Source organism: Stenella coeruleoalba (assembly GCF_951394435.1).
Source record: "Stenella coeruleoalba genome assembly, chromosome: 3".
NCBI classification, from domain to species: Eukaryota; Metazoa; Chordata; class Mammalia; order Artiodactyla; family Delphinidae; genus Stenella; species Stenella coeruleoalba.
This window is the reverse complement of record NC_137148.1, coordinates 67,268,876-67,557,233: the sequence shown is the minus strand read 5'-3', so window position 1 is coordinate 67,557,233 and position 288,358 is coordinate 67,268,876. Positions and strand designations below refer to the sequence as shown.

General features: G+C 34.4%; 1 long non-coding RNA gene and 1 pseudogene across 2 annotated transcripts; both read left to right on the top strand.

Moving 5' to 3' along the window:
- Nucleotides 1–87,077: 87,077 nt before the first annotated feature.
- LOC307185096 lies at nucleotides 87,078–232,384 on the top strand. The gene is made up of 3 exons (XR_013827881.1): nucleotides 87,078–87,213; nucleotides 101,818–101,873; nucleotides 232,148–232,384. It is a non-coding gene; the product is annotated as an uncharacterized lncRNA (long non-coding RNA).
- Nucleotides 232,385–286,463: 54,079 nt separating this feature from the next.
- LOC307184851 (chromobox protein homolog 1-like) lies at nucleotides 286,464–287,270 on the top strand (annotated as a pseudogene). The gene has a single exon. The product of its transcript is annotated as a chromobox protein homolog 1-like (transcript).
- Nucleotides 287,271–288,358: the final 1,088 nt, after the last annotated feature.

Sequence of the window (288,358 nt, the reverse complement as noted above, 5' to 3'; positions counted from 1 at the left end):
CCATTCTCATGGATCTGTAGTGGTATTATATTTTGCTTTTGGTTGGAATTTCTCTGATAACTAGTAAAGTTGAGTGTCCTGTCGTGCACCTCTTAGACATTTGAATTTCTACTTTTGTATAGTGCTGTTCAAGTTTGCCTTTTAAGAATATTCCTGGAGAGTTTATGTGAACTCATTTTTTTTTGTCTTTGTTTTTTAATTTAATTAAAAAAATTTTAACTATAGTTAATTTACAATGTGTTAGTTTCTGGTATACAGCAAAGTGATTCAGCTATATATATATATATTTGCATATTCTTTTCCATTATAGTTTATTACAAGATATTGAATATAGTTCCCTATTCTATACAGTGGAACCTTGTTGTTTATTTATTTTATATATAGTAGTTTGTATTTGCTAATCCCAAACTCCTAAATTATCCCTTCTCCCCACCTCCTTTCCCCTTTGGTAACCATAAGTTTGTTTTCTATGTCTGTGAGTCTATTCCTGTTTTGTAAATAAGTTCATTTGTAACATACTTTACGTTCCACATATAAGTGAATCATCTGATACTTGTCTCTGACTTACTTCACATAATATGATAATCTGTAGGTCCATCCATGTTGCTGCAAGTGGCATTATTTCATTCTTTTTTATGGCTGAGTAATATTCCACTGCATATATGCATGTATATATATATATACACACACACACACCATATATACCACATCTTCTTTATCCATCCATCTATGGACATTTAGGTTGCTTCCATGTCTTGGCTATTGTAAATACTGCTGCGATGAACATTGGGGTGCATGTATGTTTTTGAATTAGAGTTTTGTCTGGATTTATGCCAGGAGTGGGATTGCTGGATCATATGATAATTCTATTTTTAATTTTCTGAGGCACCTCCATACTGTTTTCCATAGTGGTTGTACCAACTTACATTCCCACCAGCAGTGTAGGAGGGTTCCCTTTTCTCCACACCCTCTCCAGCATGTATTATTTGTAGACATTTTGATGATGGCCATTCTGAGCGGTTGTGAGGTGGTACCTTATTGTAGTTTTGATTTGTATTTCTCTAATGATTAGTGATGTTGAGCAAAATGTGCCTATTGACCATCTGAGTGTCTTCTTTGGAGAAATCTCTAGTTAGATCTTCTGCCCATTTTTTGATTTGGTCGTTTGTTTTTGTTACTGAGTTGTATGAGCTATTTGTATATTTTGGAAATTAAGCCCTTGTTGTTCGCATCATCTGCAAATATTGTCTCCCAGTCCGTAGCTTGTATTTTCATTTTGTTTATGGCTTCCTTTGCTGTGCAAAAGCTTATAAATTTCAATAGGTTCCATTGGTTTATTTTTGCTATCATTTCTATTGCCTTGGGAGACTGACCTAAGAAAAATCTGCTAAGATTTATGTCAGAAAGTTTTGCCTATGTTCTCTTCTAGGAGTTTTGTGGTATCAAGTCTTATATTTACGTCTTTAAGCCATTTTGAGTTATTCTTCTGTATGGTGTGAGGAAGTGTTCTAACTTCATTGATTTACATGTGGCTATCCAGCTTTCCCAACACCACTTTCTGAAGAGACTGTCTTTTATCCATTGCATATTCTTGCCTCCTTTGTCAAGGATTAGTTGACCATAGGTGTGTGGGTTTATTTTTATCCCATTGATCCATATGTCTGTATTTGTGCCAATACCAAGCTGTTTTTTGTTTGTTTGTTTTTTGTGGTACACGGGCCTCTCACTGCTGTGGCCTCTCCCGTTGCGGAGCACAGGCTCTGGACGCACAGGCTCAGCGGCCATGGCTCACGGGCCCAGCCGCTCCACGGCATGTGGGATCTTCCCGGACCAGGGCATGAACCCGTGTCCCCTGCATCGGCAGGCGGACTCTCAACCACTGCGCCACCAGGGAAGCCCACCAAGCTGTTTTGATTTCAGTAGCTTTGTAGTGTTGTCTGATGTCTGGAAGGTTATGCCTCCAGCTTTGTTCTTTTACCTCAGGATTGCTTTGGCAATTCTGGATCTTTTATGGTTCCATATAAATTTTAAGATTATTTCTCCTAGTTCTGTGTAAAATGTCGTGGGTAATTTGGTAGAGATCACATTAAATCTGTAGCTTGCTTTATATAGTATGGCCATTTTAACAAAGTATTAATTTTTCCTATCTAAGAGTGTATGCTCTCTTTGCATTTCTTTGAATCATCTTCAATTTCCTTGTTATCAATGTTTTCTAGTTCTCCTTGGTCAGGTTTATTCCTAAATATTCTTTTTTTTTTATGTGATTTTGAAATGGATTTTTTTTTAAGTTTCCCTTTCTGATATTTCATTGTTAGTGTAAAAAGTACAGTTGATTTCTGTATGTTAATCTTGTATCCTGTACCTGGCTGGGTAGTGTCCTAGGTTGTAGGGTTTTTTTCCTTTCTTCACTTTTAATATATCATGACACTCCCTTCTGGCCTGCAAATTTTCTGCAGAAAAATCAGCTGATATCCTTATTGGGGGTTCCCTTGTATATTTATCTTTATTTTTCTCTTGCTGCCTTTAAAAATATTTCTTTGCATCTTTAAATTTTGCCATTTTAATTATGTTGTGTCTTGGTGTGGGTCTTTTGGGCTTATCTTGTTTGGGACTTTCTGTGCTTCCTGTACTTGGATATCTGTTTCCTTACTCAAGTTTGCAAAGTTTTCAGCCAAAATTTCAAGATATATATTTTCCATGTCCTTTTCTCCTTCTGGGACCCCTATAATGTGAATTTTGGTATGCTTACTGGTCCAGAAGTCCTTTAAGCTTTTCTCATTTTTTAAAATTTGTTTTCTTTTCCCTGTTATGATTGTTATTTATCCTCTAGATTACTTATGAATTCTTCTATATCACCTAGTCTGCTATTAATTTTTCCTAGTCAGTTTTTTATTTCAGTTGCCATAATCTTTATTTATGGTTCTTTTTTATATTTTCTAGTTCTTTGGTATAATTCTTACTGTGTTCACCTATTGTTTTCCCTAATCCAGTTAGCATTCTTATTACTAATGCTTTGAACTCTTTATCTGGTAAATTGTTTAATTCTGCTACAGTATTTTTTTTTTCAGGAGTTTTCTCTTGCTCTTTCAATTGATTACATTTTCCTCTGTCTTCTCATTTTGTTAACTTTCTCTGTCTCTATGAAATTAAGTAAAATAGTTACCTGTTGCAGTCTTGAAGGTGTGTCCTTGTGTGGGAGCATCCCTGTATAGCCTGAGGGTGCCCCATGGCGTGGTGGGAGAGCTGTATCTGGCATGAACACATATCACATCTTTCCCCAAATTGTGTTGGCAGCTATCACTGGTAGGAAGTTTGGCTGGAGATTGGGGGACTAGGGCCAGAGCCATATGTGAGCCAGGACTTCCCTTCTGCTCAGTGGCCCTCACTGACCTATTAGGGAGGGTGGGTCAGATTCCATGTTTCTGGAGCAGAAGCCCTGAGTTTGAGTTAGAGCCCTCTCTGTTCCCTTTAAGTGTGTGCTTTGCCCCTTCCCAGAACTGGCACCTTCACCGCGGAGGGGAATAGTGCTGGAGTAAGAGAGGCTGATGTGGGTGCTTGGTGTGGGTCCAGGCATGGGCTGGGTCTGTCTCATCTGTAGTCAGAGACCTGGACTGCTTCTGACGTGCTGTCTGTGTAAGCGCCAGTAATGGCTACCCCATCCGGCTCAGACATTGCTCTAGGTTTGAGCTACCTTAGTGCCTCACAGCCAAGTTCTCACTTCAGCCATGGCATCCCTCACCCCATTGTGGAGCTGGGTCATGAAGCAAGCATGGCTGGAACAGGAGCTCAGTTCAGACTGGAGTACACTCCAGGGCAGTTGTGGGAAACTGGCTAATGACCCTCACAGTTTCAATCCACTCTCTGCCCTGTTTTGGGAGTAAGCAAGCTTGTGCGTGCTCCTCATGAGTGGAGTCTGGGATCCCACAGCCTTCCTGTTAGTCCCACCAGCCTTTCAGCCAGCCAAGGGGACTCATCTTTACAGTTTTTGGACCTCAGGGCTGGGCGCTCAATATGTGATTTGAACCACTCACTCTCCAAGGAGGATCCCAGCTTGTGTAATTCCCCTCTGCTGAGTCCTCTCCCAGGGGCCCAGGTCCCGACCTTGTTACTTGTCTTACCTTCCTAACTGATTCTGTGTGGATCTTTCTTACAGCCTTGGTTGTACAGGAGTCCTTCTGTCAGTCTCTAGTTAGTTTTCAGTGAGAATTATTGCACATGTAGATGTATTTTTGATGTGTTTGTGTGGGAAGGTGAGTTCCACATCCTCTTACTCTGCCATCTTGATCTCTCTCCCTGGGAGTTTGCCACATTAACTTTTAACATAGTGTTACACACATGTACATACACACAAAGTATTACAAGTGACATTATATTAAGATAATGCAAATGATTATGTTAATATTGATGTGATCCAAAATTATCAGCATAACAAAAAACCCCCACATAATGTAAGTAAAATAGCTGAAATATAAATGTGTTTTAAAAATGTAAGTATGAGTCCATAATGTATTTTCTCTTTTAAAAAAAAAAAAAATAATAGTCATTCCTAGTTGTTTCCAGTGAAAAGGCCTAGAAACAATGACTAAATCCTTCACAGTGTACAGTTGTAGTATCAGATATAATCAGTAACTAAAAGGAAAACAGGGCTCTTTGAGGGGGTGTGATTAATCCCACATTTGGAACAGGAGTTTTATGAGACTGGAATACCTTGTCATGTAGAAAGTTCCAGATAACAAAGACTATTAGGATCATGTCAGAATGGCCTAAATTTTAACTTGAAAGTTCTCTTATTAGCCAAATATAGGATGCTTGAGCATCAATAGAAATAAGTTCAGTGATTTGAAGTATATCAAATATGTCAAAATTCATTAATTGTTCCTCCTTGTAAGGTACTGTGGAAGATGGAATAAGGTAACAGTCTCACTTGCATGGAGCTAAAGAAAAATAAACTGGAATTCAAGACCCCCCGGTCAAAAAGTTTTGAGAATTTAACATCTTATTATTATGAAAACTAGTAAATAACAAGACACTCATTTTTTTTTAACATCTTTATTGTAGTATAACTGCTTTACAATGGTGTGTTAGTTTCTGCTTTATAACAAAGCGAATCAGTTATACATATACATATGTTCCCATATCTCTTCCCTCTTGTGTCTCCCTCCCTCCCACCCTCTCTATCTCACCCCTCTAGGTGGTCACAAAGCACCAAGCTGATCTCCCTGTGCTATGCAGCTGCTTCCCACTGGCTATCTATTTTACGGTTGGTAGTGTATATATGTCCATGGCACTCTCTCACTTTGTCAAAGCTTGCGCTTCCCCTTCCCCATACCCTCAAGTCCATTATCTGGTAGGTCTGTGTCTTTATTCCCATCTTGCCCCTAGGTTCTTCATGACCATTTTTTTTTTATATTCCATATATCTATGTGTTAGCATATGGTATTTGTTTTTCTCTTTCTGACTTACTTCACGCTGTATGACAGACTCTAGGTCCATCCACCTCACTACAAATAACTCAATTTTGTTTCTTTTTATGGCTGAGTAATATTCCATTGTATACATGTGCCACATCTTCTTTATCCATTCATCTGTTGGTGACACTTCAATTGCTTCCATGTCCTGGCTATTGTAAGTAGAGCTACAATGAACATTTTGCTACATGACTCTTTTTGAATTATGGTTTTCTCAGGGTATATGCTCAGTAGTGGGATTGCTGGGTCATATGGTACTTCTATTTTTAGTATTTTAAGGAACCTCCATACGGTTCTCCATAGTGGCTGTATCAATTCACATTCCCACCAACAGTGCAAGAGGGTTCCCTTTTCTCCACACTCTCTCCAGCATTTATTGTTTGTAGATTTTTTGATGATGGCCATTCTGACCAGTGTGAGATGATATCTCATTGTAGTTTTGACTTGCATTTCTCTAATGATTAGTGATGTTGAGCATTCTTTCATGTGTTTGTTGGCAATCTGTATATCTTCTTTGGAGAAATGTCTATTTAGGTCTTCTGCCCATTTTTGGATTGGGTTGTTTGTTTTTTTGATATTGAGCTGCATGAGCTGCTTGTAAATTTTGGAGATTAATTCTTTGTCACTAGCTTCATTTGCAAATATTTTCTCCCATTCTGAGGGTTGTCTTCTTGTCTTATTTATGGTTTCCTTTATTGTGCAAAAGCTGTTAAGTTTCATTAGGTCCCATTTGTTTATTTTTGTTTTTATTTTCATTTCTCTAGGAGGTGGGTCAAAAAGGATCTTGTTGTGATGTATGTCATAGAGTGTTCTGCCTATGTTTTCCTCTAAGAGTTTGATAGTGTCTGGCCTTACATTTAGGTCTTTAATCCATTTTGAGTTTATTTTTGTGTATGGTGTTAGGGAGTGTTCTAATTTCATTCTTTTACATGTACCTGTCCAGTTTTCCCAGCACCACTTATTGAAGAGGCTGTCTTTTCTCCACTGTATATTCTTGGCCTCCTTTATCAAAGATAAGGTGATCATATGTGCATGGGTTTATCTCTGGGCTTTCTATCCTGTTCCATTGATCTATATTTCTGTTTTTGTGCCAGTACCATACTGTCTTGATTACTGTAGCTTTGTAGTATAGTCTGAAGTCAGGGAGCCTGATTCCTCCATGTCCATTTTTCTTTCTCAAGACTGCTTTGGCTATTCGGAGTCTTTTGTGTTTCCCTAAAAGTCGTGAAATTTTTTGTTCTAGTTCTGTGAAAAATGCCAGTGGTAGTTTGATAGGGATTGCATTGAATCTGTAGATTGCTTTGGGAAGTGTAGTCATTTTCACAATGTTGATTCTTCCAAAGATACTCATTTTTAACCTCCAGTTCCTACATGAACAGTACCTCATGAAAACCAAATAATTGATGACAGGAAGTTTAAGTTTCTCTAAAGAAATGTTCCCACTAAAAATGAAGTATTAATGATTCTGAATATTACTCTTATGCCAACGTCTAATAGAATAATGAATCTAGGCAATGATTATCAAAGTCCATTAATATCATAAAAAGGGAGATATGTAGATGTTATGTGCCACCTTGTGGAAATACATGACTCTACGCATGAAATATTCTTGCCAAAATGGAACCTGAGCAATATCAAGATGCTGGTTGATCTGAAATAGCCAATAAACAGATGAAACATTTCTCATTCTTAATAGTCACAGAAGAATTTAATTAAAATCCAAATGAGATAATAGTACAGATATCAAGGTTTTGTAAAAGTAAAAAGGTTGATAATGTCATAATACCATCTTTTGGCAACAATGAGAATTAATTGGAATTCTCAGTATACTGCCGATAGGAATAAAAATTGTTATAACCCACTTTGGAAAATGTTTGGAGATATCTATTAAAGTTGAAAATGCAAGTAGTCTATGAACTGTCACTTTCACTGATATGAACGCAGTCAATGTAAATATGGAAATATTTGGACCAAACTTTATATTCATGTATTTTCTTAGTGGGAGTATTATACTAGCCAAATCCTGGAAACAACTAAAAGGTCTATAAATATTAGAATAATAGATAAACAGATAAATTACAATATAAATTTTCAGTGTAATTGTGTTTAGAAAAGTGACTGAACAAACTACTCATGTGCACAACAATACGCTTAAAACTCATGAGCCTGATATTGAGTGATATAAACCAGACACAAAACAGCATATATTGTAGGATGCCATGAAGATAAATTTAAAATTCAAATACAGGGACTACATATTCATGGCATTAGAAGTTAGGGGATGAGAAGAGATGTCACTGAGAGAGCTATGAGGGGGTTTCTAGGATGTGGTAATGTGTTTGTTGATCAGAATGGTGGTTTCATAGATGAGTCCAATTTGCAAAAAGTAATCAATCTGTACTCTTCTGATTTGCATAATTTTCTGAACTAATTTTATATTACAATAACAAAATTTATTTTAAAAACTACTTTAAATTAGTCCTTGTCTTGTGGAATTCTAAAGATAGTTTCTGAGATTGCAAATCTTGGGAATGCCAGGCCAAAATATGAAATAAGAAACAAGAATTAAACCTAAATTCAATTATTATTTTGATTATTTTGATTCTCTTTCAAATAAATCAACCAGTTAGTTAAAAGCTAAGAAATTTTCAGTTTTAATGTATGGTAAGTGTATTATAGTATGCATTAATAAATGAGTTCTTAGGGTTTAGAGATTTATATTGAAATATTTATGGATGAAATTATATAACACATGGAATTGGTTTCAAAATAGTACAGTATGTGTGGACAAAGAGGTGAGGGGAAAGCTATGTAGTTATAGATGAAATAGGTTTGTCCATAAGTTGATAATTTTTGAAGCTGTGGGTGCATTATACAAATAATGATACATTAAAAATATAATTAACGGCTTCCCTGGTGGCGCAGTCGTTAAGAATCCACCTGCCAATGCATGGGACATGTGTTCGAGCACTGATCCTGAAAGATCCCACATGCCACAGAGCAACTAAGCCTGTGCGCCAGAAGTACTGAGCTCTTGTGCCATAACTACTGAAGCCCGTGTGCCTAGAGCCCGTGCTCCGCAACAAAAGAAGCCACCCCAACGTGAAGCCTGCACTCTACGACGAAGAGTAGCCCCCACTCGCTGCAACTAGAGAAAGCCCATGCACAGCAATGAAGACCCAATGCAGCCAAAAATAAATAAATAAAATAAATAAATTAAAAAAAATATATAATTAAGTACAATTATGATTTTCAATTGAAAACTTTAAAAAACCTATAAATTTTAAAATATAATGGTAAAAACATTAAATAAAATCAATAAAAGTAGCATTATAAAGTGTGATTACAGTTTTAATAAGTAATATAAATAATTTTTTGTTTTAAACAGAGACTATTTAGAGGTATTGATTTGGTTTTTCTGAATGTACCTGTAATTTTCAGGAAAATAGAGACTTCCAAACAACTTATTTTTAGATTATATACAATAATTTTAACTTCAGATGTTCAAAAAGATTGAGGACTTTGGACACTAAGAATGTACTGTAGCTTTAGGACAAATTAGTCACTTGAAGCAGGCTTTTTAATTTGTATTAACTCTTTTTACATACATAACCTTGTACATATCCTTTTACCTTAACTGAGAAATATCAGCATTTTAAAGAGTAACATTTTTGTGAGGGTTCTGATTTAATGTTACAGAAAGCTCAGTAGTTCCACTGATCATGCATTGAAGTAAAGTAGAAAGATATCGGTAACCTTTCAATAACAGCTTCATGGAAGGATATGACGACAGCTGTAGGTTATTTTCTTACATAAAAAAGCTTCCTTATTTAATTTGAATTCATAAGGGATTATCAGCAAAATTTCAATAAAACATTAAATTTCAAACTATTTGGAGTAACATATTTTACCAGTATTTTATAACTTCTTGCTGCATTTTGCCACCAAAGTTCTTGAGGCTTTCTTCAAGTCTTTGTAAAGTAACCTAAAATCCTTTATGTTAAGATTAACACATTTATAATCATTCTATTAAATTGTTTAACAAGTGAAGCAAGGCTATAAAACTTGCTTCAGAAGATGGAAGATTGTCAGAAAATAGTTATGTGGCATTTAACAACCACATTTTCTAGTCATCAACTTCTTATTTGATAGAGTCCATGGCACAGTTTTAAATTTCCCATCAGTTCAAATACTACTTAAAAGCAGAAGGGGGAAAAAGCCACTGTTGCAAATAAGTGTATTCTCTTTTCCATTTTGAATGATTCTCTGAAAGATATCAGGCAATGATAGAACCATTTCAAGTTAAAATTGGGTATATATGTGAATTATTCAAGCATTTGTTTTTGAGTCAGTTAATTTTAGATCCAATATACTTTTTCTTTTTTCTTAAAAGCACCTTCATCCTCTGTGTTATCTAAAGTTAAATAAGGTAAGCCTGTATATTCAGTACATGGAGAGATCCTCTTGCAAGAAAGGAAAAACCATCTGCCTTATTATAAACATTTGAGTGGTTAATGCTATATTGCTATTACAATGAGACTCAAATGTAAACCTTAAAAATCATACAAATTCAGTTATCTTTCATTTAACACTTCAGAGGGGACCAGAAACGAGCAGTGTATCTTTGCTTCTTGGTCATTTGCAACCCCGGTACCCTAAAATTGTTCTGCCTACCCTAACAGGAAGAAAGGGGTTCAATACCATGGAGAGAAACTCTAAAAGTATTAAGTACAAGGCATGAAATCAGTAGACATCGCTTCTGCTCACATTTCATTCATAAATATATAGTCATAGCTGACTGCAAGGGAGGCTGAGAAATGCAGTCCAGCTGGGTAGCATTGTGGCCTGTTATATTTCTATTATTATGATTAAAGAGAAGAATGAAGTTTTTGGAGAGCTCCACTAAAATTAATAACTAGAAGTAAAGGTTGGTGTATTAGATTAAGAGAAATGGAGAAGTAGGAGAAAGTAGAGAGCCAAAGGAACAGTCACCTATGAGGATATCTTTTTACACAGGGTTTTGTTTAGTTCCTGATATTAACTAAATGAATGACCTTGATTAAGTCACTTTTTGCATCCTGTTTTTTTGTATTTTTAAGGTAAGCAGCTTGTGTTACCCAGCATTTCTCAAAATTCAGTAATCAAAATGTAAAAAAAGTGTGTGTGTGTGTTTGTGAGAGAGAGAGAGAGAGAGAGAGAGAGAGAGTATGCACAAGAGTGCAAATCTGGGAGCCTAGAGATTCTAATAGATTTAGTTATGTGAGTGGGATAATCTGAGAATATATGTTTTAACAATCTCCTTAAATCCTTCCAATGCATTTAAACCATAAGTGATACTTGGAGAAACTCTAAATTTAATGGTCTCTAAAATACCATTCAGCTCCAAAATTTTGAATCCAGATATTCATGAAACTGAGAAGTATGATATGTGAAACACACAGAGAGATTTTGGAAGTCTTGAAGACTATAGGAGCAAGCATATTGGAGTTGGGCAAATATTATACTGATATCTGAAAATAGAGAAAGGTAGTTTCCAGAAATGATGACAAAGTATAAAGGATAAATAGTTAAATTTGTCCTTGGTAAAATTGTAAACTTCTCTTTATCAAAAGGCACACCCAAAAATAAAAGATGTACTGATATATAACTAACATTTAACATATAGCCAACACATATAGTCAACAAAGGATTGATGTTCTAGATCAGTGGATCAGTAGATAGAGAGATGATAGGTAGATAGATGGCCATAATTTAATAAGAGAAAAGATGTATAGTCAAATTAATAAATGGGCAAAAATCTAATACTAGCCCCTTAAGAGGAAATCCTTTATGATCAGTAGTCAATAAATAATCTCAAATTAATGGAAGCCACTTCCTTTGATACCAGTGTGCTGCCTCTTTTCATTCTCTTTGACTTCCAAATGGCCAATATACCTATGAAAAGGGACTCAGCATTATCAAAAATCAAGGAAATGCAAAATAAAGTAAATAAGTTACAATTATACATCCATCAGATTGGCAAAGATTTAAATATTTGACAACACCAAATGTTGGGAAGGACATAAACCAGTGAAACACATATACAGTGCTGTTGGGAGTATGATATAATATTTGAAAAGCAGCTTGGTTTTTCCAAATGCAGAAAAGGTAAAGTTTTGCATTATGTATGACTTAGTTATATGCTCTAGAGAAATACTTGCACATTTACACTGAGGGACAAGTACAAAATATTCGTAAAAATGTTGCTTTAAATAGGTAAAATTTGGAAGCTTTGCAAAAGTCTGTAACACATTCTATTCCTACCAAAGACATTAATAAACACATAACAACCATCCTTATCCTTATCAATATAATTTTGACTGGCACAGAACTAAAAAGGGAAAGGATAATTGAAAGTTGAGAAAATTGATTTCGTATATGATTTAAATGATTTGAAATCATGAAAAACATTATTGATTAAAAAGAATAGAAATGTTAAGTACCACATTTAGATGCAAAGCCTGTTACATAGTCAAAGCATGGTCTTGATTTATGCATACCTACTATGAAAAAGGCCTAAAGGTTTTGGTGGATCACAAGTGTAATACAAGCCAACAATGTACTATGATGTCAAATCAGACCAGACTAATAACATTTCAGACTTTATTAATACATGCAAAAATTCTCAAATCAAGGAGAATAACTATCCCATTTTTCTCTCCACTGGCTAGTATGTATTTGGAATAGGGGCTTCAGTTTAAAGGGCATATTTAATGTTAGATTAACCTAGAGGTTGTGGACTCTGGAAATGTCTGAAAGAAAAGAAGATATTTCAGCTAAGGTTAGACACCCAAATTTTTTCAGAGGCTAGATAAGTACATCTGCTTTCTTGCAATAGACCAGATAAGTAAGATAACTATGTGAAGTGTCTGAACTTAAAACTTTCATGCTCTGTCTCAAGAAAGCAGATCTTTTTTCGTCAGTAACAGAGACTGAACAATTACAATATGTTACCTAAAAAAATGAGTTTATTTCACCACTGGAAGCGTTCAAACAAGCATGATATGATCAGCTCTGATACAGCACTGGAGAAAGGGTTGATTGAATTTTGTATAAATTATTTTGTATAAATTATCTTTGCCATGTAAAAGTCTATTTAATTTTCCAAAACAGTTTTATAAAACACATTTTTAGGTATAATGTCAGCTTTTTAAAAAGTGTATGATTATGGTTGTGTTCAAAAGGAATGGTATTTTTGAAAAGAATTTTATTTTCCAGTGTTGATTAGCATTATCATTCCTGTATCAGATAGGTTAAAGAATGGATGTAGTTAGGCTCTTAAATTGGTTCCAAGCTTCCAGACAAAATATCTACATATACTTATATTCATTTCCTGTCAATATTATGGACTATAAGAATGTAATTTGTTCTGCCTGCATTTAAGTGGGAAGTACAGAGCTACTCATCTAAATTTTGATTTTAGATTTCAGTTGCTGTTTTGCCTGTGGTTAAGACAATTGCAAAGGTTTTATCCCAAGTGATTCAAATTTTATTCTACTGATAATAGTGCCTAAATGCTCTTAAATTTGATTTTAGTGGAATCTTTAGATGCTTTTCTTTCCAACCGAATATAATTGTGATTTAATGTTGTTGAATTGAAGTTTAGGATTACATTCTTAAGGGTGTTTTGGTCATTTCATTTTTACATTTTGAAGTTCTGATTTCAGTTTGTGTAAGGGTTATTTTCCTAATGGAGATACAAACTTTATGTCATTTGTAGACAGAAACAATTTTGTGAGAGAAAACTAGCACAGCACATAATCACATAGACTTTTTCAACCCTCAACCCTTATTTCCTATGTATTTTCTTAAAATTTATAATAATATTTAATAGAAAATAACTCAGCACTTACCAATTACCAGGCATGCATCTAAGGAGTCTACATGTTATTACATCAGTTAAACCTTCCAAAAAATTATGAAAAAACACTTTGTTCTATTCTAGGACTTTATTTCAACAAGCTTTGTTTCTTAAACCTTGCTTATAGATCCAGGTTTGTTTGTTTATTTATTTTGGTGACAAAAGCCAATGTCAAATTTCAGGTTTCTGGTGAAGTTGGACAATGTTATAATGCCGTAAAAGCTTCTCAAAATATGGCCTGTGGAAGCGTAGAAGGATAGAAAGATTGCATTTACCATTGTTAAAGTGCTCCTACTGCTGCCTGATTCATTCTGTGGGGCTACACTCCCTTGGAGAGTCCCATGGCCAAGGAAGGGGCATTCAGGCACATTGCAGCTTTATTATTAAGCAAGTGAGGCTCTCTTTGCTACTGCAGTGCCTTGGATATTCTAGGCACACCTATGTAAACATGCTCTAAATGGATTGCCCTTCATTATAAGATAGTTTTATGCCCTGAAAAGAAAATGAATAAATTCAGGACTGCAGAGGTGAGTAGAAGGCAGGAAAGCATGAAGACATAGAGATTTTAGGGCCTGAATAATGCACAAGAATACAACTGCAAGTAAATTAATTTACACATTTGTCAAGATAAGAGTGAAAGGTCAGCATGCAATCCTAATTTTTCTGTAAAACAAAAAGTTAGGTAAATTCTAAGAAAGAATTCTCACTTAAGGCAGTTTTCTCTCAGTTGTTTTTAGGTAATCTTGCTGCCTGTTAAGCAGAGATTTACAGGTGATCTGTGAAGGAGAGTTTGTACTGCCACACGTTAACAGAAGATGGAGAGTAAAAACATAGTCAGAGTCTTAACTTCTTGAATTTATGATATTGAAACTCTTTTAATGTCATTTTAAATTCACTTAATTTAATCTCCCTGTTAATTTAAAAGAACATGGAACCCACTAGTTTTATGCTTATACTTTATTTTTCCCTCTGTGGCCCTCTATTTTAATTCATTTCATGGTGGTTTTAGGCAGGCAAAACTAGGCTCATCACACCGCACCTCAATGATCTTACCAATCACAGTGTCATTAGCTAATCTAGGGATGCCTTATCTTCCTTTATTTCACTTGTGCCCTCTCTTCTTTAAATGCATAATGAATGCAAAATAAAGGTCTTTTCAAGTTTGTTGGTATTCTTCCACTTTTAGTCATATTGTGAATGACCTATGCCTGCTTCCTAGTGGTAAGGATTGGATCTGGGGAGGGGACTGGTAGAGGAAGGGGTAAATCATCTGGTCCTTAATTGCTTCTCCCTGTTCCAAGTGAGAAGATAGCTCTATGTGACTTACAGTTAGTCTCCAAGGAGACTTGCCTTGCTAAGAAATGAGTGGCTTCTTTGGAATCCTGGCCATTTATAAGCAGTATCCTAAGTGTTTTTAGTCATCCTCTGAGGACATAAAACTCTCTGGAATTTGTTCCTTGTAGAATCCTGATTGCTGCAAGGTCATATCTACTTGAGAATTAATCTGACATAATTAGTTATTTCATGTTCTAACTAAGTTCCTTAAAATGTAAGTTACAAAAGTGGCCATACTTCTTTTCAATCTAAGAGAAGTCTAGTCCTTCAATAAGCAATATCTATCTATTAGAATTGTAATAATATTCACAATTCTTATAGATTGTGTACTGAGACAAAGTCAAGACATTTACATGTATTTTCTTATTGATTCTTCACAGTGAAGGTGTTATTTTTTTATTTTACATAATAGGAAAATGGCATGCAGAATTTTGGGCTCTCAGAGATTTTCTTATGTAATCCCTAGACAACAGGCAATCTATTGTACTAATAAACCCAAGACTACCTTATTACTTGCTTCAACAATGAGAGGCTACCCCTGAGTTAAACTGTGTTTGTGCTACCTTATTCCTCATAGGAAACAGTTTCTGATATTCTGGAGTTTTGTCTATAGTGCTTTACACACACAGTATTTAAATCTGATGATGAAAAATATAGAAATGATTTAACATAGGTTACAGATAGAGCCTCTTAATTATGCTGATTCATTTCTCTACTTGACCCATCCCTGTAACTTACACACAGGTAAATGGACTCATCTGCAAAAGTAATCAGGTCATAAGCTTATTTAAGGAAGAACATAATTAATTCCAAATGCATAACAGTTAAACGTGATAACACTGCATTTTTTCTTTTACATTGTTTGTATTTTTGAACATTTTTAAACAGTTTACCCTTGTTAGCATATTTTGAATTGTTCACTTCTGGTAATATGCTACAGATTCAAAAAAGGTATGCTTCTAGAAATTTGAAGTCATGAGGGTATATTCAACTTACTGAATATAATCAGGACTCAAAATGAATCTAATGTACAGTAACAGGCTATGGTATGGCTAAATGTGGGCAGTAAAATACTAAGTGAAAATGTAAATTTGAAAGATTACATTCAATATGATATACATTTTGCAAATTGGAATAATAATTTTAATACATATATGGTTCAGGAGATACATGAATATTAAAAAGAGGGCAGAGTAATAATATACGCTGGGTTTAGGTCTGTTACTTCAAGAGAAGAAAGACAAGGGTATGAGATGGGGGCAGACCACATAGAAAGGTTTTTGTGGTCTTAGATTCTCTTTTTGTTAGTGGGTTCCTGTGTCCTTATTATATGATAATACTTATAAATATGATTATGTACAAGTTTATACTTATATAAAATAAAAAAAAGAGGGCTTTATATGGAACAATGATCAGAGTGTACCATGAGGCAAAAATTATGGTTAACCTAATTATTTGTCCCTGACATTTTAACAATAAAACCTACATAAATGTAGACATAAGATTATATTCTAGCTCAGCCATTTGCTAACTGGGTCTTCTTGGGCAAGCTACTTAATGACTCTAATTTACTTCATCCATAAATATTTGTGTTGAACAATAATACTTATGTCTCTAGGTAAGGATTAAATGATGCAATTATCTTACTTCCTGGTTAGAGTAACAGAGGTTATTTTATTTTCCTTTTAAAGAATTTAATTTTCTCAATTTTGAACTAAAATTACCTAAGAAATATATATTGCTAAAATTTTAAAGTGTTAAAAATTCTCTCATAGTTTTATCTACTGTATTTCTGTGAATTGTTCTTATAGTAGATTCTCTGCATAGACGTATAATATAAGGGGGAGTATAAAAATAATTTATGAAATAAATAATAGATGAAAAATCATAATTAGATAGAAATCTGACACTATGTAGTAAGAAGCTAAAAGAAATCACTTGCCATTCTTTGGTGAAGCTCAGTCTTTTAAAAAAAATCTTTATGCTACCCCCATGACTAATTAGCTCACTTGCTTTTACTCCCAAATATGCCTACTTTTCCTTGGAAAATGTTCATATTCTGGAAATGTCCTTTTTATTAAATATCTTTTGAAGGTTTCTAAGGGAAAGTCACTGGCCCTGGTTACTCGAGTTTGTTTGTAGCAAAGATTAAAAGCACAGTCCCTGACCTTGAGGGTGTACTATGGAGAGGAAACTTTGGAGAGGAAATCTATATGTCAAATATATAATACCTAAGTATGATAGAATTTATTGCCCAACTGGCTCAAGCATTTTTCTAATTGTTTTACAGAGAATATCACATTTAATGTTTTTGAAGCCTATGAAATAGCTATGATTATTTTCACCCCCATGTTACAGATGGTGTAATTAAGGCACAGAAAGTTCAGATCATTTTCCCAAGGTCACACACTTTGACAGTAGTTGGGATTTTAACCCAGCTGCTAATTCCAACCCTTTTATCTTTAGTACTATTCTATATAGTTTTTCCTGTTTCTCCAGTGATACACACTATAATGTGATACATGGAAAATGATAAATGAGTACCTATGACAGAGCTTTAAAATTTCATTGAATAGAGATGACACTCCTATTGACTGGCTAAGATATGGCTGTACTGAGAAGGTTTAATTTGAAGCAAAATTAGAATATAGATAAGGTGCCAGAGCAGTAATAATTCTATGAAATTACCCAGAAGAGAGTAGTGCTGAAGTGACCAGCTACCATTTGTTTGTTTATTTATTCTTTCAGTAAAGCATTAGTGAATGTTTACCATGTGTAAATCAGTATATGGTACTAGAGATGCAAAAATTTTAAGACTGCTAGTTCTATTAAATTATTATGTATTAGGGAAAAAAAGCAGAATGAAGCATTAACCACACAAATTACACATCTAACGAGTGTCAGAGGCTGTCCAATCTCAAATAGACACTGTGGGTTATAAAAAAGAAGGTTAGGGTGATGAGGAAGACATTAGTAAGATATTGCTAGTGTTCAACCCTCATCTGCTTTTTTTCCTTGGCCCAAGAGTGGCAATCTTCCCAGTACCTTTGTAGTTAGATGGGGTAATAAGATTAATTCTATCTTATGGACTATAATGAGAGTGATGCATATAACGTCTGCTCCAAAGCATGGAAGAACAGATGTGAACCCTCTGTGTTGCTTCTCTTCTGGCCACAGAGACAAAAAGTAAGGTTGAGATAGTAGAGGCTGTAAAACCAAAGAAAACTTGATAGCAGTTGGAGGGAAGTCACCCGGGAGAGTTATCCAAATATATCATCAACATTACATGAGGATAAGCTTACTATTTATTTATTTATTTATTTTATATTTTGGCCACGTCGTGCAGCTTGCAGGATCTTAGGGTCTTAGTTTTCCGACCAGGGATTGAACCCGGGCCACGGCAGTGAAATCACTGAGTTCTAACTACTGGACCACCAGGGAACTCCCCTACTATTTTCAGTCACTGAGATTTGGGGGTTGTCTTTTATCACAGCATAGTTTAGTCAAACCAGACTAATGTAAATGATTGCCCTTGTCTTTTGGAAAATTATTCCTGGGTGGAGGTAATGTGTTATAAAAAAAGACAGTTGAACTGATCACAAAGAACTAAAGGTCTTAGTCTTCATAATGATTTGTATATCATTAAGAAAATCTTTTTGGCTCAAGTGATCATTTCTAAAATTAGAAAACTTTATCACATAGTTCTCTTTCAGCTCTAATAGTGCATGACTATATAAAATAAAGTCTTTGAAAATTTTACAATGGTAGGTGTATGAAAAATGTTTTTGAGAGAATGGGCATGACCTTTTCAAGATAGTGAAGGATGTAAAATAGAATGATCTGACTTTGATAGCTATGTGCTTCGACAAAAGGAGGCAAATTATTTAATCTTGTATGTAGTGTGCCCCTACTCCTTTGTTCAAAGGCAACATTAATATTTAGTTTGAAATACAAATAATTTTTTTTAAAGCTGTGAGATTTTTTTCTCTAACGTAAGTCAAATGTACAAAATTACTTGCTATTCAAGGTATTTGGTTATAGCTTACATTCACTTTTTAAACATATGCATAATAGCTTATGATCTTTTAGACAAGCCTTTTTATAACATGTTTTGTAATTTACTTTATAATTTAAGATAAATAGCTATATTCATTAAATTGTGTTACATTATGAATAAAATTTTATAGATGATACTGAGTCACCAAAGTATTTTACATACTTGAATTCTACAATGTTCTGTTCAATAACAGCCATTATCTATTTCACAAGTATAATTAATGCAGTGAGTGTCAAATAAAATATTTTTTTAATAAATGAATTAGACAAGTTCTCTTCCCCTCTTGGGAAAAGAGAAGGCTCACATTTTTCTAGTTAGAGGAAAAGACACAATATTCTATCTTCCCTTTTCTCTGTTTCAAAAACGTACGAGTGTAATGGTCATAGAGGTGCAGAATTGCAGGGTGACTGGGTTGGGCCAAAGAAAGTGGACACAAAAAGGAAAAATCTTCAGGACTATACTCTCTTTTCATCTGCTGGCAGCAATCACAACAAAGCTCCATCTCCATTTACTCTTCTTCTGCATAAAATGTCTGCAGTTCACATCTGTAAAGAAATAAATATAGTACATTTATCGGAAGATTTCTGTATTGTAAGATGTAACAGAAAGTGTAGTTAGGTATTTCCATACGTAGCATTGAAACAATTTAGCTTCTTTTCAGAGACACCAAGTTTAGCCAGAAATTTTCCTATCAAGTCTATAAATGAGTCCCTGCTCTTTGTAATATTTTTTTCCGAAGGCTTAAAATAGGAAAGGAAATATTTTGTTCATTACCTAGAGATGTCAGTAAATATTATTTCCAAGTCACTTATTTTTTTTTTACATTTTACCATAAATGACAAATAGTAAGACTGCATTCCTGTGTTCTCACTATGAAATCTTTAAAGTTCAGATTTAAGGATTTTCCCTCTAGTTCTTATAGGTGAAAAAGAGCTATAAATGATGAGAAATCCTCCTTCTGTGTCTCTCTTCTGGTATCTGTCTTCATTCATCTGAAGCTGAATCACTGCATATAATGATGTGATGGTGGTGATGGTGGTGGTGTGCGTGTGTGTGTGTGTATGATGTGTATATGTACTGGAGGTGGGGCTGCACCAATACAGCTTAATCACTTTTCTGTGTTGTTTTAAGAAAGCTAGACAAGGAAAAAATCTGTATCTCCACCCAGTTTATATTCCCAAACAGGTATACGCCCTAGAGAAGACAGCAATCATAACACCTGTCACTCTACCTAGTCTCAGAGAGCTGACTGCAAGCCTTTCATAAAACTAACTTAATAACAGATTAACACATGTTATACCAGTCTAACCAATAAGTGTTGTTTAGGTTGCAGGTCAATTTAAGCCATAGAGTGTCTCCTCTCCTCTCTTGATTTAGAAAGCTTATATATGAGATACCCTGATAAGTAGAATTTGAATAGCTTACTGCTGTTGCCCTAAAATATATGGATTTGTCAGTATAATAGCTTGAGGGACATACCTAAAGTGGTACATTACTTAAATAAATAAAGGCCTGATGTGAAAGCCAAAGGCTTCACTGTGTTCAGCAAGTTTAAAGATTATTGTTAAGCATCTGCATGGGCAGCGGTGTTTGTAACTTTGCCATAGTTTCTGAGGAAGTTGTAAGGAAAATTAATGAAACCATGTGTGAGAACTAATGCTTTATTAAATGTCAGCTGTTTTATTTTGTTAGCATTTTCCTTGTAGTATTTAGGTTCAATTTCTGTATTTGAGGAATATAAAAATGATGTAAAATTTTATACCATCATGATGGATTTCAAATGTTAAAATATTCTGTTACCCCACCTTATCAAAGTTTAATTTAGATTTAGATATATCAAATCTAAAGAAGAAAATTGATACTGCGTTTTTTTTCCTCCAAGTTGGCAACATTTTCAATATAACCAAAATTTGTGTTTGGGATTACTATAAAGCTTCAAGAAAATTAGCAGAAATGCTGACTTCCAAATATTTTATAAATTGATTTAATTATAGCCTAATTCTCTTGTCTATGAATTGGTGGGCACTTCTGTATCTTATTGAGATGAATATCTGTTGCAAGCAGAGAATTAATGAGGGTTGGGGAAAGGGAATGTGGGCTTAAGTTGACTCAGTGTCTCTGTATCTTTCCTGTATAAATCCAAAGTTGAAGTGGTCCGTGTACTACATGTATGAGATAGAGGGAAGTCAAAGACTTTATATTATTATAGTCTCCAGGCCAGATAAGTATTAAAATTTTTTTCCTGTTATCATAAATTAGCTTATTTTTAAAGAAAGCAACATGTTGCTTTTTTTGCCTTCTTTTCCTCCCTTGCCTTCTAAGTGTACTAAATTTCCAGTAAAGGGTGGCCAAATGCTATTGCCACATGGATCCATTGCCTTGTCTCCAAAGCTCCGTAGTAGGAATGATGTATTTGGCCCCTCTGGCTAAAAGAACACCTTTAGGCCTGATATTGATGGACACAAGAGAAAACTGCCAGGACTCAAGAGGGAGATGCACAAAGTACTTAAACTGTTCAGAGAAGATTGCCAGAAGGTAGTTAAAGGTAGAAAAGCAGGGATTTAAAACATTGGTTTCAAAATATTTAGCTTTGTAGAGTGGAAACATTCCTTCTTTCAGTCTTTTTTCTTACAGGATTTAGAACAGTACAGACCTCCTAAGAACTAGAGAACATTAATTGGTAAAATTTGGTTTGTAATTTCAAATAGCTATTGATTCAGTCCTACAGTCCGAAATAAGTTTCAAATTTAGAGAAATAGGTGATGAACATATTCAGAATACTGTTACATAAATTGACTTTTAACATGTGCGCACTTTCACAAATATCCTATTTTGAGAAAAGAAATTTACACATATTATGGTTTCCACCCTCCCCCTTCTAGGCAAAAGTTACGGTCTAGTTTATGCCAAGGGCTAATCAGACTTCTCAATGCTGGGAATTAATATATTTGGTGATGACCAAGAACTTCCCAGATGATATAAAGAACCCTCATAAAAAGATATCTATCACTGCTTTATCCAAAGGACATGAATATTTTTTCTTCATTAGTGCATGTTGTGTTTTTATTTAATATGCTGAGTCTTTTCTCCACATGCATAACTGAGTGCAATTGCAAATGAGAGTTAAACATTGAAGTGGCCCAAAAGGAGTTTAGGCTTACTTCAGTGGTGTATAGACAATTTAAGAAACACATATTTAATCTATTATTATATGTAAATGAAAAAGTAGACTTCAAAGTCAATGTAGGGGCTTCCCTAGTGGTGCAGTGGTTGAGAGTCCGCCTGCCGATGCAGGGGACATGGGTTCGTGCCCCAGTCCAGGAGGATCCCACATGCCGGCTGGACCGGTGAGCCATGGCCGCTGAGCCTGCACGTCCAGAGCCTGTGCTCCACAACGGGAGAGGCCACAACAGTGAGAGGCCCGCGTACCACAAAAAAAAAAAAAAAAAAATCAATGTAACCTCTTGGTGGAACTTGCTGATTCTAAGGAAATAGAATTATGTGTAAAATACACATACATTTAAAGTTTTCTAAAGTTTTTGGTCTTTTTTCTATTAGTTATCTATTTTATATATATTAGTATATATATGTCAATCCCAATCTCCCAATTCATCCCACCAACACCCCCCCACCCAGCGTTCCCCCTTGGTGTCCATACATTTGTTCTCTACATCTGTGTCTCTATTTCTGCCTTGCAAACCTGTTCATTTGTGCAGTTCTTCTATATTCCACATATATGTGTTAATATGCAATGTTTGTTTTTCTCTTTATGACTTACTTCACTCTGTATGACAGTCTCTACATCCATCCACATCTCTACAAATGACCCAATTTCGTTCCTTTTTATGGCTGACTAATATTCCATTGTATATATGTACCACAACTTCTTTATCCCTTCGTCTATCAGTGGGCATTTAGGTTGCTTCCATGACCTAGCTATTGTAAATAGTGCTGCAGTGAACATTGGGGTGCATGTGTCTTTTTGAATGATAGTTTTCTCTGGATATATGCCCAGTAGTGGGATTGCTGGGTCATAGGGTAATTTTATTTTTAGTTGTTTTAAGAAACCTCCATACTGTTCTCCATAGTGGCTGTATCAATTTACGTTCCCACCAACAGTGAAAAGAGTTCACTTTTCTCCACACCCTCTCCAGCATTTATTTGTACATTTTCTGATGATGCCCATTCTAACCGGTGTGAGGTAATACCTCATTGTAATTTTGATTTGCATTTCTCTAATAATTAGTGATGTTGAGCAGCTTTTCATGTGCCTCTGGCCATCTGTATGTCTTCTTTGGAGAAAAGTCTATTTAGGTCTTCTGCCCATTTTTGGATTGGGTTGTATATTTTTTGTTTAATATTGAGCTTCATGAGCTATTTCTGTATTTTGGAGATTAATCCTTTGTCCGTTGGCTCATTTGAAAATATTTTCTCCCATTCTGAGGGTTGTTTTTTGGTCTCATTCATAGTTTCCTTTGCTGTGCAAAATCTTTTAAGTTTCATTGGTCCCATTTGTTTATTTCTGTTTTTATTTCCATTATTCTAGGAGGTGGGTCAAAAAAGATCTTGCTGTGATTTATGTCAAAGAGTGTTCTTCCTGTTTTCCTCTAAGAGTTTGATAGTGTCCAGTCATACATTTAGGTCTTTAATGCATTTTGAGTTTATTTGTTTTGTATGGTGTTAGGGAGTGTTCTAATATCATTCTTCTACATGTAGCTGTCCAGTTTTCCCAGCACCACTTATTGAAGAGGCTGTCTTTTCTCCACTGTATATTCTTGCCTTCTTTGTCATAGATTAGTTGACAGTAGGTGCATGGGTTTATCTCTGGGCTTTCTTTCCTGTTCCATTGATCTATATTTCTGTTTTTGTGCCAGTACCATATTGTCTTGGTTACTGTAGCTTTATAATATGGCCAGAAGTCAGGGACTCTGATTCCTCCAGCTCCGTTTTTTTTTCCCCTCAAGATTGCTTTGGCTATTCAGGGTCTTTTGTGTCACCATACAAATTTTAAGATTTTTTGTTCTAGCTCTGTGAAAAATGCCATTGATAGTTTGATAGGGATTGCGTTGAATCTGTAAATTGCCTTGGGTAGTATAGTCATTTTCACAATATTGATTCTTCCAATCCAAGAACATGGTACATCTCTCCATCTGATTGTGTCATCTTTGATTTCTTTTATCAGAGTCTTATTTTCTGAGTACAGGTCTTTTACCTCCTTAGGTAGGTTTATATTCCTAGGCATTTTATTCTTTTTGTTGCGATGGTGAATGGGATTGTTTCCTTAATTTCTCTTTCAGATCTTTCATTGTTAGTGTATAGGAAGGCAGGAGATTTCTGTGCATTAATTTTGTATCCTGCAGCTTTACCAAATTCATTGATTAGCTCTAGTAGTTTTCTGGTGGCATCTTTAGGATTCTCTATGTATAGTATCATGTCATCTGCAAACAGTGAGAGATTTACCTCTTCTTTACCAATTTGTATTCTTTTATTTCTTTTTCTTCTCTGATTGTCATGGCTAGGACTTCCAAAACTATGTTGAATAAGAGTGGCAAGAGTAGATAGCCTTGTTCTTGATCTTAGAGGAAATTTCAGTTTTTCACCATTGGGAATGATGTTTGCTGTGGGTTTGTCATATATGGCCTTTATTATGTTGAGGTAGATTCCCTTTATGCCCACTTTCTGGAGATTTTTTATCATAAATGGGTGTTGAATTTTGTCAAAAGCTTTTTCTGCATCTATTGAGATGATCATATGGTTTTTATTCTTCAATTTGTTAATATGGCGTATCACATTGATTGATTTGCATACATTGAAGATTCCTTTCATCCCTGGGATAAATCCCACTTAATCATGGTGTATGATATTTTTAATGTGTTATTAGATTCTGTTTGCTGGTATTTTGTTGAGGATTTTTGCATCTATATTCATCAGTGATATTGGTCTGTAGTTTTCTTCTGGTAGTATTTTTGTCTGGTTTTGGTATCAGGGTGATGGTGGCCTTGTAGAGTGAGTTTGGGAGTGTTCCTTCCTCCACCAATTATTGGAAGAGATTGAGAAGGATGGGTGTTAGGTCTTCTCTAAATGTTTAATAGAATTCTCCTGTGAAAACATCTGGTCCTGGACTTTGGTTTGTTGGAAGATCTTTAATCACAGTTTCAATTTCATTATTTGTGATTGGTATGTTCATAGTTTTTATATCTGCCTGGTTCAGTCTTGGAAGTTTATTATACCTTTCTAAGAATTTGTCCATTTCTTCCAGGTTGTACATTTTGTTGTCATAGAGTTGCTTGTAGTAGTCTCTTAGGATGCTTTGTATTTTGGTGGTGTCCGTTGTAACTTCTCCTTTTTCATTTCTAATTTTATTGATTTGAGTCTTCTCCCTCTGTTTCTTTATGACTCTGGCTAAAGCTTTATCAGTTTTGTTTATCTTCTCAAAGAACCAGCTTTTGGTTATATTGATCTTTGTTATTGTTTTCTTTGTTTCTATCATGTATTTCTGATCTGATCTTTATGATTTCTTTCCTCTACTAACTTTGGGTTTTGTGTGTTCTTCTTTCTCTAATTACTTTAGGTATAAATTTAGGTTGTTTATTTGAGATTTCTCTTGTTTCTTGAGGTAAGATTGTATTACTATAAACTTCCCTCTTATAACTGCTTTTGCTGCATCCCATAGGTTTTGGATCATTGTGTTTTTGTTGTCATTTGTCTGTAGGTATTTTTTAATTTCCTCTTTGATTTCTTCAGTGAGCTCTTGGTTATTTAGTAACATATTGTTTAACCTCCATGTGTTTGTGTTTTTTACACTTTTTTTCCTGTAATTGATTTCTGATCTCATAGTGTTGTGGTCAGAAAGGATGCTTGATATGAGTTCAATTTTGTTAAAGTTACCAAGGCTTGATTTGTGACCCAAGATGTGATCTGTCCTGGAGAATGTTCTGTGTGCACTTGAGAAGGAAATGTAATCTGCTATTTTCAGATGGAATGTCCTATAAATATCAATTAGATCTATTTGGTAGGGGCTTCCCTGGTGGCACAGTGGTTGAGAGTCCACCTGCTGATACAGGGGACACAGGTTCGTGCCCCGGTCTGGGAAGATCCCGCATGCCATGCAGCAGCTGGGCCCATGGGCCATGGCCACTGAGCCTGCGCATCCGGAGCCAGTGCTCCACAACAGGAGAGGCCACAACAGTGAGAGGCCCACGTACCACCAAAAAAAAAAAAAAAAAATCTATCTGGTCTATTGTGTCATTTAAAGTTTGTGTTTCCTTATTAATTTTCTGTTTGGGTGATCTGTCCATTGGTTAAGTGAGGTGTTAAAGTCCCCTACTATTATTGTGTTACTGTCAATTTCCTCTTTTATAGCTGTTAGCACTTGTCTTATGTATTGAGGTACTCCTATGTTGGGTGCATATATATTTATAATTGTTATTTCTTCTTCTTGGATTGATCCCTTGATAATTATGTAGTGTCCTTCCTTATCTCTTGTAACATTCTTTATTTTTAAGTCTATTTTTTCTGATATGCATATTGTTACTCCAGCTTCCTTTTGATTTCCATTTGCGTGGAATATCTATTTCCATCCCCTCATTTTCAGTCTGTATGTGTCCCTAGGTCTGAATTAGGTCTCTTGTAGAAAGCATATATTCAGGTCTTGTTTTTTGTATCCACTCAGCAAGCCTGTGTCTTTTGGTTGGAGCATTTAATCCATTCACGTTTAAGGAAATTATTGATATGTATGTTCCTATTACCATTTTCTTAATTCTTTTGGGTTTGGTTTTCTAGGTCCTTTTCTTCTCTTATGTTTCCAACTTAGAGAAGTTCCTTTAGGATTTGTTGTAGAGCTGGTTTGTTGGTACTGAATTCTCTTAGCTTTTGCTTGTCTATTAAGCCTTTGATTTCTCAGTCAAATCTGAATGACATCCTTGCCAGGTAGTTTAATCTTGGGTGTAGGTTCTTCCCTTTCATCACTTCAAATATACTGTGCTACTCCCTTCTGGCTTGTAGAGTTTCTGCTGAGAAATCAGTTGTTAACATTGTAGGAGTTCCCTTGTATGTTATTTGTCATTTGTCCCTTGTCACTTTTAATAATTTTTCTTTGTTTTTAATTTTTGTCAATTTGATTATTATGTGTCTTGGCATGTTTCTCCCTGGATTTATCCTGCCTGGGACTCTCTGTGCTTCCTGGACTTGGGTGGCTATTTCCTTTCCCATGTTAGGGAAGTTTTTGACTATAATCTCTTCAAATATTTTCTTGGGTCCTTTCTCTCTCTCTTCTCCTTCTGTGACCCTTATAATGCGAGTGTTGTTGTGTTTAATGTTTTTCCAGAGGTCTCTTAGGCTGTCTTCATTTCTTTTCATTCTTTTTTCTTTATTCTCTTCTGTGGCAGTGAATTCCACCATTCTGTCTTCCAGGTCACTTTTCCGTTCTTCTGCCTCAGTTATTCTGCTAATGATTCCTTTTAGTATATTTTTCATTTCAGTTATTGTTTTGTTCATGTCTGTTTGTTCTTTAATTCTTCTTGGTCTTTGTTAAACATTTCTTGCATCTTCTTGATCTTTGCCTCTGTTCTTTTTCCGAGGTCCTGGATCATCTTCAGTATCATTATTTTGAATTCTTTTTCTGGAAGGTTGCCTATTTCCACCTCATTTAGTTGTTTTCCTGGTGTTGTATCTTGTTCCTTCATCTGGTACATAGTCCTCTGCATTGTCATTTTGTCTATCCTTCTGTGAATGTGGTTTTCGTTCCACAGGCTGCAGGATTGTAGTTCTTTTTACTTCTGATGTCTGCCCTCTGGTGGATGAGGCCTATCTAAGAGGCTTGTGCAAGCTTCCTGATGGGAGGGACTGGTGGTGGGTAGAGCTGGGTGTTGCTCTGGTGGGTAGAGCTCAGTAAAACTGTAATCTGCTTGTCTTCTGATGGGTGGGGTGAGTCCCCTCCCTGTTGGCTGTTTGGCCTGAGGCGACCCAGCACTGGAGCCTACAGGCTCTTTGATAGGGCTAAGAGCAGACTCCAGGAGGGCTCATGCCAGGGAGTACTTTCCAGAACTTCTGCTGCCAGTGTCCTTGTCCCCTCAGTGAGCCATAGCCGCCCCCTGCCTCTGCCGGAGACCCTCCAACAGTAGCAGGTTGGTCTGGTTCAGTCTCCTATGGGGTCACTGCTCCTTCTCCCGGGTCCTGATGCACACTCTGCTTTGTGTGTGCCCTCCAAGAGGGGAGTCTCTGTTTCCCCCAGTCCTGTCAAAGTCCTGCAATCAAATCCTGCTGTTGTTCAAAGTCTGATTCTCTGGGAATTCCTCCTCCCATTGCTGGACCCCCAGGTTGGGAAGCCTGATGTGGGGCTCAGAAGCTTCACTCCAGTGGGTGGATTTCTGTGGTATAATTGTTCTCCAGTTTGTGAGTCACCACCCAGCAGTTATGGGGTTTGATTTTTTTGTGATTTCACCCCTCTTCCTGTCTTATTGCAGCTTCTCCCTTGTCTTTGGATGTGGAGTATCTTTTTAGGTGAGTTTCAGTGTCTTCCTGTCAATGATTGTTCAGCTGTTAGCTGTAATTCTGGTGCTCTCCGAAGAGGGAGTGAGCGCACATCCTTCTACTCCACCATCTTGAACCAATCTGACCTCTAAATTTTTTATATATCCAAATTGTTTTGAGATTATTTTGAAAGAACGAAAGTATGAAATTACTTTAATAAGTTACGTATGATTCCAATTAAATTTAATTTCAGTGATTTGTAGCATCTTTTCTTGGCCCAAAACCTCTGAGAATAATATACTCTCCCTTTAGCTAATAAGGTGGCTCACTAAAGTGTAGTTCTCGAAGTCAAAGAGTGATATTATATAGTGTAGTATATCCAAGTGTAGATGGAAAATGAGGGACATGCAATATATTAAGAAAGACAGGTAATTTTGTTATATTCATTTAGATCTACCAGTAAAGCTAAATTTTCACTAAATGCATTTCAATTTTCTATGATTCTTTGATAAAAGACAATATAGTATTGCATGCTTTTGAAATAAATGAAGTACAGATTAATTATTTGCAAAAAGAGACTAAGGAAATCTTTAAAATTTCATATTATTCAATCAATTTAAATTTCGTAAGAGTAAGTTTACTTAGCATGTTTTTTTCTGGAATGTTATTTTTGTTTGTTTAGATCTAGTTGTTTAATATGTTAGTTTTCCTTTGCTATCTGATAAATTACCACAGCTTAATGCTTTAGCAGCTTAAAACAGCATAAATTTATTATATTACCGTTTCTGTAGGTCAGGAATAGAGTACAGGTTAGCTGTTCCAAGCTTGGGTCTTAATAGACTGAGGTGTTTGTAGCTGGGGCTGATATTCTCATCTGTCACTCAGAGTCCTCTCTCAGGATCACTGGTTTTTGGCAGAAGGTCTCTTCTTTCTCCAGTCTTTCTCCAGTCTTTGCTCTTCTCTGATGATCAAGCCTGCCCTTATCCAGCAATGAAAATAAGCAGATCTGAGTTCCACTTTGCTATATCTTCTCAGTAGAATATATACTCTAATATTTCAATCAGTGGGCTTTCTAGTCCCCTCACTCCAAAGCTTCTTTTCCTTATATACCCTTACTTGCCCAGAAGGCAGGGAAAAGATAACAAAAATGTCAAGGTCATTGGGTTTTTTTAGTTCTTTCTCTAAAATTTTACTCTCTTTGTTTCATCTCATCACTCCATAGATTCATTTTTTTTCCTCCTATTCAACACTTTTCCTAATTTTTGTTTTTGTTTTACAGTAGTCTGCATATGAGAGCGTTTGTTGTTTGCCACAACTAACCTGCCAAGTAATAGTAGCTCAAACAAGATAGAATTTTATTTTTTTTACAGAAAAAAAGTCTAGAGATTGGTTATTCACCACTGCGATTGTGGATCTCCATAATTTAAGGACCCAGACTCCTTTTATCTTTCTCCTTTGTTATTCCTGATGCTTGCCTTGTTATCTTAGAGTCATGGGAATAAACACAGACTCCAGGGGAGTTCTAGCACAATTGCCTAGCAAGTCCTCAATACCTCTTTTTGTGAATGAATGACCACATGAATTAATGAACAGAAAGATGCTTATTTTCTCTATCCTTTCGTTGCTTTGCAACCTCCTCCGGAGCTTCCTGAGTGTGATCTAAAACTTTCCCTTTGTACAGAGGGCAGGGAAAGACTGAAGAAAAAGGAAGACCCCTCCAGATTGGTAGGTGGCAGGTTTAATAAGCAAGGGAACTTACTTAAGTGGCTTGTCTTGGGCACCCCCAACACTAGTAGATTTCTGTACCCATCTGCCAGATCTTAAAAGTTTATATTGAGGCCTTAACTGGTTTCCGTCATGTTCACAGTCCATATGGTCTCCACACCACATTGCTATCTCAGGGCTGTGTCCTTGGGCAGCTTTTATCAAGAGGAAGGCAATGAAGCACATATTCCAAGGACAGGGAGAGGGTGAGGTGCTTCCCATTGTCCGGGTCCGGCACGCAAGTCATACTGGCAGTCACTGTCTTCTTGATAACCTCCTTTGACACCTATATATAAAAATGTTCTTAGCTTCATGCAGGATTTGCATGATTGAAAACATTTCTTTATTCCAACAGTAGAAGAACAATGAGACATCCCTTCATTAAAAATGAGACATCCTTTCACTGATAAATACATTTTCTTTTATTGCTTTCTTCCAGTACACCTATAAAGTACACAAGAACTCAGCAATTAGTAGTGCATGACTAGTAGATGGGTATACTTTGAGGGAAATTTTGATAAGTTTACATTTGAGGACAGTTTTTTATTACAAAAATTGCATATGTTAGACACATTTTTAAAAAGAAAAATTCTTTTAAATTTTCAGCATTATATGATAAATGCTAAAAGATAGAAAATATTTTTATTTTAGCATACAGTTTTAGGCATATGCCATAAAATAAAACGTCCCAAATGTATAGAAAGTTAAAATACAATATAACACATTAAATTTTAAGAAAATGTCAGTTTTTAAATAGAAAATTTGTGGAAAAAATACAAGTACTAAAAAGTAATTGAAATCACAATAGCTACACACTAAGAATGACATGAGAAACTTGTGTTTATGTCAAATAAAGCCCTCATGGGGCTTATTTTCTACAGTCTGCTTTGTATTCTCTAGCTGCCAAAATTTTAATAGCCAATTGGTTCTAATTGAAAGATATTGTTAGCTTTCCATTCTAGCCTATGGGGTAGCTTGTTATGAATCTATACAGAGCTGTCTTATTCATAGTTCTTTATATCAAAACTTAAATTTGTAATCTGAATTAGAATCTGAAATGGGAAAGGCTTCCACAGAAATTCAGTGCCTGAATGCAGTAGGAACAGCTCGGTCAAGCCCTAGAACTTGCACTTTCAAAATAGTCATCAAAATACCAATTATTCAATCCAATAAATAGCAAGTAGAGACAGGGAGATTATTCATATGAGAAGCAAGTCTGATGAAAGTCGATTTGCAGAATAGAACAATAAAAAATCTGTGTTAGACCTTTATACAAAATCCCCAATGTAATGTAATGTATTCTGTAGTTCATACAATTATGAATTTTTCCACATTCAAGAATCATTTTGACGACAAAACCAATCAAGGCTTTTGAAGGTTTGTATTCTCTTTTTTAGTTTTAAGACTTTTCCTTGTCCACCTAGCTATTTTCAGTTTTCCGTCATGTACTCTTTTATATGATTACCTTCCTGAATGTTTCCTAGAGTTCTCACTTCCTCAGTTCTCTTACCATCTCTTGACAGCCCATTTAGCACACATGTTTATGTGCATCCTTGTACACTTTGTATGTAGCACAAAGATATGAAAGTTTGTTAATAAATAATTCTAAAGGAAATGAATGCCCTTTAGCACAATAAAATTTTGCTCAGAAGCCATTTTTTGTTGGAAGACATCCTTCAGATCTTTAATGACTTTTATTTCCCAACCAAATTTCTCTCTATATATATATTAATTACAGGGTGTTTATAATCAATAAAAAAATCAGGTTGTTTTTGGTAATAAAGAGTATTTTTGTAGGTCCAGTACCCACCAGAGAAGCCAGTGGAACTCTTTGTCTCTCTTCGAAGTCCCACTCACCCTCATATCCACATATTTCAGGGATTCATCAGCATCTCTCTAATGGTGAACAAGTTCTGTTAACTTCCATCCACTTTTTGGCAATTTCCTTTTTTACTCTAGCTGCGGGCATTTTGGAAGTCACAGAAAGGTATCTCAGTGCCGCTAGTACCCATTAAAACAAAGGCACCATCTCCCTTTGCCTTCAAAGCCACCTGTATTGCCTGTTACTTTTGGTGTCAATTCGTGCGGGATTCCCTAAAACTTCTTAGAGCAAAAGGCTCTCCCAGGAACTGCCACTGGTACCAAAATGTACTGGAGGACACTGCAAGCGTTGCTGTACCAAATTATCATAGATTTGTCCACTAGTTTTCAAACCAGTGTGGGCATTAATACCACTAGCTGTCTGTCTCTTTTACTGATTCAGAATAAATTGTAGTGTGCTAATACCAGACAACACTTAATCCTGTCTAATAAAGAAAGAACAATCCTTAAGTTTCACCTTTGTTTTACAATTTTGTAGCAATTAGGATTCATATTTGCAATCACTGAAGGCTGACTGGGTGATTAAGCAGAAAAAGAACTTGAAAGGATATCTCACAGATTCGTTGAGAGTCTTGAAGAACAAGGCCCAAGGCTACATTTTCAAAAAATTTCCAAAGCAACACTAAAAATATATCTTTGAGAAAAATATTGTTGCTGAGTTCAACTGGATGCTACAGGTTTCCATTGCTTCCATTTATGCAAAAGTAACTAAACTTTGCAGCCACTGCTACTGTGGGGAGGGAGGGAGGGAGGGAGGAGGGGGTAGGGGGAAGATAGAGGAGAGGAGGAGAAGAGAGAGGAGAGGAGCGAGAAAAATATATCTTTCCGGACGCGCAGGCTCAGCGGCCACGGTTCATGGGCGCAGCCGCTCCGCGGCATGTGGGATCTTCCCGGACCAGGGCACGAACCCGTGTCCCCTGCATCGGCAGGCGGACTCTCAACCCCTGCGCCACCAGGGAAACCCGAGAGATATCTTTATTCCTCATCCCATGTCATCATGTTAGTCTGATGTATATGTCTGAGTAAAAGAGCTTAGGTCATGTGCTTGTGTCTTAGATGCAAAGAAAGTTGAGAAGATGAGTTCATAGCAGTTTTTTAGCTTCCAGAGGTGGAGGTGTTTATTGCTCCCTCACCAAGACTCATCAACTTGGATATTCCCACATAAAGCAGCATTCAGAGATTGTTTGGCCAAAAGAAGTAACAAACAATATATACAGATGTACATGAAACATCTCTATTGGTCTCCCTGTGTGTCAGTGCTTTGTAGTAGTGTTTAAAAAAGTAGTGTTAAAAAAAAAAAAGATATTTCCACCTAGACTTAAGCTGGTTTCCGTGTTCATAAGAGAGAATACTCTGAGTTACAGGCTCAATAGTTTGCTCAAAATTGCTCATTCCATCCATTTCATGCTAAGTAATTGTTTTTGGACCTAGTCATGTGCCCCATACTCTCTCTACTTATAGTGAGTTCTTTCTCTGTAGACTCCAGATTTTTTTTTTTATCCAAATAGTCTTCTGGTATGTTCCTTGCTCAGTACTGCTTCATATATACCTCAGTAATAAAGTGAGTGAGCTTAAGTTCAAGTGTTCCCTATAGCATATGATATGGTTTGATGATTATTTAGGTATTTTCCATGACTAACATATGCATTAATTTGATGGCAGGGTAATTTATTGGCATATGATCTTGTGTTTTTTCTCCATTTATATTCTCTCACTCCTTCCAGGAATGCAGTGTAGAAGAAACAGTGTGTGTGTATGTGTGTGTGTATGTGTGTGTCTGTAGAAAATTGTTAAGAGGAAACTTTAATATTAGCTTTTTGTAAGTAGCTGCTGAGATGCAAGAGTCTCAAGTGTTCCCACTCCCCAACTCCCTGCCAGATGTATTGTGGAGTATATGTAGATAGTAAGAACAAAGAAAGAGAAATAGGAAAAAAAATTACTACTCACTTATAAAAGTAGTTATTAACAACCAGCCAAAATTATCAGCTATATTCCATAGAATTTAGGGGTTGCTGTGATAAAAAAGTTTGACATTTCATAGCGCTTATCTTTATATTCAAAATGAGGAAGCATAGAGTAAGAATCTGCACCTTAGGGTAAAGAAGAGGGCATAGTCATTCCATTTAATCTTACTGAGAACCTTTGCTCCAGCCAGATGAATCAGTTAACAGGGATCTTTATTTAGCTCACTGGGTTGTAAATATTCCTTGTCTGTCTTAGCCTTGTACTACAAAGAATAGCAATTTTTTAAACATAGTGCCAGAACTAAAAGAATTTCATGATATCATTTCTTCTTTTTTTGAAATACCTTGTCTATCCCAAACGTTAATCAAAGTGGATTCTTTTCTCAAAGTGAGACCTATATTCAACAACCTCTAAGCTTTTCCTCATCATCACAGGTTAGGGGTAGAGGTAACAAGATCAGTCATACAGCAAGACTAAAAATAGTTGGAAGACAAATATAAAATAATATCTCCTATATGTGAGAGGATACTGATTGAAGAAGAAAGTAGAACCCCAAGGTAATATTACAGAAAACATAGGCAATGGAGAAATTTTTCAGAGAGTATCACTTAGAGTGTATAGGTCAGCTACACAGAAGAAGTTCTGTACCTTCTTCCAAGAAAGTAGCATACCACTCCTGAGGAGTGTATTTGTATTTACTTACCCATCCTTTAAGAAGCCATCACACCATGAGGTGAGTCCCTGTGAGAGATATTGCTGTGAAGATTCCAGAGTCTTTACACCTCTTCAAGGAACATACAAATGAGCAGTCAATTTTCATGCTGATGCCTAGGTTCCCTGGGATATCTACATGTCTGAATTTCATGGTAGTCTTCACCTTTTAAAGGACCTAAACCAGGAGTACAAATGGAAGTGTATAAATCATAAGTCTAAGTATTTCAGAGTCCTAAATCAAGTTAATAAAATGTTAATATAGCTTATCTCCTCCTTTGAAAAGATATAATTCCATAAAGGCTAAGAAATCCAAATTCCAACTTGAAATACTTAGACAGTTGGGGTTCTACAAAAGACAAAAGGTAGTGCCTGTACCTGCCCCTTATCTTCCCACTCCTGCCTCTATTTCTCTATTTTGTTCCTGGTACAGGCATGTCTGTCCACTCAGGTAAATCCCTGTTTCAGTGTGGAATGCTGGGTTCCCATATATCTGTAGCATTATGTTGAAGAGACATCCTATAGATCTCATTAAATGTGTAGAGGCATATTGGATGGAAGGCCAAAGTGGGGACTTTTAAAGTGTGGGGCCCATGATGGGGGCCCCTCTTCCTAAGTATGTCAGTTTTATTGAACATGAAATGACTCTCTGCTTGAGATGATGAAGATATGACTTAGGTGAAGGAAGATCACTATTTGGTTTATACTCCAAAGAACACTTTGAGAGCAGAATATCTGTAAAGCTGGAATGAAAAGAGAGGGAGATAAAGTGAGCTTACAACATATCATACCAAAGTAAGATTACTAACTTCTAAATTAAAAGTTGTAAAAGAAGCACTGAATAGTATATTGATATTGGAGAAAACATAATTAGTTCAGTACAGAACATTTGAAAAATAATCCTAGAATTCCAAGGAAATATTTAAGAAAAAGAATGGAAATATGAGGGACATGGGGAACTAAGAGAAGCTTCAGAATATTAAATATGTATAGAGCTATGTAGAGTTATTCAAATAGCATGTTATTCATTGTAGAACACTGGGTAAAGGTGATAAAATCATCATTTCTTTGAACAAGGTTTTATTTTAATTAAATATAATTATATCTACTTCACAAATCGTCAGTCATGGTGCAAGTGATGATGTTAATAGAAGTACACCACATACTTTAGGAAAAGGTCAGGGTGGTGCCTGGAGCAATAATTTTCCCGGAGAGAGAGGATATTGTGGGGTTTTTTTCATGCTCTATCCACCATACATCAGCATCATTTTCTTGAGACTTCCTGGACATTGAACTTAGACATTGTATTTTAAAAGTTTAACAATTATTTAAGGGTAAGAAAAATCTACTCAGGATATGAAATCAACATTTTAGAAAGTATTCATTTTTCTCTCAGAATAGCTTTCTCTTTTTTTATTTAATGAAGATCATTACCCATGGTAGTGATCAATGTGCTCAGGGAATAAAATTCTTCAATATTTGCTAAACCAAATATAACTCATTTGGCAAGTTTAAAGCAGAAAATTTTTTCTCAAACTAAAACTATATTTTTTGGTTTTTCTATGCTGTTTGTATTTTTTCTTCCAGTTTTTTTGAGATGTAATTGACATAATTTAAGGTGTACAGCATAATGATTTTACTTACATATATCATGAAATAATTATCACAATAAGTTTAGTAAACATCTGTCACCCATATAGATACGAAATTAAAGAAATAGAAAAAATTTTTTTCTTTGTGTGATGAGAACTCTTAGGATTTGCTCTTTTAACTTTCATATATAACACACAACAGTGTTAATTATATTTATCATGTTGTACATTACATCCCAAATGCTTATTTATCTTATACCTGGAAGTTTGTACCTTTTGACTGCCTTCATTGAATTCCCCTTCCCTCATCCCCCACCTCTAGTAACCACAAATCTGATCTTTTTTTCTATGAGTTTGGTTGTTTGTTTTTCAGTATAATTGACCTACAACACTATATTAGTTTCTGTTACAAGATATAGTGATTTGGTATTTTTATACATTTCAAAATGATTACCACAGTAAGTCTTGTTACAATATGTCACCATACAAAGTTATTACATAGTTATTGACTATATTCCCCACACTGTACATTTGATACCTATGCCTCATTCATTTTGCAACTAGAAGTCTGTACCTCTTAATATCACTTATCTACACCCCTCCCCTGTGACAACCACCTGTTTGTTCTCTGTATTTATGACTCTGTTTTTCTTTTGTTGTTTGTTCATTTCTTTTGTTTTTAGATTCCACATAAGTGAAATCATACAGTATTTGTTTTTCTTTGGCTTATTTCACTTAGCATAATACCTTCTAGGTCCATTCATTTGTTGCAAATGACAAGATTTCATTATTTTTTATGGTTGAGTAATAGTCCATCATATACATATATACTACATCTTCTTTATCCAGTCATCTCTTGATGGGAACTTGGGTTGCTTCCATATCTTGGCTATTGTAAATAATGCTACAATGGTCATAGAGGTGCATATATCTTTTCTAATTAGAGTTTTTGTTTTCTTTGGATAAATACCCAGGGGTGGAATTGTTGGATCATATGGTAGTTACGTTTTTAATTTTTTGAGGAACCTCCACACTGTTTTCCATAGTGGCTGCACCAATATACATTCACACCAACAGTGCACCCTTTTATCCACATTCTCTCCAACATTTATTATTTGTGGTCTTTTTGATGATGGGAGTTCTGACATGTGTGAGGTGATATCTCATTTTGGTTTTGATTTGCATTTCTGTGACCATTAGGGATGTTGAGTATTTTTTCATGAGCCTGGTGGCCATTTGTATATCTTCTTTGGAAAAATGTCTGTTCAGGTCTTCAGCACACTTTTTGATTAAGATATTTGTTTGTTTTTATATTGAGTTATATGTGCTGTTGATTTTGGGTATTAACCCCTTATTTGTCATATCATTTGCAAATATTTTCTTCCATTTAGTAGGTTGCTTTTTGTTTTGTTGATAGTTTCCTTTGCTGTGCAGAAGCTTTTAATTTTACTCAGGTCCCACTTGTTTATTTTTGCTTTTTTGCCCTTGCCTGAGGAGACAGATCCACAAAAATACTGTGATGATTTGTCAAAGAGCATTCTTCTTATGTTCTCTTCTAGGAGTTTTATGGTTTCAGGTCTTACATTTAGTTCTTTAATCCATTTTGAGCTTATTTTTGTATATGGTATGAGAAAATGTTCTAATTCCATTCTTTTCCAGCTGTCCAGTTTTCCTAGCACCACTTATTGAAGAGACTGTCTTTTCTCCATTGTTATTCTTGCCTTCTTTGTCATAAATTAGGTGACCATATGTGTGTGGGTTTATTTCTGGGCTCTCTATTCTGGTCCTTTGATCTATGTATCTGTTTTTGTGCCAGTACCATATTGTTTTGATGACTCTAGCTTTACAGTATAGTTTGAAATCAGGGAGTGTGATACTTCCAGCTCTGTTCTTCTTTCTCAAGGTTGTTTTGGCCATTTTGGGTCTTTTGTGTTTCCATTCTTTATAACATTGTTTTTATGTCACAGGCACTTCTTTTTGAGAGTTAGAAGTTTTATAGATATATCAATAAACCAACAAACAAAATCCACCAGTTGAAACACAAGGAACAAATACTTGCATGTGGTAATCATGAACAGGAAACAGAACCAAGAAAGAATTACTAGTGTTTAAAGGCAGAAAAACTGATGTTTAATTTGAGAACTTGATATTAAAGTCATAGAAATAGAAATAAATAAAATACAGATATAGATATAACAATTATATAGACTGAATATATTGAATAATAAGCTATTCTACATGAACTCAATAATGCAGGTGGTAAAGTACAATTTAATTTTAATATAAAATAAATCATTCATCTTTTAATGTCAACTACTTTTTTTGAATCTAGGAATTTTCACAGTCACCTAGCTTATTATATCTTTCCAGCATATTAGGGAAGCAAATGTGCACATCAATGCTGTCTTTTGATTTCTTGTGCTGTTTTTGCATTTTCAAAATGCAGTTTTCAATAACACAAAAGCAATTTTATATTAAAAAAACTTGAAAAAAATGCTATCTTAGAGAAAACTGAATACCTAAGTGAAGGAATTACTCTTCTTTTCTAAAAAGAAACCAAGTACAGTATCAATGATGTACCAGTGTACACACAGAGTGTGTGTACAAAAATACATGCAGAGTATTTGTTTGTTTTTTTGAGTGACGTTATAAGATAGGAGAACTCTTTATGATCAAGAACAAATAAGAGGGACTTCCCTGGCAGTCCAGTGGTTAAGACTTCACCTTCCAGTGCAGGGGGTGCAGGTTCAATCCCTGGTTGGGGAGCTGAGGTCCCACATGCTTTGCAGCCAAAATAACCAAAACATAAAACAGAAGCAATATTGTAACAAATTCAATAAAGACTTAAAAAAAAAAAAGAACCATAAGAAAAAATCAAGCATTAAATTTCTTTTGAACATATGAGTTGTGTAAATATAATTCTCTTGCTTTCTGGATTGTTTTGTCAGATCCTAAAATGAGGCTTTCTTTTTCTGGACTTTGCATGCATTGTACTGTCACTTTACAGTCATTTTCCCTTTATAAGATACTAGTTTGTTCAACATCACTCTGCCACAGCTACAAATTCTGGAAGCTTCTTAGAGCTATTAGAACAGTGTCTCAAGGTTCCTGAGTTATATATTTGACATGAGTGAATCTTAACAGTATATGAGCTAGGTGGTTGTTGGACTGTATGAAATAAAGTTGTTCAGTGTTGAGTTACAGGGGCCAGTTCTCACTAGGACATTTTTTTTTTCTTTTTAAGGGGAAGGGGAGGAGTGACCATTGTTCAATAAAGTTAAAGAACATAATAGTAAATCTTTACTGCAAATTTGCATTTAATTGTATACACATTTATTAAATCTGAAAAAGCATGAATGTGGCAAAAAGCAATATAAATTCAATTTTCTGAATTTTAACATCTTCAAGAATTTGATATAAGCTAGATTTTTGGCTATTTTCTTCAATATCTTATTAAGTTTGCCATAAAATATAAATAATATCCTGTGTCATGTCCGTAACCATGAGAGTTAATTAGCTTTAGTCAACTGAATTATGGGAAATAAGGAATGGCAACCAAGCAAAATAGTTCCTACTATAAAAAAAATTCCAGCACAGGATTTATAGCTGCAGCTTTGGAGTCTCAAGATACAGAAGGAACATGGCTGTCAGTCTCAAAGTGAAAAATGATTTTTTTAACCCATTGGATTGCTGAAGTTGCAGAGGAATCAATTGACCAAAAATTTAAAGAGAGATGACACTGGCAGGCAGAGAAAAGATGTGAGAAGTGGTTCCCTTTGGGTAGACTCAGCTAGATGGCAGTAAAAAAAAAAAAAAAAAAAAGTTCAGCTAAAATAATTGACAATTCATCCAAGACCAAGAGTGAGTTAGTAGGACATTATGAAGCCTATAGGAGGCTCCAAAAACTGTGGGAGTCTATATCATCTTGGAGGTTCTTTCTCTGTAGACCACACTGAGGAGTCACAGAGAAGATCTTAAAAAACGTAAGAAATGAGCATTCTGATGCAGATCTAGGGAAGAGGAATAGAAGCCCTCTAGAAGGTACAGGAAATTTTGCCCAATCCTATCTCTACTTCTCAACAAGAGCCTTAAAATGTGGAGGAAAGGGCAATGAGCACTGCTTCCCTTAGTGCCTTTATGAAAATTCATTACATTTGAGGAAAGGGAATAGAGGGAAAAAAATAAACCTTACTTCAGGAGAAGTGTGAAATAATATGTTGGGCCCAAAATTATAGTTTGGGAAGGGGCAGGGGGTACAAAAAGGCCACACATCTAAAACCCAAGACACATGATTACCTAAGATTCAGGCTTAAAGCAACAGAAAAAGCACCCTCCCCTTCATCACCAACTCCTCTGTAGGTAACATGCTTTGAATAACAAATAACAGTAGAAAACTGCTGGGAGAGAGAGAGAAGAGCAGGAGCAATCAAAGAGACCCTTTTTGAGGCACAATGCAAAAGGTAGATACAAAAATCAGAAGCAAATACTCATTGCTCCAGTAAACCAAGCCCCACCGTAAAAAAAAAGATATCCCTACAAGAATTTAAAGGCTGTGGTACACTGAGGGTAACAATAGCAGCAACAAATTTAAACCCAGACCAATTCCTAAGTAGTTCACCTAAACATCTCCCTACGCTAAATGAGCAGAAGCAAAGGCCTGTCCATTTCCAAGCATGAAAACTATTAATCTTATTCTCTACTATTCTATGTAAAATGACTGGCTTTCAACAACAACAAAAATAATAACAAAATTATAAAGCATATAAAACAGCAAGAAAGAACACACTCATAAGAGACAAAGCAATCATCAAAACTAGACACAGGTAGGACACTGTCAGACAGGAAATTTTAAAAAACTATAGTTAATATGACAAACATGCTTAAGATAGAAAACATGCAAGATTAGATTTGGTTTGATTCCTTTTCTTCCTGTGGTTGTATAGGTGGAGCTCCTTCCTGAAATGTCAGGCTGTCCCCCAGTGGTCCTTTCCTCCACTCCTGTTTTGATGAATCTGTACCAGACGAATATCTTTATAGGGGAGATGGAGATTTAATTATTTAAAAACTGAAAATGGCAAGAAGTCATACTAGAATTTTTGAATACTAAAAGGATGAAAAAAAATAGTAGGGCTTCCCTGGTGGCACAGTGGTTGAGAGTCCACCTTCCGATGCAGGGGACATGGGTTCATGCCCCGGTCCGGGAAGATCCCACGTGCCGCGGAGCGGCTAGGCCCATGAGTCATGGCCGCTGAGCCTGTGCGTCCGGAGCCTGTGCTCCACAACAGGAGAGGCCACAACAGTGAGAGGACCGCGTACTGCAAAAAAAAAAAAAAAAAAAGTAAACCAAAATTTCTTCAGTAAATCCTTGAGAACTTTGGGACCAGTTTTCTATGAAGACCTGCAGTTTCAGAGAACTGACACAGATACTATTTGTCATTATATTCTTCTTTTAAAATTTATTTATGAAAAATTTTCTGTGATGTAAGGAGATTTATAAAAGGAAAATAGTAATAAAATGTTAATAGTATTTTGAAAGTGGTAAGAAACAGTAAAATGAAAATGCTGAAAATTAAAAAGAATAGCAACAGAGATGAAGAGTGTCTTCAACGTGTAGACTCAATGCAGACAAAGAAAAAAAATCAGTGAACTTGAACATAGGTCTTTAAAAAGTACTAAATATAAATACAAAAGAGAAAAAATAGTTTAAAAAAGAACAAAATAACCAGTCTATGGGGCAATATAAAATGTTGTAACATAAGTGTAATAATCCCAGGAGAAGATAGAACTGGAAGGAAGATATATTTGAGGAAATATTAGCTGAGAATTTTTCAAAACTAATAATAAACACAAATTTTCAGTTGCAGAGAATTCAGAGAATATCAGATAGGATAAAAAATATAAAACAAAACAAACCTAATCATATCATATTTAAACTTCTAAGAAAATACAAGAAGAAAATCATGAAGACAGCAAGAGAAAACAGAAGCACTAAGTTCCTTTTCTAAAAATTAAAACAAAAATTTTTATTGGAGTATAGTTGATTTACAATGTGTTAGTTTCAGGTATACAGCAAAGTGAATCAGTTATACATATACATATACATGTATCCACTCTTTTTTATATTCTTTTCCCATATAGGCCATTACAGAGTATTGAGTAAAGTTCCCTGTGCTATACAGTAGGCCCTTATTAGTTATCTATTTTATATATAGTAATATGTATATGTCCATCCCAATCTCCCAATTTATCCCTCCCCCAGCCTTACCCCCAGTATCCATAACTTTGTTTTCTACATCTGTAACTCTATTTATGTTTTGTAGATAAGTCATTTGTACCACTATTTTAGAATCCACATATAAGCGATATCATATGATATTTGTCTTTTTCTGTCTGACTTACTTCACTTAGTATGACAATCTCTAGGTCCACCCATGTTGCTGCAAATGACAATATTTCGTTCTTTTGTATGGCTGAACAATATTCCACTGTATATGTGTACCACATCTTCTTTATCCATTCCTCTGTTGATGGACTTTTAGGTTGCTTCCATATCCTGGCTATTGTAAATAGTGCTGCAATGAACATTGGGATGAATGTATCTTTTCGAATTATGGTTTCCTCTGGGTATATGCTGGGGAGTGGGATTGCTGGATCATATGATAGCTCTATTTTTACTTTTTCTAAGGAACCTCCATACTGTTCTCCGTAGTGGCTGTACCAATTTACATTCCCACCAACAGTGTAGGAGGGTTTCCTTTTCTCCACACCCTCTCCAGTGTTTATTGTTTGTAGATATTTTGATGATGGCCATTCTGACCAGTGTGAGGTGATACCTCATTGTAGTTTTGATTTGCATTTGTCTAATAATTAGTGATGTTGAGCAGCTTTTCATGTGCTTTTTGTCCATCTGTTTGTGTTCTTTGGAGAAATGTCTAGTTAGGTCTTCTACCCATTTTTTGATTGGGTTGTTTGTTCTTTTGAAACTGAGCTGCATGAGCCATTTGTATAGTTTGGAGATTAACCTCTTGTTGGTTGCTTCATTTGCAAATATTTTCTCCCATTCTGTGGGTTGCCTTTTCATTTTTTTTTTTTTTAATGGTTTCCTTTGCTGTGTGAAAGCTTTTAAGTTTAATTAGATCCCATTTGTTTATTTTTGTTTTTATTTTCATTACTCTTGGAGGTGGATCAAAAAAGATCTTGCTGTGATTTATGTCAGAGGGTGTTCTGCCTATGTTTTCCTCTAAGAGTTTTATAGTATCTGGCCTTATATTTATTGATAGGTCTTTAATCCATTTTGAATTTATTTTTGTGTATGGTGTTAAAGAATGTTTTAATTTCATTTTTTTTTACATGTAATTGTCCAGTTTTCTCAGCAGCACTTATTGAAGAGACTGTCTTTTCTCCCCTATATATTCTTGTTTCTTTTGTCATAGATCAGGTAACCACAGGCGTGTGGGTTTATCTCTGGATCCTGTTATCCTGTTCCACCGATCTGTATTTCTGTTTTTGTGCTAGTACCATACTGTAGAAACACTAAATTCTGATGAACAAAGATAAGAATTACAGGTGACTTCTTGTTCATACCACATAAAGCAGAAACTAATGGAGTGACATCTCTAAAGTGATGAATGCAAAAGAAAAAGCAAGAATTACATGCATTGAAAATATCTTTCCAAAATGAAGGTTAAATAAAGCCTGTCTCAGACAAACAAAAATTTAAGGATTTATTGCCAACAAATAAACTACAAGAAATTTTAAAATATATGTATACATAAAGAATGTAATAAACATAAAGCAGAGAATAATTAAAACTACAAACTAATAAAGAAAATAAATCTAAAATCTGGTCTTTTGAAGATATCAGTCAAATTGATAACCTTTAAATAAACTAACCTAGCAAGAAATAGAGGAGACAGAAATTACCAATATTGAGCATGAGAAGGGATAATACTACATATATTACATACATTTAAAAGAGAATAAGAAAGATTGGGTCCATCAGTTGAACAATGGAGGTGAAAGAGACTGATTCCTTGTAAGGTACATATTTCCAAAAATCACTTAAGAAAAAATAAAAAATATAGGATATAGGAATGGTCTTATATCAAATAAAGAAACTTAATTTGCAGTTAAAACTATTCTAAAAATAAATCTCCAAGCCCAGATGGGGACTGATTGTGTTGAGTTCTACCAAATATTTAAGAATAAAAATAATATTAAATCTGCATAATTTCTTACAGAAAATTAAGGAAAAGGAATCATTTTCCAACACATTATATAAGCTTAACCTAACTCTAATACCTAAACAAGACAAAGATATTGCAAGAAAAGAACTGAGCAACCCTTAATGTCCCCATGAATATAGAAACAAATATCTTTAAGAGAATTCTAGCAAATTTAATCTGGCAATATATAAAAATAAAAATATCCAGCCAAGTGGAGTGTATCCTCAGAGGAACAAGGCTCATCCAACACTCAATAATCTGTGTCATTCATCATATTTAAAGACTTAGGGAGAAAAAGCATATGATAATCTTAAAAGATGCAGAAATACCATTTGATAGAATTTGAAAATATTCATCATAAAAGCTTTCGGTTAAGTAGATATAAAAGGGAACTTTCTTAATCTTATAAGATTATCAAGATAAGATTATAATCTTATCAAAACAAACTTATAACTAATATCAAACTTAATGAAGAAAGACTGAGTGAATTTTTCCTGAGATTCAGAGCAAGGTAAAAATGTCCTCTCACCTCTACTATGTGACATTGTATTCGAAATACAAGCCAGTGCATTAAGTCAAGAAAAATAAATAAAATGCATACAGATCAGAAAGGAAGAAATAAATTGATCTGTTTTCATGTTATAATTTTCTAGGTAAAATATTTTTTATGTAAAAAGAATTCACAAAGAAACCTCTCTAATTAATTAGTTGAGCAAGACCCGATACAGACATAGAAAAATCAACTCTATTCCTATGTACTTGTAAAAAACAAGTGAAATTCACAATGGAAAAAACATTATAATGACACTAGAAAAAAGATGAAATACTTGGGTAAAAATCTAACAAAATATGTGTAGGATCTGGTATATCTGAAATTATAAGTTACTGACATAAATTTTTAAAAATTGGAGATATACAATATTCATGTTGCTAAGTTATAGTAGCCAAACATAAAAGGCTAAATACTGTATGATTCTATTGACATGACACTCTGGAAACTGGTAAAACTATAGGAAGGAAAATAGGTCAGTGGTTGCCAAGAGTTGGTTGGTAGGGAAGAGGTGGGTAGCATGGGGGGATTTTTTTGTGGGAATTATTCTCTTTGTAAGTAGTGTGGCAGATACAAGACTCTATGTGTTTGCTCCAATCCATAGAACTATACAGCACAAAATGTGAATTTTGTTGTATGAAATGTCTTTAAAATATCAACTAGTATGTTGGGGGATATTAGGATTGCTATGGACTGAATTGTATGCCCCCAAATTTCCTATGTTGAAGTCCCAGTGTGAGTGTAATTGGAGTATGGAAGCAATTAAGGTCAAAGAGGTTATAAGAGTAGGGCCCTAATCTGATAGGATTACTGTCCTTATCAGAAGAGACACTGGAGAGCTCTCTTTCTCATCACCATGTGAGGACACAGGAAGAAGGGTGCCATCTGTGAGCCAGGAATAAAGCTCTCACCAGAAACTGAATTGACTAGCACCTTGTTCTTGGACTTTTTAGTCTCAGAACTGTTAGAAAATAAATTTCTGTTGTTTAAGCTGCCCAGTATGTGGCATTTTGTTATGGCAGCCCAAGCTGACTAATATTTAATACAAGGACTGGACAAGTGAATCTAACTGTATTATACATGAGCTAAATAAACACATTGAAGGAGATGGAAAGAAAGGAGCTGACCTAAGAAACATGGGAAAACTGTGTTTTGACTGGATGCAATATGACTAAAGACAAAAAGAAATTTATGCAAACAGTTTACTCTAGTTGAAAATTATTTTTTCCTCACAAAGGTATGGCTTCTGTGTCCTGAAACTATAGTTTGTATCTTAAGATTGAACAAATAGGTAATATATTATAGAAAATGAAAATTACATTTCTCATTGTAAGAAAATGAAATTAACAAATAATGAAATGGAGAAAGCTAGATTGAGCTCACTGCTCCTGAATTAGAGTCAGAGTAATTTTTATGGACTCATTTAAAATATATATTTAGGGAAAATCGATAGAAATATAATTGTGTGTTTGTGCATGGTTAGTATACACTCATACATTCCCTAGCTTTATTCATTCATAGGAGTTTGAAGCAATGACACCACGTAGCACCCAGATAATTGTTTCTAAATACCATTTTCTAATAAAAGGAACCAGGGCGCCTTGAAGAACAGTCATTCCAGGGCTGGTATAGGGGAAATACAAGATAAACCTGAACCATCCTTTGGATTCCATAAAGTAAGGAATTGCTATATAAGAAAGGGGGAGGCAGGGAAAGAGAGAAGAAGGGAGGGAGGGAAGGAGGGAGGGGGGAGGAAGGGAGGGAGGGAGGGAGGAAGGAAGGAGAGAAGGGAAAGATGGGAACTTATTAAAAGAACATCATAGGGGCTTCCCTGTTGGCGCAGTGGTTGAGAGTCAGCCTGCCGATGCAGGGGACGAGGGTTCGTGCCCCGGTCCGGGAGGATCCCACGTGCCGCGGAGCGGCTGGACCCGTGAGCCATGGCCGCTGAGCCTGTGCGTCCGGAGCCTGTGCTCCGCAATGGGAGAGGCCACAGCAGTGAGAGGCCCACATACTGCAAAAAAAAACAAAAAAAAAAGAATATCATATAGACAACCTGAAAGACTTCTCAATGGCCACAAAATTAAAAAATATACATAGCAGTAGTATTGGACTATAACATAATAAATATCCATGTGTCCATATTGCTGCAAATAAATATTAAATGAGGAAGAACAACATTTCCTTACAGAAGCATTCTAATTAGTAATGTAGAAGCAATAAGGAACTAGAAAATCATTATTAAAATATAAGAGTAATAATTGCCACAGACAGGATCTGCTGATGGATATTAAAATTAGTGGATAAAAGTTTAAGCAGACACAAGATATTTCTATAGTTTCAAAGTATCTCTCCCCCAATATTTAATAATTACAAAAGGAAAAAAATAGAAATTTTGCCTTGGAGAATCCTGATAGATACTACTTCAGTCAAGTGATCAAGATTTATGTTACCAGCAATAAGTTATGATAGTATCATGTACCTCCTGATATTATGTAGTGAGGGCATATCACCTCTGTGATATTTTCCCCAAAATGCAAAACCTCATTCTAATAATGTAAAATGCCAAACAAACCTATATAGAAAATATTAAAAATAACTGTCCAGTACTCATAAATTATCAAGGTCATGAAAGACAAGGAATAATTGAGGAGCTCTCACAATAGGAGAAGACTGAGGAGACGTGGCAACTAAATGCAATGTGAATGGACAGTGTCTTGAAAATTCTCATTAATAGCTCCAAAATTTGAGGGTAGAGAGCTAAGGAAAATTCTTTTTATTTTCATTTGAGGGAAGCCAAATGGCTTTGAGGAAAAGATATGTGAAACCAGGGACATTAGACAAGTAGTGATAACTCACTCTGATAAAAATAGAGTCTACAATGCTTCACATAAGAATCAGGGAATGAGCTGCATCCAAAGTGAATCATCAGATGTGAATATGATTCAAACTCCCAACCCAAAGAGCCAATCCTTGAACAGAACATTCAGTAAGGCCTCAGAAAAGAAAGCGAAACTAAGTTCCTTCACAAAAGCTGTTTTTGCCCAGTTTTACCCTCTTCGGTATGTTACAGAAAAAGGCTCAAATACACAACTTTCTTTCAAATTACAGCTTAGGTATGGAGACAAACAAGTATTGGATTAAGGTGCAAAGAAAGCCAAGCATCATATAAAAGTAAATGAATGGTTTGCACTGCGCTGTCCACTTTAAACATGAGCAAGAATTAAAGGAAACATGATTGTACAGATATAGCATTACCAAAAAAAGAAAGAAAACAAAAAAAAAAAACAAAGACCAAAAGACCCTATGGAGCCAATGTGGAAAAATATACATGATCAAAGAAATTATTAGCTGATAAAATGACACCGTTACAGCCATCTCAGTTACCTAATTGCAGTCTAAAAGATGAAAACGTATTAATCTCGTGCTCTGTGATTCCAAGTTATCTACTGTAGTGAGAGGTGCCCTCAGAGGGAATTCAAAACATATTTTAGATTCCTGTTCCTAGTATTTTAAAATTAAATTTTATTAACATGCAGTCATAGTTAATTTATCTCAGTAAATGAATAATAATATTGTGCCTGTATAAGTTAATGCAGTAACAGAAAAAGTAATTGTTTTATGTTGTTTGGATTATAACTGTTCTATAAGTCTGCAAGGCAACAGCTAGATTTTTCATTTAGTAATTTTTTTGTCAGTAATTATCACTGAGATAATCATGAGATTTTATCACAGTGAGACAATCATTATATCAATTTGTTATACAAAATAAAGACAGGTGATATAATTATTCTAGCAAAAGGCAAAATAAATGCCCTAATCCTTATTTCCAAATTCAACATTAACATAGATTTGCTGGAACTAGACATTATTTATTGTAAAAATTGCACTATAGAAAAGAAAATGCTTATATTCTGTACAACTGATTTTTCACTAATCATTAGGATGTGTTTGGAACGATTTGACAAAACTATTATCAAACTAATAAATAATTACATTCCTGAAGCTACCTTCTTTTGCTCATTAATTCTGTCAACAGATCACTTTATGGATCTATGTAATGTGAAACACACCCAGATGTGAATAGATTTGTCTGGAATTGAAGAAGTCTAAAAATGCTGATTAACCGGATTTTTCTGTGCTCTAGTATCTTGACAGAAATTGTCAGTTACATTCATCTAGTTGAGGCATCAATAGAAAAAGGTGTACCTTATATTTGCAAGGTATATGGAATCATATACTTCTTGTTTAATGGACCTGTAAACTGATGAATATTACCCAAAATAAGACCATCAAATTTGCATTACATGTAAAATAATACATAAACTAATGAAAATATATAACATATTAACCAACAGAAGTAATGTAACATTATGAGTCTTCAAATTAAACCATAAATTAATGGAATTCAATTAACCTCTACTAGTATTCTTTGAGGAATTTGACAGATTCTAAAATTAATTTTGAAAATACATGAATTGGTAATGAAATTTGTAAAACTACAGCAAAGACTGTATTTGGTACAAAAAGATTCAACTTACGAAATATTTAGGCATAACTCAAGACCATGTTAATTAAAAAGCGTAGCAATAAACTAAAGTTTCATATATGAAAAAAGGTAAATGTGGCACCGCATAAAAAGCCTGATTGTTTGATAATAATGGAAAAAATGGCTTGGTATACAGATACAGTTATAGTTGGATACCTAATCAATATAGTATACAAAGGAGTCCATGTGGAAGAGATTTAGAGGTTATAATAGTAGTGTTGTAATTAATAGAAAAAAATAGAGAGATGTCTTTGTGATCATAGAATAGGAAGGAATTGTTAGATAAAATCTTAAGAAGAAAAAATAAGGCAAAAGCAATAGATTTTTATCGTCAACATTTAGGAATCATGGTTAATAGAGAGGACTATCTATATCCAAACCTACAAACAGAATTAAAATCTAGAGTATAACTAGAGTTTGGAGAAGTCAAAATAGAAAACGAAACAACAACAAAATACTTAACAGAAAAATAAGGTACTCAAAATGAATTCAAGTAAAAGAAGATATACTCGATCATATAGTAATAAAAGAGATGTTAATTAAAACAGCCTTGAGATACCATATCTATCATATTGGCAAAAATTTGCATTTCTGCAATACAATCACAGTTTTTACTGAGACAACCTGAATGTCTCTGGTTTACTAGGAGAAAGATCACTTCCTAGGAAGTGTAGAAAAGTAAAATGCACAAATGAATTCTTCCAGATACTATCACATTCCATGTATCTGAAAATATTTTCATTTTTTCCTTATGTTTGATTATGGGTAGAGAATTCTAAATTCTTTTTATTTTGATTTTTTATAATTTGAAAACACTGTTCTTTTGCCTTTATGATCAGTGTAATGATGAGTGCATTGCTAATCTAATGCTCATTACTTTCTTGATGAACTTTTCTTCCTAGTCATTGGAAATTTTTAAAATCTGTTTTCTTTTATTCTTGGCACTTTGAAATTTCAGAAAGGTATCTTGAACTTCATCTTTTTTCTCCTATAGGAACTAGGTGAGCTCTACTAAACTCTGATGACCTTCTTTCTTTTAACTCTGTGCATTTTTATTATTTTTTAAAATAAATACTGTCTTTTGTTTTCTCTGCTCTTACATAATGGAATCGTTTTTAACCATATTTTGTAACTCCAGGATTGTACTGTCTATTACACTCTCTCATATTTTCTGCCATTTTGCTTGATATTCAGGAAGATATTATTGACTTTATCAGCTATCCTTTGTATTCAATTTCTCATTTTGGCAATAGTATTTGTAATTTCCAATAACTACTTTCTAATTATCCCTTTATTTTAAGTGTCGTTTTCTTATACTGTCAGAATTTACTTTACTTTGATGTTGTAGGCTCCCCTAATGTCAAGGGGTAGATGTACTGAAAGACAAGCTATATCTTCAAAGGCATAGAAGAATTTAACATTCACAAAAAAGGAAGGAAATTCATATTGTGTTAAAACAAAAATAGAGGAAAAACATCACACACTTTGCTTGGGGACTTGCAATCCATCCATTTTATTTGAAATATATCATACAAATTCTGGGATACTCACACAGTAGAACAGATTAAAATCTGGTTTTGACAGGTAGTTCTTACATGTCTAAAATTTGGAACCAGTTTATTAGGCTGTGGGAAGCCAATGAAGTTTGCATTATTTAAGATATAAAAAGTTATAAAGCCATATATATATATATATATATGTGTGTGTGTGTATATGTGTATGTGTATGTGTGTGTGTATATATATATATATATATATATATATATATATATATATATATATATATATATATGGAGAGGGAAGATGGGAAACTGGGCACAATATCCAATAAGAAGATTTAAAACTTAGATGAATTATGTTGCCATTAACCAAATTGTATAAGCTGGAAGCTGATCTATAAGGGAATAGTAAAGTGCCTCCATATATCACAAATATCTTCTATATTAAATTGTTAACCTCTGTGATAAAATTATGTTTTTATCAGTTGGAAAACTGAGTGACTAAATGAGAAGCTAAACTGTATTATTTTGGTTGAATCAAATAGTCCACTTTCCAAAGATTTTTTTTTTGACTAATTTTTTTTCCACACGCAACAGCAATCTTAACATCAGATATAAGTATAGTTTAAGAAAGTATACAGTTCCATTCAGGAACATAGAAGCTCCAGAATTGGAGTTTCCCAGGTCAGTGACAGATGACATTATTTCTAAGAGGAATAATCTAAGAGGAATATTAAACACCAAAATACTTAGGAGGAAATAAAAATATATTCCCATAAGCAAAAAGTTGGTAAGGGAATATTTATAGAATTTATAATGCTACAAATATTGTTTTAGGAATAACTTAACACTTGCATATTAGTATGTAAAAATTAACAGAATTATTTTATCACAAATGAAATAATTGTATTTTCTTCTTCCAAAGCATCCAGTATTAATCCCTCTTGGTGCTCCTTTTACAGACTCTTGCTGTTTCTTTATCACACAAACTCATTCTGGCTCCAGGACCATTCTATTTGCTTTTCTCTTTGTGTGGAATCTCTTGCTATAGATCTTCACATTACTAATGTTCCACACATTTCTGGTCTTTGTTAGAATAACATTGCTTTGGAGATATTTCTCTGATCACTTAATCTAAAATAATACTCCCCCTCCCTATTCAGTCTATCCCTTGCTCTCATTTTTCTTCTCAGTACTGTCTTGGCATTATATTAATTGCTTCTTTATTTCTATAGTTGTTTGGTGTCAGTTTCCCCTACTAACAGGTAAGTTCCATAGGAACAGGTATTTTCTCCAAATACCTGAAGGTAGACTGAAGGTAGAGTTCATGATGCTATTCCTGCAATACTGTCTGTGATCTCTCCCTTGTCCAGTGACCTGTGTAGTACTGTTTGGCACAGATAAGGTCCTCAGCCACTTAATCTAAATGAATGAATGAAAGAATAGAGTGGGTTTCGCCAAACAATTCTGAAAGAGTGCCAAAATATTGTTAACACATCAAACAATTTGCATACCAACCTCTCCTTTCTGCCACATTACTCATCCATTCTTATGAATACATTTTTAAGCTTCTCCTTCAACTTTTGTATTCTTTCAGTCATCAATTAGTACTTTTTTTGTATTAGTATTACATGTTACTGCCTCTCCAATCATACTTTTGCCAGACTAAGATTAGGATTCTGTTTACTTCATATACCTATACTATAAAACTAACTCCTAATAGATGTTACATACCAATACTTACCCCATGCCTGTGATCCCTGTTACTTATATAATGGATGCCAAACTTCCTATTTTAACAATTAAATCTCAAACTTTACTGCTTTTCCCACACCATTCCCTCACTATCCCCTACTACCCTTTATTAATGTTATTAATTGTTGGCTTTGCTATTTCTCAACTTTATGTGTTTTAGTTTCTTTTCACTGTGCATAACTTGGTTTTTTTCTCTTTCATTTCATCTATCATTCCTCCAATACTCAATTCATGATGTACTTCCATTGATGTTTTCCCTATTCACTTCATTTTCCAGTGTTCTCTCCTGAAATATTTTTCATCTGATAATATCTTACTAATGTAGGTGATGGTAGTACATATTTTTATTGATGATTAGTATTCTCCTCATTCTAAATCCTTACCCTTACCCCTTAGAAATATAAATGCTAACATAGAAACTTACTTCAAGCCCTGGTGTTTAAAACTTAATAATTTGATTATCCCACTATTGCTATGGAGATAAGTCCTGACTTTTTTGAAAAACACAAGTCTCCAGGAGTTGACAATGAAATATTTATTTTTATTTTATTTTTTTATTTTATTTTTTTTTTACGGTACACAGGCCTCTCACTGTTGTGGCCTCTCCCGTTGCGGAGCACAGGCTCCGGATGCGCAGGCTCAATGGCCATGGCTCACGAGCCCAGCCGCTGTGCGGCATGTGGGATCTTCCCAGACCGGGGCACGAACCCATGTCCCCTGCATCAGCAGGCAGACTCTCAACCACTGCGCCACCAGGGAAGCCCATATTTTTAAATACAGTTTTCTGACATGGTGCAGATGTGGTATTGGAACAGTCATACCAAGATCCCTTTATTGTGTGATAAGTAAAAATTAGCAAATCATAGAAAGGAAGACTAAGAAAGAGACTGGCCAAGTAGAAGGATGGGTCTGTGTATATATATATATATAAAATTTATATTTAAAAGATAACCATAGAAAAATGATAAAAGAAACTAAAAGTCTGTAAGATTAATGTTTTCCCCCTGAATGCTTATCTGGCTGGAACAGATATTCAATCTACATCTGGGTAAAGCTATTGCTGACAAATTCTGATCTAACTTGTCAACACCAGGTGTTATTAGGTTGTTTCTACTGCATTCTGGAATAATTGATTTCTGTGTAAAATAAAATTCTAATGAGTAGAGTGCACTTAAATGTCTAAACAAATTGACTAAAAGAGTCATAAAGTTGGACTAAAGATGGTAAACATTCAAGGTAAATTTATTTGGGGGAAGTAGAGTCTCTGGCTGATACTTGTTGTTTTTGATGGGCGATCCATAAGTCTGGATCATAATTATCAACTTAAAGCCAGTTTATTTCTGGGGACACTAAATGAGTATAAATGAAATCATAAGATAAGTAGCAGAAGTGTACATGGAGTGCAATGCTACCATGATATAAAAAACCAACAATCAGAGTTTTTATCATAATGATGGGTAGTTACATATCCTTTTAAAGGTTAGAATTTAGTATTCTGGCAGTGGAAAAATTCTGAAAAAGGAAGATGACTAAATTTTTAAAATATGTGATGGCCCCTATATTGTTACTTATACTTTCTTTCGTAAAGATTATACAGTCGTGATAGTTAGTTAATACCAATGAAATATTAGAACAAATTAAAAGTTACATAGTATTAAAAAAAAAAAAAAGAAGACCAAAGGTGCTGGAAAGTGATGTTTTCTTTGCATCTGTTCAGGTATCTAGTGACAGATACTTAAACAGCTTCCAAAGAGACTGATTTAAATGTCAAAACTAAATATACTTTGTATTTGCTTTTGAAATGGGGTTTAACTTTTTAATTTTGAAAATAATTTGAGTTATTCAGAAAAACATGTCTTTGGTAATTTGTCGACTGAAATGTAAAGTGATTGTCTTTTGCTCCTTTTTTCCCCTGCAACTATACTTCTCCTTGTCCTTATAGAACAACTACAACATCTGGTTAGTATCTGATATATTCAGAGTAGAAATAACATATTGTACTGTTTTGACCTTTTCAATATTCTGCACTTTAACTGGCTATTCATTCTATCTCTTTCCTACAGGTTAGTGGGACACCAGGCAAGGGAAAAATGCAATGAGTAGCCAATCAAATCACAGAACACTGAAAAGGTCAACACTGTATAGTAGAATCCTATAATTTACAGGAATATATGAGACATTAAAATTCTACCACATCCTTCTTATGACAGAGACTGTAATGAAACAGAAAATGGCACCACATGAATCTGTTCCTACGACAATCATTGTTCTGAGAGTTGAGAACATAATTTAACACATTCCATTTATGATTTTTGAAATTGTATTATTTTGGTATCCCACAGATTTTGTAGTGGTGGAGTTAAATTACACGTAGATAGTGGAACTAATGTCTAGCAGTAGATATTCAGTTCAACATAGAATAGCTTATCAATCTTAAATTTAAATAGGTCTACACTTCTAAAAATCCAGAGAGACATTATTTGCATAAGGCATATTTTTGTCTTATGCAGGACTCACTAGACTTACTTGAAAAACTTAGGGAAACTTGTCTTTTTTTTTTAAAAGGGAGACCCCAAACTAATATAAGAGAGTTTTCTCCATTTTCCCAGAAGCTATCTTCATTGATGATAAAAACCAGACTCAGAGTTCCCTAAGAGAAAGCTACGGGGCCTGAAGCTGTAAATATATTCTGTTAGCTGGTTCTTAGATGATAATCAAAGAAGACAGTTATACACACACACACACACACACACACACACACACACACACACATATACACCAAGAGCACTGGAATTGATAAATTTGTGGATAAATATAAAAAATGTTTGTCCTGAATCCCCCCAAATTTAATTGTTTGATGAAAGCAAATATATTAACAATGTATTGAAATAGAACTAAAGTGAATAAAAATAATACACAAAGAATAAGGGAGCCTGGTTAAATTATAGTGCTGTTATTATATTGGAGAGAAGGAGGGTAATATTAATATGGAGTATAATGTGATAGATTAAAGATATATATTGGAATCACTAGAGTAAGCATAAAAGTAATTAAAAATATACAGCTGATAAGCCAAGAAACTAGAAAAAATATTAAAACAAGCAGGCAAACAAAAACAAATAAACAAAAAACCAAGATTAACAACAAAAACAAAAGGTAGAAGAAAAGGAGGAACAAACCAGAAGAGATGTATAAAAAACAAATAGCAATACTGATGATTGAGACCTTACATATTAGTAATTACATTTAATGTAATTAGATTAATATGTTTGATTATAAGGCAGTGGTTGGTATCTCTCTCTCTCTACATATATCATATAGAGAGGCAGTTTAATTATAAAGACCCAAGTTGAAAATAAAAGGATACAAATATAAAAGTGTAAGAAATTTGATGTGATTGTATTTATATCAGATAAAGCTGACTTAAATACAAGGTGTATAGCCAATGGTTTGAAAATGGATTTGGGGGCCATTTCATAATAACAAAGAAGACTTCATGACTTAACAAACCCAGAAGGAGGTATTTTCTTGGTGAAAGCCAGTGAGATCCTAGGTATCCTTACATTAATCAGAGTTCAAACCCCATTATCATTATAAACTCAGTATCCAGAGCCATCTAAGGAGGAAAGCAAAAGGAAAGGAGAGGGGTAGAAACTTGAATTGATTCAATTAACCCAAAAGAAACTAAATTTTAAAAGAAGACTCCAACTTACTTAAAAGGCCAATGTTTTCCACTGACATCAGTGGATATAAGAACTTATAAATAAGTTGAATTCACTAGCAGAAAAACAGGTTTCATTTCTTACCTCTGAATTCTATCAATAGAATGTAATTTTTTACATAGTCCAAATTTATATATTTTTTTAAATAACATTTTTATTTTAGAGCATGTTTAGATTTTCAGAAAATGCAAAGATAGCATAGAGTTTCCATATACCTTGTGCCCAGTTTCCCTTATTAAATCTTATTTGAGTGTGGGAGAAAAGCCACTTGCCAGCATGGAAGAGGAAATTGCTTCTCAACCACAATCAGGAAAATAAGTAAATAAGTAGAGAGATACATAGATAGATGATAGGCTTTTGAGCTATAAAAGCTGATTAAGACTAAATCTTACAGAAGGATTAAATCAAGAATAAGGCCTTCACACTAATTTTTAAAAACTCTGAATGGACCAATGAATTTCAGAGTAACGACCCAACTCAGATTGTGGCACCTTTCAGTTATATAAAAGGTTTAAGGAAAAGAGAATATATGTGCATATATGTGTGTGTGTGTGATCAAAATCTGAAATGCTAACTAAAATTACATAGAGAGGAGAGTAAGATAAAGCTAAGGAAGAAAAATACAGAAAATACGAGAATTTTGTCTAGAAAGAAATTGTGTGTTGTGTTTTGGCATATACAGCTAACTAGAATCAAATATCTAAGAAGCCAACAAAGTTTGAGAGAGCTTAAATCCTGGTGTCAATAGAAACATTAGCCCAGACTAAACGAAACTTGGATTATTCTATATCTGTGTGCAGGATGAGGGTTGGAAAGTGCTGTTCAACCTCCAAAGTGGATGTGGCCAAGGAAAAAATTTTGAGAGGGAGGAGCCAGGGTCCCAAATCAAAATCGACACTGATCCCAGGGAACAGATAAAAGGCTAATCAAGAAACATTCTCTACTCTTAGAGCAGTAAGCCCATAGACCCACATAATATTTCTAATTCTAGAGAAAATTCTGGTTTTTTGTATCTTTCTGCTTTATACTGTTTGGTCTCATTGGGATAGTAGAAAGATCTAAGACATTTTTTTTTGTAGTGATGCTTGTCATTTTAGTAAATAGGTATCTTATTCCAGAGAGTCCACCACCAGACCTGATGTAGATACTACAGCTGCTACCCTACTATCAAAAGACTATAGCACATCACCCAGAAACCCTGGATTTTGAGCCTGATTGAACATTACAAAGGCAGATTGTGGTAGTTATGGGGGCTGATCAGAAATAATCCTCACACATGATAAGATTGTACATCCCTCCCCCACCTTGAAAGAAAGTTTGGCTTTCTATGTGGATTTGATCTATATATATGAATGGAAGTGATAAATACATTTCCAGGTAGAAGCTCTAAGAGCTAATATACAATTTGCCATTTTCCTTTTCCCTGCTTTGTTGACTCTGAATCATGTATTAAGATTGAACATCTGTCATCCCAGGTCTCTGAGTGACTATGATCTGAGGCTTATAGAACTTTCAAGTAAAATACCCAAGGCCACATAATCTGTAACACTACAGATATGAGAATTAAACACTTGACTGTCATCATAGTAAAAGTGTGTGCTGTTAACTAGACTATTACAATAGAAAAATAGACAAAGCAAAGGAATAACAATTCACAAAAGAATAAATACAATTGGCCCCATATATATATATATATATATATATATATGTTACATATTTATATATATAAATGTGTACTTCAGTAAAAAAAATGAATACTTAGGAAAAATTAGATCATGGTGTTGCCTGCTATCTTGATAAAGATATGTGTACACGCACAATCACACACAAAGTGATATTAGATATAATGCAGGGCAACAGGTAGTCATGCACTGCATGTGGTATTATGTTAGTATACTCTTTATGGAGAATAATTTGACAGTATTTACTTAATGCCATGAAAATGTGCATTCCCTCAGATCTAGCAATTACAGTTCAAGGAAGTTATAATAAATAGATAATTTCACAAGCACACAAATCTTAGTGTGTATGGATATTTAAAATGCTTTGTCACTTCCAATAATATTTTATAGGCCAATGAAAGTTATATGGCATGCCAAAATTCATATAGACAGAATTCAATGCCATCAAATTCTGGGGAGGAAGATAATTACAATGAGCCTTAATGTCTACCACAGGATGACCATGTATCATCATATATTCAATATATATTTTTGCTTGTGAAAAATACACTCACCTTCTTCCAAAGGGTATCAGACTAAAGTTTTATTCTAGTCACAGCATCAAACTCAAAGATAGGGATGCAATGTAGTTTCCACATAAGTTTCAAATATGGTCCTAGGCTCTATACCCAGTAGAATTCCTTCTTTTCCACATCCTCCTTAGAACCTAAAAAATGAGTTTTGAAGCATGTACCATCATTGGTTTGTCATGCCAAAAAGTGGTTGCGGATCCCAGGGCTATTTTAGGTCTTGGAAGGTCTTGTTTTTTATTCTCTACTTCTGATTTCTTTAGCAGAACACATCTCTCAAATACTTAGTACACTTCTCCTCTCTTTAACTGCAGTCCTTTCCCTTTTTTTTTTTTTTACATTTGCTATATGTTGAGGTTTTGTGACCCTATGATTTTGCCTTTCTCTCTCTTAAATTAGATTGGTTAACTTGAGACTATAAGGCTTTTATAAAAAAGCCATTAGTTTAGTTTCATTTCTCTCATTTGATAATCCAATTGAAAGATTTTACTCAATGTCACACTCACAGTTAGGCCTTTTCTCTCAGGAATATTATTTATTTATTCAGTTTTTAAGAATGGTTGCAATGTTTTTACTCTTAATTTGACCCTTCCATTGGGCTTTAGTGAATCAAAGCATTTCTCCAATGTATATATTCTTGAATGGGTCTAAAATAACTGGATTTTCCAGTATTTCAAGGCCATGAATTTCTGGAATCAGTCTAGTTTCTTTCATTTCTGCTTGAAAAGTAAATGATTCCTTTCTGAATACATTTGTTTATTATAATTCCTACATAGTAAGGAACTAATATTCTATTTTCTAACTTTGTCTAATAGAGCTAAACATTTATGAAGTAAATTTTCTATAAGGTGATTATATGATATACTGCTCAAACCAGGACCCTTTTGAGAGGAAAGGGAAGACCACTAAGAGTAATACTGGGTCAATGGATACAGACTAGAAATGTACTGAGCAAACTTGGATAGAAATTCACAGTAATTATCTGTTATTCAAATCATGGCAGATGAGAATTTTACAAAATATTTTGCCACCGTATTAATCAAGAGCACTATCTTTCTAGGTTCTGGATATCAGTTTTTCCTGTCTGTGGGAAGATTGCTAATCCAATGCCACATATTTTAGATTTTTGTACGATACCACTCGATTTCTGTATACTACATTCTACATGAGACAAAATGGGCTAGCTTATATTACAGTTTAAAAAGCAACTCTAAAATCTTTGTGGTTTAATGAAACATATTTTTATTTCTCTTATATGCTGCTTATCTATTATGGGTTGGCAGTGAATCCCTGCCCACTTTGGAGACTTTATGGACTGAATTGTGTCCCGCAAAAGTTCATATGTTCAAGGTACACCTCAGAATATGACTGTATTTGGAATAGGGCCTTTAAAGAGGAAACTAAGGCTAAATGAGGTCACATGGGTGGATCCTAATCCTACAGGACTAGTGTTCTCATAAGAAGAGACACCAAGGGTGTACATCTACAGAAGGATGACCATCTTAAGAAACAGCAAGATGGAAGCCATCTGCAAGCCAAGGAGAAAGGCCTCAGGAGAAACCAAACCTGTCAAAACCTTGATTTTAGACAGGTTTGGCATCTAGAAGTGTGAAAAAAAAAATTGTTGTTTAAGCCACCCAGTTGGTGGCATTTTGTTACAGCAAACTAATACAGAGACTCAAAGAATCTTTTCTTGGATTCCCGACTGAACATGGGCTTTCATGATCACTTGGACAGGCAGAGTAAGCTTGATGAGTCACACTCTGCCTGAACCAGGATGCTACCAGGAAATTACATATATATATTTGTATATATTATATATATATATATATATATATATTTAATTCATTGGCAAAACAATTCATAAAGCCACACATGATACTTACAAGATTCTGGTTCTGCATGTAAGATCTTGGAAGTCACCACTCTGTCCTAACAACAAGTACAAAGCTGAGCAGACTGAAAAATTAACAATTCTTCTTGGCTACGTAAGAGTTAGTAGGATACAGGGAAAATTGCTGCCCCCGAGACTGGAGAGATAGACAGGTGTATACAGGGAGTCACAGCTTACTGGAGCAGACTCAAAGTGGAAACTACCATGGGAACCGGTGCCAGAATAGGAAACCCTGAACTGTTATTGACAAGTTGCTGGAGGCTCAGTTTGGACAAGTCTGAGATTAAAAACTCATGGGTTGTGGAGTTGGGGGACACAATGTTGTAGATTTACCTCCAGGAACTTGACCAGATTCCCAAAGTCAAAATCTGAGAAAAATCCCCTCATGCATCTAGCAGGGGGAGGGAGAAAGAAACTATTTTGAAATATGCCAGAGTATTCTGCTCTTCTTAACAAGGCCTGAACTCAGGGGAAGCAACATAGCTAGAGCCTAACCTGCTGGAAAATTATCAGCGCCTAACTGACCTGGGGGAAGAGAAATATCCATCTCCAGCCAGCTCTAGCCTTCCCCATGGGAAAAGGGGAACACCCAACTCCAACCCATTCTAGCTATCCTGTCCTCCAAGGGGGGATTAAACAAAGAACTGGGAAACTCTTGTGAATTCACAGACCAGAGTCATAGGCTCACTGAAATCATAAGACCATAGAATGCTTCCTGGCCCCCAACACCTCACCACCACCACATAACTAAAGGCCTATTTATAGCAGTTACTTTTATCTGTTACATAATGTCTGGCTATCAAGAAAAAATTACAAGGTGTACAAAAGGAAAAAAAAAACAAAAACACAGCTTGAAGAGACAGAACAACTGTCAGAAAAAGATATGGCAGGGATGGTTGGATTTTCAGACAGAGAATTTAAAACAACGATGATTAATATGCTAAGGGCTCTAATGGATGAAATAGACAGCATGCAAGAACAGATGGACAGTGTAAGCAGAGACGGAAATCCTAAGAAAGAACCAAAAAGTCACTCTAGAGATTAAAACATATTGTAACAGAAATGAAGAATCCCTTTGATGACCTGTCAGTAAACTGAATGGTGGCTGAGGAAAGAGTCTCTGAGCTAGAGAACATGTCAGTAGAATCCTGGGATCTACATAAAGAAGCAGAGAGCATCAAAGAAAGAATAAGCAAAAGTAAATAAAAGCATCTATTTTTCTTACTCTTAGTTGACTAACACAGGGGTCCCCAACCCCCGGGCTGCAGACTGGTACTGGTCTGCGGTCTGTTAGGAACCGGACTGCACAGCAGGAGGTGAGCAGCAGGCGGGTGAGCAAGTGAAGTTTCACCTGCCACTCCCCATCGCTCCACATGGCTCGTGTTACAGCCTGAACCATCCCCCGCATTGCTCACATTGCCTCCTGAACCATCACCTGCCCCCGTCCATGGAAAAATTGTCTTCCACGAAACCAGTCCCTGGTCCCAAAAAGGTTGGGGACTGCTGGACTAACAGATAACAGTTTGTTCAAAATTACAGCAAAACGGTATTCAATTATGTATGCACCTTATGTGTATATATGTATATATATATATGCTTATAAATGATTATATATAAGTGAAATGAATGCCAGCAATGATACAAGAGATTGGAGGGAGGAATCAGGATTATTTGGTTATTATAAGGTACTCACACTATCTGTATAGTGGTATAGGGATATTGGAAAGGTGGCTTGGATTAATTATAAACGTATATTGCAAACTCTAGGGCAACCACTAAAAAAGTAAAAAGTATAACCGATGTGCTAAGGAAGGAGAGAAAATAGAATTATATAAAATGTTCAATTAAAACCAGAAAAGGCAGAAAAGAATAGAAAATAGAAACAAAGAGCAAGGACAACAAATAGAAAACAGTAACTAATGTGGTAGATATTAACCAGATCTATCAATAATCACTTTCAGTAGCAGTGGCCTAAATCTACCAAGTAAAAGACAAAGATTCACAGTGGATCAAAAAATAAGGCCCAGTTATATGTTGTCTACAAGAAACCCACTTTAAATGTAAAGACACATATAAACAGTAAATGGTTAGAGAAAGATATACCATGATAACACTGATCAAAAGAAAGCAGGAGCGCTATCTCAATTTCACAGAGTGGACTTCAAAGCAAGGAAAGTTAACAGGAATAAAGAAGGACATTACATAGTGATAAAGGGTCAGTTCTCTAAGGAGACATAACAGTCCTTAACATGTATGTACCTAATTACAGAGCCTCAAACTATTTGAGGCAAAAACTAATAGAAATGCAAAAAGAAATAGATGAGTCCACTATCATAGTTGGAGTCTTCAACACCCCTCTGTCAGAAATGGACAGCAAGAAGAAAATCAGTAAGGACATAGTGGGACTCAGCAGCACCATCAAGCACATGGGTATAATTGACATGGCCACACTTACCTTCAAGAGATTAGAGAAATGCAATCCTTTCATGTGGCCTTCTCCCAGAAAAAGAACTGCAACATCAGTGAATAGTTCTAATGAGACTTGCAAAATCTATTGCATTTGCCCTCTGAGACTGATAAGCTTATATATCTGCATTCATTATGCTTTGTGCAGACCACTGTATAGCTCTTATCTTACAATTTTGTTTACTGTAATTAGTAGCCCCAGCTAGATTATAAACTCATTAAGGCACAACCAATAGCTTTTTTTTTTTTTAACCTCTGATACCCAGAAAAATGCAAGTCATGATTCTGAGTGTGTGCTTAAGGAATGCTATTTAAAGGACTACCTGCCTGATTTTCTTTCCATTCTTTCAGTATGAGGTATTCCTTTCTGAATTCTCTAGTTTAAATCTAATTATTCTTTTGATAAGCATGCACCAGTTATCCAGTGTGTTAGGCACTAACACAATATCTCTGTCCCTGAAGAGCTCACAAATATAAATAAGTAGACACCAATTATATAGGGAAACACAACAAGCACATACTCACAAAATATACTGGGGAGGTAAATAAATCGTCCCACAAGGAATTTTATATTTTTATAATTTTATATATTTATATATAAATATATATAATTATATATATAATTTTATATATTTATATATATAGTTTACAAGGATTAAAATGAACCGATCTTATATGTATAATTTAACAAGTTTTGACAAATACATGCATGTGTACACTGATGAATTTTACAGCCCTATGAAGATAAAGTTATCTTTCTAGAAAGTTCCTCATGCTCCTTCCCAGTCAATTCTGATCACTCCCCAGAAGAAACCACTGTTCTGATTTTTAAACACAAATGATTTGTGTGCCTGTTATTCTAGAAATAGAGTCATAAATGTAGCATATGTATTTCTAGCAAAATATTTTTAAGTTCATCCATATTATTGGGTATATTTGTAGCTCTTTTCTATTGGCATTGTATAATATTTAAATTTCTTTTTTATAATATCCATTTATGTTAAAGGATATTGGGTTTGTTTCCAACTTTGATTATTCTGATTATATGGCTTTTAAGAACCTTCATATAAGAACATATTTGTTGACTTACATTTCTATTATCCTGGGTTAGTTAAGTAGGAATAGACTCACTGGATCACAGGATAGGTGAATGTATAACTTTATTAGAAACTGCTAGGACAGTTGTCACAGTTTTTGTATCATTTTACACTTCCATTAGTTGTTCCACATACTTGCCAACATCTGGTCATTTTGGTCTTTTTGTAATTATCCACGTGGCAGACCTGTAATGGTATATCACTTAATTTAGTAGTCTTAATAAAACTTAATTTAATAGTCTTAATTTTTATTCCTCTGTTGACTAATGATATTGAACACTTTTTCTGATGTGTATTGAACATTTGTCCATTTCTGCATCATCTTTTTTAAACAGGATGGCAAGTGATCTTGTTTTATTTTATTTTTTTGTCTTTTTGACTGTTGAGTTTAGGAGTTCTATATATGTTCTGTATACAGGGTTTTTTTTTGTTGTTTTTTTTTTTTTTTGGTCAAATATATTTACTGTGAATATTTTCTCTATATCACTTTATTTATTTTCTAAAATATTATTTTGATGAGAAAAGTGATTTGGTGTTGTTGAAATACAATTTAGCATTTTTGTTTTACAAATTTGCTTTCTGTGCCATTTTTAAGAAATGTTGCTAACTCCAGTTATGAAGATATTTTCTTATGTTTTAATCTACAGGGTTTATAATTTTAGCTTTAACGTTTAGGTTTGTGGTCCATCTCAGATTAATTTTTATATATGTTTGAAGGTAGCATCAATTTATTTTATCTCACATTGATATAAAGTTGTTCTAGCCCCATTTTTTGCAAGAAGAAAACCCTTATACTATGAATTTCTTCAATGACTTCATTGAAAATCAGTTGATTAGATGAGTTTATTTCTAATCTTTTTTCTGTGCCATAGGTCTTTATGCCTATGATTCTGTTATTACCAGCCTGTCTCAATTCCCATAGCTTTAGAGTGAGTGGAAATGAGGTAGAATATCTAAAATCAGGTAGTATTATCCTTCCTCCATAATCCTTCTTTTCCAAGATTATTTTGCAGAGAAAGACTACATTTTTCTTTTCTTGCATCAGTCCTGCAATATTTGTCGTTTTTAGAGATTTTTCCATTTTATCCAAGATGCAAGTTTTTGGCATATATCTATTGGTTACAATCACTTGTTATACTTTTAGTGATCTGAAGTGATGTCCTCTCTTTGTTTCCCTTTATTGGTAATTTTTTTTCTCTTTTATTGTCTTATTAATTCCTATAATGGTTTATAAATTGCTTTAATCTTTTTTAAAGAACACATTGTTTTCCTTTTTTTTCTCTTTGTCCATTTTCTAATTTATTCATTTCCACATTTATAATTTTAATTTGACTTCATTTAGCCATTGTTTTTAATGTGTCTTTTTTTTCCCTAATTTTTCTAAGGTGGAGAATACATCATTGATTTTAAGGGTTTCTTATTTTCTAATACAATAATTTTTCAAGCCACTCTATTATTTGGAATTTACAAAGTTTGATGTGGTATATTTATACTTCATTCAATTCAAATATTTTATATTTTCCTTTTTAATTTCTTTTTTAACAAAAGTTTTTAGAGATATTTAATTTGCAAATATTTGGGGATTTTAAAGGTGACCTTTACTATTGATTTTTAGTTTAATTTTATTAGGGTTAAATAACTTTTTTAAGATTGTGAAATTTATTAAAACTTGTTGGGCTTCCCTGGTGGTGCAGTGGTTGAGAGTCCACCTGCCGATGCAGGGGACACGGGTTCGTGCCCCAGTCTGTGAAGATCCCACATGCTGTGGAGTGGCTAGGCCCACGAGCCATGGCCGCTGAGCCTGCGCGTCCGGAGCCTGTGCTACGCAACAGGAGAGGCCACAACGGTGAGAGGCCCGCGTACCACAAAAAAACAAAAACAAAAAAAACAACCTTGTTATACGGCTCAACAAATGATATATCATGGTGAATGTTCTATATGCATTTATAAAGAATATTTGTTGTATTTTTGGCATACTGCTCTACAATACTAGTAAGGTTAGGTTGGTTATCTTTTTCAATTTTTTTTAAACTCTAGGATTATTTTGTTTATTTCTTTTAGTAATTATTGAGAGTTTTGCTGAAATCTCCAACTTTATCTGATTTACTTCTTTATTTTGAAGGTCTATATTTAATCTTACACATATTTAAGACTAATATCTTTCTGATGAAAAGGCCTTTTATCATTATGGAATGTACTTTTTATCTCTGATATTATTTTTCTTGAATTATACTTTGCCTGATTTTAAAATAGGCAAATAAGTTTTCTTATATTTACTGTTTACATATTGTATATTTTTCCAGTTTTTAATTTTACCTATCACATGTCTGTGTATTTTTATTTTATAAATATCTACTCTGATTTTAATATAGTTGTACCTTCACATTTACTTTAATCTGTGTTTATACTTTTTATATTTTATACTTAAATATGAAATAGGTATTTATATTTTAAAATGTAGAATAAGTTCCATATAGTTCTGTAAAATTTTCAGCCATTATTTCTTCAAATATTCTTCTCCTCCACAATTTTTTTCCTCTAATTCTGGGATTCCACATACACATATTAGACTATCTAATATTATCCCACAGGTCATTGAAGACCTGTTCTCTTTTTCGTTTATTTTTCTTTTTCCACATTCCATAATTTCACTTGCTATATCTTCAAGTTCACTAATCTTTTATTCTGTAGTGTTCAATATGTTGTTAAATTCATATAGTTAAATTTTAGATACTTTATTTTTCAGTTCTAGAATTTTCATTTGGTTACATTAACAGTTTCTGTTTAGTTTATAATATTGCCCATATATTCACTCATTAGGTTGATCTTTATTCCTTGGATGTTAATTTCAACACATAAGTTGTCTTTGGTTTCATCCTATTGACAGATTTTGCCTCAATATGGGTTTCATTTTTTTCTGCTTCATATGTCTTGTGAACTTGTAATTGAAAATTTGTGACCTTTTTATGTCTATTTATTGAGATACTAGATTTTGGTTTCTTTTTTTAAAGATTGTAGAGTTTTATTCTTACAGGCAATATATTTACTGTTGGATCAGATTGTTCTGTCAAGGTTTATTTGGGGCCTACTTGGGACAGGTTCCAGAGTAGCTTTCTCACTAGGAGTAAAGTAGTTATAATCTGAAGAATTGGTCTCCAGTTGATGTTTTCCTCCAGACCTTGCAGGGTCTCACCCTGCATATAGAGAGCTTATGATTTGGCCAAAGACAGAAAGGGCCACATGTAGATTTGTCCAGCTTCTTCTCTTTGTAATGCTTTCCTATCCATTATCCTAACCCTCAAATTTCAACCTCCTCAGCTGCCCTGGACTGTGATCTCTGTTTCCTCTATCCAGTGACATTGTATCATGGAATACATACTTCAGTTTCTTGGAGAAATATTTCTCAAACTGGTATCTGTGGAATCCTAGGGTTAATTAGAAAAATTCTTATAAGTTTAGAATTTGTTTTCATTATCTGTGCTTTACTTAAGTTTGAAAGGCTTGAATAAAATGTAACCTAAAATGAATAAAAGTCAAGCAATTTTGAGCTACACCTGAAGTTGTAGCATGGCTGTGAAATGAAGCCAAAATTGCAGCATAGCATAATTTTTTCCAATCATGTCTTATCAGCATATGAAAAGGAAGAAAGTGATGCAGTTTTTCATGATTTTATGTTAGCAAGACCATTCTTGAAAGATTGAGGAAGCAGGAAAATATAAAATGCTTATAAAATTCTGGCACTTTCTAAGAGATTCTTAGAATCAGATAGGCTTAAGTGCCATTAAAATGTACATTAGATCGTGTTAATGTCTCCATTAAAATTCTTTTAACAGCTTTTAGTTACAATTTTTTAAATTAAAGACTTGATATTTTTAGAGTAGTTTTAGGTTCACAGAAAAATTGAAAGAAAGATACAGGGATTTCCCACATACACCCTGCCCCTACACATGCATAGACTCCCCTGTATCAACATCCCCCACTAGAGTGGTACAGTTGTTACAATTAATGAACCTACATTGACATATCATAATTACCCAATGTCTATAGTTTCCATTAGGGTTCATTCTTGGTGTTGTGCCTTCTATGGGTTTAGACAAATGTATCATGACATGTAGCCATCATTATAATATAAAACAGAACATTTTCAGTGCCTTAAAAATCCTCTGTGCTCATGCCTCCCTCTTCTCCCCCACCCTAATTCCAAGCCCTTGGCATCCACTGATCTTTTTACTATGTCCAGAGTTTTGCCTTCTCTAGTGTCATATAGTTGCAATTATACAATATATAGCCTTTTCAGATTGGCTTCTTTCACTTACTAATATGCATTTAAGGTTCCTCCATGTATTTTCATGACTTAACAGCTAATTTCTTTTTAGCGCTAAATATTTCATTGTCTGGATATACCGCAGATTATCCATTCACCTACTGAATATCTTGTTTGCTTCCAAGTTTTGGCAATTATGAATAAAGCTGCTACACACATCTGTGTGCAGGTTTTTGTATGAACATAAGTATTTCACTCCTATGGATACATACCAAGGAACACGATTGCTGGATTGTGTGGTAAGAGTATGTTTAGTTTTGTAAGAAACCTTCAAAGTGTCTTCCAAAGTAGTGAACCACTTTGCCTTCCCATTATTTATGAGACTTCCTGTTGTTCCACATCCATATCAACATTTGGTGTTGTCAGTGTTTTGGATTTTGGCTGTTCTGATAGGTGTGTAGGTTTCTCATTTTTTTTTTAATTTCCATTGAAACTGAAATTAAAACAAAATCTGGCCTCCTTATGATGATTCACTAAGGCTTGCCATAATTTGGCCCTTACACAATTTTCACCTTAATTATTTATGACTGTCCTCCTCAAGTGTTGTGCTCGAGCCCAACTGATCATTAAGTTCATCAACCACATCAAACTCTCTCCAGGCACAGGGCCAATCTGAATGCTTTTTCTTCTACCTGGATTGTTCTACGTCCACTCTAATGGACTTTTTATCCATTAGACATAAACTTCAATGTTACTTCTGAGAGATTTTCTCAAATAACCACCCTATAGAATGAGTTTTTTATACCATTTTATACTTTTTCCATCTCCATCTCTTAATTTCGGTCCATTATTACAAGTACTGTAATTGCAAATACTTAATTTTACTTTTTAATTTTTCTCCCTGGCTATAATACAGAGTCAGTGATGATGACATCGAAGTATATCTTATATGTATGATATTCTGATATCACACAATTTCAGGTAAATAGTGGGACTTTATTGACTGCTGAGTAAAATACAGTGTTACAGAGAACATAGATTTGTTTACATTCACCTCATGAAATAAATGGAACTTAGTTTGGGGAGAAATCTTAAAGGTCCTTTAATCAAATATCTGACTTCACTGAGACTCCCTTTCACAGATATATATCCAGATTTTGCTTGAATGCTTCATCCTGGGAAGATTAGCAGTGACATTCTACTGGACATATACACAGACTAAATAAAAGCAGAAAAAGTATTCTCCCCAAGAATAAATATTTTTTTCAAAGCTAAACAATAAGGTCCAAGAAAATCCCGAGTTTGTTACAGAGTTCAGTGGTTTGCCTGCATCTTCTGCATTGTTATTGCCTTTCAAATGTGTTGGGGCCCTGGAAACTAGCATAGGAAATGAAAAAGACCAATGGAAAACGTTTCAATCATGACTACCAGGACAATGATAGCTTACTGACACACTTAGCTGTAACTCACTTTCTAGTGATACTAGGTAAATGTCTTTATAATATTTTGATATGTGTGTGTGTGTGTGGATGTGTTTATGTGTGTGTGTGTATGTTTTGTTATGCCAGGATCTCCAAGTTTTAGAAAATCTCAACTCTCCTAGATTTGGGCCATGCTACTGTGAATCCTAACTTTAGTTTCCTAAAGTTTCATACTTTTTCATTTCTTTTGAAATTTTTCCTTATCTCCAAAGTATAAGTGTGTAGCTACCTAACTTAGTGTGTTTATTAGTGAATCTGCTATGATATAGTTTTTTGTAACTCTATAGTTAGTTTCATATAACATTAACTTTCTTCTTGAACAATTATGTATGTCAATAACAATACTCTAAAATCAATACTCTTATTTTAACAAGTATGAGGATAAGCTCTCCTGATGATAACTGCTAAGATGTATGGTCAGTGCAAAATCTGCTATCATAATATGCAGACTAGAAATGAATACCCTTACGTCTTTTTCTATGACTTTTGATAAACTTTTTAGACACTATGAAAGTCTTTGCTCTTGAGTTAATACTTACTCTTAACATGCAAATCTCTAAATGTTAGTAAATGATGAATTTTGATGTTTCCTTTAAAAAAGAATCAGCCTCTACTATTAAAATTTTTTTCTAAAATATTGCTTTGGATGTCTGATTATAAATTTGATACTGGCTCTTCTCATTATTTTAGGTTAGGATGTCCTTGCACATAGTCTTCACTCTACCATGCATGGAAATTAATTTCTCCCTTAAATTCTCATAAAAATAGGTGATTTTTAGGCATTTGGAGTAGATCCTTACAATATAAATTTTGAGGGTCGGTATTAAGTTGTTTCAAGTGCTTTAAAAAAATTAGCAATGTTTGTCTATTTTAGTAATGCCTGTTAATCTAATGTCCAAACTAATCAATTTAGTAAATATTATGAATTAGATCTTAGAACTGTGTCAACTGAGAAAAAGAAAAGTGACTATTGACTAATTGAATTATCATGTGGCAAAATGTTAAATTTGAATATGTACGAATGTGGGCATTTGTGTTTCTTTGTATTTATGTGTTGCAGAAGGAAAGAATGGATATTAGAACACAAAAACAGTTTATAGGTGTAATTGTTTTTTTTGTTGTTGTTATGTATTATTTTGTGTACTTTTTAATATTAATATGAGATAGAAATATGCTTCTTCTAAAATATATTTATATTTTCATTTGGGCATATGGACTTTGGATTGTATACTGGGTACTGGTGATGTTTTATTGTTTAATCTGGGTGGAATTACAAGTTGTATTCACAATGCGCAAATTCACTCAATTTATGATACGTACACTTTTCTGTGTGTATGTTATCCTTTGAATTTATTTTTTTAAAGAATAGAAACTGGGCTTCCCTGGTGGCGCAGTGGTTGAGAGTCCGCCTGCCAATGCAGGAGACATGGGTTCATGCCCTGGTCCGGGAAGATCCCACATGCTGCGGAGTGGCTGGGCCCTTGAGCCATGGCCGCTGAGCCTGTGCTCCACAACGGGAGAGGCCACAGCAGTGAGAGGCCCGCGTACAACAACAACAACAAAAAAAAAGAATAGAAACTGATTATAATTTTAAAAAAATAGCATTAGATTACCAGCTAAGTAAAGTATTATATTTGCAAAGATTAAAATAAAATTTATTTCTGGTAGTTGTTGCCTAAGTAATTTGGAAACACTCCCCCATGAGAATAAAATCAATACAATTTTTTTAGTAAAAATCATAGCCAATCTTCAGGAGAAGAGAAAAATCCAGAAAAATGGGCTAACTCTTGAGGGCTGCTTTCCCCCCAGGGGTGTCTGATCCAAATAAAAAACTTAGATATTCAGACTCCATAAAAATTAGTACACAGATAGTTTGAAACTAAAAGGAAGTAAAAAGTTACCATGTAATCACAAAAAGAAAGCTGATGAAGCTGTAATTTTATCAAAGAATCTGTAAAGCAGGAGACTTTGTTAGAGATAAAGAGGGGCATTTCATAATGATAAAGAGGTTAAGCCATCAAAAATATATCCCACTTATGTATGCACCCTGTAACATCTTCAGAATACAGAAAGCAAAAATTCAAAAATGGCAAAGAGAAATAGAGAAATTGCCAAGATAATGGAAGATATTAAGAAACCTCTATCAGTAGCTGCTAGGGAAATAGACAAACAAACAGAAACAGTATTAAAGATGAAAACAAACTTCATCAATGAGCACGTATATGAAATTACATCCAAAATTGGGAGAATTTATGCTTTTACAAGTATACTTAGAACATTTACCAAAAAAGAAAAAAAAAATTAAGTAAACCACATGCTGGGCAATAAATAAAGCCTCAGAATCCTTAAATGTTTGAAATAATTCAGCCTATGTTGTTTGAATGCAATATAACTCAGCTAAAATCAATAAGGAGAAGAATAACTAGAAACACCAAGTAAATGCAATTAAACAATACTAAGTCATCAAAATGAAAACACTTAAGGCTTAAAATCAGTAAACTAAATTTCCATTTCAAGAAGCTAATAAAATCACGTCCTTGAACTTCAAAGAAAGTAAAAGCAAATAATAATGACAGAGCCAAAATCCATGAATATACAAAAAAAGAGAAAAAATTGATAAAAACAAAAGTTGGTACTTTTAAAAGACTAATAACTAATAAAATCTTAGCAAACCATAAAAAAGACATAAATAAAAATTTACCAATATCATAAACGAAAAAGGAGCTATTAATAGACTTCCATTAGACATCAACATAAAGAGAAGATAAAAATTGATGCATAAATCTCATGAACTAAGTGAACATCATTTTCAAAACTGTAACTTTGCAAAAACTGACAAAGAAATAGGCCAATATTTAGCCTGCAAATTGAATCATTTATTTAAAATCTTCCCACAAAGAAAATCCCAGGCTCATATGGCTTTACTGGTGAATTTTTCTGAATATTTAAGAAAGATAAAAACAACGATATTGCGTGAACAGTTCCGGGGAATAGAAAAACAGAGAACACATTCCTGCTTTTTTATGAATCCAGCATAACCTCAATCTCAATACCTAACAAGCACAGTATAAGAATGGGAAATTACAGAGCAATCTGCATTAAAAACTGTGATGGTAGAGGGAGTAGTATTTTATATTGATGGCCTTTAATGAACCATGTCTCTCGGTATTCATGCTCTTGTGGAGTTCCATTTTCTTCAATTTGGCCTGAACCTATGAAATGATTTTGCCAATAAAATGTGGTAAAAGTGATGCAGTGCTCGGTTTGGACCTCGGTTTTAAAAAGGTCTGGCAACTCCTGTGTTTTGCACTATTGGGAACTTTGAGCAACATTTAAGAAATTCATTTATCTTTATGGGTAGAGAGACCATATGAAGAGGCTACATGGAAAGAAGTCTGTAACATGGAGAAAGTAGGCATGCTGTTCCATTATTCTAGCTAACCAAGCCCCAACCAACCAATTAGATGCAGCTACATGAGGAAGAAACACTAGCAGAAATGTTGCCCATCTGTATCCAGTCCAGACTTCAGAATAATGAGCAAATGGTTTCTGATTAAATCTCAAACTTTGCAGTGATTTGTCATGCAACAGTGGATAAGCAGAGCAATAGGGTATATTATATCTGAATAGTTCTACTCTTACATGTACAACAAAAATGAATCTATAGGTCATGAAAATACATGTGCTGGAATATTTCTAGCAACCATTATTTATACTGCACAAAAACTGGAAAACATCCACATATCCTTCAGCAGTAGGGGGGATAATACATTTTGGTATATTTGAAACACTGTAGTGCAATACAAGTAAACAGCTACATTCAGCTAGTTGAATGAATTTCACAAATATAATGTTCTACAATTGAAGCCAGACACAGAAGAGTTCTGAATAATTCCATTTATATAAAGAAAAAATATAGGCAGATCTAAACTATACTGCTAAAAGTCAGAGTAATGATTATTCTGGGCAAGAGAGTATAACGAATGGTCAGAAGCAAGTCAGGGAGTTTTGAGGTGCTGGAAGTGTTTTTGTTCTTGTTCTGTATGGTAAGAGGTGTGTGTTTCATTTAAGAAAATTTATTGAGCTGTACACTTATGTGCTATTTACATTGATAAAAAGTTGGAAAACTTATACAATACAAAGTGACAAGAAAAACAAAAGACATTACTGAAGAAGGTGGGAATACTGACTATCAAATATGAAGACTTATAGAACCCTAAGAATTAAGAAAGTGTGGTATTAGTGAAACAATAGACAAATAAGGAAACAGAAGAGAATCAATAAATAGATCCATAGTTAAATGAAATTTATTTATGACCCAAATCACATTATAGTATAGTGGGGCAAAGCATGGTCATTTCAATGAATGATGCTGTTTCAGCTGACTATCTATTGTAAAAATCACAGCTTGAGCATTCATACCTTACATGAAACTATTTCAAATTTGATTATAGATTAAAATGTGAAAGTTGAGATAATGAAATATGCTGAAGAGAATATCTTTGCAATCGTGGGGTTGGGAATGTTTTAAACAGGACACAAATGGAACAAACAACAACAAAAAAAGAAATTTAATACACTGAATTGCATTGAAATTAAGAACATCTGTATATCAAAAGATACCACTAAGAGAAAGAAAAGAAAGGCCACAAAATGGGAGAAGATATTTGCAGTATCTGTAATTGGCAAATGACTCTTCTCAAGGATATAATACAAATGAATAAGCAAGCATATGAATCAGTCAAAAAAAAAAAAAAGACAACCAAATATGATGTGGAAGAAACATGTTATTCAAGTGGTAAAGTGGTATATAAAGAGTGCTCTATTTCATTTTTCTTAAGGGAATGCAAATTAAACTCAATAGATACTGCTGTATGCCTGCTAAAATGACTAAAATTAAAGACACTGGCAATACCAAAAATGTGCAAGGATATTAAGCAATGGAAGCTCTCATAACATACTATTACCAGAAAACTGATAGAACCACTTTGGAAGACAGTTTGGTAACAGCTACTGAACTTAAACGTATATACTTTAAGACTCAGTTATGCCATATTCAGAAATGTATCCATATGTTCAGTGAAAGACTTGTAGAAAAATGTTCATAACAGTCTTTATAATCACTTCAAATTGGAAAAAACTCAAATGTCCAACATCAGAATAAACAAATTTATTTTGTTTATCTTATTTATATTAAGATGTGCATGCAGGTATGTATAATAGTATACCAAAATAAAAAAAACTATAACCATGAGCTCTAACATGGATGACTATAACAAAAAATAGTAAAAGAAAGAAGATATTGAAACCAAAGCATTGGTTTCCCTCTGGAGAAAATGGTGGATGTACTGAGTGAAAGCAAAAGGGGTGCTTCTAGAGAGTTTTGAATATTTGTAATAGATGCTTACTTCGTGCTAATCCAGTAAACTGAATTTACACTTGGTGTCTGCCTGCTTATTATCTATCTGTCTGTCTGTCTATCTATCTATCTATCTATCTGTGTATGTATTACTTCACTCAGAAAGTTAAGGTCATGATTTCTGCCACAAAACTAGTCTTTTGTCAGGATATTATTTAATAAGATTATATGTATCAAGGATGTTCCTCTAGATTCAATTAAAATAACCTCTATTCACAATAACCAAAAGAGAAACTTAACTGATACCTGCATTAAGCAAAACAAGTTTAAAAGGAATTCACCTTACTTTAAACAAATGAGCTAGTATAAGACCAGGAAAAAGTAAGATGTGCATTTTTTAATGCTGTATAATTCCACTTAGGTTGCAGTTTTCATACATTGTTAATTTTTTTAAAAAAGAACTTCCTATGACAAATTTGATAACTCTGGCAGTTACTCATTATATAGACCAGGCATAAGATTATCATTTTCTTTGTAAAATCTCTTTAAAGGCACTGTGTTGGGAATTCTAAGATCATTGCTGTTTCTCTGTTACAGCATACTGGTTATATATTTAGCACAGATAGATCCATGATGCTTTGGAATAAATAGAGCTGCAAGCACTTATACATTAGAAAATTAAGATTATAAAACAATTAAAATGAAAATAAGTGTGTGCCACATCTGAATAAAAGGTCTATGGAGACTTCTATAGCAAGTTAGTATTGTCATTGGTGTATAAAATGTTGAATTGAATCTGCCCACATGTAAACCTCATTCTGATTATTAGGGCCTGTTTGAAAGCTAACCAGATTCCCCAAGAAACAAAACAGAGCATTGGTACTGTTAAATGGAATCTTGATGGAGTGCCTTAGTGACTGTGAAAGTTTCATTTGGTTAATCCATTTGATGTATGAAGAATGGAAAAGGAGAGAATAGAAATTGAAATATAATAGTAAGGGTGATTTGTTTTTTTTTTTTGTTTTTTGTTTTGTTTTGGGTTTTTTTTTGCGATACGCGGGCCTCTCACTGTTGTGGCCCCTCACGTTGCGGAGCACAGGCTCCGGACGCACAGGCTCAGTGGCCATGGCTCACGGGCCCAGCTGCTCCGCGGCATGTGGGATCTTCCCGGACTGGGGCACGACCCCGTGTCCCCTGCAACGGCAGGCGGGCTCTCAACCACTGCGCCACCAGGGAAGCCCCGGGTGATTTGTTTTTGACCTAATAATATGAAAGAACTAATATAGTTTTCACAATGCTTACTCACTAAATCTGTTATTTCTTAAAGAATATTCCTTTAATCATCTGAAATCAATCTTTCTTCTCCATTGGTATATTTAAGTCTCCAGTATCTACAGTGAATGTGTCATGTTGCAGTGAAGTATTATGTTAATGAAAAAAATGGTTCTGGTGATAAAGATAGAGAGAATACATCAAGTGAGTAAATATCTGTGACATTTTCCTTCTCCTCTTAGAGCTACAGCAGTACACACTGATTAACAGTCACAGGGAATCTTGTTAGCTGTCTGCTTTCTACAAAATGAACACATAAATGCAAGAATGAGAATCTAGTAAGGTTCAAAATGACCACAATTCAGTTCTGTCCTGTGTGTTTTACTTTTGTTCTCTTTCTTTCTCTCCCTCTCACTACTTCTCTCTCATCTTTTGTCCTTATTAATATACCTTCAGAAAAATATTGTATTAAACACACATAAGCATTTGTGCATACACACACCTATGGTGTAATAAACACTGGTTTATATTTTTACTGTTATTAAAAATTTCCTGGAGAGATATTCATAAATGTGAAAAAGGTAATTAAAAAGTAAAAATGGAAAACAAGCTAATCTGAGCTGAAGTGGAAAAATAATTTTAAAAAATAAGATACAAATAATGTGGGTAATTTGGAAAGCTCATATAGTTTTTTCCAAAGAAAACAAGGAAGTTAAGCATGTGTTTTACTTAGATTAAAAAAGAAAAAGATTTTAAGAAGTCTGACTGTTTATTCAAGTTTTAAGGATCCTGGGATCATCTATTAATGAATTATAGAGGCCTCATTCATTTTGCAGTCAGCCAAAGAGCTATTTAGTTTTATGGCTTTCTCCCTCAAGGTGGTAAAGCTCACAGGGCACCTTATAATTCAGTTATATTATAAGTACCCCTAGAATTTTAATTACATAAGGCAGATGAGTTTAATTCTTGAATTTTTTATGAGGTATACTTGAATAAACATGTGTTTAAGTTTTGAATCCAACTTTCTCCTTGAACAAAAGAAGACATATAAATGACACTATCTTAGTTATTAGGGAAAGTAAACTACTTTACTTTCCTCACTACAAGTTCTCTAAGGGACCCTTCTCTCATCTGACCCCACACAAAATATTTTGACAATCCTGTTAGACACAGTCTCATCTATAATATACTAAGAAAGGAGAGAAACTGAGAAGTCCTTAGAAAATTTCTCATTACTTCTTCAACTTTTCATTTTCTTATTCCTTCCTAAATCAACACTGTGACACTGACTGACTCTACAAAATCCAAGAAAGAATATTAGCAGAATAGACAGGTGACAGTCCAGTGCCATTACGAGAATTGTGTTCCTATCTATTCTGTTCCCTTTTATGTAAAGAATCAACTATGCAGGTGGAAGTCAAACCAAACCAAACTAAAGCAACAGGCAATAAATAAAAGTTTAAAATAACTGGGTTTTAGTTTGTTTGTTTTTTTAGTTTGCTTGACAGATTGCTAGTCCTAAGTGATGCTCTCAGAATAAAGCCTAAATAAATTTAGGAAAAACTATTTCATGCATATCTCTTTCTAGGTCTTCATAATACAAATTACTATATTAAAATTTCTGATAAGTATTACAATGAAGATATCTGCTTACTTGGATAACACATTAATCTCTCAAAACTACTGGCCAGAGAGCTCTATTTTCGAAGTCCTTGCTATCTGGTTGTACCAATATTTTGGAGAATATATCCTGAGAACCTCTTTGATGTAAACAATAAATATGTTTGGGAAAATTGTATGCCAAGCTAATTTTTAACTTAATTCTTATTCTAGATGGAATTGTAAAGATTATAGTTTCAGTAACCGCTAAATATATGATTAATACCTTTAGGATTTGGCCAAATAATTTTCTTATACCAGAGAACATCTATACTGTAAAGTATTTGTAACCAATTGATAATTCAATAATTTTACATCTGAAGTAACACATATCTCTCATTTTAAACACAGATTTTTACAGTAATGTGTCAAGGACATTTTAGGAATATTGTAAATTAGTTCTTGTTTGCCTGCATTAATGGATTTAGTCATTCCATACATATAGTTTAGTCACTCGGTCAGGTATGGAGATAGAATAATAATACTAAATGTAATAATAATTAGTGGTTAACAGTTACTGAGTGCTTTCTGTTTATATTGTATGTGTTATCTCAGTTTATCCTGAATATTGCCCTGTAAGGTAGAACTATTATTGTTCCTATTTTCCAGATCAGGAAGCTAACACAAAGGCTAATAATTTGTCAGATATCACAGCACTATTAAAATACATAGCTGAACGTTGGCAATCTGGTTCCAGAGTCTGCGTTCTTTACTATGCAATAGAATGAGTAACATAGAAATAAATATGGTAGGCTTCCCTTTGCAAATTTAAAGTTCAGTGAGAGAGTCATGGCTACAAACAGATATGCAAAAACAAGTGGATGATAAGAGTAAAAGTGAAATGAGAAATACAAGGAAGTAAACATATATGAGTTGATGGAAAAGTGAGAAGGTCAGTGTTGAATATGTGTGGGTATAGTAGCAGGGGTAATCTGGATCAAGATGTTAAGTAAAGAATCAATAATACTCGAAGATGCTCAAAAAGAAGTTAGTGTTAAAATATAATTAGGAAGTTGACAGGATATAAGTTGAAATCAAGGAAATCAAGTAAAGAAGATAATGTGAACCAGAGTGAATCGTGGTTAATATTAGCAATTAATCTGTGATATTAAGGTGTAATGGATATTATTTTTGCTCATGTTCTCAATGAACAGGAAACACTAATCAATCCATTTACACTGCTTATTTTATAATATGACTGAGTTATATGGGAAGCAATATAAATAATAAAGTAATTATATTTTTAAAAATTCTATACTGGATCTGGCATGCATTTTTATTTAATTTAACTCCCTTTGACAAATGTAACATAAAAAAAGGAGTAGAATTTATCAATATAAACCTATTTATAATTTGATCCTCTTGGTTAAGTAAGTCAGATCAGGCACGATGAAGCTGTCATCTGTGAGTGGTCAGGGAGTAACTGCCAGAAGGAAGAGAATTGTATTCTCAGGGCTTAAAACACTAATATAGTTTCTGCATAAGATATTTTTATTGAGGTGCAAAATAGCTTAAAGAACAGTGTTAGTGAAAGACATTACCACAAAAGGAAATATAAATTCAAATCTTTTCTAATGTTTCTTATTAACTTTATAAAAGTAAAGAATTTTAAATATTAGCAAGCATTTGAAGCTAAAAATATGCTTTAAAAGTTAATTTTATTATAACTCAAGCTTTCAGTTAAGCTTTTTTTCTGCTTTTGCTATTAACTCCATCTGCAAACTGGCATTTGTCCATTTGAGCATGCATGTGTGTGTGTGTGTGTGTTGGGGGGAGCTGTATGTGTTTAACAGTAATCTGACAATTTTCTGACTATATAGCATCCTAGATTTAGCCATCAATGCAGTTTTATTTTATGTCTTTGAGTAAGTGACCTTTCCATTTCCTGAAATATAATATTGCCTATTCAATTCAAATGCTTTGGGCAGTTTTTCTCTGAAGTGTGTACTTCCTACACTGAAAAATGCTAGTGTATACATTTATTGAAAGCTATGTCCCTTATTAATTGAGCAAAACCAACACCTACTGCATTTCTTTTTCATTGTTTCAGGAATACAGTAAGTCCCCTACATATGAACAAGTTCCATTCTGAGAGTGAGTTTGTAAGTCTAATTTGTTCGTAAGTCCAACAAAGTTAGCCTAGGTACCCAGCTAACGCAATAGGCTATATAGTACTGTACTGTAATAGGTTTATAATACTTTTTACACAAATAATACATAAAAAAGAAACACAAAAAAATATAGAAAACATTTTTAATTTTACAGTACAGTACCTTGAAAAATACAGTAGTACAGTACAACAACTGGCATACAGGGGCTGGCATCGAATGAACAGACAAAAGAGTTATTAATTGGAGGAGGGAGAGGAGGTGGGAGATGGTAGAGCTGAAGGATGGTCAGCAATAGGAGATGGAGGGCAAGCTGCAATTTCACTCACGCCTGAGGTTGATGGCACAGGTTCTGGTTCCTTGCTGGATTCAATTTTATCTACCCTCTTGCAAAAGTGATCCAGTGATGTCTGGGTAGTACTGTACCAGCTACATCACTGCTGCTTTTATGCATGCTTCCAGACATCCTGGGCCTGAAATAAAGATACTGTACTACTGTACTCTATACAGTACTGTACAGAAAAGTACACAAAAGCACAACCACTTGTAGGGGATGCATGCACATGACAATGTATGCCAGACACTTGAACTAACCTACATGATTAGAAATGCAGATGCACTTTCGCATCTTTGAAAGTTCGCACTTTGAAGGTTTGTAAGGGGACTTACTTTACCCTTCTCCACGTACCAGTTTAGCTTCTTTTTAATTATTGCATGTTAAATTACCCTGCTTTTGATCGGTATTATTTTGTATCCAGTATTTACAGAGTATCACTCAATTGTTGAATTTTAAAATAGCATTCTAGTCTTCCTTTTTTTCTGTATTGCTGATTCTAAACATCTAGTTTGCATTTTCCCCTCCTTGTCATCCATTGTGTTACTATCTGCAATATCTGTTTATAGAATGCTATGCTTTATTCAGATTTGAACTTTTTTCCTAACTTGCCCAAGAAATCAATCCAGTGATCTTTACTAAATCATAATGTTGGTGGGAAGAGTAATGGTACAAAGCATGGTTTTATTAACAGTAGTAGTTCTTTGGACAGCTTTTTGAAATGATGAGTGCGAGATGTGTGAATCTAAACACAGGCTATGGATGAGGATATGGTAGTTTTCTTAGGTAGTATCTGAGGAAGCTGTGAGCTTATATGAATCAGAAGAATAAAGATACCTTGATGGGAATAAAGGGAAGAGGAGAACTACCATATCAGTACAGGATCAACCTATTTTACCGTTTTCTTGAATATATTAAAAATTAGTATTTAGAAAAGAAAACAAAGAACAGAAACCATTGTCACTGGGAGGCATTTTTGTTCAATGAAGGTATCTTCTTGAACAACACATTCAGAGTTGCCAAAAACAAAATAAGATTATTTCACATAAAAATAGAATATTAGTAGAAGATATATTCAGTGGTTTGTGATTACTAAGTTGCTAAGGTCAATAAGTAATGTGTTTCATGGTAAATTAGGCTTTGGCAGGTATATCAACTCTTTTAGTTTGTAGGAAACCAGAGAGAAAATACTGAATGATTCAGGTTAAAAATTGTTCTATTTTAGAATCAGATAATCTTTTTGGGAGCTGACAGATTATCTTGTTCAACTATGTAATTATACAGGTGAAAAAACTGAGGCCCAGAGAGATAAACAGATAGTCTCAGAGCTATATAACAATAGCAGGTCTCATAACTCCTAGATCAGGGAAGGGAAGGTTTTAGTATGCTGTGTGATTTTCTGTTTTACTGAGGCCCTGAGCCTATATAACACAACAAATATGTTTTTAAAACAGTTAAATGAAAGAGTAGATTCCACTGGATTGGGGAATTTGTCATTCTGATAAAGATGATAGAAAAGAAAAATTTTCCTTTCCCTAACATGTGGAAGAAGGGTTAGAGAGGATGGTGGGGAAAGGAGGGGCTGCTTTAGCAGTAAACTGGATTCATTCTTCACTGAAGACTTCACACACACGGGAATTTGCTGCAGTGGATTCAGCACAAAATTTGGTCAGAGAAGAACCCTGTTGGACCCCGATTTTTTTGAACCTTTCAGAAATCAGCATGACTTCTGTTTCATAGAATCTGTAGATATTGAGTGGCTTTCTGAAAGGTTAAAAATAAAAGAGATCATGATGTTAGAAGCCTGTGCAGGAGTGTATTTCACAAAACGTGGGTCTCTTACTGTACAAGGAAAGACATCTTGCTGTGTGAGCCTCCTTATAGCAGCATTTCAGTTTTAAAACAATCTGTGCACTATGTTATTGCAGGATTTCCTTATTTCTCACAAATTACATAATTTAAACCAGTCACAAACACAGAATGATTCACTTGGCATATAGGAATAAAGTATAAACATAAATATATATATTTATGCATGGTAGAATGCAGTCATGGTTATTTTCAATGAGATTACAGATAATATCTTGTGTGAAAGATTGTTGGAGTCTGGGAAATCTACAGTGACAGACCTCTTTTTATTTTTGGAATAAAACTTGTCAAGCTTAACAGTCTTCTATGAACTGAATTAAATTTTTATGCTGTAATATCATTTTTTTGCCAAAGCAATTGCTTGACATTACGAAAGACTTATTTACAGAAATGTTTCCTGTATGAGAAAAAAAGAGGTAATCCTATCTTTTCTGAGACTATGTGAGGTTTCTACATCTTTTAAACATTTGTGACAGTTTGAGAATTTAATATGATTATAACTCTTTCATAATCTACAAATACTCTTTAGCAATAGAAATTGCTACTCATTTCATTGCATAGGATTGGAATAAAAACATAATCTGCAGCTTGGAATTTGAAGATAAAAGTAATAGTACTTGCTTTAGACAAGTACTATTGAATACTTAGGGAAATTATGGCCAAATTACCATAAAAGGATGAAGTTACATGTAGATAATGCATAATACTATAAAAATAAAAATATACCTGTGATTTTTAATAACCAATTAGACTTGAGCTAAAATAAATGAATCTTACAACTTATCTTCTTTTTTAAATGTGTGACAATTATCAACTATAATTAGCCACCATCTTTGTGATATTAACTAGAACAAATGTTTGGTGATAATCTAGTATTATGTCAAAATTAAAACCTTGGAATAAAATGAAATGTTCAATAGATTGAAAACTGTAATTTAAAAATAACATTCAATGTTTTTTTTTTTTTTTTTTTGCGTTACGCGGGCCTCTCCCTGTTGTGGCCTCTCCCATTGCGGAGCACAGGCTCTGGACGCGCAGGCTCAGCGGCCATGGCCCACGGGCCCAGCCGCTCCGTGGCATGTGGGATCCTCCCGGACCGGGGCACGAACCCGTGTTCCCTGCATCGGCAGGCGGACTCTCAGCCACTGCGCCACCAGGGAAGCCCCCATTCAATGTATTTTTAACGTAAAAGACATCAAAATACATATCTGGGAGCTAGATTGTTAGCTACTCTTTTTGCATTTCTTCTGTTCTCCACACCAGTTCTTCCTAAGGCTAACAAGATTCCTTAAAAAGAGCATTCTATTTTTATAAAATTTCTCCATACTTCCTACATACGCTACCTTTGCACTTACGAAAAATGGAAAGAATGGGGTGATTGATAGAGATTAGAGTATATAATCACAGATAAAATAATATTGAATAAAATTGATTATCACTAATTCAAAAATCTCATAAACTTCTTATAAGTACATTTTAAAATAGATTCTTAGTTTTGTAACTTGTAACAAAAATTTTGGTATCACTTAAAAAGTCTCAATTATACTGTGAAAATCTTTGGGGTTTTACATCATTGGTATTCAAGGTATTCAAAGTTACTCACTTTATTGACTTCATGCCCATTTATGTTCCCTGAATGGCTGCAAGGATAATCAAATTATACAATACCCGAGTTTCTACTTGTCTAATATATTGTATTAGATTCTGTTTGTGTAATATATATTTTGAGTCAAATAGCTATTCCTCTATATGATGTAGTACAAATACTATATTATAATCATATAGGTCTGTTTCTATATCTCAATAAATGACATTGATTGCATCACTGGCTACAGTGGATTAACATGGTGCAAACTGTATTTAATTAATAAAATATAAAATGCTCTTTAGGTTTAAGTTATTAATTTCATTTATATCATGTAATTTGTTATAGGTATTTCAAAATGACCACCTCTATAGACTTAGTTGGTGGAGGTTCCCTTCCAAGTTCCTTGCTATGCAAGTGCGGTGTTTGGATAATTCAAAGGTCAACTCTAGTTCTGTGAAAAATGCCATTGGTATTTTGATAGGGATTGCATTGAATCTGTAGATTGCCTTGGGTAGTATAGTCATTTTAACGATATTGATTCTTCCACTCCAAGAGCACGCTATATCTTTCTATCTGTTTGTGTTGTCTTCAGTTTCTTTCATCAGCGTCTTATACTTTTTAGAGTACAGGTAGTTTAATCCTAGCTATTTTAGGATTTAGGTAGTTTAGTTTAATCCTAGGTAGTTTAATCCTAGGTATTTTATTATTTTTGATGCAATGGCAAATGGGAATGTTTCCTTAATTTCTCTTTCTGATCTTTAATTGTTAGTGTATAACAATGCAATGGATTTAAATGCAAATAAAAGCTATAGTAAGGTATCACCTCACTCTGGTCAGAATGACCATCATCAAAAAGTCTACAAATGATAAATGTTGGAGAGGGTGTGGGGAAAAAGGAACCCTCCTACACTGTTGGTGGGAATATAAATTGGTACAGCCACTATGGAGAAGAGTATGCAGATTCCTTAAAAAAATAAAAATAGAGTTGCCATATGAACCTGCAATCCCACTCCTGGGCATATATCTGGACAAAACTGTAATTTGCAAAGATACATGCACCCCAATGTTTATAATACAATACAGAACATGGAAGCAACCTAAATGTCTGTCACAGATGAATGGATATAGAAGATGTGGTATATATAGGCAATGAAATATTACTCAATCATGAAAATGATGAAATAATGCTATTTGCAACAACGTGAATGGACCTAGATGTTTTCATACTAAGTGAAATAAGCCAGACAAAGACAAATATATGATATTGTATAAGTGTGGAATCTTAAAAATAGATACAAATGAACTTATTTACAAAACAGAAAGAGACTCACAGACATAGAAAACAAACTTATGATTACCAAAGGAGAAAGGGCAGGGGATAACATATACATACTATTATATATAAAATCGGTAACCAACAAGGACCTACTGTATAACACAGTGAACTCTACTCAATATTTTATAATAACCTATAAGGGAAAAGAATCTGAAAACGAATATTTACATATGTGTGTGTGTGTATATATAACTGAATCACTGTGCTGTATACCAGAAACTAACGTGATATTGTAAATCAACTATACTTCAATAAAAAATAAAATTTAATTAACAACAACAAAGACCAATTCCAGTCAATTTCTTTTGCCAAGAGTCTGTTTCTTTTCCAGGATTTTCCCTCAAGATTCCCAGAGGTACCTGGAGTCTTAAAGGGGAGATGGATAGGAAACAGATGACCACATGGTCTAGAAGACTTTTTCACTGGATAATTGTCAATGACTATAAATCAGCCTATTTAGAAAAGAGAGGATTCCAAATGTTGGACAGATCTCTAAAAGCATTAAAATGTGGACTCAGCAGCTTAACATGATCTGGATCTCCTGATTTGGGTGTGGAGAGAATGACCCATTTTAGTGAGTTTCCACTAAGAAGTACGTCTGAAGACAGTTGTCCACAGAATAGCGCTCCTGTTCCCTGGGCCCTGCACGTTGGCAGTTTAGTTTACATTGTGGGGAAATAGAGGAAAATCACATGCCTTGTGGAATGCCGAGTAATAATTTTGCATTGGTTCTACATGTATGGCATGCTGATACCTGAGTCTATTTCTTTATTTTTTAAAAAATTGTAAACTTAAAAATTATAGAAAAACGTGATACAAGAGGTGAAAATTTTATTCTCCATCACAGAAGCAGTTCTAGTCTGACAACTATTAATATCTGGATAAGAATACATAGGCCATTTTAGTACAAAGAGCATTAATATTTGTGGAAAGAAATTTAAACAAATTAACTGTGCTCCCTCTTTACTAGCTTTTAACAAAAAATTTAGTTCTACTTGAATAGGTTCTAATTTTATACAAACTTTATTTGATTAGTTAATTACTTTTGCTTCTGAAGTTATTTCTCTAAAGAAATTACTAGCAGTTTGTAAAGCATGCTGTTCAGAATTGTTTTGACATATGTGGGTAGAAAAAAATGATGCTGAAAATATAAAGCAAATGCCTTTGGTTTGGAACATTCATCCTTAAACATCTGTTAATATAATTGGTATTGCAACAGAATGCAAACAAATTCCTCACTTTGGACCCCACTAGGTTTGGAACATATAAAATTTATAACAAGTCTTATGAGCCTTGGTTTCAGTTCCTAAGGATGCTTTGCCTATACTCACCAATAGCCCACTCAAAACAAATCAACCTCACTCCTCAAAATTGTATCCTAGATTTATGATTTCAAAAGCTTGCTGTTTGTCTTATTCTTTAATTCAACGTTATAACCTTGCTTTCTAACCACCTTAAATGATGCTTTTAAAAATCATAAGTACTATTATTTCTTACACATTACTGAAGAACCATTATCCCAGTTGAGCTCTTTGGAAAAGAACCATAATATATTTACTGATTTTCAACTCTTATGACTATAAGTTGTGCTTTTGTCCTACTTTAGCTGCAGACTAAATGTTCTTTTTTATTTTGTTTTTCCACTTCTTATACAGGGTTTTAGAAGATTTGCTTTTCTTTTGCTGAGAAAATATACAGAGCAAATTTCCATCCAAGTTCTTTATCTCCTCTAAAGCTGTACCGAAACCAGAAGCGTGGCCTTTTGATTCCTCCATGACCCCAACATTCTCAGCAGGTATGTTCAGGGCAGGTGGTGTTGTGAAGCTAATAAGCAAGGACTGGAATGACAATGTCTCCCCTGCTGTCCTCACAGGGCAGCTTCCATGAACTCGCTGTTTAAGTGTGTTTACAGTCTGACAAACTATAAAGTGTTACCACCTCTTAACACTTCTCAAGGCATTTCATTGTTTGACATCATTGTGTTGCCAACAGCAGAAAACACATACTAGGATTTAAATAGTAAAAATACAAGTTGTCTTTGAATTTAATTAAAAGACTGTCATAACATGTTAATAGAGCAGTGCATGCATAAGGATACTTCTCCCAAATTCCCAGTTAATATACATGGCTAGGTTACTTAACGAGAATTTGCTTTATTCATAATGTTACAATGCCCACAATGATAATTAAATAAGATGTTCAGTAATCTATCATACCATTTACAATCTTAACATTTATATGTATTCCACATTTTCAATTTTCAACTGTGAATTTAAGCAATTCTTTATAAGTAATGTAATAAACACTAAAGCCATTCATATCACTTGAAATTCAATATCATATATCATGAAATTCAAATTCAGTATCATATCATATTACATAATAGTAGTCTCAGAAATTCTAGACTGTGTTGCCTTTCAACTTCATATTATATTAGTTCATGAACACATTATTGTTTCACAGTGACGTATATTATCATTTTAGAATGCATAGTTAGAACTTGTCACACTGCTTTTAACTATCTGTTTTTTCTTTTGTTCATATATTTGTCTGCTCTTTTGAGAGTAAAGTCCGTGAGAGCAGGTATTTGGTTATTTATTGTTGTATCCAGTGTCATTCAAAGTTTGGAAGAATACCTGAAGTATAACAAGTAACCAATAAATATTCAATAAAAATCTTAACAAATGTTAATATTCATTATGCCACTTTGCCATGAGAAGCTTATATGACTTGAAATAGGAATTTGGTTGTTTCTAAATTATTATTTTTACAAACATCTTTTTCATTGAATATATGGAATTATACAGAGTAAAGAAGTATTACATATTTAATAATTTTCTCAAACATTAACATTTTTTCAGTAAAATAAAACCTGTTTTTATCATACCTGAAAATTGCACCTTTATGCCCCAAAATCTCTAAACTTTTGCTTAATCTCATCAACTTAATTTTTTTTAATTTCACTGACTTTTGCAGTACTTTCTTATGTTGCTCAAATTTAAGTTTTTTCTAAATTTTTGAACATAAAACATATCTTATTTCATTTTATGTAATTGTTTAAAGTGTGCATGTTTGTGATTGTATATATTTGAACAATTTGCTTTTCATATTTCATAAAATTATATTAAATGCTTCAACTTGTTTATTATTGTGTTATAATCACCATTTTAACATATGACTTTTTTATTGAATTGTGTGTGTAATTTTCTGTAAAGCATACCAGTGTATATGATTTCTGTAGAAATATGGGTATAATCAAAATAAAGGTATAAATCAACTTTACCTGCAGAAGAAAACAAACATGAATTGCAATATTGAGTAATATTATTTGTAAATGTGATAAAGTTAATGTTCACTATTATATAATATTATTTTTACTCTGCTTTCCTAAGACTTTTCAAAACTGCACCCTTTTCTAGCCCTCTGTTTATACACTTACCTCCCACATATTTATTATGTCATTTTCTATTTCTCTCAAAAGAATTAAATTGGAGAGATGGTTATTTGTTTTTTAGAAGAATTTTTTCACAAGAACATACTGCAACAATAGTGTGTATGGAAAGCACATGGTTTCCTAAGAGTTAATTGTGAGAAATTAAAAGTACATTGGCATTTTCATTTTCAATGATTGACTAGGAGTACAAATAGTTTAAAATTAGTGTTTAAATATGTCTTTGTTTTGTTTAAATATCTTAAAATATCTTTGTGATAGGTGTATGGATAATTATTGAAGTCAAAATATAATAAAATCAATCATTAAATCTAAATTTTTCAAAAAAGCAACCATTTGAAAGAAGAGTAAACATAAAGGTGAGCATATATATCTATTAGCTGAATTGCTCCTAAAGTGCAGTCCCTATTTTAGGTTGCTGAATGCTCATGGTTATTTATTTATTTTTCATAGAAAATTTATTTCAAGTTTATCTCATTACAAAGTTGTAGCAATTTTATTATTTTTAATATACAGTAATTGGCTTATATAAATAACAAATCCTAACTTATGTAGTTAAATTTTATGTAATCTCCCAAATTAGTTTTATTTTTCAACTTTCACTTAAGTGCCCAGTATTGAATATATTATTTAGATAAGTGTTTCTTGCTCCAGTGTGATGACTTATTGAAATCAAACAAATAATTTATCACCAAATTCTTAATAATCAGAGTGTGTAAATCATTTTATACATTGCAACATTTGTAGGTTATCCTCAGTAACATCATTAATTTTCACTTCCTCTTTTGGTCTCCTCATTCATTTTACTAAAAGAGTAGGAGAACATCAAGCTCATTAATCCCTTCAAAAAATGTATGAAGCACTTATTTCATATGTTCTAAATAAGTGTGTTATCTATTTTGTATCATAGCGAAGAAGAATAACATTTCAATGCTCTGAACCATTAATATAAATGTCAAATCTGACCCATCAGGCATCATTATAGCATATGATTAAGAATTGTCTTAGTGTCATCCAAGGACACTTTATGGACTCAGTGATGTCATCGGCAAAATATTTTAATTGCCACTTGGACATTTGGCTTATCAAATGTCTTCTTTCAAGCAACCCAATTCTAAGGAGAGAACTATAAGTTTGACTTAATTTCTTACAGCCCCATAAAGTCTTAGGACTTTGAAAGAACTATTTTGTTGCTATTTTATGTCATGCTTATGTGTGTAGAGAAATTCAGCTGAAGAGTGTAGAGTGGAAAAGATAAAATTTGGATAGGATAAGGTCTGATAGATGGAGAAATAGAAATGTAGGGTAGTAGGAGTAGAGAACCAGATAATGATCACTACATTTAAGCAGAAGCAGGGTAAACAAGAATAATAGGAACTCTAGAGACTGAGGGTCAACCAGAGATGAGATTTTCATTGATGCCGTAGGGATAGGGAGGAGTAGGAGGAGGGAGAAAAACAGAAATGGATTTTTTGTAAATGATGTTGCCATGATTGGTGCAGTAGCGGAGAGCTGTTGTTTCTGTGCTTATGAGGAAGAGCATCATCAACACATGGAGAACAAAAGGTGGAAAGAATCTGCTATTGATGATATGGAGCTGTTGAAATAACTAATGCTAGAAGCGCACTACCTATGAGATTATTTTATATGAAAGAACAAGTTTCCTTCTTTTTTAACCCATTTTTAGCTGCATTTTCTGTGATGTGCAGTTGAAAGTTGTTTGATAAACTGTAAAAATTAATTTATTTCTAAAATGAGTACTATGATATTGTACTTGATAATATACAAAAATGATTTTACCACTGAAAAAGTTAAAATATCAATGAGTAAAATCAAAGATACCTGTGTCAATCTCATCCTATGCATCTTAATTCTCATGGTTATTACTGTGAACAATTTACTCATTTTCAATGAAACGTAGGTTCTTCAAAAGGCCCAAAACAATTAATTTCAAGGAGTTTAGGTCTTGTCTTTGTAAAGCAATAGACAGTTTTAGGAATAACACCAAAATGATTGTCGCTTAAATATATTTTACTCTGCTTAATTATCCTTAAAAGAGGTAAAGTTCTTTTACAGAAAAAAAAAAAAGTATGGATTATTTCAGCATATTTCTAAATATTTATAGGAATAAAAAAATCTTATACTCAAAAAGATAAAATTTACAATGTTGGGCATCCAATAAAAAATTACCAGGCATGCATAAAAAGCAGTAAAATATTATCTGTAATAAGATATTTAATCACCTGTATTTGACCCACATATGTAATAGATTATAGAATTACAAAATAAGGATGTTAAGAGATGTATTATAATTGTATCCCATATACTCAAGAAAATAGAGGAAAGAAAGACCTGTAGAGACATAAAAGATAAAAAAAGAGATCCGAACTGAACTTCTAGAAATGGCAACTACAATGACTGAGATGAAAAATACACTGGATGGGATTAAGAGAAGATTAGACATTGTAGAAAGAAAGATTAGTGAACCTGAAGATGAAACAATAATATTATACAAAATAAAACGCAGGGAAAGAGATACAGAAAATTTAAAAAGTGCAGAGTATCAGTGACCTGGGAGATAACATCAGATATCAGTGGAAACCCTGAAAGAGAGAAGAAGAAGAGAGGGCAGACAGACACAAATTTGAAGCAATGACAGCTAGCATTTTTCAAACTTGGTGAAAACTATAAACATACATACACAAGAAGCTAAACAAACCCAAGCACAAGAGTAAAAGATAGGAAATTGTAAATGTATCCAGAGGAAAATAGACTTGCTATATACAGAGAAACAAAGATAAGAATGAGAGCAGATCACTTTTTAGAAACCATACAAGCAAAAACACAATGGAAAATATCTTTAAAGTAGTAAAAAAACAAATCTCTGCCTAGAATTCTTTACCAAGGAAAAATATATTTCAAAAATGAAGATAAAATAAATGATTTTTTCAGTTATATGAAGGCTAAACAAATATATCACCAGCCAAACTGCACTACTAGAAATGCTAAAGAATTCCTTTATGTAGAAGGAACATAGTACCAGATGGAAATGGTTTAAATCCAATGAATGACAAGCACCAGAAATGGTAAATTCATGGGTAAATATAAAGATTTTTATTAAAGATTTTTATTAAAATTATCATTTAAGGCTCTTTAAATGATAACTGACTGTCTAATAAATCTGTATTGTGGACGTTATAGAGAAATAAAAAGTCGGACAACAACAGAACAAGGTCAGAAAAGAAGAAATCCAAAATATATTGTCATAATGTCCTTTCATTCTACATGAAATGATAAAGTATCATTTCATAATAAACTGTGATAAGTGAAAAATGCATATTCTAAGCCCTAAATTAGACCTGTAAATAAAACAGTTAAAATCAGTGTATTAAATTTCTCTTCCCACATAACAAATTGCCACAAATCTAGTAGCTTTAAACAACATGTATTTGTTATCTCACTCAATTATCAACTTTCCTTGGGTTAGGAGTTTAGGCACATTTTAGCTGGTTCCTTTGCACAGGGTCCCACAAGCCTGCATTCAAGATATTATCTGGGACTACATTCTCATCTGAGGCCCAAGATCCTCCTTCAAGAACATGTGGTTGTTTCCAGAAACATTTTTTACAGCAACAGAACTCATGGCGGCTTGCTGTTTCAAAGCCAGCAGGAGAGCATCTCTCTGACCTCTAGACCATCATTTAAGGAGTCCATCTGCTTACCCAGATCAGATCTACCCAGGAGGAGTTCATTTTGATTAACTCAAAGTCAACTGATTATGAGAACTTAGTTAGAAAATGCACAGTTCTTTCACATGTTCCTTATGATGTATCATAATCATGGGAGGGATAGCATATTCCCAAGTCCTGCCTCTACTCAAGGGGGCAAATGTCAAGCAAGGGCATAGCTCATTGTCATAAAAGATTTATGCCTACTACAGACAATAAGCCAATAAAGGAAATAAAATAGAAACATAAAAATAATTAATACAAAATCAGGAATAAAAGATAAAGGAGGGACAAATTGAAAACAAATAGCAAGATAGTAAATTTAAACCCAACCATAAAAATAATCTCATAAGTGTAAATTATCTAACAATGTCATTTTCAAGAAGCAATTAACAGATTGTATATAAAACCAAGACCCAACTATATGCTGCCTATTTTATGTAAACTTTAAATATAAATACACAAATAAAATAAGAATAAAGCAAAAAATACACCATGATGATGCTGATGACAAGTCAGAGTGGCTGTATTAATATCAGGCAAAATAATTTTCAAGGAAAGAATATCACAGATAAAGAGAATGATTTTTTGATGATAAATGGGTTAATTCATCAGGATGGCAGAGGATGCTGAACCTTTTTTGCATATCATATCACACTTACAATATACATATAGCAAGATCTGATAGATCCATAAAGAGAAATAGAGAATTCCACATTAGAGCCAGGAATTTCAACCCCTATCTCTATAATTGATAGAAAGAGTTGACAGGACATCAGTGACGTTAGAGAGAAATTGAGTAAAACTTAAATACTTTGATCTAATTGACATTTCTAGAACACTGCACTCAACAACAGCAGAATGTATATTCTTCTCAGAGCACACAGAACATGTTCCAAGATAGAACATATTCTGGGCTATAAAACAATTTAAGAGGATTCAAATCATTTGAAACTTGTGGGATGTAGCTAAAGCAGTACTTAGATTGCAACATATAACACTAAGGATGTATATTAATTAGAAAGAAAGAAATATTTCAAATAAGTGACTCTGACTTTGGCACCCGCTTTAAGAAACTAAATAAGGGGAAGAGGTTTCCAGTTCAGTGTGTAAGGAGCTTGGAAGTAATCACTCCCTCCTAACAAGTAAAATTGTTAAACAAACTGAAAAATGAACAACTCTTCTTAGATCCTTAAGAGTAGTGAGGTCACAGGGCAAGCCACTGACTCCCAGTATTGGTGAAAAAGACAAGTGGTTACAGAGAGTGACAACATACTGTAGTAGAAACATCTGTAGGAACAGTGCCCAGCGGGAAACCTGAACTATAATCAGCTGAGCCACACTGGAGTCTCAGTGTGGACAACTCTGAGATTTAAAAACTCCAGGGGGACCCAGTCATGGGAGGGGAGAGGGCATGCTTTTGTGAATTTTACCACCAGGAGCTTGACCAGATTCTCACAATAAATATTAGGGTGGGGAGGGAATTGGATAATTTTGAAATAAACCAGAGAACTCAGTTCTTCTTAACAAGAAATAACCTCAGGAAAAACTAGTTAACCAGAAACTAACTTGCTGGGGTATTATTGGACTAAATCAGCTAGAAGAGGAGAAATATCCAATTCCATCCCACTCTAGCGATTCAGTACCACCTATAAAGGAGGAGAAAAAAACTAAGACACACTTGTAAATTTTGCAGTCTGTAGGCATAGACTGACTAAAAGACTGAAACCTAATTATAGGACTATGAAATGCTTCCCTTTCCCCCTGCACCACATTACTAAAGACCTATTTATAGTAGTTCCTTGGCTCAGTACATCATATCTGACTGTCAAGAAAAAATTACAAGGTATACTAAAGGCAAAGAACAGTTTCAAAAGATAGAGCAAGTATCATAATTAGACATGGCAGGAATGTTGGAATTATCAGATAGGGATTTTAACAACTATGATTAATATGCTAAGGGCTCTAATGGATAAAATAGATGAGAGAAGAAAAAAATCACCAACCTCAAATTGTGTACCCTGTGAAATTTTGCTTCAAAAGTGAACAAGATATAAAGACTTTCTCAGGTTAAAAAAAAAAATTGAAGGAATTTGTTGCTAGTAGGATAGCTTTGCAAGAAATATTAAAAGAAGTTCTTTAGAGAGGAGGAAAATAATATAGGTCAGACTTGGATTAACATAAAGAAAGGAAGCATGATAAAGAAAGAATAAGTGAAAGTAAAATAAAAACTTATATTTTTCTTATTCTTAATTTACCTAACAGGTAACAGTTTGTTCAAAATAATAATAGCAACAATGTAGTTGATTATGTATGCTTATGAATGATTATATATAAGTGAAATATATAACAACAATGACAAGGGATGGGAGAGAAGAATTAGAATCATTTGGTTCTTATGAAGTGCTCACACTGCGTACAAAGCGGCATAGTGTTATATGAAAGATGGCTTGGATAAGTTGTAAATGTATATAACTGTAGGGCAACAACTAAAAAAAGTTAAAAAAAAGTCTAACTGATATACTAAGATAAGGGAGAAAATAGAATCATATAAAACATTCAATTAAAGCCAGAAAGGCAGGGCTTCCCTGTTGGTGCAGTGGTTAAGAATCTACCTGCCAATGCAGGGGACATGGGTTTGAACCCTTGTGTGGGAAGATTCCACATGCCATGGAACAACTGGATCTGTGTGCCACAACTACTGAGCCTGAGCTGTAGAGCCCATGAGCCACAACTACTGAGCCCATGTGCTACAACTACTGAAGCCCTTGTGCCTAGAGCCCATGCTCCACAACAAGAGGATCTACCACAATGAGGAGCCTGCGCATCGCAACAAAGAGTAGTCCCGCTCGCCACAACTAAAAAGAAAGACTACACTCAGCAACAAAGACCCAACACAGCCAAAAAAAAAAAAAAGAGCAGAAAATGTATAAGACAAAGGTAGGAACAAAGAACAAGAGCAACAATTAGAAAACAGTAACAAATATGGTAGGTATTAATCCAGATATATAAATAATCACTTGAACTTCTGAGTGATTTGGAAAACAATAACCAAATATATGTTGTCTGTAAGACCTGTTTTAAATCTAAGGACACATATAGATTAAAAGTAAATGGATAGAGGAAGAGACACCATGCTAACACTAATCAAAGGAGTAGCTATATGAATTTTAGAGCAAAATTCAAAGCAAAGTTATCCGAGATTAAGAGGGGCATTACATAATAATAAAGGGGTGGGTTCTTCTCAAGGTCACAGGAATATGCACCAAGGTAGACCACATTCTGGTCCATAAAACATACCTTAGCAATAAATCATACAGTGTCTGCTTTCAGATCACAATGAAATTAAAGTAGAAGTCAACAACAGAAAGATAACTAAGAAATCCCCCAATACATAGGGATTAGATGACAAACCTCTAAATAACACAGAGTCAAAGAAAAAAAAAATCTAAAGAGAATTTAAAAGATATTTTAGCTAAATGAAAATAAAAGCACAACTTACCAAAATTTGTGGGGTGCAGTCAACATTGTACTTAGAAATTTATAGCATTGAGTGCATATATTGGAGACAAATAAAGATCTAAAATTAATCATCTAAACTTCCACCTTAGGAAAAAAAAATAAAAGAAGAGCAAATTAAATCCAAAGTGAAAGAAAGAAGAAAAATAATAAGAAATAGAGCAAAAATCAATAAAATTGAAAATAGGAAATCAATGAGAAAATCAATGAAACCAAAAGTTGGCTCTTTGAAAAGATCAATAAAATTCTAGCAAAGCTAAGAAAAAAGAGAAAACACAACTTACTAATAGCAGAAATAAAAGAAGGTACATCACTACAGATCCCATAGATGTTAAAAGTATAATAAATACTTTGAACAACTCTATCCCTATAATTTGGTACGTTAGATGAAATGGACCACTTCCTCAAAAGAAACAATCTACCAAATTCACATAGGAAGAAATAGAAAATTTGCACAGCCTAAATCTGTTAAATTAATTGAATTAATAATTTTCCAAATCAGAAAGCACCAGGCCCAGATGGATTCACTGGCAAATTCTCCCAAACTTTTAAGGAAGAAATTATAGCAATTCTCTGCATTCTCTTTCAAAGGGTAAAAGCAGAAGGAGTACTTCTTAACTCATTCTATGAGGCCTAGTACAAAAAACAGACAAAACATTATAAGGAAAGAAAACTACAAAACAATGTCTCTCATGAGCATAGATGCAAAAATCCTGAAACAAATATTATCAAACCCCATTCAAAAATTTTATGAAAATAATTATACATCATATGAAAAAGGATTTATTCCAGGTATTTAAGACTAGTTCAACATTTGAAAATGCATTAATGTAATTCATCATGTTAATGGACTAAAATTAAATCACATTATCATATCAATAAATGCATAAGTATTTTACAAAACCCAACACTCATTCATGTTAAAATTTCTCAGTAAATTAGTGATAGAGGGGAACTTTCTCGACTTGATGAACATTATCCTACAGCTAACATCATATGTAATGGTGAGATACTCGAAGCTTTCCCACTAAGATCAGGTATGAAGCAAGAATGTCCTCTCAACACTTTTTCAATATTGAACTCAAAGTCTTTGCTAATGCAATAAGGCAAAACAAGGAAAAAAATATACAGATAGGGTAGAAAGAAATAAAACTGTCTTTGTTCACAGATGACATGAGAGCCTTTGTAGAAAATCCAAAAGCATCAACAACAAAATCTCCTGGAATTAATAAGCAATTAGAACCAGGTTACAGAATATGAGGTTAATATACCAAAAAAAAAAAAAAATCACTTTCCTATATATCAGCAATGTATGAGTGGAATTTGAAATAAAAAAACACAATACTATTTACACCAGCATCAAAAAAATGAAATACTATGGTATAAATCTAACAAAATATGTAAAAGACATATATGAGGAAGACTATAAAGTTCAGTTGAAAGAAATCCAAGAAGAACTAAATAAATGGGGAGATAACCCATTTACACTGATAGAAAAAATTAATATTGTCAAAATACCAGTTCTTCCCAAATTGATGTATAGATTCAATGCACTCCTAATTAAAATCCAAGTAAATTATTTTTTACTTATTAACAAACTGATTCTAAAATTTGTATGCAGAATAACCAACATAATTTTGAAGGAGAAGAACAAAGTTGGATGACTGACACTATCCTACTTTTGGACTTACTACAGTAATCAAGATGTGTGTTATTGGGAAACAATAGAAACATAGATCAATGGAACAGAATAGCATCCCCATAATGGAGTCAACTGCTCTTTGAAAAAGGTGCAGAGGCAATACAATAGAGCAAAGATTGTCTTTTCAACAAATGGTGCTGGAATAACTGAACACACATATGTAAATTAAAAAAGTATAAATCTAGACACAGAACTTTTGCCCTTTGCAAAAATTTACCTGTAACAGATTCTAGACCTAAATGTAGAACACAAAATTATAAAACCTCATAGAAGATTACATAGGAGAAAATCTAGATGACCTTGGGTTAGGTAATGACCTTTTGGATGAGGCACCAAAGGCACAATCCATGAAAGAAAGAATTGATAAGCTAGACTTCATTAAAATTAAAAATTTCTCTTCTGCAAAAGATACTACCAAGAGAATGAAGAGAAACCACAGACTGAGAGAAAATATTTGCAGAAGGTATATCTCATACAGGATTGTTAAATATACAAAAAAACCTTTAAAACTTAACAAAAAAAACACTTGATTTAAAAATGTACCAAAGACCTAAGAGACACCTCAGCAAAGATATTCAGATGTCAAATAAGCACATGAAAAGCTGCTCCACATCACATGTATTCACAGAATTGCAAATTTAAACAATAATAGGATATCACTATGTACCTATTAGAATGGCCAAAATCCAGAAAACTGACAACACCAAATGCTAGAGAGGATTTGAGTAACAGAAACTCTTATTCATTGCCAGTGGGAATGTCGAATGATACAGACAGTTTGTAAGACAGTTTGGAGATTTCTTACAAAACTAAACATACTCTTACCATAGGATCCAGCAGTCATGCTCCTTAGTATTTACCCAAAGGAGTTTAAAACTTATGTTCATGAAAAAAGTTGCACACAAATATTTAGAGCATCTTTATTCATAATTGCAAAACCTTGGAAGCAGCCAAAATGCCTTTCAGTTGGTGAGTGGATAAACTCTGGTACATACAGACAATGGAGTATTATGGTAGTGCTAAAAAGAAATAAACTATCAAGCCATGAAAAGATATGGAGGAAACTTAAATGTATATTACTAAGTGAAAGCAGCTAATCTAAAAAGGCTACATACTGTATGATTACAACTATATGACATTCTGGATAAGGCAAAACTATGAAGACGGTAAGATCAGTGGTCAGCAGGGGTTGGAATTGGGAAGGGATAATAGGCAGAGCACAGAGGATTTTTAGGGGAGTGAAACTACTCTGTGTAATACTATAATGGTGAATGCATTCATTATACATTTCTTCAGAGCTATAGAATGAAGAGTGAAACTAATATAAACTGTTGACTTCAGATGATAATGATCTATCAGTGTAGTTCACAGTTTTAACAGTTGTCCCACTGTGGCAGGTGTGTTGCTAATAGTGGGTGAGGCTATTCATGCACATATGGGAAATCTCTGTACCTTCCTCTCAATTTTACAGTGAACCCAAAACTGCTCAAAATATAGTTTTTAAAGAAGCTAAATAAAAACAAAAGAAACTCCAAAGTATAAAAAATAATTAGAGAAGAAATCTATGAAATAGAAAAGATAAAATAATAAGGAAAAGTAGTGAACAGTGTAGTTACATGTTTGAGAAGATCATGATAAACATTGAGACATATCAGAAAAAGAGAGAAAACACAAATAACCAATATCAGGAATAAAACAGGTGATATTTAATACCAAAATTAGAAAAATACAAAGAGCAAAAACCAATAAAAAATAATCCACATAGTTCTAAATTATGGAAATTATTTTTAATAAAGCATGCATACTTTATTAAAAATGAGTAGCCATATAAAGCATTCAGAACAATCAGTAAGAATGATTTCAGTAGCACTAAAAACAAATGCCCTAATTGATATTTTTAGAACACATCACCCAACAACAGCAGAATAATCATTTTTTAAAGTGAACATGAAATTTTCAACAAAAGTGAACATAAGGTGGACCATATAATTAGTCTCAATAAATTTCAGAAAATAATTGCTATGTTACAGAGTACATATTTACTGACCAAGCAGGAGAAAATCTGTAATCAGTAACAAGAAGATATCTAGAAGATATCCATGTATTTGGAAATTAAACAACACATATCTAAATATATCTTATATTTTTTAAATGGACATTATTTTCAATTGAATGGTAATGAAAATGCAATGTATTACAATTTGTGCAATGTAGTGAAAGCAATGTTTAAAGGGCTTTCTTTTTTTTTGGTTTAAATCTTTCTATTAGATAATAAGAAAAGTTTAAATTAATTTTCTAAATCTCTAAATTAAAAAACTAAATAGAGTAAAAAATTAAAAGCAAATTAAGTAAGAAGTAAAATTATAAATGCATATGCATTATAAGTTTATTTTAATAGCCTCAAACTGGGAACAACCCAAATGTCCATCAATAAGAGAATGGGAAGATAAATTTTTCTAAATTTATATGATGGAATCCTACTCACCAATTTAAAAAATACTTACCAAATTCAGAAAAATGATGAATCTCAAAAACTTTATGTTGAGTAAGAAAAATCAGGCACATAATAATATGTAATATATTATTTCACTGATACCAAATTTAAAAAGAAAACTTAAAACTGATTCCTGTTGATAGAAATCATCACATTGATATCCTAGGGAGATGAGAGCTAAGTGGAATGATCATGAGGGAACTCCCTGGAGTGATGGAAATGTTCTGCCTCTTAATTAGGTCATTGATGGTGTGTGTATGCAGTCATTAAATCTTGTTGAACTGTAGAAATAAAATGTCTATATTTCACTGTGTTTAAATTTTACCTTAGTAAAAGTGTAGAAGTTATTTTCATCAATAAAGCAAAAGGAGTGGGGTAATTTTACCTCCATATGGACCTGTTTTTTTTCAATATATTTGACATTGCCATATGAGTACTTCAGCCACACTTTTCAGACTGTTCTGTGAAACGTGGCGGCAGCAAAATAGAACAGCACTTTACTCAGGAAGCAACTGCTTAACTAGCTGTATGGAAATGACTTTTGGATCAAACAAGTTTATTACTTTTTTTTTTTTTTTTTTTTGCGGTATGCGGGCCTCTCACTGTTGTGGCCTCTCCCGTTGTGGAGCACAGGCTCCGAACGCGCAGGCTCAGCGGCCATGGCTCACGGGCCCAGTCGCTCCGTGGCATGTGGGATCCTCCCGGACCGGGGCACGAACCCGTATCCCCTGCATCGGCAGGCGGACTCAAAACCACTGCGCCACCAGGGAAGCCCTCCAAGTTTATTACTTTTTAAGAATACTGGAATACTATTTTTATTTATGTTTATTTTTGGCCTCAATCAACTTTTCTGTTTGTTTGTTTATATAGAAAGTGAATAGATCAATAGATAATCAGTCATACTGCGCAGAGAGCCCTGATATAGTGCAATTAGTTGTGGGACTTTAAAAAGAGCTTTTTGACTCATTCATCTACTCATTCAACAAGCATATGAGTTTCTGTGATGTTCCTGGCCTGATTCAGGCACCAGAGATATACTGACGAGCAAATTAAGAACTTTCTGTATGAAATTAAGAGAGAAACAAAGAATGAAATAACTGGACATTAGCTATCTCAGTCGAGATCTATGATAACTGAATTATAGCAAATTCTTTCTCACTTATTAATACCTCTGCAGACACTAGATGAAATAACATATATAAAATATTTGAAAATTGTAAGTACAGGACATTAGAGTTATGTACAGTATGCTTCATCAAGTAAACTGCTTTACAATGTAATGAGCTTAATTTGGAATGTAGGAAGGCTTTTAAAATATAGTTCTAGAAATGTTCTGTTACTTATTTCTAAGGAGATACCAAAGTTTATTTTGGCTGATGTATAAGCAGAGATAATAACCACTGTATATATTTATTAAATGAGGCTCTCATTGTATGCTTCTATTAGTCAATGTTGTTGAATCCCTTTGTTTGCTTGGTTTGAATAATTTTCATATATATTCATAGGTTAGCTGACAACAAGAGGAAACAAAGAAATCTACAGAAGAAATTCTGCCTCTTCTGTAAGTTCTTATCAAATACATTTATTATTTACAAATCCTGGTTTCTAAACACATGAAGTATATAAGTATACATTGTGTATTTGTGCAATTGTGTTTTGGGTACAGTTAGCATATATGTGTATGTATATATCCATATACATGGATAAATAGCATAAATAGCAACTAAACTATTACCTTAAACAATAAATTTAAACCATATAACCATTATGGGGGAAAAACATGAAAGAATGGAGTCTTGTCACATCTTTTAAACATGAGAGCTATAAAGGATGGAGTGAGAAACTTTAATACTAGGAGATTTCAGGCTCTATTAGCAAGGCCATCATTTCCTCATTATAACTATACATTATGTACTGTTGTGATATACAAGCCATAATTGAAAGCAATTTTTACATCTAAAAAACAAACAGCAATATAGAGGAAGAATAGAATGTTTAGAAAAATCACTTAATTAACTTATCTTAAATTTTGCCTAAAGAAAGAAAAATGTTTGTCATCAGGAATTTGTATCTACCAACATGTTTTATACTAGAAGATAAATAATAGGGATAAATTGATGCAACGAGCAAACAATATCAAAATTGTTTCAAATTTTCATTTAGACTCCATACTACTATAGATGGCAACATGGGGAACACTGAAAATTGCTGCTTGGATAAAATTTGGATAACATATTATGCACCAAATAGGGAATTTACATTTCTCTTATTTTGTCTACATTTACAAAAAACAAAAACAATATTTGACAAATTTCCCAGCAGTTTCAATACATTTATTTTAGAGCTAAATTTTCCAATTTTACAGGATATATTGATAAGCTTTACCACATACGTGCTGTCTCTTCAGTTCACATTGTGTTATGTAAATATAGCAAAAGTATACTGCTACTGACTAGCCATACTTAATTTTTATAAGTAATTTAAACATATAGAATTAAAAATTAGATTCAACAACGTTATCTCTCTAGAAAATATATTTTTACCATCTATAATTTTTTCACCATCCTGTATTTGTTTCTCTGTATCATCCACTGTAATTGTCCCTTAAATATTTTTGGTTATTATTTTTTAATGCCTATTCATCTTTTAAAATATGGAACTCCCTAAATATAAGGATTGTACATATCTCATTACAATGTGTTTCCAATACCTGACAGAGTGCCTGGTGCTGAATAAGCATCAATATATAGTATTGAATAATGGATTATTAACTAAATTAGGATGAATTCTATTTATGGGATTCTATTCCATTAGATTGGGAAAGATAGGCTAGCTTGGATATCTGCTTTCTGCACTGCTACCATAACAGAAAGAGGACATAATGACTGGAGGTGGGTGTCATTATCTTTAAAGAAGATTTTGTCTTTTAAAAGCTTGTGGAATGATGAGAAAGAGGTAAACCTATCTTAAAGAAAGGGGAAATTATTAGGTATTTGGGACAAAATAGCAGCCTAAACTGTGGCTTAATGACTAGAGATTACATCTAAATGCAAATTTAGAGAATTCACTACATTTCCAGGTAGTCATCTATTGGAAGGGAGGAGTTCTACTCCTGAGACTTCTATCACACAGAGTGGGTGGTAGTAGGAAACTCGGAAAATGAAGTGGGAAGGAGAGAAACAAGGACCCATATAACTAGCAGAATGAAGCAAAGGACTAGCAGAACAAAGTGGAGGGGGTAGGACGGGGATGTGAAAATATCCTAAGTTCCTGGTAGTAAGGTCAACCTGCATTGTGTTTGAAGGTTTGTTTTTATTTTTCCTCACAATGCGCGTTTGCAGTTTTGGTCTTTTGTGTTTGGTTGTTGGTGTTGTTTTTGTGTGTTTCTTTGCCTGTTTGTTTGTATTTTCATGCTTCATGCTGGATAATGGAACATTTATAAATTGCATGGATTCAAGAAGAGGAACGACAATCTACTAATACCTGGGTGTTCATTCTTTATTGATGTAGCCAGGCTGAGACAGAGTAGGGTGGGGTTAGAGGTGATGAACAGGTATTACTCAGTTTGATGTGCTAGGTCTTGATGTCCCTATCCCTTCAAGAGATGGTCTCACACAACCCTTACTATGCAAGTGCTCCAGGAAGGAGAATCTTCCTAAATTTTCCTAAATTTTTTTTCCTAAAAAAATTTTTTTTCCTAAAAAATTTTTTCCTAAAAAAATTTTAGGAAAATTTAGGAAGATTCTGGGTTTTCCTGAATTTCTTGCTACTACTCTCTGTTCTCTTTTTTGTTTACTGTATGTAGCTTACACTGGATGCTGCTGCTTTTACTGAAATGTTGAAGTTCCCCATCCACTTTCACCTTCTTCTGGATCTGAAGACCATTGGTCTTCTAATAATGATATGGTTAGATCATTACAATCTCTCCCTCTATTTATCAAATTTGCTTTGTGTATTTTATACTTAGGTGTCTCCCACAGACATAACACCTAGGGATTCAAAATTATCCTACATTTCAGTCTGGAAAACGTTCAATTTCTGACTGTTGAATCCCTTGCCCCTCATACTGTGTCTTCTCTTCTTTCTATTGACAACTCATCTTTTTAAATCCCACTTCTATTTAGACTGAATAGATTTTATATGTTAAGAAAGATCTATTTTTAGTGTTCTTTCAAATGCTCGTATTCATATACCACGTGATACGTTCATCTTACATCAGAAGGTTGATTTTACTAGTTACTTCTTTTTTTCCCTATCAACTTCAAATATATCTATGTGTCTATGTAGAATATAGTCTAATTATGTCTTCTCATTTACTTTCGGAGAGCTGTAGTAAATTTGGGGTTAATATTTCAGAGGTAAGCAAATGAGACTGATTCTGGATATGACAGTAGTCACTGAATTCTGGAGTGTTTGGCTCTGTGTCAACGAGGATTTTTTTGAAGTGTTACACATTTGTTTTTATTTTCCCTTCAATCTTCTATTATCTGAGAGAAACCTGTTACCATTATAGTTCTGAGTCTTCAGTGTTTAGCTCAGTCAGTTTGCTAAATTTAAAGATTCGGAAGCTGTAGCCTTAAATATACTGCATTAGTTATATTCTTATTCATCGTTATCTAAATTCAACTCACATTAATAAAAGATCTATGAAAATGATTAGTTTGTATAATAGAATTAATTCTGCATAGGAGAGCTTTTCATGATACAGCTATTTTGCCATAAGTATATTTTCAATAACCTATTGATATTTAATTTTTATTACTAATTTACTACTAAATATTTATTAAAATCTGAATGAATCATTTTGTTAAAATTTAGTTGAGCTAGCAGCTACTTTCTTTTATAATAAATGTTTATTCAAAGTCAGATTTTTCTTGTTGTTGTTAAATCAGACATGTGTGCAAAAATTCTAACAAGCTTGCTTATGAAGGGTCTTTGTACCTGGTTTTAGATTGCTAAGGAAAGAAAATGAGACAGAGTAGGGTCATTGGTCTGTCTATATCCAAGTTGTTCAAAGCATCAAGACTAAAGGGGAATAAAAAGTTAAACATATTTTGTGTAGGCCCTTCTAGTAAGGTTAGTAGGGTGTATTAGCAGAAATCTAGGAAGCAGGTACAGAGCTAAGTAGCGCTCCTTGAAATTGAGCAGAAATAACAGCAACTATCTGACAAGCAGACCATTCACAATAAACAAGCAGATATATTATGGAAATTCAGTTTTCATAAAAACTGAAGCTGATATTGTGCCTTTTTGTGTCTGACTTCTTTTACTTAGCATACTATTTCTGAGATTCATCCAAACTATATGTATGAGTAGTTGGTTATTTTAAATTTTTATTGTTGAGTAGGAGTCCACTGTGAGTGTACAACAAACATACATACACACAGACACACACACGTTTGTTTACATATTCACCTTTGATAGAAATTTGAGATGTTTTTAGTTTCTGACTATCAAGAATAAAAAACAATTTATGTTCTTGCTTCTCTTGGATGGAGTTACTGGGTTGTACATATAAATTTGTAAGAAACAGACAAATTGTTTTCCAGAGGCTTGTTTCCAGTTATTCCTTATCTTTGACAGCATTTGATATTATCAGTCACTTTAAATTTTTCTATTGTGTGTTTGTAGCAATATCTTACTATGATTTTAATTCTCATTCCCTTGATGACTAATAATGCTGAACATTTTTTCATGTGCTTAATAGCTAGCTTTATATCTTCTGTAAAGTATGTCTTAAGATAATTTAGTCATTTTTAAATTCTAATTTAAATTGGTCATTTTTAATTTATTTCTCTTTCTTTATTATTGTTTTAAGGCTTCTTTTTATATTCTTGAGCATGATTCTTTGTCCTATCTATATGAACCAATATTATTTTACTTCTGGTCTGTGGATTTCCTTTTCCTTTATTTATCACTGTCTATCAAAGGTTTTATCTTGATGAAGTCCAATTTATAAATTTCCTTTTTATGGTTTGTGATTTATCTGTCCTATGCATGATATCTTTGCTTACTCCAAGGTCACAAAGATTTTCTTATGGAATACTTTTATTTTCTTGTAGAAGTTTCATAGTTTTACATTTTAAATTTAGGTCTGTGAATGGCTTAAATTTAATTTTTGTACCTGGTGTGAGATGAAAATTAAGGCTTTTTTAAAAAAATATGGATATTCATTTGTTCCAATGCCTCGACATCATTGTAAATCATAAATCGGCCATATATGTGTAAGTTTATCTTCAGTCTCTCTACTGTAGGCTACTGTTCTATATGTGTATCCTTAAGTGAGTTGTTGTTATTACTCTGTCTTTCCAGTAAGTCTCAAAATCAGGTAATGTCAGTCTTACAGTTTATTCCCCCCACCAAATTGAAATTGTTTTGGCTTTTCTGGGTTCTTTGCATATTGATATGAAATATTAATGCAAGCTTTTCAGTTTCTCCAAAATTACTTCTTACATTTTGTTTGGAATTATATTTAATGTATTAATTAGTTTGGGAAGAATTTCTACCTAACCATTATTCTATGACTTCCAATCCAAACACATGATAGATCTTACCATTTATGTAGGTTTTCTTTAATTTCTCTCAGCAATGTTTATAGGTTTAGGTGCAAAGGGTCTTGCATAGATTTTGCTGAATTTATTGCTATTTCATATTTTGAGATGCTGTTGTAAGTGGTATTATTTTAAATTTTATATTACAATTTTTATTGCTAGTATATAGAAACAATTATTTTTTAATAAATTGTATCACTAAACTCACATATGAGTTCTACAAGTTGTTTAGTGATTCCTTATTTTCTGTGTGCATAATTGTTTCATTTGCGAAAAAAAGATTTTTGTTTTTATTTCCAAAATGCAAGTCTTTTATTTCATTTCCTTGCCTAATTGCACTTTTTAGAGCCTCCAGAAAAATGTTAAAGAGAAGTAGTGTTAGTGGGTATCTTTCTTTTTCCCAATATTACAGGGAAAGCATGTAATCTTTCACTATTAAGGATAACGTTAGCTGTAGTCTTCTTTTTTGTTTTTGTATTTTTTTCACAATGTTCTTTCTCAGATTAAGGACTTTTACTCCTTCCCTAGTGTTACTACTGTTTTGTAAACAATTCATAAATAGGTGTTGAATATATTGAGATGACCATATTGGTTTTATCCTTGTGAATATTCATGTTTTTAATATCACTATTTATCCCAACAAAGATAAATAAAATTAATCCCATATCAAGCTAGACATAATGAAGAGACAATTTAGTATACCAAAAAACAAAAAAAAAAATAGTAAGTCCCCTACATACGAACCTACAGGTTGTGAACTTTCAAAGATATGTACACGTGTATGCATGTCCAATCACATAAGTTAGTTTAAATGTCTGGCGTACATTGTCACGTGCATGCATCCTCTATAAGTGGTTGTGCTTTTCTGTACTTTACTGTACAGTACTGTATAGAGTACAGTAGTACAGCATCCATATTTCAAGCTAGATCTGCAAGAGGACAACTTCATTGAACTCCTTGCTGTGCAGCACAAGCTTACTAATGAAGACCTGATGGAACTGGAGGCTGAGAGAAAGGACAAAGAGAGACAAGAGGAAGAAGTAAGTGAAGAACCGAAGAAATTCACTTTGCAGGAAATAGCAAGTGGATTTTCTTTATTTGAGGAGGCACTGTTAGTTTTTGAGGCACAGGACCCGAACATAGAATGATACATGAAGGTTGCAGCAGCCATTCAGAATGCAATCCAGTGCTATTGTGTCATCTATGACACGAAAAAAAGAGCTACTACCCAGACATCACTAGATCATTTTATCAGGAGGTTAGATAGAATTGAATCCAGCAAGGAACCAGAACCTGTGTCATCAATGTCAGGCGTGAGTGAAATTGCAGCTTGCCCTCCATCTCCTATTGCTGGCGATCCTTCAGCTCTACCATCTCCCACCTCCTCTCCCTCCTCCAGTTAGTAACTCTTCTTGCCTGTTCACTTGATGCCAGCCCCTGTATGTCAGTTGTACTGTACTACTGTACTTTTCAAGGTACTGTACTGTAAGATTAAAAATACTTTCTTTATTTTTTGTGTTTGTTTTTTATGTATTATTTTGTGAAAAGTATTATAAACCTATTACAGTACAGTACTATATAGATGATTGTGTTAGTTGGGTACATAGGCTAACTTTGTTTGACTTACAAATGTGCTCTCGGAACAGAACTCGTATGTATATAGGGGACTTACTGTAATAGCTTCAAAATGCTCAAAGAAAATAATTACCAATTTATTTTTTCTAGACAAGAAAGTGTTATTTATGGTCAAAAGTAAAATACAAACTAAAAACTAACAATAACGAAATTCTAAAGCATGTCCTCAGGAAAGAGGCAAATGGAAAGAGGTACCTACAATACTTCTGAAATGCATGATAAATGGCAAGAAAGAAGAGTAAACATGGATTCAATATGAACAGTAAAACACTATCATAATTATGTGTAACTATTGAAGTAAAAAAGCAAACAAGATAAACTTAACACAGGATACAAATAAGCATAGTTCACAGAAGCATTTAAGATTGTTATATTTTTCAAGAGGAGGGAAGTGATAGTAATTATGTTTGCACCTGGGTAAATGAATATTCATTTTAAAATTTTAACAACACATTTGATAGAAATGGAGTATATAGCTTTCAAGCTAGGAAAGGAAAAAGTGGAGTAAAAAAAACTAAAATATGCAGAAGAGAAGAAAAATTGAAGCATAGCAAAAGTTTAGAAAAAGGTAGAAAAATAAAGCAGGTAAAATAGAAAGTATAAAATTAAAGGGCATTAATAAATTTGCATTTAACAGTAATTAAATTATTAAAAACAGGAAAAATTTATAAAATTAGCAATATTTTATTGCACTATAAAAATGAAGACAAACATAAAGACAGTAAAAATAGTTATGAAAAATATGCCAGTCAAATATAACAATAAAACAATTCAGTGTTTTAGGTTGAAGATAAGGAACACAAAAAAGCAAAACAAAATAAATTAAAAAAACAAATGAAAACAAGGTTTTCTACTTTATTGGCAAAGAGAAGATTCAACATCACCTGTTTAGGGTATGTACTCATTGCTATAGTTTAACTCTTGCATAGAATTCCAGAGGATATATCCATAAATTCCTACTTATTTCCCCTAAAGATGGATATCTAGGTTTCCTCTATATTTCTGTTCTATCACCATGAAAATGAATGTATTGTAATTCCCTTATGCACCAAGAAAAGGTATTCTCTGATGGTAATTGCCGAGGACTGTATTTCTGGGACCTTAATGTGTGCTACTTAATTTCACCAAGTTCTGAATCTTTCTTTTTTAATTTTTTAGACTATAGCCAATTTACAATTTTGCCATGAGCCAGTGAAGTTTCCCAGATCTCTAACATTGGTATTATCTTTTAATTTTTGCCAGCCAGGTCATCTGAAATTATTATCTTATTATATTAATCTGAATTTCCATTACTTTGAATTTATTACTTTTAACTTAACCTGAATTTTCTAGTTTAATTTCTCATTATGAATCATGTTCTTTGCTCCATTTCCTGTTGTTTTCTGTGTCTCAGTTGTTTTGCAGAAGTTCCTCCTAAGTTCCTGATCCTAATCCCTTGTCAGTTGTAGATGTTGTAAATATTAAAGTTCAGACTGTCACCCCATCTGTTAACTTTGTTTATGTGCTTCACTGAATAGAAATCCATGAATCTTAAGATTTATACTTCGTATACCTTTGATTTGCAAAACTTAGAATACTTTCTCCACTCCATATTCTCAAAGGGGACTTTTTAAAATCACAATGAAGGGCTTCCCTGGTGGCGCAGTGGTTGAGAGTCCGCCTGCCGAAGCAGGGGACACGGGTTCGTGTCCCGGTCCGGGAAGATCCCACATGACGCAGAGTGGCTGGGCCCGTGAGCCATGGCCGCTGAGCCTGCGCGTCTGGAGCCTGTGCTCCACAACGGGAGAGGCCACAACAGTGAGAGGCCCACATACCGCAAAAAAAAAAAAAAATCACAGTGAAGAGAAAGAATATATTTCCCTTCACTTCGTCCCTCAGTCAGCATCCATAACTTTATAAAGGCAGCATTTTCACATCTTTAATTATTCCAGGTATTCTTTTCATACAAACCACTACCTAAATTTGATAATCAAGTGTCACCCCAAGCTCAAAAGGCCTTGCCTTATGCTGTGATTTTAGTGGTTAATTCCAGGGTATATATTAACTTGGAAAAAATGGGCTGCTGCTAATGGGATACCCCATTGAAGTGCTATCTTTTGTCACTAAATGGAGTTTATTTAAGTCATTTGGTGGATTGTCTTTTTAGTTTCTTGATGGTGCTTTGAAGCACCAAAGTTTTAATTGTGATGAAGTTTATCTACTTTTTCTTTGGTTGCTTGACACTTTGGTATCATATCTATGAAACTGTTGCCTAACCCAAGGTCAGGAAGATTTATGTATAGGTTTTCTTCTAAGAATTTCATAGTTTTTAAAAATAGTTTTAGTTCTTGTATTCAGGTCTTTGATGCATTTTGAGTAATTTTGTGTATGATGTAAGGTAGGGGTTGAACTTAATTCTTTACATGTGATATCCACTTGTCTCAGTATCATTTGTTGAACAGAATATTCTTTTTCCATTGAATTTTCTTGCACCCTTTCTCCAAAAACGCCCATAAACTTAAGAATTTAAGACTCTTAATTCTATTTCATTTATCTTTATAGCTATCTTTATGTCAGTACTACACAATTTTCATCACTGTAATTTTGTAGTAAGTTTTGAAATTAAGAAATACAATCCTCCAATTTTGTTCTTCTTTTTTAAAACTATTTTTTGCTCTTCTGGGTCCTTTGTAGTTCTGTATTTTGATAATCAGCTTGTCAATTTCTACAAAAAATGTAAACTGGGGTTCTGGTAGAGATTGCAATGAATCTATAAATCAGTTTGGGAAGTATTGTTATTTCAACAATATTAATTCCAATCTATGATGAACACATGATGTCTTTCCATTTATTTAGGTCTCCTTTAGTATATTTCAAGAATCTTTTGTTGTTTTCAGTGTAAAAATCTTATACTTCATGGGTAGGCTCATTTCTAAATAATTTACCCTTTTTGGTGCTATTGTAAATGGAATTATTTCCTTCATTTCATTTTAGATTTTTCACTAACAGTGTATAGAAATACAGTTGACTTTTTGTGTCTTGATCTTACATTCTGTAAAATTTCTGAATTCATTTATTATTTGTAATAATTTCTAATGTATTCCTTATGATTTTCTATATACAAGACTATGCTCCTCTGCTGCAAGGATTTAACCATCTTAAGAGTCCTTGAGGGGCTCCCCTGGTGGCGCAGTGGTTGAGAGTCTGCCTGCCGATGCAGGTGACACGGTTTCGTGCCCCGGTCCGGGAAGATCCCACATGCCACGGAGCGGCTAGGCCCGTGAGCCATGGCTGCTGAGCTTGCACGTCTGGAGCCTGGGCTCTATAATGGGAGAGGCCACAGCAGTGAGAGGCCCGCGTACCACAAAAAAAAAAGAGTCTTTGAGGAGAACCCAAAGAAATAAACACTTGTTGCACCAGGCAGTGACTCCCACTGAGTATCTCTCAAGATATAAGACAACTACAGAAATGCCACCTGCATTCAATAAAGATTCAACCTGTACAATTTGTTGGGAATGCCCAGACATGGTAACTCTCTCTGTAATTCATTACAATTCAGTGTACATACATTCACACTCATGCAGTAACTCTGAAGAGTTCCTGTTATTTGAGTATGGGCAAAAAAACCTTTAACATTCTCTGTGCCCAAGTTTCTTCAATGGTAAAATTAGTATTAAAAATCCCGCTTTATTGAGTTTCTCTGTATATTAAAATACATGTTTATAAACTAGAGAAAGTATCTAGCACATTTCCTAGCTGCTATCTAGTACTTAATAAACATCAAATACTTTTCCCTACATATCCTTTTCCAGAGAAAAGAGGGATAAATCCTTACAGCAGAGGAGTATTTATGGCACAGGATGTAGTGCTCTTTTCCTTTCCTTTCACATGCAATATGATGTGTATATGCTGGGCAATGATGTTACAGCTTAAAAAACTCCTATAATCAGCTTGAGGAATAGGGTCCACTCACCCATGTACCTCTTTATTCTCCCTCATCTACTTGGCCAGCAATGCCTTTGAATATGGTATATGCCCAGGGTAAAGACGTAGATGTAGATGACAGCATTATAGATTTCAAACAAACATGTCAAGAAAACTCTCCTTCTGGTAAATGACTGAATAAGAAAAATAATTGAACCTAGTTTTCTGGTAAGAGAATAGGGAAACTTCTGCCCATAAGTAAGTTCATCACTGTTTAAGGCTTTATTTAAGTAAAAAAGAAAATCTAGAAAAGAACTACAGAATCTCTTAAACACAATGTTCCTCAAGATCCATAAAGAATTAAGTGATCAGTGTTGGGAAAAGGAACCAATCTATACTCATCTGTCGGGTGTGTGTGTAAATGAATGTTGCCGCACTTGAATTTACAAATTTGGAAAATACCATGAGGTGACTTGTTTAAAGTGAAAAGGTATCTGAATTAAAAAATAAAAAAATATAAAAGAAGTCTATTTTCATCATCCATGAGGATATCCTTCTGTATTAGATGTACATAGTATATCTAAAATATAAATTAGCTGATACAAGGTTATTCTTGTGAGTTTACTTAATGAAAACTGGATGCTGTACAAACTCAGGGCTGCATTACCACACTGACAATCCCCTATTACAAAACTTAGTTTCATAGTCTTTTTTTCTTCTTTATTGGAGTATACTTGCTTTACAATGTTGTGTTGGTTTCTGTTGTACAAAAAAGTGCATCAGCTATAAGTATACAAGTACCCCCATATTCCCTCCCTCTTGAGCATCCCTCACATCCTCCTTATCCCACCACTCTAGGTCATCATAAAGCATCGAGCTGATCTCCCTTTGCTATGCAGCAGCTTCCCACCCGCCATCCATTTTACATTTGGTAGTGTATATATGTCAGTTCTACTCTCTTACTTCGTCCAAGCTTCCCCTTCCCCTCTTCGTCCTAAAGTCCATTCTCTATGTCTGCGTCTTATTTCTGCTCTGCCACTAGGTTCATCAGTACTATTGTTTTTTTGTTTTTGTTTTTTTGTTTTTGTGGTACACGGGCCTCTCACTGTTGTGGCCTCTCCCGTTGCGGAGCACAGACTCCGGACGTGCAGGCTCAGTGGCCATGGCTCACGGGCCTAGCCGCTCCACGGCATGTGGGATCTTCCCAGACCGGGGCACGAACCTGTGTCCCCTGCATCAGCAGGCGGACTCTCAACCACTGCATCACCACGGAAGGCCAGTACCATTTTTTTAGATTCCACATATCTGTGTCAGCATACACTATTTGTTTTTCTCTCCCTGACTTACTTCACTCTATGACAGACTCTAGGTCCATCCAACTCACTACAAATAACTCAATTTAATTTCTTTTCGTAGCTGAGTAATATTCCATTGTATATATGTGCCACATCTTCTTTATCCATTCATCTGTTGATGGACATGTTGATGTCCATCATCTGTTGATGCCATGTCCTGGCAATTTTAAATAGCGCTGCAATGAACATTGTAGTACATGTGTCTTTTTGAATTATGGTTTTCTCAGTGTATATGCCCAGCAGTGGGATTCCTGGGTCATATGGTAATTCTGTTTTTAGTTTTTTAAGGAACCTCCATACTGTTCTCCACAGTGACTGTATCAATTTACATACCCATCAACAGAGCAGGAGGGTTCCCTTTTCTTAACACCTTTTCCAGCATTTATTGTTTGAAGATTTTTGATGATGACCATTCTGACTGGTGTCGTTTTGATTTGCATTTTTCTAGTGATTAACAATGTTGAGCATCCTTTAATGTGTTTGTTGGCAATCTGTATGTCTTCTTTGGAGAAATGTCTTTTTAGGTTTTCCGCCTATTTTTGGATTGAGTTGGGTTTTTTTGTTTTGTTTTGTTTTGTTTTTTTGATATTGAGCTGCATGAGCTGCTTATATATTCTGGAGATTAATCCTTTGTCAGTTGCTTCATTTGCAAATATTTTCTCCCATTCTGAATGTTGTATTTTAATCTTGTTTATGGTTTCCTTTGTTGCGCAAAAGCTTTCAAGTTTCATTAGGTCCGATTTGTTTATTTTTGATTTTATTTCTGTTACTCTAAGAGGTGGGTCAAAAAAGATCTTGCTGTGATTTATGTCAACGAGTGTTCTGCCTATGTTTTCCTCTTAAAAGTTTTATAGTGTCCGGCCTTTACATTTAGGTCTTTAATCCATTTTGAGTTTATTTTTATGTATGGTGTTAGGGAGTGTTCTAATTTCATTCTTTTACACGTAGCTGTCCAGTTTTCCCAGCACCACTTATTGAAGAGACTGTCGTTTCTCCATTGTATATTCTTGCTTCCTTTGTCAAATATAAGGTGACCATATGTGCGTGGGTTTACCTTGCTTCCTTTGTCAAATATAAGGTGACCATATGTGCGTGGGTTTATTAACACTTTCTATCCTGTTCCATTGATCTATCTTTCTGTTTTTGTGCCAGTACCATACTGTCTTGATTACTGTAGCTTTATAGTATAGTCTGAAGTCAGGGAGCCTGATTCCTCCAGCTCCATTTTTCTTTCTGAAGATTGATTTGGCTGTTTGGGGTCTTTTGTGTTCGCATACAAATTTTTTAATTTTTTGTTCTAGCTCTGTGAAAAATGCCATTTGTAATTTGATAGGGATGGCATTGAATCTGTAGTTTGCTTTCGGTAGTATAGTCATTTTCACAGTGTTGATTCTTCCAATACAAGAATATGGTATATCTCTCCATCTGTATCATTTCTGATTTCTTCATCAGAGTCTTATAGTTTTCTCCATACAGATCTTTTGCCTCCTTAGGTAGGTTTATTCCTGGGTGTTTTATTCATTTTGTTGCAATGGTAAATGTGAGTGTTTCCTTGATTTCTCTTTCTAATTTTTCATTGTTAGTGTATAGGAATGCAAGAGATTTCTGTGTATTAATTTTGTATCCTGCTACTTTACCCAATTCATTGATAAGCTCTAGGAGTTTCTGGTGGCATCTTTAGGATTTTTAAGTACAGTATCATGTCATCTGTAAACAGTGACAGTTTTACTTCTTCTTTTCCAATTTGGATTCCTTTTGTTTCCTTTTCTTCTCTGATTGTCATGGCTAAAACTTCCCAAACTATGTTGAATAAGAGTGGTGAGAGTGGGCACCTTTGTCTTCTTCCTGATCTTAGAAGAAATGGTTTCAGATTTTCGTCATTGAGAATGATATTGGGTGTGGGTTTGTCATATATGGCCTTTATTATGTTGAGTTAGGTTCCGTCTATGCCCACATTTTGGAGAGTTTTTATCGTAAATGGGTGTGGAATTTTGTCAAAGGCTTTTCTGCATCTATTGAGATTATCATGGTTTTTACCCTTCAGTTTGCTAATATGGTGTATCACATTGATTTGCGTATATTGAAGGATCTGTGCATTCTTGGCATAAATCCCACTTGATCATGGTGTATGATCCTTTTAATGTACTGTTGGATTCTGTTTGCTTGTATTTTGTTCAGGATTTTTGTGTCTATATTAATCAGTGATATGGGCCTGTAGTTTTCTTTTTTTTGTGACATCTTTGTCTGGTTTTGGTATCAGGGTGTTGGTGGCCTCGTAGAATGAGTTTGGGAGTGTTCCTCCCTCTGCTAAATTTTGGAAGAGTTTGAGAAGGATAGGTATTAGCTCTTCTCTGAATGTTTGATAGAATTCACCTTTGAAGCCATCTGGCCCTGGGCTTTTGTTCGTTGGAAGATTTTTAATGACAGTTTCAATTTCAGTGCTTGTGATTGGTCTGTTCATGTTTTCTGTTTCTTCCTGGTTCAGTCTTAGAAGGTGGTGCTTTTCTAAGAATTTCTCCATTTCTTCCAGGTTGTCCATTTTATTGGCATACAGTTGCTTATAAAAGTCCCTCATAATCCTTTGTGTTTCTGCGGTGTCAGTTGTTACTTCTTTATCATTTCTAATTCTGTAGAATTGGGTCTTCTCCCTGTTTTTCCTGAGGAGTCTGGCTAAAGGTTTATCAATTTTATCTTCTCAAAGAACGAGCTTTTACTTTTATTGATCTTTGCTATTGTTTCCATCATTTATTTTCATTTATTTGTGATATGATCCTTAGTATTTCTTCCCTTCTCCTAACTTTGGGGGTTTTTGTTGTTGTTCTTCTTTTTCTTCTTTCTCTAATTGCTTTAGGTGTAAGTTTAGGTTGTTTATTAGAGATTTTTCTTGTTTCTTGTGGTAGGATTGTATTGCTGTAAATTTCCCTCTTAGAACTGCTTTTGCTGCATCCAGTAGGTTTTGGGTCATTGTGTTTTCATTCTCATTTGTTTCTAGGTATTTTTTGATTTCCTCTTTGATTTCTTCAGTGATTTCTTGGTTATTTAGTAGCATATTGTTTAGCCTCCCTGTGTTTGTATTTTTTACAGTTTTTTTCCTGTAATTGATTTCCAGTCTCATAGTGTTGTGGTCAGAAAAGATGCTTGATACAATTTCAATTTTCTGAAATTTACTGAGGCTTGATTTGTTTCCCGAGATGTGATCTATCATGGAGAATGTTCCGAGTGCACTTGAGAAGCAACTGTATTCTGTTTTTTTTGGATGGAATGTCCTATAAATATCAATTAAGTCCATCTGGTCTAATGTGTCATTTAAAGCTTGTGTTTCCTACTTATTTTCTGTTTGGATGATCTGTCTCTTGGTGTAATTGAGGTGTTAGATTCCCCCACTATTATTGTGTTTCTGTTGATGTACCCTTTTGTGGCTGTTAGTGTTTGCCTTATATATTGAGGTGCTCCTATGTTAGGTACATAGGTATTTACAATTGTTATATCTTCTTCTTGAATTGATCCCTTGATATGTATATAGTGACCTTCCTTGTCTCTTGTAACAGTCTTTATTTTAAAGTCTATTTTGTCTGATATGAGTATTACTACTCCAGCTTTCTTTTCATTTCTATTTGCATGGAATATGTTTTTCAATCCCCTCACTTTCAGTCTGTATGTGTCCCTAGGTCTGAAGTGGGTCTCATGTAGACAGCATATATAGAGGTCTTGTTTTTGTGTCCATTCAGCCAGTCCCTGTCTTTTGGTTGGGGCATTTAATCAATTTACATTCAAGGTAATTATTGATATGTATGTTCCTATAACAGTTTTCTGAATTATTTTGTGTTTCTTATTGTAAGTCTTATCCTTGTCTTGTGTTTCCTGCCTAGAGAAGTTTCTTTAGCATTTGTTGTAAAGTTGGTTTGGTGGTGCTGAATTCCCTCAAGTTTTGTGTGTCTGTAACACTTTTGATTTCTCCGTTGAATCTGAATGAGATCTTTGCTAGGTAGAGTAATCTTGGTTGTAGGTTCTTCCCTTTCATCACTTTAAATATATCTTGCCACTCCCTTCTGGCCTGTACAGTTTCTACTGGAAGATCAGCTGTTAACCTTATGGAGACTCCCTTGTATGATATTTGTTGCTTCTCCCTTGCCTCTTTTAATCTTTTTTCTTTGTGTTTAATTTGTGTTAGTATGAATAATAAGGCGTGTTTCTTCTTCAGTTCATCCTCTATGAGACTCTCTCTGCTTCCTGGACTTGATGGACTATTTCCTTTCCCACGTTGGGAAAGTTTTCAACTCTAATCTCTTCAAATATTTTCTCTGACTGTTTTTTTCTTCTTCTTCTGGGACTCCTGTAATTTGAATGTTGGTTTTCTTAATGTCCCAGAGGTCTCTGAGACTGCCCTCTATTCTTTTCATTCTTTTTTCTTTATCCTGCTCTGTGGCAGTTATTTCCACAGTTCTTTCTTCCAGCTCACTTATACGTTCTTCTGCCTCAGTTATTCTGCTATTGTATCCTTCTAGAGTATGTTTAATTTCATTTATTGTGTGGTTCATTACTGTTTGTTTACTCATTAGTTCTTCTAGGTCCTTGTTAAATATTTCTTGTATTTTCTCTATTCTATTTCCAAGATTTTGGATCTTTACTGACATAACTCTGAATCCTTTTTCAGGTAGTTTGCCTGTTACCTCTTCATTTATTTGATCTTTTGGGTTTTTATCTTGCTCCTTTGCCTGTAAGATATTTCTCTGTCTTCTCATTTTGTCTAATTTGCAGTATTTGAGTTCTCGTTTCACTAGGCTGCAGGGTTGTAGTTCCTCTTGCTTCTGTTTTCTTCCCCATGCAGTGTTGTTGGTCCAGTGTCTTGTGTAAGCTTCCTGATGGGAGGGACTGGTGCCTACATTCTGGTAGGTGGAGCTGAGTTTTCCCTCTGATGAGCAGGTCCGTGTCAAGTGATGTTTTTTGGGGTGTCTGCGAGCTTAGTATGACTTTAGGTAGTCTGTGTGCTGATGGGTGGGTTTGTGTTCCTGTCTTGTTTGTTGTTTGGTGTGAGGCTTCCAGTGCTGGGAGCTGTTGGCAGTGGGGGGAGCTGGGTCCTGGATTCAGATAGAGGCCTCTGTGAGAGCTCTCAGTGATTAATCTTCCTGGAGCCAGGAATTCTCTAGTGGTCCAGCATCCTGGACTTGGTGCTCCCACTCCAGAGGATCAGGCCTGACCTCTGGTTGTGGGACCAGGACCCCACAAGTCACTTGTCCCAGCAATTAGAGAATTAGGGAAAAAAAGACTAACAAAACCCCAGACAAATGGTAAAAAATTTAAATCAAACAAACAGAAACAGAAACAAGGAAACATGCACACACAAAAGAAACAAAAACAGAACCAAATAAATCAAAGAGCAAGAGAACAACCAAACAAAAGAATCCAAAAATGGAATTAAACAATTAAGAAGAAAGCTGACAAAACCCCACAACCGGAAAACAAAACCAAAGCGGAGTGCCAACTGAAAAATGAGCATAAAACCCCACAAACCTACAAAAATATTTTTTTAAATGGAAGAAAAAGAGAAAGGGGAAAGAACACAGGACAAGACAAAAGCAACATAGAAACAAATATAAAAAGCAAAAAATAAAACAAAAAATATATTAAAGAAAAGAAAAGACAAACAAAGCCCTGGAGAAATGGTAAAAACAAAATTAAACAAACAAAAACAATGAAACACACACAAATGTAAAAGAAACAGAAACAGTGTCAAAACAAAAAGCAAGAGAAAAACCAGACAAATAGAAGAACTCAAAAATGGAATCTAACAATTAGGATTAAAGCTAACAAAGATATATCACCTAAAAACAAAAACAAAACAGTGTGCCAAGTGAAGCATAAAGCAAGGAAACAGGACAAACCAATAAAAATGATTAAAAAATAATAATAAAATAAAAAGGGAAAAAACACAGGCCAACAGAAAAGCAAAGTAGAAATGGACATATAAATATATATATATATGTGTGTGTGTATATATATATATATATATATATATGTTAACAGAAAAGATGAAGAAAAAAATTAAGGGAAAAGAACACAAAAGAAAAGCAAACTAAAAATAGAAATGTAAATGATTGGTTCAAGATGGCAGAGTAGAAGGATGTGCACTAACTCACTCTTGCAAGTGCACTAGAATCACAACTAGTTGCTGAAAAATCATCGAAAGGAAGACACTTGAACTCACCAAAAAATATTCCCCACGCTCAAAGACAAAGGAGAAGCTGCAGTGAGATGGTAGGAGGGGCGCAATCACAATAAAATCAAATCCCATAACCGCTGCGTGGGTGACTCACAGACTGAAGAACAATTATACCACAGAAGTCCACCCATGGAATAAAGCTTCTGAGCCCCACATCAGACTTCGCAACCTGGGGATCTGGAAACGGGAGGAGGAATTCCCAGAAAATCAGATGTTGAAGGCTAGTGGGATTTGATTGCAGGACTTCAACAGGACTGGGGGAAAAAGAGACTCCACTCTTGGAGGTCACACACAAAGTAGTGTGTGCATCAGGACGCAGGGTGAAGGAGAATTTGAACCCATAGGAGACTGAACCAGATCTACGTGCTAATGCTGGAAGAGCTACTGCAGAGGAGGTGGGTGGCTGTGGCTCACCATGGGGGTAAGGACACTGGCAGCAGAAGGTCGGGGAAATATTCCTTGGTGTGAGTGCTCCCAGAGTCCACGATTAGCCCCACCAAAGAGGCTGTAGCCTCCAGTGCTCGGTTGCCTCAGGCCAAACGACCAACAGGGAGGGCCCCACCCATCAGCAGACAGGTGGATTAAAGTTTTACTGAGCTCAGCAGACAAGTGGATTAAAGTTTTACTGAGCTCTGCCTCACAGAGCAACACCCAGCTCTACCTACCACCAGTCTCTCCCATCAGTAAGCTTGCACAAGCCTCTTAGATAGCCTCAGCCACCAGAGGGCAGACATCAGAAGCAAAAAGAACTACAATCCTGCAGCCTGTGGAATGAAAACCACATTCACAGAAGGATAGACAAAATGAAAAGGCAGAGGACTATGTACCAGATGAAGGAACAAGATAAAACACCAGGAAACAACTAAATGAGGTGGAAATAGGCAACCTTCCAGAAAAAGAATTCAGAATAATGATAGTGAAGATGAGCCAGGACCTTGGAAAAAGAATGGAGGCAAAGATTGAGAAGATGCAAGAAAACTTTAACAAAGACATAGAAGAATTAAAAAGCAAACACCAAGAAGAATTAAAGAACAAACAGATGAACAATACAACAATTGAAATGAAAGATACACTTGAAGGAATAATTGAGGCAGAAGAACAGTTAAATGGCCAGGAAGACAGAATGGTGGAATTCACTGCTGTGGAACAGAGTAAAGAAAAAAGAATGAAAAGAAATGAAGACAGCCTAAGTGACATCTGGGACAACATTAAACACACCAACATTTGCATTATAGGGTTCCAGAAGGAGAAGAGAGAGAGGAAGGACCCAAGAAAATATTTGAAGGGATAATAGTCGAAAACTTCCCTAACACGGGAAAGGAAATATCCACCCAACTCCGGTAGGTGTAGAGAGTCCCAAGCAGGATGAAACCAAAGGAGAAACACACTGAGACACATAGTAATCAAATTGAAAAAAATTAAAGACAGAGAAAAGTTATTAAAATCAACAAGGTTAAAACAATAACATACAAGGGAACTCCCATAAGGTTAACAGCTGATTTCTCAGCAGAAACTCTACAAGCCAGAAGGGAGTAGAATGATATATTTAAAGTGATGAAAGGAAAAACCTAAAACCAAGATTACTCTACCTGACAAGGATGTCATTCAGATTTGATGGATAAATCAAAGGCTTTATAGACAAGCAAAAGCTAAGAGAATTCAGTACCACCAAACCAGCTCTACAAGAAATGCTACAGGAACTTCTCTAAGTGGGAAACACTAGAGAAGAAAAGGACCTACCAAAAAAAAAAAAAAAAAAAAAAAACCAAAACAATTAAGAAAATGGTAATAAGAACATATGTATCAATAATTTCCTTAAATGTGAATGGATTAAATGCTCCAACCAAAAGACAGAGGTTCACTGAATGGATACAAAAAACAAGACCCATCTATATGCTGTCTACAAGAGACCCACTTCAGACCTAGGGATATATACAGACTGAAAGTGAGGGGATGGAAAAAGATATTCCATGCAAATGGAAAGCTGGAGTAGCAATACTCGTAACAGAAAAAAAGACTTTAAAATAAAGAATGTTACAAGAGACAATGAAGGACACTACATAATGATCAAGGGATCATTCCAAGAAGAAGTTATAACAATTATAAATATATATATGCACTCAACATAGGAGCACCTTAATACATAAGACAAATGCGAACAGCTATACAAGAGGAAATTGACAGTAACACAATAATAGTAGGGGACTTTAACACCTCACTTACACCAATGGACAGATCATGAAGACAGAAAATAAGGAAACAGAAGCTTTAAATGACACAATAGACCAGATAGATTTAATTGGTATTTGTAGAACATTCCATCCAAAAACAGAAGATTACACTTCCTTCTCAAGTGCACATGGAACATTCTGCATCATGGATCACATCTTGGGTCACAAATCAAGCACAGGTAAATTTAAGAAAACTGAAATCTTATCAAGCATCATTTGTGACCACAACACCATGAGATTAGAAATCAGTTACAGGGAAAAAAACGTAAAAAACACAAACACATGGAGGCTAAACAATACGTTACTAAATAACCAAGAGCTCACTGAAGAAATCAAAGAGGAAATAAAAAAAATACAGACAAATGACAACAGAAACATGATGATCCAAAACCTATGGGATGCAGCAAAAGCAGTTCTAAGAGGGAAATTTATAGCAATAAAATACTACTTCAAGAAACAAGAAAAATCTCAAACAATCTAATCTTACACCTAAAGGAACTAGAGAAAGGAGAACAAGCAAAACCCAAAGTTTGTAGAGGAAAGAAATCATAAAGATCAGAGCAGAAATAAATGAAAGAGAAACAAGCAAAGCAGTAGCAAAGATCAACAAGAGTAAAAGCTGGTTCTTTGAAAAGATAAACAAAATTGATAAACCTTTAGCCAGAGTCATAAAGAAAAAGAGAGAGAGGACTCAAACCAATAAAATTAGATATGAAAAAGGAGAAGTTACAGTGGACACCACAGAAATACAAAGCATTATAAGGGCCACTACAAGCCACTCTATGCCTATAAAATGGACAACCTTAAAGAAATGGACAAATTCATAGAAAGGTGTAACTTCCCAAGACTGAACCAGGAAGAAATAGAAAATATGAACAGACCAGTCACAAATAATGAAAGTGAAACTGTGATTAAAAATCTTCCAACAAACAAAAGTCGAGGACCAGGTGGCTTCACAAGTGAATTCTATCAAACATTTAGAGAAGAGTTAACACCTATCCTTCTCAAACTCTTCAAAAAATTGCAGAGGAAGGAACACTCCCAAACTCATTCTATGAGGCCAGCATGACCCTGATAGCAAAACCAGACAAGGATACTATAGAAAAAGAAAATTACAGACCAATATCACTGATGAATATATTTGCAGATATCCTCAAGAAAATACTAGCAAGCAGAATCCTACAACACATTAAAAGGATCTTACACCATGATCTAGTGGGGTTTATACCAGGAATGCAAGGATTCTTCCATATATGCAAATCAATCAGTGTGATACTCCGTATTAACAAACTGAATGGTAAAAACCATATGATAATCTCAATAGATGCAGAAAAGCTTTTGACAAAATTCAACACCCATTTATGATAAAAACTCTCTAGAAAGTGGGCATAGAGGGAACCTACCTCAACATAATAAACACCATATACAACAGACACACAGCAAATATCATTCTCAATGGTGAAGAACTGAAAGCATTTCCTCTAAAGTCAGGAGCAAGACAAGGGTGTCCACTCTCACCACTCTTATTCAACGTGGTTTTGGAAGTCCTAGCTGTGGCAATCAGAGAAGAAAAAGAAATAAATTGAGTCCAAATTGGAAAAGAAGAAGTAAAACTGTCACTGTTTACAGATGACATGATACTATACATAAATAATCCTAAAGATGCCACCAGAAAACTACTAGAGCATATCAATGAATAGAGGAAAGTAGTAGGATACAAAATTAACTCACAGAAATCTCTTGCATTCCTATACACTAACGACAAAATGTTGGAAAAAGAAATTAAGAACACAATCCCATTCACCATTGTAACAAAAAGAATAAAATACCTAGGAATAAATCTACCTATGGAGGTAAAAGAACTGTACTCAGAAAACTATAAGACACTGATGAAATAAATCAAAGTTGACACAAACAGATGGAAAGATATACCATGTTCTTGGACTGGAAGAATCAATTTTGTAAAAATGACTATACTACCCAAAACAATCTACAGATTCAGTGCAATCCCTTTCAAATTACCAATAGCATTGTTTACAGAACTAGAACAAAATATCTTAAAATTTGTATGGAGACATAAAAGACTCTGAATACGCAAAGCAATCTTGAGGGAAAAAAATGGAGCTGGAGTAATCAGACTGCCTGACATCAGACTATACTACAAAGCTACAGTAATCAAAACAGTATGGTACAGGCACAAAAACAGAAAGATAGAACAATGGAACAGGATAGAAAGCCCAGAGATAAACCCGTGCACCTGTGGTCACCTAATCTATAACAAAGGAGGCAACAGTATACAATGGAGAAAAAAGACAGTATCTTCAATAAATGGTGCTGGGAAAACTGGACAGCTACATGTAAAAGAATGAAATTAGAACACTGCCTAACACCATACACAAAAATAAACTCAAAATGGATTCAATTCCTAAATGTAAGACCAGACACTATAAAACTCTTAGAGGAAAACATAGGCAGAACACTCTTTGACATAAGTCACAGCATGATCTTTTTTGACTCAACTCCTAGAGTACTGGAAATAAAAACAAAAATAAACAAATGGGACCTAATGAAAGTTAAAAGCTTTTGCATAGGAAAGAAAACTGTAAACAAAATGAAAAGACAACCCTGAGAATGGGAGAAAATATTTGCAAATGAATCAATGGACAAAAGAGTAACCTTCATAATATTTAAACAGTTCATGCATCTCAATATTAAAAAAACAAATAACCCAATCAAAAAATGGGCGAAAGACCTAAATAGACATTTCTCCAAAGAAGACATACAGATGGCCAAGAGGCACATGAAAAGCTGCTCAACATCACTAATTATTAGAGAATGCAAATCCAAACTACAATGAGGTATCACCTCACACCATTTAGAATGGGCATCATCAGAAAATCTACAAACAACAAATGCTGGAGAAGGTGTGGAGAAAAGGGAACCCTCTTGCACTCTTGGTGGGAGTGTAAATTGATACAGTCGCTATGGAGAGCAGTATGGAGGTTCCTTAAACTAAAAACAGAATTACTATATGACCCAGCAATCCCACTTCTGGGCTTATACCTGGAGAAAACCATAATTCAAAAAGATACACACACCCCAATATTCATTGCAGCACTGTTTACAGTAGCCAGGACAGGGAAGTAACCTAAATGTCCGTCAACAGAGGAATGGATAAAGTAGATGTGGTACATATATACAATGGAATACTGCTCAGCCATAAAAGGGAATGGAATTTTGACATTTGCAGAGACGTGGATGGACCTAATGCAGCTCAGTTTTGATTCATTTTGTTAGAGATGGCTTGAAAGAAGTTCAAGAATTGTGTAGCCTCTTCCTTCAAGGTTACTGGCATAAACTTAGTGTTAAGGCTAGATTTTGGCTGAAGGAAAATTATTACTAAAAGACTATGAAACTGAGATTCGAGGTGGTGGAGGAGTTGGCGGGAGTGGAGCACATGTCTCTCCACGAATGCATCAGGAATACATCTATAGATGCAACAATTCTCACAGAACACGGGCTGAAAACTAGCAGAAGACCTTGGACAATGGAAAGGGCTATAAAGATCCTTGTATAACCGGGTAGGATGGAAAAAAAGAAGGGAGAAAGAGGAGAAGAGAAAGTGGGACGGGACCTGCACCCCAGGGCAGGGAAGCTGAAGCAAAGGAGAGATTCCTGAATTCAGGGAAGCCCCCTCCCCAATGGGGAAACCCCCTCTCCACTGGGGAAATTGATTGGGACAGAAGGGAAGCATTTGAGGCTGTTGGAACAGGGTGAAGTGGCTGATCTCTGGTAGACAGGACAGTGAGAAATACACAGATGGTCCATACCTTGGCCCTACATGCCCTGGACTGGGATGTTTGTTCACAGGTGTGCAAGGGGGCTGGGAGCTGGTGCATGGGGATTGGAGAACAGGCCCAGAGCGAGAACTGCTGTTGGCTGTGGGGAGACGAACTGAAGGGATGGGAGGGAGGAAATCTGCAGCAGGGAATGCCTATGGAGGAAGACTAGACTGCCATGGAAGCAGGCGATACTGCTGAGTCACACATAGGAGGAGGAACCACTATTGTAGCCTTTCTCTCCCCACATGCCGGCGTCTGCTATCGACAATAAAAGAAGCCTGCTCGGGGCTGTCTCTTGTGTGCTGGCTGCTAGGCAATAAAAAAGTCTCCTCAGAGCTGGCCCTCACACGCTGGCTGCAGGGCAAAAAAAAAAAAGCCCTCTCAGGCCTGGCCCTCGTACACCTCCTGCCAGGCACCAAAAAAGCCCTGGCCAGGGCTGGCCCTCACGTGCCTTAAGCTGGGCCGAAGAAAAGGCCCTCATTAGGGCCATATCTCTTGCATCTGTGGCCACCGACTTCCCTGGACATTTGGCGCTGCCAGGGCTCCCACGATCCAAGCAGTCATACCATCTCTGCGCCTTGTCCTCACAGGGGCAGACCCAAGAGCTCCAAGGCAACCTCAGGACTGGACTCCTGTGGGTGGACCACACGCAAAGGTGGGGATAAAATCAAAGCTGAACTCCAGGGATGGGGTGACTAAGGAAGAAGATTGAAAATCTTTCCATCAGCTGTATAAGCTGCAGACTAAATCTCTATGATCAGCTAGGTAGACCCTGCATCTGTGGAATATCTGAGTAGACAATGAGCATTGCCACAACTGAAAACGATCTAGCTCTGGCCGCTGTGGAATTTGGGGGCAGCACACGCAGGAATTGGGCCAGATCAGAGTCTGAGTGGTCCCCACAGGGCCCACAGCAGGTCCAGAGACCAGCCCAGAGGCAGGGAAGAGCCTCTTGGGTAGGCGGAGGTGGGCTGTGGCTCACAGCGTGTGCAAGGACACTTACAGCAGGGAGCCCAGGGAAACATAATTATTACTATTAATTTTATTATGTTTTGTTTCATTCTGATGTTGGTCCTAGCGTTTTTTTTTTTTTTTTGGTTTCTTTTTTGTTAGTTGTTTTAGTTTTGTTTTTTTTTTTCTTTTTTTTAGTCTTTTGGGATCTCATGTATTATAACATACATTTATTACTTTTTATACATTTCTATATTTAATTTAATTTATTCTTTTATACAGCAGGTTCTTATAAGTTATCTATTTTATAATTTATAAATATTAGTGTATATATGTCAATACCAGTCTCCTAATTCATCCCCCCTCTTCCCCCTTGATGTCCATACGTTCTCTACATCTGTGTCTGTATTTCTGCCTTGCAAACCAGTAATTGTATTTTTAGTTTTTTAAGGAACCACCATACTGTTCTCCATAGTGGCTGTATCAATTTACATTCCCACAAACAGTGCAAGAGGGTTCCCTTTTCTCCACACCCTCTCCAGCATTTATTGTTTGTAGATTCTTTGATGAGGACCATTCTGACTGGTGTGAGGTGATACCTCACTGTAGCTTTGATTTGCATTTCTCTAATAATTAGTGATGTTAAGCATCTTTTCATGTGTTTGTGGGCCATCTGTATGTGTTCTCTTGAAAAATGTCTATTTAGATCTTCCACCCATTTTTTGATTGGGTTGTTTGTTTTTTGATATTGAGATACATGACTAATTGTATATTTTGGATATTAATCCCTTGTCAGTTGCTTTGTTTGCAAGTATTTTCTCCCATTCTGAGGGTTGTCTTTTCATCTTGTTTATGGTTTCCTTTTTTGTATAAAAGCTTTTAAATTTTATTAGGTCCCATTTGTTTATTTTTGTTTTTATTTCCATTACTCTAGGAGGTGGGTCAAAAAAGATCTTGCTGCAATTTATGTCAAAGAGTGTTCTGCCTATGTTTTTGTCTGAGAGTTTTATAGTGTCCGGTCTTACATTTAGGTCTTTAAATCCATTTTGGGCTTATTTTTGTGTATGGTGTTAGGGAGTGTTCTAATTTCATTCTTTTACGTGTAGCTGTCCAGTTTTCCCATCTCCACTTATTGAAGAGACTATCTTTTCTCCATTTTATATCCTTGCCTCCTTTGTCATAGATTAGTTAACCATAGGTCTGTGGGTTTATCTCTGGACTTTGTATCCTGTTCCATTGATCTATATTTCTGTTTTTGCACCAGTACCATACTGTCTTGATTACTGTAACTTTGTAGTATAGTCTGAAGTCAGGGAGCCTGATTCCTCCAGCTCTGTTTTTCTTTCTCAAGATTGCTTTTGCTATTCGGGGTCTTTTGTGTCTCCATAAAAATTGTAAAATTCTTTGTTCTAATTCTGTGAAAGATTCCATTGGTAATTTGATAGGGATTGCATTGAATCTGTATATTGCTTTGGGTAGTATAGTCATTTTCACATTATTGATTTTTCCATTCCAAGAACATGGTATATCTTTCTATTTATGTCAACTTCGATTTCTTTCATAACTATATTATGGTTTTCTGACTACAAATCTTTTGCTTCTTTAGGTAGGTTTATTCCTAGGTATTATATTCTTCTTGTTGCAATGGTAAATGGGATTGTTGCCTTAATTTTGCTTTCTGATCTTTTGTTGTTAGTGTATAGAAATGCAAGAGATTTCCGTGCATTAATGTTGCTTCCTGCAACTTTATACCAAATTTATTGATTAGCTCTAATAGTTTTCTGGTGATATCCTTAGGATTTTCTATGTATAGTATCATGTCATCTGCAACCAGTGACAGTCTTACTTCTTCTTTTCCAATTTGGATTCCTTTTATTTCTTTTTCTTCTCTGAGTGTTGTGGCTAGGACTTCCAAAACTATGTTGAATAATAGTGGCTAGAGTGGACATCCTTGTCTTGTTCCTGACTTTAGAGGAAATGCTTTCAGTTTTTCACCATTGAGAATGATGTTTGCTGTGGGTTTGTTGTATATGGCCTTTATTACGTTGAGGTAGTTTCCCTCTATGCCCACATTTTGGAGAGTTTTTATCATAAATGAGTGTTGAATTTTGTCAAAAGCTTTTTCTGCATGTACTGAGATGATGTATGGTTTTTACCCTTCAGTTTGTTAATATGGTGTATCACATTGATTGATTTATATATACTGAAGAATTTGCAGACTGCCATACAGAGTGAAGTAAGTCAGAAAGAGAATAACAAATATCCTATCTTAACACATATATATGGAATCTAGAAAAATGGTATAGATGAACTTATTTGCAAAGCAGAAGTAGAGACACAGACATAGAGAACAAACATATGGATACCAAGGGCAGAAGGAGGGGGTTGGATGGATTGTGAGATTGGGATTGACATATATACACTACTATGTATAAAATAGATAACTAATGAGAACCAACTGTAAAGCACAGGGAACTCTATTCAATGCTCTGTGGTGACCTAATTGTGAAGGAAATCCAGAAAGGAGGGGATATATGTATACATATACCTGATTCACTTTGCTGTACAGCAGAAACTAACAACATTGTAAAGCAACTATACTCCATTAAAAAATAAATGAATAAATAAAATGAATAAAAGTCCAATATTGCTAAGGAAAGCAATTACATTGAAATACATTTTTCAAAATATATATTTAAAAAACTGGGCTGCTTTATACATTGCAGGATGAGCCATATTCTTTTTGACTAAAGAAAACAACAACAAGAAATATTCTCTTTCTCTCATCTCCTTTTTTTCATGGTTTTCATTAGAATAATCATGTTGTTCCAGCTGCGTCCAGACTCTTAGTTGCCTTTTCAAAGGTGCATATTTTTCTTTGCTCTCAGTAGGAGCCCCACAACACATTTAGAGATGGGATGCTTGTTCATGACTTTCTAACTTAAGATGAACAGTAGTTTCAGGCAACTCAATCTTGATTTTCATCTTTTGATTATTTTGTTGTTTAAGCACCAACATGCATGCACACATATTAAGTTAGCCAAAAGAAAGTGGAATAATAAAGCAGTCAGAAGAAGCCAAAATATAGCAGTTATGGTGAAAAGCTGAGAGCAAGGAGAAGTACATTTTCAATCTCGATGAAGTCATAAAAATTTTTCTGCCATGATTTAAAATTTATAGTAAAAAAATTAATTAAAATGTTACTTAAACATAAGCATTCAATCTGGTATCATTAGTTTCTCCATTTGTGAGATTTCATATACCAGTGAGAACAAAACAAAACAACAAATCCCCCAAAGGTTTAAACTTTTTTACCTAGTAAAAGATTCAGGAAAAAGGGGTGGGAAGTGGAGGTAGGAGAGACGTTTGAATTTCTAATGTGAGCTTCAGTTCTTATCCTTTCAATTTTATCCTTGTAATCAGTAAATCGCTGGGCTTGGTGATAATACATGCATATGGAAAAGGACTAATTTATTTTCATGAAGACGATTAATAGTTTGCAAGAGAGAAAAAGTAATTAACTATAACTTCCAGCCTTATAATAACCATAAAATTATTAAACCTCTCCTCAGTAATGTTTAGAGAATACTGATGCAGTATGTCTTTGAAGATCAAGTTGTACTGGACTTGCATGCAAATATTAAAGAACTTAATTAAAATGTGAATTATTTTTGAATGCTGATTTTGGTTATATTATAAAAATACATTGCAATTATTACTTAAGAATCCAGTTTTTCTTCTTTTTGCCTCATTAGCATTTCTGATTATGTCTGTTTGAACCATCAAATTCAGTACCACTACTAGAGGTATTGGTATGGACTGCAAAGTTGGAGAAAAAGTGTATTTTAGTAGTTTCCTCTCTTTCTCCAAATAATAAATAATTTGTAAATTTCCAAATAATTTATCCTTTACTCTGAGTGTCCTACTTTTATGTTGAAAAATGAAATCTGATGTTTTTAAGATTAAATGAAGGTGCTGCTGTATTTTTACCTATTTTCTGAATATTAAGAAGCAGATGGACCTCAAGCCTACAACCACGAGAGAATAATTAGTGGTTCTAGGTTATTTCAATTGATGACCCTACAACTCATTATATTAAATCTCTATGTCTTAGTATCTGTGTCCATATTAGAATTAAGTTAGGCATTTTCCATATAACCCTGAAATATCAATACAGATGCATACACATGTAAATTTAAATTAGTTTGCTTTCTGGATGTGTAATATATCTCTTTAACAATTCAGTGTGACTATAGGTCCCAAGGTATTGATACTTACCATTCTATATGCAGCTGAATCTAGGTTCCAGAAACAATCTATACTAGCAAATATTTGGATAGAGTTCAACAATTAGCATCTTAAAGATTTATGTTTTTATTTATGTAGTGATTTCTTCAAGTAATGTTTATTTTTATTTAAGACTTAGCAAATCAATTAGGAATGGAAATGTATTTGCACTATCTAAATATAGGGAAGTAACATAACTTAGCAAAGTCACATCTTTTATAAATATTTTTCATTGAAGACATTTGTTGTACATTTGCACAAAATGAAGGATTCTTTAAAAGAAAACAAAAATTAATGGAGTGAATTGTGCACGAATAATTTTAAGCTAAAACGATGTCTCTTTTACATCTTCTCTTGTTGTAAACTATTAGTAAACATCCAGAGCTGAATTAACACCTAGAAAAAAGTTATCACTAAAAAGAGACCACCAGGTATCTACTGAGTAAGAAAGGCCTAAATTCTCCAATATTAGTGATTGCTTGATATCAATTCAATGAACCAGCATCGTTTGAGAACCTGCTATGAGTCATTATTATGCTTGGTTCTGAAGATTTAAAGATAAATTAGATGTTCACTACCCTTGAGAATTTGTTTTGATAGATATGGAAAGAAGGAATGAGGGAAGAAAGGAAGAATAATATGGTCTGAATTGGCAGTACTTTTTTGTGTGTGAAGGACAAGGTTCATATTGTGTCAAAATAATAAGTGTTAGTCAGCCACTTTATTTCCCACATAAGAAAATTAATGCTCAGAGACAAAAAGTAAATGTTTCAAGTGCATACTGCTTGCTGTTTGTAAGTCCAAAATAAAAATCTCATGTTTTCTATGGATTTCTAAGAGTCTCAATGAATGTATAATTATAGATGGTAGGAAATAATATGTAGATAGGAAAAACTTTTTTCTTTTTCAGCTGCCTGACTTTTGAGGATGCAAATAGTGCCTGAATTGCTCTACCTTGGTCATGTCATCATTTTGATTGCTGTTGTTTAAATATACTTTGACAAGATTCAATTCTGTTTTAAACAATCCCAATTTCTTTCTTTCCCTCTTTCTCTTTTTTTAGAAAAAAAATTTTCAATCCATATAAAGTAGTGCTTCTGAAACTTCAATGAGCATATAAATTACCTGGGGTATTAGTAAAATGCAGATTCTCATTCAGTAGGTCTGGTAAGCAACCTGAATTTTGTGATTTTGATAAATCCTTAGGTATTACTAAGCTGCTCATCTGAACACCATTCTTTACTGAGTAACAAGGCTTTGAAAGAGCAATATGATAGAAATTTGTTATTCCTCTACCTTAAATGCTGTGTCGTCTTTCCACTGCTTGCAGTAGTTTGGGATTTGGAATAGTCCAAATTGAGGGATGTTGCCTTAAAGCATTTAGTTGTATAATGAAGGCTTATGCATCATTGTGAAAAAAAAAAGACCCTTATATAGCACAAACTGGGAACAGAATCAGCCATTGACTTCCATGTTTCCCTTTTCTCAATGACTGTCAGGCTTTTGGCATATATCTGATAACACACAGCCAAGAAAAAGACAGAACATTTTCCAAGCATCAGTTCTGGTGTTCTGAATTATTGTCACATGAATAAACCCTAGGTTTATGCCTTCGACTAAAAATGTAGCAACAGATAGGATTTATTCAGTCAGTACACATTTATTAAGCCCAGCTACCAGGCAGGCATTGCCCTTATTACTGTATAAGTGCAAGAAACAACCAGTGGTGTTACTATCTCCAGCAAGTCACAATAAGAAACACTCTGCTCATTTGACAAAGACCTAGAAATTTTATATCTATCTCTATATTTGTTACTAAAATAATACCAGTTATATACTTTCTGTCTTCTTATAATAGTAATATATGATTGAGGTAATAGTGATGGTGTGAAGAGAGATCGTGCAACTTGTCCTCCCTACACCCCCAAAATAGAAAGAAAAATAAAAGCGACAAATAAAACTATAAATATCCATGTTCTTAGCATAAATGGAAGACTTAGAACATCCTCAATTCAATTTTCCTTTAAGTGGAAATATAAATAAGATGTTCCATCAAGCTATTGGCCATGTTCCAGCACATGTCTTTATAGACAGCAAGAGCAGTTTGAGAAACAGATCAACATCTTCAAAAAACTAAAGAAGTATAATTGTGAACCAAGGATTTTATAACCAGCCAAGGTTTTTTTCTATCAAGGTTGCATAAAAGGATTAAATACACAAGAGCTTAGAGAGTTGTACACCCATGAGCCATTCCTGAGGAACCTATTATTTGCTACAAAAGTAGTGACAGTGGATATTTTATATATTTAATTCTAGATTGAAGATGAAAATGAATGCATACATGAGGATGGAATAAAATATTTTATATGATGGATGTCATGTGTTGTATATCTGACAATATACTGCAACAAAAGAATGGAAGGAAATAGGGGAAGATAAAATTAGCATATGCTTAATGATTGCCATACTGGTATTAGATATACCATTTAAGTATATACCATTTAATTTACTATTATAAACCAACAAAAAATTAGTAAAATGTTAAATAAGAAAATGGAAAAATAAGAACATTAAATATGTGTTCATGCAAGGGTAACCAATAGAACAAAAGTACAAACCCGGTTAAATGCCAAAACAAATTTAATAAGTAAAAAAAGCAAAGGAAAACATTGTATAGAAAAATAAATAGAAAATATAACAAAATATATAATAATTATATCAAAACAATGTGACAATTGAGACACACTACTTATCAATAAATGGAAATAAACTAATTCACCTATTAAAAATATTTTCAGTTTGATTCACGAAACAAGAAACAACTATATGTCTTAGAAGAACAACACTTTAAAAAAAGCTTCCCAAAAAGATAAAACTGAATAAATAGATGTATAGCAGGCAAAGGGAAACCATAGTAAAGCAAGTGTAGATATACTGATATCAAAGTAGAATGCAGAGCTAAAACCATTAAACAAAAAATAAGGGCATCATTTATGGCTAAAGCCAAAATTCATAATGAAAATGTAAAATAACTGTGCATCAAATACCACAACAGCAATCTTTATAAAGCAAAATTGGCAAGAGATGCAAGAAAACAAAGACAGAAACACACTGATAACCCAAGAACCAAAAAGCTTTTTTATAGCATAGACAAATTGACACTAAAGTATACTTGGAAAAAGAATCATGCAGAAGTAGACATAAAAACAATTTAAAAAAAAGAAAATCTTTGAAGGAGAATAAGCATACAAGGGATTAAAATATAGACCCTTCATATTAAAAAATATGGTTCTGATGCATGAATAGACATGCAAACAAGGGAAATAGAATTAGAAACCCAGAATTACGCTAAAAAATATGAAACTTTAGTATGTGTTGAGGATGGTTTCTCAAATCTTTTTGAGAAGCAGTAAGCTTTTAATAAGTGTTATTGGGATAACTGGTTAGCCATTTGGCAAAGATAAAATTAGATCCAAATCTCAGACCATTATACAAGGGTAAACACCAAAGAGCTCAGGGCTCTAAATATAAAAATATACTACTCAGACATAAAAAAATAATGAAATGTTGCCATTTGCTACAACATGGAGGGACCTTCAAGGCATTATGCTAAGTGAAATAAGTCAGGTGGAGAAAGACAAATACCATATGACCTTACTTAGATGTACAATTAAAAACAAAATAAATGAACAAATAAAACAAAACTCATAGATACAGAGGGCGGAGTGGTGATTTCTATGGGGGAAGGGACATTGAGGGTAGGGAACTAGTAAAAGGGGGTCAAGAGGGACAAACTTTCAGTTATAAAATAAATAAGTCATGGTGACGTAATGTACAGTTTGGTGACTATAGTCAGTAATATTGTAGTGCATGTTTGAAAGTTGCCAAGGGAGTAAATCTTAAAAGTTCTCATCACAAGAAAACAAATTGTAACTTTATATGGTGATGGATGGTAACAAAACTTATTGTGGTGATCATTTTGCAGTGTATACAAATATTGAATCATTACATTTTATAACTGAAATTAGTATGATGTTATATGTCAGTCATACCCCAATTTTTAAAAATTTTTATTTTATATTGGAGCATAGTTGATTAACAATTTTGTGTTAGTTTCAGGTGTACAGCAAAGTGATTCAGTTATACATATACATGTATCTATTATTTTTCTAATTCTTTTGCCATTTAGGTTATTACAGAATATTTAGTAGAGTTCCCTGTGTTATACAGTAAGTCTTTGTTGGTTATGCATTTTAAATTCAGTAGTGTGTACGTGTCAATCCCAAACTCCCAATCTATCCCTCCCCACCCTTCCCCCTGGTAACCATAAGTTAATTCTCTGAGTCTGTGAGTGTTTCTGTTTTTTAAATAAGTACATTTGTATCATTTTTTTTTAGATTCTTCATATAAGCAATATCGTATGGTATTTGTCTTTCTCTGTCTGACTTACTTCACTTAATATGATAATCTCCAGGTCAATCCATGTTGCTGCAAATGGCATTACTTCATTCTTTTTAATGACTGAGTAATATTCCATTGTATATATGTACACATCTTCTTTATCCATTTCTCTCTTGATGGACATTTAGGTTGATTCGATGTAGTGGCTATTGGAAACAATGTTGCAATGAACATTGGGGGGCATGTATCCTTTTTTTTTTTTTGGCATGTATCCTTTTGAAACATATTTTTCTCCAGATAACATGCCCAGGAGTGCGATTGCTGGATCATATGGTAGCTCTATTTTTAGTTTCTTAAGGAACCTCTATACTCTTCTCCATAGTGGCTGTATCAATTTACATTCCCACCAACAGTGTAGGAGGGTTCCCTTTTCTCCACACCCCCTCCAACATTTATTGTTTGTAGATTTTTTGATGATGGCCATTCTGAGAAATGTGAGGTGAACCACAGACAAAATGAAAAGACAACTCACAGAATGGAAGAAAATATTTGCAAATAATGTAGCCAACAGGGGATTAGTCTCCAAAATTTACAAACAGCTCATGCAGCTCAATATCAAAAAAACAACCCAATCAAAAAATGAGCAGAAGATCTAAACCGACATTTCTCCAAAGAAGACATACAGATGACCAAGAGGTAATGTGAAAAGATGCTCAATATCACTAATTATTAGAGAAATGCAAATCAAAACTACCTCACTTTTTTTTATGCAAGTTTTAGAAGAAAACGTAGGTGAATTCCTCCTTAGTTGTAATATATGGAAATGCTTTCTAATTATGAATAAAAATGTATAAAAGAAAAGATTGATAAATTTTACTTAATAAAAATAAAATACATGCCAAGAAATGCCATGGAAAAAGGTAAAAGAAACGAGATACTAAAATAATTTTAAAATGAAGACACAAATTGGGAGGGAATATTTTCTGATAACATATCTGGAAAAAGACTTTTATCCAGAATATATAAAGAACTCTCAAAATTTAATAGTAGGAAAACAAATGACCCAATTTAAAAAAAGATCAACAACTTGATATACTTTATCAAATAGGATATACTAAAAGCAATTATAAGCATATGAAACAAGTTCAACATCCTTAGCTATTAAAAAAACACAAATTAAAACCACGATGAGATACTATTCGACACCTATCAGAATGTTAAAATGAAAAATATTGTTAATACCAGCTGTGAGTGAGAATGCAGAGCTACTGGAATTTACATAAATTGGTGGTGGTTAATGCAAAATAGTACAGCCACTTTGGACTGTAATATGGCAGTTTCTGACATAGTTAAACATATTAATTGTATTTCCCAGGAATTTCACTCCTATATATTTGCCCTAGAAAAATAAAAAACCTATGTTCACACAAACACCTCTACCCAAATGTTTATAGCAGCCCTGTTCATAATCACCCAAATCTGCAAATAAAGCAGATGTTCTTCTGTGCCTGAATTGATAAGCCATGGTACACCCATCCTAATCTGTAATAAAAATGATCTCAATATACATAATTCATTTGGATAAATCTTTAAAAATATACTGAGTGATAGAAGCCAGTTTCAAATAGTTACAAAGCTTATGACTCCATTTATGTGGCATTATGACTACAGAGGCAACACAAGGGAGATTTGGTGCTGATGAAAGTGTTGTATGTTACAATAGTGGTTATACAAATCTACACATATATTAAAATTCTAAGAATTGTATACCCAAAAATCTCAATTTTTGTATGTTAATATAAAAAATAGAATAAATACTTGAAAACTGAGACTATGTTTGAAAGATAATATCACATATAATGAACTAGTACTAATAATACATAAAGAATTATTAATATACTTAAATAATTAATTAAATTACTTTTAAAAAGACCAAAACTCAGAAAAGAAATGAAGAGACTAACCACAGAATAGATACAAAAATGACCCTTAAACATATGAAAAAGATGTTCAATTTCACAATAAAAGAAATTTAAATTTCAAGTAACTCAAATAACATTTCTCACAAGATTGGCAAATTTGATATGTGTAACAAAATACTCTCTTAGCAAACATCTGGGGATAAGTGCTATCATTCACTGCTATTAGGAATGTAGGTGGGTATAAACTTTATAAGGAGAATTTGGCAACATCTTATTAAACTACATATGCATTTACATTTGACCCAAAAAATCTTTATAGAAATTTACCGTTATAGATATCCAACATGAAAAAGTAAATGCATTCATACTTATTCATTACTATATTTATAGTTTCAGAACATTGGGAACAAATTAATGCCATATGCCCTTACATAAAAGGGTAGTTGAATAATTATGATACATCCATACAAAAGAGTGGTATGGCAGTCATAGAAAATAATAAACACCCTAATGAAGAAAAGTTGAGTGATTTCTAGATACATTTTTCAGTGATAAAAGTGATGTGTAAAAGAATATCTTCAGTATAACATTCTTTATGTGAAAAAAGAGAATTTAAAAAATACACATGTAATTTATTTGTGTAAGGAGAATCAGGGACTACGGAGGTGTTTTTCTAGCCATGACAGGATAGGTGAAAATGGGGTTTAAATAATGGAATGGTGTTTTTTGTACGGTTTAGCTATTTGGAATCATGTTTCTGTTTCATGTATCCACAGAGTGCCTAAGTAAAATCAACAAGGATGGCAAAAGTTTTAAATGGCATATCTCCTCCTATAAGTGTACAAAAATATAGTATATCTGATAAATATTAAGATTTATACTGTATTATTTATAGTGAGCTCTTTTTCTTCCAGTAACTTTTATAGGTGATTGTTTTCATATCTGCAGAAGGGAAAACCTGTAATATTCTAAATACTGCCAAATAGCTCTTCTCTATACCAATAAATACACTAGTCTTAGAACTCTCCACTTAGGACATAAAAGCTAATACCTTAAAAATTACTGGGCTGAGTTGTTGACTGTAAGAGGAAAGGATATCAAATACTGTAGTTTGTTTGGTTTAATAAAGGTATTATACCTGTGTTTTGTATAATGTATTAGTTTTGGTTTTGTTTTTGGTTTTTTTTTTGCGATATGGGGGCCTCTCACTGTTGTGGCCTCTCTTGTTCTGGATGCGCAGGCTCAGCGGCCATGGCTCATGGGCCCAGCCGCTCCGCGGCATGTGGGATCTTCCTAGACCGGGGCACGAACCCATGTCCCCTGCTTTGGCAGGCGGACTGCCAACAACTGCGCAACCAGGGAAGCCCTAGATATTGTTTTTTATAAAGAAAGATATTATATAACTTTTTGTCATATATGAAAGGTATTTACAAAAGGACATAAAAAGAAATAAAATTTGATGTGATATATTTAAGCTCAGAAAAAACAAAACCCCTGATATTTCTTAGACAACATTATTAAGATATTAATTGAATTATTTATGCCATTTTTCTATGTGAAGATTATTTTTATTTTTCTATAGTCAACTTTATGGATAAACCTTATTCTCTAGTTCTTGCACATTTTTATCTGGATCAAAAGATAACTAGTTAATAATGCATAATATATTATTTATTACATCATCCAATGAAAATAAATGTTAAATTATGGAGATATTTCATTCAAACTTTTGAAGATGAACTAAGCAATTAATTGTGTTTAGTATAAAATATATTCCCCTCCTGCCCCTTTCTAAATATGTGCATTTCATTAAATACTGAGGGATTTTCTCTGTACTTACAGTTAAAGTCCTTGAAGATATGCAAAAAAATTTCCATGGCCATTGTTCTGTTAAATCCTAATAAAAAACTAGGTCCAGGGCCTTCAGCTTTAAGAGCTCCTTAGAGAGGGAAAGCAATAATTATTGAGTTGAAGCAAATATAATTCTGGCCTTTAATAGCAAGAACAAGGACAAAAATCAAAATTAGAGAGATGTCTGACCTTCAGACATTTTAAGGACATTTAGTCATTAATTTAAAAATAATAAATGCTAGCAATAAAATAAACACTAGGAACCATTACTTAGCATGGAAAAGTTAGGAAAATCAGCCAAATTTTAATTTGGATTTTTAAGACACCAAAGATTTGTCGAATTTTTTTTCATTCACCTTTCAGACATAATCTGGAAGTAGTTACTGAACATGAATTACATTTATCAGACAGCATCTCTGTGTGAATGTTAATGGGTGTTATCAAGTCAGCATCTCAGAAACTCTGGAGAAAACAGGATCTTGGTCAAAGCCTCCCTTCTAAATTAGAATAATTTATGTTGCCCCAGACTTCTCAAGCACTGACTGCCATACAAAACTTAGTTCTAACAGTTTTAACCCAGATTTCATATATATTTACAACATAAAATGATGTCATCTAATGAAGGACAGGTCTTCTTGCCTCCTACCATTTAACACTGTGTGTTTTGTTTTTGTTTTTTTCTGATTTGTTGATTTTCCTTCCATTCATTAATAGTGCAGTACTTTATTCCCATTTTGAAATTTAATTGTCATATCTGAAGTGAGATTTTTCTGATTTTTTTGCATCTACTTTTAATACTGACACTTCTTTGTTGCACATTTAACTGAAGTTCCTCTGTAAAGTATCTTTTCATTAATCAAAAGAAATTACTCTGCGATTTATTTTTAAAATGCTTTGAACACTTTATTTGTTCTCTTCTGAGCTCTCTTCAGCTTCAAAAGAGGATTAATCAGTTTCAAGTAGAAGACATTAATTACTTTGCCTGTCTGACATGTGCTGATTCCATTTGTGTACACAAATGTAGGATTCAATTAATTTCTATAATTTACTGAGTCCTATCCAGTTCATTATGTTATTATTATAGTCATATGATAGCTTATCCTTCTATATTAATTATTCGGAGTTCTCACATTCTATTCCATTTGCTCTTTTAGAGACTCTAAATAATTCCCTGAATTCTAATTGCATTTTACACTAAAACTCCCACCCAGAAGTTGATATAAGGAGACTATTAAAGTGCTATTATCAGGTAAAAAAAAAAAATGACTTCAGAATTATTTAAATTACAAGAATTTTTAAAACTGATATAACCACTTGTCTATAGGAGTGTGATCTCTGTAGTATGTGTTTACTGTATGAGCTACACAACATCCAACACTTTCTACATTTACATGTAAATTGTGAATGCTAATCACAGATTCTCAGATTCATGGTAATGCGCACAGAAAGGTTCTATGAACATCTAGGAGATTCAGTCTCATTATTTAATCCCTGATTAAACAGAAAGACAGTAATACATTTTAGTTTATAAAGTTATTAATTACATTTACTTTAGTTTCACAAAGTATCAAAACCAAAGGATTTCTGGTTAATTTTTAAGGAAACTAGGACCTTCACTCAAATTCAATTCCAGCTGATTGAAATTTTCTTTTATATCCATTCACTTAGTCATTCACTCAACAACAGGGAAAGTCTTAGGAATGAAATCCTTTGTTAAATCTACCTTGATGTATTTCATAACATTTTGCAAGGAAGATCCATGGTTTTGCATGCAAAGTATCAAACTTACACATTATAAACACAAAACAGCAGAGTACATTGAGATTTAATGATTCTGAGGAGTGGTAAGATATTAGTGCGATGACATTCTCCTATTCATCATCATCAGTTTCACAGTTTGAGTACCACAGGTTTGCAAGACTTAGTATATCTGACAGAATGAGGATAGGTTGGTGGTCCAGTTCTTTGGCAGATGGAAATTTCCAATGAGTTCTAAGTATCCTAGGGGTATCTGGAAGATGCTTGCCAACATCGTCTTCTACTGGAATTCCTATTACATAGAGCGTGGGACAGGCATATTTGAAAATCAAATTATCAGAGAGGAGAAATAAGCTAAGGGAAACAGGGAACTGACCCATCATTTGTGACCTTAAATCTAGCCATTTCTGAAGCCACACTGTGTAGGTGGACTTTCCTATTGTGTGAGCCAGTAAATTCCCAGATGAGGTTAAACTAGTTTTGGTTAAACTTCTGTTGTTTGCAATGAAAATGTTTCACATTTTTATCTAAGGTAATATGTTTCCTGATTACAAAGTAACCCATGCTCGAAAAATATAATCAGAAAATGAAGTCTTGTATAACAAAAAAAGTTGACTCCCCAAAGCAATTAATGGTATATATACATATCTGTGAGCATATAAAAGAAAGAGGGAGGCAGGAGGGGTGGGGAGAGAGAGAGGGAAAACGAGAGAGAAAGTGTGAATTGGTACTCTCGTAAAGAATTTACTCAGAATAGTGGCGATTTTTTTTTTTTTGCGGTACGCGGGCCTCTGTTGTGGCCTCTCCCGTTGCGGAGCCCAGGCTCCGGAAGCGCAGTCTCAGCGGCCATGTCTCACGGGCCTAGCCGCTCTGCCGCATGTGGGATCTTCCCAGACTGGGGCACGAGCCCGTATCCCCTGAATTGGCAGGCAGACTGTCAACCACTGCGCCACCAGGGAAGCCTGGTGATCTTAAATAAAAAACATAGTTACAGAAAGTCCTTTATATATAAATATATACATATAAATAATCAACATTTATATAATATGTATATAACATGTAATATATACACACACACATAAATGCAACCATAATTAATGTTAAGAATACCGAAAAGTTAATGAAAGAAAAAACTAAGTCTCTTATTCTGGGTTTGGAATTCTTCATTAATATAGATTATTAATTAGTGCTGGAAGTTGTAATTAAAATACCTCCAAAATAACTGCTTTATTCTTGGACACTTACAGAGAAAGTATGCATTTCCTTAGGAGAGTTGTTTATTTTATATCAAAAAGAAAGATAAAGGGACTTTCATAAGTGTTTGCTTAGAGGTCAATAATTTAAATTTACAACATGACAGAAGCTAATGTATTTACTAATCATAACACTACAGGAATGTTAATCAAATGTGAAGAAATAAAACAAAAATCTAGTGACAACCATATGGTACATTGAGAACAAGTGTTCCAACTGTTGGAGGGAGGGCGAAATAGTCTTCTAAGAGACAACATAATTAAAAGTGAGAAGAATGTTCTTCTACAAAAAGCAATTTCTAAGAACACAGAACATTCAACATAATTGTAGGAAAGAATTATGAAATAATTAAGGATAAATATACTCTGCAGCAGAGATATGGAGAAGAATATAGAATATTATTAAATGTCACTTAGAAAACAGATACAGAAAATCATTAAACAGAATAAGTAAATGTTAGCAAATGAGAAAAAACATATCACACAATATTCTTACATATTTAATACAGCACAACATACTAAAAACTAAACCAGCCAGATAAGGAATAACTGAAAGTTCCATGTAATTATTTTTCCAGTCTTTGAAAAGTAAATAAAACAATCTGCCAATTTGTATTTAATAGATAATTTTAAATGCAGGAAAGTGTATGTTGGATCATTTCCCTATTTAATGTTGAATAAAAAATGCGTGTGATATGAGAAGCTTGCCCCTGTCCAAGGTACAATTTTATGTAGAGTGAAACAAAATAAAGATAATGCTGTGTTTCTAAGGGTAAATATTATACACTTTGTATTTCTGGTTTTCCAGATTAATATTGCTCATCTTCTAGAAATGCCTTGTCATATAACTTTTATGTTCTGTGAAATTTACTAATGACAATTGTAATTGAGAGTCCACATAATAGAATAATACACGGGGAGGTGTGCACTGGCTTCTAGTGGGTAGAGACCAAGATGTTCTTGGTAAACATCATACAATGCACAGAGTAGCCCCTTAAAGAACTGTCTGGCCCCAAATGTCAGTAGTGCCCACCTCAGGACAATGACTCAGGACAATAGTTATTATGGATGAAGAAACTGATACGTTGAAAATTTATCATTGACTAAGTTCACCAAGCAAGTAATGGAAAACGAATTGTTTGTAGAAAAAGATTTGAGGTGAAAAACAAACCCCTATTCCAGATACTAATTTTCAACTGAATCGTGAAAAAGTACTTTAAAAATGTCTAATGTAATATTTATCCTTTTTTTATCTCTGACCCCTTTCATTTCTCTATGATATTTAATTCAGTAAACAGTATTTTCACTTGTACCAAAAAAATTAATTCCGTCACTTCTCTTCTAAATTAGGGTCCGTATAGTCTTCCCATTTTGGTAATAGCAAATCTTTGAAGACTCTTCTCACATGTTTGATTTAAGCACTGCTTAAGCCAATAATGTATTTTAATCATGTTTCATGAGGCAGTATTGTCATATTTTACTTTCTCTGATCTGAAAGTACATGATATTTAGAAATGACCTAAAATAGGTATATTATTATTTTTCTTTCCTATATAACATTTCATTAATTTATATTTTGACACTTTCTCTGCTAGTACTGTTTTCATTTTTCTTTTCATTTCCTTTTTTTGTCCATACCAAGTGGCTTGTGGGATTTTACTTCCCTGACCAGGGATCGATTACTTCCCTTCCCCTGCAGTGGAACTACAGAGTCCTAGCTACTGGACCACCAGGGAATTCCCCAGTTTTGTTTTCTTATTTACTACCCCAGGTATATTGCATTTCATAAAATTTGTGTTCTAGGATGTTTTTCTCCCACAGTAAACTAGTAATGTATTAAGGACATAAACCAGCTATCAAACCTTACCTTTATTTCAAGTTTGTTGAATTCTGCAGACTTTTTGTATTTGTTTTTTATTAGTGATTATTCATTATTGAGAGTAAGTGGCTATATGTAAGATCTGGATGAGCATCAATAGTTAGAGATTGATACTGAGCTCTTGGGATTTGGCTCATAATTGACTTTGGTCCATAAAGTTCAACACTGAGTGAAGGACAGAAATTGCTCTCCACTATAATACAGCATAAAATGCTGGTTATACAGTGAAAGAGCTCTACTTACTCTTGTCTGATATTCCTACAGAATGTTGGGACTTTATGAAGAAACATTTAAATTGGCATAATTTCAGATGGCATATCTAGTCATGTAAAAAGCCTGTGATTTAGTGGAGGAAAAATATTACCCTTTAAAGGAAACAGGGCAGATTGCCTATAGGGTGCTGCCATAAAGAACCATTCTAATGCATTTGGTATAGATGAACATGAATTGCGGTATATTTTTGAAAGGGGTCTTGAACTGGTAAATCGAATTTTTATTGCTTATGTTAAATTTCAAAAAATTACTCTTATATTAGGATTATATGAATAATGGAAGTTTATTATAGAATATAGTTAAAACAAATAATTACATTGATTTATATATTTATATTGGTATTTCTCCAAACCTATTTATATATTTATTTGTGAAGAATGGAAAGAAAACTTTAATACATTAATTTACTTCTCATTAATTCATTTACAATTGTATGAGGAAGATGCTTTTATTCACTCAGTATTTTATAAAATGTATTTCAATGTTTATGTAATATTCAATGTAATTCAGTTATATTAAGGTACTAAATTTATTTAAACTTTTCCTCATTATTAGGCATTTACTTTACTTCTAATTATTTTCTCTTAAAGTTCAATAAATATTTTAGTTCAAAAGTATTTTTTCTCTTTGTTAAATTTATAAAAGTTGGAATTACTGGGTAAATATTTTTAAACTACTTTATCACATATTTTCCCACCATGAGAATTTAATGTTTGTCTTTGATTTGTTAGGGTTTTTATTTTCATATAGTTAGTTGTCATATCCATCTGAAAATTATTTTCCCATTGAATGTTAGTTCATACTATAACTTAATGTTTTTCAAATATATAATTGATTTTCTCAGAAGCAATATTGTATAATTCTTCATCCACTGATCCAAATGAGACTTAAGTACAAAAGTCTGATAAATCCATACTCTGTTATCATGCTGCTTAATTTATATAGTTCTTAAAAATTAGGTTTTAATTTCTTACAGTACTGCTCTTATTACTTTTATTTTTCAGAAACTTCTTCATAGTTCTTACACAGTTTTGTGTCAAATGACATAATGATCATCATTACCAGGTTCTTCCATAAATAGAAGCTGGGTTTTAATTGAACTTTCATTAGAAATCTATACTTTGAGGAAATTGTTTATCTTCACAATTTTATTTTTCCTAAACAACATTTATTCAATAAATTATTCCTTGATATACTGTGGTAAAATTTTGTATGATCTTGTATATAGGGCTTGCATTTTTTATAATTATTAGATAATATCATGAATTTGCTCTATGCTAGGCCCTGTTCTTAAATGTAACACATTTAATCACTACTATAGCCCCTTGATGCTTATATTATTATTATCTCATTTTATAGCTGTGAAAACAGCACTGAGAGATTTTTGAGAACATCTGAGGACACAGAGCTATGGAGTGATGGAGACACTATATTTTTAAATAAAAGTACATAGCATATAAATATATGTTATGTATTATCTGTGATGCATATTTATAAATGTATATATAAATATGTTCTTTTTTTTTTTTTTTTTGCGGTACACGGGCCTCTCACTGTTGTGGCCTCTCCCATTGCGGAGCACAGGCTCCGGACACACAGGCTCAGCGGCCATGGCTCATGGGCCTAGCTACTCCGCGGCATGTGGGATCTTCCCGGACCAGGGCACGAACCCATGTCCCCTGCATTGGCAGGCAGACTCTCAACCACTGCACCACCAGGGAAGCCCTATGATCTGTTTTTATATGCTCTATATACATACACAGATATATACACACACACACACAGATACATATACTCACATACAAATATGCTTTCAATTGTTTAGTTTTGGTGTATAAGAAAACTGTGTTATTTATTGTTTCTTATACCACTATTACAGGATAAATTGTGTCCCTAAAAAAGATATGTTGAAGTCCTAACTCCCTGTACCTGTGAATGTGACTTATTTGGAAATAGGGTTTTTGCAGGTATAATAAAGTTAAGATGAGTTCATACTAGATTAGGAGACCGAATCCAGTATGACTGATACCCTTAAAAGAAGAGAAAGCAGACACAGGGAGGAGAATGCCACGTGAAGACAGAGACAGAGATTGCAATTTCCCTGCCACAAACCAAGGAACACGTGAGGCTAGCAGAAATGCAAGAGGCAAGGAAGAATCCTTCCCTAGATGCTGCAGAGGAAGTATGACCCTGCCAAAACTTCTACATATTTTGAACTTCTAGCTTCTAGAACCTTAAGATAATAAATTTCTGTTGTTTTAAGGCACATAGTTTGTGATGCTTTGTTACAGCAGCCCTAGGAAATCAATATAACCATGAAATTATCATATTAGTTCTAATAATCTTCATTTGATTTTAGTATATTTAGACAACTCTATTTTCTGTTAGACAACTGAAGTTTATTTTCTAACTTTTAATGTATGTGTCTGAGCATATTAGCTAGTACTTCAAAAACAAACTTTGACATTACAGTGATATTGTACTTCCCTTGATATTCACTATAATGAGACTCATTTAGTGTTGCACAGGCTGCTCATTTGTTTTATTATTATTTTTAAATCTTGTCAAAAGAGAATTACTAGACCATTCAGATTCTTTTAAGGAAAATTTTGAATTTGATAAATGTTTTTGAGCATCTATTGCAATAATAATAAATTTTCCTCTTTATGTTAGATATGCTTATGTCTGTAATATCAATATATTTTTATTGGCTAACTATGCTTGTAGTCCTAGGATAAACTTTTAAAAATAATGATGGAATAGTCTTATAATGCATAATTTCATCTGTTAGATTTTATATATGATTTCTACAAGTATATTCAGTAACTGTCTTTTTTAAAAATAGACTTTACCATTCAGAACTGTTTTAGGTTTACAATAAATTGAGAAGATAGTAGAGAGTTTCCATATACCCTAAGCTCATCTGTTCTACTGTTAACATCTTTGTTAATAAAATTAATGCATTTTGTTAAAATTAATGAATCAATATTGATGCTCAATTATTAACTGAAGTCCATAATTCACTCAGATTTCCTTAGTTTTTACTTAACATCATTTTTTTGTTCCAGGATTTCATCTAGATTGCATTTAGTTGTTGTGCCTCCTTAAGTTCATCTTGGCTGCAACAGTTTCTCAGAATTTCCTTATTTGTGATGACTTTGACAGTTTTGAGGAGTCAGGGTACTTTGTGGAATGCCCCTCCTTTGAGATTTGTCTGATATTTTTCTCATGATTAGCCTCAAATTACAAGTTTTTGGAAGTAAGACCACAGAGGTAAAGTTCCATTCTCATTGCAGCATATCAGGGAACGTGCTATCTACATGACTTATCACTGCTAATGAGAATCTTGTTTAACTGGTGGAAGTAGTGTTTGTCAGGTTTCTACATGATAAAGTTATTCCTTTTTTCTGCCTTTCCACCCCATACTCTTTGGAAAGAAGGCCCTATGTGCAATATAGTTCACTCTCTGTGATATAAAATTCTGTGTGTTTTGTATGATCCAGCAATCCAACTCCTGGGCATATATCCAGACAAAACTATAATTTGAAAAGATACTTGCACCCCTATGTTCATAGCAGCACTATTCACAATAGCCAAAACATGGAAACAACTTAAATGTCCATTGACAGATAAATGGATAAAGAAGATGTGGCATATATATATACCTATATGTGTGTATATATATACACACACACAATGGAGTATTACTCAGCCATAAAAAATGAAATCATGTTATTTGCAGCAACATGATTGGACCTACAGATTATCATACTAAGTGAAGTAAGTCAGAAAGAGAAAGACAAATACCATATGATATCACTTATATGTGGAATCTAAAATTCAACACAAATGAACATATCTATGAAACAGAAACAAACTCACAGACAGAGAATAGACCTGTGGTTGCCAAGGGGGTGGTGGGGGAAGGAAGAGAGTGTGGGATTAGCAGATGCAAAATATTATATACAGGATGGATAAACAACAAGGTCCTACTGTGTAGCACAGAGAACTATATTCAGTATCCTGGGATAAACCACAATGGAAAAGAATATGAAAAATTATATATATATGTGTAACTGAATCACTTTCTATACAGCAGAAATTACCAGAACATTGTAAGTCAACTCTACGTCAATAATTTTTTTAAAGTTCTGTGTGTTTTGAAAAATACCTAGTGTCATGTATCCACCATTAAAGTATCATACAGAATAATTTTACCACACTGAAAAATTCCCTATGCTTCACCCACTCAATCTACCAGCTCTCCCCCTGAACCATTTTCAGTATTGACCTTTTTATCATCTCTGTAATTTTGCATTTGAACAATGTCATACAGCTGAAATCATACAGTAGCTTCTTTTACTTAGCAATATACACTTAAGATTAGTCCATGTCTTTTTGTGTATTGGTAACATTTCATTTTATCACTGAATAATATCACTGAAGGTGAAGTTTGCTGGGTTGATTTCTTCCAGTTTTGACAAATATGAATAAAGGTGCTATAAACATTTTAGTACTGTTTTTGTGTGGGCATAAATTTTCAAATAGGTTAGGTAAATATCTAGGAGTGAAACCACTGGGTCATATGATAAGACAATGTTTGCTTTGCAATAAACTGCTGAAGTGTCTCCCAAACTAGCTATACATTTCGGATTCCCACCAGCAATTAATGAAAGTTTCTGTTCTGCATCCTCACCAGCAATTTGTATTTCAGTCATTCTACTAGGTATTATCTAGTGTTAATTTATAATTCCCTAATGACAAATAATACTGAACAGTTTTTCATATGTGTGTTATCTTTATATCCTATTTGGAGACATGTCTGTGCAGATCTTTTGCCTATTTTTTAATAGGGTTGTTTTCTTACTGTTGAGTTTAAGGGTTTTCATACATTTTGAATACAAGACCTTTATCAGATATATTTTCTTCCAGTCTGTGGCTTGTCTTTTCATTCCCTTAACAATGTCTTTTGCAGATGAGAAGTTTTTAATGTTAATAAAGTCCGTTTAATCATTTTTTCTCTCGTAGACCATGCTTTTTTGTTGTTGTGTCTAAAAACTCATTACCAAACCAGGTCATGTAGATTTTCTCCTGTTATCTTCCAGAAATATTATTGTCTTGTGTTTTTTATTTAGGTATATATTCCATTTTTAGTTAATTTTTGTGTAGAGATGAGTTCTGTATCTAGATTCTCTTTTGTTTCATATAAATGTCCAATTGTTTCAGCACTAATTGTTGAAAAGACTGTCTTTTGTCCCTTGGTTTTCCTTTGTTTCTTTGTCAAAGAAAAGTTGAATTTGTGTGGGTCTATTTTTATCCTCTCTATTCTGTCCCATTTATCTGTGTATCTATTCTTTCATCAATATCATGCTGTCTTGATTACTGTAGCTTTGAAATAATGAATATTGAAATTCTGTGATGTGATTTCCCCAACTTTTTTGTTCTTCAGTAATGTGCTGGTTATTTTAGGTCTTTTGTCTTTCCATATAAAATTTAGAATTAGCTTGTTGACATATAAAAAACAGCTTACTGAGACTTTATTGGGAATTCAGTTGAATCTATAGATTATTTTGGAAAGAATTAACATCCTAACAATATTGGATTTTTCAATCCATGAAAATGAGACTGTCTTTATTTATTTGTCTGCTTTTATTTTGTTATCAGGATTATTTTGCTACATTTATACTTAAGAATTGCATTTTTGTGATATTGTCAATTATATTTTTAAAATTCAAATTGCAATTGCTGATTGCTGACATATAGGAAAGCAATAAACTTCTGGATATTAAACTTGTGTTCTGTGATCTTGATATATTTATTAATTAGTTGTGGAATTTTTGTTTTGCGATTTCCTATAAAACTGTCATCTGTATACAAAGACAGTTTTACTTCTCCCTTTACAATTGTATACATTGTATTCCATTTTCTTATTTTAGTGTACTAACTGGGACTTCCAGTGTGATAGTGAGTAGGAATGTTGAGAGGGATAATCCTTGCCTTGTTTCTCATCTCCAAGGAAAGCATCCAGTTCTCACCATTAAGTTTTTTAAAGGTGAATTTATTATCTTAAAATAGAGTTTATTTTGTACTACCCCTCTTTTCTGCAGAAGCACCACATGGTAAGGTAGCTAGACATAATAAACTAAAGTTAATTAGAATCACTTTTCATGAAAATCCACTGAGGTTCTGTGTATCACATGGGGGCTATTCAGGAGTATCATAACTAGAATTGTAAATCTCTGGCCTACTGTAACTTTTAAGAGTCTATATTTTAAAGATGAAAGAGACATTTATAAAGCTTTACATTTATGCACCTGAGCACTGATTCAGGTAGATAGACAACTGACTTTACCCTTAGGGAGCTGGCTGTCCTCAAGAGGCAGGAGAGAGGTTGGTGAGGGGTAGGGGCAGATGCCCTACACTGCCAGTGGAGGTATGTGAAGATCAGGTACACTGAACATGTGATGTCCTCTGAAGTATAATATATATGGGAGAGAACATGGAAACTAGGGAAGGTGGGGAAGAGATAGTGAGGGAAGAGTGAGGGCTTTGGGGGCTAAAGTTCCCCAACTAAGGCTAGTTCAGCATGGGCCTGTTTTTCCCCACCCAACTGCCCACAGTACTTCATTATATACTACCTCTATTGGAGAACTCTGCCACGTAAGCTGCTTTGGTCCCAGCCAGATTCCATACTCTGCATTTGGATCTCTAACCCTATCTACTCACACAAGACAACTAAGTAAGAAAAGAGCAAATAGTCATATAAATAGTTGATAACTCTTCAGTGCCTGCTGGGCACTAGCCACTTTCCATAATCCTCACCACAATCTTGCATGGTTGGCTTTATCATCTTCTCTGCTTTTCAGATAGGGAAATAGAGACTTGGACAGAAGCAGACTTGGTTGAATCAAGATTGGAACCTGGGGCTGCCTGTCTTCAGAGTTGTGTTCTTCCAGCAGTTTCTAGGAGACTGGGGTTGAAGAGCAGTGACTGTTCTGTTAGGGGATGAGGAGGGAGAGGGGTGGCTATGGGGGCCTCTAGGGGGTTTAGGTATGTATTGCTCTTTGTGGGTCATTTCCTGGGCTTCATGGGAATTTAAGTGTGAGTGTGTGTATGGGTTGAGGTGTGTGTGCATATGGATATTTGTGGGTTAGTTTTTGGAATGTGTGTACTTGAGTGTGTGTATGTGTGCATGGTGGGGAGGTTATCCCTGGGCTGTGCAAATATATGCATGTTGGGGCTCCAGTGAGGGCAAATGGGCTTGGATTTTACGCATTATTGTTAATGTAAATGTGTGAGCTTGAGGGTACAAGTATTTTGGGGTCCTGGGTGAGGGTCAATCCTGGTCGTGTGTTTTTTTTGAGGTATAGTTGATGTACAATATTTTATGAAAGTTTCAGATGTACAGCACAGTGATTCACAATTTTTAAAGGTTATATTCCATTTATAGTTATTATAAAATATTGTCTATATTCCCTGTGTTGCATTACACATCCTTGTAGCTTACTTATTTTATACATAGCAGTTTGTACCTCTTAGTCCCCTACCACTCTCTTGCCCCTCCCCTTTCCCTTTCCCCACTGGTAAGCACTAGTTTGTTCTCTATATCTGTGAGTCTGTTTTGTTTTTGTTATATTCACTAGTTTATCTTTTAGATTTAACATGTAAGTGATACCATATTTGTCTTTGTCTGACTTATTTCACTTAGCATAGTACCCTTCAAGTCCATCCATGTTGTTATAAATGGCAAAATTTCATTCTTTTTTAATAGCTGAGTAGTGTTCCATTGTATATATACACATCATGTCTTCTTTATCCATTCATTTGTTGATGGACACTTAGGTTACATATCTTACTAATGTAAATAATGCTGCTCCGAAGACTGAGTTGCATATATCTTTCTGAATTAGTGTTTTCTTTTTTTGAATAAATTCCCAGGAGTGGAAATTCTGGGTCATATGGTAGTTCTGTTTTTAGTTTTTTGAGAAACCTTAATACTATTTTACATAGTGGCTGCACCAATTTACATCCCAACCAAGTGTGTATGAAGGTTCCCTTTTCTCTGCATCCTTGACAACATTCCTTATTTGTGGTATTTTTGACAATAGTCATTCTGACAGATGTGAGATAACATCTTGTTGTTTTGATTTTCACAATTTCTCCAATTATTAACAATGTTGAGCATCTTTTCATGTGCCTGTTGGTCATCTGTATGTCTTCTTTGGAAAAATGTCTATTCAGTTCTTCTGTCCATTTTTAATCAGGTTGGTTTTTTTTATATTGAGTTGTATGAGCTGTTATATATATATTTTGAATATTAACCCCCTATTGGTCATATCATTTGCAAATATTTTCTCCCACTCAGAAGGTTGTCATTTTGTTTTGTTGATGGTTTCCTTTGCTGTGCAAAAGATTTTAAGTTTAATTAAGTCCCATTTTTAAATTTTTGCTTTTATTTTCTTTGCTTTAGGGGATAATTTTTAAAAAATTGTTACAATTTATGTTAAAAGAATATTCTGCTTATATTTTCTTCTAGGAGATTTACGGTTTTCATTCTTACATTCAGGTCTTTAATCCATTTTGAGTTTACTTTTGTATATGGTGTTAGAGAATGTTCCAATTTCATTATTTTACATGTAGCTGCCCAGTTTTCCCAGTGTCACTTAATGAAGAAATTGTCTTTTCTCCATTGTATATTCTTGCCTCCTTTGCTATAGATTAATTGACCGTAAGTGTGTGGGTTTATTTCTGTACTTTCCGTCCTTTTCCATTGATATATATGTCTGTTTTTGTTCTAGTACCATACACTTTTGATTACTGTAGCTTTGTAATATAACCTGAAGTTGGGGATTGCTATTCCTCCAGCTCTGTTCATCTTTCTTAAGATTGTTTTGACTTTTGGGGGTCTTTTGTGTTTCCATCCAAATGTTAAAATTTTTTGTTCTAGTTCTATAAAATAGAACTAGATAAAATAAAATATGGCATTGGTATTTTGATAGGGATTGCACTGAACCTGTAGATTGTCTTGGGTAGTACTGTCATTTTAACAATATTTATTCTTCCAATCCAAGAACATGATATATTTTTACATCTGTTTGTGTCATTGTCAACTTCTTTCATCAGTGTCTTAGTTTTTGGAGTACAGGTCTTTTGCCTTCCTAGGTAGGTTTATTCCTAGGTATTTTATTCTTTTGGATGTGATGGTAAATGGGATTGTTTCCTTAATTTCCCTTTCTGGTATTTTGTTGTTAGTGTGTAGAAATGCAACAGATTTCTGTATATTAATTTTGTATCCTCCAACTTTACCGAATTCATTGATGAGCTCTAGTGGTTTTCTGGTAGCATCTTTAGGATTTTCTATGTATAGCATCATATTATCTGCAAACAGTGACAGTTTTACTTCTTCTTTTTTAAATTTACATACCATTTATTTCTTTTCTCTGACTGCTGTGGCTGGGACTTCCAAAACTATGTTGAATAAAAGTGGTGAGAGTGGATATCTTTTTCTTGTCCACTGATCATAGAGGAAATGCTTTCACCTTTTTGCCATTGAGTATGATGTTAGCTGTGGTTTTGTCATATATGGCCTTTATTATGCAGAGGTATGTTCCCTTCTTGCCCACTTTCAGAAGAGTTTTTATTATAAATGGATTTTGAATTTCATCTAAAGCTTTTTCTGTATCTATTGAGATGGTCATATGTTTTTTATTCTTCAATTTGTAAATGTGGTGTATCACATTGATTGATTTGTGGATATTGAAATATCCTTGTACCCATAGGATAAGGTGTGAAATCATTACTAAAATTCAGTTACAGATATTTTCACTACCATTTCAAAATTGTCCCTTTACAACTTAGAGTGTACTTAATGTGGAATTAAGTGGATCTTTGTAGTGAAACGGTTTGACTTCAAATGATACTTTTTGCCTCACCCCATTTCACCACCCTGCTCTACCATATGAATACTCAATTTAAAAACAGTATTTTGAGTATTTACCAAAGCAATACAGATAAGTTATAGGAATGTTCAATTTTTAGATTTTTTTTTTATATTTGTTAGAAGCTTCCATTATTCAACCCCACCCTCCAACATCATGTCTTTGGCCTAAAGAATCAATGATCAAACTATGTCAGAAATCAAATATAAAAATGTAACTAATATGTGAGATTGGAACTCATTTCTTTATTCCTTTATTCATTAAAAAACATTATTAATAAGCACTTAAATTATGTGTACTCCTCTTTAAGTTGGAGAGAGAATTGAACAATAAAAAGAAAGTATCAGCCATTGTGAACTTTATGTTCTGGGGATGCTACATTTGCCTTATTAGAGTTCTGAAATTTTATCATAGTCATTCTAGATATCGTTTTTCATTTATCTTGTTCATTATTCCATAGGCCTTTTCAGTTGTGGACTTGGCTTCTTCTTCAACAGAGGGAAATTTCTACATAATTTTTTTTTCTGGAAGTAAGGATTTCTAGATGTATTGTCATGTTTCAACTTGTTCACATATTTTTTCTTTTATCCTGTATTCTAGGAGAATGTTAAGCTACTACACCTTCCTGCTTACTGTTTAGCTATTCAAGTACAAGGACACATCTATCACATTTTCCCCACAACATAAAATATGTTAATGTTCTGATGGTTACACAACATTTTGAATGTATTCAATGCCACTGAATTGTACTCTCAGTGGTTAAAATGTATATTTTATTTTATGTATATTTTACCACAATGAAAAGTGAAAAAGTTCTCATAATGCACACATCATTCCACAACTTGCATAATTGTCCAGAGCTATATCTTGTATGCATTATAAATAGATAGGTGAAGCTCATACTCTTTATTCCATTATTTCATATTATGGGTATAGGCTTATGAAAAACTAAGGACAGTAGCTAAGGTCTTTTTATTTATTTAATTAAAAAAATTTTTTTTTGGAATGGAAATTTTTAATACTTATCTAGACACTTTTATCCCCCAAATGCCCTTGAGATTACTTTTTAAAAAATAGAATAATAATAATGATGATGATGACGTTGTTGAGATGTTTCCTTCGCTAATTGAGCTAAGGTCTTTTTAAATGGAATAGGATGCCTTGCAAAGTGATGAGTTCCTTATCAGTGGAAGTCTTCAATCAGTGTATAACTGGACCTGTCAAGAGTATTTTAGAAGGATTGTTCCATTGTGTTGGAGCCTGAAATATCTGTCCTCTAAGATCACATTCATTTCTACAGTTCTGAAGTCTAAAAAGTAATATAAAATTGATGACACCTTTTAGTCATTACTTTCTGAATTAGATTTACACTCCTGTAATTAGACAATGGCTTTTTAAAAACTTATGGCCATTTTAATTATACTGTATTGTAGTTATTGAAATTTAGCAAGACATGTCCCTAAACTTTTCAAGAATTAAACACTGCATTTCAAGCTTATTGCATTGAATTTCAGAACTTCTGTTAGAAAAAATAATTGCACAGTATCAACTCATATATATGCAACTCATATATGTGCAAAGTGTAGCATCAGAGTGAAAGCATGGGCTGTGGCATTAGGCAGTTTCCCATACCACATCTTTGGCAGAAAAAAATTAGTAATCAAAATGTAACAAAAAATCAAATATCAAAGTAAAACTGATATGTGAGATTAGCGCTCATTCTTTCAGTCCTTCACTTATTAAACAAACATTAATAAGCACCTATGTATTAAACAGGTTCTCTTCTAATTTAATTCTACAGTTAAATTCTACCACTAACACTTGGGAGATGTTGGACAGGAATTTAAGCTATCTAAGTCTCAGATTCTTTGTTGAATGGAAGTAAATATATCTACTCCACTGAATTCTTGGGAAGAATAAAATTAGATGCTTGCTTAACAGAGGTTAATAATTACATATCATAAGTAACAGCTGATATTATTTTTGTTATATCAATACGATTCCAGGTGATGACTTCTGCACAATAAAAAAAAATCTTCTATTCCATAAAATCAATTCAAGAACAAATTGAAATATATAAGATACACTCTAAAAAGAAAGAATAAGATATTAAGTGGAAAAAAAAGTCCAGGGAGAAGGCTAAATAGACAAATATATAGCCTATATTTTACACTAATAAATTTTACTTAAGAATGTCTGTAGGAACTCAGTTTATTTGGTTATTTTTTAAAGTATGGCTGTCCTTCTTATACCACATTGTGTACAAAGTGGCTAAATAAAAATATAATTTGAGATGAGTAGTGACGAGGCTGGCCCAGTGACATCACAACAAGGGGTATCTAGAAAGATAATCTTTTAAAAAGACAGCATATCAAAGTGTTCTATAGTCTTTGGCAACCATTATCATTTTTAGCGCTCTGCTGCTGTACCTGTGACTTTCTTTGCTCTTCTCTGAGATTTTCCATTTATACGTCTTTTATTTACTTTTCTTCTACATACTTCACTACCATCTCTAAAAAATGACTCCTTTAATAGGCAGAATTAGAGTATTTGAGAGGTTTTTTTGTTTTGTTTTGTATGGTAAATAACATGTAATAGTAATTTATTGGGAACCTCCAGTGCTTAATATTTTTTCCTGACAGAAAATGTATCAACTCTACTTTAACATTCATGTGCTGATTCATTCTCATAAACACATGGGGAGGGGGTAGTATGAAGGACACTGCTAACAGGAACAGAGCAAATCTATAAATTGAGCATTTCAGAACAGATGTAAAAACTGTATCTAAGGTATTTTGTTTCCTAGCTCTGTGTGCTCCAAAGCAGCTATCTTTTTTTTTTTTTTAAGATGTTGGGGGTAGGAGTTTATTAGTTTATTTATTTATTTTTGACTGTGTTGGGTCTTCGTTTCTGTGCGAGGGCTTTCTCTAGTTGTGGCGAGCGGGGGCCACTCTTCATCACGGTGCGCGGGCCTCTCACTATCGCAGCCTCTCTTGTTGTGGAGCACAGGCTCCAGACGCGCAGGCTCAGTAGTTGTGGCTCATGGGCCCAGCCGCTCTGCGGCATGTGGGATCTTCCCGGACCGGGGCGCGAACCCGTGTCCCCTGCATTGGCAGGCGGATTCTCAACCACTGCGCCACCAGGGAAGCCCAAAGCAGCTATCTTTAGCAAAGAAAAACAAAGGTAACACAATCAAGAAACTTTCAAGTTGTTTTAGAGTCAATTCAGACAATTTTAATAAAAGGTATTAACACTGGCGAAACCTGGTGGTACTGTGACTCTTCAGTGCAATAAAATGATTCACTGTGTGGATTCTGGAAAAAATAAGTGATGCATTCTCATCATTTTTTAGTGTTTTTCCCCTTTGTCATAAACATTTCTGAACCCCATCAAAGCATCATGGCCTGTAAGGAGGAGGAAGTAAGATCTGATCTCTTATCTCTTAAATATTGTAAAATAATTTAAAAAGAAATAAAAAATGATGTTGACTATATGGTGTAGTCCCACCTCAAGTCCCCATTAGTATGCTTTTTCTGGCTGTCTTTGAAAGTTTCTGGTATTGGAAGTGATATGTATCATGAGAGAAAGAGCAGGTTGATTCAGCTTGTAGAGGTGAGCAATGTGACCAGAGAAATTCTCATGAAGGAGTTGATTTTTGCTCTATATCATGAAGTGTAGATATAAAGTAATACAAAGATGAATAAAAGGAATACTAAAGTTTTAATTTAGACTATAGAGTTAGAAACAATATAAAACTGGCCATTGTTTTTTGAAGTTAAAGACAACTCAAACTCTGACATTAAAATCCACTAACCATGGATTATCATTACCAACCATTCTTTTACCCATCAAGACCAAAGTTACTTCTTTCACCTTACTTCCAAATTGATACATAAGAAAGTAATAAATCTAGAAAAAGGTACGTCACATAGAAATTGCTTAAAAACATTGATTGAACCAATGATTGCACATTTAAAAAGGATCCATGAGTTTGCAATTGGAAACATAATTATGGCGATTTTGCTACTAGCTATTCTGTATTTATAAATACTCCAGTATGCATGCAGTCTAACTTTCATATCTCAAACCTACCAAATTTTGTTTCTAATGGGATGAGAGATTAAATTTATGACCAACAAACGTCCATTTCATTAAAAAAAATTATAAAACCTCTCTTTTTCAGGAAATACACTGAGATCAGAAAAAAAAATGGAATAATTCATGAAAAAATTATATAAAAAAATGGAATAATTCATGAAAAAATTATATAAAATGAACAATTCTGTTAAAACTTTTTATTTTTTGAAGGGGTGGGAATAAAAGGTAGAAGCACATGCAATTAATTTTCTAGTGTTCCTTTCAAATATATTGCAGGACTTTGCTGTCTTGCATTTTTATTATTTATTTTTGGTGATAGAAATTTCAGGATGGCTAGGAGTCATTAGGTTTCAAGAAAGTAAGTAGAGTAAGACTCGCTAATATATGAACTTGTTTTTAAGCAGTTCCTATGGTTTTAACAATTCTTATATTTTTAAAACAATTTCTATGGATTATAATTCAATATGCTTCTGTCTTAAGGTTTTCATTAGAAAAAGTAAATTGATAAAACTACTACTAACAATAATGTTCATGTAAATAATTTTAATAATAGTTGCCTTTTCTTGACCCATTTTTAACCTCCAGAAACTGTATTAAGAATTTATTTATGTAATTCCAATAGAAACCTCTAAATTAAGTTCTATTTAGTATGTATTTTATAAATGAGAAAAATTAGTGTATAGCAAAAGCAAGTTACTTGGCTTTGCCTACACAACTATTCAAAGCTGTAGTCTCCCGACCAGGTAACTCATGGTTTTAAGAAAGAGTTTCAAGAGTAATTGAATTATGACAAAGTGATGATCTTAGGGTTTCTCTGTCATCAAGAGGAGATAAAAGACTATAGAAGCACTATCACATGTCTGAAACCTTGTGCTAACCCAATTTTATTTTCTATCAAAATTGTACTCAGAGATTATTCTGTAGGATTTACTTAGAATTTTACATGGAGGTGTATCATTCAGCTTCATAATTATCTAGTCTTTGGATTTAAAAATCCTAATTTGAATTCAATGACTCAGTTATTTTATATTTATCATATTTACATGCTGATATTCTATTATATTGAGGTATAAACTAAATAGCTTGGATGAGCCATACCTGATTTTGCATTAGATCATAGTATTATTATATTTTCACAAATTCTAAATTATTTTACATATAGTTATTGACTTAGTATAACCCTTTTAGTTTTACTCTAATTACCTTTATACTTACCTAGGAATGGGAAACGTAATTACAACTAAAAAAAAAAAACAAAAGCAAAAAAAACCCTTCAAATAAATATGCACATAACCATCACAATAAGTAGAATTTTATAATGATTTAAAGAAAATAATGAGAATTTATGACTATGTTCAAAATTTTCTTTGATTTAAAGTTATATAACATTTCTTACTTTTATTCTAAACCCTACCTAACCTATTAGTGGAGTTCTACTGCTTTAATTCTGCTAGTGACTGTGAAGCTTAGTCATTTATTCAATCTTTTAATCATATTTACATAACAGGAATTCCTTTAACATTGTCCATCATTTTTTCGTAAAAGTCACACTTGCATTATATTATATGGTAGCTTAGTAAACTAACGCCTTCCATTCCCATGGGTAACAAAGTAAATTTTCCATAGGACCATGGAATTCATTCTAAAAACTCAGAAACATTACTTTGTTGACAGTATTGACACTATCTGTGTCAAAATATGGAACATAGCATTGACTCTTTGCCAGTTCCCTAATGTACCCAAAGTGCTTTGAAGAGAATGTGACAGACTGGGTATGCAATAAATATTTGTTAAATAAATAAATTCCCTGGTGGTGCAGTGGTTGAGAGTCCGCCTTCCGATGCAGGGGACACGGGTTCGTGCCCCGGTCTGGGAAGATCCCACATGCCGCGGAGCGGCTGGGCCCGTGAGCTATGGCCGCTGAGCCTGCACGTCCGGAGCCTGTCCTCCGCAGCGGGAGAGGCCACAACAGTGAGAGGCCCGCGTACCGCAAAAAAAAAAAAAAAAAAAGCATTTTCTTTTTATTTCCTTCTTTTATTTTTTAATATGCATTTTGAGTGTCCATTTGTTTACCAGGCATTTTGTTAATCACTATGAACACAAAAGAGGTTTAAAAATAAAAAATTTAGCCATAATATACATCCTTGTTCAGATGTTTTATGCTACCCATTAGGTACACTGTGATGGAGTGCTTCATGGGCCTAAGAAGTTAAAAATGTTTAGTTCACTTGACTGTAGTGACTGTTTCGCATTCCAGTTGTTGATTATCCATGAAATCACATGATATAATTATGAAGAAAGACAATTATTCAAAGTTATATTTCACAAAAAGATTACACATTCAAAAACAGAGGGCTCTGAAGTTGTAAAGTTATAAAAGTCAAGTTAAAAATTATTTAATTTACAACTATCTGGATGGTTAAAGCTCATTAGATTTTTGATAGAATTTCATCCACCCACAAATTAAAAGTAAAGTCACCCATCTGCCTTTAATGCTTTATGTACCAAAGGTTTCGTAATTTATCGTTTCCTGATCCCTCAAGGAAAGAAGAGGTTTTAGTAGGAAGCTGTGCTAAATTCAAGCCATTAATGCCATACATTATTTAGCTCCAACTATCATAATGGTATCTATGAACTTTCTTTGCTCATTATTTTTATGCTTGCTTTAACATGGGAACCAGCTTGTCCTCTTATCCTGTCAGATCCACCGAGCTGTGCATTGTTGGTCTGAGTGAGTACTTGTCAGAGAGCCCTTCAAAAACTCCTGAGAGGGCTTCCCTGGTGGCACAGTGGTTGAGAGTCCGCCTGCTGATGCAGGGGACACGGGTTCGTACCCCAGTCCGTGAAGATCCCACATGCTGCGGAGCGGCTGGGCCCATGAGCCATGGCCACTGAGCCTGTGCCTCCGGAGCCTGTGCTCCACAACGGGAGAGGCCACAACAGTGAGAGACCCGCGTACCACAAAGAAAACAAAACAAAACAAAACAAAAAACCTCCTGAGACCCTTGTGCTGATTCATTGGGTGGCAAGCTTTCTTCTGACTCAGGCGTTAATGGAAGGACTTCTCAAGAGCAGCTAGACTATTCCTGATTTATGAGCAAAAGGGAAGATAAGTTATGTTGTAATACCTTTCTGGCATAAAATGCTCAAGTGTAAATGTGTGCTGTGTAGATAGAGACACTTTCATTGCTCTCTGCTGGCTCCAGGAAGCTATGTTTAATAGAAATAATAAATAAAGCAGTGAGTCCCATGCCTCTTTTCCCAGGAGGGTGAACACAATCAGGAAACAGATAAAATTAAGAATAAAAAGTATATTGTTCCACAAGAAGACAGTTACATCTGTCCCAGGAATTTGCTCCAGTAGAGGAAGAAATAGTCATGTTAGGGAAGAGCATTTTGAATTTGCAACTGAACTAGCTATATGATCGTGGGCTAATGCCAAGCTCTCTGAGTCTTTGCTTCATTCATCAGCATAGGTCTGAAAAAGATAAATGAGATATATGAACATTGTAAGGCAGGTGGAAAAAAATGACATGTAACTAAAATAATGTTAGTATTTCCCTCAGGTTGACTAAACTTTAGACCAGCTTCTTCCAAACTCTAAGCCCTGACCTCTCTTTCTTTAGAGAATTTACTTTAGAAAACGTATAATTGTGAATTATTCCTTTGCTCCTTTGAGATGTAAAATTTTAAAAAACCTCTTGCCAGTTTTGCAACTCAGGATTGTCTCAAGGACTGGGGAGCTATCCCCTTGAAATGCATTCATCAAGGAGTATAGGCCCATATCTGTCAGTCTCAGGGAGAGTAGCAGCCTAACATCAGCGGCTGCCTTGCTCCAAGTTATAAAATGATCTCCTTTCATGAATATATGAGAAAGTTTTCTTTTCCTTTGGGTAGGCAAATTAGTAAAAACAAATGGCCTACTGTTTCCCCTCCATCCACCTCACCCCAGCTATTAAAAACTTTCTGGCCCTTGTTTCAGCACAGTTGAAATCAGATGGTGCTGGTTTCTGTCCCCTATAGCAATAGTCTCCACCTCTTTAACTTCATCCATGCAATTTTTGCTTTGACCCAGGCTCACAAAGTCTCCTTGTGCTTACTTATTATACACACTGCAGCATTCACCTTTGGTGTTCATCTTTATTTGCTGAAAAATGACCCAAAGGCTGAGTAGAACATTAATATTGCTTGGTAAGTCCTTTCTCAGCAGATCTCACTGAACACAGTATGATTTGGACAGCTCTCTCTGCACAATGAAGATGAAAAAATGGCTTCTTTTATTGGCACATTTCACCCTAGAAATATTTACTTAGTGTTTATTATTAATTCCTCCTTGCCTAAAAAGCCCCCAGAAGCAATAATAAAATATCATTAATTAAAAGTGAAAATATGATAAATTTGCAAGGTAAAACCCAATAGTAACAAGAAATAAACATTAAAAGGGGAATAAAACCTTAGAGACTCTAGACCGAGGAAGCTATCTCAAATAGGGTGATTTTTCTCATATTTTAATACTTAATCATAAGTATAAATTTCTTACAAATAAATTAGAAATTCTGGAATATGTTATGAATTCTTTGTAATTTTTTAGGACAGTTTATGTTTCTATAATGAACACAATGAAAATAGTCCAAAAATGAGAACGTATGTGGGTATCTTAAATGGACACACACGTCCACACACACTTGATTTCACTTTTTCTTTTTTTATATCTAAATTGAATCTTTTGGGTAATGCATAACCGATAGACATTTCCACATGGCAGTGAAAATAGGTTTCCAAAATTTACGACTCCTTAATAATAGATTGGGTTATTTCAATATTGTGTTAGACTAGGATTACAGAAAGAAAAGTTTTCTCAATTATAGAGTATTTTCCTTATTTATAGTAGGGAAAAATTAACTTCTCTGGCTTTCTAAAATCTGTGGTACTCACTGGAGGGTTAGTGAGCTATTAAATACTGGTCCAGGAGAGGGACCAATTTTGCTTAATCAAAGTGTGCATAGTTAAGTAGTACCCAAAGAAATGTAAGCAAGTGTGCATACCCCTGAGTAGATTCAATAACCATCCCCACTTCTTTTCAACACAGACTTGACAGTCACAGTTTTGTTTATCGAGTGTGCTGGGTGTAGAGCTGCTAAGGAGCTGTTGGCTTAATTCAAGTTTAGTAACATCAGCAGTGTATTCCTTGTATACCTTTGCTTAATTTTACAGTCCGTGCAGTAAGAAAATGAAAATAAATTTCTAACATATTACAAATTTGATATAAATACTGAAGTGAAAGCCTCAGTCAACAGTTTGACAACACTAATGTATATATTACCTCTCTTCTATTTCCAGCTATCCCCCAAAACAAACACACACACACACACACACACACACACACACACACACATGCATGCAGCTACAGTATTCACAAACAGTGCTAGAGCCAAGAAGTTCACAATAGATGACAATTGAGACAACTTTTTACAAAATGTAAATCAAGGATCTAAAAAGCTTTCTTTTTAATTTGTAAATAGTTAATTCACCAATTAGGTAAAAATATGTTCTTTAAATGATTTGAAAGATGTCCATAACTTTGAAGCAAGCCAAGTGAATATTTCTACACCTATGCCTCACTGCTAATACATCTAAAGTTTCCAAAAATGAAAATATGTCTCCACTATTTATTTTCATACAAATTGATCATATATTGAATTCAAAGTTTGTTCACACAATTTTATTTTGTGATATAATTCTGATTACAAAAGTCCTAGGAGCATATATCTTATTTATTTAAAAATAACCACTTTATTTGGAGAGATAAGGTAAAAATAAACATTGATTAAGGGTGGGAGAAGCATTATTAATTCATTATTATTGTTATGACTGCATTATGGAACATCTGAGAAACAGGGAGCATCAAGATCACCTGTAATGTCAGAACCTTAATTATGAAAGTCAGTGTAGCAAACTAATTAAAAACATGATCCTTGAAGTCAGAACAACCTGGGTTTGATTCCAGATCTACTAGGAGCCTTGTGATTTAAGGTCAATCATTTGACAATTTTATACCTCAGTGTCGTCAATGATATAATAGTATATTATATCATTTAATATTTAGTTATTTAATGTATAGCTTTGCTGTGAGGAATAAATAAATGTATATAATATATAATTATGTACCACCTGACATGTACTAAAACTTAATAAATATGAGCTACAACTATTAACATTATCCTTCCTAGCAATATATATAAAACAATCCAATCCCTTTTCTATATTTTGAAAATATAAATCTGTTATTAATTTGTATCCTATTTTTCATTTATTAATTTTTCATTTTTACACATAAATAACACATAGGTTTTACATTATCTACTATTTCATTTATTTATTCATTTTATGTTGAAAAATGATTCTCGAGTACCTACTATATTGTGATACACTGCTAGGAGTTGAGGCTAAAATAATGAGCAAAATAAGTATTGTCCCTGCTCTCATGGGAATGACAATCTAGTATGGAAGGCAGGCACAGATATGAAATCCCTACAAACAATTGTAATATTGCAGTTGTGCCAGGTGCCCAAAGGAGGGTCACAAGGTGGTATGATCTGTTCTAGCCGTAATGTGGTGTTTCCTCTGTAAACTCTTGCTGAAGAGGGAACTGAAAGATAATTAGGTTAAAATGATGCAGGTGAAAATGACAAAACAACTTCAGTAAAACCCCTGGTGACAGGGAATATGGTAATTATATATAGTTATTTATGTCTTGTTTTAATCCAAAGAACAAAGAGGATACAGTGAGGGTTTTATCAGATTTTTGTTTTGAGAAATTTTTTGACTACATGTGACGAACAGATTCATAGGAGCTAAGATGATAAAAGACCAGTTGGGAAACTTAAAATAGTATGGGCTATATTCCTGGTGAACATGAAGAAACGTGTGTCATTTGAAGAATATACAGGAGATAACACTAACTGATACAATGATGAATTGACTGTGGGGGATTCTTATGCGGAGAGATGAAAGAATGACACCAGATTTGTGCAGATTTGTGGTGATGGTGCTATTTTCTGAGCTAGGCAACACTGGCTCAGGGTCAGATTAGGTGGAGTTAGAAGATGCATTGAGACATGTAAGAACTATCAAGTACCATGTTATTAAGCTCTTTATACTGAAGATTTCTAATTACTGTATTTTATTCCATTGATAGTATATGCTTCATTTTGTTTAGAATTCCTTCATTGCTGAACAGTTAAATTCTGTTTTTTTTTTTTTCATTAAAACAAGTAGTAATGTTATAATTGAACATCTTTGTGCCTTAGCTTCTTCCTTGTTGCAGATTATTTATTAGGGGGAATATACTAGAAATAAAAGTCCTGGTCAACTAGCACTAAAACTTCTTTTGCACTTAATGAATATTGCCAACTAGTTAGCCAAAATGTTGTAATTATTTATACTGTCACTAGCTAAACATAGATGTACAAATTTAATTACACCCTTCTGCTCATGACAAGTTCAATAAACTACCTCCTCCATCCCATCACAAAGTCTTTATTAAGGGAGAAGATAAACTTCTCCATATTCCATCTGAGGCCAGCCTTCTGAGATTTCTAAGTGCTTTATATTTCTTTACCCAGATTGATTGAGAGTAATAATGTCTCTGCTTTCAGAGTAAACCTTGCTGGCAGGGTGACCTCACCTCCAGCCCCTACTGAGCAATCATACTAAAGCAAATAGGCATGAAAATAACACTACTCAAAGTCTAGGCCATCATCCTATTTAATTCTTAATCTTATTTAAAACAATATTTTCCTTTTAAAAGTGATGCTTGATAAAATTAAAAATTTAAATATGTATGTAAGGAATATTTCATATAGATTGTATGTATGTAAGGAATGTATGTAATGAATATTTCATATATATTGTACTATATATATACACATACATATATAATTATACATATTAAGAGAATATTGTATATTATATATAAACAGTTATATATGTGCATGTGTAAAATTATATGTATTAGAAAAAGAAAATATATATGTGTATGAATATATATATATATATTTTTTTTTTTCTCCTGACATTTAGTCCCCCTTTCTAAAGGCAAGCAATGTTAACACATTTTTGGTATGCTTTCAAATATCTTCTTGGTTTTTTTGTTACACAACTTTATTAGCACAAAGAAATCATACTATATCTACTGTTTAGTAACTAGTTTTTTCCATTTTAGATTATATTTGATATGCATTTTCATATTATTATATGTAACACTTTTTTACTCTTTTTAAGTAAATGCAAAATTTTCCCTTTTTCTAGAGTTTCATAATTTTTTGTGCCAGTTTCTATCCCTGGACATTTACGTTGTTTCCATTGGTTTTTGGCATTTACAAAAAAGAAACCATGGTCAAATTTATTCATAGACATTTACATCTGTCTAAGTGTATTTTAAGGATGAATTCATGCTTAAAATGAAATGGATGTGTCAATATGTACACATTAAAAATTTAGTTATAAATGTATATGTGGCCCTCTTATGCAGAAGTTGTATCAATTAAATTCTCATTTTAAAGTATGAGTACACATAGTGGTGTGCTGGTAAATGTTTAACAATGGGTTCTCTGGCTTTAAAAAAATGCCCTTATTGATAATGATTGACATATTCTGTGGTAAAACTCTTCCAGCCAATGACAGTTTCAAGCTATCAACATGATATCACTCAAGTCAGAGTTGGGCAAAAATGAGCAAAATTAGCTCTCGTGAGCCAGTAAAACTGTCTCCAACACACCACTGATTATGTTTTCTGAGAACCCTTTAACTATGGATGCTATCCAACTTCTAAACAGTTTTGTTTTGACAGATTAACAGAGGTATTTCTTTGTATTTTAATTTGTTTAACAATAAATGGATAGTTTTTCATAGATTAATTGGTTATTTAATTGTTTTAGCTGTGTGCTCATGTCCTATGCTTCATTTCCACAGAATTATTCATCTCTCTATTATTGATTTGAACCCCTTCTTTGTGTAGTAAGGGAAGCATTCCTTTAAGTTGTCAATATTTGTCTCACTTGTCATTTATCTTTTAACTTTTGTTTTGATTTTGTTTTTGTGTGTGGCATAGCTTTAATTTTTATGAAATCAAATGTATCAATCTTTTAGGCATTCATATTTGTAATAATTAGAAATGAATACATGGAAAAATTAATTATGTCTTTGCATGTCAGTTTTCTTACCTGTTAAGCCGGAGCTGATGGCTGTGAGATGTTTCTTCCCAGCTCAAAAAGTATATAATCCTTTAAAACATTTCTCCTTTGGTCCTTTTAAGCTAGGTTATTTCTCTGAGAATCAAGTCTTAGAAAAATTTCACTTAGTGAAATAATCCACCATTCATAAGCAGTATACGTGAGAACAAACCCTCAGTTGTATCCCATTCCTATTTCTTGCCAAATGTATTGGTATGTGGAAATTTCCCAACCAAATGACTAGGTTCTTTCTTACAGTGAGAGTAGTGCCCATGTTGTGGTTCTACGGGGGAGGGTGTGTGTGTGTTGGCGGCGGGGTGAGGATCTGCTAGTGGGAGATGGGTTCTTCCTCATAGATATATTTCTTCATATCCAACAAGAGTTTCTGTTCATGAAATCTCACCAAATAATTCTTCTATCGTGTATTCTGTAACTTTTTCCTCATAACTTTCCTATGTTTTTTTCCCATAAAACAAAAGACAAGACAGATGTAAAGATAAGCAACTTTCAAATCATGACTTCTTATCAGCTGTAGATGAGCTGTTTTAAGTAATATAGTTACAAGACCAGTAATCTTTTCTTTATCTTCAAATTCATACTTCATTTTTCTTCCAGGGTATTAGGACCAGACAACCTTAGATGCAAGATAATAGGCTAGATTACACCACATAAGTAAGATACAGCTCAATCAGAAAAGTGTGTGTCTCTGTGTGTATGTAATGTAGCTGCAATCTTTTCTCAACTGGAAACTGGTTGTGTTTGAAAATGCTGCTCACAATTTTGGAATTTAAAATGTATTTGGCATTTTAAACTATGGTCATTAGGATCCCAGGTGAGTTCTTAAGTTTCTATTTAACAGATTAAGTATCTAAAAGAAAAAATATTAAGAGGAATTCTAAGGAACAGAATGTGGATCCTGGGAATTAAGCCGCCGAAGTTAGAAGAGGTTTTCCCTGTTATCTCTTCTGTTACTATTCTCTTTGTTGCTACTCAAGGTTATTGAGGGCTGTAGTGAGAAAATGAATGAAGAGGTTTATCAACAGTAAGAGGAAGAGGAGATATATGTCAAGTTCTTTATATGTTCATTCTGCTTCAGAGCTCTGAGTCAGCAACAGGCAGATGTAGTATCCCAAAATAGTGATGCATTTCTTTTCTTTTTTCTTTCTTCCTCATGTCTCCTTCTATCCCTCTGCTCCTGTTGTAGCACATCAGATCCAAATTCTAAGTAATTGGCGTTATAGCAAGGTAAGAAGAAAGAACCAGGTTGAAACTGGTTAAGGGTAAGCAACTGCATCTGACAGGTAGGGAACTGTAGTAATTAGGAAAAAGCTGAGGGATAAAAAGAGGGTCTGCAAAACAGAGAGAAGGCAAGAGCAGTTGCTGTTCCTCTGTAGCACATGAGAGCAAGTGTTTCCAAAAGCTATTTCTTTCTTAAAAATTATTTTTTAAAGTAGGTTCTCAATAAAACTGAGATGAAGGTACAGAGATTTCCATATACCTCCTGCCCTAATACATGCCTGTCTTTCCCCATTATCAACATCCCCATCAGAATGGTACATTTGTTATAATTGATAAACCTGCACTGACACATCATAATCACCCAAATTCCGGAGTTTACATTAGGATTCACTCTTGGTGTTGTACATTCTATAGGTTTGGACAAACATATAATGAAATGTATCCAACATGTGGTATCATAAAGTATAGTTCAGCTGCCCTAAAAATCCTCTGTACTCTGCTCTTTATCCCTGTCTTCCCATTAACTCCTGGCAACCACTGACCTTCTTACTGTCTTCATAGTTTTGCCTTTTCCAGAATGTCATATAGTTGGAATCATACAGTTTTAGCCCTTTCAGATTGTATTCTTTCACTTAGTAATATCACTTTAAGGCTCCTCCATGCCTTTGCATGGCTTGATAACACATTTATTTTTATTACTAAGTAATATTCCATTTTCTGATGTACCATAGTTTATCCATTCACCTACTGAAGGACATCTTGCTTGCTTCCAGATTTTAAAAATTGTGAATAAAGATGCTGTAAACATCCATGTGAAGATTTTTGTATGGACCTGATTTTCCAGTTTCTTTGGGTAAACACCAAAGAATATAATCATTGGATTCTATGTTGAGTATGTTTAGTGTCTTAAGAAACCACCAAACTGTTTTCTAAAGTGACTGTATGTATCATTTTGCATCCCCACCAACAATGAAAGAGAGTTGCTGCTCCACATCCTTGCCAGCATTTGGTGGTGTCAGTGTTCTGGATATTGGCCATTCTAATAGATGTGTAGCCAAAGGCTTTTCAACTTTATAAAATATGACTAATGGTGCTTAATAGCATTGCTTAAGCAAGAATAACATTGATTAAGCAAGTCTGTAATTTTACTTCAAACCAAACTGTTTTCTATTTGTGTTTTTGTTTAGCAGCATGTTACTGAATGGAGTAAATTTATAAAATTTAGAACCTTAAAAGCTTTGAGTCCATCTTGTACATTCTCTTACCAAATTCAGGAATCCCCTCCCCCACAAATCTTTAAAGTTAGTGATACAGACACTGACTGCATAATTTCATTCATGAGACACCCTCTCTGTAGGGATCATTCTCTCAGTGGCAACAAGTGAGACAGTGAAGTAAGTGTTTGAACATATAGGCTCTAGGCAGATTGTTTTGTTCCTGCTAACAAGATCTTATGCAAGGCATTGGACATCCTTTGTATTTCAGTCTCCTCACCCCCCAAAATGGACAAAATAATAGAGTATTTTAAGTATTGAACCAGAAAATGTATGTAAAGTGATTAGGGCATACTTGTCCCTACCTAAATCTTAGAAAATCCCAGTTATTATTATTAACTATAATTAGACAGAAAATAGCTTTTATCAAACTAAAATGTTTCCACTTGAAATCCACCTAATTTCTCTTAAGATTCTCCAGGTTTGTTAACAAAGGATGGAAAGGAGATCTGTAATGTAGCTCATGATTATACTACTACCTTTTTCTTCTAATTTTGTCCAAATTTAAATTATAAAATTTTCACTTTTACGGTTCATTACCAATCAGCTACATCCTGATTTAAATACACATATTATCAAAGCAGGAGGTGCCTCCAACCTGTTCGCCAGTACTGGAACATCTTGGGGGCCATCTGTGAATTGTTGTGAATACAGAGATCAGAGCAATAGTTATTGTGCCCAAAGTTAAACCCACAGTGCAAAAAATCATCAATGCTCTCACTCTTTGCCTAGTTCATTGCCTTCCCATTATTATAACAATTTTCACTTTAAAAAATGAGTGAATAGTATTACTAAGAAAAATCATGAGGAATAAGATATTCGTGCTTTTCATGATAAGGCAGTCTCATTTTGTGGATTTTATTTTCTCATACAGACTCATGATCTACAATGATAGTTCATACCATTTGGTCAATCAGCATTTAAAATATAACCAGTGGCTCAGAGCACTATGCACAACTGGTACTGGGGCAGTGTTGGAAAGTAGATGTAGTCTTACAGTCAATCAACATCAATACATCAAATGTATGGTGATAAAGATTCTAGTCAATCATAAATAGCAAATATGAGGAAGATAACTCTAATGTTAATTGTACCAAATATATACATGGATGTTTTCATTGTGATATGAAGATTTCAGAAGGTAGTGAGACATTCCTAAGTACCTTTCATCTCTCCTAGTAGGAACAACAGCTTGTCTTTGTCACTGACATGATTTATGATTACATTTAGCAAGAATATAAAACATGTCATATCTCCTGAATATCATTGAGACCATTTTCTCATTGGCCACATGTTACTAATTGTACTTAGCTTTCCTTGGAAATTCTATATGTAAACTAACATAGAAAATGTGTAGAAAAATCTTTTAAGTATATTCACTTGTGGTTAGCTCACTAAATTTTTGTTTAAAATTACAAATTAGAACCAAAAATCACAGCTTCCAGTTTTTAAAAGAGAGCAGATTCAAAACTCTCTCTAGTGAAACTTTAAGACCCTAAAGGGTGAACAATGGTGTTCTTAGGTGATAGCTTATAAGACTCTGACATGATGTATAATGAACCACAGACAATTCTTGAAAGATTTTACTCTTTTTTTGGAATTATCACAGAATCACACATTTATTGCGACTATTGTGTGTTTTTTAGGTTAGGTTATGTTTTAATCCCTCTTTGCTTTCTTTGTAGTGGAATTTAAGGGCTCAACTTGGTCTCATTACTTCTTTTGTGTGTGTGTTTGGGTGCTGAGTATTTTTTTTTTAATTTTTTAAAAACTTTAGGGACTTCCTTGTTGGTCCAGTGGTTAAGACTCTGAGCTCCCAATACATGGGACACAGGTTCAATCCCTGGTCAGGGAAATAAGATCCTACATGCTGCAAGGAGTGTCCAAAAAAAAAAAAAAATTATTGGAGTATAGTTGATTTACAATGTTGTGTTAATTTCACATGTACAGCAAAGTGATTCAGTTATACATATACATATATAAACTCTTTTTTAAGATTATTTTGCCATATAGGTTATTACAGAGTATTGAGTAGAGTTCCCTGTGCTATACAGTAGGTTCTTATTAGTTATCTATTTTATATATACTAGTGTGTGTATGTCAATCCCGATCTCCCAATTTATCTCTTCCCCAGTTATCCTCTGGTAACTGTAAGTTTGTTTTCTACATCTGTGACTCTACTTCTGTTTTGTAAATAAGTTCATTTGTACCCTTTTTTTTAGAGTCCACATACAAGTGATATCATGTGAGATTTGTCTTTCTCTGTCTGATTTCACTCAGTTTGACAGTTCCTAGGTCCACCTATGTTGCTGCAGATGGCATTATTTTGTTCTTTTTTATAGCTGAGTAACATTCCATTGTATATATGTATCACATCTTCTTTATCCATTTCTCTGTTGATGAACATTTAGGTTGCTTCCATGCCCTGGCTATTATAAATAGTGCTGCAATGAACACTGGAGTGCGTACATCTTTTCTAATTATGGTTTTCTCCGGGCGTATGCCTTGGAATGGGATTACTGGGTCATATGGTAATTCTATTTTTAGTTTTTTAAGGAACCTCCATGGTGTTCTCCATAAGTGGCTGTACCAATTTACATTCCCACCAATAGTGTAGGAGGGTTCCCTTTTCTCCACATCCTCTTCAGCATTTATTGTTGTAGATTTTTTGAAGATGGCCATTCTGACCAGTGTGATATGATACCTCATTGTAGTTTTGATTTGCATTTCTCTAATAATTGGTGATGTTAAGCATCTTTTCATGTGTTTTGTGGCCATCTGTATGTCTTCTTTGGAGAAATGTCTATTTAGATCTTCCACCCATTGTTTGATTGGGTTGTTTGATTTTTTGATATTGAGTGCATGAGCTGTTTGTATATTTTGGAGATGAATCCCTTGTCAGTTGCTTCATATGCAAATATTTTCTCCCATTCGGAGGGTTATCTTTTTGTTTTGTTAATGGTTTCCTTTACTGTGCAAAAGCTTTGAAGTTTCATTAGGTCCCATTTGTTTATTTTTGTTTTTATTTTCATTACTCTAGGAGGTGGCTCAAAAAGATCTTGCTGCAATTTATGTCAAAGAGTGTTCTGTGCTTTCCTCTAAATTTTTTTTTTTTTAGCTGCACTGGGTCTTTATTGCAGTGTGCAGACTCTTCGTTGTGGAATGCACACTTCTCTAGTCGTGGTGTGCAGGCTCAGTAGTTGTGGTGTGTGGGCTTAGTTGCCCCATGGCACACAATATCTTAGTTCCCTGACAAGGGATTGAACCCACATCCCCTGCATTGGAAGGTGGATTCTTAACTACTGGATCACCAGGGAAGTCCCTCTGACAGTTTCATAGTGTTTGGCCTTACATTTAGGTCTTTAATCCATTTGGAGTTTATTTTTGTGTATGGTGTTAGGGAGTGTTCTAATTTCATTCTTTAATATGTAGCTATCCAGTTTTCCCAGCATCACTTATTGAAGAAACTGTCTTTTCTCCATTGTATATTCCTTCTTTTTTTGTCATAGATTAGGTGACCATAGGTGTGTGGGTTTATCTCTGGACTTTCTATACTTGTCCATTGATCTATATTTTTGTTTTTGTGCCAGTACCACACTGTTTTGATTACTGTAGCTTTATAGGATAGTCTGAAGTCAGGAGCCTGATTCCTCCAGGTCTGTTTTTCTTTCTCAAGGTTGCTTTGGCTATTCGGGTTCTTTTGTGTCTCCATAAAAATTGTAAAATTCTTTGTTCTACTTCTGTGAAAGATGCCATTGGCAATTTGATAGGGATTGCTTTGAATCTGTATGTTGCTTTGGGTAGTATAGTAATTTTCACATTATTGATTCTTCCATTCCAAGAACATGGTATATCTTTCTATCTATTTATGTCAACTTCAGTTTCTTTCATAACTATATTATGATTTTCTGACTACAAGTTTTCTGCTTTAGGTAGGTTTATTCCTAGGTATTTTATTCTTCTTGTTGCAATGGTAAATGGGATTGTTGCCTTAATTTCGCTTTCTGATCTTTTGTTGTTAGTGTATAGAAATGCAAGAGATTTCTGTGCATTAATGTTGCTTCCTGCAACTTTATACCAAATTTATTGATTAGCTCTAGTAGTTTTCTGGTGACATCCTTAGGATTTTCTATGTATAGTATCATGTCATCTGCAACCAGTGACAGTCTTACTTCTTCTTTTCCAATTTGGATTCCTTTTATTTTTTTTTCTTCTCTGATTGCCATGGATAGGACTTCCAAACCTGTGTTGAATAATAGTGGAGAGAGTGGACATGCTTGTCTTGTTTCTGAGCTTAGTGGGAATGCTTTCAGTTTTTCACCATTGAGAATGATGTTTGTTGTGGGTTTGCCGTATATGGACTTTATTATATTGATATAGATTCCCTCTATGCCCATTTCTGGAGAGTTTTTATCATAAATGAGTGTTGAATTTTGTCAAAAGCTTTTTCTGCATCTATTGAAATGACCATATGTTTTTTATTCTTCAATTTTTTAATATGGTGTGTCACATTGATTGATTTGCATGTATTGAAGAATCCTTGCGGCCTCAGATAAATCCCACTTGATCAAGGTGTATGATCCTTTTAATGTGTTGTTGGATTCTGTTTTCAAGTATTTTGTTGAGGCTTTTTGGGTCTGTGTTCATCAGTGATATTGATTGATCTGTGATTTTTTTTTTTTTTTTTTTTTTGTGGTACGCGGGCCTCTCACTGTTGTGGCCTCTCTCGTTGCGGAGCACAGGCTCCGGACATGCAGGCTCAGTGGCCATGGCTCACTGGCCCAGCGTTCTGCGGCTTGTGGGATCTTCCCGCACCGGGGCACGAACCCGTGTCCCCTGCATCGGCAGGCGGACTCTCAACCACTGTGCCACCAGGGAAGCCCTGTAATATTCTTTTGTTTGATATCTTTATCTGATTTTGGTATCAGGGCGATGGCAACCTTATAGAATGAGCTGGAGAGTTTTCCTTCCTCTACAATTTTTTGCAAGAGTTTGAGATGGGTAGGTGTTAACTCTTCTCTAAATGTTTGATAGAATTTGCCTGTGAAGCCATCTGGTCCTGGACTTTTGTTTGTTGGAAGATTTTTAATCACAGTTTCAATTTCAGTACTTGTGATTGGTCTGTTCATATTTTCTATTTCTTCCTGGTTCAGTCTTGGAAGGTTGTACCTTTCTAAGAATTTGTCCACTTCTTCCAGGTTGTCCATTTTACTGGCATATAGTTGCTTGTAGTATTCTCTTATGATCCTTTGTATTTACCTTCCTATCTATACTTTGATTTTTTTCTTCCACCAGTTGCAGTGGTTTGTGACAGTGATTGTCCAAATGTTTTTTTCATTGCCCTCAAAGATAGACGTAAAGGGTCCATTCATTTTAAGCACTTTATTGTATTTTCTATGGAAAAACTGAGATGTTCTAATAAACACAACAGTAAATGTACACAAGTCATAAATAACAATGTTCACATAGTGAGGCCGTGCTTTCACAGTACACCCTCACTTAACAAATTTATGTATAATTTCTTATTTTTTCTTTAATATAAGGTTTTGAATTTGAGTTTTGTGGCTGCCATAAAAAATGTTTTTTTCAAATATTTGACATAAAAGAGGATAATTGATCAAAGACCAGTCTTCTGGATTTTGAGATCCATCTACGTGTTTGAGCTGAGATATTCTCCCCATGGTGATGACTGAGCATGGCAAGGATACTAAGTGAGATACAGGATTCCTCTACCTGGCAACTTGGCCTTAAAGATTCCCTGTCAGCCTTGCTGAACACCCTGGAACTGCACTGCATTCTAAGACCGTCCTCCCCACTTTTCTTCTTTCCTTCCCTCTCCCTTTCACAAGGGTCAGAGCTACACCGCAGTCCTGTAGCTGTCGCAGCACCACCTCCGTTCTTGCCCTTTTACTTTGCCCCCCACAGGCATTTCGCCTAATAAATCTCTTGAGTGATTTTCTCCGTATTGAAATCTGCTTGTCAGATGGCATGAACTTATACATCCCTTCATGAGAATTTATCCCATTCCATCACTGAAAAAAAATGCTAGTTTAGATAAAACAAACATGTAGAAGGAGTAAAAATTTAAAAAAAAGTTAATAGGATGTTTTAGTAGAAATAAGTAATATTTAACCTAAAATACCCTAGGAAAAGATATTGTGGTTATAAATTAAATATTCTAGTAAATGTTTGCGTTTATTGAGTTTTAGAGATAATGCATATATAGGTAAGTTGTAGTTTAGAAAAGGTTTATTAACACCTAGTTGATAATTTCTTAGCAATCTTTATAGATCCTAAGGGCACATAAAAAGAGACGTAAAATTACCTGCCCTTGTCTTTAGGAAATGTGCTCAAAATACCTCAAGTTAAGAGGAGAAGATTAAAAGTACCCCTAGAAATTACAGGCTTCACTATCACAGATTCTATCTTTGTTCTGTCACTTCTGATACCTTAAATGATCCACACTGTTTTTCCAGCTAAACTTTGGTTTTTTATCTGAGCCATGAACTGTTTGAAAACAGGAAGAGAAGCAAAAATTGACAAACCACAGTAAAGTGTTATCCTATCAGGAAGGTTTAAAACCATTCTACCTTCTGTTTTAATTACCAGTGACAAACTAGGCTTAAAACATGTCATAGGAAATGTCACTTACTAATTAATTTGTTTCACCTCTGTTGAAAAACAACAATCCATATTAGGATCCTGATATTTGTTGCTTAGAGAAAATGCAAATCAAATTGTTCTAGTTCCAAGCATATTTACAATCCTCAAATTAAAATGTTAGTTAATACATTAGCTGTTACGATGGTTTCCATAAAGTTAAAAAAAGTTTAAAAGGGACAATTTGGGGCTTCCCTGGTGGCGCAGTGGTTGAGAGTCCGCCTGCCGATGCAGGGGACACGGGTTCGTGCCCCGGTTCGGCAAGATCCCACATGCCGTGGAGCGGCTGGGCCCGTGAGCCATGGCCGCTGAGCCTGCGCGTCTGGAGCCTGTGCTCCGCAACGGGAGAGACCACAACAGTGAGAGGCCCGCGTACCGCAAAAAAAAAGAAAAAAAAAAAAAAAAAGGACAATTTATGTAATGATCCAGTCACTTATGATTGTAATAAATAATACACAATAATATTCTCTAATACAGTTAAATTCTGGGCTTATTAAAAAAGTATAGGAATTCCTCTCAGACTATGGAAAATACAGCAATGATGAAACAAGATAATTCCAAGCAGAAGGATTATAAGGCAGAAATGAAAAAATCTAGGAGAACTAGAGATGTGTATCTGGAAAATCAAAAGCATTTAATTGGACTGGAGTCAAAGTTCATGAAGAGTGTTTTTAGGAAATAATATTGAAAAACATAAGGCTCATGGAATATGTTGAATGTCACAGTAAAGCCTGTATTTCTGATTGTTTAAACCAGTGTTTCCCAACTGGTATACAAGGAGATATACACTGAATGCCCAGAAATGGGGACAGTTTCAAGGAATTCTCTATTGTTGAATGTTTTTGAGAAGTCAAGAGGAAAAAGACTGAGGAAAGAGATTGGATGTATAAATAATAGCACCATTTATTGTTTACTGGTACCAACAATTGTGGCAAGTAATTTACCTTCATTTATCTTATTTAATTATCATAATAACCGTATGAGTTAAATATTGTATTGATTTTGCCTGTGAGGAATGGCAGCTTAGCGGGATTGAGTTACTGTTTTAGTCATTTGTTAAGTAACAGGAACTAGATGCAAACACAGATACGTAGGACTTCAAAGCCTGTTTCTTAACCATTTCACTGTTCCACAGAATTTGTGACTCTTCACAAAATCTACATGAGATGATTAAGGAGCTAGGAAGTGAATAAATGGTCAGAAAATAAAGCAACTAGAAAAGAACTTCTTTTGAGAGGCTTTGAGGTTTTGAGAAAGGAACAGGATCAAAGCTGTTTGGGTTTTGTGGTTTGCATAATGGTGTGTGTCTCTTTTGTCTCCAGCCTTCCTTTTTTGCACACTTTGCCTGTTTTTCACCCATTATAAATGTCACTAAGTTTAATGTGAACTATTGCCTTCCCCTTGACTGTTTTACATTATTGTAGTTAATGCTTAAAACATCTTTGTCCCTTATCCAGGGCATTCTCATCTTTTACCAGAAACTGAGGGATGAGGTCTTATATTTTCATTTTTATCCAATTTCAGGTAATGCAGTTTGGGGCAAGATGCATTGTCTTTCTTCCTTAAAAAGGATAACACAGTAAAATAGGGATGAGGTTTTTTGGGTACACGTAATTTTAAAGAAAAGTCCAAAATCTGAAATCAGATGCAGATTTGCAGCAACAAAGAAAAGCTATAAAACTGAAAGAAAAAATCTGAAGCCAACTCGTGAGAATGAGGCAGAACTTGAGGAGAACATTGTCCTTTGGGAGATGTGAGGGCTGAGACCCAAAACAATGGGAGCTATAAGATCCACAGCTTGTCGTGGTTTCCTGTTACCTGTCAGTACTTACCCCAAGCCAGGTAGCCTAGGCACAGAGCAGGTAAATCACCAGCATTGGTGCAGTTTAGGATTGCCTAGCTCATCCAGCTCTAGCACAACCCAGCAGGGAAAGCTGATCAGTGGTCACGGGTGGAGATTGGGGAAGGGGCACAGAGAACCGTTTGCTGATGAATATGTTTCGTATTTTGATTGTGGTGGTAGTTTCGTGGATGTATATATTTGTCAAAGCTCCTTTTGAACTAGGTAATGACCTTGGTGATCATCTGTCAGTAACTGCCACAAAAGGAAAAAATGATATTTTAAAGCTGTCAGCAGTGGTTTTTAATCTTTTTCCAGGCAAAAATGTTTTTTTGTTTTAATGGAATATGTTACGGGGCATTTTATTTTTGCAAAAGAAAAGCCCAATTGCAAGCTGTTATGGAGTAATTCAAGCTAAAGTACTCTGCATAATAATTTAAAACTTTATCTTAATTGTAGACTATTTGCATTTCTAAAGTTTATTAAGATTTTGATTGGAGGTGAGCAAGAGCCTGGGAGTAGAAAATAACATTTTCCTCCATCATTGCAGTAATCTAGAGAAGATGAAGGTAGAAGTGAGGTTCAGAACATCACCATTGAGGGAGATAAACTGGCCCTTGCCATCTGACAGCAGGAGAATGGACAATAAGACGAGAGAGAGCCAAAAAATTCACCCTGTAAAGACTCATCTTTTGTGGTGTCCAGAATTTATGGCCCCTGCCTGTTGCTATCATTTTCTTTTTTGTGCTGTAATTTCTTCCTGCTATCTCCAAACTTTCACTAAAGTTCGGTTTAGAATTACAACTTGGACTAAGCAGAGTTTTGTAGAATTAAGGGAGAAATCTTCTCCTGTGTATGGAGTAAAGAATTATGGGCAGACTGAGAAAGCCAGTAACTAGGTTATCTGCAGTGTCTGGAGCAAAAACCAGAGCCCTTTCACTAGTGACTAGAGGATTGTGGTCTAGAAATACTTGGGCACTGGAACCCAATAAAAACTAAGAAACTAAGATTTCTGTAGTCACAGAGCATAGATATTCTTAAAAATAGTTTCCTTGTTTATGAAAAAGGCCTTCCTTCTTCTTCGGTGGTAGAATGAATATTTATGGGATATCAGAGTTAATATATCACAGAATATAAATACATGATTCCAGCGCTATACTTTGAGTTAATTTTTCCTATTAGTTTGTGTCACACATTTCTTGGTTCTGACTATATTTACTCAAAATAATATTATAATATCCAATTCATACATTTTTTGGTAATATAAGGTATATGAATGTTCTCTGGGAACTCTAAAGTACTATACAAATATAAGGGATAAGCATCCATGCTGAAAATCACAAATACTCCTAAATATTAATATCTTCTTGTCTAATAAAAGATTAGTTTTCTTTTTGATGTTTTGTGCATTCAGACAGTTTCTGTATCCCTGTACCACAGAAATCAGTAATAATGTTTCATGTCAAATGAAAGGAAATGTGGTTTGGAAATATTTTTATTATTTTTTTCTCAATTGGGTCAGATAAGGAAATGTTTGCTTACCCACTGCTGTAGGGGAAAGAGTTCATCTCTGCTGAATCACTAGAATAAATAGTAGAGGTGGTAATCAGAAATTGCATCCAGGCTGTTTTAAAGGTTAAAATCTGCTCAAAGCCATGAAAATAATTTAAATTAAAAAAGGGAGCTTGCTCTTGCCATGTTGCTCTGTATACATTCAAGTCGAAAGCACAAACTGTTCATTTAAAAACATATTGAGTTATCAAAATGCAATGCAGAAATATGATATTTAGGTAGAAAAGGTCAGATTTTAAAAGAAGCAGGAGTCTCAAAAACTTGAAATGTCAAGGTTCTGGGGAAAACTATGAAATGATTTTTAAGCTTACTATTTGATTAAAACTATTTCTCATGAAGTATGAGGGAAATGCAACATAGCACACTTTGATACAGATCTTTGTAAAAGTTGTGAGTGTTAAGTTCTTTCTAGGGAGTAGTATTTTGGGGGCACAGAGTTGGAGGGTGTGTTTGAAAAAGTATGAATTTAATAATAAATGCTACTGCTTTGGTAATCTTGGAATTTGGGGGAGTAATTTGGCATCTTTGGAATTTTTAATACAAAGATAACTCTTTAAATGTGTATGAAAATACACCCAGACCTTCTTAATATCTCTCTTCTTTTAAATGTTCTATGAATTGCAGTAGAAGGGATTAATTGGACTATATAAAGGTGTGTTTTTTGAGGCAAAACAGAATAAAAAAATTGAAAGTTCAAAATAACAACTTGACAAAAATCAAATATTCATCTCAACTGCAGACAGTTTTATTAGCAAACTAGGCCACTGATTACCAGTGGTACTAATGAATAGACTTGATTTCTAAAATTTTATATTTTTCAAAAATTGTGAGGTCCTCTATTCCAATTTCGAATGGTGCATCTCTGGCCCTCTTGGAATTTATAGTCTACTTAAATTATAGGGTAGATTATAGGGTATTTAGAATTCAATATTTTGATTTTAAGATATTCTGGACAGCATCCAAGTTCAATGAAAAAGAGAAAGCAAATAAAAGCAAAATTGTGATAAGTGTTATGTTAGTTCTTTTATTGGCAGAGGGTCCTTTCTCCCTAAGGTTTCAGGGAAGGGGCAAAATTATTGGTGGGAAAAGGAACTTAGTTTATCCCATGAGAGGGTGTTACTCATTTCCACTTAATGTGGTATAATCTGTAGAACTCCAACCAAAAATGCTGCCTGAAATTTTGCAAAACTCCTTTCCTTGTGTTAAAAGAAGCAAAGGCTTTAATGTGCAACTTAAACAACAATGATTAATGTTTCTCTTTTAGTGCATTATCTGTATCATTTCCAAATAGAGACTGAGATACTGTGAAGGAGCTGAAGAAACACTTAATGGCCTAACAGAAAATTGAGGAGCAGGACATAAAATAGGAAGAAAATTCTACCTAAAGGAAATAGACTCTTACTTCCTCACAATTTCTTCTAGAGATATCAGTAAAAAAAAAAAAAAAAGTAGGCTTAAACTAACTGATCTTGGGGGGTTTAGGAAGTTCACTTTTTTCCCTTTTACTTTAAAGGATAGTAATCAAACAGAAATCCAAAAATACTTGTTAAACTGGAAGGATATCTTCCTAATTGACAATATAACATACAGAGTTCAAATATGAAGCATAATCAATAGCTAGTGGAAAGCAGCCACATAGGACAAGGATATCAGCTTGGTACTCTGTGATCCCCGTTTTTGAGAACATCAACACGTTTAAAATAGTATTGTCTCTAGAGGTGCAGACACAGAAATCTTATACCAGGCAGCTTTTTGTTTAGAGATATGGATTCAGTTTGCAGGAGTGGTAGAATATAGGAGAGATTTTTTTAAAAAAAAAGAAAAGAAACAGAAAAAGAGCCATTTTCCTTCATAGGCGTACTTTCTCACCACTTGGAACCGTGTCTTCATCTTTGTCTACCAGCTCTAACATCCTCATTCTTCTGGTAAATACTCAAGCTTTAATTTGGAAAGTTTTTGTTTGGTATAACTTTTTCCATCATTCTACTTCCAACAGTTTTTTATTCTGTTTTAAACATAGATTTTGGTAAACATTACATCACTGGATTTTTTTTTTATTCTTTTTCTGCACTTTTTTTTTCTGTAACTAGAGCATTTTTATTTTCTACATTTTTATTTTCTTTATATCATCACTTTTTTGTGATTTCCATGTACTTTGCCTTTCTGTGCCTTTATTTCCTCTATTCCTGCCTTCTTTTACATTGATTGATTTTGTTTTAACATGCCATGGTTTTCCTTAACTATGTTAGGAGTTATATATATTCTATTTATTAGTTATCATAGAAAATTTAAGTGTTCAAAATCTAAACATTAATGTTTAATCTTTGCTTCTCATGATGTTCAAATCTAAAGTCATTTATCTTTCAATCCTCCCCTCTAAAAATACAAGGACCTTAATTTCAATTATAACCGCATCTTTTTTACATACTCCAGTTATTAAATATGTTAGTTTTACATTATTTTTAACCCTATATAGCATTATTATTTTTGTTTTATTTGGTCAGTATTTGTTTAGATAGATCTACATGCTTACCAGTACCTTTCTTTTCATTCCTTTATAAATCTAACAGACCTAGTTTCCTTCTATCTGAGCAAGATTCTACACATTTTTGGGTGAAATCTCTTGGTGGCAAGCTTAGAAAGTTCAATATCTACATTTAATTCAAACTACTACACATATATGTTCTTTTCCTCAGGCACCCCCATTTCCTGGAATCCTTTATAATTGAGCAGAACCTAAAGTAATGACTAATATCATATTTGCAAAATGCAGCATATAAATTATCTTTTATTCACATTATGTGCTTTCCATTGATGACTGGCTTGTATTAGGCTTTATTTTTCTTCCATAGGGAAGCTAAATAGGACAATTAAGAAAAAGAAATTTAATAGCCCCTACAATTTCAAATCACCAGGGAGGAAAAACCTGGTCCATCTCAATCATTACAGTGAAAATATCCATTTGTGCCTTAGCTGGCGTGAAATCACAGAACAGAACATTTCACTTAAACACAGGATCTGCTGGGATTTTCACATGACAACCCTCAGGGCAGAATTGGGACTCCACTCAACTGAGCAATTAAATACAGTTAATCTTTCTAGGTAATTGCAGTTGTTGGTCTGGCTGCATCTCAGAATAGGTAATGAGAGGTAATTTGGGGATTATGAGTATTGTCATTTTATACACTGGCAGTAAAGAATAGTCTACCACTAGCTGAATTATCCTTATCAATTGTGCATTTTATGTATCCATATGACACAGAACAAATAAGTCTAGAAAGGCCAGGCTGCAAGACAATTTAATGTATTAAATCACCTCTAATCTGGGCATAATTTATTTTGGAAATAGTGTCTACGTAATAAAAATGATAAATGAAGATGTGTCAGTTATCCCTTATTCCACATCACCATTTTAGGGTTTACAGAATGGAAATGATGTTTTGGTGAAAACTGTACTTTTTCATTTTCAGATAGTTTGTCCTCAGGTGCATAAAAACCTTACAAAAAATATTTACAAATAATCAGATTGACATTAGAAATTTAAAAACAAAGTGTTTACAAGGTGATATATTTGGTTCTTAAAGGAGTAGTAAAGATAATTTCTTTAAGTATAAATCAGTATTTATTTACATGTATTGATATATTAAAAGATATTGAATTAGTATAGATTTATATCCTATAAATACTATTAATAACCTATTTCATTTACCTGTCAAGATGTACTATGGGAAAAAAATGTAAAATAGGTATATTTAAAATTTTTATGCTATTTTTATACAGAAAATATATATTTTCATAGATTTTTTATTTTTAATAGATATTTTGTAGCTTATCTAGCACTTCAATGAATTATGTGATCAAAAAGGTACATCTGGAAGAAAATAATAAATTAAGGACTACACAGACGGCAGCTGTGATCTTCACTTATCATACCCTGACATGTGGCAGAGAGGGTTAGACATCTGATATGTTTAATAAATAAATACATGCATTTTCACACCAATAATATGACACTTTTGTCATCCATCAACCTTCATTTTCCATCAATGTTGAAGTTAGCTCTAAGGGTATCTGAGAATAGAGTGGCTTCTAATTTACTGTCCCTTCAATTTTTTATTTGTACTTTTCCTTTTCAGTACCTGATGAGGGTCAGTCTGTCAGAGTCCATATCCTAAGCAATGACCTGAAATGGTCCTTAAAGTTTAAAGATGTGGCTGGTGATATCCCATTAGACAGCAGTACGAGTCTTACCGTCTGTTGGGTCGTAATTTTAATTAGGTTGAAAATGGAGATCACCACGTGGAAATATTGTAAATCAGCCCTGTCAAGACCCATTTTTCCATGCTTTTTACTTTAGTTCAGAGGCCACTTACCAAGATACCGTCAAGTCATAGCTTCAAGTACATTGGTATTGTAACTTCAAAATAATATTGGTGATATCTTGCTATGTAATCTATGGGATATCCCAACATTTTCTGCAAACCTTTAAATAGCTTTATATTTTTCTAAATTATGTTACTGATTTTAAAATAGCACAAATATTGAGATAGGAAAACATTAAAATGTCAAAAATAAACTTTCTTTCTCAATATATATACTATGAAAATAATACATTTTTCTGTCTTTCATATTAATTATTTTCAAAGTTGGCCAGTTAGGAAAACAGCAATTTTGAACTTCTTCTATCCACTATATCAAGTAAAACTAAATCCATCGCTCATAATTTATAGAGGGTGGACTTTTTTTAATCCAGCAGGTGTACACTTATGAAATGTTCAGAAAACTTTGTAGGAATTCAAAAGATGCCACCTTACACTTAAAAATATATATTTTTTACTTCTCTAGATTGATTTTTTAGTAATTCTATTTATTTTATATATGAATATCTTTTAATACTTAAATTTTATATTTGCAATAACTATTCATAATAGCTCATAATAGCTCCAGGTATATGGTTCTCTTAAAAATGATCCACATCTATCAGAGTAAGATTTATTATCAGAATAGTGGGGTTCTGCCAAATTTACACCTGCTATAATATTTCTATCATCATTCATACATTGCTGTGGATCTCCCAGACTCAACTCCCACCTCTCTGAAAATTTTACTGCTTTTGGCACCTTTAAAATAATTCATTTAGATGTTGTTTCTTCAGGATATAATGTGATCTATTTGTCTCTCAGACAAAATCTCACTCACTGACTTTTCTACATAATAAATGCTCAGTCATATGTTAGTTGTGTTAAGTGACTAGTATGTTGAATTTCAGCTTTTTATCTGTCATTTATGTATATACATGTTTGGTTTTGCAACCACGTTTACAAGTTTGTCAGAAAAATGAATGCAGACAAAATTTACATTAGATTCTAGGGGCAAGAAATGCATAAAATATTTACTTACCTAAATTTTTGTCACAGTGAGCCATCATCAACATGTGAGAAGCAGTGTTTGATTTATTTCCTTATTGATTCTTTTCATATTCTCTGATTCCACTATGTTTTCCCCCTTTTATGATCTTTCCACTTCATTTAACCCTCTGCCTGTCCAAATTTGCTTGTCAAGATGAAAACAACATTTTGTAATATTTGTAATGGTGACCAGTCTGTAGTGTTTAAGATGACCAACATCTCTAGGCAATTTCATAGAGAGTAAATGTTTTGGCATTCATTTTACAATCAGTTAGAAATTACTTTAAGATCAGTATAAGTAAAACTTCTCAGAGAATATTTAGCCATTACTTGATAATTTAATCAAGTTTCTGGAATATTTTCATTTGTATGGCCTAAAAAGAAGTACAGATTTTCACATATTGAGGAATCAATATGTCAATTTTAGCTAAGTTATACTACTGGGCAAACTTCTTCCACATCTCAGTGGTTTACAACAACCAAGGTTCACTTCTCCCTAAAGCAATATGACCGTCATGTGTCATCTGTTGCCCTGCTGCATGATTTCATGTCTTTAGTTTGACACCTTGACTGAGCAAGCAGCCCTTGTGTGGGACATCACCAGTCTTGTGACAGAGGGAAAACATCTTGTGAAGCACCTGTCAGTTCTTTGAGCTTCCATTCAGAAATGGCACCTATCATTTCCTCTCAAATTTCTCTCCAAAGCAAACCACAACAGTACCAGTTACCACAGAGAATATTCTTTTCCACGTGGTTCTTACAATTGTTAAATGATTTTCTTTTGGTTCTTTATATAAAGTGATCAGAAAGTTTTAAACAAATCCTAATTACCAGTTTCAGCAGAAAAAATAAAATAATGTGAGTTCAAACCAAAATGATCTAGGCAGGGGAATTTTGGATCATTTGAAGATCCATCAGTAAGTACCTGATGTATGAATAAGTGTGTAAAAATCAAGCCAATTTAGAAAATTATGTATAAAATCAAATTTCTGTTTATCTTCAGCTGAGGGTTATGCTCTCTGCTCCTTCCCACCTCCCTCCCTCCTCCCCTCCCTCTTTTTCTTCTCTCCTCACTCTCTCACATACACTCACAACCTATTTATGGATACATTCAAAATAGATTTGGATTTATAATAAATAAAAGAATGTTAGTGAATATACAAAAATCAGTATTCCAATATTCCCGAGTATAAATTATATACCTATTATAATAATGCCAGGGCTTTTGAGATTTATATTTCTTTTTCAAATTATGTTAGTTTTCCGGCATTTAATATTTTGGTGGCTTCTCCAAGTTAAATAAAATCTCTGATTACTTCGTAAGTTTCTACTATCCTCTAGTGAATGTTATTCCTGAGTTTACATCTTGCAGTCATAAATAACTAATGCCACCTTTTTCTTTAAATGACTATCAAAGGTATCCTTTGTAATCTTGTTTTATAAATATAAGTGTTATACTATTAAATGAATGCATACCATTAACAACGATTCAATGAACCTATGTATTTAGAAACAACTACAGCATTTTTCTCCTTGTTTATCCCAAGATCTTTTCCAGGTGTGTGCTCCACAAGTTTAAGACCCCCTCCAACTGTCCCTTTGTCTCTCCAGATCTTTCCTCTGTAATAACCTCACCAAGACTACATGGCTCCCCATCATCTAATAATTTAGTCTGTCTCCAAGACTTCTAATTTCATTTTATTTTCTTCTTTCAAATTGCTGTCACAGAATAATATCTTTATGAAATAATTCACACTCAAACATTAAAATTAATAGATTAATTTCTCATCCACTATAAGGCATAGTACGTGGATAATGGGGTAGAAATCTTGAAGCAGGATCTGGACTTAAAGATGGCATGTCATGGACAAAAGCCTATGTGCTTAAGTCTTACCAACAGTGCCAGTGATTTGTTATACAATATTTTATAATTGAATGGCGGAAGTGGCGATGATCAAGAGTTATTCATAGTTGTTATCATAGGTAATCATTAATAAGCATTAAAAATATCATGTTCTGAAACATATGAGTAATCCCAAATCTATTATGTTACATAGGATTTGTTTCCTTTCTGGAAACTGAGAATACATCAGAATAAAGACAGAATATCCTTGCCATCTTAAACATCTAAATTCTATTATAAAAACATTATTTTATGAAATGGGTTTATTTTCATTTAATATTTTATTATTTCAGGATGAGGAATTTTGGAGTAATAACTAATCACTGAGCTCTTAGTTCATTGTGTTAGGGATAAATTGACCATATATTTAATCTATTTGTATTCACATGATTAGTAATACACAAAGAGCCAGGGGACCTGAGAAGTCAGGTCGCATTGCCTTCAGTAGACACAATAAAACTGCCAATGTTTTCAAAGTTTGGCATGTGTGGCTGGGACTCTAGTGCCTCATTCATCTATCCCAAGTCCTGGGCAGGAGAACACCAAACAAACAGACAAAACCAACCAACAAACAAAACCCCCTACATAATCAAGATAAATATGTTAATGAATTATTTTGAAAAATCAAATTGAAGCAAAGTACCCGTAAGTAACAAAATAACAGAATTTTAAATAAAAACAGCATCAGTAGAGTAGGTCATAGGAAAGAGTTGTTTTTTTTTTTTTTTTTTTTAACTGGGGTCTATAGGAGGTGCCACAAGCAGCTTGTGGACCACCTTAAATTGTATAAAAAATGTGATGTGAATGTCCATATTTATGTGTATATTCACAGCTTTTTCTTGCAAAATAGTGTGGGTCCCATCATATTTACAGGGTAGCCTCTCCCTCTGAATAGTTTAAGATTTACCAATCTTCATGCTATTATTTATATTTATATAAATATCAAATATGAAAATGAGTTAGGATAAAAAGTATAAAAATGGAAGTCCAGTTCTTGCCCAGGATATAAAATTTACTAGCAGTATTACTGTTTGGGAGAGGAAGTATAGACAAGAAGCATGAGCTCTAAAGCCAGCCAGTATGGATTTGTATATTGAAATAACCACTAATTAGTTCTTTGACCTTGGGAAAGTTATGTAATCTTTCTGTACCTCAGTGTCTTCAATTGTAAAATTAATATCAACTCTAAAATGAATTATAGTGCCTCTCTCATGAGGTTTCTGTGAGAATTAAATAAATGAAAAATGTAAAGCCCTTAGAAGTGGCTGACATGCTGTACACACTATTTGAGTGTTTTAGTTATTATTGTAGCTGTTGTTACTATTTGAGGAAAGAATTACACCATGCAAATTAATGGTTTTCATAAAATCCTATAAAAAATTACTAAGCCTACTTTTTGAAGAACAAAATATTTTAAATACTCATAATGTCCTAGCACATTACATACAATTCAAAAGCTATTCTCATTTACTCTGGTGTCAGTAGATCCAGTGATTAACATTGTTCAAAGTACAGAACAGTAATAAAACCACTTCCCTTTAAAAATATTTTATAGCTTAGTTTCCATTAATTCAGACTGGTCTTCACTCTATTTCAAATTATAAATCTGCATTACTCAAGAGTTATACAGTATAGGTATAAAATACACATCCATATTGTTTTTAACTAACAAGAACAAAATATAAATTGAAAAAGTTCAAGTTCTTTTAGTAGTTCAAGTAAGTATAGACACAGATATATAATTATCACCATTGTGAAATCAGTGGCCTAGCAGTTGAAATAAGCATATACTGAGAACATTTTCTTTTCACTCGGCTATGATTGGGTAAGTTACCTAACAAGGGATGACTTCTTGCTATTACTAACTTATTTTAATATATTAACCAAAATGCATTAATGCTAACCTTTGCATTGTGAAACCACTATCTGTTCTCTGTGACCTGAAGATGTCCTGTTTTAAATCCATTAAATAAAATTGTGTGACACTGAGCTTAATTAATTACACCTACTCAGCAGCTGAAAAGCGGGCATATAAATGGAATATTGATCTTCAGGAAGGCTTTTCCTTATAATTGTAATGGAATCAGCCACAGGTGTGTTTTGCAAGCAATGGTAGGATAATTATCAGCAGTAAACCCAGGGCTTGTAGCTAATTTAATCCATTACAGAAGAGTGTTTCCCCAAAATGTTACCAAGCACTTAAAAGCTGTCTTAAAAGAGCAAATCATAATTTCCTTTATTCACCTGGGTGTGTAAACAAACTAAGTGGATAAAGACACTGGCAACTAGTAAGAGCTTTTTTTTTTAATGACTGTTATCTTAAATTTCTTTCCTACTCATTATAGCCATGCTGACATCAGTAACTGATTAAAAAGCATCACTGATTTCTGCTGGAGGTTATTTTTGTTATTTCATATAGTTTGTTCTCTAAGCCAAATATAAAGGTCATTTTACTTTTCCTTTTTCCTGATGCTTCATTTACAACATAAACATGTCCACTAATTGAATATCATTTCTCTTATTCCAATTTTATTTTCCTTGTAATAAATATCTACTTGAAAGTGACAAGCATCTTAGAAAAACACATTTAATTGCTTAGTTTAATCTGTAGAAGATGCACATATGTTGCTTACCTTTTAGTTTCTAAGGTTAAACCACAGTTGCCACAGTTCATTAATATCTACTCTACCAGTACTAATCACTTTTTAATAACTTAAAAAAAATAAACATTGAAAAGAGCTATTTAGTAACAGTATAATAGCTCATTTTAAAAAGCAGTTAACACTGGAACACATGAATTGGCTAGGATTTCCTTAGAATTTTCCTTGAGTGTTAGCTTTATTTCCGAGCACATTCCAAAATAATGCATCTGTGAATTTTTTATTAATATGCAATGACTTGTTTCTTTACCCTTGTAGCTCAGCAGTCCCCATAGCAGGAGGTCTCTCTCTGATGCTTTCAACTTAGGAGATACAAGTATAGCCTAGCTATGTGCCGTTCACCTTCTGGAATATGTAGTGTCCGTGATTGCTGTGTATAATTGTGCTAAGTATGTACAACACATTTCCAGAGGAGGCCACTTGCATTTCTGTGCATTGAATGACACTGAGATGTCCACACACAGCAAGCTCTAGTCACTTATTTTTTAATTTCTAAAATTTGTTTAGCTCTGCAATATGAAATAAAGTCATCCCTCACTACTTGCAGATTCTGTATTTGCTAATTTACCCACTCTTTAATATTTTTATTGTGTGTATTTAATATGTATAACTTGATGATTTGATATATGTATACATTGTGAAATAATCACCACAACCAAGTTAATTAACATTTTCATTATCTCACATAGTTTCTTTGTATGTGTGTGGTGAGATCACTTAGGATTTACCCTCTTGGAAATTTCATGTGCACAGTATTGTTACCTATATTCACTATGCTATACATCAGCTATCCACAACTTATTCTTGCATAACTGAAACTTTGTACCCCTTAACCAACATCTTCCCATTTCCCCCTCACCCTAGGCCCTGGTAACAACCATTCTACTCTCTTAACATTATTTGTAACCCCAAAATCAATACTCACAATGCTTTCTTCATCATCCACAGATACGCACAGAGTAACAAAAGCCTTGAGTCCCCAGATGCACACTTTTCCACCTAAGGTTGAACAAGGTGACACCCTGCCTTCTCATTTCAGCTCTCATAGTATAAACAAGTGTCCTTTTCATGCCTGTTCAGCACCATGATTTTTGCATTTTTATGCTTTTTGCTGGTGGTTTCACTGTTTAAACTGGCCCCCAAGTGTTGCATGCTGAAGTCCTGTCTAGTTTTCCTAAGCACAGAAGGCTGTGATGTGCCTTATGGAGAAAATTTGTAGTGTTACATAAGCTTGGATCAGATATGAGTTATGGTGCTGGTGGTCATGAGTGCAGTGTTAATGAATCAACAACATGCTACGTACAGAAAAAGGAACAGGATTTTGACAATCTGTATGTGAAGTTGCTCTGGAAAGTAGTAATATAACATCTATAATGTATGATGAGGTTATGAGAAAAGTGGAAAAGTTGCTAAATTTGTGGATTCATAAGATGAAGACTGATTAAAAAGTGTAGTAGAGGGAATTCCCTGGCCGTCCAGTGGTTAGGCTCAGCGCTTTTGCTGCCGGGGCCCCAGATTCAACCCTGGTCAGGGAACTAAGATCCTGCAAACTGAGCAGTGCGGCCAAAAAAAAAAAAAAACTGCAGTAGATAGCATTGTTCTGAAGCTGAAAGCCAAAGAAATTTATGGTCATATTACCCAGGGTCAGGAAATCACTAAATCCTTCTCAGCTAGTGTTTTATTATTAAAGCCCATACTTTATGTTGATATAATTAATTATTTTAAAGAAAGCCATTGTAACCACGATGTCTTTAAACAGAAACACACATAAAGCAAGGTTTTGTATTGATCAGTTGATGAAAATGTTATGACAAAAGGTTCACAGAAACCTAACCCTGTGTTTCCATTAGGAGCGTTGTTTAGCATTTGCTAATTCAGATCTCAGGGAGAATTTATAGAAATAACGCACAGGAATAATGAGAATTGACTATAAATTTACAGGGAGTTGCAAAGATAGTACAGAGAAGCTCTTCACCCAATTTCTATCCAATCGTTACATCTTGTATCTTGTATAACTAGAATATGATTTCAAAACCAGGAGGTAGACATTGGTACAGTGTGTATGTATATACTTCTATGACATTTTTTATCACATGTACAGAGAAGGATGTTGAAGTCCCTAGCTTTAATTGTGGATTTGTCTATTTATCATTTGAATTTTATAATTTTTGCTTCACATATTTTATAATTCAGTTTTTTGATGTTTTGGTTTTTTGTATATACATATTTAAGATCACTATATCTTCTTCATGGATTGATCCTTTAATAATTATATAATATGTAAATGAGAACATAATATCTATCTACGGGGAAAGCACTTCTTCATATGGCAATGAATTGTGAACATTTTAGCAGGTGATTAAATGTTCTTTTACTACTTTTTTTAGAGACTACATATTATTCTATTAAATGAATATACCAAAAAATCATTTATCTAAAGACTTCTGTTTAAAAGTTTTGGTATTTACATTTCAGTTATTATAAGCATAGTTTCAATACGTATCTTTGGTTCCAATTCTAAGATGATGTAATTTCACTTCACTCTGTCTCTCCCATGGGTTCCCAGACAAAATGTAGAGCATCTAGTTAAATTTTAATTTCAGGTAAATAACATTTTTTTTGTAAAATCATATCCTTTACAGTATTTTGGACAAATTTATAATAACAAAATATTCCTTGTTTCTTTGAAATTAAAAGTTAACTTGGGATCTTTTATTTTTATTTTTAAATGTAGCATCCCTGATTACCAAAGCCAAAATAGAATACACAAAGCAACTCTCTGAGGTCTCTGAAAAATCAATGGTAGCAGGTAGATTGGGGAAGGAAACAAGAATGCAAAGTACAAACACAACAGTGGTGCATTTTCTGTATTTTTTTCTCTCTCATATCTCCCATCTTGAACTCAAAAGAAGTCCCTGGAGACGTCCTCACAAAAATAAACTCCCTGGTGTGGATCTTTTAAATTGTTATGAGCATCTTAATTTAACTGGCTTCTGGGTATGACATTCTCTGCCTGATGATTCTAACCACTGTTTAATCCACAGTGCTTTTATTATTTCTAAGAATTCTATTAGAAATAGCAGGAGATAGTCTCAATTTCTGCACCTCCTATTCAAAATAGCATTCAATGCTTCAAGGTGGGTGGATCTAAAGTCAAATATATCAATAATTAAATGAAATGTAAATGGTATGCACAAAGCAACTGAAAGATGGGGATTGTTGATTAGACAAATAAAAGAGACACAGCTACAAGCTGTATATTAGAAACCCACTTCATTATTCTTTAATTTTTTTATTGAAATATAGTTGATTTACAGTGTTTCACAGCAAAGTGATTCAGTTGTACATATACATATATATGCTTATATATGTATATGTATATACCTATTCTTTTTCAGATTCTTTTCCATTACAGGTTATTACAAGATATTGAATATAATTCCTTGTGCTATACAGTAGGTCCTTGTTGTTCCCCACTTTAAATATAATGCTATAGATAGATTAAATGGAGAAGGACAGAAAACTATATATACTATGCAAACATTAATCAAAAACAAGTAACAGTAATGTAAAAATATTTACATCAAACAGTGTAGACTTCATAAAAGTAGACTTTCCTGAGCATTGCACAATAACAAAAGGATAATTTCACCAAGAATATATATAAAATTTAATATGTATAAACCTAACAATAGAGCTTCAAATCATATGAAGCAAAACTGATAAAACTGAAAGAAGAAAAGAGAAAATACATAGTTTCAGTAGGATACTTCAATACTATATTCAAAGTAGTACATTATTAAAATAGATAGAAAATTAATAAATATAGAGAAGACTTCAGTCAACAGATTTGAACTCATTCATAATTATATAATTTTAGGATATTAAATAGAATACTTATTCTGAAGTGTACATGGGATGTTGCCAACTTTATCTTTGTTCATGAAACAAACCTTAACAAATTATGTTCCCTGACCATAACAAAATTAAAAATGAATAATACAAAAAAATAAAGTCTCACAATTACTTGGAAAATAGCTAAGACCCATAAATAATACATTGGTAAAAGGAAAATCTCAAGGAAAATTAGAAATAGTTCAAAGTGAACAAAAAAATACACATATCAAAATGTGTGAGATGCAGCTAAGAATATTTTAAAGGGACATTCATAGTGTTACTTGCTTATATTAGAAAATAAAAATGATCTCATATCAACAATCTAAGATTCTACCTTCAGACACTAGAACAAAATACACCCCAAACAAATGGAAAATAAAAGTAATAATAAAGAGCAGAAATCAATGATATAGAAAATCATGAACAATACGGAAAATCAATAAACCCAAAGATGGCTCATTAAACAGATAAGTAAAGTTGGTAAACTCTAGCCAAGTTGATAAACAACTACAACAAGGAGACAAAAGACATAAACTAATAATTATGGTAATGAAAGAAAGGATATATCACTATATTCCACCGATATGAAAAGGAATACTACGTTTAGGAATATAAAGTAGGAGAATACTATGAACAACTCCATGTGCATAGATTCAACAACTTAGATAAAATAGACCAACCATTTCTTGAAAGCCAGTAACTACCAAAACACACCCAAGAAGAAACAGATAACCTGAATAGTGCTATATATGTAAAGAAATTTATTTCGTAATTAAATACCTTCTGAAAAAGAAAATCTGATGTCTTGATGGCAAATTCTATGCAGTATTTTTTTAAATGACAGTTCCATATAACCAGTTTCAAAAAGTAAATGAGAAAGACACTCTTCCCTATTCCTTTTATGAGGTCAGCATTACCTAGATACCAAAGTCATCAAAGTTATTAAAGGAAAGAGAACTACAGACCAATACCCTTTATGAACACAGGAATTAAATTCTTAACAGTACATCAACAAATTTAATCCAGCAATACATGAAATCAGTTGCCACTAAATGGGGATTATCCGGAAAATAAAAGGCCTTTACAGATTTCAACAATTAAAGTTATCCACAATTTTAATAGACTAAATGATAATTTTAAAAACATTATCACATCAATTGCTGCAGAAGTATTTGACAAAACTCAACATCTATTTAAGATAAGAAAGACACTTGACAAACTAGGAAGAGAAAGACATTTCTGAACCTAGTGAAGGACATTAGCAAAAACCTACAAATAGCATCCAAGGTTGAAAAACTAAATTCTTTTACCCTAGGATCATGAACAAGGCAAGGATATGCAATCTCATTGTTATTATTCAACATAGTTCTTAATGTCCTGGCCGCTGCAATAAGGAAAAACACATTATAGTTTGTAGAGGAAGAAAAAAAGAAAACCCTGTATTTGCAGATAAGATTTTCCAAGTTGAAAATTCCAAGAATTCTACCAAAGAGCTCCTAAAACTAATAAGTGAGTTTAAAAAGGACAAGCTACCAATTTCAACAATATTTCCATATACTAGTAATCAACAATTGGAAATAATTTTTTAAAATATTACTTTCAATTGCTCCAACAAAATGAAGTTTGTGGATATAAATCTAATAAAACATATGCTTGATTTGCATGCTGATAACTACAAAATGCTGAAAAAAAAGAAATAAAGGAAGACCTAGTTAATTGTAAAGACATACCATGAATTGAAAAACTCAATATACTAAAAATGTCAATTTTTTCCAAATGCAATTCCTAAAAATATCCCACTAAGATTTTTGTAGATATTCTAAAATGTATGTGGAAAGGCAAAAACATAGAATAGCCAAACCAATTTTGGGAAAGAGAAAAAGTTGTAGGACTCATATTACCTGATTCTAAGATTTACAGTAAAGCTGTAATAGTAAAGAAAATGTGGTATTTGCAGAATGATACACATATAGGTCTATAATAGATTCTAGAAATAGACCCAAACAAATATGGTCAATTAATTTTTAACAAAACTGTAAAGGCAATCAATAGGAAACAGTGGACACATTTGAAGATTTATATATTATTTTTAAGTGAACCTATTATACCTCACATATAATACAAAAATTACAGCATATTATAGATTGAATTATAAAATGTAAAACTACAAAACGTTTGTGAGGAAAACATGAGAACATTTCCATGACCTTGGGTTAGGTGAAAAGTTTTTAGATGTGATATCAAATACAGTATCAATAAAATAGTAAAATGACAAGCAGGACTTAATATTAAAAATATTTGCTATGCCAAAGACAGCATTAAGAGAATCTCAAGACAGACAAAAGACTAGAAGAAAATATGTGCAAGTCAGATATCAAACATGCTAATTCTATGTAGGATATATAAAGAGTTCTCAAAACTTATCAATAAGAAAACAAACGGTCCAATTTAAAAATGGGCAAAATATATGTAAAGATACTTCAACAAAGATGTTATTGAGGATGGCAAAAAAGCACATAACAAAATGCTAAACATCATTAGCCATTTGGGAAATGAAAAATTATGACATCAGTGAAATACCACAGTACAAGTCTTAGAATGGAAAAACACACACATATACTCAGACACACACACAGAGTATTGCTAACTAATAGTGAGGATATGGTGCATCAGCTGCACACATTGCTTCTGGTAATGCAGAGTGATACAAAGTAAACACTTTGACAATTTCTTATAAAGTTGAACATATATTTGCTGTACAATATGACTATTCTGCTCCTAGTTTTTTTACCTTAGGAAAGTGAAAATTTATGCTCACATAAAAACTTACCTGCAAATGTTTTTACAGCTTTATTCATAATTGCCAAAAATTGGAATTAGCCAATATATCCTTCAATGGGACATATATTCTTATATATCCGTACGGTGAAATGCTACACAGTAATGAAATGGAACAAATTGTGGGTAAACACAACATGGATGAGTCTCAAACACATAATGCTCTGTGAAAAAGTCAAGTCTCAAATAGTTCCTAGTTATATAATAGTTAATAGTTATATTAACCTATTGATATTACATCCTGTAAAGGGAGAAAATGTAAGGAAGGAGAACAGATAAGTGGTTTCCAGGCATTAGTGGTGAGGAGAGGGTTTGACTACAGTGGGGCCTCATGAGGGATTTTTAAGGGACATGAAGCCATTCTGTATCCTGATAGTGGTGGCTATTACACAAATTTACAAATGAGTCAAATTCATAGACTATGCATCAAAGAAAATAGTTAATTTTTCCTTACAATAATTAAAATTTTTTAAGGAATAGAGAAAAAGTATACAACAGAAAGTTCAAAAATAAGCCTTACAAATGAACTTAGAACATTTTCTCAACCATATACAAAAATGAATTCAAAATGGATTAAAGACCTAAATGTAAGACCGGAAACCATAAAATTCCTAGAAGAAAACATAGGCAGAACAGTCTGATATAAATTGTAGCAATACTTTTTTTGTATCTGCCTCCCAAGGCAAAGGAAATAAAAGCAAAAATAAACAAATGGTACCTAATTAAATGTAAAAGCTTTTGAGCAGCAAAGAAAACCATCCACAGAACAAAATGACAACTTATAATTTGGGAGAAAATATTTGCCAATGATATACCCGTATGGGGTTACTATGCAAAATATATAAAGAACTCATACAACTCAATATCAAAAAACAAACAACCTGATTAAAAAATAGTTAGGAAACCTGAACAGACATTTTTCCAAAAAATACATACATATGGCCAACAGGAACATGCAAAGCTGCTTGACATCACTAATCATCAGGGAAATGCAAATCAGATCTACAATGAGATATCACCTTCCTGACCTTCATTATAAAGACTTCAAATAACAAACATTTGTGAGGATGTGGAGAAAAGGGAACACTAGTACACTGTTGGTGTGAATGTAAACTGGTACAGCCACTATGGAAAACAGTATGAAGGTTCCTCAAAAAACTGAAAATAGGACTTCCATAAGATCCAGCAATCCCACTCCTTCGTATATATCTGAAAAATATGAAGACACTAATTCAAAAAGATGCATGCACCCTGATGTTTATAGCAACATTATTTACAATAACCAAGATATGAAAGCAACCCAGGTGTCCATCAATGGATAAATGGATAAAGAAATATGTGGGATATATTATATATATATATAATATATATATATATATTATATATATATATATATAATGGGATACTACCCAGGCATAAAAAATAATGAAATTTTGCCATTTGCCACAACATGGATACACCTGGAGGGTATTATGCTTAGTGAAATGAGTCAGAGAGAAAGACAAATGCTATAAGTTTTCACTTATATGTGGAATCTAAAAAATAAAACGAATGAAAATAACAAAACAGAAACAGACTCACAGATATAGAGAACAAACTAGAAGTTACCAGTGGGGATAGGGAAACAGAGCGGGGCAAGACAGGGGCAGGGGTAGGGGATTAAAAGGTACAAACTACTATGTATAAAATAAAGTGGAAAGGGTGTGGAGAAAAGGGAACCCTCCTACACTGTTGGTGGGAGTGTAAATTGGTACAGCCACTATGGAGAACAGTATGGAAGATCCTTAAGAAACTGAAAATCGAACTACCATATGATCCAGCAATCCCACTCCTGGGCATATATCTGGAGAAATACATGGTTTGAAAGGATACATGCACCCCAATGTTCATTGCAGCGCTGTTTCCAATACCCAAGACATGGAAGCAATCTAAATGCCCATTGACAGAGGAATGGATAAAGAAGATGTGGTACATATATACAATGGAATATTACTCAGCCATAAAAAGAATGAAATAATGCCATTTGCCACAACACAGATGGACGTGGAGATTATCATACTAAGAGAAGTAAGTAGGACAGAGAAAGACAAAAATCATATGATATTGCCTATATGTGGATTTTTTTTAAAAAAAATGATACAAATGAACTTATTTACAAACCAGAAGTACTCAGACTTACAGAATGAATTTATGGTTACTAGGGGGAGATGGTGGGTGGTGGAGGGATAGATTGGGAATTTGGGATTGACATGTACACACTACTGTATTTGAAATAGGTAACCAACAAGGACATACTGTATAGTACAGGGAGCTCTGCTAAATGTTCTATAATAACCTAAATGGGGAAGAATTTGAAAAATAATAGATACATGTATATGTATATGTATAACTGAATCACTTTGCTATACACCTGAAACTAACACACCATTGTTTATCAACTATGCTCCAATATAAAATAATTTTTTAATTGGTGTATTAAATGGAGTATAATCTATAAAAACTTTGAATCACTGTATCATATATCTGAAACTGATATGATATTGTGAACCAACTATGCCTGCATTTAAAAAAATAATTAAGAGAGGAACCAAGATGGCAGAGTAGAAGGACGTGCTCCCACTCCCTCTTGTGAGAACAACAGAATCACAGCTAGCTGCTGGACAGTCATTGACAGGAAGACACTGGAACTCACTAAAAAAGATACCCCACATCCAAAGACAAAGGAGAAGCCACAATGAGATGGTAGAAGGGGCGCAATCACAGTAAAATCAAATCCCATAACTGCTGGATGGGGGACTCACAGACTGGAAAACACTTATACCACAGAAGTCCACCCACTGGAGTGAAGGTTCTGAGCCTTCACTGGTTCTGAGCCAGGCTTCCCAACCTGGGGGTTCGGCAGCAGGAGGAGGAATTCCTAGAGAATCAGACTTTGAAGGCTAGTGGGATTTGATTGCAGGACTTCAACAGGACTGGGGGAAAAAGAGACTCCACTCTTGGAGGGCACACACAAAGTAGTGTGTGCATTGGGACCCAGGGTAAGAAGCAGTGACCCCAGGGTAGACTGAACCAGACCTACCTGCTAGTGTTGGAGGATCACCTGCAGAGGGGGGGGTGGCTGTGACTCACCATGGGGACAAGGACACTGGCAGCAGAAGTTCTGGGAAGTACTCCTTGGCATGAGCCCTCCCAGAGTCTGTCATTAGCCCCACCAAAGAGCCCAGGTAGGCTCCAGTGTTGGGTTGCCTCAGGCCAAACAACCAACAGGGAGGGAACCCAGCCCCACCCATCAACAGTCAAGCAGATAAAAGTTTTACTGAGCTCTGCCCACCAGAGCAACAATCAGCTCTACCCACCACCAGTCCCTCCCATCAGGAAACTTACACAAGCCTCTTAGATAACCTCATCCACGAGAGGGCAGACAGCAGAAGCAAGAAGAACTACAATCCTGCAGCCTGTGGAACAAAAGCCACATTCACAGAAAGATAGACAAGATGAAAAGGCAGAGGACTATGTACCAGCAAAGGAACAAGATAAAACCCCATAAAAACAACTAAATGAAGTGGAGATAGGCAGCCTTCCAGAAAAAGAATTCAGAATAATGATAGAGAAGATGATCCAGGACCTCGGAAAAAAGAATGGAGGCAAAGATCAAGAAGATGCAAGAAATGTTTAACAAAGGCCTAGAAGAATTAAAGAACAAACAAACAGAGATGAACAATACAATAACTGAAATGAAAACTACACTAGAAGGAATCAATAGCAGAATAACTGAGGCAGGAGAATGGATAAGTGACCTGGAAGACAGAATGGTGGAATTCACTGCTGTGGGACAGAGTAAAGAAAAAAGAATGAAAAGAAATGAAGACAGCCTAAGAGACCACTGGGACATTAAATGCAAAAACATTCGCATTATAAGGGTCTCAGAAGGAGAAGAGAGAGAATAAGGACCAGATAAAATATTTGAAGAGATTATAGTCAAAAACTTCCCTAACATGGGAAAGGAAATAGCCACCCAAGTCCAGGAAGCACAGTGAGTCCCATACAGGATAAACCCAAGCAGAAACACGTGAGACACATAGTAATCAAATTGGCAAAAATTAAAGACAAAGAAAAATTATTGAAAGCAGCAAGGGAAAAACGACAAATAACATACAAGGGAACTCCCATAAGGTTAACAGCTGATTACTCAGCAGAAACTCTACAAGCCAGAAGGGAGTGACATGATATACTTAAAGTGATGAAAGGGAAGAACCTACAACCAAGATTACTCTACCCAGCAAGGATCTCATTCAGATTCGATGGAGAAATCAAAAGCTTTACAGACAAGCAAAAGCTAAGAGAATTCAGCACCATCAAACCAGCTCTAAAACAAATGCTAAAGGACTTCTCTAAGTGGGAAACACAAGAGAAGTAAAGGACTTACAAAAACTAACCCAAAACGATTAAGAAAATGGTCATAGGAACATACATATCAATAATTACCTTAAACGTGAATGGATTAAATGCTCCAACCAAAAGACACAGCCTTGCTGAATGGATACAAAAACAAGACCCATATATATGCTGTCTACAAAGGACCCACTTGAGACCTAGGGACACATACAGACTGAAAGTGAGGGAATGGAAAAAGATATTCCCTGCAAATGGAAATCAAAAGAAAGCTGAAGTAGCAATACTCGTGTCCGATAAAATAGACTTTAAAATAAAGCGTGTTACAAGAGACAAGGAAGGACACTACATAAGGATCAAGGGATCGATCCAAGAAGAAGATATAACAATTATAAATATATATGCACCTAACATAGGAGCACCTCAATGCATAAGGCAATGGCTAACAGCTATAAAAGAGGAAATCAACAGTAACACAATAATAGTGGAGAGTTTAACACCTCACTTACACCAATGGACAGATATCCAAAATGAAAATAAATAAGGAAACAGCAGCTTTAAATGACACAATAGATCAGATAGATTTAATTGATATTTATAGGACATTCCATCCAAAAACAGCAGATTACACTTTCTTCTCAAGTGTGCACAGATCATTCTCCAGGATAGATCACATCTTGGGTCACAAATCAAGCCTCAGTAAATTTATGAAAATGAAATCATATCAAGCATCTTTTCTGACCACTACGCTATGAGATTACAAATCAATTACAAGGAAAAACATGTAAAAAGCACAAACACATGGAGGCTAAACAATATGTTACTAAATAACCAAGAGATCACTGAAGAAATCAAAGAGGAAATTAAAAAATACCTAGAGACAAATGACAATGAAAACACAACAATCCAAAACCTATGGGATGCAGCAAAAGCAGTTCTAAGAGAGAAGGTTATAGCTATATAAGCCTACCTCAAGAAACAAGAAAATTTCAAATAAACAATCTAACCTTACACCTAAAGAAACTAGAGGAAGAAGAACAAACAAAACCCAAAGATAGCAGAAGGAAATAAATCATAAAGATCAGAGCAGAAATAAATGAAAAGAAAAAAAGAAAACAATAGCAAAGATCAATAAAACTAAAAGCTGGTTCTTTGAGAAGATCAACAAAATTGATAAACCATTAGCCAGACTCATCAAGAAAAAGATGGAGAGGACTCAATAAAATTAAAAATGAAAAGGTGTTAAAACAGACACCACAGAAATTCAAAGAATCCTAAGAGACTACTACAAGCAAATCTATGCCAACAAAATGGACGACCTGGAAGAAATGGACACATTCATAGAAAGGTATAACCTTCCAAGACTGAACCAGGAAGAAATAGAAAATATGAACACACCAATCACAAGCACTGAAATTGAAACTGTGATTAAAAATCTTCCAACAAACAAAAGTCCAGGACAAGATGGCTTCACAGGTGAATTCTATCAAACATTTAGAGAAGAGCTAACACCCATCCTTTACAAACTCTTCCAAAAAAGTTCAGAGGAAGGAACACTCCCAAACTCATTCTTTGAGGCCACCATCACCCTGATACCAAAACCAGACAAAGATATTATGAAAAAAGAAAATTATAGACCAATATCACTGATGAATATGGATGCAAAAATCCTCAACAAAATACTAGCACAGAGAATCCAACAACACATTAAAAGGATCATAAACCATGATCAAGTGGGATTTATCCCAGGGATGCAAGGGTTCTTCAATATACACAAATCAATCAATGTGATACATCATATTAACAAATTAAAAAATAAAAACCATATGATCATCCCAATAGATGCAGTAAAAGCTTTTGACAAAATTCAACACTGATTTATGATAAAAACTCTCCAGAAAGTGGGCATAGAGGGAACCTACCTCAACATAATAGAGGCCATATATGACAAACCTATAGCAAACATCATTCTCAATGGTGAAAAACTGAAAGCATTTCCTCTAAGATCAGGAATAAGACAAGGATGTCCACTCTCACCACTATTATTCAACATAGTTTTGGAAATCCTAGACACAGCAATCAGAGAAGAAAAAGAAAATGAATACAAATTGGAAAAGAAGAAGTAAAACTGTCACTGCGGATAACATGGTACTATACACAGAGAATCCTAAGAATGCCACCAGGAAACTACTAGAGCTAATCAATGAATTTGGTAAAATTGCAGGATACAAAATTAATGCACAGAAATCTCTTGCATTCCTATAAACTAATGACGAAAAATCTGAAAGAGAAATTAAGGAAACACTCCCATTCACCACTGCAACAAAAAGAATAAAATAGGTAGTAATAAACCTACCTAGGGAGACAAAAGACCTGTATGCAGAAAACTATAAGACACTGATGAAAGAAATTAAAGATGATACCAACAGATGGAGAGATATGCCATGTTCTTGGATTGGAAGAATCAATATTGTGAAAATGACTATACCACCCAAAGCAATCTACAGATTCAATGAAATCCCTATCAAATTACCAATGGCATTTTTTATGGAGCTAGAACAAAAAATCTTAAAATTTGTATGGAGACACAAACGACTCCGAAAAGCCAAAGCAGTCTTGAGGGAGAAAAACAGAGCTGGAGGTATCAGACTCCCTGAGTTCACACTATACTACAAAGCTACTGTAGTCAAGACAATATGGTACTTGCACAAAAACAGAAACATAGATCAATGGAACAAGATAGAAAGCCCAGAGATAAACCCACACACCTATGGTCAACTAATCTATAACAAAGGAGGCAAGGATATACAACGGAGAAAAGTCTCTTCAATAAGTGGTGCTGGGAAAACGGGACAGCTACATGTAAAAGAATGAAATTAGAACACTCCCTAACACCATACACAAAAGTAAACTCAAAATGGATTTGAGACCTAAATGTAAAACTGGACAGTATGAAACTCTTAGAGGAAAACAAAGGAAGAACACTCTTTTACATAAATTACAGCAAGATCTTTTTGATCCATCTCCTAGTGTAATGGAAATAAAAATGAAAATAAAAATGAAAATAAACAAATGGGACTTAATGAAACTTAAAAGCTTTTGCACAGCAAAGGAAACCATAAACAAGACAAAAAGACAACCCTCAGAATGGGAGAAAATATTTACAAATGGACAAATGATTAATCTCCAAAATATATAAACAGCTCATGTAGCTCAATATTAAAGAAACAAACAACCCAATCCAAAAATGGGTAGAAGACCTAAATAGACATTTCTCCAGAGACGACATACAGATGGACAAGAAGCACATGAAAAGCTGCTCAACATCACTAACTATTAGAGAAATGCAAATGAAAACTACAATGAGGTATCACCTCACACCAGTCAGAATGGACATCATCAGAAAATCTACAAACAACAAATGCTGGAGAGGGTGTGGTGAAAAGGGAACCCTCTTGCACTGTTGGTGGGAATGTAAATTGATACAGCCACGATGGAGAAGAGTATGGAGGTTCCATCAAAAACTAAAAATAGAATTACTATATGGTCCAGCAATCCCACTACTGGTCATATACCCAGAGAAAACCATAATTCACAAAGACACATGCACTCCAATGTTCATTGCAGCACTATTTACCATAGCCAGGTCATGGAAGCAACCTAAATGCCCATTGACAGATGAATGGATAAAGAAGATGTGGTATATATATACAATGGAATATTACTCAGCCATAAAAAGGAACGAAATTGAGTCATTTGTTGAGACGTGGATGGATCTAGAGACTGTCATGCAGAGTGAAGTACGTCAGAAAGAGAAAAACAAATATCATATATTAATGCATGTATGTGGAACCTTAGAAAAATGGTACAGATGAACCAGTTTGCAGGGCAGAATTTGAGACGCAGATGTAGGGAACAAACGTGTGGACACCAAGCGGGGAAAGCCGTGGGGGTTGGGAGTGGTGGTATGCTGAATTGGACTATTGGGATTGACATGTATTCACTGATGTGTATAAAATTGATGACTAATAAGAACCTGCTGTATAAAAAAATAAGTAAAATAAAATTTAAAAATTAAAAAAAACTAATACTAAACTTTCTTTGGGTTATTTGTATGGAAATATGTTAATATATATGTTTCAGACATTACATGAAATTCCTAAAAATCGTATATGTTCTGGTGTAATGTTATAAGTCATAATTCTAGTTATTACTTTAAAATGTATATCTCATAAATGACTAAATTTTCTTGTCAATTGCATGATTATGAACTTTCATCACATCTTTAGCTGTGATCATTTTTAAGTCTTTTGTCATTTACAAATATGCTTTTGCAAAAATGTTCCTATAAACGGTTTTCATCTTCAAGGAATATATGGAAAAGACTGTGACAAGTACAGGTTTCTGGTAACTGACTATACAGCTAAACTGAATGAATAAGCATTTTCAGAACTCTCATGGAAAACTGATGAATTCATAAAAGTGCTAACAGAAGATAAAGGTAAAAAAAGTTAATTTCATGGGACTGAGTTAACTGATGAGGATGATTATACTTTTTGTGACTTTCTGTTTTAATAAAAAAAAATGTGATGTAAATTTATGTAAAAAGAACTTAATGTAAAACAGTGCCATTCTTCTCACATATTTTCTCTTTTGGAAACTATAGATATTTTCTGTTAAAAACGTGATTTATGCTGACACATAATAGGTTGATTATTGCTATTATAAATGAATTAGTAAATATTTTTAAGTTTCAAAAAAAAAAAAGTAAATGAAGAGATTTCCCTGGTGGCACAGTGGTTAAGAATCTGCCTGCCAATGCAGGAGACATGGTTTCGAGCCGTGATCTGGGAAGATCCCACATGCCGTAGAACAACTAAGCCTGTGCGCCACAACTACTGAGCCTGTGTGCCACAACTATTGAAGCACTCCCGCCTAGAGCCCATGCTCCACAAGAGAAGCCACCGCAATGAGAAGCCCGTGCACTGCAACAAAAAGTAGCCGCTGCTCACCAGAGCTAGAGAAAGCCTGCGCACAGCAATGAAGACCCAACACAACCAAAAATAAATTAAAAAATATATATTAAAAAAAAACAGTAAATGCAAACCATTAATGAAACTTAATGGAAGGGACTGAAGATGGAGAGCTTTTTGCTAACGAGAGTTGGAATGATGGCATTTTTTAATATACTTGCTGACAACTACTGACTTGGTTGCAGCAGGTTTACAACTTCCTGAAAAGAACCAGATACAAGAGATTTCAACTTGCTGGAACTATTATTATATGCTTGAATGACCCCTGGAACAAAAGAAAGCTGTGCGTGATTGTTTAGGAATGTATAAGATAAAGCATAGGTTTTCTAACATCTAACTGTAATCTGATAGTCGTGTTATATTGGTCTCTGCTCATTTTAAGGTTATGTGATGAAGATGACTTTAGTGGTTCAGTACATAAATAAATGATGTTAAGACTCCACTTTAAAAAAAAATTAAGAAAATAAACCTTACCTCTTAAATAAGTGTTATTTTGTACTTGTTTCCTTAGAATAAACCTTTATAAGTGGATATGCTATATTAAAAATTATTGGAATTCTCTGGCAGTCCAGTGGTTAGGACTCAGTGCTTTCACTGCCATGGCCCAGGTTCAATCCCTGGTCAGGGAACTAAGATCCCACAAGCTGAGGGGCCAAAAAAAAAGTTAAAAAAATAAAAGTTACTGCTTAACACTTTTGTTGCACTTCTTCCTGTCTTCCTTCCTTCCTTTCTTCCTTCATGCTTTCTTGATTCTTTCTTGTTTTCTGTCAGTTTCAACTAACATTTATTAAGCACCATCTTTATACGTATAGCCCTAATGTTCCTGAGAAGGATTTAAAAACTAGAAGACAAATGCTTAAATGGATTAAAATATTGTTGAAGAGGCAAGACAAACATTAATATCAGTATTAATAAATGAGCTAATAAAATAAATATAAATTAAAAGTTGCATTAATAAAGTTAAAACTGTCATCAAAAGTTGTACATCAAATAATGAAATGTTGCCTCCACTGTTCTCCTTCACACACAGAAAATCAATGCTTCAATTAAATGAATGTTTATTAAGTGCTTATTATCTGTAAGAAGATGTTCAAAGCACCAGGTTTTAGCAACTCAATCAGACAAGTTCTTGCCATTTTGGCCAAGAGATTCTCATAAGAGAGAAGACAGAAAATAAATAGCAAATATAAATAACCAAGTTATTTTTTTTAATGGTCATCTCTTATAAGGAAAACAATGTGAAATAATATAATGAGTTATGGGAGGGGTGTAACATAAATAAGGTGATCAGGAAGGCCTACTGTCAAGAAGGAGACAATATGCAGGGATTGGGGAAGAAAATTTAGGCACAGAGAATAAAAAAGGCAGGAGCTATGTATAAAGAATTCAAAATATTAGCTAATTGAAAATATATAAAGATATTAAGTGGGAAAGGTGATTCAAGGAATTTTCTTTAGGAAAAATAAACTAGCAGTTTATTAGAGAAAATAACCTCAAATATATTTGAATGAGTAATATTTTATAGTTTATTTCAAATTATAAAATCAATAATCCTGTGAAAAAGAGAAGAAGGATTTGTTTGGATGTTGATGATATGTTTTGATAACTTGGCAGCAGTCCCTGCATTTTCTTTTTCTATAATATTTATCCATAGCTAAGGAAGAGCTGGAAAATTCTCTAGGGCTTTTCTATCTTCTTTGGCCCTTTCTAGTAAAACCTTGATCACTTTTGATGTAGTGGTATTAATTGTTTATTTTCTTATCTGCAGGAAGTCTTTATTGTTCATCTTTCCCACTACTGAAGAATGTATATTTAAGATCTTAGGAAAAACAAATATCTGTGGCTCAGCTTGCACAGACCTTTAAAATTATTTTTTAATGACTTGGCACTACTGAAACTGAATGACTGAGTATTAAGAAAAAAGCTACACTGTGTGATATTTTCTTTAATAGAATTTAATTTTAGGACTAATGATCTGAGTTTTGTCATTTATATTGATCCTAACAGGTGTCGGTAAGAAAATTAAGGCAAGATTGTACACAGTATATTGAGCTCAACCTGGTTCATTTTTCTGGCTTTCATTTTTTTCAAGCCTTTTCCATTTTTATGCTTCATCTGTTGTTTTTTTCACTTAGTCTTGGAGACATCTGGAAAACTGCTTTGCAGACAGAGCAACAGGATTTTAATTTCAGGAAAACAGGAGGAGAGGAGGAGAAAACAATAGTTGGGCTCTTAGTTAAATCCTGGCAGTTTTATCATGGTCTTTTCAAGGCGATTTTCCTGATATGGTAGAAAGAGTGAAGAATCTTTGAACTTCTTACAGATACTATATTTTGTGAAACTTAACTGGTTAGAAATAAATCTTATAAAGAATGAAATAAATGCTATAGAAGAAATTACAAGGAATTACATAGACAATCATTTAATTACTGATGTAGTATCCATTCTCCAAAACATTTTCATATTACTACAAAGAAACTCAGATTTCATACAATTTCAGATGTACTTAATAAAGAGAAGAAAAATATGAAGGTTAAGCTGATGAGAAAATGTTGCTCTGAATACCCTATTTTCTCATCTACTGAGTTTTGCATATCTAAATGTATATAACTTTGGACTTGCATAAAATTATTCATTTTCAGTTACTTTAGAGAGTAAAATAAATAAAGCAATGAACAAGTGAAGAATTCTCTAAAAAAAGATAATATTTACCCTCGTAGATACTACTAGATTGTTGTTTAAGTTATAAGCTTTATTAGACAATAATCATAAATCAATAATTAATTGTTTAGTATGGTAAAAATTTCAACATATTTTAGGAAATATTTAAATATATTTTAAGTAAAATTGTATAATTTTAGGGAAAAAATAGTATTGCTTAAAATAACCTATTTCAGTAGATATTCTCTACTGAAAATAGAGAATTTTTCCTTTCCCTTTTATTGTCATTTTCTCCTATTTAAAAATGTTTTACTTAAATAACCTATTAAATAATTAATTTAATAATTACCTAAGATTATCTCAACCTACTGCAATGCTAAATTTCAAGAGTTTAGGAAATTCTGTGTTCTTAAAAATTTTTAAGTATCCAATTCTAAATTTCAAGCATACCTTCTAAGCAAGCTAATAAACTATACCACACAAGAAATGACATATCACTAGTGAACAACCATTTGCTCAAGGGTATATCAATGAAAATAATCCAAATATTTGCATACAATATTTTGAAGGGAATATGAAGTGATAAAATGCAATGGCTAAAACACTTTTATAATTTTCAATAATTCCTCTTCCGGGTGAAATCTTTTTTTAAAAAATTTGGCTAAAACTTCAGAAACTACATTAATCACATGTATTATAATGTTATATTGCTGCAGTTCAGTTTGTTCAATATATTTTGAAGCTGCTTTAATTTTTACCTTTATTAACTGAAAAGATAGTTAATTTTGTTAACTCATTTTATTAGGAATTATTATTTAAAAAAAGATTTCTTCCATATTGCAAACAAAATAAAGTAGTAATTCTTATTGCACTTACCTTGGAAGTCCAGATCTTCTGCAGTAGCTCTAGGACCCATGAAGATACTAGTTAGCAAAATAGTTTATGTTAAAGTATAATAACAAGAGTGTCATGACAAACAATGATAAAGGTTTTTCGGGGAAAAAAATGAGGAGTGCTTTGGGAAAACGCAGTAGGAAAACATAACTTAGATTGAGGAGATGTTGCATAAGACCCTTTTGATAAAGTGATATTTGTGGTTCATTCTGGACACTGAGTAGAAATAAACGTTCATCAAAGATGAAGCAAGGATGAAGAGGGGGAGAATATTTCAGGCAGAGTACAGCATTTGGGGGGTGGGGATTGAATCATGAAAGTGCTTGAAGCATTGGAGGTCAGAAAGCAGACCAGATGGCTGGCAAGTTTTGAGTAAGGGAGTTGGACAAGAAGAAGCCATAGAAGTGGTCAAGGAAGAATACCACATTTTATAGACCCCATTAAGGTTAGTGAATTGACGGGATTTAGTGATGGTTTCTTTATAGTTGAGCAGTGGAGAGGGAAGTTTTAAGATTTAAACGAACATATCTGGCTTGAATTGAAACTTAGATGGTTTGAAGTATCATTAATGAGAAAAGAAATCACTCCAATGTGAAGAAGAGCAAGAATTCGGTTTTGAACATACTATATTTGAGATCTTTTTAAGAAGGATGTGTTAAGAGGCAGAATAAACTGATTTGGAACTCAGATTACTCAGAATGAGATATAAGACATTTATCACATAAATATTTGAAGCCTTGGAAATGAGTGAGAAGGCCTAGGGCAAAAGTGTTGGGTAACTAGAGTTGAGAGCTAGAATTTTAATACTTAGAGGTAGAGTGGAAATGAAAAAGCCTTCAAAGGAAATTGAAAAGGAGCAGTTAGAGAGATGGAAGAAAATCTGCAAGGGTGTGATATAGTGAAACTCAAAGGAAATGAGAGTTTCTTGAACTTTTTCTTTCTTTTTTTTTTTTTTCAGCAGCCATAGTAATCCCTTAATTTTACTTAGAAATGGACTTCTCAATGTGTTTTGCTCTCAGGCCAGATGTTTCTTTTCTATCTATTAGGAGTTGTACTAATTAGAGCACTCTAGAGGCATGGTGGGATCTGGGCCTCAGAGGCAGACAACAGGAACCTCAGCAATAACAGGGCCAAGTGCCAAACAGGGCAACCCCCCCACCTCCTCCTCCTCACCTGCTTCTCAGACTATTGCACACACTCTCAACAGCTACTGGGAAAAAGCAGTCACTTAGTCTAAGCAGTTGAACAACAGAATACTCAGCCAGCCTATGCCATGGGGAGCTGAGGTAGGCACAATTTCCCTTGATCCTCATGGAAATCAATTCCCTTGATTTTTGTTGTTTTTTTAAATTATTATTATTAAATCAAAAGCTGCACCAGAAAGCTAGGCAGGTTTTTGCTCAAATGTGTCCACTTCTTTTTATCTCCCTTAGCTCCACCATTGTTCAAGCATCATCGTTTTATGTAATGAACTATCATAATAGACTCTGAACTGGTCCCATCCTCTCTCCACTTCTACCCGTTCCTCTCCAATCCATTTCCCACAAAGGACCCAGAGTTATCTTTATACAGTATAAGTCAGAATGTATAATTCCTCTGTTAACAACCTATCAATGGCTTCTGTTCACACTACTTACTTTGGCTTATGAGTCTCAGCATGACAGGCTCCTATCTTTCTCCTCAAGCACATCCCATACCATGCTTCATCCTTCTCCCTGTGAAACATCACACTGGCCCTCTGTCAGTCTAGAACATATCAAGCTCTTTCCCACTTTGGAGCCTTTGAGTTTAATATTCCCTGAAATAAGTTTACCACCACTCTTTGCCTGGTAAGTTCTTTCTGCTCTTTAGTTCTCCTCGAACTGTCAGTTTCTTTGAGAAGCCTTTACAGATAACCCATTGATTTCTAAAGCTGTTTTTTTTAAACAGCTTTAAAAAAATAAAAAATATATCTATTTATTTTTTTAATGTTTTAACCTGTTTATTGCCTTTCTCACATACTAAAGTGTAAATTCTACAAGGATGAGGAGCCAGTCTATCTTTTTCATTATATCCTCAGCAGATAGAATAATCATAGAAAAGAGGAGATCCTTAAAGTATTTGTCTAGTTAGTGAATGAATAAATGAATAAATCAAATAAACTAAGGATTAAATATTTTGTGTGATTCACTGCATATATGATTCATAATTATGAATTTAGCACACATAATGATTAAAATGATGCCATAACTATGTTATGATTTATAATTAAACCTACAGAAAAATTATAGAAACTTTTTAAAAATAACAGTGCTTTATTTTTTTTAATTTTTTTAATACAGCAGGTTCTTATTAGTTAACTATTTTATACATATTAGTGTATATATGTCAATCCCAATCTCCCAGTTCATCCCACCACCACCCCCACCACCCCATCCATTTTCCCCCCTTGGTGTCCGTACATTTGTTCTCTACATCTGTCTCTATTTCTGCCTTGCATACTGGTTCATCTGTATACCATTTTTCTAGGTTCCACATATATGCGTTAATATATGATATTTATTTTTCTCTTTCTGACTTACGTCACTCTGTATGACAGTCACTATGTCTATCCACATCTCTACAAATGACCCAATGTTGTTCCTTTTTATGGCGAAGTAATATTCCATTGTGTATATGTAGCACATCTTCTTTATCCATTCGTCTGTCAATGGGCATTTAGGTTGCTTCCATGACCTCACTGTTGTAAATAGTGCTGCAGTGAACATTGGGGTGCATATGTCTTTTTGAATTATAGTTTTCTCTGGGTATATGCCCAGTAGTGGGATTGCTGGGTCATATGGTAATTCTATTTTTAGTTTTTTAAGGAAACTCCATACTGTTCTCCATAGTGGCTGTATCAATTTACATTCCCACCAACAGTGCAAGAGGTTTCCCTTTTCTCCACACCCTCTCCAGCATTTGTTGTTTGTAGATTTTTCTGATGATGTCCATTCTTACTGGTATGAGGTGATACCTCATTGTAGTTTTGGTTTGCATTTCTGTAAGAATTAGTGATGTTGAGTGGCTCCTCATGTGCTTCTTGGCCATATGTATGTCTTCTTTGGAGTAATGTCTATTTAGGTCTTCTGCCCATTTTTTTATTGGGTTTCTGTTTTTTTTTAATATTGAGCTGCATTAGCTGTTTATATGTTTTGGAGAGTAATCTTTTGCCCGTTGATTGGTTTGCAAATATTTTCTCCCATTTGGAGGGATGTCTTTTCGTCTTGTTTATAGTTGCCTTCTTTGTGCAAAAGCTTTTAAGTTTCATTAGGTCCCATTTGTTTATTTTTGGTTTTATTCCCGTTATTCTAGGAGGTGGGTCAAAAAAGATCTTGCTGCAGTTTATGTCAAAGAGTGTTCTTCCTATGTTTTGCTCTAAGAGTTTGATAGTGTCCGGTCTTACATTTAGGTCTTTATCCATTTTGAGTTTATTTTTGTGTATGGTGTTAGGGAGTGTTCTAATTTCATTCTTTTACATATAGCTGTCCAGTTTTCCCAGCACCACTTATTGAAGAGGCTGTCATTTCTCTACTCTATATTCCTGCCTCCTTTATCAAAGATAAGGTGACCATATGTGTGTGGGTTTATCTCTGGGCTTTCTATCCTGTTCCATTGATCTATCTTTCTGTTTTTGTGCCAGTACCATACTGTCTTGATTACTGTAGCTTTGTAGTATAGTCTGAAGTCAGGGAGTCTGATTCCTCCAGCTCTGTTTTTCTTTCTCAAGACTGCTTTGGCTATTTGGGGTCTTTTGTGTTTCCATACAAATTTTAAGATTTTTTGTTCCAGTTCTGTAAAAAATGGCATTGGTATTTTAATAGGGATTGCACTGAATCAGTAGATTGTTTTGGGTAGTATGGTTATTTTAACAATATTGATTCTTCCAAATCAAGAACACAGTATACCTTTCCATCTGTTTGTGTCATTTTCAGTTTTTTTGTCAGTGTCTTATAGTTTTCAGTGTATAGGTCTTTTGCCTCCTTAGGTAGGTTTATTCCTAGCTACTTTATTCTTTTTGATGCAATGATAAATGGGATTGTTTCCTTAATTTCTCTTTCTCATACTTCACTGTTAGTGTATAGAAATGCAACAGATGTTTGTATATTAATTTTGTATCATGCAACTTTACTGAATTCATTGACGAACCCTAGTAGTTTTCTGGTGGCATCTTTAGGATTTTCTATGTATAGTATCATGTCATCTGCAAACAGCGACAGTTTTACTTCTTCTTTTCCAATTTGTATTCCTTTTATTTATTTTTCTTCCCAGATTGCTGTGGCTAGGACTTCCAAAACTAAAAAAATACAGTGCTTTATATCCTCCAATGTGATGCACTTTTTATATGTATAAGACATATTTTGATTGATGAATATGTGCTCACCCCAAATGATCAATATATTTAGGAAAGTTTGTCTTTTTAATGATAAATATTTTTTCTGCCTAGTGAAGCCTACCAAAATATTCAACCCAGTTTCTATTAATAAAAACAAATGTAACTTGGGTCTTGAGTCATTTAATAAGTATTTTTTTAAATAGGTTACAGACAATTTGAATTTTAATTCAAGTTCCAATATTAACTGTTGGTATAACTTTTTCCTAGCAATGTAGAATCTGTATGAAATGGATAACATTGTACATATTCAGTGCTTTCTTTGGACTCATTTATACTTGCTTATATAAAGGTAGATTCAAATTTTTTTAAGAAAATAGTTGATGCAACCCAATAGATTTGAATTCAAGTTCCCTTATTTCATTTATTAGGTATGAAACACTGGAAAGTTATTTAATATATTTATATCTTAGTTTCTACCTGTGTAAAATGAATCTAATAATAATATCTGCCTAGCAAGGTTGTTATGATGATTAAAATATTACATATGAACACTTAGCCTATGGGCAGGGGCTTTGCACATGTTTGTGGGTGTTACTGTTACTGTTATCTTTATTCAGAAGCAAGTCAAGTGAATTTGCAATGGAAATCTTCCAGAACCGATATATGATGGCAAATAAAAGCTTTTTTGTGTGTTCAATGTTGGATCAATGTTAGTAACTGAGTTTAAAACAATACAAAGAGAAGTGAAAGCTGACATTGTCTTATGCTTTTTAACATTTATGGATTAACAACTCTAGAGAGCAGGAAAACTTTCCAAAAGAAAAACATTTTTCCATGTTAAGAAAGGTATATAGATTGATGTGAGAATAGTATTACCTCTAACAATTTCATTACTTAACATGTCTGAAAAGTTCATTTTCATTCTACTGTCATAGCCACTGATTTAATAAAGTACTTTCTTGATTAATGTATTCGTGCCAGTTTGATTAAGGATCTCTACATTTTCTTTGACTGTTGTTTCATGAATGGATAGATTTATTTGAAGTGAAAATAAGTGCTTGGATATTGTCTTTCGAAAGTTCAGTTTTAAGATAAAGTACCTACAAAATAATCTATTTTTTTCTTTATCTGAAATATATAATTTATGTTGTTTTTAATGTTTCTCATACTTCCAGGAATACCCTACATAAAAAACACAAAACTATTGCCTAAAAATTGTGTGAAATCTTGAATTCTGTTAATAATTATGCCGATATATCTATGTTTATGAATATATATAGATATATATAAGCATCATTATATCAGTGATTTAGGTCATTCTTCCTTTTAATAAAAATGGATTTTCAGTAACATTCCTTGAGTTTTAAAATACTCTCAGCTCTTATATAGAACAAAATATCTTAGAACAGAAATTAACTGTAATTTTAAAATGTTTAAATAATACATGGAGCATAGCTATATGATGTGAATTCCAAATACTACCAAAGAAACGTCTTCATGTAGTCATTAAGGCATATGAAATATGCATTTACACCTTTTGAAATATTTATTTTGAATGTAATATATGTCTTCTAGAATTCTGCTGCCATTTTATAAAGCACTGAATTGAAAGAATAAAAAGTTTTCATGGAGAATCTGTTTGAAATACTTGAATAAAGAAATTGATCTTGGGCCAATTTTTAAAGTAAAATTTAAATATTGTTTTAATTATGTTAATTGTACTCAGGTATAATATGTAACTTGCTTTTGTAAAAGATAATTGTGATTTTAGTGGCATTGTTTTCTCAGGAGTTTTGAATATGTCTTTAAGATTGAAGTAGTAATCAAAGTTGGAAAACTTATTGCCCACTATAGAAAAGAAACAGAATCAATTACTGTTCATTTCTAAGCACTTTCCATTAAAGAGATTGCCAGTTACATAAAATGGAGGTCGGTCATATCACACACAGCTACTCTCAGCAATCTCTTTTTATTAAGCTATGCTACGATATTTGATACTGTGAGGAGTGGAGTGGTGAAGGAAGCTATTTGGTAACAAATGTTTTAAAATAACTACTAGTATTAATATAAATTTGAGTATTTTTAATTTATATATACAAATATTCAATGATATGACTACTGCTAGGGGTGCTACTGTGGTGGTAGTAAATGATGGTTTACACAATATATCAAAGAGAATTGATAAAGGTGACTTTACATTAAATTTTAAATAGGTGTAACTATACTCCATTTTACATGTTTTCATTTCCTAAAAACATTGTTTGGAATTCTCCTTTTTGTTAGAAAGAAGTTTTGAAGCTACTTTAATTATATAAAATATGAAGTGATTAAGTAACATTCAACTTATTCAAATGTTAGTTATAAAATATCTTCATATAAAATGGTAATTTGTTAATTGAATTTAATCCAAATCAAAAGTACAAAATCCATAGTTTATGATTGACTCACAAATAGGTTTCTGCATTACAGTTAGGGGTTTAACTTGTTCTTTAATAAGTGTACTTAAAAACTAGGATCATTCTGTGATTATTTTTAATGGGTTCACTTTATAATGGGTACATGTATTTATACAACTGGATTTTTAATGAAATTTGTTCTAATAAGCTTTGATTATCATTTTATTCCATGTATCCCAGACCACATAATGAATGCTCAGTAATAAATGGTCAGCATTTATGTTTTGTTAGTAATGTCTTCATCTATATTTCTTTATAAAATAGTAATGCCACCTTTTTACCATGCACTATTCTACTTTTCGGTCATAAAACTTCTTACATTCTGAAGTACTATATAATTTATTTATTCATTTTTTTATTGTTTATTATCCATTCCTTCTCCACTAGAATGAAAATTCCATGAGACAGAGAGATCCTCATATGTGTTTTTACTGATATATCCTAACTATCTAGAACACAGCATGACATATAATAGGTACACAATAAATACTGCTTAAATGAATGCTTGAATGAAATAACATTAGTGGCTTTATTCTGACAAAATTTTCAGATCTTCATGAAATAAGTGAATTTTTAGAAATTCTGTATTTTAATATTGATGTAAGTAGTAGAAAAACTAACTAATATCATTGTAGAAAAATTAAAATGTCTTTATCGTCTTCTATTAAAAATAGTCTTTTATTCAGTATAATTTTTTTTTAATATTTTTATTGGGGTATAATTGCTTTACAATGGTATGTTAGTTTCTGCTTTATAACAAAGTGAATCAGTTATACATATACATATGTTTCCATATCTCTTTCCTCTTGCACCTCCCTCCCTCCCAACCTCCCTATCCCACCCCTCCAGGTGGTCACAAAACACCGACCTGATCTCCCTGTGCTATGCGGCTGCTTCCCACTAGCTATCTACCTTACGTTTGGTAGTGGATATATGTCCATGCCTCTCTCTCGCTTTCTCACAGCTCACCCTTCCCCCTCCCCATATCCTCAAGTCCATTCTCTTGTAGGTCTGTGTCTTTATTCCTGTCTTACCCCTAGGTTCTTCATGACTTTTTTTTTTTTCTTAAATTCCATATATATGTATTAGCATACGGTATTTGTCTTTCTCTTTCTGACTTACTTCACTCTGTATGACAGGTTCTAGGTCTATCCACCTCATTACAAATAGCTCAATTTCATTTCTTTTTATGGCTGAGTAATATTCCATTGTATATATGTGCCACATCTTCTTTATGCATTCATCTGATGATGGGCACTTAGGTTGTTTCCATCTCCGGAATATTATAAATAGAGCTACAATGAACATATTGGTACATGACACTTTTTGAATTATGGTTTTCTCAGGTTATATGCCCAGTAGTGGGATTGCTCAGTCATATGGTAGTTCTATTTGTAGTCTTTTAAGGAACCTCCATACTGTTCTCCATAGGGGCTGTAACAACTCACATTCCCACCAGCCGTGCAAGAGTGATCCCTTTTCTCCACACCTTCTCCAGCATTTATTGTTTCTAGATTTTTTGATGATGGCCATTCTGACTGGTGTGAGATGATATCTCATTGTAGTTTTGATTTGCATTTCTCTAATGATTAATGATGTTGAGCATTCTTTCATGTATTTGTTGGCAGTCTGTATATCTTCTTTGGAGAAATGTCTATTTAAGTCTTCTGCCCATTTTTGGATTGGGTTGTTTGTTGTTTTGTTATTGAGCTGCATGAGCTGCTTGTAAATTTTGGAAATTAATCCTTTGTCAGTTGCTTCATTTGCAAATATATTCTCCCAATCTGAGGGTTGTCTTTTGGTCTTGTTTATGGTTTCCTTTGCTGTGCAAAAGCTTTGAAGTTTCATTAGGTCCCGTTTGTTTATTTTTGTTTTTATTTCCATTACTCTAGGAGGTGGGTCAAAAAAGGATCTTGCTGTGATTTATGTCATAGAGTGTTCTGCCTATGTTTTCCTCTAAGAGTTTGATAGTTTCTGGCCTTACATTTAGGTCTTTAATCCATTTTGAGCTTATTTTTGTGTATGGTGTTAGGGAGTGATCTAATCTCATACTTTACATATACCTGTCCAGTTTTCCCAGCACCACTTTTTGAAGAGGCTGTCTTTCTTCCACTGTATATTCTTGCCTCCTTTATCAAAGATAAGGTGACCATATGTGCGTGGGTTTATCTCTGGGTTTTCTATCCTGTTCCATTGATCTATCTTTCTGTTTTTGTGCCAGTACCACACTGTCTTAATTACTGTAGCTTTGTAGTATAGTCTGAAATCAGGGAGCCTGATTCCTCCAGTTCCATTTTTCTTTCTCAAGACTGCTTTGGCTATTCGGGGTCTTTTGTGTTTCCATACAAATTGCAAAATTTTTTGTTCTAGTTCTGTGAAAAATGCCAGTGGTAGTTTGATAGGGATTGCATTGAATCTGTAGATTGCTTTGGGTAGTAGAGTCATTTTCACAATGTTGATTCTTCCAATCCAAGAACATGGTATATCTCTCCATCTATTTGTATCATCTTTAATTTCTGTCATCATGCCTTATAATTTTCTGCATACAGGTCTTTTGTCTCCCTAGGTAGGTTTATTCCTAGATATTTTATTTTTTTGTTTCAATGGTAAATGGGAGTGTTTTCCTGATTTCACTTTCAGATTTTTCATCATTAGTGTATAGGAATGTCAGAGATTTCTGTGCATTAATTTTGTATCCTGCTACTTTACCAAATTCATTGATTAGCTCTAGTAGTTTTCTGGTAGCATCTTTAGGGTTCTCTAAGTATAGTATCATGTCGTCTGCAAACAGTAACAGCTTTACTACTTCTTTCCAGATTTGGATTCCTTTTATTTCCTTTTTTTCTCTGACTGCTGTGGCTAAAACTTCCAAAACTATGTTGAATAAGAGTGGTGAGAGTGGGCAACCTTGTATTGTTCCTGATCTTAGTGGAAATGCTTTCAGTTTTTCACCATTGAGGTCGATGTTGGCTGTGGGTTTGTCATATATGGCCTTTATTATGTTGAGGAACTTTCCCTCTATGCCTACTTTCTGCAGGGTTTTTATCATAAATGGGTGTTGAATTTTGTCTAAAGATTTCTCTGCATCTATTGAGATGATCATATGGTTTTCTCCTGCAATTTGTTAATATGGTTTATCACATTGATTGATTTGCGTATATTGAAGAATCCTTGCATTCCTGGAATAAACCCCACTTGATCATGGTGTATGATCTTTTTAATGTGCTGTTGGATTCTGTTTGCTAGTATTTTGTTGAGGATTTTTGCATCTATATTCATCAGTGATATTGGCCTGTAGTTTTCTTTCTTTGTGACATCCTTGTCCGGTTTTGGTATCAAGGTGATGGTGGCCATGTAGAATGAGTTTGGGAGTGTTCCTCCCTCTGCTATATTTTGGAAGAGTTTGAGAAGCACAGGTGTTAGTTCTTCTCTAAATGTTTGATAGAATTCACCTGTGAAGCCATCTGGTCCTGGGCTTTTGCTTGTTGGAAGATTTTTAATCACAGTTTCAATTTCAGTGCTTGTGATTGGTCTGTTCATATTTTCTATTTCTTCCTGATTCAGTCTTGGCAGATTGTGCATTTCTAAGAGTCTGTCCATTTCTTCCAGGTTGTCCATTTTGTTGACATATACTTGTCTGAAGTAGTCTCTCATGATCCCTTGTATTTCTGCAGTGTCAGTTGTTACATCTCCTTTTTCATTTTTAATTCTATTGATTTGAGTCTTCTCCCATTTTTTCTTGATGAGTCTGGCTAATGGTTTATCTATTTTGTTTATCTTCTCAAAGAACCAGCTTTTAGTTTTATTGATCTTTGCTATCGTTTCTTTCATTTCTTTTATTTCTGATCTGATTTTTATGATTTCCTTCCTTCTGCTAAGTTTGGGTTTTTTTTTTTTTCTTTTTTCTCTAATTGCTTTAGTTGCAAGGTTAGGTTGTTTTTTTGGAGATGTTTCCTGTTTCTTAAGGTGGGCTTGTATTGCTATAAACTTCTCTCTTAGAACTGCTTTTGCTGCATCCCATAGGTTTTGGGTCGTCGTGTCTCCATTGTCATTTGTTTCTAGGTATTTTTTTATTTCATCTTTGATTTCTTCAGTGATCACTTCATTATTAAGTAGTGTATTGTTTAGCCTCCATGTGTTTGTATTTTTTACAGATCTTTTCCTGTAATTGATACATAGTCTCATAGCGTTGTGGTCGAAAAAGATACTTGATACAATTTCAGTTTTCTTAAGTTTACCAAGGCTTGATTTGTGACCCAAGTTATGATCTATCCTGGAGAATGTTCCATGAGCACTTGAGAAAAATGTGTATTCTGTTATTTTTGGATGGAGTGTCCTATAAATATTAATTAAGTCCATCTTGTTTAATGTATCATTTAAAGCTTGTGTTTCCTTATTTATTTTCATTTTGGATGATCTGTCTATTGGTGAAAGTGGGGTGTTAAAGTCCCTTACTATGAATGTGTTACTGTCAATTTCCCCTTTTATGGCTGTTAGTATTTGCCTTATGTATTGAGGTGCTCCTATGTTGGGTGCATAAATATTTACAATTGTTATATCTTCTTCTTGGATTGATCCCTTGATCATTATGTAGTCTCCTTCTTTGTCTCTTCTAACAGTCTTTATTTTAAAGTCTATTTTGTCTGATATGAGAATTGCTACTCCAGCTTTCTTTTGGTTTCCATTTGCATGAAATACCTTTTTCCATCCACTTACTTTCAGTCTGTATGTGTCTCTAGGTCTGAGGTGGGTCTCTTGTAGACAGCATATATATGGATCTTTTTTTTTGTATCCATTCAGCCAATCTGTGTCTTTTGGTGGGAGCATTTAGTCCATTTACATTTAAGGTAATTATCGATATGTATGTTCCTATTCCTATTTTCTAAATTGTTTTGGGTTCGTTATTGTAGGTCTTTTCCTTCTCTTGTGTTTCTTGCCTAGAGAAGTTCCTTTAGTATTTGTTGTAGAGCTGGTTTGGTAGTGCTGAACTCTCCCAGCTTTTGCCTGTCTGTAAAGGTTTTAACTTCTCCGTCAAATCTGAATGAGATCCTTGCTGGGTAGAGTAATCTTGGTGGCAGATTTTTCTCCTTGATCACTTTAAATATGTCCTGCCACTCCCTTCCGGCTTGCAGAGTTTCTGCTGAAAGATCAGCTGTTAACCTTATGGGGATTCCCTTGTGTGTTATTTGTTGTTTTTCCTTTGCTGCTTTTAATATGCTTCTTTGTATTAAATTTTTGACAGTTTGATTAATATGTGTCTTGGTGTATTTCTCCTTGGATTTTTCCTGTATGGGACTCTCTGTGCTTCCTGGACTTGATTAACTATTTCCTTTCCCATATTAGAGAAGTTTTCAACTATAATCTCTTCAAATATTTTCTCAGTCCCTTTCTTTTTCTCTTCTTGTTCTGGAACCCCTATAATTCGAATGTTGGTGCATTTAATGTTGTCCCAGAGGTCTCTGAGACTGTCCTCAGTTCTTTTCATTCTTTTTTCTTTATTCTGCTCTGCAGTAATTATTTCCACTGTTTTATCTTCCAGGTCACTTATCCATTTTTCTGCCTCAGTTATTCTGCTATAGATCCCATCTAGAGTATATTTCATTTCATTTATTGTGTTGTTCATCATTGTTTGTTTCATCTTTAATTCTTCTAGGTCCTTGTTAAATGTTTCTTGCATTTTGTCTATTCTATTTCCAAGATTTTGGATCATCTTTACGATCATTATTCTGAATTCTTTTTCAGGTAGACTGCCTATTTCCTCATCGTTTGTTAGGTCTGGTGGGTTTTTATCTTGCTCCTTCATCTGTGGTGTGTTTTTCTGTCTTTTCATTTTGCTTATCTTACTGTGTTTGGGGTCTCCTTTTTGCAGGCTGCAGGTTCATAGTTCCCGTTGTTTTTGGTGTCTGTCCCCAGTAGCTAAGGTTGATTCAGTGCGTTGTGTAGGCTTCCTGGTCGAGGGGACTAGTGCCTGTGTGCTGATGGATAAGGCTGGATCTTGTCTTTCCGGTGGGCAGGTCCACGTCTGGTGGTGTGTTTTGGGGTGTCTGTGGACTTATTATGATTTTAGGCAGCCTTTCTGCTAATGGGTGGGTTTGTGTTCCTGTTTTGCTAGTTGTTTGGCATAGGGTGTCCAGCACTGTAGCTTGCTGGTCATTGAGTGAAGCTGGGTGCTGGCGTTGAGATGGAGATCTCTGGGAGATTTTCGCCGTTTGATATTATGTGCAGCTGGGAGGCCTCTTGTTGACCAGTGTCCTGAATTTGGCTATCCCACCTCAGAGGCACAGCACTGACTCCTGGCTGCAGCGCCAAGAGCCTTTCATCCTCACGGCTCAGAATAAAAGAGAGCAAAAGTAGAGAGAAAGAACTAGTAGAAGTAGGAAGGAAGGAAGGAAGGCAGAAAGAAAGGAAGGAAGGAAGGAAGGAAGGAAGGAAGGAAGGAAGGAAGGAAGGAAGAAAGAAAGAAGATAAAGTAAAATAAAGTAAAATATATAAAGTCATTAAATTAAAAATAATTATTAAGAGAAAAGATTAAAAAAAACCAGACGGATAGAACCTTAGGACAAATGGTGGAAGCAAAGCTATACAGACAAAATCTCATACAGAAGCATACACATACACATTCACAAAAAGAGGAAAAGGGGAAAAAATCATAAATCTTGCTCTGAAAGTCCACCTCCTCAATTTGGGATGATTCGTTGTCTAAAGGAGGGAAGGAAGGAAAGAACGAAAGAAAGAAAGAAGATAAAGTAAAATGAAATAAAGTTACTAAAATTAATTATTAAGAAAAAAAATTTTAAAAAGGGGAAAAAAAAAAAAACGGACGGATAGAACCCTAGGACAAATGGTGGAAGCAAAGCTATACAGACAAAATCTCACACAGAAGCATACACATGCACACTCACAAAAAGAGGAAAAGGGGAAAAAATCATAAATCTTGCTCTCAAAGTCCACCTCCTCAATTTGGGATGATTCGTTGTCTATTCATGTATTCCACAGATGCAGGGTACATCAAATTGATTTTGGAGCTTTAATCCGCTGCTTCTGAGGCTGCTGGGAGAGATTTCCCTTTCTCTTCTTTGTTCTCACAGCTCCCAGGGGCTCAGCTTTGGATTTGGCCCCGCCTCTGCGTGTAGGTCGCCGGAGGGCATCTGTTTTTCGCTCAGACAGGACGGGGTTAAAGGAACCGCTGATTCAGGGGCTCTGACTCACTCAGGCCGGGGGCGGGGGGGGGGGGGGGGAGGAGAGGGGGGCGTGGAGTGCGGGGGGAGCCTGCGGCGGCAGAGGCCGGCTTGACGTTGCACCAGCCTGAGGCCCTCCGTGCGTTCTCCCAGGGAAGTTGTCCCTGGATCCCGGAAACCTGGCAGTGGCGGGCTGCACTGGCTCCGCGGAAGAGGGGTGTGGATAGTGACCTGTGCTCGCACACAGGCTTCTTAGTGGCGGCAGCAGCAGCCTTAGCATCTCCTGCCCGTCTCTGGGCTAAAAGCGCCGCGGCTCTGGAGCTCCTTTAAGCAGCACTCTTAATCCCCTCTCCTCGTGCACCAGGAAGCAGAGAGGGAAGAAAAAGTCTCTTGCCTCTTCGGCAGCTCCAGACCTTTTCCTGGACTCCCTCCCGGCTAACCGTGGTGCACTAACCCTTTCAGGCTGTGTTCACGCCACTAACCCCAGTCCTCTCCCTGCGTTCCGACTGAAGCCCAAGCCTCAGCTCGCAGCCCCGCCCTCCCCGGCGGGTGAGCAGACAAGCCTCTCGGGCTGGTGAGTGCTGTTCGGCACCAATCCTCTGTGCGGGAATCTCCCCGCTTTGCCCTCCGCACCCCTGTTGCTGCACTCTCCTCCGCGGCTCCGAAGCTTCCCCCTCTGCCACCTGCAGCCTCTGCCCGCGAAGGGGCTTCCTAGTGTATGTAGAAACCTTTCCTCCTTCACAGCTCCCTCCCAATGGTGCAGGTCCCGTCCCTATTCTTTTGTCTGTTTTTTCTTTTGCCCTACCCAGGTACGTGGGGAGTTTCTTGCCTTTTGGGAGGTCTGAGGTCTTCTGCCAGCATTCAGTAGGTGTTCTGTAGGAGTTGTTCCACATGTAGATGTATTTCTGATGTATCTGTGGGGAGGAAGGTGATCTCCGCCTCTTACTCTTCTGCCGTCTTCCCCTCGTCCCCCTCAATATAGTTTTGGAAGTCCTAGCCACAGTAATCAGAAAAGAAAAAGAAATAAAAGGAATCCACATTTGAAAGGAAGAAGTAAATCTGTCAGTGTTTGCAGTTGACATGATACTATACATAGAAAATCCTAAAGACACCACCAGAAAACTACTAACGTTCATCAATGAATTCAGTAAAGTTTCATGATACAAAATTAATATACAAACATCTGTTTCATTTCTATACACTAACAATGAAGTATCAGAAAGAGAAATTAAGGAAACAATCCCATTTATCATTGCATCAAAAAGAATAAAGTAGCTAGGAATAAACCTACTTAAGGAGGCAAAAGACCTATACTCTGAAAACTGTAAGACACTGATGAAAAATATTGCAGACGATACAAACAGATGGAAAGATACACTGTGTTCTTGATTTGGAAGAATCAATAGTGTTAAAATGACCATACTGCCGAAAACAATCTACAGATTCAGTGCAATCTCTATCAAAATACCAATTCCATTTTTTACAGAACTGGAACAAAAAGTTTTTAATTTGGATGGAAGCACAAAAGACCCCCAAAAACCAAAACAATCTTGAGAAAGAAGAAAAGAGCTGACGGAATCATGTTCCCTGACTTCAGACTATACTACAAAACTGTAGTAATCAAAGCAGTATGATACTGGCACAAAAACAGACACAAAGATCAATGGAACAGGATAGATGCCCCAGAAATAAACCCATGCACTCATGGTCAATTAATCTACAACAAAGGAGCAAGAGTATATAATGGAGAAAAAACAGTCTAGTCAATATGTGGTGCCAGAAAACCAGACAGCTGCATGTAAAAGAATGAAATTAGAACATTTTCTAACCCCATATACAAAAGTAGACTCAAATTGGAATAAAGACTTAAATGTAAGAGTGGATACAGTAAGTCCCCTACATACAAACGAGTTCTGTTCTGAGAGCACATTCATAAATCCAATTTGTTCGTAAGTCCAACAAAGTTAGCCTGGTACCCAACTAACACAATTGGCTATATAGTACTGTACTGTAATAGGTTTATAGTACTTTTCACACAAATAATACATAAAAAACAAACATAAAAATAAAGATTTTTAATCTTACAGTACAGTACCTTGAAAAGTCCAGTAGTACAGTACAACAGCGGCATACAGGGGCTGGCATCGAGTGAACAGGCAAGAGGAGTTACTGACTGGAGGAGGGAGAGGAGGTGGGAAATGGTAGAGCTAAAGGATCATTGGCAATAGGAGACAGAGGGCAAGCTGCAATTTCACTCATGCCTGACGTTGATGGCACAGGTTCTGGTTCCTTGCTGAATTTAGTTCTATCTATCCTTTTGAAAAAATGATCCAGTGATGCTCTTCTTTCTTCATCATAGATGACATGGTAGCACTGGATTGCATTCTGAATGGCTGCTGCAACCTTTGTGTACTATTCTGCGTTCAGGTCCTGTGCCTCAGAAACTAATAGTGCCTCCTCAAATAAAGAAAATCCTCTTGTCATTTTCTGCATCGTGAATCTCTTCTGTTCTTCTGTTACTTCTTCTTCTTCTTGTCTCTCTTTGCCCTTTCTCTGGACCTTCAATTCCATCAGATCTTCATTAGTAAGCTCCTCGTGTTGCACAGCAGCAGTACTGTACAGTAAAGTACACAAAAGCACAACCACTTGTAGAGGATGCACGCACGTGACAATGTATGCCAGACGTGTGAATTAACTTACGTGGTTGGACATGCGCATGCATGTTTGCATTTTTGAAAGTTTGCAATTTGAAGCTTTGTATGTAGGGGACTTACTGTACAATAAAACTCCTAGAGGCAAACATAGGCAGAACACTCTTTGACATAAATCACAGTGATTTTTTTTTTGCTCTATCTCCTAAAGTAAAGGAAATAAAAGCAAAAATAAACAAATGGGACCTAATTAAATGTAAAAGCTTTTGCACAGAAGAGGAAGTCATCAACAAAACAAAAAGACAACCTATTGAATGGGAGAAGATATTTGCAAATGATATGATTGATAAGGGGTTACTATCTAACATATGTATAAACAGCTCATACAACTCAACATCAAAAGAAACAAACAACCTGATTAAAAATTAGGCAGAAAAACTGAATAGACATTTTTACAAAGAGGAAATGCATAGGAACAATAGGGTCATGAAAAGATGCTCAACGTCACCAGTCATCAGGGAAATGCAAGTCAAAACCACAGTGATATTTCACCTTACACCTGTCAGAATGGCTGTCATCAAAAAGAACAGAAATAACAAATGTTGGCAAGGATGTGGAGAAAATGGAACCCTCCTGCACTGTTGGTAGGAATGTAAATTGGTGCAGCCACTGTGGAAAACAGTGTGGAGGTTCCTCACAAAACTGAAAATAGAACTACCAAATGATCTAGCAATTTCATTCCTGGGTATATATTTGAAAAAAAAAGAAAACACACTAAATCGAAAAGATACATGCACCCTGATGTTCATAGCAACATTGTTTACAATAGGCAAAATATAGAAGCAACCCAAGTGTCCATCAAGAGATGAATGAAATTCTGCCATTTGCAACAAGGTGGATGGACCTAGAGAGTACTGTGCTTAGAGAAATAAGTCAGAAAAAGGCACATACTGTTATCACTTATATGTGTAATCTAAAAATTATATATATATATATATATATATATATATATATATATATATATATCAATAACAGAACAAAAACTGACTTACAGATAAAGAAAATAAACTAGTGGATACCAGTGGGGAGAAGGAAGGGGGGCCAAAATAGATGTATGAGATTAAGAGATATAAACTACCATGTATAAAATAGATAAGAAACAAGTATATATTGTACAGCACAAGGACATACAGCCATAATTTTGTACTAATTTTTAATGGAGTATAAGCTATAAAAATATTGAATCACTATACTGTACACCTGAAATTTGTATAATATTGTAAATCGACTATACTTCAATAAAGATTACTTTACAAAAAGTGTTGAAAATGACTTGTGTAATTGAAATAAATTAATGTCCCAATTTATGAGTTTGCATCTTCATTTCCTTTGATGGACTCTCCCAAACATCCATTATCCCAGCCTGCCTGCTCACAGCCTCTCCCTCTTCCTTCCACCCTCCATCCTTCCCCCTGTTTCTTTTTTCTTCTTTCTCCACCTCTCACCTGTTGTGTTTCCTACCTTTAGCTTCTTCATGTGGTAAACAGTAGAGCCACATTCAGATTACATTAAGTATTTAGGGCATATGATACTAATTTCTGGGGGAATTAGGTCAACAGAGCACAGTGTCTCAGTAGTCAAAAAGCCAGGCCTCAGACAGGATGAGATTTCAGTTCAGGATACTATAACAGAAAAAACTGGGGTCTGTCTGGCTTTGATGATTGCCAGTCTAGTAATTCAGCTTCTTTCTGTCTCCATCTGCTTCTAGTCATTTGGCCTGCTACTTTTATTTGCCTCACGTTTAAACTAGCTGAAATAAAGTCCATTTGAATCTATTAATCACTGGGAAAATAAAGCATATTGTTAGACAGATACACCAGTCATGAGCTCCTGCACTAGCCTATTAAGGTGTAAAAGCTCTGCCAAATGGCATAGTTCTTGGCCTACCATTTATACAAGTCCTTGTCCTCTAACAGGGTGATAGGCATTCAGCCTAGATCAAGATTCCAAAAATTTCATGTATACTAGTTTACTGTTCCTTTTCAACAATCTACTAAAGCCTTTGAGTTGTTTTCTAGTTTTAAGCTATCAGAGGAGACTGCTTAATACATGAGGCACTTTGGGAATATGCAGCAGTGGTGCCAAAGGTCGTATATAGAGAGTCATAAAATTCTTTAATTCTTTGAGATCTGTATGAAAATCAGAAAAAGAAAAACTTAGTATGATTTAAAATTGCAACCTGTCGTATATGTTTCCCGTTAAATAATTCTTATCAGGCAGCTATAAATCACTATTTTATTAGCACACACTAGTTTGTAATCTCTTCATTTATTGACATTTATGTGTGTGTGTGTGTGCCTATGCATGTGTGTGTACTATATGTATGTATAGTGTGTTTTATATTTATGTGTATATAACACCAGAAACTAAATATTGAACTTAATGACTTACATTGCAAAACCCTGAAAAGAAATGGTGAATTCTTCATGTCATCTACTATACTATAGGGCACGCTTAGAACTCAGCAAACTAAAAATATAATAATAATAAAAAAATTATGGAATAAAAATGGTCACAGAGGGAACACTGGTAGCAGGAGAATTGAGCCCAGTAATAATAATTGATGTAATCTAGTCTCTGGATGAACATGTAATTTTCCATCTCTTTTGCCCCCAGGAGTCTCTTAAAATTATTCAGGTGAAGTCTGATTCACAGAACTCTAAGGATATGTAAATGTGAAGATTTATGGTCTAAGTTTGCTGTAAATAATGGGTCAGTGCATGTCTGGGACAAAAGCATAAAAGAATAGTCAGATATTTTTCATTTAATATCATTTATTTGCACATTTATAAGATCTGTACTGGGTGGCTACCTCACACTGAGGATAAGAGTCTCCAGCCCTCAGGGAAGCATCTGTCCCAGAAAGGGGACATCTTGAGGGTCTACTTTGAGGAGAGTGACAGAGATGAAAAAGCTCAAAAACGTGCAACACCTTGCTCTATACATTTGTATGACATGCCTTGGTGAGGAATTCTTCTCACTACTCAGTGCCCTTTTCTTCCAAGCCAAGTGTAATTTTAATATCTACACATATGCTATGTATACACATAGCCAGGGCACCATCTGACTTCAAATCAGGACTCTTAATGCAAGATAGTTAAGTACCAACCTACACACATTTTGGCCAAAGTGAAAAAAAAAGAAAAAAAGAGGCCATTGTTCTAATAAAGATTTTAAAATAAATGTAGAAGAAATAACAAGACAGGGACTGATTTCACTTATATTGGATTGGGGAGTGGTAAGGGACACTGGGAAGAATTTGCAGAGTTTTCCTGGGTAATTATAGGAACTTAAGAAGCAGGAGAGAAGAAGGACATAACTAATAGCAGCCTTGAATAAAGACACGTGCTGTGTAAACTACAAATGAGTCAGGGGGAGTAGAATACTGGATATATCCAGGGGAGTAATTGCAAATGAGGATGGAAAAATAAAGTCAAATTGTGAAAAGCCCTAAATGCCAGGCTCAGGAATTTATAATAAATGGAGTGCCATTGATAAAATTTAAGCAGAAGACTATTACAGTCATATATATAAATTTTGAAAATTTATTTCTGACAAAGCATAAAAGATAAATTGGAAGCAGAAAAGGTAGAGATTAAGGATTATGAACTGAAGAAGTCTGAGTATGCCATGGAAATGAGAATGGAGGTAAAGGGTTGGAAATGATAGGACTTAAAATAATTGGGTTGGAAGATGAGGGAGAGTAAAGAGTAGACATACATTCAGGTTTCTAATAACTGTGTGTGAAGCCATTCACTAAAATAGATAACATAGATTTACGAATGGGGAGAGGAAAAGAAATTTATTTAGTAGATTAAGTCAGGTTGCATTGTGTTACTCCATTCATTCCTCCTGTGGCTATTATTTTCTTTTCTTCATATCTTCTTACATGGCATCTGTTATCATTGTACTTTAAGAATAAAGAACAAAGAAAATATTATTTGGGAATTATGGCAGTCAACTAAGAAAATGCAATCAAGAGGACTTTCAGTAGGAAGTGTCAAGTACCTGTGTCTCTCTTCTCTTAGCCGAGAAGACTCAGCCTCCTTTGACTTTGTATGGCAGGTATAACAACTTGAGCTGATGAATATGTATTGATTTATTCATTTAAAAAATAAACATGCATCTGCTCTGAAGTTGCTAAAAGAATTGTACAATGTACTGTGTATATTGAAAATATGTAAATGTATACCAAGCTTGCTTCAGTTAAATCCAACATTTCAAAATATGGTAGGCAGAATAATAGCCCCCAAAGTTATTTACATCCTAATTCCCAGAGCCTATGGATATATTATGTTACATGACAAGGGTAGATTAAAGTTGCAGGTGGAATTAAGTTTGTTATTCAGCAGAACTTGAAATGAGGAAATTATACTGGTTTATCTAGGTAGGCCTAATAAAATCTGAAGATCCTTATAAGTGAAAGAGGGAGGTATGATAGTCAGTGTCAGAATGCTGCAGTGTAAGAAAGGCCCAACCAGCCATTGCTGGCTTCTAAGATGGAAGAGGGGCACAAGTCAAGGAATTCAGGCAACTTCTAGGAGCTGAAAGGGGAAAAACACTAAAATAGATTTTAGCCTAGAGCCTTCAAAAAAGAATATAGCCTTGCCAAACCCTTGATTTTAACCCAGTGAAACCCATTTTGAACTCTGACCTCCAAAACCAAGATAATAAATTTGTGGATTTTTAATCCACTAACTTTGTGGTAATCTGTTATAGCAGCAATAGGAAACTGCTACATAAAAAACACTCCATTTATTTGTTTGTTTTTTGTTGTTTAACTTTTTAACTGGATAACATAAATGTGGTAAATCAGCAAATGATTTTAATGTGTTATTTGAGGATATCAAAATTTTAATAATGTTTCTGCTTCATAAATGGCAAGATGTTTCTGTAAGTCAAATTTTTTAATGGAAATGTTTTCCACTTAACCAATAGTCATCTCACATATCCTCATCTACATGGACAAGGAGGAATCATTTAATAGCTAAATTCTAGATAGAATTTTAACATAGATACTATGCAACTTTGAGACTAAAATTTTCCATTGGTGTATAAAAATATACACTACTGTTTTGGAGGCTGATGAATGATAAATGTTTAACCATGGTAGAGAGCATCTAAAATGGCCCCCAATCAGCCTGGCCTCCTAGTTTTCATAAGCTTGGGTAATCCTCTACCCTAGTGTGAAAGCTAGACCTAGTAACTCACTTCTAAAAAATAAAATACAGCAAAAGCAATGGGATGTCAATTCTCTTGCTATATACCTTTCTTGTCTTGTCAGCTGCCCTATGGAGAGATCCAAGTGGTAGGGAACTGATATCTCTAGCTGACAGCCAGTGAGAAGTTGAGGTCTGTCGAAAAGCATGTGACTGATCTCAGAAGTGGATCCTGTCCCAGTCAAGCCTTGAGATGACTGCAGTCCCAGCCAACAGTTTTATTGCAGGCTTATGAGAGATCCTGCACCGGAAGAGCCAGTTCAACTATGCCTAAATCCGTGATCTGCAGAATGGTAGGATCATACTCATTGTTTTAAACAGTAATGTTTCTGGGTAATTTGTGAAGCAGTAATAAATTAGTAATGCATAGCTGAAATACATGGAGAATAAATGCTATTGCATATATAGAAATTCAGGTGGGATTTAGAACCCCAATATTTTGACTCTGTCCTATATTTAAAAGTTTTGGCTCTATAGATAGAACAATAACCAAATTATCATTGACTTTTATAAAGTCTAAACATATTATTTAAAAGTTTTATTTCCAAGCTCTATTTTTCAGCCAGTAAAAATTCTGAGTGAGATTTGAGCCCAATAGGAAATGACAGAGAATAGGTGAAGAATGTGGACATATCAATTATTAGAGTAAATTATGTGGAAAATTTCCAAAGAATATTTTTCTTCTATCACACCTTCATAAACTCAGAGCCAAGTTGAATATATTTGGAGGTAGTTTTTTGAATAAGCAATTTAGAGGTTATTTTGTACTGATCACCATGACCCAGCCACTGAAATGTTGATCCCTGGTATTACTAAACTTTGCTTAAGGAAAAAGTAATAGAGTCTATAATAGTAATTATACTCTGCTTTATTTGAGTTCTCCAAAGCAAAAGAGCCAATAAAAGTCAGCCCCTCTTTAAATTTAGGAACTTTGGAAGAGAGGTTCTACTCTGAGGGGTAAGAATGTGCCATGCAACATGGGAGATCTGGTCAGAAAGAGGGCCTCTGGGTATTTGTTCACTCATTGGCTGGGCAGGGCCTGATCACTAAAGGATCTGGGCTTCTCCCCCTTGTCTATTCAATGAAAACTTGAAACCACATCCCAAACGGGGAGCAAGCTTTGCTGCGTAACAGTTAAAAATAGGGTTCAAAAAAAATAGGGTTCAAGAGCAAGATAATAGGAAACAAGTATTTTTACAATATAAAAGTGAGGGGCTAGATTATAAAAAAACTATAAATAATTTTTTTAATGTTTTGCATCTTTCAAATCTTAGTCCAATATCTACCTCAAGGGTATACAATGTTTGATGTGTTGAAACTGACCAAAGAAAGATATGATTTGTTTGGAGAATGTTGTTGGAGTGCTATGAAAATATCCTTCACTTCCTCCAATGGGTGAACCCAAGCTAATTGAAAAACTCCTTGGAACAGTTAACAAATGTTCATCCTGGTTGGGGGACCACAGTTGACTGAAATCTTATTCACCCTTGAAAAGTGCACAGCCAAGACACTGGCTAGACTGGACTATGAGAGCAGAATAGTGGAAGTAGGAGAAAGATAGTTATATTTTCCCATGGACCACATGCAGACACCAGGAGAAAGTCCAACTAGGTCATTTTGAAAAGAACCATAACACAAGATTATTTTCTTCCAAGGTTAATCAATCTTGGCATAAAGAGATACAGATGCACCATTAGATTCAGAAATTACAAAAAAAGCAAGCCATTACCTGTCAGAGAAAAGGACTCTTCAATCACTGAAATGAAACTTTTGTGTGGGGAATTTTTATTATCTGAAAATGACCAAAATAACCCTCTGAAATATCAATATAAAAAAAATCAATAGAAATGTGTTACTCTTAATTGGGTACAGATTATTATTATAGAATTTCTTGGTATTATTTGGCAGTGATTCATTGTTAAATCTTGACATTTTAGTCACTCAATTTTATTTTGTCAACTTTTTGATATCAACTCTTTTAACTGATATAGATATGGTTAAGGTCAAGCAGATAATTTTTAAGAGCATCATGTAAAGCTTACTGAACCTCATATCTATTTTAAGTAAGAGTCCATAACCAAAGTAGATAATTTGTAAATAGATTATTTGCTATCAATAGATGTTTACAGGAATAGGCCAAGTGCAGAACAAAAAATAAAAAGCTTCAAACTACAAAGGGCCAATATCTGACCTTTTCTAACATGGCTTTGAAGAATCATTGTTTTTCATTTTCTTAACCTGAAAGGAAAGCACTATGTTAGTACCCAGAGATGTGCTGTCTGGATCTATTATTGTAGTTGCATTCCTAAAGTACACTTTGATATTAATAATTTAAAAAGCACACAAATTTTTTAGAAAAAATTCTCTTTTAAGCAAGGAAAATAAAATCTTGAAAGTGATTAGATTTTTGGATAAAATAAAAACTCTGCTAAAGCTGTGGAATATTAAACATTTGTTTAACAATTGTAGTATGGAAACTTATAGGAATATTGAACTCAGTTGCTACTGAATGAAGATGGACATTGTTTGAAAATATACTCTTAGATATTCAAGAAAAATTAGGCTTAACCCACAAAGAGGTCTTTGGAAAGAACCTTCTCCCAATTTTAGAGAAATTTACCTTTCTTCCCCCCCTTCCTCTTTCCCTCCCTCCCTCCTTCCCTCCCTCCTTTCCTTCCTTCCTTCCTTCCTTCGTTCCTTCCTTCCTTCCTTCCTTCCTTCTTTCCTATAAAATGCCAGTCATCTCACATAGTCATCTTTCCAGATTAAACAGGAAACAAATGTTGATTAATATGGAAAAATTTTGTGATTGGCCTGAGTTCTCCTTCTGGAATGCTGTGTGAATGTTATTTCTATTATTTAAGTTGATTCACTAGCATTAGGGGATCACATGACACAGTGTGATGCTAAATTCAGGGTACAAAATGGTACAGACACTATGATCCCATTTTGTAAATATTTGTACATAGATTCATATGTGAGTACTATGGATAGGTGTGCACCAAGTGTTTACTCTTTGTATCTTGCTTGCAACATATAGATTTTTATTTTTCATCTTACAACTTTTGTTACATTCTAAATTTTCTACGAGTACACACACACACACCACACAACTTTATTATTTTAAAAACCAGTGAGATTTCAAGAAGAATAGAACTAGTTTTCAGAAACAGAAAAATGTAAGCCAATTATAATTGCTATCATGCTAAATGAATAGTATTATAACTTGTATTTTGTCCACATTGTCCAAATAATATAATATATTACTGTGTATTAGTAATGTGAACATTTTCTGGACTTGGAAAAAGTCATAGATATCTTTACATGTCTATTCTGTATTCTGCCTTCAACCTAGTTATTAATCAAATGATTAGTGGCATTTCAGTAGTATAGCAAAGGCAAAGTGATTGATTTATGTCATGTATTAAACTAAGAAAACTAGGGAGATACTGTGTAATAGCATACTACTTAAAAAGAAAAATATAATTAAGTACTTAACACATTCGTTACCTTCATTTGCCATACCTAAGCCATGAAATGTGCAATAGGGAACAAGACCAATTCCTTTTAAGTAATATTTTTGACACATTCTGAATTGCACATTCTTTATAAATAACTTGCTAATTTTTTAACATCTGAGAAATACTGATCATTTTCCTTATTAGCCTTTATCTTATCTGTTTTGACTTAGGTAGCATTATTGAGCATAGATTTAAAGTTTTTAATCTGTCCCCAAATAATTTCAGAACAGTATATCATCCTAGCACAAAGCAATTGGCTCCCTAAAATCTCACTTTTCATTAAACTCTGAACCTCAGCAGCAGCTGTTGTCTTTCCTTTCCCCATCCTTGCAGTAGTGATGATGATAGAAGGAAAAGGAGGAGAAGAATAAAAGAGGCAGAGGTAGAGGAGGAAGATGAAGGAGAAAGAGGAGGAGGAAAAGTGGGTAGAGAAAGGGGAAGGAAGAGGAGAAGGAAGAGAAAAAGAGAAACAATAGAAAATGAATCAACCATTTAATGAAATATACCTGGCTTTAGAGTAGGCTATTCATATAAATTATTTTATTCAATCCATATAATAATCGTGTGAAGGTTGTATTAGTTTCTGCATTTTACAGATGAGAAAACCAACATTCACAGAAGCTAAATAACTTAGTAAAGCTCGCACACATATTAGGTAAAACTGCACTTAGAGCCAGTTTTTCTGACTCCCAAGTGTTTCCCACTTTATTGCCTTGAGTTTTCTCTTCCCTTTTCAACACTCCTCCGTTTCTCACCTCCCTGTTCCCCCTTTCAGTAAGTAAGCTATCCGCAGGGAGAAACACAGTCACAGGGTCACAGCTGTATAAAATGGCACACTCTTTCCCATCTATTATGGATTTCCATCTCACACAGTTGCTAGAAGTGTTTTATTGTGGTTGTACCATAATATATTTGTGTGCATATTTTATAAATTTATTTATTTGTGGCTGCATTGGGTCTTCGTTGTTGTGTGCAGGCTTTCTCTGGTTGCAGCCAGCTGGGGCCACTCTACATTGTGGTGTGTGGGCTTCCCATTCCAGTGGCCTCTCGCTGCGGAGCATGGGCTCTAGGCATGCAGTCTTCAGTAGTTGTGGCTCGCGGGCTCCAGAGCGCAGGCTCAGCAGTTGTGGCGCACAGGCTTAGTTGCTCCGTGGCATGTGGGATCCTCCCAGGCCATGGCTCGAACCCGTGTCCCCTGCATTGGCAGGCGGACCCCTAATCACTGCGCCACCAGAGAAGTCCCTGTGCATATTTTAAACAAAATAAAATACAAAAAAATTTCACTTTCAAGTTCATTTTTACAGTGTTTCATTTTTCATATTTGCAAATAACCTGCCAATGTTAAATACAGAATTTAACCTCCAACTGACTATACAAGTTAAAAGGCACAATTGAGGTAATTTCTATGAAAATACAAATTATTTTACCTTTCTGGGGGGTTAGGTTTAAGGGAAACCTTGATTAAATTCATCACTTATTCACCTAACTCTCTAGATTCGATATTCTAATGTGTAGGATTTTTTTTACTGTTAGGTAATTATGAAAAAGACAAATGTTCAAGATAGAACCAATACAATATGAAGTCACATAGGTAATTTAGCTGAAATATTTTTGGTTTGAATTATCTTATTAATATTTATTTGATAACTATATTAAGCATTCAAACTATCAGTGATAAAATTTTTAATTTTGCAAAATTTTATATTTTAAGTGTTCAAGAAAAATATGCACACACATAGCTTGAATGCATATCATTAAATGTCTAACTTTATAGCACATTGAAGATATAGATTTTTCACTGTATATATTAAAATATTTTATTTTCACACATCTGCCACACCCTATCATGATATTTAACCAATCTAATCCAAGAAATTTTGACTAAAATGACTAAGTGGTATGCCTTTAACTTAATTCTATTTCAAACCATAAAAGGAAGTAAAGTAAATATCTATATATTATAATAAAATTTTGCTTGATAGAGAACTTGATCAACGTTGAATTCTGGCTTATGGTTATATTGACATAGTAACTATTATAGCTGTTGGTAAATGAAAGCAGTGCATCCTTCTTCTGTGAGTTGGATTTATTTATTGAACTTTTGTATTTCATATGTTATCTGACCTGCTTTTTATAAAGTTTAAATTCCATCCCCATAATTATCTATTAAATAAAACTAAACTTTACATTAAAGTTCAATCAAGGCATTTTAGTTGCCAATTAATAATGAAGAAAGAAAGCAACTGTACTCCAATAAAAATTAATTTAAAAAAAAAATGAAGAAAGCATGAAATAAAACTTATTTAGCATGATAAAATTTTTGTTTTAATTAGTTTACATAAAATATAGAAAATAAATAATTGTTTACTTTCCAAATATGCCAGAATTATTATTTAGATCTGATACTAATATTGAGTAAAATAAATGGAAACCTTGAACCAAATCTATAATAATTATCAGACTTGCTGAATTACTACATAATTATTTAGTCATCATGAAACTACACTTTGATTGCTCTGTTATTAAGTCACTTTGAAGAATTGTGAAGATCAATGTGTTTAGAGTGCATATCAATAATCAAAATCAAAGGACTTCCCTGGTGGTGCAGATGTTAAGACTCCACGCTCCCAAAGCAAGGGCCCGGGTTCGATCCCTGGTCCAGGAACTAGATCCCACATGCATGCCGCAACTAAGAGTTCGCATGCTACAATTAAGGAGCCTGTGAGCCACAACTAAAGATCCCACAAACTGCAACTAAAGAGCCTGCCTGCTGCAACTAAGTCTCAACACCACCAAATAAATTTCTTTAAAGTTTAAAAAAATAATCAAAATCAAAGATAATAATTCAGAGAAGAAAAAAATTCAGTGCATATATGATTAAAGTTAAGACTCAAACAGGTCCCTTTTTAAATATAAAGCATATGGTACAAAAATTACAAACTGAAACATTTCTTAGTCTTTATAAATGTATCTCTTCAGCTGAGTTCTCTGATTTTTTTTATTGTTCTTTGGTTTTTGTTTTGTTTTGATTTTGGGCCACAAGATAATTATCTTCACAAATTTAATGCAGATGTTATAATACATATACAGATGTATCCATATATCTTTCTATATATGTATAGGTATACTCAGACATGCTTACTGTTTATTCAGATTTAGTAAGAACACAGTTACAGCTCATAAAAAATGCCATTTAGTTTTGGACGATGTTGTTTTTGTCATTAATAAATTATTAACAAAAGTCAAGTATTTTACAGTTTAATATTTCCGGAAGTAGAAAAACCCCAGTAAATCAATGAACATAAATCCGAGACAAGGCAATAACCACGTTATTTTGGTTGTTTCACTTGGGAAGTGCTGAGCAGCGGGAATGTTAGAATCACAGAAGGAGGTTCAACTCAGTTCAGTGTCTCCTGTTGCTTTAAAAATGGCATTGATCTTATGCAGCAGATATGGTTCTTGCTTATTCTAGGCTCCTCCACTATCAAAAGCTTCCCTGACATAAATGAAAACTTTACCCTTCCACGTTGGAAGCCCTATTGTGGTTGACCCTACCTATCTTTCCAATGCCTTTACTGTTACCAGAGTTTCTGACCCTTCCTATTTTTGCTGCTTCTACACCTGTTTTTTTAATATCTTGCTCAGGCATTCAGGTCTTCAGTGTTCTCTCTTCATTCTGAATTGAATCTTTCCTGCCTATTTTCTTTTTATTATGTCCATATTTAACTTCTAGTTAAAGATTCTTTAAGCATGGGCTTTTATATCTAGCATTTGAAAGTAAAGAATAAAGCAGAACCAATAATGAGATACAAGATTCGCTGGTACACAATTTCAAGTTGATAAGGTTCAACTCAGAAAAAACTGCAGAGGATACATATGTTTGGGCTTTATTCCTTCTTCAACTCTGAAGAAGAATGTTCTCTCACCTCTGCTTTCCACCCCCATCTCTTCCTCTTTCTCTCTAGAACAACCTGGCAGGTTTACACTCTTCTCTAACTCTCTGCTTGACCGAAATGTCACAAATCTGCAGGCACATCATAAGTGTCATTTTAGCCTTTTGCAAATACGTGTATTAGCACTTATCTCACTCTTTAGTAATTACTTGCATATATTTCCACCTCCACCACATGATTTTGAGCTCTTAAAACACAGGAAGTTTTTCTCACTGGCACAAGTTATTATTAAAACAGTATTGAATGAATAAATAAATAAAATTAATGCTCAAGAAAATGAATAAGGATAGAAAATAAGTTTGAGGACAATAATCTATAATGGTGATAATGTATTTCTCTTCTTTATGCCACCATCTCCTTGTTATGTAAATAGCACATTTTATCCTTATAGAAGATTGATTTTAGTCAACACTTAAACACTTTTATCATTAAGTCTTAAAATGATATTTTGAGTCTATGTATTAAACAGCAACTACATAGTCCTGTCATATCTTTCATTCCATAATGATTTACTTACCATCAACACAACTGTGCAGTAGGGCCAAATTTTACTTTTACAACACAAGGAACCAAAATCTAGATGAATTATTGCTTTTATAAAATGCAACCCTGTGGCCAAGGAAAAGGAAATACAACCTCATTACAAACCACTTCAGATTTACTCACTTTAAAGCAGCCCATGGATCTACACTTTTTTTTTGTTTCACATAGATACAAGGAACATAATAGAAAGAAGTAACAAGACTGCTACAAATATCAAAACAACCAAATATGTAATAAGACCGCCTATTATTTGTATCAAGGTTTTAACCTGATCAAGTTATTTAACCTAATGTCAATTTCATTACCTGTTACATGGACATAAAAAAATCTCCATCTTAAAAATGATCAAATGTGATTATGTATATTGAGCCTAGGGTAAAGAAAAAGCAAAATACAAATATTATCTATTATTATTTCACATCCAAGTTCTTCCAGCAGTTGGTTAGCTATTATTCTTACATTATGTACAGATTTTATATATTTTCCAGGTTTTACTTTCATTATATACTGTGAAAGATTTTATTATTCCCCACTATTTGCACCCCCTTTACTCGTAGTAGGATTATACATCCTATTTATTGCCATGTGGCAAGCAATGCATTCTTTATCATCCTCACTTGTGACAAGAAGCTTGGGCATGTGACTTACCTTGGCCAATGAATGTGAACAAGGTGACAGTGGATCCTTTTCCAGCAGACACTTTAAGAGCCATTATGTTCTTATGTTGCCTTCTTGCTCTTTACCTTCTGTTATAATTAGAGCATATCCTATTGGGAACTGTTCATTCAGCCTAGATCCTGGAATAAAAAATACATAAATTAATTACTTAAAAAAAAAGAGCAAGGAGCAGTAGTGCAAACACCATTGAACCCTACATTTAACATGAGCAAGAAATAAATCCTTTTGCTTTAAGCTGTGGTGACACTATAATTTATCAGCCAGACTAGGAATTGTTTGAGAAAGAATGGTGTCCTATTAATAATTATAGCAAGACTGTAGACATAACACAGACAGTCCGGGGCAAACAGGAAGAATGTGCAGCTTAGCTACATAAACAAGAGTGTGAAAGTTCTGTGAGGCATATTACAAAAAAGCTATTACTCCCAATCTTCTCTATCCTTGCACCCTTTCCCAATAAGGCCTTTATCATGATTTATCTACCAACAGTATCTGCTAATATTATTTGGATTCTATAAATAGTTTTCTGTCTTGAATAGACGTATTATGGTCGATTTTCATTTCCTGTATACATTTCCCCCTGGATTTAATTATCATTTATAAACTTCTGTTTGCTTTTTTATGAACATGGCACTAATTCAACTCCCAACTCTCTTCCAGTTGTCTAAATCTCTTGTCTATTTTACTGTGCATCAAAAATATTCCCATTTAATTTCCTTGAATAACGTGAAAATTTTTGAAGAACTCCAAGAGGTTTTTTTACTTTCTATAGACTGAACTACATGTCCTCTAAATCTGGTATGCATTTGTCATCATTTTCCCTTCACCAGTATCTCATGTATTCTTTCATATTCCTTCATTTATTTCTCTCCTGAAATGGATTTCTGTTTTATGGAGTTTTTTTCTGTCTAGGTTTACTGCCTTGTTTCAGTTGAAGCACATGCCTGTCTGAAAATATTTTCATTCTAGCTTCAATAATAATTAATGTTAAGCTAAGTGAAGAGTTTTACTTAGACATCATTTTCTACAAAATGTTTTTAAATTATTTTTCTGTTGCATTAACTTGCAATGCTGTATTGAGAACTTTAAAGCCATTATTATCCCTAACATTTTGTATGTGGGCTGTCTAGTCCCTCCTCTTAGAAGCTTGCAGAATCTTTGTCCCCAGAAAAATAAGATGCTGCATGCTTTGGTGTGGATGTATTTTCATTCACTATGCTGGCCTGTTGTTGTTTGCTTTTAAATATTTATTTTATTTTTTTCCTCTCATCTATTTTCTTGGTTCAGTAAGTCAAAGTTAACTGAAGCTAAATGTTGTGATGATTGAAGTCAACCATGCCAACAATAAAAACTCATCTAAGCTGCTAATCTCTAGCAGTCAGGGGAGCCAGAACAGAGAGAGCCTCTGTGCTCTATTCTTCACCTCTTTATTCAAAAGAGATGATATGTGCTATTGCCTCTAGTTAGGAATAGGCAACCTATGGAGAAGATATCAAACTCCAGATACTAGCAAAATGTGCCCCAGAGTATATTCTACTCTGTCCATTGAGATAAGTTATTCCTCTTTCTTTCTGGATGATACACTAAAGAAGACAAGGTCAATATTATTTAATCCAATACTTTTATTTTATGGGGAGGAATATATTGTCCACATCCTTTAAAAAAAAAAGGGTTATTATAAAAGCCCATGCTGCGTAACAGATTTGATGTTTGAAAAACAACACCAGAACAAACAAATAGACAAATGTTAAAATAGGGATGGAAGATCAAAACACATATTAATAAATAAGAAATAATATTCAAACCAGAAATCTAGTATAAAAATGATTTTTGAATTTAGCACAGACATACTTCATTTTATTGTGTTTTGCTTTGTTGTGCTTTGCAGATACTGTGGGTTTTTTTTTTTACAAATTGAGGGTTTGTGGCAACTGTGCATCTAACGAATCTATTGGCACTCTTTTTCCAACAACATTTGCTCACTTGATGTCTCTGTGTTACATTTTGGTAATTCTAGAAATATTTCAAACTTTTTCATTATTATTATATCTGTTACAGTGATCTGTGATCAGAGATCTTTGATGTTATTGTTGCAAAAAATTATGACATGCTGAAGGCTCAGGTGATGGTTAGCATTTTGATGTCTTTCTTCACTATGCAAAAAAGCTGTTTAGTTTTATGTAGTCCCATTTGTTTATTTTTGCTTTTGTTTCCCTTGCCTGAGGAGGCATATCAAAAAATCCTGCTAGGATTGATGTCAAAGATCTGCTTACATTTTCTTCTAGGAGATATATAGTTTCAGATCTTACATTTAACTGTTTAATCCATTTTGAGTTTATTTTTGTATATGGTGTAAGAAAACATTTTAGTTTCATTCTGTTGCATGTAGCTTTCCAATTCTCCCAACACCATTTATTGAAGAGGCTGTCTTTTCCCCACTGTGTAGCCTTGTCTTTTTTGTTATAGATTCATTGACCATGTAAGTGTGGATTCATTTCTGGGATCTCTATTCTGTTCCATTGACCCTTGTTTCTGGTTTTGTACCAATACCATACTGTTTGGATTACTGTAGCTTTTTAGTATAGTTTGAAATCAGGGAGAATGATGCCTCCCACCTTTATTATTTTTTCTCAAGATTGCTTGGTTATTTGGGATCTTTTGTGGTTATGTAAAAATTTGGGGATTATATGTTGTATACTCTGAAAAATGCCGTTAGTATTTTGATAGGGATTGCGTTGAATCTATAGACTACTTTAGGTGGTATGGACATTTTAACAGTATTCATTCTTTCAATCCATGAGCACAGTATTCATTTCCACTTATTTGTGTCATCTTCAATTTCTTTCATCAATGTCATTGTTTTCAGTACTGGTCTTTCAGCTCCTTGGCTCAATTTATTTATTCTTTATGATGCAATTGTGAATGGGATTGTTTCCTTAATTTCACTTTCTGATAGATCATTATTAAGGTATAGATATTCAACTTATTTCTGTGTATTAATTTTGTATCCTACCACTTACCAAATTCGTTGATGAGCTGTAGTAGTTTTCTGGTGGCATCTTTAGGATTTTTCTATGTATTGTATCATGTCATCTGAAAACAGTGACAGTTTTACTTCTTCCTTTTCAATTTGATTTCTTTTTCTTGTCTGATTGCTGTGGCTAGGACTTCCAATACTATGTTGATTAAAAGTGGCAAGTTGCCATCCTTGTCTTGTTGCTGATCATAGAGTAAATGCTTTCAGCTTTTCACCAATGAGAAGTTAGCTGTGGGTTTTTCATATATGGCCTTTATTATGTTGAGGTAGTTTCCCTTTATACCAGTTTTGTTGAGAGTTATTGTCATAAACGGATGTTGAATTTTGTCAAAAACTTTTTTCTTTACCCATTGACATAATCATATGATTTTTATCTTTTGTTTTGTTAACGTGGTATATAACATTGATTTGCAGATATTGAACTATCCTTGCATCCCTGGGGTAAATCCCATTTGGTCATGATGTATGATCCTTTTTATATATTGTTAAACTCAGTTTGCTAATATTTGTTGAGGATTTTTGCATCTATATTCATCAGTGATATTGGCCTATAATTTTCTCTTTGTAGTGTCTGTCTGGTTTTGATATCAAGGTAATTCTGGCTTTGTAAAATGAGTTTGGAAGTGTTACTTTCTCTTCATTTTTTGTAATAGCTTGAGGAAAATTGGTATTGAGGTTTCTTTAAATGTTTGATAGAATTCATCTGTGAAGTCAACTGGTTCTGGACGTTCATTACTTGGAAGTTTTTTTTAATTACTGATTCAATTATATTACATAATTAACATCATCAGATTTTATATTTCTTAATGATTCAGTGTTAGAATATTGTATGTTTCTAGGAATTTATCAGTTCCTTCTAGGTCGTTCAATTTGTTGTTGTATAATTGTTTGCAGTGACCTCTTATGATCCATTGTATTTCTGTGGTATTGTTTGTAACTTCTCTTTTATTTCTGCTTTTCTTTATTTGAGCCCTTTCTCTTTTAATCTTGATGAAAAAAAAAGGGCGATGGCTAAAAGTTTATTGATTTTGCTTATCCTTTCAAAGAACCAGGCTTAGTTTTCTTGATCTTTTCTATTATTTCTTTAGTCTCTATTTCATTTATCTCCTCTCTGCTCTTTATTATTTCCTTCTTCTAACTTTAGATTTGTCCTTATTTTTCTAGTTTCTTTGGGTATAAGGTTAGATTTTTTGTTTTTTTGTTTGTTTGGTTGCTCTTTTTTGTTTCCTGAGGTTGGACTGTATCGGTAAAAAATTTTCCTCTTTAACTGCCTTTGTTGTGTCTGATAGATTTGGACTGTTGTGTTTCCATATTCATTTTCTCAAGGTATTTTTTAAAATTTCCACTTTAATTTCTTCAGTGACTCATTGGTTGTTTGGTGTTATGTTCTTTAGACTTCACGTCTTTGTGGGTTTTTTCCAGTTTTTTTTTTTTTTTTTTTTTTGGTAGCTATTTCTAGCTTCATACCATTATGGTCAGAAAAGATGCTTTATATGATGACAATCTTCTTAAATTTATTGAGACTTGTTTTGTGGCCTAATTTGTGCTCTACTCCAGAGAATTTTTATGTGCACTTGAAAAGAATGTGTATTCTGCTGTTTGGGGGTGGAATGTTCTATTAATTTTATTTGGTCTAACATCATTTAAGACCAGTGTTTCCTCATTGATTTTTCATCTGGATGATCTATCAGTTGATAAAAGTCGGGTGTTAAAGTATCCTACTATTACTGTATTACAGTCAACCTCCCTTTATACCTGTTAATATTTGCTTTATGTATTTTGGTGCTATGTTGGATGCATATATATTTACAAGTGTTATATCTTCTTGTTGGATTGATCCCTTTATCATTTATGTAATACCCTTCTTTGTTTCTTATTAACAGTGTTTGATTTGAAGTCTATTTTGTCTGATATAAGTATTACTACCCTAACTTTCTTTTTGTTTCTGTTTTTATGGAATATCTTTTGCTACCTCCTCACTTTCAGTCTGTGTGTGTCTGTAGACCTGGATTGAGTCTCTTGTATATATAGGTATATACTTATTGCCATTTTGTGAATTGTTTTGTTTGTTTTCATTGTTCTCTGTTCCTTTCTTTTGTTCTCTACCTTGTTGATTTGATGACTGTCTTTAGATTTATATCTGTATTCCTTTCTCTTTATTTTTATATATCTATATTCAGTTTTTGGTTTGTGGTTACCATGAAGTTCTGATAAGACAACCTGTGTATATAGCAGTCTATTTTAAGTTGCTTAAGTTTGGGCATATTCAAAAAGCACTACCTTATTATTGCCCCCAACATTTTTTTTTTGACATCATATTTTACATCTTTAATTTTGTGTATCCCTTAACTAATTATTGTAGATATGTATAAGATTTTACTAGTGTTGTCTTTTACTCTTTATACTGTAGCTATACAGGTGATCAATCCAGTACCTTTATTGTATGTTTGCCTTAATAGTCAGATATTTTCTTTCATAATTTTCATATACCTAATTATGGTCTTTTCTGTTTAAAAAAGCCCCTTTAATATTTCTTGTGAGGTTGGTTTAATGATGATGAAATGCTTTAGCTTGCTTGTCTGCAAAACTCTATCTCTCTTTTAATTCTGAGTGATAACCTTGCCAGACAGACTGATTATGTTTTTCCCTTTCAGTATTTTGAATATATCATGAAACTTTCTTTTGCCTGTAAGGTTTCTGCTGAAAAGTCAGCTGATTATCTTATGAGGGCTCTTCTGTATGTAACTAGTTGTTTTTCTCTTGCTGCTTTTAAGATTTTCTCTTTAACTTTTGACATTTTAATTATAATGTGTTTTGGTGTAGGTTTCTTTGGATTTATCTTTTTGGTATTCTCTGTGCTTCCAAGACCTGGATGTCTGTTTCCTTTACCAGGATAGGGAAGTTTTCAGTCATTATTTCTTCAGATAGGTTTTCTGTCCCTTTCTTTCTATCTCTTCTCCTTCTGGGTCTCTTATAATGCAGATGTTTCTTAGTAAGCTTGATGTTGTCCAAGAGGTCCCTTAGACTACCTTCATTTTTTTTTTCTTTTTGCTGTTATGATTGGGTGATTTCCACTAGCCTCTCTTCCAAACCACTGTTCCATTCTTCTGCATCATCTGCTGTTGGTTCCCTCTAGTATATTTTTCACTTTAGTTATCATATTCTCCAGCACTGATTGGTTCTTTTTTATACTTTCTCTCTTTGCTGAAGTTCTCATTGCGTTCCTCCATTTCTGTCCTGAGTTTGGTGAGCATCTTTATGACCATTCCTTTGAACTCTTTATCTGGAAGATTGCTTATTGCCATTTTGTTTTGTTCTTTTTCTGAGGTTTTGTCTTGTTCTGTTGTTTGGGGCATTTTCCTTTGTCTCCTCATTTTTCCTAACTTTCTGTGTTTGCTCCTATGTATTAGGTAGATCCACTACATTCCCGGGTCTTGAAAGAGTAGCTTTGTGTACAAGGTGTCCTGCGAGGCCCAGTAGGGCGGTTCCCCTCTAGCCCCTGGAGGCAGGTGTTCGAGGAGGGTCCCCTGTGTGAGTTGCATGTGCCCTCCTGTTGTGGCTAGACCACAGTTGCTATGGGCATGCTAGTATGTGGTACTGACCCCCAGTGCATCTGACTGTAAGGCCTAGCTGCAACTGATGTGCCAGTTCAGCCCCTAGGGGGAAGCCAATTTGAGGAGATGTCAATGCTGGCCGAAGGCACCTGCCAGGAGTGGTGGGGTGGAGTGCTGCTTTTGAGGGTTTCTGCTGCAGGGCAAGGGTGCCTGCCTGGCCTGACAGGATGGGGGTCTGCTTTGGAGGAGCACAGGCTGGGTGCTTTCACAGGTGAACATGGGATGAGATGAGTAGTACATAAGTTAGATGAGAAGAGTTGGAAATGGTGCCTACCAGCATCAAGTCAGCTAGGTAGAGAATGAGCCAGAAACAAAACAAACAAAAAAAAGGGCACCTGATAATTCATTTGTAGCCAGAGAAAGTTGCAATAGATACCTGCCCCTTGTTCAAAAGCCCTAAAATTAGTCAGTGAATCGCCTTCACTTCCGACCCACATGCCTTTGAAATTGCTACCTCTGCGCTGGGATTTAGAGTGTGTGAGACTTTTTACGTGCCCTTTAAGAGCAGATTCTCAGTTTCCTACAGCATTCTAGTTTTCCCAGATATAAGCCCTACTGGTTTTCAAAGCCAAACATTATGGGAGCTCATCTTCCCACTGCAGGTCTCCCCAGGGCTAGAGAGCTCAATGTGGGACCCAGAGCCCTCACTCCTCAGAGAAGACTTTTAAGGTTGTGAAATTCCTCCTGCCTGTGGTACACAGTGCTGAGGGTGTGGGTCCCACCTAGATTGTGTCTCTACCCTCCTACCCATCTCAGCGTGGCTTTTTCTTTTTATCCTTAGTTGCAGAAAATCTTTTCTGGTAGACTTCAGGTCATTTTCAGAGATGTATTAATAGATGCTCTATATATAGTTGTAATTTTGCTTTTTCATGGCAAGAGGCAAGCCCAGGATCTTCCTACTCCACCATCTTGTCTTACTTGGTCAGTTTCTTTTCACAAATGCAGATATGAATGAAGTATGAGATATATGGAGAAAATGGAGAAAAATATTTGAGTCAGATTAAAAAGTAAATGTAAAAGCCCCGAGTGGGGCATTGTTTGGAATGTGCAAAGAACAACAATAAAGTTGATAAAGATACAGCTCCGGAGTGGATGAGAGTAGTGGGGATGAGGTAAGAAGTAAACGGGCTCAACCATGTGAGATCAACTAAGCCTCTTTTGGGACTTCAACCTTTACTGCTCTTGATGTGAGATATACAGTGAAGGTTTTTGAAAAGAGTCAAAATGATCTTCTTTAACAATTTTACAGAATTACTCTGAGTGATATGTTGAGAATAGAGTGTAGAGGGAGCAAGCATTGAAATAGGGATATCGACTGGGTACATATTATAATAATCTAAATGAAGAGTGATGGTGGCTAGGACCAGGGTGGCAGCTATGAAAAAGTGAGAAATGGACAAATTTTATATGTTTTTTAGAGAATTGATGTACCAGTATATATTGATCAGTTGGATGTGAGGTATGTGAGAAATAGAGTCAGGGATGACTCCAAAGTTTGGGACCTAGGCAGTTGGAAGGGTATAGTTACCATTCACTGCTTTGGTAAATATTGTGGGGAGAAGATTGTTGGGGGGAAAGAAATCAAGATTCTAAAATATCTCTTAAATTTTAAAGTGGAAATGTAGATGAGACAATGTGATTGAACTCAAAGGAGAAATTGACATGATATCGGCAGTCAACTTGATGAAGAATTTCAAAAGGTAACAGCAAAAGAATGCAGATGGCCTAGAGTCTCAAAACAGACAGTGTCACCACTAAGGTCACACAGGTGGATTATCAGCAGTCACGTCAAAAGAGAGCAGATGGCAAGGCAAAAAACAGGGAAATAATGGACAAAGCAGGACTGCTTGGTTCAATAGGGGCCTAGGAAGGATGATGACTGAGATCCTGCCACTTGGCAGGTAAGAAGGGACAAATTAACAAAGTGAGCTTTTCAAAGTTCTTCATCTTAGATGATTGATATTTGTTCTAATGGTCATTGGGCTCAATTTATAATATCAAAAATGTAAAATAACTCCAAATATTCCAGAATAGGTGATAGACAAGATCAATTATAGTATAATCACAGGAACATTAATATTTTATGACATGTAAAAAGGTTCATGAGTCTTGATGTCCTCACAGAACAACCAGGCCTGTTCAGGAACAGGTGTAAGAACCTCTAGGCAATTACTGGAAATGTTAAGAAAGAGCAATATTAAATACTAGACTTCCTACAGTCAGGTAGCTGAGCTGCTCAGAGCTGTTGAAATCTGCTTGTTTAGTATTACTACATTGACAAACATGACCTGATAGGGCATATGGGTTAACCATTTAAATAGGAAGTTATTGATCAGTCATGATGGCATAAACCTATATATCATATATTGTTTGGGCCATGGAGTTAGCAGGACTGTCTCCCCTAAAGTCTACTTTAAGAGGAAAATTACTTCCTTGGTCCATATAAGGTTTTGGAATTGAGGAAGACATTACTCCAACTAAAAGTCCTTATACCTAGATCTTGAAATTAATTTTTGGTGTAGAACCAGAAATATAGACAGCACAAAATTAAGCAGAACAAATTTAAGGAGGAAATACAATTTGCTTTAGATATGCACATTGATTGATTTATGAATGGAATTAAGTTTTGCTTCTGTCTTCTGTTATTGTCTTCTTTTATCTGTGCACATAATATATATTGTTCAAAAGACTGAAAACAAGGCAGTTTCTTAGAGATAAGACTGAGTTCTCAATAGAGTTTGTAGCCAAATTGTGGTTAAGCAGAAGGAAAACTCAGTTGGGAAGTTCCATTATGGAGAAAGTTTCTGTTTTAAAATCCTTGGAAATGGTCAGTACCCTGCGGGAATACTAGTTGACCGAGGTTGGCTTCAGTTCCCCTAAGAGAGGTGTGCAGAGAAGAGAATAGAACCTTCTACAAGCATACTTCTATTACAAAGGAATTTTCCCTGAAGGTTGCATGGCCAAAGTAAGAGATGAGTTTTTTTTTTTTTTAAAACATCTTTATTGGAGTATAATTGCTTTACAATGGTATGTTAGTTTCAGCTTCACAACAAAATGAATCAGTTATATATATACACATGTTCCCATATCTCTTCCCGCTTGCGTCTCCCTCCCTCCCACCCTCCTTATCCCACCCCTCCAGGCAGTCACAAGGCACCAAGCTGATCTCCCTGTGCTATACGGCTGCTTATCTCTTGCAAATTACTGAATTATTGTAATATACAAATATTAGCTGTAACTAATACTACTGTTGTTATTAATGTTCCATAAAAATGGGAAAAAAAATCTTGACGTGCAAAAGACTTCTGGGTAAAGTTAGATATTTTATTTAATTTATGGTTCAAATGATACACTAAGACATGATATCAGAAATCTGGTTTTGACCATTCCAACAACTCTAGAGAGCTTAATGGGAGAGTAAAACTCCTTTCCTTCCTTTCTCCCCCAGGATGAGCTTGCGTTACATTCAATCATTTATCCAATCATTCATACATGCAAAAGATATTTATTATACACCAACTGTGTGTCAAGCACTATTGGATATTAGTGAATCAAAAACATTTCTTAAAGAGAGAGCCTGAGGTTAAAACTTATAAGGATATAATTCCCCCAAACAGAGGAGCTTGGACAGAGAACTAGAAATTTTTTGCAGAAACATGCATGGTTAATCAGAGAAGATGCTCTATTTCCTTCAAAAGATTTGTGGGTATCACACAGAACAAGCAACAGACAAGCTCTAACCAAGTGCCCCCTGTCCCCCTGCTTCACTTCCATTGCACCTCTATCCTTGATAATAAACAGTGGCAATGAGATGATATTCCAGTGTATACAGATGTTTGTATTTTCCAGGAAGGACCTAAACAAAACAACAAATAAGACAAATTTTATTTTGCTACTCTCCCAGTTTCTTTCCTTTGGAACAACCTCTCCATCCCAAATTTTATTTTCCTCTATCCTTTCCCTTTATGGTAAATTTGATATCTCCAACTGCCCGCATTATGGTGCCTCCCTTTGGCCCTTCCTTTCAGAATTTTAATCTAGCATTGTTACTTATTCCTCTCTGAAAAACATGTTTTCTTTCTCAGAATGACAGTTTTAGATGTTAGATCATGTAATTAAATCAAACCACTTTTAATGTAGTAATTTACTAGTCTGGATGATCACTAAGTCAGCTCGAAACTAAAATTATTATGTATTCACAGCATCAACCCCAGCAGCAATTAATATGAACCTCTGGAGGTGAAGCTTAGGAAATCAGAGCTAAAAAGATGTTTCTTAATGCAACCTGGCCCATAAATTGATTTTGGGGTGCATTTGCTTTACCATTAAGGAGTAGTGGCAGAAGCAAGAATGTCAGAGTGAAGCAGAAGGGCCTAAAGGTAAAGTCTCTGGCTGGTTAAAGCTAATTATAGAGACCTAGTTTCCCTAATGAGTGAGGCAGAATTCTCCACCATGCTTCTGTTACTTCTTCTGACTTCCTGCATAGAATTTCTTCCTGACTTTTTTGATTTTTCTCTGTACTTAAAATTTCAGATCAAGCCAATCCTTCCATGAAGGCTTTGAAAACTATGCATGACCTTGATTTCTATTTGAATATTTTCTACCTCCTTGAACCCTTTGAAGGCTAAATATGTGAGTTGAGGAAACAGAGGGGAGATCATGAAACTTCTCTGGGCAAGAAAGAAATAAGAATTCTAGTATAAAAGACAGAAGAGGAGGAAGAAGAAAACAGTTCATGGAGAGCAGAGAGAGGGTCGAGCAGTTTAGAAGCAGACTAGAGCCTAATTCCAGGGAAATGTTGCTCAGGATAAAAATGAAAAATATTCAAATTAAGTTGTTTATTACATTTTGATGTTTTTCTTCCATCTTCTCAAATCTTCAAGAATTTGGCTGCACACACACAAATGTTCTGTGAAGAAATCAAGGAAAAGAGAGACCATGTTTTATTTCTGAAGCTCAGACTTGGGGAATCAGAGTCAATTTGAATATGCATGACAGACTCCCTTCTTCTGTCATAGGATACTTGTCAGTTATTAAACCTCTTAGTTTGCTACCGGTGTAGGCAGTTGGCTCATGAGCAAAATGTAACTTTCTATAATCTGCTGACAGACCTCTCCATGGAACATGGAAAGTGTTGAAATAATTGTGAGTGTGTGTGTATGTAGCAGGGAAGGTATCCAAGAATGCATAGGACTGTAGCGGGCTGTGGTACCACATATTCCATCACACAATGAATTACACCACTGTTTTCTGGAAATTTTTCCAGCCATGGGTGAGTAGTGCTTGTTGGGGCAGAAACCAGGACTGGAAGGAATCAGAAACGTTCATCTTCTTGTTATGGTTATAGGAAAGCAAGATTTCCCAGACAAAATGTACCCTGTGCTACTGAGGACTCAGTGATATATGGAATTTTTCCACTGACTATTAGAAATGTGCCATTGCTGGGTCAGGAGTGCTTATGGGGATGAACCCTGGATGTTTAGAAGCAGAAATGTCCATCCTTTAGTTATGGTGGTTGAGAATCTGAAATTCCAGATACAATGCAGTTGCATAATTTCAGGGATACATTTTTTTTCAGATTTTAACATATCTGAATTTAGATGACTTATAATTGTTGTCATCCAGGAGCAGGTAGGCTAGGTAGTTGTTATTGCCTGCCCCGGTGTATCAAAAATTATAAAATAGCGTTAGCTGTTTGGACAATAATTCTACAGAAAATAGTGCAGCATTTTTTTAGGAAATAATCACCAATGCTTGTGTAGCCATAGAGGATGATTCTACATGGAAAAAAAAAATGCACTGATGATCCCAGCTCAAAAAGTTGGACCCTGAATATAAAGAAGTTTTAGTTTTAAAATCAGTTAATTAGTTATTTCACTTAAATTTTCTTTTTGTGATTGCACAAGTGTGATTTATAAGAAAAGAGGTATTTCAATAAGAATAAAATAAAAACTGTGATAGGAAACATTGTATCAGTATTAAATTGGCAGAGATTTTCCCCTTTTCATTTAATGGTACATATAATAATGGTGCATGTATTATAGATGGCATTTTAGATCTAATTGCATTCACTATTCTGAAAATTTGGCCCTGGTCAAGCAGAAGTTAAAGCTTATTTAGAGGTGCTGAGTACAGGATAGGAAAGATTAATGACAACCACTTCAGAAGGAAGCAGGAATCCTTAACTGAGGGCCTAAAGGAGCCAGGGTAATAATCTAATTTCTTAATATCTGTGTATAGAACCAGGCCCTACACACTGCCTAGTCAGCCTGATTTCCCTTCAGGCATAATCCCTTACACTGAAGATATTGTGGCAATAACAGCTGTTTATCTCCCAATTACCATATGCCTACCAGAGACTCTGTCTGATGCATAGAAATTTTGCCTGGCACAGTTAACCCAGCTCTAGAGAAAACGGCACTAGACTTGAGATTTAGTGTGAATAGCTAACATCCTACGGGAAAGGATGAATAACAATACCCTATCTATACACCTGAATATAATTCACCACCAACTGGAAGACAGAGGGGAAAGATGTGAATCAGAGAGGAAGGATGAAGAAATGAGTGACCTAGAGTGAACCAGTTCTCAATCTTCTTTCTATCTCAGAAATTATTCCAAATTCAGGACACCTTAAGCCGAGCAGTGCACCTAGAGAGGGTTCCATAGAATTAGAAGATAAACATCTAAGAGAAAGAGATAACATAGTGTAACACAATGTAATGCATAGGATAGTATATCATAACATATAACATAGCACAGCATACATAGCATACTATAGCACAATATGTAACATAACATAGCATAACATAACATAACATGTAATAACATACATGCATCCCCTCTGGAAGATAGAAAGCATTTACGTCTTCTTTAGTTACATTCTCTGTGGACCACATGGGAAAGATATCACATTCATTGTTAACCATTATTTGATATACAGCATGGACCATCTTCATAAAACTGGTTGAGAATATCTTTCATCTGCATAATGTTTCAACTACATAATTAATGTATTTTATCATGACTACATCATATTTGGGGAGCAGAGACAGCTTTTGCAGGATCTGTAAAACATTACTAGAGGAAAATTATAGATGTTCAAAAGCATATTACTTCATTTTAATAATTATTATATTTTTAAATTATTATGAAATATAATTATAATAATTATTAAAAGTATTATTTAATTACCTAGCACTGTATTTCCATTTGGGAAGAATTTTTTTTCAAGAGTATATTGAATAAATGGAATGGGAGTACTGTAGATAAAACCAACAAACATGGTGGTATCCAAGAATTTGTGAATGGTGACCAATGAACTTTGAAAAACTAAGCTTTTCAGTATTTAAAATTTATGCTTTCATGTTCTTGTGGAAACACCCATATTGATTTTTCCAGACCTAAAATGTAATCATTTGTATAAGTTAGTTTTATTTTTTGTTTGCTTGCTTGTTATGTTGATGATGGTATATAAATTAAATAAAGTGGGCCATATTTCATATCCAGGACAGTGTGACAGATCACATCAAAACAGGAACAAACTGTTGGGAATGGTAAGATGATCCATAAAGCAATCGAAGCCAGTGGTGACAATAAGGAAGTGAAGCCAAGTTCTTACCTCAGACTCCAAACCATGGAGATGATAGGAATCATGCAGATCTCAAATGTATTTGGAAGTAGGTACTTCAACTGATATTTGCCTTACCCTGAGATAGTAGCAATCTTACCAAATATGACTTCTAGGAAGCAGTAGACTCTATATCAAGGTTAAAAATTTACTAGATACTAGATGATTTAGGCTTTTATTTTTCCTTTAAGGCAATTGAATTTTCATTAAAAGGGATTCTGAGAAATTCTCCGAACACAGTCCAGCACAATTGACTGCAGCTCTAAATGTAAATGAAACAATAAGTACAGATAAATTCCAAGTTTATTTAATAATGTTCATTAACATTATAAGAATATTTTAAAAATTTAAAACAATAATTCTTTAAAAATTTTTCCTATTTCAAGTTTTACTCCATTTTTTATAAGATTTAACATAATTTGGGAAATCTATTCTTGTAAAATTTTCCCAAAACATTTATTTTTATCCATTTAAAATCTTTGACCTTCTGAGAGTTTTACCATATTATTGTCTAATAGAAATATCATGGACTTCAAGTCTTCTTTTAAGAAAAATGTTAAAAGTTTAAAAGTAGAGATCAAAGTTCTAGCTACAGAATCCTAGTTAATTCCTGAGAATCTCTAAATTTCAATAGCAAAATTACTCTACTTCACACAGTCTTTTCATCAGTCACCTCAAGTTTGACAGGAAGACAAAACATGAAAATAAAATTTCATGAAATTATAATAAACTTATTCTAATGCTTCTAATGATTATTCTAATGATTCTCAAAAAGGAATCATTGAAAGTCATTTAAAAGCAATTCAGTTACACCTACTGTTTTTCTAATGGAAGATATGCTTTAGTGTTGATAACAATAAAAAGGTTAAGTGATTCAAGCAATTTTCAAACATGTTTTTCTCTTCTTTTGAGGTTCATACAACTCCCTTTCCCCTTACTGATAAAATTAAATTATGTCTCTTCATTTGCTCTCTCCCTTTTGCAATACAGAGTAAGCCCATCTTTTCCAAGTGAAATAGAGATCTCAAGACTGACATTCATTTCATACCAGTTTGTAGCAGGATTCTAAAATTTATCAGGTTGAAAGGTATTTCTTTAAGGCTGAGGTTTAGGGACAGTTCATGAATACATGTGAGTGTGAGGAAGTGAAGCTTCCAGTAAATTTTCAGGAGCTGGGCACAGAGATTCTTCCTCAGTCTTTTTGGTTTAGGTCCATAATTGCAGTCAAGCCCTTAATTATTGACTGATTGATTGTTCATCAGAGGTGGAGCAAAATCATATCTAAGACATTTGCCAGATTTAAACAAATGAAAATCCACAGTTTATGGAAAGAAAATTATTTTGAGGTAATAAAAGACTCTGCTCATCAAAATGTACCTTTTGAATTATCTGTGGAATTATGGAAAGAAATTGCTGAGTACTTGACATCAGAGAATTTGTCTTCAAGTTCCTGCTTCATTTGTAAGTTTGTGTGATCTAAGGCAAGTTAGTTAATTCTCTAAGCTTATGTTTTCTCACCTATAAAGTTAGAATGCTCATAGATTGCAGTGAGCCTTGAAGAAAAGGAGTGCCAGCTATTATCATTACTGCTCCATAAAGATGTCCCAAATATAGAACTAATAGGCTTCAGTGTTAACTTACTTTGAAAGATGATCATCCAGACACATGCAGGATCCAAGGCCATTCAGAAAGATGAAGATTTGGTGATGTGTGCTTAGAGGATAGTCTGGCCTGAAAGCAAGTACAGAGGTAGTTTTCTGGCCTGAATGTTCATAGAGCTCTGTGAATCTGCCAAGAGGTGAAAAACTGAAACTTCTGAGACCCATAATCTCTTCAAGGAGTTTGGCTCAGCCCTCAATCCTCTGCAGTTCTGTAACCTCTTCTCTTCTTGGAAATGTCTTGGTCAATTTTTAGGCTAACTGGATGTAGGTAGACTGTATTTGTGACTCCTCTTATTCATCTACCCCTCCTGAATTCCATAATCAAAATATATTGCTTCAGGTATATCATATACTGGAGTCAGTGATTATCATGTATTTTGGTCTATCCTTTGCTACCCAAATTTGAGAATACTGAGATTAACCTACAGAACACATTTTTTTTCTGTTGTATTGTATTCACCTAAATGAATGTGCTTTGGATGTTTCACTCCTCTGAGAACAAGTCAGACAAGGAAAAGACAGGAATTTTCTTACCAGAACAGTTCATATCTGGAATAAGACTATCTATGTAATGAAAAAAAAAAGAGAAAAAGAAAAGAAAATGGAAAGCATTTTATTCAATCCACAGATTGAGAAACACTTGAGAATAGGCTATATAGATATGTTCACAGAAACATGTGATTATTTAAAAAAGAGGTAATGCCGACAACTTCAATAAAATAGTTGAAAATACAGGAAAAGAACTCCAGATAAGAAATTTACTAATTCTGAGACGACAGAATGTAAATAAATGTAAATGCCTCTGACCAAGTTCTGCCTGAGTTTGACTGTCCTTTTGTAGTAGGGAATATTTTCCTTCACCTCATAGTATCCTTCATATTCTCAGAACTGCTTAATGAGGTTTCTAATATTTTTATAATAGTTAAGAGTTTAGAATAGTCCAAATATCACCTTGATCGTAAAACACTGTTAAGTGCTCATGGCAATAGTGTCAAAGGGCTGGGCCCAGGAACATTTACATTGTTCAGAGCACCAAGGCAAAGAAAACCCTAATGTATAGGGAAATTAGTGTGTGTTGCAATTCCAGGATCCAAAGAGCCCTGATATTTTTCATATAATGACAAAACTAAACCTATACTGATGTATGATTATTTACTGATTATTTTTATTTTTTAAATCAAATATTTATATTGTTTATATATTTTGAAGTATTAACATATCTGAGTAGGGGGAGCTGCTCCAGGCCCCACTGAGTGTTAGCATAATATAAGATACATGCAAAATGTTACCCTTAATAAATTCAGACAAAATCCCAATTCTGGAATACATCTGGCCCCTGGGGTTTGGATAAGGAACTGTAGATCTGATCATATCTCATAAGCAATGTATTTCTATCTCTCTAGCTCTTCTATTTTAAGCCATATGATTTATATTAGGGAATTTATTCCTTAACATGTTTGTTTTGATTTCAAGTAATTGAATCAAATTAATTATAAATGAAATATCTTAAAGCATATTTATATAGTAAATAAATCCTTTGGTTTCCTTCTACCAATTGATTTACAAGCTCCTTTAGACTAGTTTCTAATAATTTTATAATATTTTCTTTAACTACAACATCATGCATCCAAATGAAAAGATTACACTGAAACCATTATCTAATTCTAAATAATTTTAATCACAAGTCATATTTTTAACTCTTTTCTACTAATTATTTGAACTAAAATCAGAAAATATTGTGTTTGCATATGCCTAATTGAATATCTTAGGAATGTGCCTCATACACAATATAGAGGTCTATAAGCATAAAGTTATGGGGACTATTATTTATGGTAATGAATTTGTATAAAAGCAACCAACTAGCACTCCTTTGTCTTGAATTCAGCATAATATTTCAGGAGAAATTTTAAAAGGAATGCTTAACCAGGAACATATTTATGACAACTAAGAATGCTTTCATTTCAAGAGAAATTTTTAAGTCATGGATTATATCTAGGAAACTAAAGTGCAATAATTTTAAAAATTCAAGAAACCCTCTTTCAGGAAGAAAATTATTTATTGCTTTCCAGAAACATGTAGCTTGATTGATTATATTATCTTTATTAACAAGAAAATTGTCATCTTCATACTCATTTTGCCAATTTATGTGTTTGGCTAATCAATTAATTTATAAAAAGTGTGTTACTTCTATTTCAGATCTCCATCTAAGTCCCATGTTTATGATTTACAAATTTGAATTTAGTGTCACAATTACAGAGGACATAATTAAAGCAAGTGAAAAATCAAAATTGACTTAATTTTCTCAAAAATACCAGGTCAAAAAAAAAAATACCAGGTCAGAAAAATTGACACAGATGCAGCTGTGCTGCTGCATATTTTTAGTATTCTCTTTATTGTCTCCTGTTTACTGAAACATCTGCTTCATTTTCTAAACTAGTAAAAAGTCTTCAAGCCCTAATAGACTCCACACTGAGTTTTATGGATCATATTAGTTGAATTCTTCTTTCCCCTTATTCATCTGAGGAACATCTTTCTCATAAATCACTGTTTAACTTGACAATTTAGTAGGAATATTGTTGAGTTTCTTGTTTATAAATTTCTTAAACATTTATTTGAAAGGATTCTTTTATTTTTAAATTTAAAAGTACTTGTACAAAAAAAATCCATTTATCAAAATAATAAGATATTTAAAGGAGCAAACTCTTCAAAATTAAAGAATAATGTATAATTGTCAAAGTTCAATGAACTGGTTTGTATGTGGGTACCTATGTATGTGTTGCATATCTAAGTGCATGTGAAAATATAGAATCTACATGAAAATATACACTGTATATTTATTTAATTAGGAGTGCTCACTCATTTTTTACAATGACAGTAGATGGGTGATTGTGGAATTGTGGATTATCATAACATTTCACTAGACTATAATAGAGTACCTAGTGGGTTGATATTATTTTCCAAAGTACACAATTACCACAGAGTTTTAAAAGGTCATACCAATTAAATGAAAAAGGATGACATGAACAGCCAATAGAAAATTATGCCTATATATATATATATATGTGTGTGTGTGTGCATATGTGTGTGCGTATACACACACATTTTAACAAGAGATAAAATGATTAAAACAAGAAAAAGTATTCACATTTATTGTAAAACTTTCCCGAAATGTCCAAAGACCTAATTCTATCATTAAAAGCTCCACCTCTTTGAATGTCAATTTTTAAAAATGGAGATTTAGTCATATCCAATGAATATAAGGAAAGTTTTGTGGATAAATAAAATACCGTGTACAACTCTGTGCATTAGTCTCCTATGAAGGAAAAAGAAAATTAGACTCACTTCATCTCTCCTCTCAATGTGAGAAGTCAATAATTGTATCTAAACAGTGGGGTAAACATTATTTCCCATGAAATGTTTTCCATTTTGAAGAAGCCAGGAAATTTTGAGTGGGTTGACCTCTTCCCCAGTTCCAGGTGGCATTGATACCAATGCCCTTGCCAGTATGATTGGGTCAGTGGTGAGCACAGCACTGTACTGGCTGATTAGCCAGTCCTATAGCTGATATCCTATGGGCACAGTGTTTCATTTTGATGTGAGTTTCTAAACTACACTGATAAATCAGAATGATGTTCAAGAATTTTGTATGATGGCTGACAATAATAAAAAATGAACAAGTTTACTTTGGACAGTGTGATGTAAAGTAAGAAAGTGATAGAATAAGGCCATCAAAAAATTAAAACTAGAGCATAACCAAAAAAACACAGTTTATCTAAAAAACTATGCAAAACAATAAAACTTTAAGAAATTGTATCAAATAGGCAAAGTAAGGATTTTTTTTCTGTTTTATCAAATAATTGGATTTGAGATGTAGAATTGTACTATTAGAGTCAGAATGGAAAGAGAGACTTCTGATTTTTCCTATCAGTGGATTAATTTGTATACCAAACATATATTACTTAATAATAATTTTAAATAAAATTTTAAGTTTTATTTAAATTAAAATAATATTTTAGTATAATTTTTTTCTTAAAAGGTGACAATCTTCCTTGAATCTACATCTTTATTCCTCAATATCATGAGGAGTTTTCAGAAATAAATTTTAGAGGCCACACTCTATTGTAAGCCCACCAGTTTTTAAAGAGCACATACTAATTGTGTAATGCTGGACCTCTTGTTTAATCTTGCTATCCCTCAATTTATTCACCTGAAAATGTATGAAAATAGTACATGCTATGGTCTGACTGTTTGTGTCCCTCATGTGAATTTCAATTCACATGTTGAAATCCTAACCCCCAAAGGTAATAAGGTGATGATGGTATTAGTAGGTGGAGTCTTTGGGAGGTTTGTAAGTTATGAGGGTGGAGCCCTCATAAATGAGATTTGTCCCCGTATTATAGCAGACTGAATGGTCTAAGACACATTTCAGTATGGCTGTGTAATGATTAAATTAATAATGTTTTATATATCTATATATGTATATATGTGTGTGTGTGTGTGTGTGTGTGTGTGTATATATATATATATATATATATATATATATATATATATATCACCCTTAAAACAGCCTTGACCTGTAGGTATCATTCAGTAAAAGCATTGGCATTGCCCATTCTTGCAGAAAGAATACATGGCATTTAAATTTGTGCTAATAATGTAGAAGTACATACAAATGTAATAGTATGGAAAAGTGGGATCTCAAAATGCTACCTACTGGATGGATGAATTTCTTCAATTTCTTACCTCAGATTTTGGGAAAGAGTAATTACTTTAGAAACAGCTTTTTTTTCTGTCTAAATGCTGCTAAATTTATTACCCACTGTTTGGAAAAAAATGTTTTAGTTCAGATATCAAAGGAGATCTGTAAGATGTTCTCTGCTTTCAAGCCTGGCTCACTAAGATTGGAATGCAGCAGCAGTTGGAACTCACAGTTCAATGTGTTTCACAATGGCTTGACATCTAAGTGCACAATTTTTGCTTTAGAAAACTTATATTGGCATAGTAAGCTAAAAAAAAAAAGTCTCCTCAGAGCAAGCATACTTGCTTGATAAAAATCTTAATAGATACTGTCTACGTTTATACCTATGTTTTGATGAAACTAAATAATGTGTATAATATATAATATCTACACCTGTTTATATGTATATGAAAGAGAAAAAGGAAGAGAGGAAAACATCTAAGGGAAATAATTAAAGTTTAAACAAATCAAATAGTTTTATGAAGTCATAATTTATGCTACACAAAACTTTGAAATAAACTTTATTCTAATGTTAAGCTAATATACTATATTTAAATAACCATTTTAACAATAATGCTACAGTTGGTTTATTAAAGATTGAATTATCTGAACATTTTAGTTATGGCAGTCAGAGTTTTCCATCTTATAGCACTTTCTAGATGATATCTATGTTTAATATTTGTACAATATAGGTATATAAATGTATACATAAAAAACAGCAAGTAGTTTACAATGGGGTTCAGGAGTCATTATCCTAAGGTCTAAATCTAAATTCTGGTACACAGCTTACTAGCTGTGTCACACTTCGGGCATGATGCTGACCTCTGCAGCCTTTATTCAGATAATTAATTTAAATATATAGGTAACATACTTAAGAGTACCTTATACAGTATAAAAATGTGGGTATCTTTCTAAACTCATTAAGTAGGAAAAGGGATTAATTGACGTAAGCAACTGCAGGTAACACCTGAGAATTTGACCTATGCATAATATATTCAAATTGACACAAAATATTGGTGAAGATCTCTGAGACCAACATTAGGTAAAGCCCCGATGAATCAACTACAGCTGTCTTATGAGGAATTCAGAAAGTGTCCTGAGATTAACCTTTCATTAAGATTTATTTCTGAAGAGTATAAAGTTCCAGTTTCTTCCATGTAACCAGCGGCTCTTTGTTTACTAGATTCTGATTCTATAACTCATTATAATTTCTGCTCTTTTCTGTTACTTTCCTTCACCTTAATATACAAAATTAACACAAATCAAATCAGTGGACGTAAAAATCTAATTTTACTTATATAATATTTGACTGCTGCCATTAATAATTTCCACTGGATCTGCTATAAGTTTATAACATTAAGATAATTATTCTAACTGCGTGAGCAACTTTGTTAGCTGATGACTCTTCTTGTTGCAATTATATGGAAAAGCTCTGTCAGATAATCAAAACAATTAAAATGGTTGATGTAATTCTTGCAGAATAGAAATTAGTCTTTGGAATTTTAAACAAGGATTAATTTATGTTTCAGGATAATTTTAAAAAGGAGTCTTTTATATGACTGCACAGAGACCAAAAAAAAAAAAACAGGCTGTTTTTCTCTGTCTCATCATTAAAGATATAAAGTATCCTAGTTTTCATACACAAAGATGAAACTAGTGACCCATAATAAGTAAAGTATACGATTTGAATAATTTTTTTCTGAAGTAGTCATTTTACAGATATAATCTCACACTTTAGTTGCTATTTCAGTTAATGATACACAGCAGTGGTGACTTACTGAGGTGAGAAGTCAACCTGTGGGCACTTAAATGGAACTGAGCTAACTATAAGATCTGTAGCTATAACCTCATTAGTATCCTGCCCTGATCAATTAAATTATCTAAATTCAGGGAACATGTAATTATCAGCATCATCGTGTTAACAAAAACAATATTTACTGAATGTTTCCAGTGTTCTCTGAGACAGTACACATGTACAAAAAAAAAAATTTTAAGCATTTGTCAATCACTCCTACAATTACTTTGTAAGATGGTTTCTAACTCCTTTATCTTAATGTTTTCTTATTTTAGTGTTATTTAGACATGTATAATGGGAAATTGAGTTCTATTTACCTTATAAAAAAGATTTTGTTCTCAATAAATCCATGTACTTTACCACAGATATTCTGTCTTTTCTAACTCTAATCTTTTGGCCAATCCACTGCTATTTTGGTTTTAATAAACACCCATTCAAGTTTCAGTGTAAATGAAAAAAAGATGGTAAAAATAGAGGGAACTTTTAGTATTTTAAGTTCAGCAAGATCTTATAGAACCCAAGAGCCTAGAGAGTAGTAGAGCTTGCTGTTCTGGAAGAGCAAAGTCGGAAACACAAGGTGATCTTCTCTTCTCTCTGACTCAGGAGTCCATCTTTACTACTCTTTTCTAGCATTTCCACTACCTTCTGTGACTGTTTGTTGTCTCTGTTTTTTTTTTTTTTTTTTTTTTTTTTTTTTTTTTTTTTTTTTTTTTTTTTTTTTTTTTTTTTGCGGTACGCGGGCTTCTCACTGTTGTGGCCTCTCCCTTTGCGGAGCACAGGCTCCGGACGCACAGGCTCAGCGGCCATGGCTCACGGGCCCAGCCGCTCCGCGGCATGTGGGATCTTCCCGGACCGGGGCATGAACCATGTCCCCTGCATCGGCAGGCGGACTCTCAACCACTGCGCCACCAGGGAAGCCCAAACCAGAGTGTTTTTAAATCAGAGTGTGAAGACTTCATTCTGTTCAAATTTAAAAGTTTTAGCTGAGCTCATAGGTGCCCTGGGGCTTTGCCTTCCTTGTGGTCAGGGAAAAGTTCCCCCAGCCCAAAGCTATGGACTGAATTGCAGAAACCTGAGAGTGGTACTAGACAAATTTCAGAAGTAGTCTTTTTGACCATGTTAAAAATTTTGACCTTCATCCCAAAATCAGAGGATGGATTTATTTTTCATGCAAAATCATCTTTGTGCTTTGAAAAGGTAATTCTAACTGCAGGGTTGAGAGTGGATTGAGGACAATAGATAGTACATTGAGACCAATAAAGAAGCTATTGCCAAACCTCAGGCAAGTGTTAGTGATCAAATGAGACAGAGTAGCAAAAGCAGAAAGAGAGAAAAATGGGAAAATCTGAAAGATATTTAGAGTCAAGGTCATCCAGGACAAATGGTGGATTGGAATTTGGGATAGGGGCACAGGAGAGGGCAGTGAAGGAGAGGGATGTCTTAGATGTCTGGTTTAGGAGAATAGATGGTACTGTTCTCAGACAGAGATGCTAGAAGAAACCATTCTCAGACACAAAGATACCTGAAGAAGAGTTAGGCACTGTAGCTTAAACTTTATTTAAAACTCCTAGAAGAGTATCACTTAGCATAGCTCTAGATCCTGGGAAATTACATTATGACTCAAAATTCACTAAGAAGCTTTGAGTTAAATAAGTACTTTAATCACCATATATGTATGAGGAATTAGACTTCGAAAATATGAAGGTTGCTATAAAGGGATGTGGTAGGCTGAATAAGGGCCCCCCAAAGATAGCTATATCCTAATGCCTGAAACCTGTGACCCTTACTTTTACTGACAAATAGACACTTTGCAGATGTGATAAATTAAGTATCTTCAGATGGGGAGATTATCCTGGATTAGCCTAGTAGACCTTAAATACAATCACATGTCTGTTTATAAGAGGGAGGCAGAGAAAGATTTGACAGATGGAAGAGAAGGCAATGTGACAACAGAGGCTGAAATTTGAGAGATGGGACCACAAGCCAAGGAATGTGGTAGCCACCGGAAGCTAGTTGAGGTAAGGGAGGGATTCTCCCCTAAAGCTTCCAGTAGTACAGCCCTACTGACACGTTGATTTTGGCCCAGTGATACTGACTTTCGACTTCAGAATGGCGACATAACAAATTCCCCTTGTTTTAAGCCACCATTTGTGGTAATTTGTTATAGCAGCCATAGGAAACTGATAAAACGGGCTTTCTGGAAATTGCTTTTATACTTAAAATATATACTTTTGACATTAATATCTTCTGATAGAGCATTTAAAATGTTTTATTCAAGCTAGGATATTCTGTATCACTGAAGGATATCTGCAGTTATTGTGTACTATATAGCCAAGAAAAAAGGAAATTTGGTGTCTGCTCTTCAGATAGAATTTAGTCTCAGAAAATTGCAGCTATGTATTTGAAGAATTTACAGGCCTAACTGCAATATTAGTATGATGTTGAAATTCAGATAGTGTATTTCTAGGTAAAATGAATTGAATGAATATTTTTAATGTTTTTCTAATTAATGCAAGTGTTATTGAAATTTACTTTCATAATATAACACATAATCAGTTTTGGAAACCACTTGAATAATTAATTGCACTCTTCTGTTAGCATTACCAGCATAGACCCAGCTCCAGAACACCAAACACAGAAACATTGCTCTTAGAACTATAATTCCAAACTTCTACTTTACTGTTTTGGATTTAAGTAGAGCAGTATTAGAAACATGTTTTCAATTATTTTTGGACTCATCACCTAGAGAGAGTCAAATAAATTATGAATATAAAGTAGCATAAAATGGTGGCTAGAATCCTCTAGGTAACTTAGTTTGTAGGTAACAAGTGAATCAAAAAGACTAATAAAATTTCAGGTATATATAAACAATAGACAAAAATGAAAAATATATTCATATGCAGATGAGTGAAGATAAGCAAATAGCTATTCTTGCTAAACTAATCTGTATGTTTATAGAGACTTTTTTAAGGGAATTATGTCAGCATGAATTCTGTATAAGAAGCAACTAATCACAGAGAACAATTTCAGAAGACATGTTGTTCCATAGGGTAGGTCCCAAGAGATGTTTATAACCTGATAAATGTTTTTAAACTAGTGGAAGCATTGATGCAGATTAAATCAAATGTAAAATTTGAGCAGGGATTTCTTACCTTGTATAGTCAATCATTTTTTCCTAGGTTAATAATTAAGTAGAGATCATATTTCTTTCTTAATATTACATTAGTGATTGTATTTCACTCTTATTATACCCCAAAGATATTAGAAATGGCTCTGTAGGTATGCACAAAGTGAAACATTTAATGCTGTTTAACAGTCACAGACATATGTAAAACTAATATTTCATGAAATTGCTTCCCATAATTCTGAGATGGAGTAATGCTCTGTGTTATCAGATATCCATGTGTTTAAAACTTTGGCTACTTGCTTCCAAAGTGACAATCTCCTCATTCAAAATATGTCTTTTCAGGAGGAAATTTGAGATAAATGAATTGAGAATTGTGTATACATAATATACATATTGGAACTTAGGGTATTTCCTAATTCTTTCTTCATCTTTTCTTGTTGTGTTTTCCTAGATTTTTGTTAGTTTACAATTCATTACTTTTTCAATTAATTTCAGTAAATAATCCTCAAATCAAGCATCTAAAATGGGTGCAGAAAAAGAGAAAGAACTGTTGAAGAAATGAAAATTATAAGTAAGTAAATTTCAACAATTTGAGAATCTCAAAGAAGCGTGTTTGGGAATTATGTGTACTATTCTCACAACCTTTCTGTGATTCTGAAATTATGTCAAAATAAAAATTTAAAGGTAAAAAGTCCCTTTGTTTAAAGAGATTAGCAACCTCTTCCAACCTTTCCGCATATTGTTACTTCTGCCACCACCACTACCAAAGCTTCAGCACATGCTTAACCACTCTGACTTTTTGTTTTCTCCCTTTTGGAAAAAACCTATGAACTTTCCTTAACTGCCCTGACAGCTCAGCTATACAATATCAACATGTTTTTAATATTTTTTTTTTCATTTTAACATCTTTATTGGAGTATAATTGCTTTACAATGGTATGTTAGTTTCAGCTTCACAAAAAAATGAATCAGTTATATATATACATATGTTCCCATATCTCTTCCCGCTTGCATCTCCCTCCCTCCCACCCTCCCTATCCCACCCCTCCAGGCGGTCACAAAGCACCGAGCTGATCTCCCTGTGCTATGGGGCTGCTTCCCACTAGCTATCTACCTTACATTTGGTAGTGTATATATGTCCATGCCACTCTCTCACTTTGTCACAGCTTACCCTTTCCCCTCCCCATATCCTCAAGTACATTCTCTAGTAGGTCTTTATTCCTGTCTTACCCCTAGGTTCTTCGTGACATTTTTTTTTTCTCTTAGATTCCATATATATGTGTTAGCATACGGTATTTGTCTTTCTCTTTCTGACTTGCTTCACTCTGTATGACAGACTCTAGGTCCATCCACCTCACTACAAATAACTCAGTTTCGTTTCTTTTTATGGCTGAGTAACATTCCATTGTATACATGTGCCACATCTTCTTTATCCATGCATCTGATGATGGACACTTAGGTTGTTTCCATCTCCGGGCTATTGTAAATAGAGCTGAAATGAACATTGTGGTACATGACTCTTTTTGAATTATGGTTTTCTCCGGGTATATGCCCAGTAGTGGGATTGCTGGGTCATATGGTAGTTCTATTTGTAGTTTTTTAAGGAACCTCCATACTGTTCTCCACAGTGGCTGTATAAATTTACATTCCCACCAACAGTGTAAGAGGGTTCCCTTTTCTCCACACCTTCTCCAGCATTTATTGTTTCTAGATTTTTTGATGATGGCCATTCTAACTGGTGTGAGATGATATCTCATTGTAGTTTTGATTTGCATTTCTCTAATGATTAGTTATGTTGAGCATTCTTTCATGTGTTTGTTGGCAGTCTATATATCTTCTTTGGAGAAATGTCTATTTAGGTCTTCTGCCCATTTTTGGATTGGATTGTTTGTTTTTTTGTTATTAAGCTGCATGAGCTGCTTATAAATTTTGGAGATTAATTCTTTGTCAGTTGCTTCATTTGCAAATATTTTCTTCCATTCTGAGGGTTCTCTTTTGGTCTTCTTTATGGTTTCCTTTGCTGAGCAAAAGCTTTTAAGTTTCATTAGGTTCTATTTGTTTATTTTTGTTTTTATTTCCATTTCTCTAGGAGGTGGGTCAAAAAGGACCTTGCTGTGATTTATGTCATAGAGTGTCCTGCCTATGTTTTCCTCTAAGAGTTTGATAGTTTCTGGCCTTACATTTAGGTCTTTAATCCATTTTGAGCTTATTTTTGTGTATGGTGTTAGGGAGTGTTCTAATCTCATACTTTTACATGTAGCTGTCCAGTTTTCCCAGCACCACTTATTGAAGAGGCTGTCCTTTCTCCACTGTACATTCCTGCCTTCTTTATCAAAGATAAGGTGACCATATGTGCGTGGGTTTATCTCTGGGCTTTCTATCCTCTTCCATTGATCTATATTTCTGTTTTTTTGCCAGTACCATACTGTCTTGATTACTGTAGCTTTGTAGTATAGTCTGAAATCAGGGAGCCTGATTCCTCCAGCTCCGTTTTTCGTTCTCAAGATTGCTTTGGCTATTCGGGGTCTTTTGTGTTTCCATACAAGTTGTGAAATTTTTTGTTCTAGTTCTGTGAAAAATGCCAGTGGTAGTTTGATAGGGATTGCATTGAATCTGTAGATTGCTTTGGGTAGTAGAGTCATTTTCACAATGTTGATTCTTCCAATCCAAGAACATGGTATATCTCTCCATCTATTTATATCATCTTTAATTTCTTTCATCATGTCTTATAATTTTCTGCATACAGGTCTTTTGTCTCCTTAGGTAGGTTTATTCCTAGATATTTTAGTCTTTTTGTTGCAATGGTAAATGGGAGTGTTTTCTTGATTTCACTTTCAGATTTGTCATCCTTAGTGTATAGGAATGCCAGAGATTTCTGTGCATTAATTTTGTATCCTGCTACTTTACCAAATTCATTGATTAGCTCTAGTAGTTTTCTGGTAGCATCTTTAGAATTCTCTATGTATAGTATCATGTCATCTGCAAACAGTGACAGCTTTACTTCTTCTTTTCCGATCTGGATTCCTTTTATTTCCTTTTCTTCTCTGATTGCTGTGGCTAAAACTTCCAAAACTATGTTGAATAAGAGTGGTGAGAGTGGGCAACCTTGTCTTGTTCCTGATCTTAGTGGAAATGCTTTCAGTTTTTCACCATTGAGGACGATGTTGGCTGTGGGTTTGTCATATATGGCCTTTATTATGTTGAGGAACTTTCCCTCTATGCCTACTTTCTGCAGGGTTTTTATCATAAATGGGTGTTGAATTTTGTAGAAAACTTTCTCCGCATCTATTGTGATGATCATATGGTTTTTCTCCTTCAATTTGTTAATATGGTGTATCACGTTGATTGATTTGCATATATTGAAGAATCCTTGCATTCCTGGAATAAACCCCACTTGATCATGGTGTATGATCCATTTAATGTGCTGTTGGATTCTGTTTGCTAGTATTTTGTTGAGGATTTTTGCATGTATGTTCATCAGTGATATTGGCCTGTAGTTTTCTTTCTTTGTGACATCCTTGTCTGGTTTTGGTATCAGGGTGATGGTGGCCTCGTAGAATGAGTTTGGGAGTGTTCCTCCCTCTGCTATATTTTGGAAGAGTTTGAGAAGGATAGGTGACAGCTCTTCTCTAAATGTTTGATAGAATTCGCCTGTGAAGCCATCTGGTCCTGGGCTTTTGCTTGTTGGAAGATTTTTAATCACAGTTTCAATTTCAGTGCTTGTGAGGTGTCTGTTCGTATTTTCTATTTCTTCCTGATTCAGTCTTGGCAGGTTGTGCCTTTCTAAGAATTTGTCCATTTCTTCCAGGTTGTCCATTTTATTGGCATAGAGTTGCTTGTGGTAGTCTCTCATGATCTTTTGTATTTCTGCAGTGACAGTTATTACTTCTCCTTTTTCATTTCTAATTCTATTGATTTGAGTCTTCTCCCTTTTTTTCTTGATGAATCTCACTAATGGTTTATCTATTTTGTTATCCTTTCAAAGAACCAGCTTTTAGTTTTATTGATCTTTGCTATCGTTTCCTTCATTTCTTTTTCATTTATTTCTGATCTGATTTTTATGATTTCTTTCCTTCTGCTAACTTTGGGGGGTTTTGTTCTTTCTCTAATTGCTTTAGGTGCAAGGTTAGGTTGTTTATTCGAGATGTTTCCTGTTTCTTAAGGTAGGATTGTATTGCTATAAACTTCCCTCTTAGAACTGCTTTTGCTGCATCCCATAGATTTTGAGTCGTCGTGTCTCCATTGTCATTTGTTTCTAGGTGTTTTTTGATTTCATCTTTGATTTCTTCAGTGATCACTTCGTTATTAAGTAGTGTATTGTTTAGCCTCCACGTGTTTGTATTTTTTACAGATCTTTTCCTGTAATTGATATATAGTCTCATAACATTGTGGTCGGAAAAGATACTTGATACAATTTCAATTTTCTTAAATTTACCAAGGTTTGATTTGTGACCCAAGATATGATCTATCCTGGAGAATGTTCCATGAGCACTTGAGAAAAATGTGTATTCTGTTGTTTTTGGATGGAATGTCCTATAGATATTAATTAAGTCCATCTTGTTTAATGTATCATTTAAAGCTTGTGTTTCCTTATTTATTTTCATTTTGGATGATCTGTCCATTGGTGAAAGTGGGGTGTTAAAGTCCCCTACTATGAATGTGTTACTGTCGATTTCCCTTTTTATGGCTGTTAGTATTTGCCTTATGTATTGAGGTGCTCCTATGTTGGGTGCATAAATATTTACAATTGTTATATCTTCTTCTTGGATCGATCCCTTGATCATTATGTAGTGCCCTTCTTTGTCTCTTCTAATAGTCTTTATTTTAAAGTCTATTTTGTCTGATATGAGAATTGCTACTCCAGCTTTATTTTGGTTTCCATTTGCATGAAATACCTTTTTCCATCCCCTTACTTTCAGTCTGTATGTGTCTCTAGGTCTGAAGTGGGTCTCTTGTAGACAGCAAATATATGCGTCTTGTTTTTGTATCCATTCAGCCAATCTGTGTCTTTTGGTGGGAGCATTTAGTCCATTTACATTTAAGGTAATTATCGATATGTGTGTTCCCATTCCCATTTTCTTAAGTGTTTTGGGTTCGTTATTGTAGGTCTTTTCCTTCTTTTGTGTTTCTTGCGTAGAGAAGTTCCTTTAGCAGTTGTTGTAGAGCTGGTTTGGTGGTGCTGAACTCTCTCAGCTTTTGCTTGTCTGTAAAGGTTTTAATTTCTCCATCAAATCTGAATGAGATCCTTGCTGGGTAGAGTAATCTTGGTTGCAGGTTCTTCTCCTTCAATACTTTCAGTATGTCCTGCCAGTCCCTTCTGGCTTGCAGAGTTTCTGCTGAAAGATCAGCTGTTAACCTTATGGGGATTCCCTTGTGTGTTATTTTTTGTTTTTCCCTTGCTGCTTTTAATATGCTTTCTTTGTATTAAATTTTTGACAGTTTGATTAATATGTGTCTTGGCGTATTTCTCCTTGGATTTATTCTGTATAGGACTCTCTGTGCTTCCTTGATTAACTATTTCCTTTCCCATATTAGGGAAGTTTTCAACTATAATCTCTTCAAATATTTTCTCAGTCCCTTTCTTTTTCTCTTCTTCTTCTGGAACCCCTATAATTCGAATGTTGGTGCGTTTAATGTTGTCCCAGAGGTCTCTGAGACTGTCCACCGTTCTTTTCATTCTTTTTTCTTTATTCTGCTCTGCAGTAGTTATTTCCACTATTTTATCTTCCAGGTCACTTATCTGTTCTTCTGCCTCAGTTATTCTGCTATTGATCCCATCTAGAGTATTTTTCATTTCATTTATTGTGTTGTTCATCATTGTTTGTTTCATCTTTAGTTCTTCTAGGTCCTTGTTAACTGTTTCTTGCATTTTGTCTATTCTATTTCAAAGATTATTGGATCATCTTTACTATCATTATTCTGAATTCTTTTTCAGGTAGACTGCCTATTTCCTCTTCATTTGTTAGGTCTGGTGAGTTTTTATCTTGCTCCTTCATCTGCTGTGTGTTTTTCTGTCTTCTTATTTTGCTTATCTTACTGTGTTTGGGGTCTTCTTTTTGCAGGCTGAACGTTCGTAGCTCCTGTTGCTTTTTGTGTCTGTCCCCAGTGGCTAAGGTTGGTTCAGTGGGTTGTGTAGGCTTCCTGGTGGAGGGGACTAGTGCCTGTGTTCTGATGGATAAGGCTGGATCTTGTCTTTCCAGTGGGCAGGTCCACGTCTGGTGGTGTGTTTTGGGGTGTCTGTGGACTTATTATGATTTGGGGCAGCCTTTCTGCTAATGGGTGGGGTTGTGTTCCTGTCTTGCTAGTTGTTTGGCATAGGATGTCCAGCACTGTAGCTTGCTGGTCGTTGAGTGAAGCTGGGTGTTGGCGTTGAGATGGAGATCTCTGGGAGATTTTCGCCGTTTGATATTATGTGCAGCTGGGAGGCCTCTTGTGGACCAGTGTCCTGAATTTGGCTCTCCCACCTCAGAGGCACAGCACTAACTCCTGGCTGCAGCACCAAGAGCCTTTCATCCACACGGCTCCTTAATTTGGGATGATTCGTTGTCTATTCATGTATTCCACAGATGCAGGGTACATCGAGTTGATTGTGGAGCTTTAATCCACTGCTTCTGAGGCTGCTGGGAGAGATTTCCCTTTCTCTTCTTTGTTCTCACAGCTCCCAGGGGCTTAGCTTTGGATTTGGCCCCGCCTGTGCTCGTAGGTTGCCGGAGGGCGTCTGTTCTTTGCTCAGACAGGACGGGGTTAAAGGAGCCGCTGATTCGAAGGCTCTGGCTCACTCAGCCCGGGGGTAGGGAGGGTCACGGAGTGCGGGGGCGGGCCTGAGGCGGCAGAGGTGACGTTGCCAGCCTGAGGCACCGTGCGTTCTCCCGGGGGAGTTGTCCCTGGATCCCAGGACCCTGGCAGTGGCGGGCTGCACAGGCTCCCCGGAAGGAGGGGTGTGGATAGTGACCTGTGTTCGCCCACAGGCTTCTTGGTGGCGGCAGCAGCGGCCTTAGCATCTCATGTCTGTCTCTGGGCTCCGCACTTTTAGCCGTGGCTCGCGCCCGTCTCTGGAGCTCCTTTAAGCAGCGTTCTTAATCCCCTCTCCTTGCGCACCAGGAAACAAAGAGGGAAGAAAAAGTCTCTTGCCTCTTCGGCAGGTCCAGACTTTTCCCCGGACTTCCTCCCGGCTATCCACGGTGCACTAATGCCCTGCAGGCTGTGTGCACGCCGCCAACCCCAGTCCTCTCCCGGAGCTCCGACCGAAGCTGGAGCCTCAACTCCCAGCCCCGCCCGCCCAGGAGGGTGAGCAGACAAGCCTCTCGGCTGGTGAGTGCCAGTCGGCCCCGATCCTCTGCTCTGGAATCTCTCCGCTTTGCCCTCCGCACCTCTGTTGCTGTGCTCTCCTCGGCGGCTCCGAAGCTCCCCCACTCCGCCACCCGCAGTCTCCACCCATGAAGGGGCTTCCTAGTGTGTGGACACTTTTCCTCCTTCACAGCTCCCTCCCGCTGGTGCAGGACCCATCCCTATCCTTTTGTCTCTGTTTATTTTTTTTCTTTTGCCCCAACCAGGTACGTGGGGGGTTCCTTGCCTTTTGGGAGGTCTGAGGTCTTCTGCCAGCATTCAGTAGGTGCTCCGTAGTTGTTCCACGCGTAGATGTATTTCTGGTGTATCTGTGGGGCTGTTTTTAATATTTTATGGAGAATGTCTTACGGTGTTGTAGCTAGAGTGTTTTCAGCTTATCTGAATTCCTGTAGTACCAAAAGTGGAGGGCATCTTATGTTTTTTAATGGATGTATTATCCTCTCAAAGTAACTTCCAAGATACTTATTTTATTCACTTGAGTGATTTGGTCTTTCCTTCAGTGAGTATATTATTTGTTGGTAAGTTCTTCTGTTTCAAATGTTTGGTTCCCATATATCATGCTGTTTCACTTATTTTTCACTTTAAATCATTGGTAATTCTAAGTTTTCTCTTCATATTTTCAATTAGGGGATACTTTGAATAGCACTGGCAATGGCAGAGTTATCTGGGTCACGGACATTAAACAGTATTTTTCTCTGTTATATCTCCAGTAAATCAGTGCCTAGTACATAGCAGGTACTATGTAAAGAATAAATAAATGAGAGAGTAAATAAAATGAATACAGAAAATTAATAGAATGAATAAATAAAATATGAATGTAGACTCTAGAATCATCAACAGTAATCCTTATGCAAACATAAAATGCAATAATTAAAACTTTTCTATCTTGTTTAGTATATAAAACTGGGAATGTAAGATTCTTGAGACAATTCACAATGAAGAGTCAGTCCTGGTAAATTTGGAATATCAAATAATGAAGAAAATCATTGGATGAGAGGTTTTACAATTAAAATATTAGATATAAAAACAATAAGATAGAGCAATTCATGAAGACAAATAGGATACATTATAGCTCAGAATTGTCTTTCTTGAGAATTTTTGGTTGTCACCTTTATGGAAACCTAGTTGATTTGAAATGATATTTGCATGACAATTAGTTCAATGTATGAGTAAAGCATGGGGTCAAAATTTTTTACCATTATATTTATTACCTACCTAAATAATTGTTCTGTCCATGGTACCTCTACAATGAATTTCTCAGTTACTCAGTTTGAGTTTGTTTCTTTTCCTTGCAATCAGTGAAGTCTTCATCAAGATAGAACTCTTCTTTGCTCAGAGAAAGGAGACTCCTTTCATCAATCAGTAATGCCTTTGGAAGTTAAGTTCACAGGGCTTTGTGCATCTACTAGCCCTCTCCAATTTGGTAGATACCAAAATTTGAGGTGACAAAGGACAGAATGCCAAAATATTACCTTTTCTTGAAAATCCCCTCATTAAAAAAGAAAAATTATGTATGTTCATTTGTTTCCTCATGAAATTTGTATCCAAATACTTCTTGTTACATTTTATTATCTTTCATTTACTTTTTTGGCCCCACCACTGAATTATCAGCAACTCGAAGACCATAGGGCCGTTCAGTTAAATTTGAATCTATAGTATGCAGTACAGTCCTTGGTATATTGTAAGAAATCAAGCATAAATTGATAATGAATGAAATTATTTGGTGATGCAGAATTAAAATGAGCCACATTTGTTCAATAAAAATTAAGTGTCTCCTCTTTGTAATGCATATTGTCAGGTGCTAGAGATGGTGTTCTGATCAACACAATCTCATAGGCAACATTTTATTAAAGGAGACAGATATTATATATCTAAGTGCACCACTTATTATTTAATTACAATTATAAGAAAGTTCTGTGAACAAGAATTAAAGGTGCCATGAGAAAGTAAACAAAATAATATTTAGTTGTGCAGGTCACTGCATCTTTGAAGAAGCAATCTCTCAGATCTGACACATGGTAGGAATTACCTAAAAATGTATGGAGAAGAACCTTTGGACATAAGGAACAGCATTTGCTAAAACCCTAGGACAGGAAGCATTTCAGCATGTCCTGGAAATGAAGGATGATTTGTATGGTGGAGAGCAGGTAAGAGAACGGCACAGAAGGAAACGTGAGTCAGTTAGATTAGCTTTTGTGGAGCTGACTTAAAGAAATGGACCGATTATAAAAAGATTTAGGAGATAAAAATCAAATGGCTGCAGTAAATAAATTGGAAGCAGACAAAGGTAGATGTGAGGTGATCAGTTCAGAAGTCAATGCAATGGTCCAGGCAAGAAAAATGATAATTTGATCTCAAGTTATGCCAAATAGGTGGAAAGAAGTAGATGGATTTAAGAAATATTTAGAGGTAAAATGACCTTTAGAGAAAATTGGTTTTTAGGGTCATAAAACAAACAGAGGGGAAAGGAAAGGAACTAGGTTTGTCCAAAGGAAAAACAGATTTCAAAAATACACTAGATATAGTTCATTTTACATGGTTAACCTAACAATAATTTCCAGTGGATTTAAAAGATAAATAATTGCCACTCTTATCCATCTTTATATGACTGACTTCCACATCTTTATTGGAAAAAAAAAAAGAATGTGGAAGCCACCAATTCAATTGAGATTCCTTATGAATGTTAAGTCCCATTGTGCTGTTTTTTCAAGCTCTTTTAAGGTAGATAGAATCTTAATGTGACCATTATCATGTATGTTCCTGGTTCATCAGATGAAAATCAACCCTGTTTCCTTGTCCTGGGTATACAGAAAGACTACAGTTTGCAGCCTTTGTTCTTCTTGGTCAGGGCCATGTCATTCAGGACTGGCTGGTGGAACGTGGGTAAAATTATGCACCTCTCATAAAACATCCTAAGCCAACCTCTACACACTCTTTTCATTTACCTGTTGGCCAGTTGATGCAGAAGATACCTGGGACTTACGTAAGGATGAGAGACCCACAAAATTAATTAGGCTGGGTCCCTGTTTAACTACAGAATAGGATTTTTCAGTAGAGCCTCCAAACTCACATGGGACTGTGATAAATAAATCACATTAACTTGAGCCACTGAAACTTTGGGAGTGTTTAATATAGACACTGATGAACATAATATACAATGCTACCTTTTTTGTTTTATTTATTTAACAACAACAACAAATATATATGCCAAGGAATTCTACTAAGCACTTTGTGAATATTAAATCATTAACCTTATGAAATAAGTAATATTATTTCCATTATACAAGAGAGGAAACAAAACACAAGTTCACACAGCTAGTAAGTAGCAGAGCCAATAATCACGTTCGTCACTCTGACTCTGACTACAGAGTTTCTGCTGTTAGTTTCACACTGTACTACCTGAATTTAAATGAGTGTTCTTTTAAAAAAATACTCATTTATGGGAGCTACACTTTGTGGTTTTCCATACCCTTGAGTATTTTAGGAGTTTCATATCAAGGCTAATTTATTGAGAGACCAGAAAGGCCATTTGACCTAAGTCTCATATTCAAGAAGAACCTCAAATGTAATGTGGTTATATTTAAGTCATTGTATTTTGTATGTTTATGTTTAACTACATGTTAGTTAAATATAAAATATTAAAATTTTTGTAACTTTGTTTTCACACTTCATTTTCTTTCAAATTACCAGGGACCATTAATAATTGGAAGTGGTCCAGGCAGGCTCTTAGTCTCTAAGGGCCCTGTTTGGCACACTCACTGATAAGTATCTAAAAAAGATTAATTTTATATTCTCTGGAGTTCTAAGTGAACTCAGCACAAGATCTCATTGAGTATGGAAAAGGTCACAGAACCTTAAGAGTTATGGGAACATTCCATGGCACCACCAGGTAAGCCTCCAATGCAGCTGCAGTAGGCAAAGATAAATGGCACAAAGGGGCTGAAAAAAGGTAATCCCTTGTCTTGAAATAAACTTCAAAAACTTTTAATTTTCATCTAATTCTGGGAGAAAAAACATGGTTCAGTCTTTTCTATATTCCATGAGAAATTGTTATGCCACATCTAATTAGAAGTTATGTTATTGGCAAGGGAATTATTTGACTAAGGCACCTGTGCCACCTCTGACTCACTTTGAAAAGAGTCATGGGATCTGTAACGCTTACTTGGCTCTACTGAAAAAAAAGGAAAGCTCTGTAGCTAATGAAATGTCAAAAATGTAACATCTCTAAGGGTTTGGCTCATCCCTTCAGAGTGCACCAGAGAGTCAGCACCAGGCTTAAACTTAAGTCCCTACACAAGCTGAGAGCTTTGAGTTGTGAAGAATATTTGGGTTTCTTTCTCTATTTTTCTGTAAGTCATTGTTTCCTGCTTTCCTAAACTAAAATTATTTCTCCCTTTAAGGAATAATTGCATTCATGGGACTTAAGATTTAAGTGGCATGATTCATTTATATTGTGCTGTCATTTTACCTATTTATGTATGTAATATGCATATGTGACTTTTGTCAGATAGCTAATATGGTCCTTAGTGGCACTAGTGAAATTGTATGTGCTTGTGTTTATTTTTGCCTGTCATAATTTATTAACTTTAATTATCTAAATCCCTCTTCCATACACAGAACTAATTCAATTTAAACTCTGTTTATGGTTTTATTGGTCTTCTAAAGAGATCTAATCAGGGAGAATAATCAATTGAGTAAGCATCTTTTGAAAAGATGTCTTGAGTTGTGTAGGGGAAGAAAAAATATTTCCTCTACCCATCTTAGGTTTCAGCTGGGGATCTGTAACAAAAGACAGATTAACAAAAGAAAAGCATTCAATTTTATTTCTTATAAGTTTTATGAGGCCTGGGAGTCTCCCAAAGGATTGGCAAAACCTAAGTGCTATATATGAAGCTGAACAAAGAGAAGCAATTGTGGAGAAGTAAAATATATGTAGAGACGAAAGGAAGATAAAAGTCATTTTAATAATGTATGTACAGAATTCCCTCAGCCTGGACTCCCTGTCTCTGGTAATAAGAATATTTCTTTCCTTCTGGTACAGGGAGGACATATTTCACATGGGAGTTTTATTTCCTGCTCTCAAGAAGAAAAAGGGGGGTCAGAGTGCTTTTCTTGCACCTGCTGCTTTTCAAGTGCCTTTAAATCAAAATAATCTTCATGCCAGAGTGATGTATTTTGGGGTGACATATTCTGCCACCCTTCAGTGGAATAATAAAAGAGATCAAGGAATTGAAGTTGGATGGTCAAGATTTTAGTTCCAGATCATTTTTACTAATATTTGAATGAAATTTTTGAGACTCAATTTCCCCATGTGTTAAACCAAGATAAGAATTACTAGTGAAAGTATTATAATAATGTAAATAAAGTAATAACTTTTGTGGAAACACTTAAAACACTAAAGTTTAATGCAAATGTTAGACTTTTTATTTTTAAAATAAATAATGAAAAGGATAATGTAGACAATCATGGTAAAATGAAAGTCATTATTATTATGAAGCATGTCCCATTTTGACATTTTTGTAACAAAGCATACTAATTGTATGTGCTCGCACTAAGTAACTATTGAAGGTATATAACAATACAGTAAAGATTTTCAGTGTCTTTTCTAAAATTTCACTCATTAGTCTTTACTAATCTAAGGAAAACATTATAAGTATAAATGAAGATTGAAGAAAATATGCATGATACTTTAATTTTAAACATTAGAAATTTTAAATGAGAAAGGAAAACGATTTTGTTGAACATTATTTTATTATATGTATCATCCACTTAGAAATGTAAATTCATTATCAAACAAGACAACTTTATATTGGGTGTTAATATTTGGCTCAAAAAACATCTATTAAATAATGAATTTATTTGTTATATATTTCTTTATGACAGAAAAAATTTACTGAATTTCTTTGGTATTCATTATATTTGTATTTTTTCCAAACAGTTTTAGCTCAGTATTCCACACTAATTATCTATTGTAATTCGGATGGAGCATACCTCAAACTAGCATAAAACTCAATGTTTTGGAAAATGTGACCAAAGTATTTTTCTTTTGAAAAAAAATAATTTTTCAAAAGATAAACACTGTGCTATCTATATATGGCCAAGTTTTTTTTTTAAGGAAAAATATAACCTCAAGTAAAGTTAACAGAAGAAAAGAGACTGTAATAGTATAATTTAAGTTATTAAGATAGTTAAAAATTTTGAGATTACGCAAACTGCCAAATAACGGCATAAGGGCCTACTACTTTTATATTTTCCTATCCCACTGAGTAATCCAATATGTGTTTTAAAATTTCTATGTCTATGATTTTTTGACACATTTGAAATGTTATTTATGGTATAGTTTAAAAATTGGCATGCATTGTTTATGTTTATTTTGGCTTTCACACTTTTGAATGAGATTTACTGTATTCTTTTCAAAAGAATGCTTTTTAATTTCCTAATGAAAAAGAAATATAATTATTACAAACTTTATTTTTCCAAAAGTTATAACTCATATAATACTACTGAATAACATACTATTTTCATGTAGACAAAATTGATCCCGAAAATACATGCTGCCTTCAGAGTTTCTAAAAAATAGTCATAGAATATTAGTCTGAAAAGATTAACTTTTTAGTGATCAAATATATTTATTTGCTTTTTTTTCTATAAGTACCTTTGGAATTTAGACTCATACATTCAAGTATTAAGTTGTTTTTTTTTTTCACAGACCTATGGATCATAGTTAACTTTTGAGTGAGTTACATGTAACAATGACTGTGGAGTCAAATAATAATTGGGGAAAATTCTCCAGCAGTTCATAAAATTATATCTGTGTCTTACTTGCAAGCACTGAGGGGTGGCAGGTTAAATAGGTTAAGATCTTTCTAGAATGGCATCAAAAGTTGTTTAAATTGCAATTACAGTTTATAGTGCAGCTGTTAAAATCCACCAAACCAAACTTCCAAAATTACATTTTCCATTTATCTAAGGAAATTTGCCAAATGTTTAATTTAAAAGGCATCTCACCTGGGCCCTTTTCCAAACATACACCTTTGAATGAATTATCTCATCTTTAGCTTTTACACACAAAACTGAATGTCTGTAGGTGACCTGTAATGTCAGTGAAGTTAAATCTGCTTCATATTGGTGGTGCTTTCAGACATGTAACTTGCATTTAAATAAGATAAAATAGTTACTAACTCTCCTGAAAAGAGAGTTCTTAAAGGATTTCTTTTTTAATGTCTGTTACAGATAAATATTATGAATTCAGTTTCTGAAATCTATGTGTAATATTGGAGGAAAACATGGAAATGGCAACATCAGTGCACTTATCTGACCCTTGTAAATGTCAAGTGACAAATGAAGAAAATACATTAGGGTGTACTTAATAATTTTTGTTTAGCCATATGTATATTAATTATATTTTCAACCTCCTAGAACATTATGTACTTAATTTTTTCATTGAATCAAATAGTTACAATATTAGCCAAACAGGAGAATACTATTTGAAAATCGATTTTGCTATGTATGGCCTGTCTTGCTATCAGAATGGACTAGCTCTAAATTTCAGCAAGCAAATCAGACAAGGGTAAAAAATGTAGGTAACTGAATTAGTCACTTTTCTTCTGTAGGTCAGGAAAAGGTGATAAATACCTGGAAGAATTCCAAGGCTTCCCCTAAGTAAAATGGCCTTCTCTGTATCATCCTAAATGTTCAAACAGAGCTCTGTTCTCTCACTAGCTGAACTGCCAGAATATTTGAATGATAAAACCTTAAGTATAGAATCTAAAAATAAATAGAACTATCCCAGACTGTAAATCCAAGCTTTTGTAGAACATAACATATAAATGAGAACATTGAGCATTGTGTAGTTTGTAGTCATTAAAAATGAAGACTCAGAGGATCTCAAGTTAAATATAGACCCCACCACATAGAAGCTGTGAGACCTTGGAAAAACTAATGTATTGAGGCCTGAGTTTTCTCATCTAAAAAATGAGAATGATAATTGTACCTGCCTGTTAAAGTGTTTGGTAGGATAATACCAAATATTGAAGAACATGTGCTCAGCACAGAGCCTGGCAAATTGCAAGTACTCTGTAAATGATACCCATTATTATAGGTAAATTAGAATTAATATAATCAATGAATATTTCATTAGCTCCAAGGTCAAGTGTCTAAAGGTCTAGAAGTTGTTGTCCTTGGAAGAAAGTAAGAGAAATACATATGGGAAATAAGTAAATACGAGGTGGAAGGAAATAGAGAATCATGGTGGAAACTAGACAAGCCAATTGTACTACCTCTAGTGAATTAATTTGCTAGTGTGGGAGATGGGACTCACCCCAGGTCTCTCTGCTCCTGACCTGACCCATACTCTTTACAGCTATGTTATATAGCCTCTCATTAACAAAATTTCAGACATGTATTTGGATATACTGTTGTTGCAGAAATAAGAACATGTATCATTAGACTGAAAAGGAAGTCTCATCTGAGCAACTGAGAAGGAGAAGTTGGGAAAAACCATTTCAGTGGGTCACTCTCTGAGGCAATGAAGCCTTAGTCGTTGAAAGCCTGTTTGAACTTTGCATAACATGAACTTGATTTGTATCCCAGCTCTAAAACCATTCTTCTTGTGTAACATTGTTCTGGGACGTTCACCTCTCTAAATGTTGGTTATCTTTTTTAAAAAAATGAAAATAGTAAGGTAGCTTTTAGTACAGAATAAAATAATTTCTTTAAAACATTCAGCACAGGGCTTCCCTGGTGGCGCAGTGGTTGAGAGTCCACCTGCCGATGCAGGAGACACGGGTTCGTGCCCCGGTCTGGGAAGATCCCACATGCTGCGGAGCGGCTGGGCCCATGAGCCATGGCTGCTGAGCCTGCGCGTCTGTGCTCCGCAACGGGAGAGGCCACAACAGTGAAAGGCCCGCGTACCGCAAAAAAAAAAAAAAAAAAAAAAAAAAAAAGATTCAGCACAGATTCTAATAAACAATGATGTGGGTATATCATTGTTATTGTTATGTTGTTTAAATAACAAAGATAGCCCATGACCTGAAAGATGAAACACGCGTTGTTAAAGATGAAGAACAAAATTAATACCTTTGTGAGCATAGATGTAATTTCCAGAGACAAATTAAGCTTTGGATATAAAATTAGCAACCAAAGGTCCTGAGTCCTGGGGTCAGATAGGCCAGGATTTCAATTCTAGTCTGCTACTTAAGTACTCTGTGAGCTTGTCCAAGTTAATTACTCTCTTTAAGCTTCAATTTCTACATCTATAAATGATATTGGTAATAGCAATGTGGAGTTATCAGTATTGATTTAGATTATATTACAATTGATAACAATCCAGTCTACATGTCCTTCACAGATGTTCAAGTTTAATTCCTTTAGTTTATAAAAACAGATTTATTCCCTATTAGATTATAAAAATGCCAAGTAGTAGTAATTGCTAACTAAAAGTATGTTTCTATGGTAAGCACTTAATATATGTTAGCTATTCTAAAAGCTATACATTGAGAAAGTTGTGCTTCTACTAATTTGATATATGAAGACTTAAAATAATTCTGTTATGGAAGTTGTTTTCATGCCAATCAAATAGCTAATACGTTTATTATTCTTTTTTTGTTGTTTTATTTTAGTCAGTGCAAAGAAAATAAAATCTTGCTTATTTGACTTTTTAAAATCTCAGACCACATTATCTTTTACAAAAGGAAATATATAGAGTACAACTTCAAATACTAGTAGGATTTTAGTACTATATATAGAGGAAAAATACCAAAATTATTATACACTGGAGCACTCTGGTAATATTCCTTCCAGCTTTAGTCAAGACATTGTTTGGTGCTAGAGTACTAAAGGTGATTTATTATAGATATCAATTTTATTTTTGGATATGGCCTTTATTGAAATTTTCTCTAGTATTTCTCCCTTTAGAGAAATTCACAGTCCTCTCAAGAAAGCTGTAAGGAAATTGCTATTTGTCATGTAAAATACTTACATTATTTCATTCTGTTGTCTGTGAAAAAGCTCTGTATACAACCTGAGATTAAACTCTGAATTTTTACAGCAGTAGAAGCCTTAGAAGTGAAATAGAAATGAAAATATAGTATTTCCAATTATAATAGAAAAAAATAAAGATCCAAGCCCAAAACACAGAGGTCTTTTATAGCCACATGCAAATGGACGGGAAAAGAGAAAGAATATATTCAGCCCCCAAACAGAAGATAAGGATAAGGAAGTATTATGGCTTTCAACTCTCATTTGTGTTGCTTCTACCTCAAAGCATCATCACATATCATAAGTTCATGTTCTGCAATCGTAATGATGCAGTTTCAAATATAATGGTAAAGGAAAGTGAGCCATATGAAAAAGCAGCAGGGAATTGTTGTGCCAAAATCTAACTTCTTTTAGAAGAAGGATTTAATAGGAATCTCACTGTGCATGAAAACAAGTTATGCAGATGTAGGTACATTGACATTTCAGTCATTTCAGCTCTTTGTAGCTTGGGCATGGATATGATCTCACATGTGAATTGAGTTTTTAGAGCTTCTTGCGTAGCCACATGTTGGGATATGATTAAACTGAGTCCAAGTACTGAATCAGGCAAACAAAGACTCAAATGCATTTAGACAAGTTTTTACTTATTTCGTCATGTATGTGGTCTAAATATAGGCAGGAAGACTATTATACATGTACCTTTGGCATTGTATTATAAAGTATTTTAAAAGGAGAAACTCAGAGGAAAAGAAAACAGTGTTCACCTTCTTTTTCATTTTTGCTGGGATATGAGTTAAGCTTGGCTCTCACATCACTTTAATTCAGAACAAACTAGAATGTGTTCTAGGACATTTTTAAATCAACTTTACTGAGATACAATAAATTGCAAGTAAGTTTTTCATTAATGGATATTTGATTTGTTTCTAACTTTGAGCTATTTTGTTTACAGCAGCTATGTTCATTCATGAACTTATCTTTGCATTAACAGAAGTTTTTATTATCTTTGGTAAATACTTAAGTGAATGGCTAAAGTTAGGTATATGTTTAAGATTTTAAGGTGCTGCTAAGTAAACTTTTTAAATTATTATACCATTTTACATTGTCATCAACAGGGTATGAGATTTCCAGTTGCTCCAAATCCTCATCAACACTGTGTACTGTCAGACTCTTCACTTTCCTCCATTATCATGAGTGTGTAATGGTACCTCATTGTGCTTTTAATCTGCATTTCTCTGATATCTAGTGATATCTAACATTTTATCAGGTGCTTATTGGACAACTATATATATATATATATATATATATATATATAAGAATATATATATATATATTCTTTTGTGAAGTATCTTAAATATTTTGCCCATTTTCAAATGTGGTTGATTGTTTTCTTACTGTTGAGATACAGGAAGACTTTCTATATTCTAGAAGCAAGTCCTTTGTCAGATTTAGCATTTCAGATATTTTCTCCAGTTCTGTGGCTTGCCTTTTCATTTTCATAATTGTCATTCAAAGAGTAAACATTGTTAATTTGAAGAATGTCCAATTTCTCAAACTCTGGGGTCATTTTAAAATAGTTGAAAATCATTTTCCTTAAAGCTGTCTAAATCAGTATATAGGTATTCTGGTTTCTCATTCAAATGTGAGTTTATCCCGCTCTCTTCTTCCAGCCATTTTCCACCTTGTTAGCCATCCTTTACCTTACTGAGCCAAGAGAACACAGGCCTCTGTCAGCTGCCAACACTCAAAGGACTCATGAATTCACATACCTCCCATGAAAGCAATAAAGGAAGAGAAAGTAAACATCATATTCCATTTCTTTAGGCTCTTTTCCCATTTGATTAAGCCCCCAAATTTTTGAGTTTGTACAAATAAGCAGAACCAGGATCAGTTTTAAGCAGAACAGGGAGAGGATGTTAAAACCATACTAAGTGTGTTGATCTGAAGCCAGTAAAATTAAGTAAATGCAAAAAAAGCAAGCAAGAATAAATAGTATAATATAGTACAATAAAGAGAAAGAGTATCAAATGTCCACATTTAGGGGGAGGAAAATTTTGCATGGTTTCCCATAACATATCTCAATCTGGAAAGGTATAAATATACATGATAAATTGGATCATGAATTGCACGGTTATAAAATATAACAAGTAACAAGAAAGTCCAAGTGGACTAACAAATTAACTGTAAAAAATAATGGAATAATTGTCATACTGATGATAATATTCTAACTTGATGCAATTAAATGAACTACACAAAAAGTATTGGCAGCTACAAATAAAAACTTTAATTTTTTGCAAAATGAAAAAGAAGGACATTAAAAGAAACAACTGTCATCAAATATTTTAACCTCAAATATGAGGTTAACATCTATAATGACATAGGTGTATTTGCATAAGTATGACCTGACAAAACATACCATAAACATAATGTAATTAAATATGCAGTAATAATCAAGGAAATTAAAACAAAGCAGTCTTAGAATATAGCTCTTCTTTAAAATAATATATTAAAAATGATGTAGTATACAATGTTTATGAGATGAAGCCAGCACATTTAAACACAGGAGGTAATGTAAATATTTGTAGCTATTTTTGAGAATAGTCTGGCAGTATGTATGAAGGAAAATCATTTCTATTTTTTGATATTGAAATTGATTTGAAATAATTTACCTAAAGAACAAGAGGAACTAAAGCTTTTATAAATACACATGTATAATAATTAAACAATCTCTAATGATAAATATCTAAAAACCTAGCAAAAAAAATGAAACAGTGGGGGAAGGCCGTTAGCCGGAGCCTGCGGTACGCCGCTTCAGTGAGGGGCTCAACCGCGGTCAACCGGCTTGTTGCTTTCCTGTTGTCACTCCCCCGGGCCGGCCCGACAAAACACGCCAGTAGCGCGACACCAGTTCTTCTCAGGCTCATGGACGCTGCCCTGAAAAGCATCACCCTTTATACCAGAAAGCTGGCAGGCACTATGGGGAAAAACAAAACAAGAAGTGGAGGAGGTGCTAGAAGAAGAATATGTGGTGGAAAAAGTTCTCGACTGTTGGGTGGAAAAAGGCAAAGTGGAGTACCTCCTAAAGTGGACGGGGTTCTCAGATGAGGACGACACATGGGAGCCAGAAGAAAACCTGGACTGCCCCGACCTCATTGCCAAATTGCTGCAGTCAGAAAACAACACACGAGACATAAATCAGAGGGAGGCAAGCGCAAAGCTGATCCTGATTTGGAAGATAAGGGGGAGGAGAGCAAACCAAAGAAGAAGAAAGAAAAGTCAGAAAAGCCACTAGGCTTTGCCCAGGGTTTGGAACCGGAGGGGATTATTGGAGCTACAGACTCCAGTGGAGAACTTGTGTTCCTGATGAAATGGAAAAACTCTGATGAGGCTGACCTGGTCCCTGCCAAGGAAGCCAATGTCAAGTGCCCACAGGTTGTCATAACCTTCTATGAGGAAAGGCTGACGTGGCATTCCTACCCCTCAGAGGATGATGACAAAAAAGATGACAAGAATTAACTCCCCTGAGTACCAATCTCTGTCACATCTGAATGTGGGCTCCAAGTGGGGAAAGAAGGAGTCCTACTTGTCTTGACACCATAAAGTGGCTTGAAAAGATGTCCATTGACATCTTCTGTGCCCTACAGCAGCCCAAGTGCTTTAAAGCTGTTCCTTGCTATATAGTTTGCACACCCATCCTAGTGGAGGGGAAGGAGGGTCAGTGTTTCAAGGCAACCCATTCTGAACTTTGCTGAGAAAAGCAAAGGGCCTTCTATGAAGGACAAAACTTGCAGAATGGGATGTGGGAGGGCAAAAAATACTGTAGATCTTCAAAGAGCATCTCCACAACCCACAGCCTTCTTCCCAATAGTGTTAACTCTGCGTTTTTACAGCGTAGCATGTATGTAGTGGTTGGCTATTATTGGTGTATTATTTGGGGTGAGAGGGATGGAGTGGGAAAGAAGGGAGATGGGTTAGGATCAATTTTGTTAAAATTTGGGGCCTGATGGCAGAAATGGTGAAAGAAAGGAAAGAACAACTAATGATTCCGTTCTGTGTCCAGAATATTTTATCCTTTCAAAGAATGTCATTGGCAACCTAAATGAGAACTGTGAGAGACTGTTTCAAAGTTGTGAATGCCTGAAACTTAGAAGCCAAGGTGTTCCCTGACTGAGCTTGATGCTGTTTCTGAAAAAGGACCAAGCCAGTTAAGAAGTTACCAAAGCTGCCATTTGGGGGATGGAAACTGGTTGAGGAGGAACAGTCTTATTGGAGTGTATACACAGGCAGATCATCCTGTCTTAGAGGTGCTAATTATTGAAATTGACAAGAAGACCCTTTCTTTTCCAATTATGACGTTATAAATATCAGCTTCTCCACCCAAGCCACTGGCTGAAGTATTTGAGGAAGGGCAGATGGTGGTATAGGAGATGAGAGAGTAGGGAAAGACAAGGGCCGGTGCTCTTCAGGTGGAAAACTCGTGGAGCCTCTGTGTTTTGAACTTTGAAACCATTGGTGGCAGGGTTCAGTCACTGACAGTACAAGTTCACTGAATCACTTCAAGAGTTGAATGATTTCAGAAGCCCTGGTCTCAGGAGAAGATTAAATTTTCATACTGGGGCAGTGGTTCACTTTAAAACAAAACAAATTTTTTTAATCCT